At 41.9% G+C, this 245,284-nt stretch overlaps 5 protein-coding genes, 2 long non-coding RNA genes and 1 pseudogene across 24 annotated transcripts; 6 read left to right on the plus strand and 2 right to left on the minus strand.

Annotated features, from left to right (window-relative positions):
* The first annotated feature begins 1,563 nt into the window (after positions 1–1,563).
* Positions 1,564–12,587, plus strand: LOC120097512 (uncharacterized). Of its 3 annotated transcripts, none has more exons than XR_005494999.2 (4): positions 1,564–1,772; positions 3,774–3,864; positions 4,660–4,840; positions 12,296–12,587. It is a non-coding gene; the product is annotated as an uncharacterized LOC120097512 (long non-coding RNA). The 3 variants fall into 3 exon arrangements; XR_005495000.2 differs by having other exon boundaries at positions 1,579–1,772; positions 4,660–4,783; XR_010058465.1 differs by lacking the exon at positions 12,296–12,587 and having other exon boundaries at positions 1,579–1,772; positions 4,660–6,015.
* On the plus strand, positions 28,991–29,310 carry Rps28-ps3 (ribosomal protein S28, pseudogene 3; annotated as a pseudogene).
* Thap1 (THAP domain containing 1) lies at positions 45,950–50,544 on the minus strand. Its single transcript, NM_001008340.1, has 3 exons — positions 50,241–50,544; positions 47,830–48,025; positions 45,950–46,525 (listed from the first exon to the last, which is right to left on the minus strand). Exons 1-3 carry the CDS (start codon positions 50,309–50,311, stop codon positions 46,160–46,162), a joined length of 633 nt encoding a protein of 210 aa, NP_001008341.1. The 5' UTR covers positions 50,312–50,544; the 3' UTR covers positions 45,950–46,159.
* LOC134482515 (uncharacterized) lies at positions 50,188–82,381 on the plus strand. The gene is made up of 2 exons (XR_010058735.1): positions 50,188–50,590; positions 74,561–82,381. It is a non-coding gene; the product is annotated as an uncharacterized LOC134482515 (long non-coding RNA).
* On the minus strand, positions 69,492–94,747 carry Rnf170 (ring finger protein 170). Of its 11 annotated transcripts, none has more exons than XR_360569.5 (9): positions 94,515–94,747; positions 93,581–93,713; positions 89,592–89,732; positions 87,473–87,548; positions 84,301–84,409; positions 77,763–77,836; positions 74,252–74,362; positions 70,422–72,557; positions 69,492–70,329 (listed from the first exon to the last, which is right to left on the minus strand). XR_360569.5 is itself a non-coding variant. In XM_006253330.5 (8 exons), exons 2-8 carry the CDS (start codon positions 93,658–93,660, stop codon positions 72,288–72,290), a joined length of 861 nt encoding a protein of 286 aa, XP_006253392.1. In that variant the 5' UTR covers positions 93,661–93,708; positions 94,515–94,745; the 3' UTR covers positions 69,492–72,287. The 11 variants fall into 11 exon arrangements, 8 of the variants coding, with proteins under 8 accessions (XP_006253392.1, NP_001386189.1, XP_006253393.1 ...); XR_010058305.1 differs by having other exon boundaries at positions 93,581–93,708; positions 94,515–94,745; XR_010058304.1 differs by lacking the exon at positions 94,515–94,747 and adding an exon at positions 94,178–94,490.
* A 35-nt stretch (positions 94,748–94,782) lies between these two features.
* On the plus strand, positions 94,783–189,550 carry Hook3 (hook microtubule-tethering protein 3). 2 transcript variants are annotated; one of them, NM_001136098.1, is made up of 22 exons: positions 94,951–95,137; positions 103,719–103,804; positions 125,525–125,597; positions 127,970–128,020; positions 134,858–134,990; positions 140,416–140,483; positions 147,619–147,681; positions 148,878–148,961; positions 150,026–150,189; positions 151,592–151,732; positions 152,926–153,127; positions 154,494–154,604; positions 155,226–155,313; positions 161,957–162,026; positions 164,714–164,854; positions 170,455–170,542; positions 174,843–174,877; positions 179,134–179,216; positions 182,652–182,752; positions 185,759–185,863; positions 185,995–186,066; positions 188,804–189,550. In NM_001136098.1, exons 1-22 carry the CDS (start codon positions 95,081–95,083, stop codon positions 188,942–188,944), a joined length of 2,157 nt encoding a protein of 718 aa, NP_001129570.1. In that variant the 5' UTR covers positions 94,951–95,080; the 3' UTR covers positions 188,945–189,550. The 2 variants fall into 2 exon arrangements, with proteins under 2 accessions (XP_038950483.1, NP_001129570.1); XM_039094555.2 differs by lacking the exons at positions 174,843–174,877; positions 179,134–179,216; positions 182,652–182,752; ... (1 more) ...; positions 185,995–186,066; positions 188,804–189,550 and adding an exon at positions 172,832–173,820 and having other exon boundaries at positions 94,783–95,137.
* A 16,167-nt stretch (positions 189,551–205,717) lies between these two features.
* Positions 205,718–224,047, plus strand: Fnta (farnesyltransferase, CAAX box, alpha). Its single transcript, NM_012847.2, has 9 exons — positions 205,718–205,974; positions 208,064–208,149; positions 210,340–210,454; positions 213,607–213,711; positions 215,403–215,529; positions 218,346–218,494; positions 221,823–221,885; positions 223,061–223,232; positions 223,440–224,047. Exons 1-9 carry the CDS (start codon positions 205,775–205,777, stop codon positions 223,554–223,556), a joined length of 1,134 nt encoding a protein of 377 aa, NP_036979.2. The 5' UTR covers positions 205,718–205,774; the 3' UTR covers positions 223,557–224,047.
* Positions 224,048–226,695: 2,648 nt separating this feature from the next.
* Positions 226,696–238,976, plus strand: Pomk (protein-O-mannose kinase). 5 transcript variants are annotated; one of them, XM_039094556.2, is made up of 7 exons: positions 226,696–228,627; positions 229,191–229,324; positions 232,330–232,420; positions 232,685–232,848; positions 233,120–233,256; positions 233,787–234,073; positions 236,602–238,976. In XM_039094556.2, exons 6-7 carry the CDS (start codon positions 233,795–233,797, stop codon positions 237,370–237,372), a joined length of 1,050 nt encoding a protein of 349 aa, XP_038950484.1. In that variant the 5' UTR covers positions 226,696–228,627; positions 229,191–229,324; positions 232,330–232,420; positions 232,685–232,848; positions 233,120–233,256; positions 233,787–233,794; the 3' UTR covers positions 237,373–238,976. The 5 variants fall into 5 exon arrangements, with proteins under 5 accessions (XP_038950484.1, XP_038950486.1, XP_038950485.1 ...); XM_039094558.2 differs by lacking the exon at positions 233,120–233,256; XM_039094557.2 differs by lacking the exon at positions 229,191–229,324.
* Positions 238,977–245,284: the final 6,308 nt, after the last annotated feature.

Genomic DNA, 245,284 nt, shown 5'->3' on the forward strand with positions numbered 1-245,284 from the left:
ACTGCAGTGTGTGAGCACGTACTGCTATGTTTGCCTTGCTTTCACACAAGTGTATGATAGTTGGTCACGCTGAACAACATCGCCGTTTCCTAGATGTATTAAAATGCAACAAACATTTGAGTCATAAACCAGCCTTTACGGTGCCTGTTCTGTGTAGACCTTCCAGAAGATCTGTGGCTTGGGTAGAGCCTGGAGGATTTATCAGTCGCCAGATAAGTTTCACCTGAGAGAGAGCCAATATACGTTCTCCTTCACTCTGGCTTGCCCTGATTTCTAATTGCCCAAATGCAGCTCTGAGTCATGCAGAAAGCCTTCCTTGTTAATTTTAACCACCTGACTCCATCCTCGTACAACTTCCTAATCAACAAATCCATGCAGATGCAATGAATATCAAGGCTCCCATCAAATGTCGCATTGAAACGCGTCATGTGCTAATTTATTTGATACGTTCTACAATTACCTGATGACTAATGCTTCTTGCAGATCATATATAAGCCTATCGAGCTGATGTAAGATTAGTTTCATGCACACCATGCTTGTCCCCTGTTTCGCTGTGCATACCCTAGGGGAGATAGATACACTTCTGTAGCTATCTCCTAATCCACAGGCTAATCGTTAAAGGTATTATTTCTCTGGGTTATGGCCCTTGTGTCTATGTCAGAAATCCTTTGGGGGGTGCCCACCAAGCTGGTGGTGAGCACTTCTCATTTCATTGCAAACTGCCCGTCCACCACTCAGGGGTCAATTGTGTTCCTGGTAACTCTACTCCCGAGAGATGATTGGATTGGGGCAAGTGTTGCGGTAAAAATTTAAAAAGGATCATTTGCGGGGTTGGGGATTTAGCTTAGTGGTAGAGCGCTTGCCTAGCAAGCGCAAGGCCCTGGGTTCGGTCCCCAGCTCCGAAAAAAAAAAGAAAAAAAAAAAAAAAAGGATCGTTTGCTATCAGTTCCTGCGGGCCAGATCTGCTCGCTCAGGCTGCTTCTCTGCCACGTGGTCTGCAAGCTGCCCTCTCCCTGCTGTCTCCCTTTTCACTGCCCTCTCTCCGTGGTCCCCTAGGCAGTTGTTACCACACCCGAGACACACACACACACACAGACACACACACAGACACACACACACACACCTCGTTCTGTGGGCCCTGCGAGTTCTCACTCCATGCAGCAACAGAGCCAGATCCACAAGCTCCAACTGCCTCTCAGCCATTTCTTTCACACACGGTCCTCTTCAGGTAGAATCAAAGTTCCAGAAACTTGTAATTTAGCAATTAGATTTTTATGTTAAATTCGCAATTCACAATTCATCCACACAATAAGTTCGCTGCCAATTGATAAAGGTATAAACCGCCCACCTAGACAAGATAAAAATCGATCTAGTTCACCTAAATCCGAACCATCCTCCGTCATAGACTCCATCTTGAAGCCCCTCCTTCCTCCTCTCTCCCGCCTTACAAAAACTTTGTCCCCGCCCCACTCTCTACTGTCCAATCATGTATCGCCTTCATCAACCTGATTCACACCAGAACCAATCAAGCTCTCCTTTCTTATAATGGGAAACTAGGATGCTGGGAAGAGTCACATACCGTCAGCAAAGACATGATGCATGGAGCTAAAGCAACACTGGTGTATAAAAAAAAGTGAGGCCAACATTAGCGCTCACTGTACCCAGGTGCAATGGCGGGCTCAGAGAGCCACAGCCTCAAGTACATCGATTCTAATGCCTGGCTCCAGTGTCACCTGGAGGCCATCATCGCTTTCTTCCTTCCAGATTTTCTGGTCTGTAATCCCTTCTTGGAAGACCGGTCGTCTTTATAGCGTACACTCTTTTCTTATATGAAACTAATTGGGCATTAATAAGTTAAGTGTTTGTATCCCATGACTAAATCACTGTTATAAAAGGCCTCGTGAAAGGCACGTCTTGTTTTGAAGGAGTAGAGGTTTTATAATTGTTTCTGGGTGTTACTAAAACACTAGGCTAGACCTTTTTTTTTTTTTTTTGAAACAGGGTCCCATGCAGCCGCTCCATCTCTGTTATTGGTCCAGAGACCATGTTTGTTCCCTGTGTTTTTTTTTTTTTTTTTTAGATTTATTCATTTATTATATATAAGTGCACTGTAGCTGTCTTCAGATACACCAGAAGAGGGCGCCAGATCTCTTTACAGATGGTTGTGAGCCACCATGTGGTTGCTGGGATTTGAACTCAGGATCTCTGGAAGAGCAGTCAGGTGCTCTTAACCGCTGAGCCATCTTTCCAGCCCTCCCTGTGGTTTCATTGTATTGTTTGATCCTCCTTCTCCCTGGGTCACAGTGTTTCTGAGTACAGTGAGTAGAACTAGGTTGATGTATTAGTCAGGTTCTCTAGAGAATGGGATTGATTTTAAAAGAAAAGTAGGTAGATAGATGCATTAAAAATGACGCATTAAATCATCTGACACAATTTGGTCAAAGTAGTCGAACGACAGCTGTCTCACACCTGAGAGACCAAGAACCCAGCCGTCGCTCAGTGTGTGAGGCTCAGGGTCTCAACAGTCCCTATCTGGCTCCAAAGCCTGGAAAATTCCTGGAGAGCTGCTGGTCTGGGTCCATGTTAGAAGCCTAGAAACCCTGTTTCTAATATCAGAGAATGAATCAGAAGCAGCGACAACACGGTAATTTAATACAGGGGTGGGAGGGAACGCCGAGGGTGAATAATCTTCCTTCTTCCGTGTCCTTTTGTATTTGGGCTCTTTCCATAAAACTCCCCTCACATTTGGGGTGGGTTTTCCCACATCAATTAAGGGAGTCGATACAATTCCCCACAGATTGTTGAGAAACCCTGCACCTTAAGATCGAAGTCGTCCGGGTCCAGATAGCTCCCCTGAGCGCGGGGCAAAATGAAGGACTCCCTTTCAGTGCAGGGCTTCCTCTTCTCCACCCCATCTGTGGAGCCTCAACCCCCACACTCTACCTGAGGATTCCTTGGCAGAAATTACAGGTTCAAATTCCTGGACCACCTCTCTATGCAAATGAGGTATCCCCAGAGCCTTAAACCTCAGCCAATGGAACTTCACCCTAAGAAGAACCCCTTCCCACTGTCCAAGGTTTATACAGCCCTTGTTCACCCCACTAAAGTGTACACCCTGTTTTGTTGGCTATCATCCAAGAGAGCCGTAACACTGAAGAACTCTAACACTGAAATCTTCCAAGGAGAACTCCTCCCCGCGGCACTCACTGCCAGACCAGAGTCCTGCTGACCCACGCTTTCTGGAAGTCACTTCATCCTTTCCTGCCCAGTGTGCATCAGGGTCCAGACACCCCAAGGGAAAGATGTGGGTTGGAGAACTCTGCTCCACTCCATCCTCCCTGCCTGGTATGCGGAAGTTCCTTGACACCCCAAGAAAAGAGGCGAAAAATGACACCGCAACAGACGGGCGCACAGAACAACCTAGGTTAAGTTCCCTGCTCAGGTGATCGTAAATTGTGGCAAGTTAAAAAAAAAAAAAAACGAGCCATCGCAAATAGGGAGGAGCATATTCCACTATTGTACCCACTTTGGGGTACCGGAAGTCCTTACATAATGCTCCTACTTCGCCATTCCTTCCTTCCTCTCCTCTGTTTTCTACTTCACTGTTTTTGTCCTCCACATCTAGCTGTGGTGCTGTGACTCTTGGGACAGCCAAGGTGTGTGTTAGCATACAATGAAATGTGACTTTATTTACCCTCCAATTCCCCACATATCCCTCCTTCACGCTCTTTATCCAACTTCATAGTTTGTTTATTTTGTTTTGTTTTGTTAAGGATACCCATAGGCGACTGTGTATGACGTCATCCACCGGAACAAGAGAAATCTGTTAGTCACCATATCCTCAGTCAAGAAAGAATATCCTGAGTATGTTTCTTTACAAAGCTGTGTCACACCATCCTTTGGGCCCTCTGCTGGAAAAGTAGAATCAAGTCTCAAATAATGCCTTTTAAATTGTATCCTCTAGTATTATAGATGTAGGACAGTACTGTATCATACCTCTGTGGATGTAAAATAGCTTGTACCTGCTTTATGATACGTAGTAGTGACCGTGCTTTATCAGAGCTGTTTTTAATGATGTTGCTCAGAATGTTTTCTTTCCAGATGATGATTGAGAAGCTAATTTAAAAAAAAAAAATGGTGCCAGGTACCACAAGAGTAACAGAACTGTGCTGTTTTCTCGGGTTTTGTTTTTTTACTTTTTTTTTTTTTTAATGGAGTGTACTGGATGTCTCTACAGTTTTGTTCAGATGACTGCAGAACTTGGAAAAGCTGTTGCTGCTGTTGATGCATAACACACTGCTATTATTGGTCTTTTTATATAAATATAAATATATATACAGATATATAATTTGAATTTTTTGAAACTTTACCTGTGCTGTCAACTTTCGAAAAAAGTATCCCCATTTACTGTGTTGAGTTGGCACTGTACAGAAATTAACAGCCATATTGGTCTAGAAATGTTGAACTTAAGTTTTTTCCATTTGTACAGGGGTAACACACTGTATTAAATATGTAAGGTCTTATATACGTGGGTTTGATTACAAAAACTAATAAAGTATTCTCTAAATTAAAAAAAAAAAGAAAGAATATCCTTCCTAGGGTAGGCTGGAGATCATCTATCGCTGGTGCTAGAATATTCCATGGCTTGATCTTGTGCAGGTCTTTTGCAGGGAACCGCAGTTTCTGTGAGTTCATGAACGCGTTGGCCGTGTCATGTCCAGAAGATGGCTTTGCACAGCGCTCCTCCCTCCACTGCAGCTCCTCTATAACCCCAGACTCGCAGGTATCATTCGTTTGTCTTGTTGGATGGCTGGTTTTACCTTCCTCAGATTTTGTCCTGGTAAGTTACAGATGGGGATGAAAACTGACTACTTTGGGTAAAGTCATGGTTTGGATTTAACAGCTCACATATTGAAGGGTGTGCCCAGCTCAGGAGAGTCTGGAAACTTGAACAGAAGGAAATAGGTCATAGGGAGCATGCCTTTAGGGGCTCTGTTTCTTGCCTCCAGACTCTTTGTCCTATCCACCATGAGGTGAGGAACTTGTTATATGTTCCCAATCCCATGGTCCTGCCTCCTGTGGACCTAGAATTCTCAGAACCGTGGACCATGGGACAAAGTTTAAGAAAACATGAGTTAAAAGACCTCCCTCCCTTGAGTTGCTTCTGCTAGCATGCTAGGTATTCTAGTCTGGAGCAGTAGCGAATATCTGAACACAGGTAAGGGGAGGAGAAGAATACTTCAGGAAGACTGGATTCCCAAGGCACTGCAAAACCTTCCCAGTTGTCTTTTACCTCCAAGTGCTCTCCCTCTCCCTAAAAAGTAGCTTTTAATGGTAGTCCATGAAAGTATATGTTAGCAGAATAAAACACAAGTCAAGTGAAACAAAAAATGGAAGAATCTCCCCATGGCCTTGGTAGCTACACGACTAGGCTTGGGAGTGGGGGTGGGGTATCACAGAGAATTTAGATTTATACCCAAACAGTGTGAAAACCAGGCAACAGGCTTGCCTGACTGTAAAATTAAACAGAATGTTTCCACTGAAGCAAAGCTCCTATTGTATACAGAAATACGCTTTGTGAAATACTTTCTCGTAAAGTGGGATGTTACTTTTTTTTGTTTTTTTTCAGTGCTGGGGAATGGACTGAGGCCTCCTAACCTGTAGGCCAGTGCTTCCACTCAGCCACATCGCTAGATAAGGAAGTGGGGATTCTTATTTGCTCTTCCTTCATAATAGAATGCAAACACAGATGTACCGGCCATAACAATGGCATCTAATAAATACACTAAAACTGGACACTCGTGGTCGCAGAGGATTCACAATTGTCTCCAATCACATAGGCAATCCATTTGGCTAAGACAGTCTATTGAATCCCTGACTGTAAGATCTGTCTTCCCACCCACCTGCACTTTTGGCTCTCATAGAATTTCTGTATATATCTATTATATGTAATATTTTATATAACTGGAATGTATGAAATATGTCTATACAATAAATCGCACATGTATACACATATGATTTGCTTAGCTGATTGCTGCTTATGTGCAAACCCCACAATCTTCCTCCAGAGAAATTTATCTGAGTTTATGAGTTAGCACTTCTTTTAAAACTACATTAAAATTCTCTTTATTGTAGCTGAATATTCTAAGAGAAGTTTGGGGTGGGAAATCACAGTTTCCGGTACACTTACATGCTACCTCATGATTTTTTTTTTCTCCTTGCCTTCTCCTAACCCACTGGCGCCTTAAACACAAATCAAGTATGATAATAGTGTATGTATTCACTGGGAAGGAAGCTGGAGCAGAAGCACAGGGTGGCAGCATTGAGGGGAGAAGTAGAGTTAGAGATGCTCCCTCGAAGAGGACAGAGCCACAGCAAACCTCAAGGCTCCCGCACCTAAGAATAGAAACCACCAAGACCCAAGGAGGGTACAGGGTGGTACCTGACTGTCACATCACCCAATGCCATCCCTGTCTGGGAGTAGAGCTCTGTCCCACCTAAGGTCCTGGAAGTAGAAAAAGCTCCAGGTTTTCAAAGGAAACGAGGGGTTAGTTCTCCACATTGGAAAGGACTATCCCAAGAGATAGATCTACTCAAAACAAAAGACAGGACCGCATTTTAAGAAAGAAAGGAAGAAAAAGACTCAACCATGTTTAAAGGACTGTTAACTGTTGCTTTAAAAGAAACAAGCTTGCAAATACAAAAAAAAAGAGTTAGTTCCTTGAGTGAGCTAACCCAATCACAGAAAGACATACATGGTATGCACTCATTGATAAGTGGCTATTAGCCCAAATGCTTGAATTACCCTAGATCCCTAGAACAAACGAAACTCAAGACGGATGATCAAAATGTGAATGCTTCACTCCTTCTTTAAATGAGGAAAAAGAATACCCTTGGCAGGGAAGGGAGAGGCAAAGATTAAAACAGAGACTGAAGGAACACCCATTCAGAGCCTGCCCCACATGTGGCCCATACATATACAGCCACCCAATTAGACAAGATGGATGAAGCAAAGAAGTGCAGACCGACAGGAGCCGGATGTAGATCGCTCCTGAGAGACACAGCCAGAATACAGCAAATACAGAGGCGAATGCCAGCAGCAAACCACTGAACTGAGAATAGGACCCCCGTTGAAGGAATCAGAGAAAGAACTGGAAGAGCTTGAAGGGGCTCGAGACCCCAAAAGTACAACAATGTCAAGCAACCAGAGCTTCCAGGGACTAAGCCACTACCTAAAGACTATACATGGACTGACCCTGGACTCTGACCCCATAGGTAGCAATGAATATCCTAGTAAGAGCACCAGTGGAAGGGGAAGCCCTGGGTCCTGCTAAGACTGAACCCCCAGTGAACTAGTCTATGGGGGGAGGGCGGCAATGTGGGGAGGTTTGGGAGGGGAACACCCATAAGGAAGGGGAGGGGGGAGGGGGATGTTTGCCCGGAAACCGGGAAAGGGAATAACACTCGAAATGTATATAAGAAATACTCAAGTTAATAAAAAAAAAAAAAGAGTTAGTTCCTTTTAATCTGGGGCTTGAAGGAGAACAAAGCAGGTTGCCAGGGAGCCAGGGTTTTAGTTCACTTCTTCAAACTTTCTTCAAACTATGGGAAGTAGTATTTCATCATGAAGTTAAGTAAAAGATGTGTTCCCTTTCATTGACGGTGGCAAAAAAAAAAAAAAAAAAAAAAGAAAAGAAAAGAAAAATCTGAAGAAAAAAATAAATAAGAAATATGTAATCCCCGTGGTGTAATTCTACGGCATGAAAGCTCATTTCTTTTAAATACCTCCCTCTGGCCTAATTGACTTTTCATGTGCATTTTAATAATGGTTTTTCAGCAGGTTGTGAGAGACCTGGGTTTTTTTTTCCTGTTGTTGTAAATTATGGCTCGAAATGTAAGTGTTATAAATCTAATTACATTTCCACTTATATCAACGAGTCAGCACAATCTTCCAACGTGTTTACCAAGCAATTCCAATATTTACAGCTGACCTAATTGGCTGTGGGATAGACGCAATGGATAATATTTTATTGTCCTGAGAACTCTACGTGTATGGGAGACAGCTGCTAAGCTATGGGGCCACCCACCAAACCTGAAGCTTCCCCTGTTCCACGTTTGCCCATCAGCCACCTCTGCAACAGGCTGGAGGCGGGGCTAGGGTTGGGGGAGGGGACATGGTTGTTAAAGGTGTATTTTCCTAAACCCTAACCTGTTACACTGGATCGTTTTATGTCAGCTTGGCACAAGCTTAAGTCACCTGAGAGGAGGGAGCCTCAATTAAGAAAATGCTTCCATAAGATCAGGCTGTACTCAGCCTTGCAGGGCATTTTTTTAAATTAGTGATTGCTGGGGGAGGTCTCAGCCCATTGTGGGTAGTGTCACCTGGGGCTGGTGGTCCTGGGTTCTCTAAGCAAGCAGGCTGAGCAAGTCATGAGGAGCAAGCCGGTAAGCAGCACCCCTCTGTGGCCTCTGCATCAGCTCCTGCCTCCGGGTTCCTGCCCTGCTTGCGTTCCTGTCCTGACTTCATTCAGTAACAGACTATGATGTGGACCTCTGAGCCAAAAAAACCCTTTCTTCCCGACTTGCTTTTTGGTCACGGTGTTGCATCGCCACAATAGTGACCCTAAGATACCGATTACGACAGATTTTCACAGTTATTTTAGCATGATTATAGACTCAAAACCCATTTACTCTCATTAAGTTTATAAAATAAAAAAATTACATAGAAATCAATAACATATTGGGTAGGCATCTTTTGTACTTGAAAGGGTTATGGCTCTGATATCCACCTCTACTCCCAAAGCCAGAGTGATTTTCATGAGTCAAGTATAAGGGCGTCAGCATAAAAGAGTCAAGTATAGGGGTTGGGGATTTAGCTCAGTGGTAAAGCGCTTGCCTAGGAAGCGCAAGGCCCTGGGTTTGGTCCCCAGCTCCGGAAAAAAAAAAAAAAAAAAAGAGAGAGAGTCAAGTATAAATATTCAGGTATAGTTGAATATAGAATGGGGATTTTTAAATTCTCATGGCCACTCCTAGCGGGCAAAGACATTACCTCTTGGATAGGAACTACATCTACTTCTGTTACTGCAGAAGAGTTGTGCTGTAGCTTACACACACACACACACATCACACCATACACACACGTACACCACACATACACACACACATACACCACACACACTACACACACACACCACACACTACACACACACATACACACACACCACACAGATACACACACACCACACATACACACACACACACCACCACCACACACACACCCCACATACACACACACACATACCACACCACACACACACACCACACACACACACACACACACACAAACACACACACCACCCCATTTAAAGTGCAATGGCGTCTACCTCTAAGCTGTCTGTCTTCCCTGTTCATGTTGCAAACTCCACAGTTGAGGCTTTATTCCTTAGTGAAAAATCCTTCCTCAACCATAATGAAAGAAACCCCGCCCACAGGAGGGTTAGCATTTTCTATCTCCCTTTTCAAACCAATAGTAAAATAGGAGGAAAGGGCTGATTCTCTTTCCCGATGCTGGGTATGGTAGAAAGGGTATGAAAAGAGAAGCAAGGGGGTTGGGGATTTAGCTCAGCGGTAGAGCGCTTGCCTAGCAAGCGCAAGGCCCTGGGTTCGGTCCCCAGCTCCAAAAAAAAGAAAAAAAAAAAAAAAGAGGAGCAAGGATGTCTTAGGAGTCATTCCCCTGTGTAAATTATGTGAACTAGTACGTGGGCGTAGAATAGCAGTAACCATTTCTGCTAGCTGCGGGGACTTGCGGGGACATATGGCTAGAGCAGTACTTGCTAACAATGTCCTGATGTAGCAGAGGCTAGCCCGACAGGCCTTCCCCATAGATTAAAGTTTGCTCAGGAACTAAAGACTAGTTTTCGGTGGTTACCCACGGAAAGTGTTTTGGGGGGAGAATGCCAAGCTGTGGACAGACCTCGATGTGTCAAAGTGATCACGCAGTGGGAGTTACTGCATCCTACATCCTAGGTTGTCACCAAAGGCTCCGTCCGTGTGTCCCCCAGGACCTGTGCATGCTGGTGATAGGCAGACAATTGAATCTTGAGGCTTCTTGAGCTATTAGCTCCTCGTATGTGAAAGAAATGGACTTCGACAGCAGAGAGGGCTTCAGCCCTTCAGCTTTGGCACTGCAACTTGGACCCGTCTTCATGTGCTACACTCTTAAGTGTTATGTTAGGTCTACCTAAGACCCAGCCTCTCTCAGCTCATGCTGTCCCCGCATCCCAATTATCTGGATTCCGATATCATCTCCATGTCACTGTTGAGAAAAATAAATCTTAAAAGTTAAAGAGCCCAGGGCTTTGGGCTAGAGACTGCTTTAGGACCTGTGGGTGCACCTGGAACTCATGGGCCACACAGTCTTTGAGGGACTGTGACTGGGTTGGACACGGGGAAAAAAGTGGAGGCAGGGGACGTGGGGTATTTATGGTCTGTAGACTCTAAACACACATGGAGAATAGGAAAATGAAATCAGTGTTATAAATGTGACCTCATTCATAGGTAACGTGTGGTAGGAAGAGACGGTATGTGAGAATGAGTCTGGGTTCGGCACGGTCTACAAGAGTGACTTTCGCAGGAGCAGAAAAATATTTCCAGGAAAATACTGATGGTGCCCAAAGAAGACTCAGCCTTCTGGAGTTTGTCTGTCTGTTTGTTTTAAATGGTTTCTTGCTAGGCATAGGTGGCACACATCTGTAACTTCAGCCCCTGGGAGGCTGAGGAAGAGCATGAGCTTTGAGGCCAGTCTAAAATATATAGCAAGATCCTGGTTTTGGCTTTTGTTTTTTGTTTTGTTTTGTTTTGTTTTGTTTTGTTTTGTTTGATAACTTTTTAATCAAGTGATGGTTGCTTGGGTTTTGGTTTTGGTTTTGGTTTTGGATTTGGTTGGTTGGTTGGTTGGTTGGTTGGTTGGTTGGTTGGTTGGTTGTGATAGGGTAACCCTGTGTAACCCTGACTGTCCTGAAACTCACTCTATAGACCTGGCCTCTCTAAGTCAGAGATCTGCCTGCCTCTCAAGTGCTGGGATTAAAGTTGGGTGCCAGGCTGGAGAGATGGCTCAGTGGTTAAGAGCACTGACTGCTCTTGCAGGTCCTGAGTTCAATTCCCAGCAACCACATGGTGGCTCAGAACCATCTGTAATGGGATCTGATGCCCTCTTCTGGTGTGTCTGAAGACAGCTACAGTGTTCTCATATACATGAAATAAATAAATAAACCTTTAAAAAAATAAAAATCAAGTTGTGTGCCACCACTGCCCAGCTACAAGACCCTGTTTTAATTCCATCTAAACACACACACACACACACACACACACACACACACACACACACACACAGCAGTTTCCCAAGCCCAGGTCTATCTGATGCTATTTGAAAGCGCCCATCGCTCCTTACTTCTGTAACTGGAAAGCTTTCAGTAGAGATTGAGTTTACCATCACCTATTTTTTTTTTTTAAAGGCTGGGTAGTTTAGGGTAGATATGATGTCCCCGATCAGTCACAACATAGTATCAACTAGTTTCATCTAAATAGTCCCTTCCCGTTTTCTAATAAAATCCTATCTTACTGAGCAAGTGAGTTTTGGGGGCAAAAATGTAAAGAACAACAAAGGGTTTACAGGGTTTACAGATTTAAAAAAAAAATACAGTCAGAACCCCCCCCCCCGGTTATTTAAGAAGGCCACAATAAAGCAACAAAACTAAAGCAAGGAGAGCCCAGAGCATGGGACATGCATCTTTATTTACTGTAGAATTTTGGCGTAAGACTAACTTTACCTCCCCTGAAAAGGAGAAAATGCTCACCTTCTGTCTCCTACATTTCGATCCCTTGATTTCCATAAATCACTGGCCTCGGCTGAATAGAGCCTGTGTCTATTGATTCATTTATAAACAAATATATATTTAACTAGCATCTATTAAGTCATCTGTGTGCACGTCTGAGAGCCTAACTACTATTTATAGTGTTGCTTATTCCACTCGAAAAGGAAGACGCCGGGGACACGAGGAAACACGGAGATTTAATGTGTGTAAGTCGGGGGCTGTCTGCGGAGCTGCAAATGCTAAGAATAGGAGAAGGTAGATTCCGAACTTACTGGAAATCCCACTGGTTGCCTGAAGATCACATCCGTAGAGAGTTGAACCCATCGTCAGCAAAACCATAAATATAAACAATATATGGTTGTTTTGGATGTGTGAACACAAGACTCATAACATACTTCTGTTTACATTTTTTTTTTACATAGTGCCCTTCAATCTACCTCGTCACTCATTGTTGATACTAAAGATTGACAGCTGCCAATTCTGCAGTTATCATCTACTTGCCCTCCAAGACAAACAAAGCAACCTATGCTGCAGTACCAACTTGGAGCAAGATCCACCATGGCTCCATTAACACTGCACTTCAGTCACTGAGCCCAACCAACTCAACTCACCCAAAGCCCCCAGAAGCTCACCCTCTGTGGATAGCCACTGTTTCCAAAAGTATTATCTCAAAGACTCTAGAAACAAGTGCTTTATAAATTTTTTATAATAGTACACTGTTATATTCTATTATTGTTAGTCTCTTAATATGGTTAACTTGTAAGTTAAGCTTCATCAGAGGTATTTATGTATGTAGAAAAACGTATGGGTGTTAGAGAGAGAAACAATAAGTATCGGCTTTGGAGAGCTGTTCTCTGGGTCTTTCTGGGAGTTTCAGAGCATGTTCTTGAATTCTTGCTACCAGCTCCAAGGCTGATGGATCAGAACGCCTGGGTCGATCAATCCTCCTCTTGTGTCCCGCCTTGACCATCTATCCATCTGTCACACACAATAAGGGCAGTCAGACAATAAGAGAAACACTATCAACTAAAGTAGTTGGGTTTTACCTCTGCATTTCACAACAGTGAGAACATCCAGTAGAACCAGATGGCTAAAACTCCAGTTATGGATTTCCTGTGACTCTGGATTGCCCGTGACTGGACAACCCTTTAGTATAGAGAAGACCCTGGGGAAGAATCCATGAAGGCTCAGTGTTAGCTGCAAGCCTTTATGTTGTAGCGACTTTAACGTAACTGCAGTGTATGCTGTTATGCACATGCACGCACAGTGCCCATAACCAAGAAGGTGTTCTTGAGAGATCAGAGATGTCATTTATTGTGACACTCTGGTCAGGACAACTGGCTGACACATGGAGGCCCCATGTCACCCAGGCCATGTCGGCATCATACTGTTGACAGGAATTGCGGTTTCCATTCTCTCCTTCCCAGAAGTCCTACAGTGGCTGTTGAGAATGGACAGGACTTTACTTTCCTCTTAGAAGGCAATACTTTTGTTGCCTGTGACATGTGATGCTGGCCCCACCTAGGCGGAAGGTTCAGTGTCACCTCCATCAGCAAGTTCTGTAAGTCCTAGATCTTCAGCTGGACAGTATGTTTCTTCGTGTAGTAAAAGAGAGAGTGAAGCCATAGATGACACAGGATGAAGTAAAGGGTTCATTTCAACATCCACATCATTAGAAGACTACACATTTACTATGAATCTAGCCTTTTGTATACTTTCCCTGGGCATGAAATTTGATTATTGCCTCAAGTCTGATCAAACAGCCCTATGATCTCAGGTATTTGGGAGGCTAGGGCAGAAGGCTCAAATTTGGGGGGGAGGGCAGTGTCTTAGCTACTTTTCTATTGCTGTGATAAAAATACCGTGATCGAAGCAACTTAAAATAGAAAGTGCTTAATTTGGCTTACAGTTTCAGGGGGTTAGAACACAATGGCAGAGCGAAGGGACCGCTGAGACCTCACATCTCATCTATAACCATGAGGCAAAGAGAGACCCCAGGGAGTCTTTTGAAAGTCCAACCTCGATGACTCTAACAATTCATACCTTGTAATTCTTCCCAGACATGCCTACCAACTGGGGACCAAGTATTCAAACACGAATCTAGGGGGGACCATTCTCATGCAAACAATCATAGTCAACTTGAGAAATTTAGTGAAACCTTGACTCAAAACAAAGTGTTTTTAAAAAGGAGGATTTTTGAGACTAATATACTGTAATCAGATCAGGCACAAACCTTTACATCAAGGCTAGATGAGGCAACCCAATAAGAGGAAAGGGGCCATGGGAAAAGACAAAAGAGTCATAGATACTTCAGTCTCTGTGAGCCCCTTTGAGCCTTGTTTAGTTAATTCCATGGGCCACTTCTCCTGGTGTCCTCAACCCCTCTGGCTCCCAAGTGATTCTAACTTCCTCCCCTCTTCTGCAGGGTTCTCAAACTGTCTGATGTTTGGCTCTGTATCAGCTCCCATCAGCTGTTGCCTCTATAATGACAATTGGGCTAGGCACTGATGTGATCTATATTTTTTTAGAAACTTTTATAACTGTTTTTGCATAATGGATACACTATCAAAGTGCTCTGAATATTTAATGTCACTGGATCATTTTTTAAAGTCTTCAAAGTATTTATTGCATTATATAATGTCAGCACAGTGGTTTGTGTTCAATCAGATCTCAATCATTCTTAGTATGTCGTACTCAGCGAACCGAAATGTTACAACTTATTACAGAGTTGTTTTCGTTAAAATGCAGGATAGTAAAAATTTTGTCATTGCCTGTTATTTAAAGTTGACAAAGTAGATGACTCCTCCAACCTGGCTTTCTGGTTAATACAAGTTTTATTATACTGAAGAATCATACGGAAAAAGAGCAGAGGAGAAATAATTAATCGACCCTAATTTGCAGATGGGAATATTTAGGCAATATCAAGACCACTATATTGGAAGCAAAGAATAGATTGGATGGCTAAAATATAGTCCTAAGTTTCAATTAGACTGGTGTGTGTCTTGGTTTCTTTTCCCATGGTAGTAGTACAATATTCTGACAAACACAACCTAAGGGAGGAAAGGTTTGCTTCAGCTCACGGCTCAAAGATACAGTCCATCATGGTGAGGAAGTCAGAGCCTCATTAGCTTGAAGCAGCTGCTTACATTACGTCCTCCACCCAAAGCTAGCAATTTAGGCACTGCTCATTGCCCTTTCTCCATACATAGTCAGGAAACAGACCTTCTCTCTACAATTAACCTAACCAAGATAATCCCCCACAGGCCCATCTCTAGTTGATAACTACCACTAATTTATCACACTTGAAAGGTGACCTGAACTAAACTGATCCTGGACTAACTTCTGTATTAATAGTAGAGTGATATGAGCAATGGTGCAAAGAGATGTGTTTTCTTGACTTGATGTCATGGAGAGAAAGCAGTAGTGATTGGTTTTATTGAAGAGCAAGGCCATTGGTCTATATAGGAACTAATAAAGTAAATATTGTAGTAGAATCATTGTTGCAATGTGATTCACAGGGAGCCATGAGCTTTTGTTGTTCTGAAGTTCAAACCTGGTGATGAAGCTGGTGTAGGATCTTGTACGTGCTCTTGAGAAAGAGTCCCAAACTCCTATACTTGAGGAGCATTCCTCAGCTGCTTCTCACTACCATGACCACTGCCCATGCATGAGCACAGCAGCCTCGATGTGTAGAGAAATTTTAATACAGCAACTTGGCTGCTCTAGCAAGGAATCACATCCAAAGACCTTCTAAGTCTATATGATCCTTCTGGAAGGCAGATAAGCCCTGGATGGCAGTATGAGCTTTCTGGAATACAGACATATCCTTAGTACACACCTTTAATCCCTAAGGTAAGGTTTGTAGAAGGAAGCAGTCATGTTTGAAAGTGTCATCTATCTGAGGGGCAGACAAAGTGATGATTCAGAGAAGGATTTGACAGAATGAGTCAGAGATAGGATACACCCAACTCTCATGAGAACTGCACAGGAAGGAGAGGCTACTTTCTAGAAGCACAGGGAGAGAAAGTGTGGGGTGTGTATGTGTGCGTGTGTGTGAGTGTGTGTGTGTGGTGGTGGTGGTGGTGGTGGTGGTGGTGGTGGTGGTGGTAGTGGTGATGGTGGTTTTAGAAGACAGTTTACAAAGACAGGGCAGGTGGGACATGCTAGACACAAGTGAAGACAGAATGAGCCAGAGAATGAAAAGGAGAAAGAAGATTAGAACATATTTCCAAAGTTAGTATGAGGTCAAGCAGAGCAATTCGGTAGGAAGCCAAGAGAAGACAGATTGAATCAGCCAGCCTGGAAGATTAGATTGTACAGAAGCTAGAAGCTTCCAGCCCTAGGTTTAGGGATAGCTAAGACAGAGAAAGAAATGATCTGGGCTCAGCCCAAGCCAAGCCTTGTATCACTGTGAATCTGCTATAAGATGGGCAAATGTGAACTGTTATTTCTTCTTGCACCACGTGCCCCTATTCAACCACACCAACCTCTACCTGAAACCCAGTTCAACCCAGGAATCCCTTTTCAACTCGGAAAGCCAGGCACTTGGTATTTTGATTTTTAAAGTCACATTCTGGACAATATTTTAGAAGTAACACATTACTAATCCACTCAGAAGGCCTCAAGTTATCTGCTTGCCTGAACCTGATGGCTGGATGATCAAAGGTAGGAAATCGTCTACGCAGAAGTTACCAAGGAAATGGAGAAGGTCAAAGTGCAATTGCTACTGCTCTTCCCTGCCCACTCAGCTAGAGACGTGTGCTTATCCCGCAAGTATTATTTATGCACACAGATCATTTAGAATGAAGTGACAGGTTACCACTGAATTTGGAACAAGAGCACACAGCTAGAGCCAACCTAACATCTTAGAAACTCATTCTCTTTTGAGGTAACTCTTTCTGAACCATTTTACTCCATGAAAAACACCAGCTGAGCCAAAGTACATTTCTGGAAGGGCATCATTTGGATCAGTGACCTATTGGCTTACTCAGTGGTGATTGTATTAACACGTGTTCTGGGAGCCACATTAGAAGGAGGATTGGTCCCTGCCTGTAGTCCCCAGGAGACTTTACGTGTATATGTGCATCTGGGGTTTTCAGATGATTGGTGCTTCCTTATTTCACACTTACCTCTTGCCCTTGGGGAGGGGAGGCCTTAGGAAGGGGATATCTGAAGCAAAATCTGAGAGACGTCTATGAGGGCTACCAACTGTCCATCTCTTCAAAGTCTAGCCAGTTTAACACTTGTGATAAAAGCAGAGTTGTGTAACATGAAAGTTACATAACCAAACTGGATTAGAAACAGCAGAACTTTGGGGAAGACGTTGCTCTTCTCAAAACCTAGTTCTCTTCCTGGTAACATTTGCCAGCTTTTTTTTCCATAGGTGTTTGTCTGTACCCCATGCCTGGTGCCTGTGGAGATCAGAAGAGGACATTGGCCATCAGGTCCACTGGAACTGGAGGTACAGACAGTTGTGAGCTGCCATGGGGGTGATGGGAATTGAACACAAGCTCTCTGGAAGAGCAGCCAGTGCTCTTAACCACCAAGCCACCTCGACAGCTACTTTCTAAAACAGAAAAAGGCGGAGTTAGGAGAAAAGAAGGGACAAGGTAACTACTGATGAGAATTATCCAGCCTGCCCCAGCCTTTAGGGGAACGGTACTGGGTGGGACACAGCGCAGGACGAAGGCTAAAGACTAATGATATTATTTAATAAGCGTTGGTCTCTTACTATTTGTGCTTTAATAAGCACTGGTTTATTTCCTCTCTAGCTCAAAGACCTCTCACTTTAAGTTTTACCATTCTCATTGCTTTTTTAAAAGAAGGGGGAAGAATTGAGGGCCCTGAAGGGGATAGGAAGGCCACAGGAAAACCAACAGAGTCAACTAACCTGGACCCTTGGGACTCTCAGAAATGGAACCACCATCCAAAAAACATACATGGGCTGGACCTAGGCTTCCCCGCTCATATGTAGCAGATGTGGAGCTTGATCTTCATGCGGGTCCTGAACAACTGGAGTAGCGGGCTATCCCCAGTAGCGGGCTATTTATTGCCTGTCTGTGGAATACATTCCCCTAAAGGGCTACCTTGTCTGGCCTCAGTGGGAGACATGTTGCAGAGACTTGAAGTGCCATTGTGGGGGGATACCTATGGGGGCCTCCACACTCTCGGGAGAGAAGAGGAGGAGGGATGGAGGCGAGGGACTGTGGGAAAGGGGACTGGAAGGGGGCAGCGATCAGGATGTAAAGTGAATTTTTAAAAAGTCCCCAAATACTTCTATTACCTTATAGGGCAAATAACAAAGATACAAATCTGCTATTCTTCTTGCCCCCAATTTAATGTGACTTCAAATGTGACTTAGGAGGAAGTGTGGGATAAAACAGGCAAAAATCCCTTCTTTGTGATGGTAGGCAAAGGAAAAATAAGGCAGTTTGGTCTCATTTTATTAACTCATTTTTAACCATCTGTTGGTATATAGCTGACAGTACACAAATAATCATTTTCTCATATCTTCGGTCACAAATATTAGAATAGATCCTTGCCTAACACTCCCGGAACATGCTAGTCTCTTGCTGCAGCTTGCTAAGATCTCCCGGTGGACACCCTAAAGATTTCTGGATAGATCACTAGCCACTAAGTCACTAAGATCTGTGAGTGACTGAAAAACAGAGGAAGGCTTCCTGTGCCACTGTTCTGGATAACTTTCTTTCCCTTCTAGGAAACGACTTCTTAAAAAATGAGCCAACCAACATTTAGTTTCCTGGATACATGTTTGGACTGTGTGATAAGACCTGGCTTATAGGTGAGTCCCTCACGGATACAAATAAACACAGTTTTCTCTGTGTCTCTCGGAGTATCTTATCAATAGTCCAGATGAATGACAGCTGTGCCTGGGGTGTTTAGATAATTCTGAATCCGCACCGCCAGATTCATGAGGAAACACCTAAAAGTGACATCCCATGATCTGGATAAGAACCACCTCTTCCAGGAGCTGAAGAAACAATGATGCAGAAGACCAAGGTAAGTAGAATTGATATTCACCCACTTCTTATAAACACGTATATTCCTGATCACAACTGATAAAATTGGTACCACCGTGGGAAACGGCATGAAAAGAGCCAATAGAAGAGCCAGGGAAATGAAGTGGAAAGCCATTGTGGCCACTTGGCTAGGAGGGACGGAGGGCAGGAGGAAGGGGATGGAGGCACGGAGGGATGGAGGGACAGAGGGACGGAGCATGGGTCTAAACTCTAACAAGAACTGTCACAGCCATCACATACAAGAGTGCAATCGCTTGCAGAAAGTCTTTGTGAAGTAAATACCAAATTGTTTTCATTTTAATAAAAATGCATTAGAAGTATGGTCCCTGTGTCTTTTTTTTTTCTTTTTTTTTTTTTTTCCGGAGCTGGGGACCGAACCCAGGGCCTTGTGCTTGCTAGGCAAGTGCTCTACCACTGAGCTAAATCCCCAACCCCCCTGTGTCTTCTTTTGGGAAGAAAAAGTCATCTGTATGTGGACTCCATCTCCTACCTCGGGCCGTTAGGATAGGAGTAGGCTCTGTCTAGACATCATTGCTGCAAAAGAAAGAGAGAGAGAGAGAGAGAGAGAGAGAGAGAGAGAGAGAGAAAGCTGAGATTGTGGAAGGCAGGTGACCTGGTGAATTCATTAGGCAGTTCTCTTTCCGCCACCTGGGTTTGGAAGTCTCCTTCTAAAGGACGTTGACTGGGTAATTCCTCCCTTAAAGGGATCAATTATTAATCCTGAATGTGTACAATACAAGTGACTTAGTGCAAAAGCTAACAAACAGACCAAAACAAAATTAAAATGAAACTCGGTGAAGTAGGATAAACCCACAGCACACAGGCAAGCCCTTTCTTACCATGCTTTCCCCTTACTTCTCCCTTCGCAACACGGTTCTCGTAATTCTGCTCTCCTTTGAGTGAGGCTCCATCACAGCACACGTGGCAGCATTTTAGGAAAGGTGCTAAGACAGTTTGGGGGATACTGATGTGGGCTACATACGGGTAAGGGGAATAAAGAGACACCCTGAATCGTTCGATCCTGTGTGTGTGAGAGCAGGGCATCACGTGACTGCTCAACGCTGAAGACACAGAATCACCCAAAAGAGTCCCACCAAGAGATCAATGACTTTTCTCTTTTATTACAATGGCGTCTTAATACCTAACCTTCTAGAATCGGCTGCTTTGATCATACATCTGATGCCAAGACACATCCAAACTACCCATATAAAACGGGGAATGAACCCTAGTTTTGCAAAAGTCCGATCCACTCATGGAATTCCTCACTTTCCAAGCTGCCTTAATTTATGAATAAGCCCTCCTTCCATTAAAGTTTGCTCTTAAAGATTTAACTACCCAAAATTCCAGCTATGTGACTCACTGTCGAGAAGCGAGCACTTCTTCAATGTGTACTTTCCCCTGTAATAAAAACTTCCTCCCAGATTCTGACCTTGTCTTGTCTCACTGAATACTTTAAAATCTGGCAGTAACAAGCACCTAAAAACTCTGGGTAGAGGCCTCCATGTCTTCTCCACTTCTGAGACCAGCTCAGCCCCTTACCGCTCAGTCCAAAAGTAGGGCTGAGGGGAATCCCGGAATCTCTCCTGAAGGCTCGTTCCCACTCCTACTCACATGCCAAGATTCTCACGAACCGCCATGTCTCAAATCTTAGGCACCAGAAACGTCAATGGTGAAAGAGCGGGCAGTTGACTGCCCAATAATTTATCTAATTCTATCCAGAAGAAACCCAGAAATAATTGTTCTTTCTACTCTGAATATTAGCCGACTGCTTCCTGTTTATGGTCTGAATCTCCAAACCGTCATCTGAGAGGAGCTAAGCTAATAGAGCCTACTGGAATGTCTCCATTTTATCAGTGTTTCATTCATGAAAAAGAAATGAATTTGTGCATTTATGTTTTAGCGGGTAATATAATTAACACATATAAAAATTACTATTGGACGGGGAAACTTATGGTTTTCCATTGTTATTTACTCGCATGCTCTTTTGGACTAACATTTTCATTTAGCCCTTTAAGTATCATTCCAAAGCCACGCGAAGCCAGCCAAGGACCCAAGTGAGTGAACCGAAGTCACCTGCCAAAGGGACTGAGCCGTACAGAAAGTGTTCACCACATAGCTGTCTATCGCTCTGTAAAACACACTGTGAACTTCGCCAAGAGCCACTGGTGCGGCTCTGTCTTAGGAAGTGGAAGCAACCGAAGAAAGAGGACCCAGGATTGGGCAGCGCTGCAGAGATAATGGCTTCCTCTCTTGAAGATGACGTTACTGTGACGTCACAGGTGACGCACATCTTTCACGAACCGTAGCTGTGACAGCAAGCCTTTAAAAATCATACTGAGTAAATTAAGAGGAGGAGAAATTGGCAGGGACGAGATATTTAATGAGCTCAATAAAGATATAATTATCTAAAGGGAGTAAGGAGGGGAATGCCGTTCATCTGGCTTCAAAACCATGGAGTTGTTCGATCAGAATCTTTCGCTGACCCAAAGGCAGCAGGTCTTGATTTGTAATCAGCTGAGGCGTTCCGAAACACGTTCCTTTAAACCTACAAGGCTAAGCAGTCCCCTTCAGAAAGATGTTTCTTCGGGTCGTTAATAAGATATGACTAGCTCTCCCAAGTCTAATTCACACTTCAGTCTCCTTCACTAATCACAGGGAGGTGGGGAGCTGGGACCATCTCGTGGTTCTGTGCTGCCATCGTCTGGCACGGTGAAATTATCACGCGCTGACTATTTCTTTTCTTGTTGCTATCCTGTTGCTTTTGTTTAACATTGAATTATGAATTACTTCATCAGGAAATAGTATTCACGTTCTTTTCGTTGTTAATTATCTTTCTAAACTTTCATTTTTAGGAGGCCTAGTGTTTTTTATTTTTATTTTTATTTTTACTATTACATAAGTAGTTCGGTTGTGGGATTTTTTTTTTCCAAACAAAATTTGTTTTCGTTGTTCCTATGACCCCCAGCCTCGCCTTCTCCATCCTCACCTCCTGCCCTCTCACCACCGTAGCCTTCTGTCCACTCTCATGTCACGTGTCGCCACTCCCTTTCTCGACACTCTGGTTCCCCTCTCGTGTCCTCATATCTAGTTCTGTAGCCTACTCCCGCTGGCGTACTACATACAAACATTGAAAAATGGGACCCACATAAGAAAGAGGCCATGAGTGTGTCATCCCACACTCAAAATAATAGTGTCCAATGTTTAAAAGCAATATATACAGGAAGAAAGAAAGAAGTATTTTTCCAAATCCATTCATTGTTCTCCAGATTTCGTAATTTTTTTCCGTCACGGGTAAGTAAAGTTCCAGATACAAGCTACTTTTTCAATTCTGTTTTTCTATTGATGGGTATCGTGGCTGATTCCATTTCCTTGTTATGGTGAATAGAGCATCGATAAACATGGATGCACAACCGTACCTCACTCCTGAGGTACCTACCAGGAGTAACATAGTTAGACCATGTGGTTCTATTTATTTTATTTTTTGGAAGATGCCTCATGCTAAAGTCCACCCGGCAGTGATGAAAAGACCCTCTTCCTTCACACCCTCACTAGCATTTCTTTTTTTTTTTTTCTTTTTTTTTTCTTTTTCCGGAGCTGGAGACCAAACCCAGAGCCTTGCGCTTCCTAGGCAAGCGCTCTACCACTGAGCTAAATCCCCAACCCCCATCACTAGCATTTCTTGTCATTTGTTGTTCCAGCTGGGATGCATTGAACCTCAAAAACGTTTAAATTTGCATTCCCCTGAGGGCTACGGATGTTTAACATTTCTTCATATACATATGAATTTATTTTAAGAAAGTAATCAGATCACAAATGTCATTAAAGTTTCACATCCATTCTCATTATAGCATTTATTTTTAAAAGATTTCTATATATAATAATATATTATTAATAGACTATGTACTGTTTATTCAAGCATAATGACCCCCTCTTAGAATGAACTAGCTTTATAATAAATTAAAATAACATTTACTTATAATCATTATTTTTTCAAAATATAATGATCACATATCAGTGTTTCTGAGATGCATGTTTTCAAAGTATGAATATGCCACAAGTTCATACTAGTTTGTAGCAATAGGATTCTTTTTAGTATCCCTTAAAACACTTGTTCTGTTTTCATAAATTATTCAACATATTTTTTCACTTTTATTATTATTTGAAAAATGGTCATAACATCAGAACTAGTTTTTTTAAATCCTTACTATTATCATAATCAGTAATTTAAAAGCCAAATAGTCACCTAATTTTTCCCAATTTAGTATCTAATAATAATAAGTGATAAGCCTACAATTTTTGCAATTTCTGCAACTTTTATTATAATTTTTATTAAATGCATTCTTTAACAATTTTATTCCCATATATAACACACTCCGGTTCCCCTATCTTGAGCTCTCTCCTCTCTCCCTCCCACCACTATATCCTGCTATTTGTTTTTCCTCTTTGAAGAACACTGTCTGCCCTTCATTCCAGCACTCAGGAGACAGGCAGGCAGATTTCCATGAGTTCAAGGGCAGCCCAGTTTATTCCAAACTAGGACGCATAGTGAGACCTTGGGGAAGGTGGGAGGTCAGAGTGGAGTCAGAGACAGAGGCAGAGAGAGATCATACTTGGCAATATAATCTTTTCACAATGTTAATTCTGTCAATGTAAGAGCACAGATAGTCTCTCCATCATCTATCTTATGTCTTTTTTAATTTTAAGCATGGGGTGTGTGTGTGTGTGTGTGTGTGTGTGTGTGTGTGTGTGTGTTAGTTTCCTTGTAGAGGTCTTTCACAGTCTTGGTGAGGTGTATTTCCAAATAGTGTTTTTATTTTGTTGTTTGTGCTTTGTTCTGTTGGGTTTTTTTTTCTTAAACTATTGTGAATGGGATTCGTTTTTCATTTATATACATATATATATATATATTCATATATGAAAGCTACTGTTTGTTGTATTTATGCTGATTTTTATATCTTACAACTTGGCCGTGTGTGTTTATGAAATCTAAGCTTCCTGGTAGGGTCTGTAGTTTCCTGGCTTTTAGAGGAGAGACCCAACGTTATTCCGGCATCCCTGCCTCTGCCTGTGAGCTGGTATACTCCCTTAGATCTTCTTTAGATAAAGGAATAAAGTCACCTTTCAGTTCTGTGTACATAATGCATATGTGTGGATGCCGTGGCCATAGAAGCTGCAAGAGGGTATCAGATCCCCTGGCAGGTTGTGATCCTGACACGGATGTTGGCAATCAAGCCCGGGCCCTCCACAGGAATAGCAAACATGCTCAACTTCTAAGCCATCTCTCCATCCCAAACCTTTTAGAGCTTTTTTTTTTATTTTTTTATTTTTTTATTTTTTTTGGTTCTTTTTTTTCGGAGCTGGGGACCAAACCCAGGGCCTTGCGCTTCCTAGGCAAGCGCTCTACCACTGAGCTAGATCCCCAACCCCCCTTTTAGAGCTTTTAATACTACTTCTTTACTTTGATTTTTTGACATCTTCACTCTGTGATGTGATGGGCAAAATGTCCTTTGGCCACAGTTGTTTGGGGGGTTCTGGGTACCTCTTGTTCTTTCCCGGGGTTTGGGAAGTTTTCTGCTATGATTTCATTGAGCATTTTGGTTTTATCCCAGGTCCTCCTCAGACCTCACAGATCTTTGATTTTTCTCTTGGATGTATCCTGGACTTCCTAGAATTATTGGCTATGATCCTTACATTTTCTTTCCCGTGTACGTGCCTGAGTACGTTAGTGTCTCCACCTTGACCTCTAGCCCTGGAATTCGTTATTTTTCATGGCCTTCGAGGACAGTGATGCTCTCTAAGGTGTGTCTTTACTTGAAGGGTTATCTTATCTCTGTTCATTGGGAGTTTCGGTGTTTCAATTTCCTTGCTGTATTTATCCTCCGTGTTTTGTTCTGTCTCCTCTGACTTGCATTTTGCTCACTTTGGAGACCGTCTTGTCAAGGTCCTGACTAGACTTTAGCTCCTTGCTCTGCTTCTGTACAGCTCCTCCACAGTGGCTGGCCGTCAGGCAGCCATGTTGTTGGGCGTGAGGTTGTGGTAGTTTGCTGTCCCCTACTCTTCAGTTTTCTTGCATTTTGTGCATTTGTTAAAGGGGACGTGTCTGCCCATCACGAATTCCCCACTTCTTCCAACTTCGCCTGTTTGTTTCATTGTCTGCGAGTCTCACTAAAAGAATTGATTTGCCTGCAGTTACTAAGAGAGCAGGCAATTGGTGCTCCCCATTTGTTTCCCATCAGTCCCTGTTTTGCGAGAAGTAGGAAGCCCTTCCATGTGTAATCTTTGTGGCCCATGTCTGTTCCTAAGTCTGCTTTGTTCGGCGACATAGTCACTGCTTTGTGCCCTATGTCTCAGGCATGGCATTGAGAGATGCTGGTTGGAGAGATATGACTCATAGATTTTTAAAGCAAATGGTACTAGTCTTTAAATTATGAAATGAAATAGGCAGGAGGAAAGAGAAGTCCAGAATCAGATGTGATGTGGGCTGCAGGCATGAGAGACTGCAACGGAGGTGTTTTAGAAAGAAGTTTCGTAGATGGAGAAATGTTAGTGGTCATTCATATATAAAGTTACAAGTAGTTCTTTAAAAGAAAAAAAAATCAGAAAAACAAAATGTTAGAAAAAAGACCTGAAAACAGACCCCACACTTTTAAAGTAATATAGCACAAAAGCACACCTGTATACATTCAAACAAACCAACCAAGAGTAACCAAAAGCACACCAGAAAATAAAATAAACACCAAACGTGATAACCCTGTTCTGGTCTGTTTGGGTTTTGTTTCTCAGTAGTCAAGGGAGAAATTTCCAGAGCCAAACCTGCACGAAGTTCAATTACTCAATGGCTCACAAAACCCCCGGGAAAGAACTCGACTCAGCAGGAGACAAGCCAGTTGGGCTGGATCCTGTCACCTGGGTGCAGAGGTCATAGTTCAGTCGGTTGGATGCTCCTGAGCCTTGTGTAGTGGGCTCTGAACTCAGAGTATAACCAAAGGGCCTTGTCCTGCATGTGCTGAAATCCCACCAGGAAATGAGCAGGATGAGCAACTGCCTGCTTCTTAAGACTCCATGTGTGGTGAGCTTCTCCTGGATGAATATGACAGGGTTGGATTTGTGACAACTGAGGGTCAGTATGTGACAGGCATAAGTAACTTTATAACAGGCTTGAGAGCTTCTCGGGAGTGTGATAACCACACTGAAGTCCTGATGCATTATGCAGATACTATAAAGATACACGTCACATCAGTGGGAAATATGTATCATATCTACAAATACAAAGAAAAAACTTTTCAATACAAAATACTCCGTATCTATACTAAGCTACATTCTCCTTTTAAAATGTTTATTTATAGTAAGCTCACACTTAGACTTCAACTGAAAATGGCATTTATTCGCTGAAGAAAACATTTTTATTTTGCAAGGTGACTGAGAGAAATGCATCTGCAAAAGTTACTTTGTCAAAGCAGGACATAGTGGTGCATGCCTTTGATCCCAGCACACAGGAGGCAGAGGCAGATGGATCTATGTTCAAGGCCAGCCTGGTCTATATAGTGAGATCAAAGACAGCCAGAAGGACATGAGACTCTGTCTTGAAAAACACAAAAATAAACAAGTTGGTGTGTGGTGTTTCATGGGTGTATATATAGAAGGCATGAAGTCACATTAAATATCATATTGTGTAGTGATGTGTGCAGTGAGCTTGTTTTTCTTAGTATATTTTATTGTGGGTTTTTTCTTATCCATGCCTCCTGTAAGGATACTTTTCTCCTATTTAGTCAGCCTTATCTATTGCCTCAAGAGAAACCCATGTATTTAGAGAATGCCAAAACAGCTTGGATTCCCAAAATACAGGCTTGAGACCCACGTTAACAACAGTACATTTTAGAATCAAACACGCAGTGGCAGATCCTACAGGCAGCAGTGATACGTGAGTTCTCAAGAGTTAAGCCTTGTCCCTACACGGAGCTAAAATGCGATGCTCCCATGCGTCCAGAGAGACTCCACAGTGTAGTTTTCTGCAAAGCCCACGAGAAAGGGGACTGAGGATCACATATGTAGGAAATTACATGGGAAGAGACTCTTTCCATGCTTAAATTTTTCTTAGAGAAAAAAAAATGAAAAATTTTGGGGGAAAAAATGAAACTAAATAAAGCATTTTAAATATGGTTAAAATCTATACACCCCCCCCCAAACATTCGTGTGCTGACATCTTAGTTCTCATTGTGGCAATATGAGAAAATTCGCCATCAAGTGATCTCAAAAACAAGTTCAAAAGCACCAGATTTACCGAGTAAATCCAGATAGTAATATGGAGAAGCATATTGCCCCAGAGGACTTCGAAAGGTGTGGGGCGGAGTCGGATGTGGTCAGACTACTGATGACGTCATCCCCGGAAGTGAGAACTGCAGTTCTCGTGGAACTCCGGTGGGTTCCAAATGAGTACAGGTCCTTCCAACTTGCGTGCCCACCTCAGTACCGGAAAAATAAAAACATTAAAGAGGACCCCTGATCTTGGCAGTGTCTTAGCAAGTGATTTCTTGTATTCATGTTCCTGTATTGAGAAGCGGTTTACCAATATAGTGCTTTTTGATTCTATATTTTCACCCTCCAAATCTTAGCAAATCCTCTCCATCTCGCTGCCCATACACACCCTTTCTTTCTCTCTGTCTCTTTCAAAAACAAACAACCGAAGCCTTCCCCCTTCTACATCCATCATGGCTCATGATCACCAGCACATGTGGACTAGAGAAGAACCTTGTATGTGATTGCATACATAAAGTATTAGTCGTGCTGAAGACTTTGGTTAGGGGGGATAATAACTGAGTCACTTTAGTCTTTTCCTGAGGACATACAGGGAAGCTGGCTGACATTTTGAAATCTCCTAATAAATCATCAGGGGTATAACCAATGAAGAATTGTCAGGTCCGAATTTAATGGAAATCCATATCTTAAGAGTTACGTTTACCCAAACAGAGCTAAAATGCGATGATCCCACGCGGCAAGAGAGACTTCGTAGTGCAGTTTTCTGCGAAGCCCCTGAGGAAGGGGAAGCTGACTGAGGCAGTGCACAAGCTACCATAACAAAACTTCGTGAGCATTGAAGAGGGGTAAAATTGAATCGACTGTCATTGATCATCCCAGGTTTGACATGTGATAGTAGAGAACATCAAGTCTTGAACGAAATTAGAGTGTGGTGTTGTATTAATAAACACTCCACGGATATATGGAAAGGTGAGAATATGGGTGAAGGTAACATCTTCCTAGGCCAGTAATCATTTCTACTAGTGACTTTATAATACAAGAATCAAAACAAAATTTAAGATAACAAGTATCCAAAGAAAACTAGGATATGTCTGTCTGTCGTACACAGCAGAAAAAGAAGCAATGAAAACAGAGGTGAAAAAGCGAGGAGTTATGGAAACATGGGATGGGGGGAAGAACAGAATGAAATTCTAGAACTACATAATAACGGAAGTTAAAGACCCTGTTGATAGGTTTGGAGGTTGACTCAACGGTGGGTTAAAATGAGAATTAGGAACCTAGGAGCTAGGTCAAAACAAATTGTCCTGAATGCAGCACAGAGATGAAAAAGTGGATCAATGAAAGTTGTTCTGAAGAAAAAATAAAAAGCACTGATGAAACAGAAAAACACAGCAACTGCTGTACCCAAGACACCCGTGTTTGAAAAAAAAAAAACAACTGAGAATCCTCCAGGATTAGTAAAAGACATCAAAATCCAGACATTAGGGAAGATTTCTAAATCCTAAATACAATTAGTTAATGGAATTCAAACACATACATGTAAATATATGCACCCTTTCATATCAAGGAGAACAAATGTCCTGTTCAGACAATTTTCATATTTTAAATTTTGTACATTTGCAAAATGAAATTTGATCATATCCAAGCCACATGTCACTCTGTATTTCCCCCTCCCTCACATCCCTTTATTTTTTTTTCATTTATTTCTTCCTTTCTGTCTCCCTTTCTTTTTACATAAGCTGTCAAGTGCTGCATTATGTGCATGGGTGTGAGGCCATGCAGTGGAGCTCAGGAAACCTACCATACCTCAAAAACCATACCCTCGCTCTCCGCTAGATCTCCGCCATCATGGACACGAGTCGCATGCAGCCCATCAAGCTGGCTAGGGTAACTAAAGTGCTCGGCAGGACCGGATCGCAGGGACAGTGCACGCAGGTGCGAGTGGAATTTATGGATGACACCAGCCGCTCTATCATCCGAAACTTCAAAGGCCCTGTTCCAGAGGGTGATGTGCTAACCCTGTTGGAGTCAGAAAGAGAAGCTCGGAGGTTGCGATGACCTTGCTGCTGGGTTCTGGATATCCACTCCTTAGCCCATGGAATGACCTGCAACTGTTAAATAAAGCATTTTTCTTCTTTTTTTTTTTTTCTTTTTTTTTTTCCCCCGGAGCTGGGGACTGAACCCAGGGCCTTGCGCTCACTAGGCAAGCGCTCTACCTCTGACCTAAATCCCCAACACCAAATAAAGCATTTGTATTCAAAAGGAGTGATTCTCCCTCCCCTAGCAGCTATCAACTGCCAAGACTGCCTCAGAAAGGAATGGGCCAGGAGAGCAGCTCCCCAGTTTGTGTCAGCATTTTGGTTGGCTTGTTCTTATGTAGGTAGCCACATCTGCTTGATGCGCTTATGAATTTTATGGTTTCATGGATGTAATAGCCATGTCCGGAAGACAGTATTTAACCACACCTACCCCCATCACCAACTCCTACATTATTTCCACCTCCTCCTCATTGATGTTCCCCAAGTCCTAGTTGGGAGTAGAAGGTATTGGTAAAGATGTGCCATTTGTGACCAAACATTCAGTCTTTGACAGTATTTTGAACATTGTGTATATCACTGCAAAACAGAAATGTCTCTGGCCAAGGTAGAGAGCGAGCCGCCTAGGTCTGCGGCTACCAATATAAATACTTAGAAAGTGATTTGACCACAAGATAGATGAATAAAACTAACAATACCGAGTTCTACTTTAGGGATTACGACTTCCTGGCAGGATTACGGTACCAGGCACAAAACTTTCTGACACTATTGCACCAATGAGAAAATCCTGCCTACCAAGTCAGTATTGTAACATACAAGGTCCAGCACTGGGTAAGACCACTTGACCAAGCCAGCTTAGTCAGTCAACAGGGTCTCGAGAGAAGGAGCAAGGATTAAAGAAAAAAAAAAAAAAAGGACAATTAGACATTATAATATGACCCCAGCAAAATGCTAGAGCAGGTTTTGTTTTTGTTTTGTTTTTTTCCCCAGTCTGCTTTTATATCCTTCTCGGTTCATGCAAAGAGTAGGGTCAGTTCTAGGTCAAAGGCAAAGTAGTCAAGGAACAAACAAGGCATAAACAGAGTAGTTACGGATCAAAGAAGGCATACACAAAGGTCCCACGATTACTGTATTCAGTCTTAACACAGCAACAGAACACATTTCTCAGCTGTATCTTGAGCCTACTTCCGTGTCCTAGCCCAATGTCAAATTCTTGCCAAACTCTAGAAGCAGCCCCAAGAGCTCTCCACAACCGCTGATGTCTGCTCTTCCCCCACAGGCATACATAGTACATAGTACAAGTGAAATCTTGAATAGATTTTTCCTGCGTTAAACAATGGAACCGTTTAAACAGCTGGCAGAGTTTCACATTACATATTGCCTTCCATGAATAAGAGAAAGACTAACAATTCAGGGAAGTAACGGGCAAGACAATCACCGTTTCCTATCAGGGAATCCAAATGGGTTCTGAACATGAAAAGATGTTTAGTAGTAAGAGTTAAAATTGTATTAAAACCATAACATACCACTATTGCATAAGCTACTACCCACAAGAAAAGCTAAAATTACAAAGGCTGTTACTTTGAAGTTACATTATTACAAAGTGTCAGTAAGGGCACAAAATGGCAGCGGTTCTGGGTCTGGTGGAAGGACAGACTGGTAGAACCATTTGGAACTACTGGCTTTTCTTTTTTCTCCAAAATTGCTAAAATATGACTTTAGTTGACACCAGCACTAGAATGTACTGAGAAAATTGAAGTCTATTCTTAGAATGGAGTATTGTACCAAGGTTGGGGATTTAGCTCAGTGGTAGAGCGCTTGCCTAGCAAGCACAAGGCTCTGGGTTCGGTCCCCAGCTCCGAAAAAAAGAAAAAAAAAAGAAAGAAAGAAATGGTAAAAATTTAAGTTATCCAAATATATATAGGGCAAACCAAGTACTATAAGATATATTGTCAGAAATGATAGTTACCTTTAGGCTCTAATGATAGGGCTGCAATTCCAGGGCTTTGGTATGTCACTGGCAGTGAGGTCGTTCTTGATTTGAGGGGGAGTTACCTGAGTGCTAACTTTGTACTTCATTTGAAAGCACGTTTTCTGTCAATCTTTTCTCCTGAGTAGTACTTTAGGACAAAAGGTTTTTAAACATGGTGCTTAATTATCCCTTGGTGGTTTTGAAAATCAAACACAAATTATAACACGTTATTCTCTACATCAATAATTCATGCTTAATTCCTGTAAAATTGATACTCGGGGTCTGCTTCTATTGTTGAGTGTTGGAAATTTTCAAATGGGAATATGTTGCCATAAACTATCCATTGGACATATCCTGTGTGGTATTATATACGATAGACACATTAAATTAATCATGTATATGTATGCTTCTTGTGCTTGTTTTTAAATTTCTTGTTCATTTTTATTTTTCAAAAGAGAGAAAATCTGGGAGGTGTTGAGGGAGGTGAAAACTGTGATCAGAATATATTGTATGAAAAAAATTATTTTCAATAAAAAAGAAAAACACGAGAATGTTTAATTCTTTTAAAAATAAAATGAATCAATCATGAAACATTGAAATATAATTTTTGAGGAAATATAAATTACAGAACATTATAAGATATTGGGTCTAATTGAATTACCTGAGGACCCAACTATACCTCTCTTGGGCATATACCCAAAAGATGCCCCAACATATAACAAAGACACATGTTCCACTATGTTCATAGCAGCTTTATTTATAATAGCCAGAAGCTGGAAAGAACCCAGATGCCCTTCAACAGAGGAATGGATACAGAAAATGTGGTACATCTACAAAATGGATTATTACTCAGCTATCAAAAACAATGACTTTATGAAATTCATAGGCAAATGGATGGAACTGGAAAATATCATCCTGAGTGAGGTAACCCAATCACAGAAAAACACACATGGTATGCACTCATTGATAAGTGGCTATTAGCCCAAATGCTTGAATTGCCCTAGATGCACAGAACACATGAAACTCAAGAAGGATGACCAAAATGTGAATGCTTCACTCCTTCTTTAAAAGGGGAACATGAATACCCTTGGCAGGGAATAGAGAGGCAAAGATTAAAACAGAGACAGAAGGAACACCCATTCAGAGCCTGCCCCACATGTGGCCCATATTTATACAGCCACCCAATTAGACAAGATGGATGAAGCAAAGAAGTGCAGACTGACAGGAAACGGATGTAGATCTCTCCTGAAAGACACAGCCAGAATACAGCAAACACATAGGCGAATGCCAGCAGCAAACCACTGAACTGAGAATGGGACCCCCGTTGAAGGAACCAGAGAAAGGACTGGAAGAACTTGAAGGGGCTCGAGACCCCATATGAACAACAATGCCAACCAACCAGAGCTTCCAGGGACTAAGCCACTACCCAAAGACTATACATGGACTGACCCTGGGCTCCAACCTCATAGGTAGCAATGAATAGCCTAGTAAGAGCACCAGTGGGAGGGGAAGCCAAGGTCCTGCCAAGACTGAACCCCCAGTGAACGTGTTGGCCCGGAAACCGGGAAAGGGAATAACAATAGAAATGTAAATAAGAAATACTCAAGTTAATAAAGATAAAAAAAAGTTATTGGGTCTAGAAAGATAGCTCAATGATTAGAAGCACTGGCTGCTCTTCCAGAGGATCTGGGTTCAATTGCCCATAACTCATAGCCGCAGCTCATAACTGCCGGTAACTATATATCCAACACCCACACAGAAACACATGCAGGCAAAACACCAATGTACATAAAACAAATTATGAAAATATGGCTCAAATTTTCAAATAAATATATCTATCACCCATAATGGATTGCTCTCTAAACTAAAAATTCCAAGATAACTTTATTAGAGCAATGGAAGAAAACAGAACTTGGGGAACTGTCTAATGGTCAAAAAACAAAAAAACACTGTCTCCAAGTGGTGGTGCCACACACCTTTAATTCCAGAACTTGGGAGGCAGAGGAAGGTGGATTTCTGAGTTCGAGACCAGCTTGGTCTCCAGAGCTAGTTCCAGGACAGCCATAATTACACAGAGAAACCTTGTTGGGGGGTGGGGGATGGGAGGGAATACTGTCTGCGACAGTATTTGTAGGGATCAAACAGGGATCAAAACAATGACTTCAACTTAGAAAAAAAAATGCTAAATGGGAAGGGCCAAGAGTGGTTATCCCTGAGCAATTAGCCTGGGTAAAGTGCAACCAGGAAACTATTTTATAATACATTGTGTGGTGTGTTCTTTGTCATATACAATGCACATACATTGTTTCTTCATGGTAACTTTTTTCGGGATGCTATCCTCATCTGGTGTCACCCCCAGCACTTGTTGCCTTAGGTTTCCCTCATATGTAAGCCCAACATTCACAAGCATCCCAAGGGTATGAATTCGGTTTTGTTCTCACCTTTAGAGGAAGTGCATTTGCCTATAAGACCCATGTGTCCTGATCAACTCTTGTGCCTGTCCAGTCTCAGAGCTCGGAGCTTTTGCCAAGGCTATGAGGTGTCCCTTTTGAAACAGTGTGAAGAAGCACACACGGACTCATTAAGACGCTTGCAATGAGTATGAAGAGTGGTAATAAAGTCAACATCCGTGTATCCGCTCATGTACAAGGATAATTAGAATTATTCAAGGAAAAAGGCATCACATAGTCATTTTGCTTTGTGGAGTCTACGTATCTGGCACTCTAGTTTTAAGACCTGTGTCATTTCTATTTATATCTTCTGTGCCATTTAACTTAGATATAGTTTTCCTAATGTGCAACTAGTTATCTTGAACTGCTGTACTAAGCTGCTTTTATAGAAAACTATGTAAAAAGAATCCTGAATACTTTAGGCAAATTTTTTAAAATGGAGGGTTTTTTTCCTCCTGAATTTTCATACTCTTAGGTCATAGGAAATCCCATTTTTGACCATGTGAGAGCTGTTACAAGTGTGTTTTTCTTTTATTTGTATTTTCTTTACTTAATTATAAGCAAGTTTCAGTGAAGTCACAATATGCCCCAGTGTAAAACCTTCTATGTCATTTAATTAAAATCATGTGCTCATGTGTGGAGAAGGGGAGATTCCACACATGGGCACACGCCTGGAGAAGGCGAACAGTAGGATTCCAGCAAATGCTTCCCTTTTTCTGCGCTTTATACAACACCGGATTCCTGGGTATTCCCATCACCAGCCAGCAGAGGGCAGCAGAAGACCATAAATGAAAACATCCAGGTCTTTGCTGAGCCCAGCAGTTAGTCAACCCAAGGAGGTTTCTCGGGAGAGTTTTAGGTTAGACATTTGCAAAGGCAGGTACTTCGTCTAGCTTGATTCCACGCAATCATAGATGTTGAGTTCACTCACCCATGATAAAGTTTAAAGATACCAGAGAGTGACCCTTTAAAACCAAGTGTTGTTGTCATGTATAATACTCTAACATACTGGATTGGGGATTTAGCACAGTGGTAGAGCGCTTGCCTAGCAAGCACAAGGCCCTGGGTTCGGTCCCCAGCTCCGAAAAAAAAGAAAAAAAAAAAGACTCTAATATATGCACACGTGTTCCGTCCCTTGTTTGTCCCTTGTCTGTTTCAAACGCATGGGCCAATGGGTGATAATAATCATCTGAACAAATCTATACAGGTACAAGGAAGACAGGTGCTCTGGGTCCAGTCAGCTGTCACTGGACTGAACAACAAGTCTCTTGTCCAATGTCCCATGAGCTCAGTTATATAAAGGAACAATACCTTTTGTGTGTACCGTTATTTATCCCCCAATATAAAGATGTCCATAGTAGAAATACCCACTGGGATGCTCTTTTATGGAGATAGCAGAGAGAATTCTCTCTTTTAAATCTCCCTGGTTGTTGCAGTTTGTTGCAGTTTCCTCTCCAACCCGAATCAGCCAGTACAAAGAAAACGCAACTCAATTAATATGAAAACAATCTAGCGTCTAGATTGGGCAGATCCACCCTACACTGTCCTATTCCTAGCTCCCAAATCCCTCATCCCTTGCACCTTTTATTTGCCAGGTCTCCAGCTTCTCCTTCTCCCAAGACAACTCTCTCCTCGCTTCTTTCCTTTCTCCTCCCCTGACTCCTCCCCATCCTGGCTCCTCCCCCTCCTGACTCCTCCCCTCTCCTGACTCCTCCCCCCTCGCTCCCGATTCCTCCCTCTGCCCAAATCTTGAGCTCTTGCCTTTATTTTACAAATTCAGAGAGAACTCCAAGGCAAACCACAACACCTGGTAACTTCAGCATCGGGTTTAACAGGACTCTCTCGTTGACTTTTGCTAGGTGTCGTAAACATCAACTTGATGTCGTTTTCATTTTGCTATGTGTCTGCTTCACCTATGACTTTGCTACAAATACTCGTGTGTAACCCAAAGCAGTTATGGTAAATGACTATGTGCTATGTGGAGAGCATCTTGCATTTTCTATATGGTTTACCCAAGAACATATAAAGCCCATAGTTTAACAATATGTACACAGGTAATATAAATTCATTAAGGTATCCTAAGTCTGTGGTTTGGATTCAGCTTCCTTTTATTAAAGTCATCGCATATTCAACTTTTTGTTATCCACAGTAATGTCCGCTAAGCCAAACAAAAGCCATCTTTGCCCAGGTTTGGTCTTGCTGTGTATTGTAATGCTAAGTGGGGCCCGCAAAAACACGGAGTCCCAAGTGACCTTGGTATGTGACCTCGGCCCCCAAGCTATTTCTGATTGGTATAGCTGCTGGCAGCTAATAGCTGGGCAGAAGAGAAACAGGTGGGGGTTGGGAATCCTGGGCTTAGGGTGAAAGGGGAACCATGGGAGGGAGAGAAGTTGAGGAGGAGAAAGAAGTTGCCAAGAGTTAGGTGAGTCAGGAAAGCAGGTCCTGAGGGCTGGCTAGTTGTGTGACTTTTATCCAGGAACTGAATGGTCAAAGATGGGTTAAAGACTCCAGATTGGGATAAAAAAAATTCTACAACGCATCTTCATAAGACTAGCTAGTCGTTTGCTTATAAAAGATCCTCAAAGCTGGGCTTGACTGTAGATCAACCCTTTTAAAAAGAGGGAGTGGGCACGGTTGTTGGACTCCCAGCTGCACATCTAGATCCTCCTCCCAGCCAGTTTTATGCAATTATAAACTAATTACACGCAGTCACAAAGTCTTGGAGGGGCCAGGGGCCTGTTGAGCAGGGAAGACTAGGCACAGAGGCACTGCCTTTGGGGGAAGCCACCACTCATGCAAGTGATAACTTTCCAGATGACTGCTCTCAGCTCTCTCACACTTCTGGGGCACCTCTTCAACCCGCTCTACAAAGCAGCTTAATGCACTCGTGAGTCCTCCAGGGTGGCCTTAAATGACAGTGAACTTTGGTTTGCCATTGGGACACCATGAAGAGGAAATAGGACTTATTTTCTCTTGGCTTTGGGGAGAGAATTCTCACAACAGTTGGAAAAATGTATGTTAATGTTATGTCTTGTAGTATTAAGAAAGAAAACCAGCAAATAAAGAGACATGTTATAGGGACTTAAAGACAGGAATCGTTTTAGTAAATCAGAACTCAGGGATGGAGATGAATGACTGTTTCCATAATTAAAAAAAATAGAAAGCTGTGGAAAGCCGCAATAACATTCGCCATCACAAGATGGCGCTGGCTTCTGCTGTGCCCCACGTGGAAAGCCGGGATAGCATTCGCCATTACAAGATGGCGCTGGCTTCCGCTGCACCAGCCCGACTTTCTTTCAGGAAGCTAGCTGTGTGCGCATGTGCAAGAGTGTGTTCGAGCCAAGTCTTTGCCCACCCCGGGGCGTGCCAATGAGATCATGGGTAAGCGACCAATCAGGTGTGGACGCGCCGCGCTAGGGTGTATATAAGCAGCGCCTTTCTGGGCCCTAGGTCTCTCCTCTTCAAGATGCAATAAACGCTTTGCTGCAGAAGGATCCTGGTGTCCGCGAGTGTTCTTGGTGGCGGGACGATAGCGCGGGATATTTGGTGCCGAAACCCGGAAAAAACGCCTCACCATCGCCGGCGCCGAGGAGAGCCTCCATTCGCGGAGAGGGTCCAGAACTGCAGGTAGGCTCTGAGAGGCATGTTTGGTCTTGATCTCTCTTATTTCTCTCCCCCATTAGAAGATGCGGTGGGAGCTTTTGTTATCGTTTTGGCAGCGCTCATTCTTTTTCTTTTGGTTTTTGATTTTGCGGCTGCCGCTAGGCACAGTCAGAAGTCGTGCCTAGAAGATGGGAAATGCCGCCCAACAGTAAGAGCAGGACAGAGAGCTCTAGGGGAGTTACAGGACAGCATGTCAGAAACAGAGCGGAATGAAAGATTAAAGCGCTCAAAGAGAAAAGGTGCACATAAGAAAAGAGGCCCTTCCAAGGACCTTGGATCCGAGGAAGCGAGAGATAAGGGAAAGGACACCCTGGGAGAGAAAAAGGGAGGAGATAAAAGGAACACAGTATTTTGGGAGAAAAATTTTGTCTTTGTGCTTGTAAAAGGTGTGATTAGGCTCTGGAAACTTCACAGAGTAATACTGATCAGATTTGATAGAGGTAGACCGCCTGAAACATTTATTCAGGAGAATCAAACAAAAAGATATCTCAATTCTAAACTTTTTTGTCTTCAGAGTTGTATTTTATTCAGGACTATGTTTCACTTCCATACCATTTGTGGATGTCAGTCGTGCTGCTCAGATATCCCGTAATATATCTCAGTATCTTACAGGAATTTGGTTTCGACACGTTGATGGACTAGTCCAGGAATTGAGACAATCCATCGTCCATATCAACTCCACTCGAGTGGATGGTCACCGTGGAAGTGGTGGGAAAGGGGAAATCCTACCTCTCTGCTGACTCCTATTGGAATCTGGGCCCCTTTGGTGGGACACCATCTAGTTTTTTCCCTCTATGTCTATTGTCTGTCCTTGGTACACCAAGCTGTCCATGTCTGTCGGTTTATGTCTGTGGTTTTTGTTTCTCGTTGTTTAAATGTTTTATGTTTCATGTTCAAAAGAAAAAAAATGGTAAAAACTTTATCTGTCAATCGTTCACATCTTGATTTGGTTTTAACTCGTTTCAAAAAGGAACAAATGAATAAAAAGCAGTTTCAATCAGTCCTTAGAACCCTACACCTGTAGCTAGGAGCATAGGTCAGCTGGAGAAGCTGCCTAGGGGTGAGCGTCTACGTGAGCTGATCTTAAAGGCGCCAGCAGCTCCTCAGCTTCTTTGATACAGGAGTTGATGGCTATTTCTCTTAGAAAAATCCCTGACTTATTAGACTTAGCAGGTGACAAGGTGCTTCTCTTAAAATCATAGCTAGAAAAGTAAAAATGGTGCTTGGTCTAAATATTAAAGATTTGTGTAGCCACTTCAATTTTGTTTCTGATTGGTTCTAAATGTATAATTATTCTCTACATGCCTTGGTTATGGACTATTGGCTTTTAAGTTATTGGATATGATTAAAAAGGTATAATATTGGTAACAGAAAGTTGACATAAAGCTGGTAATTTGGATGAAGTCATTCTAGACAACATGTGACATGAGCCAACCTAGGGAAACAGGTCTAAATCGAGATAATATTTTTATGGAATTCTTATTCTAGAAACCAGGCTTCTAAAAGAATTTTAGGGCAATGTCTCTTTGTTGAGGTATCGGAGACCGCACCATCGTGCGTTCATATGTAGGAATTGGCAGTCAAACTTTGTAGCATGAAAGATAGACTCGGTGTCTTGGAGACTGGATTTTGGAGACTAGATTGTTTGTTGGAGGTTGAGTTTTGCTTTCCAAAGTTGTGGTTTGCCTTGAAGTTATCTGTATTTTGATGCTAATTCCACTGCCCCAAGGACAGCTGCCTAGTCACTACTCAGAACTCAGGTGACCTTGTGGTTGTACTCTAGTGTTACAAGGAGAATTTAAGGATTGTGATTAAGGATTGCCAGTGTTTCATTGACTAACTCAAACTTATTTATTATTGAGAAAAAAATCAAACAGATAGAGATTGTTACAGGACTTACGAAGGATTGATGAGGTTTTAGAACTTGTGAGAACATTACAGCCAGTTTGCTTACTCCAACTGCCATTTCAAGATAGATTTAGAGGATGTCCTGGCGATTGTGAGTTTTCATTTTGTGAGCTTGCTTATAATTTTAGAGAGCCCATAAAGTGATATCATTAAAAATTTTTACAAAGGAATGGCTAATAGCCTTATATTATATAATTTTGTCGCTTCTTCAATGTAAGAAGTTAGAACTTTAAATCTTTCAGTGTATATAGAAATTTTTACTACAAACCTTTGCTCTCAAAATGAGCTTTAATATTTGGGAAGTAGCTGTTACACTACTCCAGAAAAGAATATTTGAAACTAATTTTAAGCTTCTAAGGATATGTTAATTGCCAAAGTATCTCACCTTACCAGAGGACTTAACTTTGTTATCCTCATTGGAGATAAAGCTTCAGTTGTGTTAATACAGAATTGTAGGCTAGAGTCATGGAAGTATTTTAAAAAGAAACCTGGTGAAACATACCTTATTCCAAACATCAATCAAATTGGTTATTACAAAATACTGATATTTGGCCTATTACATATACAAATTTCAGGCAAAATTGATAATTTTACTCTTTGCATGCTTTTGTATTTACTGTAAATTTGTGCATGCAACCCATAGAAAATGCGCTTAGTGTATTTATAGGTGGTTCATCTAATAAAAAGGATATTCTCTTGAGTTTCCCCTGCTTCAACACAGACTATTAAATTCCGTGCTTTAGCCACTGTTTTTTAAATCAAGCTTTCAATTCATATACTGATAGCCAATGTGTGGCTTGTGATTTACAATTGATTTCAATTACTTAATGCTTTACTAGAGACAAGTTTTCTACATGAAATCAGTGAGTGATGATTTCAGTTTGAATTGTCTGACAACTCACTGTCCTTTCAGTGCTCTGGCTCAGACAACTAAACAAAACCATAGACCCAGCTCTTTGAAAATGGTAATGGAGTTGATAACACACCCTCATGAAAAGAGGAAGACTCCATTTGCTTACTTTCAACGTCCAGCCTCACCCTGCCAGCTCAGGGATTTCTAGTAAGACTAAAATTAGACAATATTTACAGGATTTGACATTTCTAATTAATACTTATGTTTAGATAAATAAAGTTTGTGAGGTGCTAGAGAGATGGCTTAGTGGTTAAGAACACTAAATACTGTTCCTTTAGAGGCCATTTAAGAACTCAAACTGGATTGCCTAGACCCCTTAACGAGGGAGGACAATGATACTAGACAGTTTATATCTTAATAAACAAAAAGGGGGAGTTATCCCTGTATGCTAAATAATGCTCCTTTTATTTCAATTTTAAAATTTGGATGCCAAGGAACCCTTGAGTGTTTATGGCACCCTACAACTAGGCATACTTCTGCCTACGTAAAATAGAAAGATTCACGTATTGGCATGATCCTGTTCAGATATTTTATATGGGGAAGAGGGAATGTTTGTGTTTTTTCTGCAGGATGCTACAAGAGTATGCCAGCTGCCTGAGTGGCTGGTGAGACTTGCTGATCCTGGTTACATGAAGATTCAGCTCTCGTGGTTCGGGTCCCTGTAGTCATTCCTCTGCCCTGAGAGGAAGATGGAAGATCCCCCCTCATCTTTTGTCAACCACTGTGTGTGTCCTGTCCCACTGTGGCCTACACTCAGACCCTCTGTGCACTGCTGCTTGCTGGAGAAGACTGGACTCCATTACCCTTGCCCCCCCCTTATTCCCCTGGTGACTCTTGCTGCCTTAACTGGTGTTGTCATTTTGCAGTCTGTAGCTTCACAGGAATGCCATCTGTATGAAGCTGCTGTGGACTGGGGAACTCTGCCCTGGTTGTACAGATCTCAGACATGGTTCCATTGCCTGCTGGTTGTTCCAGAGAAGAATGACTGATCCTGAACTGTCCTGGGAAAGACCTTGTTACTTTCGCTGCTATTGTAGCACCCATTATTGCTGCAGCCATTGTGTCTGCAGTGTCTAGAGCTACCCTCCCCCAATCTATTGTTAGGCAAGCACAGTAGGTGAACTTTCTGGAGTAGTTGCTAACAATTGGGAATTCTAAATTTTATTATAGGAGCGGCTTGACTACGGCCCTTGGTGGTAGCAGCTGAGAACCAGATGAGGTGCCCGCTACTTATCGGGAGTGGCTCTGTTTGGTGCAGCCCTATGCTGTGGATTAGTGTTCATGCTATGGTTGGTTTGCAAACTCAGATCTTAACAGAAACGTGACAAGGTCGTTGTCACTCAAGCACTTGTGGCTACTGAACAAGGGGCCTCCCCTGGAATTTGGTTATCTATGCTCAGGAATTAGTCGGCATCTGAGTTCTCTGCTCTTACACCCCATGGATTTGTGGATCCATTGCACTGGGATGAGAGAGACTCAATGATTCTTTGATCAGCCCTTCTACATCGCTGAGGTTTCCTCATTGCACACAATAGGGTGATCATGATTTCCCCACTAACTCATTTTCTGGCTGGCCTCTTTTGTAGAGTTTGCCCTAGGTCGTTTAGCAGTTACTGTCACACAGCACTGCGGTATCCAGAGACACACAGCACTGCGGTATCCAGAGACGGGCAACTTTCCTCATGCACAGACCAATCTAAGACACGGGGGCCGGTGGCGATAGGGTTACTCTACGACGGATAAGGCCGTGACATTAGAGGAACGACCTAAGACAGGAGCCACAGCAGATGGACGTAACTGCAGAGGCCTAGACCAGCCTCATTCTAGTAAAACAAAAAGGGGGATATGTGGAAAGCCGCAATAACATTCGCCATCAGAAGATGGCACTGGCTTCCACTGCGCCCCACGTGGAAAGCCGGGATAGCATTCGCCATTACAAGATGGCGCTGGCTTCCGCTGCACCAGCCCGACTTCCTTTCAGGAAGCTAGCTGTGTGCGCATGTGCAAGAGTGTGTTCGTGCCAAGTCTTTGCCCACCCCTGGGCGTGCCAATGAGATCATGGGTAAGCGACCAGTCAGCTGTGGACGCACCGCGCTAGGGTGTATATAAGCAGCGCCTTTCTGGGCCCTAGGTCTCTCCTCTTAAAGATGCAATAAACGCTTTGCTGCAGAAGGATCCTGGTGTCCGCGCGTATTCTTGCTGGCGGGACGATAGCACGGGACAGAAAGCTTATTCAAGTTATGAAGATCTGGATAAGTAATTTAAGAAATGAAAAAAATGAGGTTTAGAGATGATGTATATGTTACAGTCATGGAGGTCACAGTTCAATTAATTGATGTTAAAGCTTTGCTTAACTCAATGGTTATTGGTCGGCTCATCTCCGTAATAATTACAAGTGCTGACAAAACTATGTCTATCAAGGCTTATTTGGAAGTATTCTGTTCTTCCTCAAGCTTTATTTAAATATTACACAGTAGTTAAAGTATCAGACTGGAGTAATGACCTTCTGCGGGTTCAATCCCACTCAAGTCAGGATCAGGCCTCTAGGGACAGACGTGGGGAAATGAATAGATCTTTTCCCCTCTTCTCAATGTGGTCACATTGAATAAATTGTTTTCTGGTTTTCACTCTTAATTTAGCTCCTTTAATTGGCTTATTGGCAATGAGTGGCAGAGCCTGGCTTGTTGGGACCACAAACCTATCACCCACGTGCAATAAGGAATATTGTGGATAAAATGACTTTTAAAACATTCAGCAAATGTCACGGCTCAAATTCAGAAACAAGTACCCACGTCTCGAATTCCTCATCCTATGACAAATTACAGAAATACAAACAGCTTGCTCAGTTCTTTCCAAATGAGAACTCCTTCGCGCATGCGCAGAAAGTAACTTCAAGCTCAATGATGTGCTGACAGCAAATAAGTGGTTATGGTTACCACATTTATAACCTAACTTTGGTTCTTGGATCCGGACCACACTTACAAGCAGAAATTAGGTTGGAAGCACACTTTGCAATGCATTTGCCCACATACTTTGCAAGACTGTTTCAAAAGATGTCAAAACAGAGTTGGTAACTTTGAATCTTTTCATGTGAACCAGAATTCCTAGAAAGCAGCTATGTCTGCAAGGCTGCTTGGTGCAGTGATGTAGAGAGGTTGAGAGGTTGTATGTCCAGAGCCTGGTGACAATTTATCTTGGCTTATTGTACCTTATTAGCCATTCCTTGCTCCCACTCTGCACAGAAAATTGTGACTAAACGCCAAATGTAATATCCTAACACAAAAATCCATTTGCAATATACTCACAAAAATCTTACTTTTCCACCATCAAAAGTCTTAAGTGTTGTCAGACATCACCTAAGGCCCACGGCCAAGTTGTCAGTTTTTGTTCTAACCCACCTACCTGATGGGACCATGTACCTTTAAAAAAGAAAAAGTATCTTGATTGATGGCTTTCTTCGTTCTGTTGCTACAAAGCTTCGGAAAATTCTACCTCCTAGTATTTGGAGAGATCTAATTCTACATTCCTGGGCCAGCCATCCAAGTTTAAATTCGGCACAAAATACATCTTTTATTCCCTTGTTGTAAGGGCTGTTTCTTTTGTTGAGCACAAAGTTGGTTTTCACAAGTGCCCAGTGAAGATGCTCCCATTCCCTAGTTGATCTAAACCAAGTTAACCAACTGTGAGTAATCCAATCATTTTGCATCTTTAAGATACCGATCTATATGGAGCACAGTGACACACACTTGTAACCCCAGCATTTGGGAGGCTGAGACAGGGTTGCTAGGAGCTCAGTGGCAGCCATGGTACATAATCCAGAGGCATCCAGGAATACAAAATAGTGTCTGAAAAACAAAGGGGCTTGGGTTAGACATGGAGATGCAAATGCCTCTAATCCCAGCATTTAGGAGGAATGGGGGCGGGGGACCGGATGGACACAACTTCTGTGTTTGAGAGCAACCTGGTCTGAGGCCAGAAACCAGAGTTGTAGGAGGCTTTGAGCTGCCATGTGGTTACTGGGAACCAAACTCAGGGCTTCAAAAGGAATTTTAAGTTTCTTTTTTTTTTTGGTTCTTTTTTTCAGAGCTGGGGACCGAACCCAGGGCCTTGCGCTTCCTAGGTAAGCGCTCTACCACTGAGCTAAATCCCCAGCCCCGAATTTTAAGTTTCTTAACCACTGAGCCATCTCTCCAGCCACATAGAATAAATATTTTAATTAATAAATATTTTAATAATTAAATAATAATTTAAGGCGGTGTACACCTTAAATCCCAGCTCTGCAGAGGCAGAGGCTGTAGCCTCTGTGGGTTTGAGGCCAGCATGGTCTGCATAGTATGTTCCAGGGTAGCCAGAGCCACACTGTGAGACTCTGTCTCAAAGAACAAAACAAAAAGCCAAATTTAAAAAAAAAAAAAAAGCTTGGGGGTCTAGCTTGGGGGTAGCCTGCTCATGGGCATGTTCAATCCTCAGCACCAAAATGAGAGGTGTTTATAAAACAATCAAATTCCCATGGATTAAAAGTTCTGCCAGGTGGCGGTGGTGCGCACCTTGAATCCCGGCACTTAGGAGGCAGAGGCGAGCGGACCTCTCTGACTCTGATCTACAGAGCAGATTGCAGGACAGCCAAGGCTACACAGAAGAGAACAAACCAGCAACAAAAAAGTGCTAACTGTTCTCAGCATAGTAGTAACTCAGAAAGAAAAAAGCAGATCCACAGATACTGGAATAACATAGCTTTAATACTGTCTTGAAAGGTCTGCTACTCTTCGACTACAGTGTATTCTGAAGTATAAAATACAGTTCTCCTAAGCCTAGAGAATTCTTTTTTTATTAGCACTTGTTTACTCAGGACACATTTTCGTTTCAAATATATGTAAGCTTTCTCACAGTCAGAACACAAGCCACAGTGTGAACAGAAGCTGCAATATTTACGTCTCAATGGTGACAGAAACACAACACGTTACTTTTGAACATAGGCCACATGAAGTAAATTGGATGTCATTTCTAACTTCTGAGTGAAAAGAATACTTTCTATGCAATGTCTTGACCAAAGTCAAACAGTTAAGGGCAAATCTATCGAATACTTAAGGGCCAAAGTATCGTATTATAATATAAACCAAACTCTACTAAAATACTTTGTCAGAGGTCTGAATGCAGATTGAACTTCAGCTGTGGAATTAGATGCCTTCAGCCTGGGGCTGATCAAGAGCCAGATCCCAATTTTATTTCTTTAGAAAGTTGTCACAGCACACGTGGAGGCCTGACAGAAACTCCGTGGAGAGGTTCTCTCCTTTCTTTATGGGGTCCCAGGGGCTAAACTCAGGGAGCAGGCTTGCGTGCACCTTGCCCACTGACACATCTCTCCAGCCAGCCCCCAGTTTTCACCTCACCGATGCCAAGAGCTCACTTTGAGGCCTGCCATTCCCCAAGGCACTCTTCCAATTCATAAAGCTAGGGACACAAAGGACCTACTCCTAAGACTCTACTCTTTATGAAATTATTAACTATGGAATGGTTTTTCTGAAGACAGCAAAATAATTTCCTCAAATATTGGCTTGACAGTTCGTTTTTGATAAGTGATTGAGAAAAATAAATGAAGCTCTGGCTATAAATACAGAATGTGTGTGTGTACATCTCTATATTCTGAAAGGCTATGTCCTATGCTCTCACTTAGACTTCTGATTTAATCATAAGTTATCTCAATAAACGGCATTAATTTTGAAACTTAAATCATTTTTACCACACCCTTACCCTCTCTACTCTTTATTTTTACATTATTTCTATAAATATTCAAATGAAAAACAGTCCACCATCTTGAAACCAATATACAACATTATGTTGGTGGTTTAAGGATTTTCTTAAATATTTTGTTAAAATGTAGAAACTCTGAAATTACAAACAAAAAATTACAATTATACAGTATATATCTAATTTATTTTAAAAAAATATTGTTTTTTAATACAAGTAATTGTTATTTTTTTCAAATGAACTCCTGTATGTAGGCTAAAAGAAGGTATACAGTCTTGTCCACTAATACACCTCATCCTTTCATGCTGGCACTTCAACAATTTCGAAGTAGTCATTTGGTAGAATCACATAGCCCCTCTCCGAGGCGTCGTCTTTCTCTCTCTGAAAGTGTACAACTTCCTTGAGCTTCTCGAGCTGTCTCTCCTGCCGACGGCACCGCTGCTGGGCGGTCTTGAGTTTCTTCCTGAGCTTTTCAACCTGCTGCTCCAGGTGAAGGATCCTCTTCCTCTGGTGCATTGTGTCCTCCACAGTGTAGTTGTGGTCACAGAAAACTGAGAGGTTATCAGGGGTCTGGAGAGGAGGCATTAGCAACCCAACAGCGGCGTCAACCTGGGAAGTGGGGGGTGAAGGAGAGGGAAGCTGCTCTTGGGGTTCCAGTTCTTCCTTCTAAAAGAGCAACGTACAGGCAGTTGTGAGTTTAGTAACTAAAAAAATATCTGTAGTTTCAACATTAGACATTTTTTGTCATTCCATGGTACCCAAAAATTCCAAAAGGAGAAAACACAATATCTTGGTGGTTGCAGTACTGGCGTGGAATGCAGAGCTCTCAAGGACTAAAACCACATCTTCCAGGACTAAAAATGTCGGCATTAGGGTTTGGCTTACTTGTAGATTTTAAACAACAGGGTCTTGGTTTGCAGCCTAGGCTGGGCCTACATTTGAGTTCCTCCAACCTCGACCTCCCAGTATTAGAATTACAAGTAAAATACAACTGTCCCTGGAGTCAGTTTGAGGTGGTTTTTGCTTGTCTGGGGTTGGTTTTCTTGTGTTTAGGGGATGGGGTGTCCTTACTGTATAATCCAGGTTGGCCTGCCTCGAACTGTGACAGTCCTCTGAGCTCCTTCTCTGCCCGCTCAGACTGCAGGTCTGTGCCACCATGCAGGGCACTTTCAGTCCTAACTCACCTTTTCTATTCGAGGTTAGAGTGGGCTTTGTGAAAGAGTGGTTTAGTTGGATATAAGTAAACACTAAACTACTAAACAGCCAAAACAGAAGAAAAATCATTTGAAAATAGTCAGTAGGAATGAAAATAAAACTTATCAACTCATAAATGAAAACAGAACTATCTTTAACTTAAACAAAACTAGACCGAGTTATTTAGTGTGAGATACATAGAAATCTGTTTCTTTAAAAGTGTATTATTGTTAATAATGGTTATTTTTTTCTTTATAAAAAGATTTATTTTTTAATCATGGGCATACATGTGTGTCTCTGTGAGTGTCTGCCGTGGGAGGGTTGGGAGGGTATGAGGAGACCTGAGATTCCCTGCAACTAGAGTTAAGAAATTGTGAGCAGCTTCAAGTGGGTGTTAGGGGTCAAATCTACATCCTCTGGAAGAGCAATACATACTCTTAACCACTGAGCCCCAACAGTAGTTACTGCCAAATGATGGGTTTCAAACACACTGGTTTTAACCCTTCCCTGATTTTCCCATGAACACACTAGCTTCATAAATTAAAACAGCATTCACTCAAATCCAGTGCTTATGATAGAATTTGGAAGGTAGAGGCAGGAGGATCAGGAGTTCCAATTCAGCCTTAGCTATACGCAAGCTCAAAGCCAGCCTGGACTACTTAAGACTTTGTCTCACACAAGGAATGGGAGGGGAAGAGAATGCAGAGGAGGAAAGAAAACAAAGAAAAGACCGGGAAAGGAAAAAAACAAATCCAGCATTTAAGAACCCAAATTACCTTCTCATGTGGCTCTATATAGAGAAAAATAGTGGGCACAGCGTTCTCCTTCAGTAGCTTGTTGTTGCACTCTCTCTTAAAGCAGTCTGGAGTAAAGTGCTCCGAACAGATACTGCTGTACTTAGTGGGCTTGAAGTTTTTCCTTCTAACAGCTGCCTCCCACTGTTTACAAAGACTGGGACGAGTAAGAGGAAACCTAAGAAGATACAATTCAGTTCTCTGACTTTACTTTAAAAAATAAATAATACCCTTCCCCCATTCTCATACTAAGGAAAATCTTAACATACTAAGGAGAATCTGATTGGAGATCAGTTCCGGTTACTATTCTCACTCAGTGAGCTTCACCTTTTTATACTGAAGACACTTAACAGTTCAGTTAAAATAGATCGTATGTGGGGTTGGGGATTTAGCTCAGTGGTAGAGTACTTGCCTAGCAAGCGCAAGGCCCTGGGTTCGGTCCCCAGCTCCAAAAAAAAAAAAAAAAAAAAAAAGAAAAGAAAAGAAAAAAAATTGATCATATGTGCAAATTCTACGCATATTTTTACTAAAAATTTTGTGTCTTATAGAACAAAACTTGGACATATGTCTACATCCTGAAATAGACGTCTAGCTCTTTTTAATCACTCCAACAAAGAGACTACATCCTGAATTGGGCAAGTGACAAAGATGGTAAGGACGTTATTTTATGGCTTAATTCAGTGTATGGAATGGGGAATCCTTGTATCTATTGCCACTATGCTTTTCTATAACAAAAACTTGGTGGGAGATGCTAGAGGAATCAGAAATGGCTGAAAAGGAATGTTTCCACTTATTTTTACTATTCCACTACATAAGGTATGTGGGACCCTGATCATCATTTTCTTTATGAAGACCTAACCAATCTTCCTGCTAGTGTTTATTCTTTACACAGCCAGCTTTCTCCACTGCTACTGCACACAGGCTGGAAAAAAGATATTCCTGAAAAGAAGTACAACCACTGTGGTAGCTTCTTATAAATCTTAGTATCTCATCTCCTGGCATAGAGCACAAACTCTGAACTGTCAAGATCTTTGCCATTTACTGTTCTTACATAAGGAATAAGACTCATTCTTGTTTTTATGTTTCAACATCCAGCAGTTGAAACAGTAGTTTGATGTGTGCCATTTTTTTTTTCTTTTTTCTTTTTTTCAGAGCTGGGGACCGAACCCAGGGCCTTGCGCTTGCTAGGCAAGCGCTCTACCACTGAGTTAAATCCCCAACCCCGATGTGTGCCATTTTTAACTAGTCTGCATATTTGAAGACTCCTGGGCCATCTTAATAAAGCATAGGAAAGGGAAGTGGCAAGTCGGATGCATATCCCTGTCACCATTTCCTGATCTGTTCTGACATTCTGAAGGCGTATGAAATTTCAATCAATCAAGTCGTAGTAATTGGACATATTCTATCCTCTTCCCACAGAGAAAACACCAGCATACAACTCTTACTTTCTAACAAACACTTTTAAACAAAAACACTAGCTCCCCAAATCCCTGAGGGAACATTTTGAAATTTGTTTCTGTAATTGTTTTCCCTATAGACAGTTTGGATAATTTTCCAGTGGGTCTGATTTCTTAGCTATTCTCTGCATACAGTCAGGAATTCTTCCAAAACCTAACATAAAACTTGTAATAACGAATTTAGCTGCCTAAAAGTATGTCACATTTTGTGGACCGTTAGCATTGCTAATAATCACCATCAGTAACGTTAATTCTATTGCCTTCTTCTTTCAAGAGAGTATTTTTCATCCTGGATTCTTGCTTGCTGCACACACAAGAACAAGGCCTGACAGCTGTGGGGGAAAGCTAACATTAGTTCCATCAACCTTTCCCAGGGCATCTGAGTAAAGTGAATGCTATCGTTTCATTACTACCGTGTGTTGAAAGACTGGGGCTCATCTTGGCAATACCAAGAGTCACCTCTAAAACCCACAGATCCTTAAAGCTTGGTTCTTTGAAACCAGGTCTAAAAGTCCTGGTCAGATGTCAACACTCAGCTATCCTGCTTCCCTCCTAACAGCAGCAGCGAGGTCAGAAGCCAGGTCTCCCTCCCATGCTTTTCTAGTTCCAGTTTATCCCTATGGGACATTTCCACGGCTTGGCTTGGGACGAAATCCGGAGGGCAGCGAGAGGCTTCCAGGCGTCCATCGCTTGCTCGCCAGAAACCCTCCACGAGCGCAAAGGCGCGGCCGCAGCCTCAGCAGAGCCCAGCCAACGGAGGCGGCGCGCGCCGGGAACGCGCAGCCATGGGTCCCCGCCCCCGCCGGCCAGCCCCGTCTGCCGCCCGAGCCCGCCGGCCGCCCCGCCTCCTCCAGGTCTCGCGCGGCCACGCGCCGGGCTCCGCCTCCACCCGCCCGCGCGCCCCTGCCGCGGCCGCGGAGCACGCCAGTTACCTACTTGTGGAAGGAGACGGGCTTGTCCTTATCGTACCGGTTCTTGCAGCCGTAGGCGGAACAGGACTGCACCATCCTTCTGGCCCTCCACACTTCCCCTCTGCCCGGGAGGCAGGTGAAGGGGCCGTCGGTGCCGCCGCGCTCGGCTTTGATACGGTCGCCGCTTTCGGTGGCTTTGGTTAGCAGTTATGGGGACGATTACCTCACCGTGGGGGGTGACCACCCGGTCCGTTGTGGTGTTTGCTTTAGCAGAAAGACAACAGCTGTCGCTCGTCTCCCATCTTCAAGATGGCGGAGGCAGCTTCAACCTCACCTCTCGCGAGGAGTTCGCTCGCAGGCTCTGATTAGCCGAAGGTAACGTTCCCAGGGAAGCTGACCATTGGTTAGGGCGAGGCGTGCCTGGGGGGCGTGGTCAGCAGTGCGGAAGTGGGTGGGTCCTCTGCGCCTTGGCCGGAAGAAAGCGCGTTTGTTTGGGAGCCTTGCTTTAGTCTCTTGTAGGGTCTTGTATTGGTGAGTGTGGTAAACTTAATTCAATTTAAACCGCCTGTTGGACCCAGAAGCGTAAAGGGAAGGTGGGAAAGCTCGTCCCTGGTCACATGTAATTTTTAAAAAGGGCGGCTGCGGAGGTGTGATTTATACAAATCTGTGTTCCACGTTCAGAATCCAGATGGCCGTCTACTTAAAGAGCGAGTACAGACGTGCATTTCATTTCTTCTAAGCTGAGAATCAAAAGCACTTATTTTTTAAAATTTATTTTATATTTGTGAGTACACTGTCGCTGTCTTCCGACTCACCAGAAGAGGGCAGCGGATCCCACTGCAGATGGCTGTGAGCCACATGCGGTTGCTAGGAATTGAACTCAGGACCTCTGGAAGAGCAGTCAGTGCTCTTAACCGCTGAGCCGTTTCTCCAGCTTGGAACGTTGTTACCTTTGCGTTCTGTCTGTGCTGGAAATTGCGAGCTGTTGCAGCTATTTTTCATGCTAGAGAGAAGTGTTACATGCTTGACCTTCTGTAGTTTTGAGTCTGGGGCGCGTGTGCCCGACATCATTGTAGACCTTTGACTCTTGAGCCCGCATACCATCCTTTACTAGCCCCTCTAACTTCAGCACACATGGACTTGCCTTCTGAGTCACCATGTATGTGGTTTAATGCATTTGCCGGCTACTTAAATCTGGAACCCTGGTATCAATGAGATCAATCAAACAAACAAAACCAGGACTTAACTCAGTGGTAAAGAGCATTTGTTGCTCTTGCAGAGGACCCAGATTCGGTTCCCAGCACCCACAAGGCAGTTCACACCATCTATAACTTTAGGCAAATGGGCACCAAGCACACATGTAGGTCAGAGGACGGCCTGTGGGAGTGGATTCTCTTCCTTCCACCCTGTGGGCTTCCAGGGACCCAACTCCCATTAGTCTTGGTTCCCAGTGTTTTTATCAGCTGCTCCTAGGATTTCTCCCCCTTCCTCAAGACTTAGGTTAATCTCATAGAGTAAAACTAGTACCTCTTGGTTATTCTCTCACCAGCAATCTTGAATTCAAGTACTCAGTCTCCTACTCAACTTTTTGTCAGTCCTAGTCTCCAGCCTTCTCTCTGTCCCTCGTAAAAACACTGCCAGTTCCTTGCTTATAAAACTTAGACTTCAGAGTCTACCTCTGGAGTGAGTAAAATCCAAATTGCTTATGGTGGCTGCATAGGCAGCAGGTACTCTGTGTTTTTACCATCCTGCCCTGCTTGTCCTTCAACTCCTTTAACTGCTCAAATACAGAGTTTTGCTTGGCCTGGGATGCCCATCCCCTGACCTCCCCATGTATCCTTAAGATGAATCTTATGTGTTATGTCTGCTTCCCTTACCTTCCCCAAGTAAGGCTTTACCTTTCTGGACTTCTCTCTGCAGTTACGTGCTTATGTAATTATATCTGTGTCGAATCTGAACTAGGGTGCTCTGGAGGCTGGCAGCATCTTACTGAACCCAGTTGCCTCAGCAGCACTGTCACAAATTATTTAGGAAACATTGAATTGAATGGACCTAGAAACCTTATCTAAATTAGTTTCATGATAGTAGCTGTGTACCAGGAACACCAGAACAGTGGCTTGTTAACATTTTAAAAGGTATTGATGCTAGGTTCTCTAGTCCACTGTAAAGAAAAGAAATCAAGATAGGGTTAACAGATGGTATCCCAAAAATAATTTACTTAGTTACCTTAAACTCTAGACACATCAACTGGCTTAATAAGTATTTATTGAAAATCTGTTACAAACTTCTAAGGAACTATATATTAGTGAAGATGGGTGGTATACTGGTCTACCTCACTTTACCAAGCTAGTGTTTTATAGTGAGAAGAAGGAGAGTCACAGAAATATTAAAAGTGCTGGAGGAAGATGCAGATTTTAAAGATGAGGCTAGGACTGGCCTGCTAGAGGAAGTAACTGCTGAAAGATTTCGAAGGGCGATTTTACTGTGAGGACATCTTCTGTGCCTGGTGCCATGAGGAATGGTGAAACCCACCTCCCAAGGCTTGGTGCCTTCAGTCTGCTCAAAGAAAAGCAGAAGTGAGTTAGAGTTCCTGAGTGCAGTGGCTTGGGGGACAAGTAAGAGATGAGGTTACAGAGGAAAGCAGAAGTTAAGAGCCTAAGGAGTTCTGTAGGCTGATGTAAGCTATTTTACTCTAAAATGGAGAATAAGTTTTACTGGTTTACTATGCTGAGATTATTGTACTGAGCAACGTCCTATCTCCACAGTCCGCTCTGAAGCAGAGGGTGATACAGTTTTAAATACACTCTTCAGGCTCAGGCTTGGTAGCACACTCTTGTGATCTCAGGCTTCACAAAGGAAAGGCAAGAATTTGCTGAGTTTGAGGACAGCCTGATCGTAGAGAATTCTAGCCAACCAAGGCATACAAAGTCAAAACCTATCTAAAAAATAAATTCTGCTATGTTGAGATGGGAGTAGGGATGTGAGATATGAAGTAGGCAGTTTAGGATTTCTCTCTTTCATTTGTTAATTTTAATATTATGCACCCGTGTGGAGTTAGCATGGTATGAAGAGAACTGTATGAGGCATGTTGGCCATCTTCATGGAGCTCATTCTATAAAGGGGAAGGTAGAATAAAAGTGTGAATTATACTGAGGTTCCCGAATAAGGATGATTGAGAGAAAACTCCCTCCATGCTTTAATTAGAGTAGGTATCCCATGCAAGAAATTGCATTGTTCATGAGAGGGTGGAATGGATGACAGTGAGGAAGATCATTCCAGACACTGGGAATGTATGTTTAAGCACCAACCTTGAAAGGACAGCCAGTAGAAGAGGTCCAGGCCCTGGTAGTGGAGCCCAGTTAGGAAAAGGACAGGAAGTAAAGACTGAAGGAGTCAAGTACTAGTATGGATGAAGTTCAGTGGCCACTGAACCACTTTAGGCACTAGTATTTTAAAAAGGTAATTCTACTGCAGAAGGACAACAACTCAAAAGACAAACCAGTTAAGAGGCTGTTGCTAGTGAGCAAAGAGATGGTAGCTTGTGTGAAGGTGGCAGCATAAGAAGCCAGGAGTGGTAAGATTCAGGATGTGTGGAGTGCAAGCAGTACAGCTCAGTGAGAGGGGAGCGAGAACTGGCTGGGGTTTAGCATGGTTCTAAATTGAGCAACCGGCTTGAACATTATATGTATGAATGCAATGCAAAAGTGAAAGAACTGCTCAACAACATAGAAACATGGAAGCCCGTTAAGCTGGGGGCAGTTTGTAGGACTGGGATGCCAGAAGAGAAAGTTAAAAGTGGTGTTAGAGTAAGCAGTAAAGGCCCATTAAGAAAACACTTGTGCTCCAGACAGTATCCTCCCTGGCCTGGGTGAAGCCCTAACCATCCAGTTGGACCAGATCAGTCAATCACCTGGCCAAGGGCCCACCCCTAGAAAGGCAGGTTCACCTTAAGACATGACAAAGAGGTACAGGTGGAGTAAGGTACGTATATCTTTCCAGAATCCCTGCCCCTGGTGCTGTAGAATTCTTGGCCGTAGCCATTCAACTTCATATGTCTGCTGACTCTTTCTCTTTTTTTTTTTTTTTTCCGGAGCTGGGGACTGAACCCAGGGCCTTGTGCTTGCTAGGCAAGTGCTCTACCACTGAGCCAAATCCCCAACCCCTTCTTTCTCTTTTCTAAGCATGCTTTCCTTAATACTTCGGATTTCCCCAACATTTGGGGCTTGCTTGTCCACAATGTGTTTGACATCCATACCAGCTTAATCATGCCAATTTAAATGGTACGCTTGGTTTAGTTGGTTTGTTTGTTTGGTTGTTCTTGTGTTTTAATCATTATCCTCTACTCTTGAGGCAGCTGCTGGGCTTTATAGCTTGCCTACCCTGGATTTTTTTTTCTTTTAACCTCTAATAAAATTGTGCTAGAGCCTCATTTGAGTACATTATTGAATTCTTTTGCTAGTAAGACTAAGAACTTCAAGAGGGGACTCCATCCATGCGTAAGATCACAGACCACTAAGGACGTGTACAAGGATAACTCTAGAATACCTGTTTGGTGGTCACTGATTCAGAGAAGACTCGTCAGGTTGTGGTGTGTGCTATACGGCCGGATTTTTCTTGTATTCATCCTCTTATCTGTCTTAGTGTTGGAAGTGAAATATATACTTTTATTTTGCTGGGCATCGTCCTTAATTGCCCCTATTTCAAAACAGTAAGTTTACAGATATGGTAAATTGCATATAATTTTAAAAATATTTGTTGAACTAAAAACATTGTGGTTTTTTTTTTTTATAAAATAATCTTCTAGCCTAAATTTTCACTATGTGATCTACAAATTTATTAGCTTTAATAAAGTAACTTTCGGGGTTGGGGATTTAGCTCAGTGGTAGAGCGCTTGCCTAGGAAGCGCAAGGCCCTGGGTTTGGTCCCCAGCTCCAAAGAAAAGAACCAAAAAAAAAAAAAAAAAAAGTAACTTTCACCCTTTTTAAAATATTTTACTGGTTTCTCTGGGCATTCACATCATTCCTTTTTTTTTTTTTTTCCTTTCTTTTTTTTTTCCGGAGCCAGGGACTGAACCCAGGGCCTAGTGCTCTACCACTGAGCTAAATCCCCAACCCCTTTCACATCATTCCTATTAGTCACATTCACTTCTCAGTCCTTCCATGTCTTCCCTCCCACCCTTGTGACCCCCACCCCGGAAAAAGTAAAAATAAAAATAACTTTTGTTTAATTTAAAAATCCAGTTTCTGTTATCTACATACTCACTGGAGCATGGTCAAACTCCCAGTGGCCTGCTTTTTAAATAGAACTGAGTCCACCTCTCCCTGCACATGGTCCAGAAGCCTGTAGAAAGCTACACTTTAGTACCCGGCACTCTTTCTTAAGGGTTCTCTCTGATGGCTTCCTGCCTAGACTGTTAGTTTTTGTCTTGTAATAGGGTTTGGGGTGGTCACAGAAGCCTCCCATGTCCCTCTCAACTGTTTGTCTGCAGTCATCAACATCACAGCAAAAGTAGCCTCCTTGTTCTTCACAGTCAGCAGGGGCAAGGATCCTGAGCCTCCACTTGGTTTCTGGTGACAGACCATGGACAGGGCTACTGGCTGCAGGCTGCAGTGGGCTGCTGATCCACTAGGACTACAGACACAGACAAGGCCCCCACAGGCACCCACACTAGAGATATCACCATGGCCCTAGCAGCAGTGCAGCCCACAGACGTCAACTTGGCTAGAGGTGGCAGCACTGACTACAGACATAAACGTAGACCCCAGCCACAGTAGGACCATGGACCCAGACATGGCCCTCAATGGCAGCACAGACCTGCCATAGCCTCAAGTGCAGGCCACTCACAACAGCATGGTCCTGGTGGCTGCACAGACCACAAAATCCATCTTTATTTTTTAGAACACTCACTTTATAACCCTGGCTGATCTGGAACTAGTCATAAACTCAAGAGAGACCCACCTCTGCCTCTTAATTAAAAGCATGCACATGCAGGTCCCAACATTGGGAAAGGTTGGTGAAAATAAACCAATTATCCATTAACACTTGAACCAATACATGTGGCATAGTCCACAATCAATAGCAATCAAAATAATGAAGCCGTGGGCTAGCCTTCCAGGCTTCCCTTGTATGCACTGCAAACTGGGCATGATGACACACATAATCTTAGCACTCAAGAAGTGGGGACAAGAGGATCAAAAGTTCACACTCATCCTTGTCTATATTATCAATATAAGACCAGCCTGAATTATGAGACCCTCAAAAATGCTAGAACCTACCGTAGATGATTCCTGCATCCATAATGATCCAGAAGTCAGACAAAAAAATGCATAAAAAATATGAAGCTACATTCCAGGAGTGTTACTTGATGCCATTAAGAGGGGTGGTGGTGGGCTGGAGAGATGGCTCAGCGGTTAAGAACACTGACTGCGGGGTTGGGGATTTAGCTCAGTGGTAGAGCGCTTGCCTAGGAAGCGCAAGGCCCTGGGTTCGGTCCCCAGCTCCGAAAAAACCAAAAAAAAAGAAAAAAAGAAAAAAAAAAAGAGCACTGACTGCTCTTCCAGAGGTCCTGAGTTCAAATCCCAGCAACCACATGGTGGCTCACAACCATCTGTAACAGGGATCCGATGCCCTCTTCTGGTGTGTCTGAAGACAGCTACAGTGTATTCATATACATAAAATAAACAAAATCTTAAAAAAAAAAAAAAAAGAGGGATGGTGGCCAGTCTGTGTATCACTCATTGATGATGCTATATGGCTGGATATTACCACACTTGATAAAACTGGAACTGTTCATTAATAATAAACAGGCTGTAAACCAAAGACTGGAACTCCAAGATCAAATCTTGTCTAGGAGAATGGGACCTGAGTCCTGCTCTGGCCCTGGGGGGAGATGTGACATGCTTGCTGATCTGCCTATAAGTTATTAATATATAATGAAGTCAGTCTGGCCCCAGGAACCTTGCATGTTAAACGAATGTATAGTAGTTGGTTTTCTCGTGAAGAATATAGATGCACCATTGCTCTTATGCAAGAGTCAAACCAGACAAGCTTGTCAACCACCTGCACAAAGACCCTCAGGAAACCGTTTTGTTTTAGAAATGGAATAAATCTTACCTAAAACATGGATCACTACAATGGTCCCTTTGGCCATGTCCACTCTTACCTGCTCTACTCTGCAATAAAGCACCTCTCTTCTAATCCACCCTACTCTTGTTGTGTGCCTCATCTCATTCTTTTTTGGGAGGTGAGGGTAGGGGAGGGAGGGTGGCAAAGATGAAGGGATAGTGAGCTGAGAGAAGCCCAGACCAAGATCCCACCGATAACCCAGTTTATATGGTTTTTGGTGTTTATTACACTAACTAAAAATGCTTATTAACAAGGGCTGTACAAGAGTGCAACACTGTACTTTTAAAGGAACAATAAATGTTTATATATTCATTTGATCTCTTTGATGTTTTAATAATCAGGCAGTAATATTCTGGCTATTAAAGGGAATAAATAAATAAATAAAGAATACTAATTCTGACTGTAATGTCTTGAAAGGCCAAAAACGCCTTCACTTGCTGATAGAACACCATGTAAGGAGGAGTTTTGAAAAGCCAATTCCTTACATGATAAGCAGGAGTTTTAATCTGTAGTGTGGCATCTCTATAAAGGAAGGGGATCTCTATAAAGTAAGGTTGAGGCCAGCCTAGACAGTGAAACATTGTCTCAAAAACATCTTGACATTATGAACTTCCTACTCCAGGTGGTGGTGGTTTACTCCTTTAATCCCTGCACTCAGGAGGCAAAGGCAGATGAATCCCTCAATTCCAGGCCAGTCTAGTCTAGAAAATAAATTCTAGAACAGCCGAGGCTCCAGGACTCTACCACCAAAAATAAGGAAAAGAAAAAAAGTCAGTCTAACATCTTATACTGGCTGCTGATAGATACCCAGACTCTATCTTAACTTGGTGTTAGCAGTTTACAAGAAGGCCAAGTAGATTCTCTCTGCCAAGGGTCACGTTTGTACAGCTTAGCATCCGCTCTCTTCTTTCAGAGATGCAGCTGCCAAAGGTTAGTATTTTTCTGATGAGCTGTTCTTCCCCTTTAAATTGTGTTTTTAAATAACTGGGTTCGAGATGTAGTCTAGTGCTTGCTTAGTATAGGCAAGGCCCTAGGTTTGATTCCAAGCATAATAAATAAGCTAATTAAAGTCCAAATTATTAGATGTCAGTGATCTTAAAACATCAGTTGGAGCAGGAACGATGGCTCGGCAAGTAAAGGACACTTGCCACCTAGCCTTAATGACCTTAATTCAATTCCCAGCTCCCACATGGAGAGAAAGAAATGACTGCTGTAGTTTGTCCTCTAACCTCCACAAGTGCATAGTGGCGTGCACATGACAACACAAACACAATATTTTCCCTACATACATCCCTTAATCTCCTATACACGCCATATATTCTCTAAAAGACTTCTCTGGGAAAGCCAAATGTGGTACTGTAATCCCAGCTCCCAGGAGCTGGAGAAAAGACAATCAGCAATTCAGGGCCACCTAATCTACTTGCTGACATTGAGGCCAGAAAGGACTTGCAACGATCCTCCAGCCTCCACCTCCAGACTGATTATAACCTTGTACTTGAACTAGAAGGCGTGTTTTTCTCATGGCACACTCTTATTTAGGGATATGGGACATATCATGACCCAAATAAGGAGGATAGTGGCTGGTATGAGCCATGTTTGCTTACAGTCAAGGACTGCATTCTTAAAGCCAACATCAATGCCATGAAATGGTGTACGCACCCGGCTGGAAGGCCCTAAAACTTACTGACCTGACTGAGATTTCCTAAGCCTTAATGTCTAAGTATGAGTCCCAGGTTTATGAACCTAATGTTTTAACAAAATGAAGGATCTAGAGTACATTCAGTGTTTGGGGCTGAGGTAGGGCAAAGAATGCTACTGCATACATGGAGATGCATAATCAGAAAAATGTGTTTTCCAAGATACAATTTAAATACATAAAGAAAGCCAGGCAACAAGTAATAAAATAAGGCTTGTTTAAATCAATACTCTACCTTGTTTCCCATATGTATATATATTTTTTGGTGACAGTCCCTCCACTACCCTTCAAGACAGGATCTCACTGTGTACACCAAGCTGGCCTTGAACTCAGAAATCTACCTCCCTCTGTGTCCTGCGTGCTGGAACTGAAGGGGTACACCACCATGCCTGACTATTAACATTTTTGAAAATGGCAAACTGATAGAAAGGAGAACATATTAGTGATTTTCTGCAGTTAGGCTTATGGGGGAGGGAGGAACTGTGGGTGCAAACAGGTAGCATGAAGAGTCCTTGTGTTAAAACTCTTTCTGTCTATAGAAGTCTTTACTGTAAATGAACCAGTAGTTTGGTTCTGATTAAATATTAGCTAATAACACCAATTACTGTACTGTAGTTTTCTAAGACATTACTGCCGAATGAAACTAGGTACCTTTTACACAAGAACTGCATTATGTCTGATGTTCCATATACATCAGCAATTGTCTTAAAAGGCTTAAGTTTGATGATTAAATTGTTTTCAAGGGTGAGTTAGCCAGAAGAGAGAAAGAATTTCTTTTCTTTTTCTTTTTTCTTTTTTTATTAACTTGAGTATTTCTTATATACATTTCGAGTGTTATTCCCTTTCCTGGTTTCCGGGCAAACATCCCCATCCTCCCCCCATTGCCGCCCTCCCCCCAACAGTCTAGTTCACTGGGGGTTCAGTCTTAGCAGGACCCAGGGCTTCCCCTTCCACTGGTGCTCTTACTAGGATATTCATTGCTACCTATGAGGTCAGAGTCCAGGGTCAGTCCATGTATAGTCTTTAGGTAGTGGCTTAGTCCCTGGAAGCTCTGGTTGCTTGGCATTGTTGTACATATGGGGTCTCGAGCCCCTTCAAGCTCTTCCAGTTCTTTCTCTGATTCCTTCAATGGGGGTCCTATTCTCAGTTCAGTGGTTTGCTGCTGGCATTCGCCTCTGTGTTTGCTGTATTCTGGCTGTGTCTCTCAGGAGCGATCTACATCCGTTTCCTGTCGGTCTGCACTTCTTTGCTTCATCCATCTTGTCTAATTGGGTGGCTGTATATGTATGGGCCACATGTGGGGCAGGCTCTGAATGGGTGTTCCTTCTGTGTCTGTTTTAATCTTTGCCTCTCTATTCCCTGCCAAGGGTATTCTTGTTCCCCTTTTAAAGAAGGAGTGAAGCATTCACATTTTGATCATCCGTCTTGAGTTTCGTTTGTTCTAGGCATCTAGGGTAATTCAAGCATTTGGGCTAATAGCCACTTATCAATGAGTGCATACCATGTGTGTTTTTCTGTGATTGGGTTAGCTCACTCAGGATGATATTTTCCAGTTCCAACCATTTGCCTACGAATTTCATAAAGTCATTGTTTTTGATAGCTGTGTAATATTCCATTGTGTAGATGTACCACATTTTCTGTATCCATTCCTCTGTTGAAGGGCATCTGGGTTCTTTCCAGCTTCTGGCTATTATAAATAAGGCTGCGATGAACATAGTGGAGCACGTGTCTTTTTTATATGTTGGGGCATCTTGTGGGTATATGCCCAAGAGAGGTATAGCTGGATCCTCAGGCAGTTCAATGTTCAATTTTCTGAGGAACCTCCAGACTGATTTCCAGAATGGTTGTACCAGTCTGCAACCCCACCAACAATGGAGGAGTGTTCCTCTTTCTCCACATCCTCTCCAGCATCTGCTGTCACCTGAGTTTTTGATCTTAGCCATTCTCACTGGTGTGAGGTGAAATCTCAGGGTAGTTTTGATTTGCATTTCCCTTATGACTAAAGATGTTCAACATTTCTTTAGGTGTTTCTCAGCCATTTGGCATTCCTCAGCTGTGAATTCTTTGTTTAGCTCTGAACCCCATTTTTTAATAGGGTTATTTGTCTCCCTGCAGTCTAACTTCTTGAGTTATTTGTATATTTTGGATATAAGGCCTCTATCTGTTGTAGGATTGGTAAAGATCTTTTCCCAATCTGTTGGTTGCCATTTTGTCCTAAGCACAGTGTCCTTTGCTTTGCAGTTTTATGAGATCCCATTTGTCGATTCTTGATCTTAGAGCATAAGCCATTGGTGTTTTGTTCAGGAAATTTTTTCCAGTGCCCATGTGTTCCAGATGCTTCCCTAGTTTTTCTTCTATTAGTTTGAGTGTATCTGGTTTGATGTGGAGGTCCTTGATCCACTTGGACTTAAACTTTGTACAGGGTGATAAGCATGGATCGATCTGCATTCTTCTACATGTTGACCTCCAGTTGAACCAGCACCATTTGCTGAAAATGCTATCTTTTTTCCATTTGATGGTTTTGGCTCCTTTGTCAAAAATCAAGTGCCCATAGGTGTGTGGGTTCATTTCTGGGTCTTCAATTCTGTTCCATTGGTCTATCTATCTGTCTCTGTACCAATACCATGCAGTTTTTATCACTATTGCTCTGTAATACTGCTTGAGTTCAGGGATAGTGATTCCCCCTGAAGTCCTTTTGATGTTGAGGATAGTTTTAGCTATCCTGGGTTTTTTGTTATTCCAGATGAATTTGCAAATTGTTCTGTCTAACTCTTTGAAGAATTGGATTGGTATTTTGATGGGGATTGCATTGAATCTGTAGATCGCTTTTGGTAAAATGGCCATTTTTACTATATTAATCCTGCCAATCCATGAGCATGGGAGATCTTTCCATCTTCTGAGGTCTTCTTCAATTTCTTTCTTCAGACTCTTGAAGTTCTTATTGTACAGATCTTTTACTTGCTTGGTTAAAGTCACACCGAGGTACTTTATATTACTTGGGTCTATTATGAAGGGTGTTGTTTCCCTAATTTCTTTCTCGGCTTGTTTCTCTTTTGTGTAGAGGAAGGCTACTGATTTATTTGAGTTAATTTTACACCCAGCCACTTTGCTGAAGTTGTTTATCAGCTTTAGTAGTTCTCTGGTGGAAATTTTGGGGTCATTTAAATATACTATCATATCATCTGCAAATAGTGATATTTTGACTTCTTCTTTTCCGATCTTTTGTTATCCCCTTGACCTCCTTTTGTTGTCTGATTGCTCTGGCTAGAACTTCATGAATTATATTGAATAAGTAGGGAGAGAGTGGGCAGCCTTGTCTAGTCCCTGATTTTAGTGGGATTGCTTCAAGTTTTTCTCCATTTAGTTTAATGTTAGCAACTGGTTTGCTGTATATGGCTTTTACTATGTTTAGGTATGGGCCTTCAATTCCTATTCTTTCCAGGACTTTTATCATGAAGGGGTGTTGAATTTTGTCAAATGCTTTCTCAGCATCTAATGAAATGATCATGTGGTTTTGTTCTTTCAGTTTGTTTATATAATGGATCACGTTGTTTATATAATGGATCACGTTGATGGTTTTCCGTATATTAAACCATCCCTGCATGACTGGGATGAAGCCTACTTGATCATGGTGGATGATTGTTTTGATGTGCTCTTGGATTCGGTTTCCCAGAATTTTATTGAGTATTTTTGCATCAATATTCATAAGGGAAATTGGTCTGAAGTTCTCTTTCTTTGTTGGGTCTTTGTGTGGTTTAGGTATAAGAGTAATTGTGGCTTCATAGAAGGAATTCGGTAGTGCTCCATCTGTTTCAATTTTGTGGAATAGTTTGGATAATATTGGTATGAGGTCTTCTATGAAGGTTTGATAGAATTCTGCACTAAACCCGTCTGGACAAGGGCTCTTTTTGGTTGGGAGACCTTTAATGACTGCTTCTATTTCCTTAGGAGTTATGGGATTGTTTAACTGGTTTATCTGTTCCTGATTTAACTTCGGTACCTAGTATCTGTCTAGGAAATTGTCCATTTCCTGCAGATTTTCAAGTTTTGTTGAATATAGGCTTTTATAGTAAGATCTGATGATTTTTTGAATTTCCTCTGAATCTGTAGTTATGTCTCCCTTTTCATTTCTGATTTTGTTAATTTGGACACACTCTCTGTGTCCTCTCGTTAGTCTGGCTAAGGGTTTATCTATCTTGTTGATTTTCTCAAAGAACCAACTTTTGGTTCTGTTGATTCTTTCTATGGTCCTTTTTATTTCTACTTGGTTGATTTCAGCTCTGAGTTTGATTATTTCCTGCCTTCTACTTCTCCTGGGTGAATTTGCTTCTTTTTGTTCTAGAGCTTTTAGGTGTGCTGTCAAGCTGCTGACATATGCTCTTTCCTGTCTCTTTCTGCAGGCACTCAGCACTATGAGTTTTCCACTTAGCACAGCTTTCATTGTGTCCCATAAGTTTGGGTATGTTGTACCTTCATTTTCATTAAATTCTAAAAAGTCTTTAATTTCTTTCTTTATTTCTTCCTTGACCAGGTTATCATTGAGTATTGTTCAATTTCCACGTATATGTGGGCATTCTTCCCTTATTGTTATTGAAGACCAGTTTTAGGCCGTGGTAGTCTGATAGCACGCATGGGATTATTTCTATCTTTCTGTACCTGTTGAGGCCTGTTTTTTGACCAATTATATGGTCAGTTTTGGAGAAAGTACCATGAGGAGCTGAGAAGAAGGTATATCCTTTTGCTTTAGGATAGAATGTTCTATAAATATCTGTTAAGTCCATTTGGCTCATGACTTCTCTTAGTCTGTCTATGTCTCTGTTTAATTTCTGTTTCCATGATCTGTCCATTGATGAGAGTGGGGTGTTGAAATCTCCTACTATTATTGTGTGAGGTGCAATGTGTGTTTTGAGCTTTAGTAAGGTTTCTTTTACCTATGTAGGTGCCCTTGTATTTGGGGCATAGATATTTAGGATTGAGAGTTCATCTTGGTGGATTTTTCCTTTGATGAATATGAAGTGTCCTTCCTTATCTTTTTTGATGACTTTTAGTTGAAAATTGATTTTATTTGATATTAGAATGGGTACTCCAGCCTGCTTCTTCCGACCATTTGCTTGGAAAGTTGATTTCCAGCCTTTCACTCTGAGGTAGTGTCTGTCTTTGTCTCTGAAGTGTGTTTCCTGTAGGCAGCAGAATGCAGGGTCCTCGTTGCGTATTCAGTTTGTTAATCTATGTCTTTTTATTGGGGAGTTGAGGCCATTGATGTTGAGAGATATTAAGGAATAGTGATTATTGCTTCCTGTTATATTCATATTTGGATATGAGGTTATGTTTGTGTGCTTTTCTTCTCTTTGTTTTGTTGCCAAGACGATTAGTTTCTTGCTTCTTCTAGGGCATAGCTTGCCTCCTTATGTTGGGCTTTACCATTTATTATCCTTTGTAGTGCTGGATTTGTAGAAAGATATTGTGTAAATTTGGTTTTGTCATGGAATATCTTGGTTTCTCCATATATGTTAATTGAGAGTTTTGCAGGATACAGTAACCTGGGCTGGCATTTGTGTTCTCTTAGGGTCTGTATGACATCAGTCCAGGATCTTCTGGCCTTCATAGTTTCTGGCGAAAAGTCTGGTGTGATTCTGATAGGTCTGCCTTTATATGTTACTTGACCTTTTTCCCTTACTGCTTTTAATATTCTTTCTTTATTTTGTGCGTTTGGTGTTTTGACTATTATGTGACGGGAGGTGTTTCTTTTCTGGTCCAATCTATTTGGAGTTCTGTAGGCTTCTTGTATGCCTATGGGTATCTCTTTTTTTAGGTTAGGGAAGTTTTCTTCTATGATTTTGTTGAAGATATTTACTGGTCCTTTGAGCTGGGAGTCTTCACTCTGTTCTATACCTATTATCCTTAGGTTTGATCCTCTCATTGAGTCCTGGATTTCCTGTATGTTTTGGACCAGTAGCTTTTTCCGCTTTACATTATCTTTGATAGTTGAGTCAATGATTTCTTTTTTTTTTTAAAGATTTATTCATTTATTATATATAAGTACACTGTAGCTGTCTTCAGACACACCTGAAGAGGGCATCAGATCTCATTACAGATGGTTGTGAGCCACCATGTGGTTGCTGGGAATTGAACTCATGACCTCTGGAAGAGCAGTCGGTGCTCTTAACCACTGAGCCATCTCTCCAGCCCCCGAGTCAATGATTTCTATGGAATCTTCTGCTCCTGAGATTCTCTCTTCCATCTCTTGTATTCTGTTGGTGAAGCTTGTATCTACAGCTTCTTGTCTCTTCCTTTGGTTTTCTATATCCAGGGTTGTTTCCCTGTGTTCTTTCTTGATTGCTTCTATTTCCATTTTTAATTCCTTCAACTGTTTGATTGTGCTTTCCTGGAATTCTTTTTTGGATTTTTGCGATTCCTCTCTGTAGGCTTCTACTTGTTTATTAATGTTTTCCTGTGTTTCTCTAAGGGAGTTCTTAACGTCTTTCTTGAAGTCCTCCAGCATCATGATCAAATATGATTTTGAAACTAGATCTTGCTTTTCTGGTGTGTTTGGATATTCTGTGTTTGTTTTGTTGGGAGAATTGGGCTCCGATGATGCCATGTAGTCTTGGTTTCTGTTGCTTGGGTTCCTGCGCTTGCCTCTCGCCATCAGATTATCTCTAGTGTTACTTTGTTCTGCTATTTCTGACAGTGGCTAGGCTGTCCTATAAGCCTGTGTGTCAGGAGTGCTATAGACCTGTTTTCCTGTTTTCTTTCAGTCAGTTATGGGGACAGAGTGTTCTGCTTTCGGGCGTGTAGTTTTTCCTCTCTACAGGTCTTCAGCTGTTCCTGTGGGCCTGTGTCTTGAGTTCACCAGGCAGGTCACTTGTAGCAGAAAAGTTGGTCTTACCTGTGGTCCCGAGGCTCAAGTTTGCTCGTGGGGTGTTGCTTATGAGCTCTTCTCGGCGGCAGCAACCAGGAAGATCTGTACCGCCCTTTCCGGGAGCTTCCATGCACCAGGGTTCCAGATGGCATTTGGTGTTTTCCTCTGGCGTCAGAGATGTGTGCAGAGTGCAGTCTCTTCTGGTTTCCCAGGCGTGTCTGCCTCTCTGAAGGTTTAGCTCTCCCTCCCACGAGATTTGGGTGCAGAGAACTGTTTATCCAGTAGATCCCTTCAAGTTCTGGCGGTGTCTCAGACGCAGCGGTCCTGCTGCTCTTGGGCCCTCCTCTACGGGAACCCAGAGGCCTTATACAGTTTCCTCTTGGGCCAGGGATGTGGGCAGGGGTGGGCAGTGTTGGTGGTCTCTTCTGCTCTACAGCCTCAGGAGTGCCCACATGACCCACGGGGTTTGGGAGCAGAGAGCTGCTGCGGGCTGGGGCAAGAATTTCTGAATAGACAGACAAACAGGAATTGGGTCAGCAAAACTTGAATGCATGATGTGTGTTAGCCTGGGGAATGAGTGGTCAGCCAAGGCCAGTTCTAAAGAGATTCTGTTTTAAGAACTGGGCATGAAAGACCCCTGGAGAGGACCTTTCCCTCAGGAGGAGTCCCAAGCGCCCAGTGACCGAGCCGAGTCCACTCGGATGCAATCAGCAAGAGGGTTTATTGGAAAACACAGATACCTGCGGGCACACAGTCTCTTCGGAGGACGTGCACGCCTAGCAGCTACAGCATGGGGCTTTTATAGGGTTTGGGGAAGCAGAAGCCGGCGTGCAGAAGCAGATGCATAGTTATGGGGATTGGTGGATTCAAACGAGGCACATAGACATGTTCACATATGATTGGCTATTTCACATGATGAGGTAGTAAGGTATAGCTACACACATTGGCAGGTTTGGGGCGTCCTGGATGTCGGGGGCTGGGGGCTTATCTCTTCCTGCCAGGTGGCCTGTGAGTCAGATCCGGTACTCCTGGTCTGTTCTGCATTCCTTTCCTTTTATGGTCTGTTAGTTCTAGCGGCAGGGCGGGGCTGCCTGGACTTGCTTTTCACAGTGTTTAGTCCTGAGTCTGTGAACCCTGAAACACACTCTTCCAACTCCATATTTTTAAACCCCAAATCTGTATAATTTTCCCTTCAGGCACAGTGGTTCATCGTTGCAATCCCAGGGTCCACATGGTAGAAGGGAAGAATTAATTCTCCCAAGTTGTCCTGTGACCTCAACATTCAACACACATGCCCCCCAACCCACAGAAAATAATGTTTAAAGAAACCAGACCAAAAAAAAACCAAAAAACCAACCAACTAAAATATTGTCTCCTGGGATTAAAGGCTCATCCCACCATGGCTGGGTCAAAGCTTTTCATGGCCACCATGCCTCAGGATCTGGATCACAGGTTTGCCTTCCATTTCTGGATTAAAATTCATTCTGGACTAGGAAGTCCAAATGAAAACAAGTAACAATAATGCCTAACATGATATAATATGTCTTGTTCAACTGCAAATAAATAAACAATAAGCCTAGCTGGGTGGGATCCTGCCCGACAGTCACCACTCCCTTAATCCACTTATCTCCTGGAACACACCGTTCAGCTCCATTGCACTTCCTGGTGGCCTCCTGTTCCGTGAACCATACATTTTGAATTCTTTCTAAGCTTGCTACGCTTGATCGAAATGTTCATGAGAGTAAACTAGAGGTCAGAGACTATGCTGGGCTTTCCTTGGACTTCCTTTATCAGTGCAAGTAATAGAAATCTCTCTACCTTGGCCTCAGGTAGAATTTTCAAACAAGGGCAAAGAACAGCCACATTCTTCATTTTCATCAAAATATACGAATCATCTCCAGAATTCAAATCACCCTCTGCACCTTTGTCTTCCATATTCCTAGTAGAATGGCCCTTTAAGTCCTACTTAAAGCATTCTATGGCTTTCTAAATCTAAGGTCCCAACGTTCACATTCCTTCAAGCAAAAACATGACCAGGCCTACCACACCAATACTCCAGTGTCCCAAAGTCCGTATTCCTCCAAACAAAAGCAAGGTCAGGCCAGCACAATATCCCACTCATGACGCCGACTTCTTAGCTAGGGGTCCCTTGCTGAGAAGACACACCTTGACCAAGGCAACATTTAGTTGGGGCTTAAGAGGTTTAGTCTGTTTATCACCACGGCAGGAAGCACGGCGACATCCAGGCAGATATGGTGGTGGAGAAGGAGCCAGTAGTTCTCCATCTTGATTGGAAGGCAGCCAGGAGGAAGTTCTCAAAGCCCGCCCCAAAGTGGCACACTTCCTCCAACCAGGCCACACCTAGTGTCTCCCTGGGCCAAGCATATTCAAACCATCACACCAAAGTGAATTGAAAGTCAGCTTGACTGTGGTATTGGATAAAGAAACCTACTGTAAGGTGCTTACTAGATACTAGAGGCTGAAGGAAACAGGATCATTCACTCTATCACACACAACGATTTTTAGTTAATTTCTACCAGATTTATCTGGAAAAAGATTTTAAGTGTTATCAAAAAGATCTATCAAGCAGGTATGGTGGTGCATGCTCTTAAAACCAGCACTTGAGAAGAGAATGAGGAAAGAGAGTTAAAAGCCATCCTAGTTTTGAGACAGACAGACCCACAATCAAAAACAAACAAAAAAGATGCTTCAGATAACAACCTGTTCTTTTCCATTGAAGAAAAAATGTATTTGATGCCTATGGAGTAGCCATATATTGGAAGGAAAAGACATAGATACCATTACTATCCAGCAAGCATTATAATATTCTTGAGTTACCGTATACCCCTTTCTTTCTCTAGGAGACACCTTCTATTTTTGACTTTTCTTAACATTATTTTTATATGTAAGGATTTTTGACTGCATGTATGTCTGTGTACCTACACAAGCCAGAAGAGGGCATCAGATACCCTGGAGCTGGAGAGGGTTGAGAGCTACCACATGGGTGATGGGAATTGAACCTGGGTCTGCTAAAAGAGTAGCCAGTGTTCTTAACTAGCCACTGATCAATCTTTTCAGCCAAAGGTATCTACTTCTGTGGTCCTAGCACCTAAGTCCTAGGTCCTGGACCTAGACTTTCTGGATTCAGCTGAGGGATAGTGTTTAATCTCTTAAGTTTATCAATGTACAAGGTACAGATGTGTAAAAACATCATGTCCTATCCTATACAGATGAAAAAGGGGAAATTCCCCTTCTGTAGATTACTGTAAATATGGAGTTGAGCTGCAGCTTAAATTAAAAAATGTAGAGCCCAAATTAACATTGAGTAAAGAAACTACAATAAAGTATATATTTTTTGGACATAGATCCATAAAGGAATGAATATATGTGTGTGTGTGTGTGTGTGTGTGTGTGTGTGTATGAGTGTGTATTTATATAGACATATATATAAATGTATAATATATGGGCCATAGTAAAAAGTAAGATATTAATATGCAAAGTATTTAAAAGCCACTGTGAATGTTATATATCAGTCAGTGGTCTTTCAAGACTTATAAATTTTAAAGTAAACAAAGAAACAGAAGCATAACACATTAAAATAAACTATTTTTATTCCAAAGAATAAATGCCAAACAAACTCTTCAAATCACAAGCTTTGCAAGAAGCCTCTGCTTCTCTGCATAGACCCTGTGAAGTAGGCACCGTACACCATGGGGCTCAGGAACTCTGCTGTCTTCCGCAGCACTGAGAATGGTGGCTATAGAAACCCAACCCCAGCGAGTTGTTAATGGACCAGTTCCCTCTCGTTCCCCACAGAGCTGCTCAATCATCATCTGTTCCTGGGCCTGTACCATGGCTCTGTGGCCATCACTATGGTTACTATGTTCTGTTGCTTTGATTTGTGTGACCTCTGAATACGAAGTACTGCTGTGATGTTCAACACTGATCGACTCTGCTCGCTTTCAATACTTTCTCAAACTGCTTTTGCATTATCATTAATGATCAGTAAAGATGAGGGGTTAGGAGATGACAAATTCTGAGATACCACTGTGTTCCCTTTTTTGGTTCAGTAAGACTTGAGTGACTTCATAGTGGTTTTGTATGTTACAGATTTTGTACAGTACACCTCTTCTCGGAGTATTAGAGTAAGTCCAAATATTACAGAAGTGTGACAGTTGGAGCAGAACACACGCACAGAAAATAAAATCATTTCAGTAAATCAGAGCTATAGTCCACATTGCACTTTTAAAAGGTGGAAAATGTTTTCCCAGGCTGGTAACGAGCTCCCCACTCAACAGCTTCCGGGTTGGTGACGAGTGGCCACGGTTCTGTGGTGCCTGCCACTCGTACTTCATTTGGAAGCATTCACTGGAGATGGGTAAAGGCTCTGAGGAATCTTCTTCCTGGAGCTTTAGCTTAGAAGCACCAAAACTGTTCCAGTAAAGGAATAATGTGTTATGAAAACCTGACTCCAGAGAATCCCAGTTCCTCCTGCTTCTCCTCAGACTAGCTTTTGTGCCTACCTAAATCTCACTAGTTCCATTCTGTTAGGAAAACAAAAGTCTTTCACCCACAGGATGAAGGTCTTCTCTCTGAAACAGGAAGCTGATGGCACTCTACCGTCCTCATAACATCTTCTAAGGATAAAATAAAAATTATGAGAAATTGCACTGATCATGTATATATAAGGACTGGTTTTTGTTTTATGTTTTTTTTTTTAAATGGCAGACAACATCTTTGTGTTAAGCCTACATTAGACAAACTGACATTTCATTCAGAATTTCATTATTTGGCAGCTAATCTGATTTTTTGGGGAACATGACATATTTTAGCTTTATGTCACACACACACACACACACACACACACACACACACACACACACACACACACACTGACTGAGGCTGACTAGGAAACCAAGGGTGACATCAGATGACAAAGGGTCTCAGCATCACCTCACACCCTCCATCCAGATGCTCCCTGGGAAGCAGTGACAGCTGGGGTGAGCATCTCAGTTACAGGACTCACTCTACGCAAACAAAACTACAGACCTTACGTTCCCATGTCAGGGCCATAAAAAACAGCAGAAACAGTCTGACCCTCATTATTGAGGTTCTCATACACATTTCCTCATTCTGCCCAAGACGTGATGAATCTGAGCCATCTAGAAGATGAGATTTCTGCATTTTCAGGGCAACAGACAGCTAATCAAATACCTTCATTTTGCCGGAAGAGTTAACTCATAGTTTGTAAAATCTAAATACTGTTCTTTGTACCTTCCTAAAGGCCCTGACGAATGCCAATAGAAATAACCAGCCTGTTTCCTCAAAATGCTATCAACTACTACTAGTTTGCAATGTTACTCAGGTTCCTAGAACAAAATAATTTCCCTTTACAAGCTACTTTCTTTCCTTTTTCATTGCACTTTATTTTATTTACTCTGTGTGTGTGTGTGTCTGTGCATGCATGACAACACACATGTGAAGGTCAGAGGACAACTTGGGGAATCTGTTCTGTGCTTACCTTATGTGAGGCCCAGAGTTCAAACCCAGGTTGTCAGGCCTGGTGGTAAGCCCCTAACTCACTGCCCTGCTTTTGGCTTGAGTAGGATCTCACTCTTTAACTCTAGGCCGACCTTGAACTTGTGGCAATCTAATACCTCAGCTTCCTGAACGCAGAAATAACAAGTAGAAGCCACCACAGCTGGCTACAGTTACTTTTGTACTTGTTTCTATAAAAAGTCCAAACTCTGGGTTAATGTCGTAACTGAGTGGCAAAGGCCACTCCAGGAGATGCGTAGTTTTCACTCTGTTAATCCTCCTATTGATTAAAGTGTTCTAGAGACTGAAAATAAGGTCATATCAGGAAGTTCAAGTTTCTTTCATTTTCAGTTGATCACAAAGAATTATACAAAAATGAAAAGCAGAGCTGCTCCAAGTCCACAGAGCTTAGCATACACTGAGACACTGACCTTTCCCTAAGTATCATACACTATTTTACTTTAACAAAAGTATTTAGGTAAGTTTCAAAGTTCTCTATTATTGTATGGGTACCCACTGAGGAGGACGATTTGTACATTCAGCAATACTGAACTACGTATCTAAGCTAAATAATTTGCAGAAAAAGAAAACAACAAATTACCCCTTTCAGCTCGTTTCATACTTTTTTACAGACAACACAGAATGAAGATAAACCTGTAGCTCACTATAAATTTGATGTTAACATTAGAAGCTGTAGTATGTAAATGTTCCAGTTGTATATTCATAGGCATTTGTCAAATGACAGCCAAGTGTTTTAGGCATGTAAAATAATATCTGGGTGATCGATACGGCCATGGATCCTTTTGTTTGATTTTTATATAAGCTCCAATACTCTAGTAAACTCATTTCTCTCATCTGGTTAGTCTTTGGGTTATCACTTCTCGATACATAATGGAGATGTAAATAAGCAACAGGAAGATAACAAAGAAGTCATCTAGAAAGCCCAGAACTCCAAACAGGGCTTCAGGAACAAAGTCCAGAGGGGATACTAGATAGAAAAAAGCCCCCATCACACAAAGCATTATCCTAATTCGGAACATCCAGAAGAGACCCCCGACTGAAAACACTTCCCTGAATGCATGTCTCAGCAAGGTGGGGAGATCCATGATCCTTTCCATAATCTGAAGGAGGAAAAACAAGTACTAGAATTTAGCCTCTAAAATATGAAATTAAAAAGTAACATAATTTTCATATTTTCACAGAGTCAGCTAAGACAAATTAAGGCGTTTCATACACTTAATACCAGACTTTCCAACTAAACATTTAAAAGTTAGTTACTAGATTTTTTATAAAACAGGTCTTTTTATAGACAACTGAAAAGCAATGAAGTATCAACATCCTTAAAAGGTGGGATACAGATTAAGAACATATTATCTGAAAGTCTGATATAGACTTTTAAGTGTCCTAAAACATAAAAGGCTCTAAAGTCTAAAGGCTTTTGAGCCAAAAAGTTTTGGATTTCAAAACATAATTAAATTTGTGATTTTATGATTTTCAAATTCAGGAGGCTTTATTTGTAAAATCCATGCAAATACTCTAAAATCTGAAAACTCTTGGTTTCAAGTATTTCAGATAAGTGGTTCTAAACCTAGTCATCTAAAACTGAAGTTACTGATCAGTGATCTAATAAAATAAGCCATGAAACCGTAGGCCAGGAATTGTGGCTGTAATTTCCAGCCTGGAAGGCAGATAATCAGCAATAGCTCAAGGCCAGCCTGGGCTACAGAGTAAGACCCTCCCTCTCAAGGCCAGCCTAGGCTACAGAGTAAGACCCTCCCTCAAAAAAATTATGTAGGCTTATAGTCTGAGATTCATTCCCAAGTGTCAGATATACTATCAGGGTATATCTGGGGTGGATTGAAAAGTAATAAATTATTAAATGAGGTGACCTTAGGGTACCACTTCCTAACAAGTCAGAGGTAATATAACAACTGAGTATTTAACTACCTGAAAAAGGTCTATGTGATAATAAATAAATAAATTAATGAATAAAAAAGCCAGACTATGTATGAGTTTTATAGCACTGGGGACTGAACCTAGGCCCTTGGTAGGCAAGCGTTCTCTCCTGAGCTGCAGCTCCTTTCACGTTTTATTCAGAGAACATCACATCAAAGTACTATGCTATCTTTGAATTTGTGATCCTCCTGGTCCAGCCTCCTGAATACATGGGATTATGTCTGTTCTACCAGGCCTGGGAATTATACACAAAAATTGAACTAAAGAGAGAGAGGGGGGGGGAGAGAGTGTGTGTGTAAAATAAAATGAAATGAATCAATATCTTGGGGTCGGAGAGGTGGCCAAGAGGTAACGTGCGCTTGCTATTTTTGTTTCCAGCTCCCACTCTAAGTAGCTCACAATCACCACTCCAGTTGCAGAGGTTCCAGTGCCCTCTTTAGGCCTCCAAGGGCACCTACATGTGTGTGGGGCACATGAATAAATGCAAGCACACATATCCACAGATGAAAATCATTTTAAAATGCTCAGTCAAAAACAGCAGGGGAACTATGTCTGGTGGCACGTGCCTTTAATCCCAGTACTTGGAAGCAGAGAGGAGTAGAGCTCTGGGATTTCAAGGCCAGCCTAGTCTACATATCAATTTCTAGACACCCAAGGCTATATAATGAGACCCTAGAGCAAAAAATTATGAATAAATAAATAAACTCTGCCCTCTGAGAAAGCTGGTGATTGGCAATGATGAAGGTTAAAACTTAGTCCAAAATACATACTACACAGTCCAATAGCTGGTTGGCAAATCTGATTTTATAAAAAGTATAAAGGCTCGCTCTGACTCTGTACCTGCTATAAGATTACTTACAGATCTAGGCTGCCCAGAGAATCTCCGGTTATAATCATTCACATCTTGACGCAATCTTACAACATCCTGAGATTGATCATCTTCACCAAACACTGTGAGGAGAAGAGTTACCTGTGTGTTACAGGAAAAAGTGGTTAGACCTGCACTGTTACTATCCTGTGTTCACTTTGTGTTGTTCTAGGGAATGAGAAAAGCTTCGGAATGTGCACTTCATTCATCCCTTTGAATAAAGGCAGCATGGGGGAACATGGAAGTAATTACTGCCTTACAGTAAACTGTAATACAAAATGTAATCTTTAATTTCTCAAGACAGGACTGGAGAGATGACTCAGTGGTTAAGAGCACTGACTGCTGTTCCAGAGGACCCGAGTTCAATTCCCCAGTAACCACATGGTGGCTCACAACCATCTGTAACAGGATCCAGTGCCCTCTTCTGGAGTGTCTGAAGACAGCTGCAGTGTACTCATAAACAAAAAATAAATAAATCTTTAAAAAAAATTTTCTCCAAGACAAAACAGATTCAACATCTCAACACTTTAATATTTTCCTGTCCATATCAGGGGCTAAGATCCACAGTTCTCTGGAAAAACATATACTTGTAGATAAAAGGATGATAGGAAAACCCTCAGTAACAAAGTGACATTAAAAGTATAAAGCTATGGTTTTCAGAGAACACAAAGCGCCTCTGACTGACCTGTTCTACTCACATTTGACACGTCTCTGAGTGCTGCCACAGTGCAGAAAGTAAAGCACTGTATGGCCTGGCTCTGAGACCAGCCCTTGTAATCAGGAGATGGAAGTCTTGTACTGTGCTGGAACTAAGGTTAGTCTGCTGCTTTCATGACCCAGGGAAAGATGGGTCACAGCTGCCTAAGGACAATACCGGGGCCTTGAAGAGCATACACAGCTAAGAATGTAACAACCCGTAAAGAGTGAGGCTAATGCATACACTGAGATAAAACGGAAGGGGCTAAATCAGGTTCAGGGGGCTGCAGAGACAGCTCAGTGGGTAAGAGCACTGGCTGCTCTTCCAGAGGTCCTGAGTTCAATTCCCAGCAACCACATGGTGGCTCACAACCATCTGTAATGGGATTCAATACCCTCTTCAGACTTACAGATGTGCTTGCAGACAGAGTACTCATTTACATAGAACATAAATAAATAAATCTTAAAAAAGAAAAAGAACAGGTTAGTTTTGGATCATTCTAGATGTTTTTATCCTTCCTGAGGACAAGAAAAGCACTAATCAGATATTTTCCAAAGGTAAATGAAGGAGTGATTAAGTGGTATGGACAACAGACACAGTCATCCATGCCTTCACAGACCTGTTAATAAAAACATAGTCTCTAAAATAAGGAAATAATTTTAAGTCTCTAGCAGGATTAGCCCTTAAAGTCAGCACCATCAAATCAGATCTTAAGAGATCTAATCTTCATGGTCTTTTCCTTCTTGTAACTATTCTTTTCTTAAAGCTAATGTAAGGTTTTAGAACACAAACTGTTTGGTTTTTTTTTTTTTAAATGCAGTCTTGCTAGAAATGGTGGTGTATACCTTTAAATCTCACTTTGGAAACAGAGACAGGTAGATCTCTGTGAGTTCAAGGCCAGCCTGGTTTACACAGTGAGTTCTAGGACAGCTGGGGTTGACTAGTGAGCCACTGTCCCTAAACAAACAAATGAATGGATGTAACTGAGCATGCACTGTGACTAGGCACTGTGTTAGTGGTGTGCACACCTGGAAGAGATGGCACAGCCTCACCATGAGGGACTTCAGCATCTGCAAGACAGACAGGAGGCTGACCTGTTACACAGCCTGTTACATGGCACTGCCGGTGGCATCAAAACTGAACTTTCACTTGGGAGGTCCAGTAAACCTGAAGAATAAGGAAAAGCCTGCGGCACTAGGAGGAGTGTTTGGTAAGCTAATGTAGACAGAGTCGTGACCGTGTGCTCAAGCCAGAGACTGTAGCCTGCCTCTTATTCCAAGGTCATTTGCCAGTCAAGCAGCAGTCGCAGCAGTACTAATGATGGTCCTGCTTCCAGGTTAAACGACTGAAATCATGGAAGCAACAGCCACCAGACTAAGAGAGCCTTACTAATCCCTAGTCAGTTTTCAGTACAAACACTCTAGGAAAGCCATGGGTAAAGAGAAAAAGTGGGGTTGGGGATTTAGCTCAGTGGTAGAGCGCTTGCCTAGCAAGCACAAGGCCCTGGGTTCGGTCCCCAGCTCCAAAAAAAAAAGAAAAGGAAAAAAAAAAAAAGAACCCAAAAGCTTCTAAAAAAAAAAAAAAAAGAGAGAGAGAGAGAAAAAGTAGGCTGAGTGTGTGTGGCAATCTGAACAGGAATGGTGCCCATGATCTCATACTTTCTGATGTTTGGTCATTAGAAAGTGGCACTACTTGACAGGGGTTAAAGGTGTGGCCTTGTTGGAGTAGGTCTGGCTGCTAGAGGAAGTGTGTCTGTCACTGGGGGGCTGGGCTGTGGGGTTTCAAATGCTTCAGCCAGGCTCAGTGGCGCTCTCCTTGCTGCCCTTGAACCTGCAGAATGCTCAGCTCCTTCTCCAGGACTGTGTCCTCCTGCTTGCCGCCATGCTTCCTGCCTTGATCATGGCCCACACTTCTGAAACTGGGAGCCAGCACCAGCTGTTTCCTTTATAAAATTTGCCGTGGTCATGGTGACTCTTCACAGCGATAGAACTCTGGCTAAGACATGGTGGGACTAATTTTTTCAGTTTCAGATACACTACCTGGCCTCCATGTTTCTGGAAAAAGGTAAGCACTGCTGGCAATTAGCTTATGGAAATGAATTGCTCATGTCCATCAAACTAGCCACAGAAACAGTGTGAGAGGGACAAATCAACGTTCCTTCTAACCATGTGGGAAAAGTGAAAAGTTCTGAGGTAGTCTGGGACTGCAGAAATGAAAAGGAAACAAGAAGCAAGTCTGGCTCTCCTGCTCCAACAGTAATGGGGGATGATTGCTAAAACAAAGGAAACACACATTGTAAGACTACCCGAGTGGCTTCATTATTAAAGTCCAAAGAAAAGGGGACAAGTTAAATACTAAAATATTTTAAAAAGGAAGAATAAATATATTTTCCCAAAAGAGAACTCGCTTATCTCTTGTTTTTCACTACAACTGTAGGACTTCAAATAGAATTTCCTTTTCTATGATACCTTAGTGATTTTTTTAAAAAATATAGTGGGGTCACAGATACAGGAGATCAAAGTGCAGCAGTCTGGCTGCAGGAAGGATGCTCGGTGGTTAAGAAAGCTCCCTGCTCTTGCAGAGGACGGAGGTTCCGTTCACCGCGGCAATATGGTGGCTCCTAGTTACTTATAGCTTCAGGGTGAGAGGATCCAGCGCCCCTGTGACCTCTATGGATGCTGGCACACAGGCTGTGTACTTACACTCAGGCACAGACACATAAAATAAACCATTTTAAACCAAAAGAAGCCCTGATATTTATGAAATGAAATTCCACAAGTGACACTTTATAACCACAGAAGTTACCGTTTGTCTACAGATAGGACAACTGATTGCGCCAAGCCAAGACCCGTATCGCCAGTATGCAATTATGCAGGAACCTAGAAGAATAAGAAGACATCAACACTGGAGCTTTAAAGTTCATATATGCTGGTCAGTTTCAACCATTTAACAGCATTCCTCTCCTTAGAGCATTGTTTTACTACATTGTTTATCTACACCGCTTATTAAATATTCCTTAAAAGAGTTACTTCATACAACCAAATCTTCAAGTAAATTAAAACCTGGCAATTGGGCTGGAGAGATGGCTCAGTGGTTAAGAGCACTGACTGCTCTTCCAGAGGTCATGAGTTCAATTCCCAGCAACCACATGGTGGCTCACAACCATCTGTAATGAGATCTGGTGCCCTCCTCTGGCCTGCAGTCACATATGCAGGCAGAATGCTGTACATAAAATAAATAAATAAATCTTAAAAAAAAAAAAAAAACCAACCTGGCAATCATTCCCAACCACTAAAAAACATTTTTATTTCAGCCACTAATTAAGCAATGGACATTTTTATACAATAAAAAGCAAATATTAATCACCTCAATTACTGAGGCCTCAGAGAGAACAATTTCCTATGTAAAATAAACATGATACTATGTATGACAAACTATAAGATACTATTTGTTCCAAATTTGATGTATTGGAAAACTATTTATTTTAGGAGTTCACTGAACCAGCAAGGTGTGGTGACACATACCTACAATCCTAGCACTTGGGAAGCAGAGACCTCTGCATTTCAAGTGAGAGGGCTCTTTGGGCTACCCAGTGAGACCCTGTCTCAACAATACCAAGGTTTAAAAAGACAAATTAAGTAAGCTGTGGTGGATATAATCCCTTTACTTAGGAGGTTGGTAAAAGGATCAGGAGTTTAAGATCAACCTCAACTACACAGAAAGTTCAAGGCCAGCCTCAGCTACATGAAACCTTTCCTCCCTGCCACTCTAAAACCTGAAAACCAATTACTCAAGTAGTGGGTTTCCTACTTATCTTAGCTTAATGTCTGAAGGACTTACTGTACGAGGTGATGTTCATGAGGATGGCAGTAAAGTCTCTACTGTAGAACCAGGAGCACCTACCTCAGTTTCTCTGAACCAATGTAAAATAGTTGGATGTGGTGGCACACACGTGATCCCAGTACTGGGGAGGCAAAAGAAGAAGGCTACTTGGGGTTCACTGATGACTCGGGCTAGCCTTCCTGACAAGCTCCCTAACAGTAAGAAACAGGATCTCCCCTGTGCCTGGGGAGTTGCTGAGTGTGTAAAATCAGAGCAGGTGTGAGGACTCCATCCCAGCCTGATCCCATGATCCTTTTGTTACTGCTGCTGCTTAAATCCAGCCCCTCCAGTTTGTGCCTCTGATTCCAAAGCAGAAAATGTGGCATATGAAGATTCCTGAACCATGATGGCCAGTCAGTCTAGCCAGATGTGCAAGCTCTAGGTTGAGTAAGGGTCTCGTCTCAAAAATAGGAATAGAGTGATTGAGGAAGATATCACCACATTCATGCACACCCATCCCACCACGCTACATACACAAAAGAAAAAGAAAAAAGGTAAAGAGTGTCCTGAGAAGCAACCCCTGAGGTTGATGTGGGATTCCACAAGCACCCACACCATATACACATATATACTCACATGATCACACACACACACACACACACACACACACACACAGAGAGAGAGAGAGAGAGAGAGAGAGAGAGAGAGAGAGAGAGAGAGAGAGAGAGATTCATGAACAACAAAACAACCAAAGATAGCAACCCTGCCGGAAGAAATAATTTATAGGACCTCAGAAGTGGTAGGGTCACTCAGGAGATAAACACTTAATTCAATCCGGTAACATGAAGGAACATTTTTACTGTCTGATGCTTTTAAAGGGCCAAAGGTCTTCATGTATTCTAGGCAAGTACTCTAAAAACTCAGCTACATTCCCAGGCCATGTTCCTTACTTTGACCTCTCCAGGACAGAATTTAGAAGAGGCAAGAGCAATCCAATTGTGGAAACTGAAGTGATACGCTCCAGTCAGTTACAAGACAGCTAAACCTTAAATTGTGGGATGGTGAATGAAAAGGAACAGACAGAAGGTCAGAGACGTCAACCTGAGTACAGCACTTGAACTGAACTCTGTAGGAGAACTAACGAGGTAGAAAACAGGACACAGACATTTCTGTTCTTCATAACAAGAGTTAAAGCAGAAAGAATGGCTTGTGAGAAAATGGTGAGCAACCACTTAGATTAGCAGGAACCAAATTACAACCAACTCACCAGCTTCATGAGTCTAAGAGCTAAACAGTTCCCTCGTCCCTGTGCCTTCATGGAGCTCTGTGCTAATCACAGTCTACTAAGTACTCTGGCATTCTGCTCACACATGAAACCTGTATGAAAGCAACAGCTGGGGTTGTAGAGATGGCTCAGTGCTAAACTGCATGTCCCCAGAGCCCATGTGAGATAAACAAAGGTCAGGAGGTTAGGGAGCATCCACATAAAAGCCAAGTACGGTGGCATGAGTCTGTAAGCCAGCATGAGGGGTAAGTCACCAAGGCTTGCTGGCCAGCTGGTTTACCTTAACCACTGAGTCCCAGGTTGGTGGTAGGGGTGAGGGGTTGGGGGTCTGGGAGTGCTGGGGGCAGGGCAGACTGAGAGACTGAGAAAAGCCAGGTGAGATGGCGCATACATTTGATCCAGCATTAGGTGGATCTCTGAGTTTGAGGCCATCCTGGTCGACACAGTGAGTTCCAGGAGAGCCAAAGCTACATTAATAGAGATACCCTGTCCCAAAAAACAAACAAAAAATAACACCAACAACCATAAAAAACTAAGATGAACAACAACACCAACCCCTGACCTCAATACACATAAATGGTATGTGTGCTCACACACATGCACACAGGTATGTGTGCCCACACAAATACATGAATCTGCCTGTACACATACAAATATTGAATCTATGACCTTTTTACCCAAAAATTCAGCCTATTTTGAGAAACACTGCATTCATTTAATCTCGAATATCTTTTCCTCAAACTAGAGTGTGGGAGTCCTTATTTTATGTAACACCTTATTTTATGTAATTATGTAACACCATTTGTCTTCACTGAAAAACTATGACTCAGCAGATTAAATGCTTCAGCTCATCTGCTATTAGATGCCTGATTCTGTCTCATTCAGTTTTCTCCCTCCACAGAAAAAGTATTATCTGGTGTGAAAGATGACTTAACTTTCATCTCAATCTATCTAGTTGCAAAATGAAAACAAACTCTCACAGGCTTGAGAGAGTTAATAATGTAGATTATAGATGTAAATAAGATGATTCTACTGCTGCCTGTTCTGACTTACTGTAATGGAGCAGAGGTGTTAGCTACATAAAGAATTACTGAGCTAAGAGCTCTTGACACACATAGTATTAGTATACATGATCTGCTGTCCAGAGACTAATTTTTGAGAAGTTACATAAGAAATTTTTTACCTTTAGATTTACTGAATAAATAAACATAACATGGCTTAGTTGGTAGGGGCAGCTTAGCATGCACAAGGTTATCAACGATCCTTAGTACATAATTAGCACGGTAGTGTGTGCCTGAAATCTCAGCACCCAGGAGGTGCTGTGGATCAGAAGTCCAAGGTCATCCTGGGCTACACAGCACATCTGAGGCCAATCTAGGATACCTGAGGCCCATCTCAGAAGAAAAACGCACCTAACAAGGAGAGCAGGGTATCAGCAGTAATCTACCCTATTACCTCAGACCCAGAGGTAAAAGCAAGAACACAATACAACCATCTTTCAATTGACAGGATTATCCACCAGTGAATTAGCTAAGCTTGAGCTGGCAAATAAGTTCATTTTGCCTGCCAAGCCTCACAAAGTGCCAATACCTGCCCGGAGGATAATTAAGGCCGTGTTTAGATTCAAGAGAAAGGAGGGCCAAATGTATTAGGAATGCCTACTATAGGTTTGAGAGCAGAAGATTTCTGTTGTTTTTTAGCAATCCAAACAATAATTAAAAGATTGCTACAGGGCTGGGCAGTGGCCTTAGTGAGCAAAGCCTTGGCCATACAAACTTGTGGATCTGAGTTCAGAGCTCTAGAATCCACAGAAGGCCAGAAGCAGGGGCACATATCTGTAACGTTAGTGCGCCCAAGGCTGGATGCACAGAAATAGCTCATAGGCTAGCTAGCTTGGCATGTGTAGAAGTGAGCAAGAAATCCTATCTTAAGGAAGAAAGCAAGGACTCACCTGGATTCGTCACCCTATACACATACTATGGCATCACCTATATACATACTATGGCATCACCTATATACATACTATGACATCACCTATACATGTACTATGACATCACCTATACACATACTATGACATCACCTTTACGCATACTATGACATCACCTATACACATACTATGATATCACCTATACATGTACTATGACATTACCTATACACATACTATGGCATCACCTATACATGTACTATGACATCACCTATACACATACTATGACATCACCTATACATGTACTATGACATCACCTATACACATACTATGACATCTGGCCACAGAAGGTCTAAACCAAAACAAAAGAAATAAAAAAGAAAGAAAGAAAAGCTGAAAGATCATCAGCAGAGCTCAGAGAAAGGCTGGGCCAAGTTCCTGAGGGAGGAGCTGTCCTCCCTTGTCAACAGTGAGTAATAAACTTTAACAGATAACTCAGTGTTGCATCATATGTTAGGTATGTGGGGAGAAAAACTTTAGTAAAGTTGGGCATGGTGGTACACATCTGTAATCTTATTTTGGAGGTTCATGTAGAAAGATTGCCAGTTCAGTGTCTGGCTGATGTACAAAGCAATATATTGTCTAAAAAAAAAATCAAAATAACACCATAGCTGAGTCAGATGGCAAATGCCTTAAGTCTTGGCATTTGGAAGGCAAAAGGAGGTGAATCTCTGGATATGACGCAAGCCTGGTCACATAGCAAGTTCTAGGTCGGCCAGGGGTACAAGGTGAAACCCAGTCTTTAAAAACAAAACCTGGGGGAGCTTAAAATTAATGGTTGCAGAAACGCAGAACTAGATTCAATATAACAATCACAATGTATGGGAAACTCAGCATTGCAAGGTAGAGATTTCGAATGTCTCAACCCCAGCAATATCAGTAATAAAACTGTAAGAACTCCATGCTGGAGTCAAACAAGACACGATAGGGAAGACACAATAGAGGATCAATATATGCTACACTTTAAATTAGTCTTTAAGTAAAATTCAGAACATATGGGACTAGTTAAGACCAATCTTAATGTATATACTAATGGATAAAATACTTCATTGGCCATTTTTATTTAGTATCTGTAGGTTCAAAGGGTAAAACATAAAAAGAAAAACTCTTTGTTATTTAACTTGCAACTAACAGAAAGGACTACGATTGCAAAGTGGGCCCAGTGACTGGCCATATCTAAGTTAGGAGGAGTTCTTTAGAGTGAACTTCCTGTAGGCCGCCAATCACAGCAGAATTAAGGACAGAGCTTAAAGCCAGCTCTTAACAGCTGGGTTACCCATTACAAAACATCTTGCCTTCTCTGAGCCTCAGTTTCTGATTTGTGGTGGATGGGATTAAAAGTATTAACCTTCCTGTACAGTGGGCATATTCCAATCTTGTCTGGTCCTAAGAAACAGTATTACTCCCTATGAAATCTTTCCGGGGATCAGGAAAGCCAATGAGGAGTAGAAGGTACCTCTTGCTGATATTAAATGTGAATATATGCCCTCCAGTTCCTGAAGGTCACACAGAAAGAGTAAAGACAACTAGTGGAGGTTTGTGGCTTATTCTTGAGACAATAACCTTGCCATGGGAAGTCTGAATAGCATATAAAACTGACAAAAGTTGAGAAGGACACAGTGGACCCCATAATGTTACTTGAAAACTTGAATGATTCTTCCAAGAAACACATTGCTAATGATTTAGAAGTTTATTGAGTTTTATATTTTTCTAAAGCTTGGAACCCACAAATGATAACACACTAAAGAGAAAATAAATTATGATTTAGTACCTGTCTCTCTGTGTGTACTACCACACACATGGGAATATATGGTTTGGGTTTTTTTTGTTTTTTTTTTTTTGTTTTTGTTTTTGTTTTTGTTTTTTTTTTGAGACTGGGTCTCATGTAACCCAAGCTGGTCTTGAACTTGTTCTCTAGCTGAGGGTGACTTTGAATTCCTGACTTTCCTTCTTCTACTGAGTACTAGAATTCAGGCATATGCCACCATATCTGGTTTATACAATCCTGGGGCTCAAGCCCAAGACTTCTGCATGATAGACAGGCACTCTACCCACGGAGCAACATCCTCAGACCTTTATAATACACTAAACAACAACTATTGTTTCAGTGGCAACTAGAGTAGGATTTCTGAAGCAATCTACTCTTCTCAGAAAATAGATGTGAAGAAAAGAAAATAAGCAATCTAGCCTACTGACAACTCACATGGGTGCTGACCTAGTTACTTTAACCAAGTATGATATCATTCGCTCACCACAAAAGAGATGTCCACAGTTTGTTTCGACAGGAAAGGAGGCTTGGTGTAAGCAGATTGGACAGTACATCTCAGTGTAGAACTGCTGTCGAGCAGGAGCAGGGACATCCTGGGGAGAGGACAGACATTTCTCAAAACAGAAATTACACATATGCAGTAGTTTAAGATCTTGCATGTCTGAGAAGCTTGCAAAGTTATATTATTTTATTTGAACTCTGGCCTTCACCTTCCTCTCTGTACACAACTTGAAAATGTAGATTAACTCAAAGCTGGCTTTTGTACTTTATTAGAATGCATACGTTATTTTGAGTTCCACAGCTGCTGTATAAACTCGAGAAGCACCGCCATGCAGGCTTTAGTGTAGCCCAGCGGAGAGTGCCCGCTGGACATGCAGGCACTGGGCCTGGTCCTCAGCACCATCAAAAGAGAAACCACCATTCTTAATCAATCTTTACATTTTAAAAAACCTTTTTGGTTTTTTAAAACAGAGTCTTGCTTTGTAACCCTGCCAGAGCTGGAACTTACAGCAGCAGTTCTACGGCAGCTTGTCAAATGCTAGCATTGCAGGAATGTGCCTGGCTTCATCCCTTACTTCCTTTTCATTTAACAACTGTCTCCAGTTCAGGGCTGCATATCTGCTCTCTCTTCCACAGGAAGAGAATTAGACTCCCAGTTAAGATTATTTGCTCATCTTCCCAGTAGGAAAAATGAGCACTTTTGATGACTTGCACTTTGTCCTATACAAAGTCGCCCTAGTAGATGTTCACGTGCTTTTCCCTGCACGTGTCTGTAATCCCAATAGCTAGGGTGTGGGGGCAGGAAGGTAAGATTTCCAAGTTAACCTTGGTACCTAACAAGTTCCACGGTTGGGCTACATGAGGCCTTGTCTCAAAACTTTAAACTAAGCCAATATATAATAGATGTACATTCCTTGGCTGCATCACTGTCGGGATCAGATAGTGGTGTTAAGTGAAATTACAGTACAAGTAGCATACATCAAATATGATTCTGGAGTAAAAGTGCCACGAGGGCAAAACCTCCACTTACACGACTCACTGTAGTCCTAAGGCCCTAGCAAACTATCTAGCACTAACACAGAACATACACCTTCATCAAGGGGCTGGGGAGCTGGCTGTGCAGTTTCGGGCATGACCTGTTCTTGCACTTCATGCATTTGGTCCCCAGCATCCACATGATGGCTCACAATCATCTCTAACAACCTCTTCTGAGTTCTATGGCACCGAGCACATACATGATACACACACATTAGGCAAGATATCATACACAAACAATAAGTAGGTATTAACTTTTCAAATAAAATTATCACAAAAATCAAAAGTAGTAAATATAAACTTAAGTATAAATGAACTAAAGAACTTTTGATACAATGTTAGGATAGTATAATTAGAATTTTTATTTCTTAAAACAGCACTAATTACTAAAATAATTGAAGGTGCCATTGTCATTCCAGTGTTAATTGTACAAAATGAAAATATTCAAATATTCAAATACTGCCAGGTAGTGTTGGTACACAACTTTAGTGTCAGCACTCAGGAGGCAGAGGCAGGCAGATCCACATGAGTTGGAGCCAGCCTGGTCTACAGAGTGAGCTGCAGGACAGCCAAGGATACATAGAGAAACCCTGCCTCAAAAAAAAAAAATTAAAATAAAAACTTCCACCTTTCTTTTTGTTTTTTAAAGAATATAACAACAGAAGCCTAGCAGAATAGCTCCTGTCTATAACCCGGCATCAGGGAGGCAGAAGCAAGTGTGTCTCTAGGAGTTTGAGGCCAGTTTGGTCTACACAGCAAGTTCTAGACCAGTCAGGACCACGTGATTCTGTCTCGAACAAACAAAAAAGAGAGAGAAAACAAAGGAAAAAGGGAGTTTCTATTTCATTTCTGTTAAGGTCAACTACATTTTTTTATACAAACAACAGATACAAAAATTGTTCTCTTTTAGGACAAGTTAATAAAAACCCTGCCTGTATCTGTAACTGGACTTTTGGCTACTTTGTGGGTTCTTCCTTCTTCCACCCCTCCAACCCCCTAACGCTAGGTAGGAGTGAAAAAGGATTGAGGAGAAAGAGGGTGATGATGTCATTAGACTACTTCCTGCTGACTAGGGCATCAAGTTCCTTGGGGGCAAGTCTGATTTCTCTGTCAGGATATCTGGTTTCTTCCTTTCTTCTCTTTGCACCTGGCTGCTTGACAAACCACGACCAACAGCATCCAGCCACCAACCAGCCAACCAGCAGCCACCTGCGAGACTCTAGCACTTAGACACCCTCTGAAGAGTTCCCAGAGTTCCAAACGTCACAGCGGCAGAGACTATGCAGCCGGCAAACCCATGCATCTGCTTAAACATGATGCAAATCACAGTCAGCCGCTGTGGAGAGCGTGAAGGAGTACCACATCCCACACCTGGAGCTAAAACATATTCCAGTAATACTTCCGTGTTTTTCAAAGAAACCGAAATTCTCACTGCATGAATCTGTGTAGATTGAGACCAGTCAACGTGCTGCGGGCTGATGGCTCTTGCCAGTCATTCCAGCACTTGGGGTGGGGGTGGGGGTCCTAGTGGTCTGAATGAGAATGGTCGTGTAAAATCTGAATGCTAGGCCTCTGGCTGATGGGCTGTTTTGGGAAGGAGTAGGAGATTTGGCCTTGTTGTCACTCAGGGTAGACTTTGAGGTTTCAAAAGCCCACCTGAGGCCCAGACTCTCACTCTTCCAACTTATGATAAGATGTCAGCTCTCAGCCTGTCTGTCTGCGGCCACATTCCCTACCATGATGATAATGAACTAACTCTGAAACAGAAAGCAAGCCCCAGTTAAATGCGTTAATTTATATGTTCCTGTAACTGGACTTACAGTTACAGCAACAGAAAAGTAGCTACAACAGAGGTACAGTCAGGAGTTCCAGATCATTCTCTAGTACCCAGCAAGTTCCAGGCCAGACTGGAATAGATGAGCTTGCCTTAATGTCCCTCCAATCCCCTGAAAAGAAGACAATGTGCTTAATCTGAAAATACATAATCTGAAAAGAACAATATAATGTAAGGAGTAAAGTAGCTGATGTTTCTTAAAGTTACTTTCTAATGTCTTATCAGCACTGCATATAGCAGGAAACTATAGCACCCCTTATATGATACATATGCTACATAACCATACCTGCTCTGTTTGAAGTTGTTCTCGAAGCACCCTGACTAGCTCTTGGTTTTCTGGATGAATGTTCTGCTGTACATTTCTGTTGGATAGAATTTATAAAGTTAGATTAACCCATCCGCTTATTAGTCTAATTTTTGACGCTGAACTACTGACAACCACAGTTGATGAGATGGCTCTGAGGATGCAAGCACCTGCGGTTAGACCCCCAGAACTCACGTCAAGGTAGAGGCAGAGAACAAAGCCGTCCTCTGACCTCCACATGCACATCATGGCAGGCATCCCCAACACCGGTAAGAATAACTTAAATTAGAACTCATTTATTTTGTGTGTGGTATGTATATGTATGTATGTATGTATGTATGTATGTATGTATGAGTATATATATGTATATATATGTGTGTGTGTGTGTGTGTGTGCTACGATGCATGTGTGGAGGGTATAATTTGTATAATTTACAGGAGCTGCTTCCCTTCTACCATGCGCGCTCTGGGACTGAATTCTAGGCGTCAGGTATAGCAAAAGTATTTACCCATTAACCTATCATCCTAGTCCAGTAATTTTTTTTTAATTTATAAAAAGAATTACATCGAGTCTGGAAAGATGGCTCAGTGGTTAAAAGCACTGGATGCTCTTCAAGAGGTCCTGAGTTCAGTTCCCAGCAGCCACGTAGTGGCTCGCAACCATCTACTCTTCTGGCAAGCAGGCATGCATGCAGAAAAAGCACTCCTATACACAAAATACATAAATAATTTTTTAAAAAATCTTTTTAAAAAGGAAAGAAAAGAACTACTGGTGACTGAATGTAACAAGTGTAACTGATGATATACAACTGCACTCCAATCCGATAACTGTGCATTCTAGGCTACTCTGTGACAACTTCCTCCCAAATCTGAGATCAACTGATTTCAGGTTTCAGTGATAATGATAAAATCCAGATGTCCAGTATCTTAGGAACTCATTGCAAGCTAGTAAGTAATATACAGAGCAATTAACACATTTCTTTTGTGAAACTTCTTAAATAAGCAATTAGAAAGTTCTACATATTATCTATCTAAACACTTTTCCACATCTAATTGGGTCTTTCTCCTAATTCTTCATGTTTAAGGAGAAGGGAAGACAGCAGAAGTTAAAATTATACATATAATTATACTATAATGCAAAACTGCCAAAACTAACTGTGCTGATTGGTTTTTGTCAACTTGACACAAACCTAGATATGTCTGAGAAAAGAGAATCTCAACTGAGAAAAATGCTTCCATGAGATTAGCCAGTAGTAACGTCTACAGGGCACTGTCTTAATTAATAACTGGTATCCAACTCACTATGGGTGCTGCTACCCCTGGTCCTGGATGGTAAGAAAGCCAACTGAGCAAGCCATGAGGAGCAAGCCAGGGGGTAGTGTTCCTCCATGACCTCTGGTTCAGTCCCTGCCCTGAGTTCCTTTCTTGATTTCTCTCAGTGGTGGAGTATAACCTGAGAGCTGCAAAAACAAACTCTTACTTCACAGGTTTCTTTTGGCCATGGTCTTTATTACAGTAATGGAACACAAACTAAGACATGAATATACCACTTAAAAAGTGCAATGAAAAACCAGAAGCAAGAAGTTGTCAGCCAGGATTAGGCCAAGAGAGCACTGGTTATTAGTAATGAGGTGTGTGTGTGGGGGGGTGTTCTTTTGTTTGTGTTTGTTTTTTTCTCTCACTTTTTCCATTTATTTATTTTGCACACATTATCCATATCACCCACTAGTTGGTACATTCAATTATAAAAAAGTTTTAAACTAGGATACCCTCATAGGAAATACTGCTATTTTAGTCAAAGTGGAAACTATGAATTTTCTTTTTTTTTTTTTTTTTTTTTGGTTCTTTTTTTTCGGAGCTGGGGACCGAACCCAGGGCCTTGCGCTTCCTAGGCAAGCGCTCTACCACTGAGCTAAATCCCCAACCCCTGGAAACTATGAATTTAAATATTCTCAGGCAAGTCAGGAAAAAAAAATATGGTAGCATTCAAAGCTCAATGGGAAATAACATTCTAGTCACTGGGACCAGCTATCACTAGAAAGAATCAGTCATTGCCCTTTAGAAACACTCAGTACGTGACGTCATTGACTCTTTGCTCTCACCTGAGTAGTGCATACAGGAGAGAGGCGATCAAAGCGAAGCTGACCACCACTGCCACAAGTACTTGGTCGCTTACTCCTTCTATAACTGAATCATCCTGCTGCAAACTTTGAACTTCGCTGTAGTATCTGGCCATTACAGGTCTAAAATACGAAGAAGTGAAAATGAAATATATCGATAAAAGCAATGTCAGGATGGCTTACGTCTAACATATGCAACACTTATAGCACGCTCGTTAATGCATGCATCATTCCGTATAGCTCCAGTTATGGTTCCCCTACTGATGAGTTCTGTTTTGCTTTCTAATTTGCCAGAGTCTTTATTTGGGGGAGACAAAATACTATTTCTTTAAGGGAAACAACTATTTTATCACCCATATACAGATTTTTAAAGCAAATCTTTTAAAAATACCTTTTCCGGATGGCTGGAGAAGTAGTTCAGTTGGTAGAATGGTCGCCTACCATGTACAAAGTTCTGGGGTTGCTCTCCAGACTTTTTTTTTTTTTTTCTTTTTTTCGGAGCTGGGGACCGAACCCAGGGCCTTGCACTTGCTAGGCAAGTGCTCTACCACTGAGCTAAATCCCCAACCCCCTGCTCTCCAGAATTTTATACAACTGAGTGTAATCGTGTATTGTGGACGGAGGCCAGGGTAGGATTACTGCGGGTTCAAAGTCAGTTTGGATTACTGGGTAGGGGCAGTACTACTGAAATAAAACCTTTATTCTGGTTAGGGTTAGTTCCTTTAAGGAAAAGGAAATTCCTCTTCCCCAGTTGCTCCTTTAACCCAAATAGCTCTCACCCCTTGCTGTCTTAGCATGTAAAGAGTAACCCAGCACACGCTCAGCACACAGAATCTAGGGACCCACCAAGCTTAGAGTACTAGTAATTTGATAAGCAGAATTCACTTGGGCAGGAAGACATTGGTCTTTCTAGTGAAACCATTTGAATTAATGCAAGCCTGGGGTTTGAAAACTCTCAGCCAAAACCGAATGAAGCTCTATTTATGGTTCAAAATCCCTTGAACTACACAGCATAAAGGAATCGCTTTGAGAGTATGTGTATGCAGTAAAGAAGGAAGACTCCTTCCCAAACTCTGGAGAAAAATGATAGTACCCAAGACTACAAGTATGAGAGGAGACAATTAATCACAGGTAATTCTCCCCGACCCCTCAGGGAACGAAGCTCAAAGTCTTATATAATAGCTAAAGGGAATGATGGGAATATTTAATGAAGTATGTAATAGTAAGAATAAAATTCTGAATCTATGCATACTTTGGACAGAAAGGTTTTATCCAGGGCTAAGGATCTATCGAAGATGGCAGTGTGTGTGCCCGGCATTCAATTTCAATCCCTACCACAAAATTAACTGACCCACACCTGGAATCCCAGCACTTGGGAGGTAGAGATGGGAGGATCAAATATTCAAGGTCATTCTTGGCAACGCAGACCCACACAACTGATACTGGCTAAGGATGCATATTCCCTATCTGAAGTCGTGAATTTCACCTCTCTTAAGAAGAAAATACTGAGTGTAAAAAACCAATTCTCCTGCAATGGATCTGAATTAGCTGCTAGTAAATTATCTCTTGTGACAGAAACCTAAGCAAAGAAATGTGTGGAGGGCAGGTCTCTCAACTTTACACAGACTGCCAGCCCAATACAAGGAACTCCTAAGGACAGGTTCAAATTCCCATTGTAAAATTCCCATTATAAAACTACATACAAGGGGCGGGGGTGCAAGCAAGCTCTACTTCTGCCTTCATTTAAAAACAGCCAAAGGAAGTGCCATCTGAAGCTGGGGAAGGAGAGCATTTGAAGTCTCAGGATACGCCAGACAGACAGTGTAAGGCTTTTCCTTTATTAGGTATTCTCTTTTTAAATTAGAAATGCTATGGATGCCATCAAAGTCCTAAAAAAGGGGCTGGGAATGTTGCTTACTCCATAGAGTGCTTGCTTAGCATGCATAAAGCTCTGGGTTCCATTACTAGCACCACATAGACATACTGGGAAGGTAGAGATAGGAGGTTCAGAAGTTCAAGGCTATCCTTGGCTATAAAAGAAGTTGGAGGTCAGCCTGGGCTATGTAAGACCCATCTCAAAATAATATATGGATTTGTAGGCAGGGTGCTTGCTTTTGATCCTAGCAGTCAGATGGTAGAGGCAGGCAGATCTCTGTGATATTGGGAGGGCTGGGTATAAACAGTGAGTTCTAGGACAGCCCTGGTTATGTAGAGAAAGGAAGGAAGGAAGGAAGGAAGGAAGGGAGGGAGGAAGGAAGGAAGGAAGGAAGGCAGGCAGGCAGGCAGGCAGGCAGGCAGGCAGGCAGGCAGGCAGGCAGAAAGTGTAACTCTCTCCCTTGGAGTCAATAAATAGACACCTAACACTGGGACGCCACGGTCCTGGTGTCCGAATCAAAGATCAAAAGCAAAGGGCTCCTTTATTGTCTCTAGAGTTTCAGCTTGGCTTGGACCCCTGTTATCAACATAACCAGCCTATTCACCCACCTGAATCCATGCAGGAACCCACCATTTCCTGAGCATTCAGTTTGGCTTTTTACCTTGCACTCTCTTCTCTTAAACCCTGACTCCAGCAGCTCCTTCCTTGCACTGGTCTGGTTAATTATCTATCAGTACAGTTTCTCTCAGCCCTTTTCTGAAATCTTTTCAACACACACACACAAACACAAACACACACACACACACACACACAGAGAGAGAGAGAGAGAGAGAGTGTGTTACCTGTACCTTGTGATGTATCATAGGAGAGTTAATGTTACTAATGAAGACTGGAATAAAAGAACCTACTTTGGCCTCAGTCAGATTATCAAAGTAGGGAGGATTATATAACAAATATCACTGGACTTTGTATATTTATTGTTATTCAATAATGTCTAATTTTGGAGTGACAAAACATGCTCATCTGTTTCTGTGTGCTCATAAGCAAATCCAAAATCCGTCATATGGAATAGCTCCCTCTTCCCCTGAACTCATAGGCTGCTGTGGCTGAGAACTAACCTCCACCTGAGCAAGGCCTACAACGACAGCTCCCGAAAGTCCCAACTCCCCTCTCTTGGGTCTTTTTCTAACACTGTCATGGAAGGGGCTACCCTTTCCAAGTAGGAATACCAGGGTTTCCCATAACAAAGGTTTCCCCTACCAGGTTCCTGTAGCATCCTGATGGTCAGATGGCTTCTGTAATCACTTTCAAGGAGTTCTTAATATCATTTCTGCCCCAAATAGTAGTTGGAAGCACAAACTGAACCAGTAATACTGAGGCCTAAAAGCGCCGTGGACTCACAGATTTGAAAGGACATACTGTAAATCAACTGTGTCACAGCTTTCAAGACTTAGTCACTGAAAGGTGACACCGGTTCTACAGAAACATTTTAACATGGAATGCTGGACCTCTAGTCTGACAAAGATCCAGAGGCACCCACATAGATGCCGTAAGTACAGGAGAATCAAAGTTAGGATTTCTAAAGGTATTTCCGCTCCTGTTAAGAAGACTGTGAGAAAAATCTTTGAAAAGGCTTCAGACAAGATTTATTATTTATTTGTTTGTTTATTTTTGGCACCAAAGATTGAACTCAGGCCCTGATGTTTGCTAGGGTAGTGAAATTAGCACTACATTGTCAGCCCAAGATTTTTTAAATCTATAAGATGATCGATTACATGTGATCATCACGCAGTAGTCGATAAAAAGATTCTTTAAAAACTCAGTGCCGCCAGCGGTGGGAAGCCTTTGATCCCAGAGATAGAGGCAGGAAGTTTGAAGTCTGCCTGGCAGCTAGGGCTACATAAAAACCAAGCAAGGAAAACAAAACAAAAAACTCAATGCTTTTTGGAAGTTCTAAAAGCTCAAGGAGGAAACCAACTTCTAATGGGAAAGGAGACATCTCCGGGAACTGCAAAAAAAGTGACAGTGTGTCCTGGGAAGTTAACTTCCCAAGCACTCCTAAGCAAAATCTGCATGATCTGGTAGTTATGCATACCTTTGAATCCACAATTCTCCTAGGGCTCCAAAGCATATATCTTGTATCTTGGTGTCTTGGAAACGCCAATATCTTTGCATTAAGGTCCAGGTAGAAGAATGTTTATTATAGCATTATTCTGAGACGCCCTAAACTGGAACAAAGTGTACATCAATAGTAGAACGGGGACAAGGCTGTATTCACACAATGGGATACTAGACAATCATGGGATTTTTGCAGATAATTTAATATTATTTAAAAGCCAAAACCACAATACATATCCACTCATAAAAGTTCAAAATCGAACAAAGGAAAAATATACCACATGCATACTCATCTGGTAAAAAAGTGAAAAGGGAAGGCAATGAAGTGCCTGTCACAAAAATTAGGCTAGAAATGGTATGGATGGAAGAACTCTTGGGAATGTGGCAATTCATTTTATTAATATTCCTCAAACATGTACTCCTACGCACTGCTCTGCACACAACTTAAAAACGTATATGAAACCCTACAGTGCCTGTATAAAAAAAAATCAAAAGTCGGACAAGGATGCACCTCAATGGAGCCAACTCCCAACACAAGAAACAGGCCTTAGGAACAGTAGGGGTCCTTACGCACTGGTGAACTGGCGTCCACCCTCTCTCACTTCGGGTAAAGTTTTGTGGGAGAAGGGGGCTCCAAGGAGGAACGCCGGGCTCTCCACGGCCCGGCCAAACCGGCCCACAGCCACCGAGACGCGCCCACGTCAGCCGTTCCACCTTCGTCCAGAGACTCTGGGCCGGCTCGGGCGATTCAGGGCTGAGCCTAGGCTTCCGGAGGCAAGCGGCGCGCGGAGCCCACCCTCGCGCGGTCCCGCAGCTCCCCACCGCGCCAAGTCCCGCCGTCCCGGCCCTCCGCGGGCCCGTGCGGGGGCGTGGCTTGGCACACGCCCGCGGCCCGAGAGGGGGGCGCGTACCTCGTCGCGGCAGAGGAACTACCGTGCCAGTCCGTGTGACAGAATAGAGTTCATTTCCGGGGACTACCTAGCTACTACTCCCGGTGCAACTACAGGCGGCTTCTAAAGCGAGAGCGCCGGCGTCGGCGCACGCGCAGTGCGGAGCCTCAGCGAGGGCGAGCCGACTGGAGAGAAACACGGGCCACCACCGCAGAGCCCGGCTGGGGCGCGCGCCCACGGGCAGTGGACTGGTGCCGGGAGCGCGCCTCCGGGGGCGGGGCCGAGCGAGCGCGAGCGCGAGCGTGCGCAGTGGCACTCGGGCCTCGGCTCGCGCTACGCAGCGCTCGCGCAGGAGGGCGTGGGCTGGCGGCGCCGGGTGCGCGCAGGGAGCGCGCGGCCCCGGGCGAGGGAAGGAGGGGCTGGTGACAGTGCGGAGCCTTTGCCAGCGTCCGCGCCCCGGGAGCGGCCGGACGGAAGAGAAGGTTCGCCAGACGCCGGTCGGCTGCCTGACCCTTCGGACTCAACCCCGAGCCGAGCGGCCGCGGCTTCTGGTTGGTTGAGGAGACGCCTGCGGCCACCTCAGGAAGATGTTTAACGTGGAGTCTGTGGAGCGGGTGGAGCTGTGCGAGAGCCTGCTCACTTGGGTACGTGGTGGGCAGCGGGCCGGTGGGAAAACTCCTCAACCTTTCGTGGACATCGGTGCTCGTCCCGGGGGACGAGCACCCGGGGCGACCTGCCGTCACATCCGGGGCTTGGGACGGGCGGAGCTGAGGAGCCGGTACGGCCGCTTCTACACCCGCGGCCGGGTCAGGGTCAGCAGGGAGCGGCCGGGCTCAAGCAGTCTGGGCCCAGGGTCCAGGAGGAACTTGTCCGGCCTGAGATGTTGGCTGCTGTCCGAGAGGAAACCTGCCCTGTGGGGGCTAATGATGGGGTGCAGGCGACACTGTAATTAGGACTGTTTGCCTTGATGAGGCGCTGGCGTTTCGCTCCCAAGCTCCCAGTGATCCAAAGCGTCGGTTCTGCCTGGGCGCCCGATAGAGGCACTCGGGACCCCTGGTTACGATGCTGCTCGCCTTTGTTGTAGCATTCAGCCAGGATGGAGTGTAGCCCCTTGAGGGATGGATGAAGCCCTGCCCATTGGAAAATAGTACATTGGCAGGGTGGATAGACAAAACATGAAGAATCACTCAGAGGCAAAACATTTAAAACGCGAGATGCATCTCGACTGCTATCAACGATGTGATGGTACTTACAAAAGGAATCAAGATAAAAATTTTGAACTGGCAAAGATTTAGGAATTTAGTAATGGAACTGAAACACATTTTTAAAGCACCATGAGATTCTAATTTGGAATCGGTGAGGGTTAGGGTTATCGAATTTTAAAGTAAATAGGCAGGATTTTTAATGTCAATAGTTACGGTTTAAGCAGCCCTTTTCAATAGCTGGATGATTAACCGTGTTTGTTTCTGGTTTTCATATGCTGGTTGGTGGCAGGTACATGGTATATGCAGAGCCATGGGATAAACCAGAGTCCCATCAGGAACATTCATTTTATTTATTGCTAAAAATGTTACCTGCCCCTTTTAGAAGAGCAGATACGTTTACAGTGGCTCCTATGACACATGTTAATTTTGTTTGCATATTCGGGGGGGGGGGGAGATGGTGGTAATCAGGCATCCTGCATTGTAATCGCAGTGTAGTTCTACCACTAAGCTATTCATCTCCCCAGCTTACTCACTTTAAAGGTAAAAATGCAAATAGCAAAAAATTCTATTGAATAGTATCTTAGGTTAGAGGTTCAGATCCCTGGAAGCTAGCCGTCACAGTTTTGTGCAGGAACACTGCCAAGAAGTTTGAGAACTGTTCCCTTAGGTTGGCTGTAATAAATGCAAGAAGAGTAGAACCCACAGATGTGTGTGCATTTGAGATAGGATCTTGCCATGTGGCCCATTTTGACCTCAAACTATGATCTTGAATTTGTAGCAATCAGCCTGCATCACTACACCCAGCTTGAAGTCTTTTATAAACTGGGTATGTCGTGAATCTGATTGTGTCTTTTGAAGCAGCCTGTATACAATGTAGACCTTTATGGTTTGGTTTTGTATTAGATCATTCTTGTCATTTCAGGTCACTGGAAATAATGCATAGTTCACATACTCTGTCAGTCCTAACTTCAAGCCCAAAGATCGGCTTCACAGCTGTGCTTCAAATAGAGAATGGTGATAGGTTACACAGTGGAGCTCCACCTCAGCCAAGTCTCAAACTATTATTTAAACCAGGAAGACTTTCGAAAAGATGGAAAAATGTTTCATGCCCTGTCAGTATATAACAAGCAAGCCCAACAGAATGTGCTTAAAAATTAAACAGTGTCTTTTCTTCCTACCCCCTGAAGCAAAATATATTCCTACCTGATAGGGTAAACAAAACAAAACACAAAAACCTGTGTTATTACATCTGTCGGTCACCTTTTAAAAAATTGTCCTTCGTGTAACTGTGATGTGTGCACGTAGGCACAGTTGGCACCACATGTATGTGGAAGTCAATAGTCAGCTTTTTGGAGTTGATGCCTTTCCATGTTTTCTGAACAACAAACTCAGGTCATAAGTCACCAGATCGGTGTGTAAGCACCTTCACCCCTGAGCCAGTTCAACAGCCTGTTTATTAACAATGATCATTTTATTTTTAAAAATGTAATATTTATTTGTGTGAGGATGTGCACACACATAAATGTATCACAGCCCTTTTGTGGAGGGTATTGAATAACTTAGAGGAGTCAGTTCTCTCTATTTGGGCTCTTTTTATTTTATTGAGAATTGCATATGTGCATTCCTGCATATGCACGTGCATGTGTGTATGTTGGTCAAATTTACTCCTCCCCTCTGGTTCCTCCTGTTCTGCACCACCATTTGTCCCTCCCAAGTTCATATACTGTTTTTCTTTTTAACATATTGAATCCATTTAATGTTGCCAGTATTTATGTGAGTGTATCCACCTTCTAGAGCATGGATAACTTACTAGGTACTGTACAAACCAGAACAAAACAGACTGACTCTCCTCCAGCATCCAGTGGCTCCTCAGCAAAATGATCTCTTCTCCATTCATTCTAGAATTTTGGCTAACTTGATCTTGTGCAGATATTGAGCACACAGCCTCAGCACAGCCACTGTGAATTCTTAAGTACACCATCCCTGTCATATCCAGAAAATACTTTTTTGCAGCACTCCACAACTTCTGGTTCTTAGAGTCTTTCTGCCTCCTCTTCTGTAGTGTTCTCTTGAGTCTTAAAAGGAAGGGTTGTGATATAGATGTGCCATTAGCATTGAACACTCTACAGTTTCGTATTCTCTACTCACCAGTTGTGAGTCTCCATATTAATTGCCCTCTACTACAGAAATAAGCTTCTCTGCTTATTGGGAGGATTGGGAGCTGTGCTATTCAATGGGTACAAAGCTAAGTATTTAGAAGGCAGTTTGATACTATGTCCATTTAGCAAAGAAATAGTAGGTTCTCTCCTAGAGGGTCTATGACCTACCCAGCATGTCTTCTTGGCCCAGTTAGCAACACAGCATGAATTCTGTCTTGTAGGGTGGGCCTTAGATCCAATAGAAAACAACTGCATACTCCCAAAACACTGATGACACTATTACACCAGTGGCCATAGACCTGCAGTCCATTGGTTGTTGTAGCTAGCAGGGTTCACAACTGGGTAAAGTGTTCATTTTTCTCTCCCAGCAGCCTACATAGCACCATCCTGCACTATGAAAGCTAGCCAGTGGAGATGAAACTTCCAGGTCAATACCAGCTTGGTTTCTCTATGTCCTACACGGGTTAAGAATGTGGTATCTTTAGCAATAGGGTCCTAATTCCAGTGACAATAACCTGTATTGCTTTATGGACCCATGGGATCCTGCATGCCTTGTAGCGCAAAGACAGGTAACCCAATCCAGTATTGCTCAAGCCCAGTTTCTAGAACTCTGTGAATCATGATGAAATGATTGCATTTTCCCAGGTCTTGGTAATTAGTTTGTTTGTTTTAACAGGCTGAGGATTAAACCTGGGGCGTTGTGCTTTAACTGTACAACTGACCTATATAATTCCAACCAGTTACCCAAGAAACTGGAACATGAGAAAGAAACTAGAGGGGCTGGAGAGATGGCTCCACAGTTAAGAGGGTTCGTTGCCCTTACAGAGGACCTTGTCTGGTTCCTAGAACCCACACAGTGGTCTAAAACCATCTAGAGCCCCAATTCTAGATGATCCAGTACCTTATCTAACCTCCATGGGCACCAGGCATGCATGTGGTGCACATATATACATGCAGGCAAAACGCTCACACACATATACTTAGTTTTAAAAATATATTTAAGGGGTTGGGGAATTAGCTCAGTGGTAGAGTGCTTGCCTAGCAAGCGCAAGGTCCTGGGTTCAGTCCTCAGCTCCGGGAAAAAAAAACTATATATATATATATATATATATATATATATATATATATATATGTATATGTATAATCTAGAATGCTATCAGACGATGACATAAAACTAGGGGAAAAGAATCGTAGTTGTGGCTCACTTGGAACACAGCAATCTTAGGTGTCCTTATTTTCATACTATGTATGTGGGAGCCTGTGGAATGCAACTAGTATTTAGACTCCCTCCCATTCCGTTCTCCCTCCTTTGCCTAATTCCATTCTACCAACAGATTTGATTCTCTATGGGAGAATAAAGAAATTTGTGAAGTACAAAGGTTTAAAGAACTTGGGAAAAGTCTGAGTAGCATGATGGTTGCTGGCTCTAATAGTAGTTCTCATACACACTCATTGATCAACATCACCTGGAACCTTTATCAGACCAGTTTACTAGACCCCTGTGGCTAGAGTTTCTGGGTCTGGGACAGGATCTGAGATTTGCATTTCTGACATACTCCTAGGCAATGTGTAACCTCAAGACAACATTTGAGAACCATTGCTTTAGAGCAGGGTTTTAAACTTACTGCTATTTGATATTTTATACTGAATTTTGTAATTCTTAGGTGCACTGCTCTGTGTATTTTAGGGTATTGAGTAGAAGCATTGCTATCTTCTGTTTATAAATAATAGTACCCTGCTATTCCAGACTCTCCTAGGGAGCAAACTCACTCCTGGTAGAGAACCACTGCCCTAGAGTTGCTGATTCTATGTGATCTCACGATTTACTCTCCTAGTGCTTTTGTTGGACTGGGGAGAAGTTGGAATGTGTTCTCAGAGCTCCTTGAAATTACAAGAAAGATTGTGACCCTCCAGGCAGAATTTATGCTTTAACATAGTTAAGAGCAGTTATTTTTCTGTTTTACTGTGTTACTATCCTGAAGTGTTACAACTCAGACCTGATAAGTTGATAAGTTTATTAATTGACATCTATGTGTTCTGAAAGCAGAGGTGAGCGTTCTCCAGTTCTCTAACGTACCTATATACCTGAAGGGCTAAAACAGAAAATAATTGTTTAGAAGCTCCTTCCTAAAACTCAGAATGGAAATTTAGCTGAGTCCTAAGAGCAAGGGTGGGGGATGCAGCAGACAACACACCAGATAGTGTTAAATTACTCTCTTTAAAATTCTTTCCGATGGACTATGCACGTACCCCAGTTTGAAGAGTACTTGCCTGGCTTGCACAAAGCCTTGTTTTAGCAGTGTGTAACCAGATGTGGTGGTGCACACTTACAATCTCTAATTCTCCCAGTCAGGAGGTGGAGGCAGGAGGATTGGGGAGTTTTATGTCATCCTTGTTTTTGATAGTGAGCTTCAGGCCATCCTCATATACATGAAATTCTGTCTCTAAATAAATAGAGAAAAATAGACATGAAACTATTTGCTTTTATTGTGTTATTTCTTCTGATTAACCAGAGGCAATTTTGTAATCCTGAGTAGGAATGTAACTCAATACTAGAACACTGGCCTTGCATGGACAAGGTCCTGGGTTCCCTTCCCAGTTTGGCGCAGAAGGGAAAAGAACTTGCATTACTTAACCTTGTCAGGACTTTAGAGGTCTCCAGATGCTAAAATTAGTGCCTGGGTACAAATACATTATTTGATGCATTTGTTAAAATAGATTAACAGATATTAACTTACTTGGACAGATCTGTAATCTCAGCTACTCAGTAAGCTGAGGCAGGAGGATTGAAAGTTGAAACTACAGAGTGAGTTCAAGGCTTGCTAGCTTAGCAAGACTCTTGTTGCAGAAAATTTTAAAAAGGCAGGAGAGATTGCTCAGCAGTTAAGAGTACTGGCTGCTCTTCCAAAGGACACAGGTTCAGTTCTGAGCACCTATATTGCAGCTCACAGCTGTCTGTAAGTCCAGTTTTAGAAGATATGATGGCTTCTAAAAGCACTGAATGCACAGAGTGCACAGACATAAATCTGTGCAAAACATTCCTACTCATTAAAAAAGTCAGAATTTTAAATGAAATAGGAGTATAGGTCTGCAATTGAGTTTAAGTATGTTCAAGACTCTGGGTTCAATATCCCAGCAAAACACACACACACACACACACACACACACACACACACAGAGAGAGAGAGAGAGACAGAGAGAGAGACAGAGACAGAGAGAGACAGAGATTGATTGATTGATTGATTGATTGATTAAGAAATTTTAGTTTCTGAAACACAATGTGGGGATTATGTATGATTCACTTGGTGGAGTTAAGAAATATGTCTCAAAAATGAAAACTTCCTAGATGATTGAATGCACACCTAGGTTGGAAACCACTAATATTAATACCCTCCTACGCTTTATATGAAAAAAGATATTAAAAGAGATGAGGTAAAATACCCCAGGGTATATGGTAAATTAGAAGTAAACGAGGGATTGGAATTGATTCATTATGTTTCAAGCATTGTTCATTGAACTTAACCGTTAAGCCCATCATTTTGAGGTGGTATACCTGATGAGTGAGGTGTGATATGTGATTGGCACTGTTTCATGTTCTCTCTCCCTCTCCCTCCCTCTCTCTCTCTCTCTCTCTCTCTCTCTCTCTCTCTCTCTCTCTGTGTGTGTGTGTGTGTGTGTGTGTGTGTGTGTGTGTATACACACACACAAAAACCAGATTGCTTTTAAATGGGCCATTCATTTAGCACCTATAAAATGAAAACAGGTGCTTTCTTTTCTTTAACTTAACCAGTGTGGAGGTAGTTGCAGATAAACTAAAGTTTAAATTGAGGCCTGAGATGATGCCCACTGGTTTCATTTGTGCCCTTTATTCATTTTCTTAGTTTCCCCCACCCCATGGAGTCTCACTATATTTCAGGGCTACAATTGAATTTAGAATCCTCTTGCTTCAGCCTACTCAGTAACTGGAACTAAAAGTGTGTGCTACCATATGCCTGGCTTATTTGCTAAACTTTTAAAAATCAAACTCTGCATGTATTTAAGTTAGGATCTCCTTAGCGCCCAAGTGCTTGTCTGATTAAAAACTACTGTCTATAAGTGCCTGTGACATAATTCTCTCAGCCTCTGCTACCGTAGTCATCCTTACCTGAAAGACATTTACCTATATAAAATAGGAAGTTATAACTGTACTGTTAATAGATATTTTCTCAGCACTTAGGAGTAGAGTCAGGAGAATCAGGAGCTCAAGGTCACCGTGACCTCTGATACATAATGAGTTGGAGGGTAGCCTGAGCTACATGAGACTCTGACTTTTATGGATGGTATAGTGCAAAGAAGTAGATATTGACCCATTTTTATCAACAACAAATTGCTTCATGATTTATTTGGCAATGTATATTTAAAAAACGTTTTAAATGAACATATACTTTAATGCAGCTTTTTTCCCCCTAACCCAATAATAAAAAAGATAGGCAGTCACTTGCTTGTTATGTCATGTTTCCATTGATTCTTTCTGGGTGAGCCTTGTCAGTGTTACAGACCACTTTCCCTCGTGTTTCCTTCAGAGTGTATCCAGTTTGGTTTGAACAGTTCAGATGTTACTTTTTTGCTTGAAGTCCTTTACTTACAAACTATGGCTACTCTTAGGATAAATTCCAATGTGGCCTATTGAGTCTTGCCTAGCAATACTTCTTTCTTAATTCTGTCTTTCACATATTTTATATCCCTCACTGTTCCATTTCTTCCTATAATTTCCACCTATCCATACCAGGCTTTGTCTCATCCCTTCAACAAATTTCTCAGTTGAGATCTTTGTCCATACAATCCACAATACTTTACCACCTTAAAAGCTCTGTACCAGGTTGGCCTTTATCTGTCTATCTCAGTGATTTACTTCCTTTTAAATCCAGGCTGGACTCCTGGTTATCACTGTAAGCTGCACTTGTTTTCTTTTTTGGTCTCAGGTGGCCTTACCTTCACTTTCTAAGTGCTAGAATTACAGGTGTGTGTCCCTAAGCCCTGCTTAGTTTCATCTCATAAATTTCTCTTAACTAATACAGAGTTAGCTGTGATTCTCTATATATTTGAAATAAAAATGAGTTGAGTATCCAACGTAATATTGACATTATATGATATGAATTCTATATCCATATATGTTTGCTGTTGAGAACTAGGAATCTCAACCTGGCTTGACTTAAGTAATGAATTTATTCTGCATAATAAAAGACTCTAATTTTTAAGTTCAGTGGGTAATGTTTATCTCAAAGACTTAATTCTTTCTATCCCTCCTCTCCATCTTCCATTGCCAATTACATAGCCCTTAAGACTTACTTCTGGCCTGGTGGGATGGCTCAGTCAATAAAGGTGCCTGTCGCCAAGTCTCATGTTGCTTGGACCCACATGATAGAAGCCCCTACATTGACCTCCACATGCATACTGTGACACAAACACCTGCACTCACACATGCACTCATACAATAATAATAAAATGATAAAGAAATTATTCTTTAAGTAATGTTTGCTACAGTAACTGATGCAACACAAAAGTTCACATTAATAAGAAATTGATCCTGCTCTCCAACAAATACCTCTTTGGTCTATACTGTCCCTTTTTATTCTTGAGTCAGATGTCACTGGTAGAGGCACTGAAAACTCTCTAAGAAGATCATCATCTTCTTAGGCTGTCTGTGATCTGTAAGTAATATGATGAGAAGTCAGCCAATGTCTCCTTTACCTATATGTGAAGAAATTTATGATTATCTTTTAAATTTGTTTTCAATTCCCAAGATGAGATAATCAAATGAATGTAAAAACCTTAAAAATCTTAATATAGTTCGTTAACCATTAGATCTTTTCTTCTTTCAGATCCAGACCTTTAATGTGGATACACCATGCCAGACGGTGGAAGACTTAACAAATGGGGTTGTGATGTCCCAGGTTCTTCAGAAGATGTAAGAATAAATTGTTTGTCTTTGTATATGGTCTTATGTATAAACCTTTCTTTGAAAAGGATGTAAAAAGTTAGTGTGAGAGTTCGTTTTTTATCACTGATATAATGAGACAATTCATATGAAGGAAAGGTTAGTTTTGGTTTATAGTTTGGGATATTTCAGCTGTTTGCTCTTGGGCCTCTGACAAGGCAGCGTTGATGGGAGCATCGATAGAAGCATCTTCCCTCACAGCAATCAAGCCACAAATCAGGGGCTGTAGAGATGGGTTAGTGGTCAAGAGCACTTGTTCTCCTGCAGAGGGCCCAGGTTTGGGTCCTAGCTCTTGCATAGTGGCCCATAGCCATTGATAACTCCAGTTCCAAGGAATCCAGTGCCCGATTCTGGCCTCCCAGGCACCAGGCATGCACATGGTACACATACTTATATTCAAGCAAGACATTCATAGGGTGAAATAAAGGAAATTTTTAAAGAAGAAGAAGCAAAACAGTATTTTTAGAGGCTCTTAAGAAGTTGCTTAAAGGGCGATCCCTCAGTAATCTTGTTTCCTCTTAAGTAGGCCTTTCTTTATAAAGGGTCTACCGTCTCTCAGCAGTCACAAGCAGGGGCCAAAACTCTACGTGCACCTTTGGAGATCATTTCAGATATAAACTACAGCAAACTTTTCATAAACTGGGATTGCCTGTGAAATGAGAAGAGTAACCGCAATGGGGTTTTAATGGCATGTGCCTACTTACTCAGTATAGACTGGTTGCAAGTTTAGTCAGGATGGTGGTTGTTATGCTACCTTAGGTTGATGACTAGATTTTGTCATTATAAGACAAACTGAGAATCCTGTGTCTTGTAGAATACCATTGTAATCTTAACACTGAGATCTCTGACCATCAGTGTGGTATAGCAATTTCGTATGTATAGTCTCTGTTCCCTTAACTCTCTGAATTGTCCTCTGAACTATGTAATGTCTCATGTGGTATTTGGTTATTGCTTATGACCATCTCTGTCCCTGGAAACACACAGTCCAAGTTGGTTAAGTTTTATGAAGAGCCAAGAAACTGGCTTTCTCTCTTTTTTTCTCTCTCTTTCTCCTAGCAACAACAACAACAACAACAACAACAAAATGCTTGTTTGTTTGTTTGTTTTTTATTTGAACTGAAATTACCATTTTTTGCGGTTTTAAAGAGGTCACATATCAATAACTCTCTGATTCAATATGTTGTTTGTAGGTGCTCATGACTAAAAGAATGAATCTTTATTTGAGATATATACAATGTATTTGATTATTTTTAACTAAATATTTTGAAAACATAATATAAAGTCCACTATCAACTTTTGACTTAGGATCTTTCCTTTTCTTTCCTTTTCTTCTTAAGATAAAGTCTCACTGTGGAGCTCTGACTGGCCTGGAACTTGATATGTAGAGCAGATTGCCTTGAGTTTACAGAGTTCTGTCTTGTCTCTGCTTCCTGAGGCTGTGAATAGAGATGTGCCCCAACATGCCTGGCCCAGGAATTTTTTATTTATTTAAAGCATTATGGGTGAATTGGGTTCAACAGGATTTTTAGATGGATTTATACTTTGAAGCCCCAAGTTCTTGTCAGCTGATATTAAAAGATTTATATGTGATCCATGGGGTTTTTCTATAGTTCTATTGAAAATCAGTATCATTTTTAAGTGAAATCTTTGTATTACTATCTTCCATGAGTTTATATGAGTCAGACATGTGAGAAGTTGCTAAATGTTTCAAAGAAACTTCTATGTGTATTGAGAATATGAATATGTGTTTGAAAACTTTAATTTTTCCTTTCTTCATAACTTAGCATACATGCTTCTGTTTTCAGGCTATGGGCACACGTTTTTAATTTAATGAAACTCAAAAAGGTTCATTTGAAACCTGAACAGCTCTGCTTCTAGCTCCCTAAGTATGGCATTCTTTTTTTTTTAAAGATCTATTTATTTTTTTATATATAAATACACTGCACCTGTCTTCAGACACACCAGAAGAGTACATCAGATCTCATTTACAGATGGTTGTGAGCCACCATGTGGTTGCCAGGATTTGAACTCAGGACCTCTGGAAGAGCAGCAAGTACTCTTAACCACTGAGCCATCTCTCCAGCCCAAGTATGACATTCTTTTGAGACAGTGAGAATTAGAATTGATTATGCTGTCAGACCTATGATTTTCTTGCCTGTTTGTTTCACTTGGTTTGAGACAGGGTTTTGGTACTTAGTCCTGACTGTCCTGGAACTCACTATATGGACCGGGCTTGCCTTGAACTCACGGAGATCCACTGGCCTCTATTTCCTGAGTGCTGAAACTAAAGGTGTGCACTACACACCTAGCAGGACCTGTGACACTTGGCCTACACTCAAGTGCCTAGAAACGAACAGTTTATACGTTGCCCTGATCTGAATTTATGTTCCTTTCGCATTTGATTTTTTTTTTAGCTTTTATTGTGTATATTCTTTGTTTGTAGTAGTATATTATATGTTCACCCCTTATACCTTCCTGCCCTCTAATTTCTCACCATTCTCCCTCCCACTAATGCCCTAGACAGTTTTACCTTTACTGCCGTGTCTCTATACTCTATATGCATGATTAGGAACCAAAGGAAGGAAACAGAAATATTTGTCCTTCTGATGTTGATTTAACCCATTTTCTCCAGTTGCAGCTATTTTTCTATTAATGACATAGCTTCATTATTCTTCATGCTGAAAACTAATTCCATTATGTATACACCACGCTTTCTTTTTGTTAGATGTTGTAAGTATAACTTTTTCTTTTATTTTTGAGATCATACTATAATGACATCGTTTCTCCCTTCCCTTTCCTCCCTCCAAACCCTTCCATATATGCCTCCTTACTCTCTTTCAAATTAAATCGGGTTCTTTTTCATTACTGTTGTTACATTCATATATGGATGTATACGTACATCTATATTCATAAACATAACTTGCTTTGTATACCTAATGTTACTTGTATATATGTCTTCAGGGCTGACCATTTGCTATTGGATAGTCAATGTATTTATAACACATTTTCGTTACCCAAGGTTGGATCTATAACTTAGCTATTGAGTAGTGTTGTAATAAACAGTGATGTAGAAGTATCTCTGTGATGTGTTGATGAGTTCTTCCCTGGGGAAGTCCAGATGGTCGTATGGAGTGTTTAGTGTTTTGAAACCTGTGTGCTGATTCTAACAGTGACTGTGATAGTTTGCCCACCAGCAATGTGTAAACTGCCGTTTGTTCACATCTTGGCCAGCATTTGTTATTTTTCTTTTTTTGGGGGGAGGGTTTATTTTATACATGCATGTCCATGTGTATATGGGTGGGTCCCAAAAGAACCTGTAAGCAGGCCTCAGGTCCTTTGGAGCTGGAGTTACAGGTTTAACTCCACATCCACTTTATGTGGATGCTAGGATGTAAACTCTGATCTTCCGATAAGGCAGTAAGTGCTCTGAAGGGTTGAACCATTTCACCAGCCCTGTTTTTCTTTTTAATATTTTTTCAACAAAATTTTACTTTAAATTACAAAGTCTGCTATTCTAATAAGTTCATTTCCCCAGAATGAAGATACTTCTATGATATTAATAAACAACTGCATGCATCGCTCACATTTTTAATAATTTTTACACATGTGCGTGCGTGTGTGTGTGTGTGTGTGTGTGTGTGTGTGTGTGTACACATGTGCTGTATGCCACATATATGCCATGTGCCATGGTGCATATGTGGAAATCAGAGGACAATTTTGGGAGTCTGTTCTCTCTTTCCACCTGGAATTAAGGCTGTTAGACTTCCAAAGCAAATGCTTGTACCCACTGAGCCAGCTCCCTGGCCCTACCACATTTGTTAAAGTGTTTAAGAAAAGGGTCGTATTAAATAACTGTCTTAAGTAAAATTAAACCTTAATAACATAAAAAGAAACCACTTCTAGTGTAATAATTTAAGCATGAGTATATTCTATGATCATACTTAAAACATGACCTTTCAACTTTGTTTTAACATTGGTTCGTTTAAAGACAAAACCAGAAAGTCTTACGTGTCTTCAGTTTCTAGCACAGTAGTAACAAACTGTTTTCTTTGACACATCACACGCCCACATCTTCCTTATCTTTAATGCTACCCTATGGTTGCCAAAGCGGAAACTGTTTGCTGTTTGGCATTCTAAGAACTAGTTCAGCAAGGAGACGGTCCATTTTGTTGTTTTCACAAGGCACACAACACCAGAACACAAAGTCTAGAATGCTTAGCTCTGCCCCACTTACCTAAGTGATTCAGGATCAGAATGTTGTTTCCTATTTCTATTCAAATTATAAGTTATTTTTCATGGATTTCAGTAAAGACAGCCTCAAAAGAAAGTATTGTTGACTTTCATTTAAATTAAACAAAATAAAATATGTCTATTTTCTAGAGTGGGTTTTATACCTGCTGAAGGAGACTTCAGGTCTTACTAAAACACCTGTTTAGAGGTTTGTTTTCCTGGCCAATGAGTCATTTAGTTAGGATGGCAAAGAATAATTATGTAGATTTCTTAATTACTATGTTGAATTGGCACTGGCATCCTCTCATTAGTTGTTACTTGTGGTCTGCACGTCACTAAAATAGACAGCTCTCATTCTGATAACTTTATGTAGATGCAGTCTTGGAGATGTTGCTTGTTGAAGTCACCAGAAAAAAAGATTACCTTTTAAAAATACTTTTAATTATTTTATTTATTAATATTTAACACACACGCGTGCACGCACATACGCGCGCGCACACACACACACACACACACACACACACACGAACACATGCACTCACTTGCGCAGTCAGACCACAGTATGCATGTGATATCAGAGAACAGTTTTAGAAGCCAAGATCAAGTTCAAGTCATCAGGTTTGCACAGCAGTCATCTTTACCCTTTGAGCCATCCCACCAACTTAGTTACTTTTGAATACTGATAATTTACACAGAACTGTCTTAGTTACTTTTCTGTTGCTGTGAAGACACACCATGGCCATAGCTCTTTTAAAAGACAGCATTTAGTTGAGGGCTCGCTCCAGTTTCAGAGGGTGAGTCCATGACCATCGTGGTGGGGAGTGTGATGGCAGGCACCTGGCTTTGGAGCAGTATCTGAGAGCTTAAATTTTGTCTGCAAGTAGGAGGCAGAGAGAGACTGGGGCGTGACAAAGCCCCAAAGCCATCTAGAGACACACTCCTCCAACAGCGCCACACCTCCTAATCCTTCCCAAACGCTTCCACCAGCTGGAACCAAGCACTCAAATATATGAGCCTACGGGGGTCTTATTCAAACCACCACATTAAATTTTTCCACATTGAACACTTATGATTAGAAACTATCCCTAAGAAAGGCCAAAGTTTTAATTATTCCATGTCATGCCTGTTGTACTGGAATAATTTAAGAAAGAACCCCTACAAAGTCCCTTCCCCCCCCCCCAAAAAAAAAGCATGGTTTTAGCATAACCCGTATCATTCATAGATCTGCCTAAGCAAAGAGTCATTTTAGTGAGTAAGAGCAGTTCTATGTGAGAAGGCGTAGAACACTAAGCTCCAGGAGCTCCGTCCTCCATGGCACCCCATCACATAAGTTAATACAGAGGAGTAGTTTGCTTTTAATTCTGTAATCTGAAGCATTTTAATTATATGTACACATTCTTGTTTTTGTTTTTTGTTTGGTTGGTTTGGGCTTTTTTGCAAAAACTCAGCATTAGGTAATAGCAGTGGATTACTATAGTAACATTCCTTTTTGTACTCACTAACCCTATGAACTATTCTGTCTTTCTGTTATTTCATTCTATTATTCTATTATTTTATTCTATTATTTTGAGAAATAGGAGAGAAAACCTGTAAGTGGAGTTGAAAAAAATGCAAAGTATTACTACTAGCTCTACTGTTTTACAATGCTTACAAAAAGTAGAATTAACAAATACCCTTCAATATATCCAGGTTCACAAAGTCTCAGGAAAAGCACACGCCAAAGAGTTCTAGGGGGGAAAAAAGAGTTCTAGAAAACTGTAAAAAACGAATACACATTTTCTTTAGGACCTTATGGGAGCACATTTTCAGGACATCGCTAAGTTTCAGTATTAAGAAACTTTCACATCAATTTTATGCTCCAAAAGTTTGCACTGTGGACATAGTTCCCCTCAGATCTCCAACAGAGCTCTTTGTGCACTGTCTTCCTTCAGCCAAGACAGGCACCGTCACTGTAGGACGTCAGGTATGTGCTGCATGCCATACCGTGTGACGTCTTCACCATATATTCACATGAATATAGGTGTTGCCTGCTATGGTCAATGCCCTCTTCTCTATACACCTCTCATCTATATCTTTACCTTCATGAACCCTGCTTTGTTCAGAATTCCTTTAGCTAATGGAATCTGAATTCTGCACTGATTCAAAGAGCAGGGAAGCCCATGAGTGCTGTAGTGTGCAAGTAGCAGCACTTGCAGTCTGATCTGGACTAAAAAGTAAACGTGGAAACCGTGTACTTAGCAGATTAACAGTAATGTCCCTCACACAAAAGAGTGTGTGATACTTAAAGAACCAGCAGGAAATGCTGGATTTGGATTGAGGCTTGGAGTTGTTGATTGTATATTTGGCATTTTGCTGAGCTAGTCTTTTCAAATCCCTTATCTATTTAAGTGGGTCTTTTTCCCCCTCAGTGTTGAACTGCTTCTGTGGTCTTGCTCTGAAATTTACCAAAGAACTAGATAAGAGGTTTGGGTCTTGAGGATATTCAAGATGGCCTGCATCTTTTTGGGATTGGCCATAAGTACATTGAAGGGCTGGAGATATGGTTCAGTGGTTAAGAGCACTGATTGCTTTTCCAGAGGTCCTGAGTTCAATTCCCAGCAACCACATGGTGGCTCACAATCATTAATGGGATCCGATGCCCTCTTCTGGTGTGCTTGACTGAAGAAAGCAACAGTGTACTCACATAAAATAAATAAATACATTTTTATTTTATTTATTTATTTATTTATTTATTTATTTATTTATTTATTTATTGGTTCTTTTTTTCGGAGCTGGGGACCGAACCCAGGGCCTTGCGCTTCCTAGGTAAGTGCTCTACCACTGAGCTAAATCCCCAACCCCATAAATACATTTTTTTTTGTTCTTTTTTTTTTTTTCGGAGCTGGGGACCGAACCCAGGGCCTTGCGCTTCCTAGGTAAGTGCTCTACCACTGAGCTAAATCCCCAGCCCCCCATAAATACATTTTTAAAGCAACAGTGTACTCACATAAAATAAATAAATACATTTTAAAAAAAAAGAAAAAATAAGTACATTGAAAATATAAAATGCCCCAAACTAGATGTTACAACTTTTTTTTTTTTTTTTTTTTTTTTGGCAGATCAGTTTTTTACCATTTGTGCCTCTTTTTTTTTTTTTTTTTTTTTTTTTTATTAACTTGAGTATTTCTTATATACATTTCGAGTGTTATTCCCTTTCCCGGTTTCCGGGCAAACATCCCCCTCCCCCCTCCCCTTCCTTATGGGTGTTCCCCTCCCAACCCTCCCCCCATTGCCGCCCTCCCCCCATAGACTAGTTCACTGTGGGTTCAGTCTTAGCAGGACCCAGGGCTTCCCCTTCCACTGGTGCTCTTACTAGGATATTCATTGCTACCTATGGGGTCAGAGTCCAGGGTCAGTCCATGTATAGTCTTTAGGTAGTGGCTTAGTCCCTGGAAGCTCTGGTTGCTTGGCATTGTTGTACTTTTGGGGTCTCGAGCCCCTTCAAGCTCTTCCAGTTCTTTCTCTGATTCCTTCAATAGGGGACCTATTCTCAGTTCAGTGGTTTGCTGCTGGCATTCGCCTCTATATTTGCTGTATTCTGGCTGTGTCTCTCAGGAGCGATCTACATCCGGCTCCTGTCGGTCTGCACTTCTTTGCTTCATCCATCTTGTCTAATTGGGTGGCTGTATATGTATGGGCCACATGTGGGGCAGGCTCTGAATGGGTGTTCCTTCAGTCTCTGTTTTAATCTTTGCCTCTCCCTTCCCTGCCAAGGGTATTCTTTTTCCTCATTTAAAGAAGGAGTGAAGCATTCACATTTTGATCATCCGTCTTGAGTTTCGTTTGTTCTAGGGATCTAGGGTAATTCAAGCATTTGGGCTAATAGCCACTTATCAATGAGTGCATACCATGTATGTCTTTCTGTGATTGGGTTAGCTCACTCAGGATGATATTTTCCAGTTCCAACCATTTGCCTACGAATTTCATAAACTCGTTGTTTTTGATAGCTGAGTAATATTCCATTGTGTAGATGTACCACATTTTCTGTATCCATTCCTCTGTTGAAGGGCATCTGGGTTCTTTCCAGCTTCTGGCTATTATAAATAAGGCTGCGATGAACATAGTGGAGCACGTGTCTCTTTTATATGTTGAGGCATCTTTTGGGTATATGCCCAAGAGAGGTATAGCTGGATCATCAGGCAGTTCAATGTCCAATTTTCTGAGGAACCTCCAGACTGATTTCCAGAATGGTTTTACCAGTCTGCAATCCCACCAACAATGGAGGAGTGTTCCTCTTTCTCCACATCCTCGCCAGCATCTGCTGTCACCTGAGTTTTTGATCTTAGCCAATCGCACTGGTGTGAGGTGAAATCTCAGGGTTGTTTTGATTTGCATTTCCCTTATGACTAAAGATGTTGAACATTTCTTTAGGTGTTTCTCAGCCATTCGGCATTCCTCAGCTGTGAATTCTTTGTTTAGCTCTGAACCCCATTTTTTAATAGGGTTATTTGTTTCCCTGCGGTCTAACTTCTTGAGTTCTTTGTATATTTTGGAAATAAGGCCTCTATCTGTTGTAGGATTGGTAAAGATCTTTTCCCAATCTGTTGGTTGCCGTTTTGTCCTAACCACAGTGTCCTTTGCCTTACAGAAGCTTTGCAGTTTTATGAGATCCCATTTGTCGATTCTTGATCTTAGAGCGTAAGCCATTGGTGTTTTGTTCAGGAAATTTTTTCCAGTGCCCATGTGTTCCAGATGCTTCCCTAGTTTTTCTTCTATTAGTTTGAGTGTGTCTGGTTTGATGTGGAGGTCCTTGATCCACTTGGACTTAAGCTTTGTACAGGGTGATAAGGATGGATCGATCTGCATTCTTCTACATGTTGCCCTCCAGTTGAACCAGCACCATTTGCTGAAAATACTATCTTTTTTCCATTGAATGGTTTTGGCTCCTTTGTCAAAAATCAAGTGACCATAGGTGTGTGGGTTCATTTCTGGGTCTTCAATTCTATTCCATTGGTCTATCTGTCTGTCTCTGTACCAATACCATGCAGTTTTTATCACTATTGCTCTGTAATACTGCTTGAGTTCAGGGATAGTGATTCCCCCTGAAGTCCTTTTATTGTTGAGGATAGCTTTAGCTATCCTAGGTTTTTTGTTATTCCAGATGAATTTGCAAATTGTTCTGTCTAACTCTTTGAAGAATTGGATTGGTATTTTGATGGGGATTGCATTGAATCTGTAGATTGCTTTTGGTAAAATGGCCATTTTTACCATATTAATCCTGCCAATCCATGAGCATGGGAGATCTTTCCATCTTCTGAGGTCTTCTTCAATTTCTTTCCTCAGTGTCTTGAAGTTCTTATTGTACAGATCTTTTACTTGCTTGGTTAAAGTCACACCGAGGTACTTTATATTATTTGGGTCTATTATGAAGGGTGTCGTTTCCCTAATTTCTTTCTCGGCTTGTTTCTCTTTTGTATAGAGGAAGGCAACTGATTTATTTGAGTTAATTTTATACCCAGCCACTTTGCTGAAGTTGTTTATCAGCTTTAGTAGTTCTCTGGTGGAACTTTTGGGATCACTTAAATATACTATCATGTCATCTGCAAATAGTGATATTTTGACCTCTTCTTTTCCGATCTGTATCCCTTTGATCTCCTTTTGTTGTCTGATTGCTCTGGCTAGAACTTCAAGAACTATATTGAATAAGTAGGGAGAGAGTGGGCAGCCTTGTCTAGTCCCTGATTTTAGTGGGATTGCTTCAAGTTTCTCTCCATTTAGTTTAATGTTAGCAACTGGTTTGCTGTATATGGCTTTTACTATGTTTAGGTATGGGCCTTGAATTCCTATTCTTTCCAGGACTTTTATCATGAAGGGGTGTTGAATTTTGTCAAATGCTTTCTCAGCATCTAATGAAATGATCATGTGGTTCTGTTCTTTCAGTTTGTTTATATAATGGATCACGTTGATGGTTTTCCGTATATTAAACCATCCCTGCATGCCTGGGATGAAGCCTACTTGATCATGGTGGATGATTGTTTTGATGTGCTCTTGAATTCGGTTTGCCAGAATTTTATTGAGTATTTTTGCGTCGATATTCATAAGGGAAATTGGTCTGAAGTTCTCTTTCTTTGTTGTGTCTTTGTGTGGTTTAGGTATAAGAGTAATTGTGGCTTCATAGAAGGAATTCGGTAGGGCTCCATCTGTTTCAATTTTGTGGAATAGTTTGGATAATATTGGTATGAGGTCTTCTATGAAGGTTTGATAGAATTCTGCACTAAACCCGTCTGGACCTGGGCTCTTTTTGGTTGGGAGACCTTTAATGACTGCTTCTATTTCCTTAGGAGTTATGGGGTTGTTTAACTGGTTTATCTGTTCCTGATTTAACTTCGATACCTGGTATCTGTCTAGGAAATTGTCCATTTCCTGAAGATTTTCAAATTTTGTTGAATATAGGTTTTTATAGTAAGATCTGATGATTTTTTGAATTTCCTCCGAATCTGTAGTTATGTCTCCCTTTTCATTTCTGATTTTGTTAATTTGGACACACTCTCTGTGTCCTCTCGTTAGTCTGGCTAAGGGTTTATCTATCTTGTTGATTTTCTCAAAGAACCAACTTTTGGTTCTGTTGATTCTTTCTATGGTCCTTTTTGTTTCTACTTGGTTGATTTCAGCTCTGAGTTTGATTATTTCCTGCCTTCTACTCCTCCTGGGTGTATTTGCTTCTTTTTGTTCTAGAGCTTTTAGGTGTGCTGTCAAGCTGCTGACATATGCTCTTTCCTGTTTCTTTCTGCAGGCACTCAGCGCTATGAGTTTTCCTCTTAGCACAGCTTTCATTGTGTCCCATAAGTTTGAGTATGTTGTATCTTCATTTTCATTAAATTCTAAAAAGTTTTTAATTTCTTTCTTTATTTCTTCCTTGACCAGGTTATCATTGAGTAGAGCATTGTTCAATTTCCACGTATATGTGGGCATTCTTCCCTTATTGTTATTGAAGACCAGTTTTAGGCCGTGGTGGTCCGATAGCACGCATGGGATTATTTCTATCTTTCTGTACCTGTTGAGGCCCGTTTTTTGACCAATTATATGGTCAATTTTGGAGAAAGTACCATGAGGAGCTGAGAAGAAGGTATATCCTTTTGCTTTAGGATAGAATGTTCTATAAATATCCGTTAAGTCCATTTGGCTCATGACTTCTCTTAGTCTGTCTACATCACTGTTTAATTTCTGTTTCCATGATCTGTCCATTGATGAGAGTGGGGTGTTGAAATCTCCCACTATTATTGTGTGAGGTGCAATGTGTGTTTTGAGCTTTAGTAAGGTTTCTTTTACATATGTAGGTGCCCTTGTATTTGGGGCATAGATATTTAGGATTGAGAGTTCATCTTGGTTGATTTTTCCTTTGATGAATATGAAGTGTCCTTCCTTATCTTTTTTGATGACTTTTAGTTGGAAATTGATTTTATTTGATATTAGAATGGCTACTCCAGCTTGCTTCTTCTGACCATTTGCTTGGAAAGTTGTTTTCCAGCCTTTCACTCTGAGGTAGTGTCTGTCTTTGTCTCTGAGGTGTGTTTCCTGTAGGCAGCAGAATGCAGGGTCCTCGTTGCGTATCCAGTTTGTTAATCTATGTCTTTTTATTGGGGAGTTGAGGCCATTGATATTGAGAGATATTAAGGAATAGTGATTATTGCTTCCCGTTATATTCATATTTGATGTGAGGTTATGTTTGTGTGCTTTCATTCTCTTTGTTTTGTTGCCAAGACGATTAGTTTCTTGCTTCTTCTAGGGTATAGCTTGCCTCCTTATGTTGGGCTTTACCATTTATTATCCTTTGTAGTGCTGGATTTGTAGAAAGATATTGTGTAAATTTGGTTTTGTCATGGAATATCTTGGTTTCTCCATCAATGTTAATTGAGAGTTTTGCTGGATACAGTAATCTGGGCTGGCATTTGTGTTCTCTTAGGGTCTGTATAACATCAGTCCAGGATCTTCTGGCCTTCATAGTTTCTGGCGAGAAGTCTGGTGTGATTCTGATAGGTCTCCCTTTATATGTTACTTGACCTTTTTCCCTTACTGCTTTTAATATTCTTTCTTTATTTTGTGCGTTTGGTGTTTTGACAATTATGTGACGGGAGGTGTTTCTTTTCTGGTCCAATCTATTTGGAGTTCTGTAGGCTTCCTGTATGTCTATGGGTATCTCTTTTTTTAGGTTAGGGAAGTTTTCTTCTATGATTTTGTTGAAGATATTTACTGGTCCTTTGAGCTGGGAGTCTTCACTCTCTTCTATACCTATTATCCTTAGGTTTGATCTTCTCATTGAGTCCTGGATTTCCTGTATGTTTTGGACCAGTAGCTTTTTCCGCTTTACATTATCTTTGACAGTTGAGTCAATGATTTCTATGGAATCTTCTGCTCCTGAGATTCTCTCTTCCATCTCTTGTATTCTGTTGGTGAAGCTTGTATCTACAGCTCCTTGTCTCTTCTTTTGGTTTTCTATATCCAGGGTTGTTTCCATGTGTTCTTTCTTGATTGCTTCTATTTCCATTTTTAATTCCTTCAACTCTTTGATTGTGTTTTCCTGGAATTCTTTCAGGGATTTTTGCGATTCCTCTCTGTAGGCTTTTACTTGTTTATTAATGTTTTCCTGTGCTTCCCTAAGTGTGTTCAGGTCTTTCCTGAAGTCCTCCAGCATCATGATCAAATATGATTTTGAAACTAGATCTTGCTTTTCTGGTGTGTTTGGATATTCCATGTTTGTTTTGGTGGGAGAATTGGGCTCCGATGATGGCATGTAGTCTTGGTTTCTGTTGCTTGGGTTCCTGCGCTTGCCTCTCGCCATCAGATTATCTCTAGTGTTACTTTGTTCTGCTATTTCTGACAGTGGCTAGACTGTCCTATAAGCCTGTGTGTCAGGAGTGCTGTAGACCTGTTTTCCTCTCTTTCAGTCAGTTATGGGGACAGAGTGTTCTGCTTTCGGGCGTGTAGTTTTTCCTCTCTACAGGTCTTCAGCTGTTCCTGTGGGCCTGTGTCTTGAGTTCACCAGGCAGCTTTCTTGCAGCAGAAAATTTGGTCTTACCTGTGGTCCCGAGGCTCAGGTTTGCTCGTGGGGTGCTGTCCAGGAGCTCTCTGCAGCGGCAGCAACCAGGAAGACCTGTGCCGCCCCTTCCGGGAGCTTCAGTGCACCAGGGTTCCAGATGGTTTTGGCTTTTTCCTCTGGCGTCCGAGATGTGTGTGCAGGGAGCAGTCTCTTCTGGTTTCCCAGGCCTGTCTGCCTCTCTGAAGGTTTAGCTCTCCCTCCCACGGGATTTGGGTGCAGAGAACTGTTTATCCGGTCTGTTTCCTTCAGGGTCCGGCGGTGTCTCAGGCACAGGGGTCCTGCCGCTCCTGGGCCCTCCCCCACGGGAGCCCAGAGGCCTTATACAGTTTCCTCTTGGGCCAGGGATGTGGGCAGGGGTGAGCAGTGTTGGTGGTCTCTTCCGCTCTGCAGCCTCAGGAGTGCCCACCTGACCAGGCGGTTGGGTCTCTCTCTCACCGGGTCTGGGAGCAGAGAGCTGCTGCGGGCCGGGATCCGCGGGTGTGGGACTTCCGGTAAACACAGAACGTGCCCGGTTCTAGAGAAATTCTGCTTCCGTGTGTCCCAAGCTCACCAGGCAGCTTTCTTGCAGCAGAAAATTTGGTCTTACCTGTGGTCCCGAGGCTCAAGTTCGCTCGTGGGGTGCTGCCCACAGGCTCTCTGCAGCGGCAGCAACCAGGAAGACCATGTTACAACTTTTATGTTATAGGTTTGTCATTGATTTAAGGTTCTCAGATTTACTTCTAAATGTCACCTAATTATGAAGTTGTGTCTCTTCTCCACCAAGAAGCTTCAGTGACACTTAATTTGGCATATAGTTTTCTAAACGAAATAATTTCTCATATTCATTGGAAATCTACAGTAATGTTGTTCCAAAAATTCTTTGAGTATAGGAATAACATCCAAAGGTATGTAAAAAGTTGGTACTTCAGCATATCAGAAGAAATCAGAACTGTTCTAAGCACACACAAAAAGTTTTTTTTACATTCTCCTATTTTCCCACAATTTGAAGCTTTTGTGGAGATTATTTGCCTGTTTAGTATTCTGATGGGGACAGAATCATCAACAGTAAGATTTCTTTTTTTTTTTATTTTATATTTTGGAAAATTTGACCCTTGTCTTTTTCCTCCTAAGTCCATGAGCTGTGAGTCTGCACTGTGGGTCTGAGGAAGCTGCTGCTCCATAGCTCAGAAGCAAGTTGAGCTCCTGCCTCTGCTGTGTTTCTTTATTCTCTGTGCCTTCCTGTTTTGAAAAGGACAAACCTTTTTTTTTTTTTCCGGAGCTGGGGACCGAACCCAGGGCCTTGCGCTTCCTAGGTAAGCGCTCTACCACTGAGCTAAATCCCCAGCCCCAGGACAAACCTTTTTAAAACAAGTTAGAAAGACTCCCGAGGAGGGAGGAGTTCCAAAAAGGGTACTTCCGGAGTTCTTTTGCTTTTCCACCATACAAAATTTCTTTCATGGAAACCAGATTTTTGGAAACTTCTGAGCCTTTTCTGTCTCGTGCCCCTCTCCCATGTCTTCTAAAACAGCATTGCTTTCCTCCATGTTCTCTGAGATTTGTTTCTTTTTCTTCACCGTGTTTGTTGTGACACATAGGAAGGCTACTGATTTTTGTGTGAATTTTATTGTCTGCCACTTCACTGATCAGTTCTCACCTAGAATCTTCAGTATATTTTATATAGAATCATATAATCTACAGATAAGAATACTTTACCCCCTTTTTGAATTTTACTTTGTTGAAAATGTTTTTGTATCTTTTGTGTGCAGTTCTCTCTTGTGCCCATGATTCATGAGTTGAGTATTTTTCACAGTCCTATAGATTATAAATGTCTTGTTTATGTTTCCTTATTAATATATCTTTGTCATTATCTCCATCTTTTGAATAGTACCTCTCTCTTGTCTTCAGATTCTGATTCTCTGTCCTTTCTTTTGCCCATTCTGTTGGTAGGGCTCTCCAAGAGCCTTTTCTTTAACTTGCTGAGTTTTCATCCAGTGTTCTGGATATGCGTGTGCATGGGTGTTGCAGTGTTTCTTTTGTTCAGATCCAGCATGGAAGGGAGAAATCTCACAGTGTCCAACCAATCCCTGGACAAAGAACTACAGCCAACTAAAGAATGCTGCAAGTGAGAGAAATAGTCTACCCAGGGACAAATCCCCTGATTGGTTATTTCTTGGTTATTTCATACCAAGTGGTCAGTCCTGAAATCATTCACATACAAGTAACATTAAATGGAGCATATGTTACATATAACATATGTGTAGCAATAACAATTAAAGAAAAAGAGGTCATGAATTCAAGATTGAGCAAAGGGAGATACATAGAAGGTATTGGAGGGAGGTGAAGAGGTGGAAGATAGAATTATATTTTAAAAAATAAAATGAGGGTTGGGGATTTAGCTCAGTGGTAGAGCGCTTGCCTAGCAAACGCAAGGCCCTGGGTTCAGTCCCCAGCTCCGAAAATAAATAAATAAATAAATAGATAAATAAATAAATAAATAAAATTAATAAAGGGACAATTATGTCATTTTGTTTCTATATACATACTTATAATCATACTTTTGAATGATTTTTCTGAACTTTCTTATATTGAACTATCATTTCTAATGTTAGTACAAGATTAATAAATTTCAAAGAAGTCATACTTTTCATTTTTAATTTTTCATGTTTTTGCTTTGTGATTTGCACATCCGAGATTAAGTTGTTTGGATACTTTTTTAATTACCCTCATTCTTACAGTACATATGTTTCCAGTGTTCAAGAGGGACTAAGCTGTAGCAAAATTTCGACATTCATTCCCTCTCCTAGAGTGTTGTTTAGGATACCATTCTGACTAGGGTGAGGGTAATTGCCAGAGTTTTAAATTTTTATTTCTGTTACCTAAGTGTGTGTGAAAGTTCTTAAAATATTTATTAGCTGTTTGTATTTCTTCCTTTGAAATGTGCCTTTTTTTAATTGATTAGATGGTTTATTATTTTGTTGTGTACGTTTGAGGGTTTTTTGGTTTTTTGGCTTATTTGTTTTGGTTTAGTTTAGTTTTTTGGTTCTTGTTTTGTTTGGTTTTTGTTTTTGTGTGCTTGTGAGCATGCCACTTTATATATGTGTAGGTCAGAGGACAACTTGGAGGATTTGAGTCTTTTCTTCTGCCACATGGAGTCCCTGGCTACATCTTATATGAAGGTTAAAGCAGAAGGAAGGCAACTCCCTTATCATGCCAGTTAGAATTAGAGATTGTCTTTCATTCTCATGAGTTCTTGGAAAATTTAATCGCTTACTTTGACTGATGTATGACTAGATTTTGGGTTGTTCTAGCTGACTAAGCTCAGTCCAGACCAGATCAGGCCTGTTTAAAAAAAATTATCTAGCACTGATGATTTTTTAAAAAACAAAAAGCAACAACAACAAAAAACTCTAAAAGTTTGCTGAAGAAAATGTCGTCTTACCCAGGCTAAGCAGAGGCAAGGGGTCTCTGGGATTTGGAGGTCAGCCAGGACTACATAGTGAGACCCTGTCTCAAAAAACATCTTTTTAAAGAAGAGAATCTAAATACATTCATGTCAGAGCTCATATTAATGAGTAAGTATTTGTAAAGAATGTTACATTACTTTAAAATTTGAGCAGTACAAATAAAATCTACTATTTTTGTTGTTATTGTTGAAAGCAGTTTACTATAAGAAAACAACTTAATTCTGGAATTATGTTAAGGATTAAAGCTAACGTGCTTTTCCTTTATCTGAGTCTTTACAAGTGTTAGTACAGATAAATAAATGTACTGCTGGTTAAGGAGCTGGATTTTAACAGGTGTTAGAGCATAGGTGAATGATTTGTTATTTGTGAAAATATTCCTAATAAGATTTAGTTGTTATTTACCTATCAATACAAAGCCATGATCTTTTAAAGAGTTATAAGGAAGTTGCCTTTATGCTGTTCGATTCTAGCCTAAGACCGTTAATTAGAAATATTTAGAAATTCTCTGGAATTACAAACACATAAACAGCTGGAGACATACATATAGAGTCAAGGTTTATTGCTAGGACAAACTGAATTGGGGAAAAAACAGTAGGAAAGAAAGTTGCAGATGAATATTCTGTTTTGAGACAGGATCAGATTTACCTGAAATTTACTATGTAACCTAGACTGGCCCCAAACTCACTTTCCTTTTACCCCAGCCTCTATCTCCTAAATGGTCCGATTAAAGCTTTGTGCCGCTGTGCCTGATGGTCAGACTATTGTTGGTACGGTCTGCTGAAGTGGTAGATGAGAACCTTACTAAATGCTTGCTGACCACTTTGCATAGATGTATTGGGAAACTCCTGTGGCAGACTTGAGGTACCAGGCGGTATGGCAGTGAATACCGAGTGCCAAGGTCTAACTAACTAGAGGGTACCACGGATGATGTTTTCTTTTTTCCACTTGCACTAGTTTACTGAGATGATTAACCTGAATCTTAGTGTTGTTTGCTAGAATCATATGTTGAGTTCTGCTTATTTGTTTTTAAATAAAGCTTGTTTTCTCAACTCTGCTACTTAACTGTGATTGAACTTGGGGAAACTGCTTCATTTCTAAGTCTGATAGTTCTTACCTCTAACAAGTCTTAAATTTTTAAAGATAACTTTCTATTGGTCATCTGGCTGTGACAGGTACCTGAGAGAAGCTATTTTAAAGAAGGAGAGGCTGAGAGAGAATACAGCTTAGTGGTAAAGTACTTGCCAGGCATGCACATGGTCTTGGGTTTAACCCCAGCTGGTGGTGGGGTGGGGTATTTAATCCCAGAACAACTGCAGTATTTAGGATGCAGAAACAGGAGCATCAGAAGTTCAAAGTCAGCCTCAAGCTTCAAAATAGCAAATTTAAGGCCTTCCTGGGCTACATGAGACCCTGTCTTAAAAAGGAAAACCTGAATCAATAAATGCACAAATAAGTAAAATAAAAGGGGAAGAACTTAGTTGGGCTTGCGTTTTCAGAGGTTTGGGTTCATGGTCTATTGCTCTTGCTATGAACCTGTGGTGAGGAAAGGTATTGCGGCTGCGGGAGGATGTGGGTGATCAAGGTTGCTGATGTCAGAGCAAGCATGTCAGGAAACAGAAAGACAGAGCAGCTCAGACATAAAGTACGCCATTCAAAGACTTGCGTCAAGAAGTCTTGCAGGAAGAAAGCAAGTTAGTCTCATTCTCCAATCAGCCTTCCTAATACCTCATAATTCATGATGAACTCAGCACCCTGATCATGTAGTTACCTATTTATAGTACCTCAGCCTCTGGGCCAAGCCTTCACACAAACCTTTTTGGAAACTACTTAATGTCTAAACCATACAGTGTCTTTAAAAGTCTTATTGGTTCAGTGCCTATGCCTTTGAGCAATCGGCTACATAGCAGCAAAGTCACGGTCCTTCATTATTGGAATGATTGATATTTTACTGCCAGCAATTGTGCCTTTCAGGTGACTTAACTTTCAAAAATAAAATTTAATATTTTTAATATCTGAATTGATCTTTATAATAATTTTTTGCCATTATAGTAAAATCACCTTTGTTTTCTTTGCATTGTCTGTTTTCTAAGAGATTTGAGGCAAAAAGAGTGCTTGCAGGAGGGACATGTCTGCCCAGTTCTTGGAAGTCCACTTCTCTGAGAGCTTACCTCTCTCTGACAGGCTCAGTGCTCCCCCCGTCCCCAATGATGGATGTGTCCTACTTGCAACCATCCCTCCTTTAACCACATGTAATAGGATCAAGGATGAAAATAGACTTTGGCTAGACCGTTTGAACTTGCTGGGGATTATGACAAGGCTATAACAACCAGTCTTAATTAGAATTGTAAGGACTTAAAACATCGATAGCCATTTTTACCTTTGTATTGGGAGAAACAGTAAGAGGTTGGTCCACAAAGGGAAAATGATATAGATGGGGGAAAAATGTAGAAGAAAGCAGTCAAGAAGAAAGCAATATCTGCGAGGCCCAGCCCTCTCTTTAGTACAAGTACACGCTGCTTCTTTTGGTGTCAGATTACCTATATTGGTTTCTCTTGGTACAGAGAACCTTGCCTAGAAACACTAAATTAAGCTTAAAACAAAATTGATGAGTATGAATATCCACATGCAAATTAATGAAGTTAGCTCTTCTACTACATAGAAATGAAGCAGAGACCTAAGTCTAAGATCTAAAACTACAAAAAGGAAAAAGAAAAGAGAAAGCAATGAGTCTTTGTGATGTTGGCAGAGGTCTTAGATTAATAAGTACAAGACAGATAAATTAGACTTCATTCAACTTAAACACCTTTGCCTGTACAATATGCCATTAAGAGAGTGAAAAGAAAGGGCTGGGGAGATGGCTTAGGGGTTAGGGGTATCTGTTGCTCTTACAGAGGTCCCTGGAAGCTCAGTTCCAAATCCTACATCATGGCTCAAAACCATCTGTAATTCCAGTTCCAGTGGATTTAATACTTTCCTCTGTCCTCTCCAGGCACCAGGTATCCATCCACATGGTGTACTTGCATACATTGAAGCAAATATTTATCACATAAAATAAAATTAAGAGAAATTAAGGAGAAAGAGGGGCTATCAGGATGGCTCATTAGTAAACCAGTGCTTGTTGTTCTTGTGGGGAACCAGGCTTTGGTTTCTAAAACCCAAGTCTGGCTGTGTAAACTATGTGTATCCAGCTCTTAAGGATCCAATTCCCTCTTCTGGCTTCCATGGGCATCTGCACATATACATGTGCACACACATACATACATACACACAAGTAAAGTTTTTAAAGTAGAAAGAAGACTAAGATTACAGGAGTGAACACCACAGGCAAGCTTATGTTCAGCAGAATCACATGACCCAGCAATCTTACCCCAAATGAACATGTCCAGTCAGAAACTGATAAATGACTATTATAATAGCTCAAAAGTAAGAACAATCCAAATTGTTCATCAGCTGATGAATTTATAAATATAATGTGGTCAGTTATGAGATAGTTTGGGAGAAATGCATCTGTGCAAACACAAAGTAGGCTATACAGTATTGTGCATTCACTGGGCTGGAATGTTATGTGGTGCTTGGCTGTATATCAATAAAGAAGGCAAGCCCCAGTACATGCTGCATTATAGAAAGACCTTAAAAATCATACTGAGAGAGAAGTCAGATGTAAATGGCCATATATAGTTTATTATTTTGTTCACATATGGTTTACTAAAATGTTCAGGGCAAAAAACAAAGAAAGAAGTTAGATTATCAGTTTCCAGGGGAGAGAAAATAAAGACATGAGAAAGATGGCTAATAAATACATGGCTTATTATCTTATTTTTTCTTTGTCTTGTATATGTGAGTGCTCTTGCCTATGTATAAATATGTGGATGCCAAAGGCTGACATTGGGTGTCTGACCTCAGTAGCTTTCATGCCTTGATGTTTGAGACGGGAACTCACACTTTGGAGTGCAGTTTCTATCAAGGGACCCACCTGTCTCCACCATTCCCAACCCCTTGCCCTGTGCACTCTGCTCCCTCAGTGCTTGGGTTAGATACACGCCTCTGCTCCTGGCTTTTAGTTGGATGCTGGGGATCTAAACTCGGGCCATTATTGCTGTACAACAGACGCCTTTCTCCACCGAGCCATCTTCATCACCTAAGGCTCCTTTTCTATGAAGATGCAGACAACAAAATGATGCCAATGCTTGTGCAGCTCTGTCAATGTTGTGTCCTAAATTAGTTGTAGATTCTAGGTGAATTAATAAGTATATGGACTTACTTAAGTAAAACTTAGAGTGAAACTCATGCAGAGTTTGGGAGTAGGCTTGTTTGTGTGTGTGTGTGTGTGTGTGTGTGTGTGTGTGTGTGTGTGTGTGTGTGTTTGTTTATCTGTTTGTGTGTTTGTGGGATTGGTTGTTTGTGTGGTTGGTTGGTTGGTTGGTTGGTTGGTTGGTTGGTTGGTTGGTTGGTTGGTTGGCTGGAGAATTTCCTAGGAAAACCGAGGATGTGTATATTTAGGGCCTTACCCTTGTTTGACTGTGTTTGTCTAGATAAACTCATTCTGACTTTCATGACAGTGTTTCTTTCTAAAAAGTGTATCATTGGTTTTGACTAGTTTGGGATAGTTTTATTCCATCAACAATTCTAGTATATTCAATTATAACTCACTTTTAGAATATATTAACTATATATTGCCATTATTGCTTTTTAGTTCTTTTAAAATAATATACCTGTTTTGTCTTATACCTTATTCTACATGCACTACAAATAAACTGTTGTTTATTACCAGAACTAATCAAACTAATTTTAGAAAATGTACTGTTACACCTGGTCTCGTGAGTTATTTAATGGCTGGTATGTGGTATACCCATGTTTTTATGACTCACTTAAATGATGGCATGGGTGTTTTTGTAAGCGTGAGAGCTACATGATCTGAATCCAGCTTTTCTTTACTTACAGAGATCCTGCATATTTCGATGATAATTGGCTGAACAGAATCAAGACTGAAGTAGGAGACAACTGGAGGTTAAAGGTATTTCTTTTTGTTTTTACACCCATTAAATCTTCAAATATTTGTGCTGTATAAAATACTTTTTAAAAATCTAATATTTCTAGTGAGATTAGAAGCTTATTTAGGTATCCTCTAGTAAAATAATCTGGAATTGAAGATTAGTAATAATTTGACACTACCTGCCAGAATAGACCATACTGTTGAGTCAGTAAAGCCCAACAAGGGGCTGACTGTTGGAATCAGGGAGCCTGTGTCCACACTGGAGCTCTAGAATTTACTTTCTTTGTTTTTTGGGGTTTTTTTTATTTATTCATTTATTATATATGAGTACACTGTAGCTGTCTTCAGACACACCAGAAGAGGGCATCGGATCTCTTTACAGATGGTTGTGAGCCACCATGTGGTTGCTGGGAATTGAACTCAGGACCTCTGTAAGAGTAATCGGGTGCTCTTAACTGCTGAGCCATCTCTCCAGCCCTACAATTTGCTTTCTATAGGCAAGAACTATAAGCTTCTATGGATTGCTTCTCCAATTTTGTGGTGCCGTTGATCAAAGTAAGATAATATAGAATTTTGCAATGGGGGGAAACCACTATTTTACATGAACATAGCAGTTTGAAGGTGGTCCACTTTCAGATGTTAGAAGTATGAAAAATAAACAGCTTACAAGATCAACAACGGAAATAAATGATGAATTTTTCAAATCAAAAATTTTCTTGAAATACACATTTTAATTTGTTAATTTCATTTGTGATATTGGTTCTTTTTTTCTGTATAGCCTAGACCTGCCTTGAATTCACAGTTTTCTGCCATCTTTTCTTAGTACTTGGAGAACAGACATAAGCAAGCACACCAAGCTTGTTTTGTTGTTTTTACTAAATAAACAACTTTTGCTTTATTTTTCTCTTAAAAATAAATGTTTCAGGGTCTGGAAAGATTGCTCAGCAGTTAGAACACTTGTTGCTCTTGCAAGGACCTGGTCAGCAATCCATGTGGTGGCTCAAAAACCACCTGTAACTCCACTTCCGACAATATGATATCTTCTGACTTTGGAGAACACCAACACACACATAGGTCACATACGTACATGAAGGCAAAACACTCATACACAGAAAATAAAATAATCCTTAAAAATGTTTTAAACAAAAGGTTCTAACTAAATATTTGAGCTCCTTTCATTTGACAACCTCGGGCTGCATTGTCTGTTGTTCTCGGGTGTATCCAGCTACAAGTTGAGCATCATCGATCCTAAAACACATCCGAGCCCAAGTATTTCATAAATAAGGCAGAGGTGGTCTGTACTGACATTGAACAGCTTCAGCCAGATTGAAAGAATGATCAGCAGAATATGGCTCATGTACTCCAATGAAAATCTGGCCAAAAGCAGAAGAGAAACTAAAGAGCTTTTTATTAAATAATGCAGTGAATCTATCTGTCGTTTCACCTAGACACAGTGGCCAGTGAACTTAAGAGTGTGAGTCTGCCCTCACTCACTGTGGATTGCTTCCTCCTCTTCTCATCTGTGGTTCTCCTTAAAGTACTAGCGTTTCTGCAGTGCTTGGTATTAGTCTGTTTTAGTATTTCAGTATACAATAGTAATATGTTTTTTAACCTATGGTCATAATTATTTACTTAGTTTGATATTCAGCTAAACAACAGCCTTTTCTTGACAGTGGAGGAATTTGGAGATGTGTTTCCTGGAATAAGACAACAAGGACCTGGAGAATTGGCTCAGCAGTTAAGAGCACTGGCTGCTCTTCCATAAGACCTAGGTTTAAGATTGCTAAGAGTATTTTGGCAATAGTTTTGTTTAATACTCTTAAATTAGAGAAAAGAGCACAGATTTAAGTCTTTAAAAATAATATATTTTATTTCCTTTACTTATCAAAAGTCTGACTAATCTGTTATATGATGTTCATTTTCCCATGGTGTTGTTGCTAAGCAACAGTCTTTTTCTGATGTTGTTACTTTAAATTTCAACTATCCTACTAAGTTTTATTTTTTATACAGTTTAAATATTCATTATGTGAATTTGGCCAGAAGTGTTTCAAATTTTAGAAGAGGTTTTTGGGGCAATTTAGGGTGGGTTTGTTGGTTGGTCGGTCGGTCGGTCGGTTGGCTGGTTTGTTGGTTGGCTGGTTTAGAAGAGTTGCGTAAACGTGACCGACCAGTTGAATATCCATACTCTCAGATCTTAGATCCGAGAGCCTCCCAAGTGCACACGTTTTAAAGTGCCAGCCACTGTTCAGAAGGCTTTGGAGTCAGCCCACTTGAGACTTCAGAGAGGTCGGGATGCCAGCTTGTACTTACTCTAAGATTCACCTGAGTTTTAGTGTTAATCAGTACTGAGATCTGTGCATGCCTTTTACCCACTTTTTTCTCTCTCTAAACAGATTAGCAACTTAAAGAAAATTTTAAAAGGCATCTTGGATTATAATCATGAGGTAAGATTTTTTTTCTCCTTCTATTTGGAAATATTATAGAACAGTTTCAATTTATAGTTTCAAGTTTAAGAAAAAACATTTCAAAATTAATAACTTATCTTCCCTTGTGTTGCTTTGTGGATATGGATTCAGATAACAAGTCATTTCTTAGATGTTGAACAGATCGGGAACTTTCCTTTGATACGAGTAATTTGTGAATAATTATTAAAATGTGTTGAATTCCATCCTGTACTTGAAAAGGTGGGTTAGTGATTGACTATTGCGATTGGCCTTACTGCTTGTGCTTTATTCATTGGCAAGCTCTGGGCCCCAGTGAACTCACCTCCTCCGCTGAGTCCATGTGAGAACACAGGCATTGTGAGGACACAACTCACACCAGAGCTATTGGTCTCATGACCACAGATGCCCCAAGGACAGAGTACTGCCTAGAAACATGCGCTACTTTCTTTGCATTTTTCCCTGCAAGCTTGCTTACATTTAAACCCACATTTATATCTGTAGCATCTATCATGTCCATTTAGTAAGTGACGCTGTCACAGTGGTTCTCAGCCTGTGGGTCACGACCCCTTTAGGGGTCGCATATCAGACATCCTGGCTATCAGGTGTTTACATTATGATTCATAATAGTAGCAAAGTTACAGTAGCAAACAAAATAATTTTATGGTTGAGGGGTACCACAACATATGAATTAAATGATTAAATGGGTTACAACATTAGGAAGGTTGAGAACTATTGTTCTGTCACATCCAACCTAGAATCCAAGTTTCAAACCTTGGTATCACGCTATACTCCTTTCTTTGGTTTTTTGTACAGGGGCTTGCTCTGTAGTACAGGCTGGCCAGAAACTCATTTTGTAGTACAATGTTACTAAAAATCTTTCCAGGGAAAGATATAAGCAACATCTACCCTTTCTATTAAAGTCTCAGTGACAGACAGAGGCATAATTCTACCAAAGTTCATTCTTCAGGAACCAATGAGTTTATTGGGCTTCCTTACAGAGCATAGATAGGGGATTACTAAAGGGATGTGTGTGGTTCTCTCCCCACTGCTAAAAACAAGGCCACACCTGAAAAACCTTTACCCAGCACAGATGAGGGCTTCCCGTAGCCACATAGATAGATCTAGTCTTCCCTGGCCTGTATATATTACCCTACCCCCACCCCCAGGTCATGTGCAGTTAAGGCAGAGCTGCATACAATAGGTGGTAGGGAGCACCTGGGCACTCAGGTGAGACTCTGGTGCTCTCTTACCCCTCTGTGGGGGTATAAATCATCAACAGTTCACCTGGATGGTCTTTGTGAGGGAGTCTAGCCAAATGCTCCAAGATGGCTGTTTTTGGCTCAGAGGGCAATCACTCAGTACACTCAAAGACAGTCCTCCTGCCTCCACTTCTCATACCAGTTTCCTAGGCATTGGCTACCATGTCCTGTCCAATGGTGTTTTTGTGGGGTTTTTGTTTTGTTTTGTTTTGTTTTGTTTTTTGGTTTGGTTTGGTTTTCCTATTTATATATTTTTGAGAGAGTTTTATGTAGAAGAGGCTGGCCTCAAACTGAGGGTGACCTTGAACTTCTGATCTTCCTGCTTCCACCTCCTGAGTGCTGGATGTCTTTTAATATCATCAACAAAATCTGCTAGACCTTCCAAAAAGAGCTTTCTCCAGTTCTGCTGCTACCGCCCATTACCAGTTGCTAACTGCTAACATAGTAACTGGTGAAGAATTTTACTTTCACTGTTCTGTACTTCTGTCAAGCCAAGGTGATTATAAGAAAGAAAGCAGATTGCACTGATTTCCTTCTTAGCTCTTCCTTGTTTCTTTGGGTTATTTGTGCAGTCTGTTAGGTAAATGTTCTCACGTTGAGCTAGGCCCCTAACCATCAGTTTTTTCTTCGATGAGAAGGGCTTCATTAATTTGCCTTAAAATTTAGCCCAGGCAGGCTTTGAACTTGGTACGCTTGTGCATCAGTCTCTCAAGTAGCTGGGATTATAGGCCTAGACTTCCAGCCCCAGCTTGCATGATTTATGCTTACATTAAGGAGCAGTCTGCATTCTTGTTTATATATATTTATTTGGTTGTCTCAGTCCTATTATTAGTCATCAAATGAGGTTGGGACCAAACCTGACATACTCGTTATTCAATCCCACTTAATTTTGTAATTATCTCACATAACTTAAAAATCAGTACTAATTTTCAAGATTACTTAAAATATGTAAAAGAATACTTGGGGTAAGTATTAAACATCTTGAGCAAACGTGCAAAAGACTGTAACTGCTGAGTGGCTTTCTTTTGTTTGTTGTTCAGTCAGAAGGTATTTATAAGGTACCAAGAAGCAGGATTTACTAGATCTTCTAGAATTACCAGAAGTAGTCAATTTGTCCTGAGCATCGTATTCACTTATTTTGTAAATTAAAAATTATGTTTCTTCAGTAAAGTATCACTCAAATTGTTTAGTTGAGGCTCATTTTCAAATTCAGTGTTTTTCAAGCTCTAGAAAAGTAACATAACCATATCCTGTATTTTTAAGTATTTCCAAAGGGTTCTCCGTTAGCACCTGTTGTACTGAGTCCTACAGCAAAGCTTAAGGCTTCTCAGTCTGAAGTAGAGTCAATGGGAATGGTGAAGGAGCTGTGTTCTGTCGTCACCCTTCACGCTCCTCTGAGACGCCCTCCATCTCTGTCCATCACACTCTCTCTACTTAGCCTTATATACTCGAGTTTCTCTCTTCTGTTTACTTTTTTGTATTTAAAATAAGATCTCATACACTGTATAGACCAGGCTGGCCTCAAACTCACAGAGATCCACCTGTGTCTGCCTCCTGAGTGCCGCTCACCATGTCCAGCTTCTCATTTACTTCTCTACTGGTGAGCACATTCTAATAACACCATCTTCAGCCATCTTCAGAAAAGGACATGCAAAGTTTAGGCCTTGACGTTTCTTTGTTGCTTGAGTCAGGTTGGCTGAAGCCAGTGTCCGGAGGCCATTGCAGCAGCGCTCACCAGCTTCCTCTGCGTTTGCTGTTGAGGCTTCTCTTGTGGATTGTGGTTCCATCCGCAGTTTCTTTATTGAGGATTTATTTATCTCTAAAGGGTCATGATAATGTGCTCTGATGCAAGATGCATTTTGATCTTGGATTTTGTTTTATTATGTTTGGTACTTAGCAAATTCTTTTTTTTTTTTTTTTTTTTCGGAGCTGGGGACCGAACCCAGGGCCTTGGCACTTGCTAGGCAAGCGCTCTACCACTGAGCTAAATCCCCAACCCCCAGCAAATTCTTAAAAACTGAATACCTACTAGTTTTATTTTTAGGAAAAATTTTTTCTACCTAATTTTTTCTGTTTGTTCTGTAGACCTTCCACTGAACCTTTAAGCCTCCTGGATTGGTCCTTTAATTACCCAATTTTTCTTTTTACTGCTTGTTTTTGCTCTACTCCTCGAGATAACTGCATACCTTTCATGTGTGTCCACTGAAGCTTTCAGTCCTATTATATTTCTTATTTCTAGGAGCTCATCTTTATTTTATTCATTTTCTACCCCCTCTGTTCAGTTTTTTTTCCAGTAGACATCTCTATTGCAATTTTTAAGAATATAATTTTAAGTATATATTTAATATTAATTAAATATTTACTGGTTGATTTAAATATTTAATAATTAATTTAAAATCTGTGTTTGATAATTTGATTAAATATTAATTTAATTAATTTAATTTAAGAGAAGGTCTTTAAATATGACAGTCCTTTTTGACTCATTCGACATTACTAGGGGTTTCTGGCCACCAAAGCTACTGCAGGTTAGTGACTTCTGTGTCTTTTGTGTTGTAAGCTCAAAGATGAATTTCACAAACAACAGAAGGGTAAAATTTTGATAGGAGCTTATTATAGAAAGTAGCTTAAAAGAAAAGAAGCAAGAAAGGGTTGCCACTGACGTCCTCGTTTAGGGGTTAATAAAGCTTTACTGGGTTGAAACATGGGAGGTGAGCTTGTTGGTTCAGTTGTCCCACCCACAGGTATTCATTTCAGATCACACATAGTTTCCAGGCAGCTGTGCTCATTACGTTTAGTGTTTCTGGCCTCTGGTCAGGACAGAACCAAGTACATACTTGACTGAAGGACAAAAAGTACAATTTTTGAGGTCTCTATCATGAACTGTGTAATGGTTTCTTTTTTCCTGATTTAATTACTTCTGGAGATTGATTTACCTATACAAAGAAGGAATTAGATGTACTGTGGGTTGATGGTGTATGTCTGTTTATCCAAGAGTAACCTTGAACTTGTGGTTGTCTGGAATTATAGCATATGCTGCCGTGCGTGGTTTGATAGAGTGCTGAGGAAAGGATGGAAGGTGTCCTACCCGCTGCTCTACATCCCCAGCCCTCCCCAACTCTCACCGGCAGGCTATCCAACAGAGCTTTGCACTGTTTACATGTGACTTCATTTGGACCCACAATCTGCATTAAACCATTCTCTTTCCTGCTAAGAGTATCTATCTTACTAACAACATCTCCATTAAAGGGCATGCCATTCTCTTTCCTATTAAGAGTATCTTACTGGGGTTGGGGATTTAGCTCAGTGGTAGAGCGCTTGCCTAGGAAGCGCAAGGCCCTGGGTTCGGTCCCCAGCTCCGAAAAAAAGAACCAAAAAAAAAAAAAAAAAAAAAAAAGAGTATCTTACTAACAACGTCTCCATTAAAAAATATTCCATTCTTTTCCCTGTTAAGAGTATTTTACTAACATCTTTTTTTTTTTTTAACACTCCAGACTTTATCCCCTTCTCAGTCCACACCTCCACCCCAGCAGGGTTCTACATCCAAAACCTCCTCCCCACCAGACCTCCCTGGGGCCTCCAGTCTCTTGAGGGTCAGGTGTATCTTCTCTGACTAAAACCAGACCCAGGAGTCCTCGGCTGTATATATGTTGGAGGTCTCATCTGGTGTATGCTGCCTGGTTGGTGATCCAGGGGTCCAGGTTAATTGAGACTGCTGGTCCTCCTTCAGGGTCACCCTCCTCCTTAGCTTCCTCCAGCTTTTCCCTAATTCAACCAGCAGGGTCAGCAGCTTCTGTTCGTTGGTTGGGTGCACATATCTGCCTCTGCCTCTGACTCTTTCAGCTGCTTTTTGGGTCTTTTGGAGAGCAGTCATGGTAGGTCCCTTTTTGTGAATGCCCCATAGCTTCAGTAATGGTGTCAGGTCTTAGGGCCTCCCCTTGAGCTGGAACCCACTTTGGGCCTGTAGCTGGACCTTCTTTTCCTCAGGCTCTTCTCCATTTCCATCCCTGCATTTCTTTCAGACAGATCATAGCTTTGGCTGTGGGATACCAATCCCATCCCTCACTTGATGCCCTGTCTTTCTGCTGGAGGTGGGCTCTACAAGTTCTCTCTCCCCACTGTAGGGCATTTCATCTAGGGTCTTCTCCTTTGAGTCCTGAGAGTCTCTCACTTCCCAGTTCTCTGGTACATTCTAGAGGGTCCTCCCAACCTCCTGAGGTCCTCCTGTTTCCATTCTTTCTGCTGGCTCTCCGGGCCTTAGTCCTTTTCCCCCACCCAATACCAGATCATGTTCCCTTCTCCACCCATCCCCATCCTGTTTCCCTCCCCTGTCCCTTGCTCCCTCCCCGCTTGTGGTTGGTTTCTTCTCCCTCCCAGTTGGAACCGAGGCATCTTCACTTGGGCCCTTCAGCTTGTTGACCTTTTTGAGTTCTGGGGACTGTATCTTGGCTATTCTGTCCTTTTTTTGGGGGGGGGGGCTAATATCCACTTATTAGTGAGAACATACCATGCATGTCCTTTTGGGTCTGAGTTACCTCACTCAGGATGACATTTTCTAGTTCCATCCATTTGCCTGCAAAACTCAGAATGTCCTCGTTTTTAATAGCTGAGTAGTATTTCTCTTATCCATTCTGTCATGGGACATCTGGGTTGTTTCCAGCTTCTGGCTATCACAAATAAGGCCGCTATGAACATAGAAGAACACATGCTTCTGTGGCATGGTGGGGCATCTTTTGGGTATATTCCCAAGAGTGGTATTTCTGATTTCCAAAGTGGTTGTACCAGTTTGCAATCCTACCAGCAGTGGAGGAGTGTTGCTCTTTCTCCACATCCATGTCTTGTCATCCGAGGTTTTGATCTTAGCCATTCTGACTGGTATAAGGGAATCTCAAGGTCGTTTTGATTTGCATTTCTCTGATCACTAAGGACTTTGAACATTTCTTTAGGTGCTTCTCAGCCATTTGAGATTCCTCTATTGTGAACTCTCGGTGTAGTTCTATACCCCATTTTTTGATTGGGTTGTTTGTTTGTTTTTTTTTTTGTTTTTTTTTGTTTTTTGGTGGTAAGCTTCTTGAGTTCTTTATGTATTTTGGATATTAGCCCTCTATCAGATGTGGGGTTAGTGAAGATTTTTTTCCCCATCTGTAGAATGTCGAATTGTCTTATTGATTATGTCCTTTGCCTTTAGAGACAAAGTGAAGGTAGCAAGGGAGAAGATTATGTTGCTAGTGTGAATTCCTCTTTGATCCCAGCTGTTTGGATGTCCTTTAGTTTAGACTGTTCTGGTTGTAATTCATCAGAGACCAAGCATCCAAGCTTTCTTAGAACAGCAAGCAGAAGGATCGATAGTACACGGATTTTTGTTCAGTGTATATATCACATACCAGATTAGGGACTAAGTGGCCGTGATATGTGATAGTTGTAACTTAGATGTGTGAGAGATTAGAAATTGGGAGTGAGGTTGATAGAACATCTCTGGCCTTGATACTGAGTTCTTGGTGATAGCTAATTGATCTCTATTAAATATTTTATTTAGCTCTATAAACATGACTGTGATTATAATCTGCTTGTCTCCATTCAGATTTTAGGGCAGCAGATTAATGATTTTACCCTTCCTGATGTGAACCTTATTGGGGAGCATTCGGATGCAGCAGAGCTCGGGAGGATGCTCCAGCTCATTCTAGGCTGTGCTGTGAACTGTGAACAGAAGCAAGGTAACTAATGACTGTGATATATGTTGTGTACTTCATACATAAAGCCCCAGGATAAATAGCATCTTTCCATGGCTACCCATCTTCCCCATCATCTATAGTTTTGCTGGTAATTTACCTTCAGATTTAAATGAGTTCTAAAAGGTAGTCTAATTTTGATTATGGTCAAATTCCTTCCCTTTCTGTAAGACTGTATAACTGAGCAGTTTTTATATTGTGTTATGTTCCTGTTTTACATGCTGTGGAACCTGGTGCCATGGTCATAGTAAGCATGCACTGTTCTATTGAATTGTGCTGTACCCCACCCTGAGGATACTCTTTCTAATGCATGTTAACTACCTTGGCTGTGCTGAACCTTATGGTTATTATTAAAATACTTATTAATGTAGTTTATACGATGATAGCTTAGAAAATATTTCTGTGCTTTAGAATAAGAGCACAGGCTGCAGTGCCCAGTCAGCCAATGTTCAGATCCAGTTGCACTCTTACAAACGATGAATAGTTGCTGGGTGAATCTTATCTTTGTAGTGCAGTTTCTCTGTAAATGTAGGTTTAGTAGACTTAGTACCTGCCTCACAAGATCATTAGGGATCTAAGTGATACAACAAGTAAGACAGCACATGATCTTACACAAAATAGTGTTTCCAACCATTTTAATTTCAAGAAAATGTGATTTTTATGTTTATTAGTGTTTTAAACAATAATTCTATTTCATTTATCTTTTGCATGTTCTTAGAGCCACAAATTGGTTTTTGGTTTTTTGATATTTGATTTTTTTTTTTTTTTAGGGCAGGGTCTCTCTATGAGCCCTGGCTGACTTGGAACTTGCTATGTAGGCCATGTTAGCCTGAAGCTCACAGAAATCTGCCTGCCTTTGCATCCTGAGTATTGGGATATAGGCATGTGCCATACTTACCATATCCACAATTTATTTTATCAAAAAATTTTTTCATATATTTTTGATCATGATTTCTTCTCTCCCAACTCCTCTCATCTCCTCATCTCTTCACCCAACTCCTCCTTTCTTTCTTTCCATAAAAGCAAAAAAAAAAAAAAAAGAATAAAAAAAATAAAAACAAGAAACACACAACTGAAATTCATAGATATAAGATGAACAGCCATAACATACAGGGAAAAAAACCAAGTAAGACGAAAAAATTTGTCCCAAAAAGCAATGAGGCAAGAGGTCTACACCAATATCATTGAGTTCATTTTATATTAGCTATCTAGTGTTGGGCATGGGGCCTGCCTTTTGGTATGCTTTAATATACCCAGTGAGACCATTGGAGAAAACGAATTTTTCCACTTTAAAATGTCACTTCTTAGGTGGCATTTATGGGGTGAGTCATACTTATTCTATCAACTATACTTATTCATATCAACTATAAATTGGTAAAACTTCTAATTAGACTTAGATAAATTAGTAAGTGTGCAGATATTAGAAAAAGTACAGTGTTTTTATGACTCCAAGGTCACATATTTGTGGCATTGTTGAAGTTACTTGAAGACCAGCTTTGATATGGAGGTAATATTTTTTTTTAATTTTTAGGTTTTTTTAAACTCTTTTGTAAAATATGACTTATTTATATGGGGATCACCCCTTCAAAATATATTCAGACTTACTGTACATAAAGTAGATAAATTATTTTTGCTTTGAGGGGGTGCTTCCATATATTTATGTGTGCACATGCACATGGGTGTGTGCCTCTCAGCATATGCACACAGAGCCAGAAAAGGACATTGGCTGTCATCCTCCCCATCCTCCACTTCATTCTTTGTGGCCTGTAAACTTGACTCCCTATCTGGGCTATGGGTGGCTAGTGAACTCCTGAAATCTGCTTGTCTTTGCCCCCAGTTCTGGGGTTACACGAGGTACAGCCATTCCCATCTGTCATTTGGGTGATAGATACTTATTAATCTGATACATTATGGATGAGAGCCACAGAACCAGACAAAACAGACACAAAGCTTGCTTTCATAGGACTTGAATGGAGGAGGAAAAGCAGCATTACCCCGTAGCACAAGTAATTACAGAGTTACGGTGAGTGCTCCAAAGGTGGGATGGAGTGGGAGAGTCTAGACGTGGTGTAGGGAAGTTATTCAAGTAAAGCTGGGAAGGACAGTGAGTTAAGACTTACTCAGAGTAAGAAAGACTCAAGTTATATCCCCTCAAAACTGTAGTTATAGTCTGGTAAAGAGAGAATTGAGAGAAGTATTGCAAGAGAATAGGAAATGAAAGACTATTCAAAATTATAAATAGTATTCTGCAATTATTTTAACTTGAAGTTCAGTTCTTATCTTTTATTTATTTATTTTTATTTTTTAGTTCAAAGGTCCCCAACCCCTATTCACACTATTTTCTTCCACATCTCGTAATGAAAAACAAGTTTACATTTATTTGGTTTTGTACTTTTTTCATATTCTAATACTGAATAAGTTTAGACTTTTGGGACTTTTCCCTCAGCTCACTAGCTGACTCCCACTCTTTAGATTGCTTTACTTTTCTTAAACTGTCTATATTTCTTTAAAAAAATTTTTTTTCTGATGATGGCACATCGATCACCCCAAAGCCATCATTGGTTCATGGTACGCTAGCTGTGCTGTGTCCAGAAAAGAGCACATCACAGCGCCCCTTCCCACCGTCTAGTGCTTACATTCTTTCTTGCCCCCTCTTCCACAGGGTTCCTGGAGCCTTGGAGGGGTCATGCCAGCCTCATTTTAGGACTGAGCACTCACTCATCAGTCACCAGTTATGAGTCTCTGTGTTAATCATTGCCCACTGAAAACAGAAACTGTTGTGACCAAGAATGAGAACAGCACTAATCTATATGTATAAGGATGAAGATTTAGAAGACTACATAACAAAACAACAGTAGTAAAGTCCCTCCATCCAAGGACTAGATGACCTCCCTTTTGACCAGATTTATAATACCAAGTATGATTTTTTCCTGTGGAGCAGGTCTAAAATCCAGGTAGAAAGTGATTGATTACTCCAGTAACACTCTGGCCACTACTGCACTGTGGTCACATCTTGTCTAGCAAGCTGATACTTTTAGCAGAGTTCACAGCTGGGTAAACAGTTGGTGACTAATATCCCATAGTGCACTGTACAGCACATTCCAGCATTATAAATGCTAGCTGGTAAAGAAGAAGGAAGCTTCCAGTTGAACAGGCTTTTTAATCTCTCATTTACCCACATTTGGGGTATCATCTGGTTTCAGGAATACAGTAGAGTTAAGAATCATGTAATCAAGTTTCTAAATTGTTAATCATTAACTGTCGCTGTGAATGTGCACTATGGGTCGATAGATTAGGAGGCTCTGAAGTGCTTCAGTGCTTCCTACCTACCTACCTGTGGATGAGGTATGCTCTGCCTTTGTCCTTATCCCCAAAGTGTCTTCACTGTAAAGACTAAGTGAAACTGTGTTTTACATTTGCTCTCTGTTCAGCCATTCTTCTAAGTTGGAAGAAGTTAAAAGCAATTGGTGAGAGCCTAATTGTGCATTCATTTGTCTTTGCTGACCTCTAATTGGGGCAAATAAAGTAGGGGTAAGATTTAAAAGGCAGAGATTAATAGTAGAAGGCACACTGACAATAACATTGCTAACCCTTGTGTTCTGGGTTTGCTAGCAGAAGTGAGGGAAGACTGTAGGGTTTTTGGCAGGGGCAGGGGGCGGGGGCCACAACACATGCTGCAAAGTGCATGTGGAGATCTCAGTGGACAACTCGGGAAGTCAGAGGATCCTGGGATCAAAATCCAGTCATCGGGCTTGTTGGAAAGCACCTTTACTCACTGGCCATCTCACCATCCTATCAGGCAACACCATGGTGTCTGCCTTCAGTCTACTATTCTATTAAGCAGTAACAGAACAAAAAATACCTGTTATAGATTAGAAGGCTGAGACTTATAGATAGTATGGGATTTACCTTCCTTGTGATGAATGGGCTAGATATAGAAAAAAAATTATTTCTTCACCCTTTAAGCTTTGTATTCTTCATATTAAACTATACTAAACATTTTGAACAGATAAAATTGAGGGCAAACTCCCTTAACGTAGTGTGGTTCATTCTCCAGCATTGCTTCATGGGTGTGTACCAAATAATCCCACATAATTGAATTTTTAACTTTACGGTTTGAAAGTAGTACACGTTAATTTAGCTGTCATCACCATTTTCTCCTTTAGTACTTTACGGTGTTCGCGGGGAAGGGCCTTGACGTGGCAACACCGCTTCTTAACTAACGCTTCCCCTCTCGTACCTACTAATGTCCTGACCTCTTTTGCTGTTACCTCCTTCATTTCTAGTAGTTGCCATAAGCCTCCCTCCCCATAGCAACGCCACTGCTTCTTCTCTTCCATGCTCATTCATACGCTTTAATTTTGAGGACTTGTCAATCATCCTAGATGTGCTGGCTCTTGTTTTTGATGTCATAATATCACAATGGTGGCGTTAAAATATTTAAAACAACACACACACACACACACCCATGTTATCTGCTGGGCAGAAGAATCCAGTAGATGAATCTAATGACAATGCATATACATTCATAAGTACAACACTACAGGTACCTGCCATTAAGTCACTTCTGTCATCAATTGTTGTGTTTGGAAAAGATGAAAACTATAGCAGGGCCTTGTCAGAGGAAACAGACACTGCTTCCAATCTGACTTTACTCTTGGCTGAGACCCTCCTAGCTTGGGAGTGGTGAGCATGAAGCTGGTGGGCTTTCTGCTTCCCATGTAGCGATGTAGGACAGTATTTTAAAGCCTGGAACTATATAGTTATTCGATTACAGGTTCAGTGTGTATCTTAAATTCATTTTAGTTATTTATGTTCTATATAGTAAACAAAATTAAGGTAAGAATTTATACAACTTAGTGCTTTGATCATGTAAGGATAAAACCAGAATATTTTTACCCTGTAACTAAGAAGCATCTAAAGGATAGCTTTAGAGTGCTGAAAAGTGATGAGGTTCTTTTTGCCGTTATTTTTGGGTCTCACTATTTCGCTGATTCAGTCTGGTATGTACGGGTGCTGAAGCTGTGTTCCCCGACCTTCACCTATACCTCAGCGTTAACAGCAGACAGTGAGCAGAGCCAAGTGTGGTAGTAACTCAGAGGACACCCTGAAGGGTTAAGACAGGAAGGTCACAAGTTCAAGGCTGATTTAGGATTCAAAGTGCATTGGGGGGAGCTAACAAGATCCAGATTCAAGCAAATGAATAAATGTCAGACAAGACTTTGGAACAAAGTTAAAATTTGGTTTTCAGTCTTTGCCTACCTATGGCACATATTTGGGGCAGAGAAGCCATGAGAAGGGGATTCTCAAAACGGAAAACTGATTGTGATAATTTATAAAGCACTAGCCTTCAGCTTCTTGGCAATCTGTTAACCTGGACAGTGACATCCCAGGTTATTCTTGTTTTCAGAGTACATTCAAGCCATTATGATGATGGAGGAGTCTGTTCAGCATGTCGTCATGACAGCCATCCAAGAGGTATGTTGATTGGAGCTTTGCACTTTATAGCTTGTAACTAATGGAGAAACTAGTTCACACAAGAGAACTAGCAACCTTAAAAATAATTTTATTTTTTTATTGTGTATACACTATATCCTAGTTAAGTTTTTAAGTTCATCGTGTCTGTTATGTGCATATTGATTTTATTTATTTAGCAAATTCTTAGTTCAAACCCAAAGTACAGCAGCAACTAGGGATACAGTTGTGAAAAGATGTTAGAGTTCTCGGATAAAATGTGTGTCTCCCTCTCAGAGTCTCAGAGAGGAAAGGATTAAACAAGAATTCACAGTTGTAAAACTCTCATCAAAGGGGAAATGCAGGACCATATGAAGTAACAGCGTTCCTGGAGACATTAAATAAGGCCACCTAGAAGACTGAGACGGAGGTGAGGAAAGGGAGATAGAGAGGTGTAAAAATGCTGTAAGAGACCAAGGGAGAAGGAACATAAGACCTGTTTGTCGGGGTGCTGCAGGTCTGTGATCACAGCACTCAGGAAGTAGAGATAAAAGGCTCAGGAGTTCAAGGCCAGCCTAAGTGAGACTGCAGAGAGATAAGGAAGTCTGGGGAAGGACACAGCCCTGCATGGCATTTTGTAGCAGCAGCAGTCTGCTGCAGTTTCCATCCAGCTACACCAGGGTGACCTGAACAGGTTCTCAACCTTCCTAATGTGCTAATCTGTGTGTTCAGTAGCTTAGGCATGTTCAGTGTGTTTTCGGCTTAATGAAACTGGGGGTTGGTTATATGACCCCACTGTAAGTCAAGAGAACATCAGGATCCCGAAATGGAATTCTGGAATTCCCTGGTAAATAAACGTAGTATCTTACTGTGCTTGTTTGTTTTGTATTTCCATAGTGAATGGTAATAGCATCTTTTTATGCCTTTGTTGGATATTTCTGTTATATTTTTTAGAATAGCATCACTTGAAGTTTAGTGACTTGGGGGTTGAGGGTGGGGTGTGTCTGTGTGTGATATCAGAGATTAAACACAGATTCTAGAATATGCTCTACCATATCCCTTGGAGCTATATCCCAGCCCAAAGAAATATCTATTCAGGAGTAAGCAAAGATGATAGCAGCCTCCCAGGAGCAGAGCTCTGAGGAATCTGAAAGATCCCTGGAGGTGCCAAAGGATGAAGTGGCAGAAAAGGAGTCTACAGAGCCTCCAGTAGTTCCAGAGTAACTAAGAAAAAAAAGGCAAGTCTTATGGGAAGATGCTTTTCAAAAGTGGACACATGAACTTGGAAAGAGAAATGGCAAAACATCGTTATGAAGAATCTATACCTTTCCCTATCACTGCTCAGCCCACAGGCTGCAAGCACAAAGGTTATGCCCAATGAGCTGTGGGGCTGCTGTCCCCACGAGAGGGAGATGTGTGGTGTCTTGGAGCTCCTATAGAAACAGGTCAGTGCTGAGTAGAACCAGCCCTAGACCTGCAGGCTGGATCATCCAGCCTATGATGCTTCCCCTGCTGGGACAAAGTGTGAGCAAAGTGTGGAGTGTAGCCCACAGGCTACAAGTATGAAGGTCTAGTCCAGCAAGTGTTGAATGGCAGACAGGGAGGGCAGGAGGTGTGTGGCTGCCAGGATTTCACAGAACCTGCCTAGGACACCCTGCCTAGCTGCAACATCATCCTGACTCTGGGCAATGGCAGGCTATCCAAGACAAGTCTCAGCAATGGTCCACTACTTATGGTACTTCAGAAACCTTGAACCAGACCCATAGCTTGTTGCAGTGAATATTAGTATGTAAAGCCGTTTGGACAAAAATATATACTATGTGACACACTGCAGTTTCCGTGCCACTACAGTGAACCAGAAGTGAATAAGCGATGGAAAGGTGGGAAAGATGGAGGAGCAGAGCAGTGAGGGTACAGGAAGAGAGGGAGAACTAAGGATGCAGCTGTGGTAAGAGCAGATGTGAAAGAGGGCTGAGGTGGCCGGGGATATGTCCTTGCTGAGTAGGTCAGCAGGCTTGGGTACAGCAGCCTGGAGCTCATGCACATTCAGCCCCCAGACTGCTCAGCCCCATGATCACCCCAGTTCTGAGCAATGACAGGATGTCCACGATGAAGAACAGTCCACTTTCTGATTGGTCCTCTTCAAGACTTCTGTGGTCTGTGCTGCCCATGGAGGCCACTTTGGTATCCATGGTCTGCTGCCCCAGGCCTGAGGTTCATGTGGATGTCTATGGTCCTACAGGAGGAGCTGAGGGCTGTGTTGGTGTCCATAACCCAAGTTACTTTTCAAAGATCATGTGGATGTCCTTGGGCCATGCTGCCACCAAGGGCTGTGGCTGGATCTGTGGTCCTACTACTGCAGACAGGAGTTCTCTGCCATACGTCTCTCACAAAGTGAAGATAGCGAAGACCGGAGACCAAATAAGAGTTGTGAAACTAGCTACGCTTCCATTCACTACTGTGTCTGCTTCAGGAAAGCATCCTTTGAGATAACCGACTTTCCAAAGAAACCAGATGTTCCCACTTGAGCTAGTCAGTTGAACAGGACTTTGGGGAAGCTTGAAATAAACTAAATGAAGAAGAAGGTAGTGAGAGAGGCTTTGGATGGGAAGAATTTCCTGTGTGTAGCAGTAGAGAAGGAAAAAGGTGCTACAGGGTTTGTAGAGTTACAAAAATTCTTCGCTGGGACTGGGATTTTATGGAGTGCAGAGAGTTAATCAGGTTTGGGAAATAGAAAGGACTGAAAGGGGGCTGGAGAGCTCAGCGGTTAAGAGCACTTGCTGCTCTTCCACAGAACCCAGATTTCATTCCAAGCACCCACATAGTGGATCAAAACTGTCAATAACTATAGTCCCATGGAGATCCAACAGCCTTCTTCCAGCCTCTCTGTAAGCACCAGAAATGCATGGGGTGCATGGACAGACATGTAGACAAACACTCATATACATCAAATAATAACTAGTAGGGGAAGTCGAAGGAATCTAAAGAGGATAAAGAGGTTGTGACAGGAAACATTCTTTATATATTTAAGCAGCTTTAAAGTTTGGTGGAGATTAAAAACATTTATAGTAACACTATTTGTTGGGTTTGGTTTTATTACGGGGTTTTGGGATGTTGGTTTGTTGTTTTGTTTCCCCCTTACAGCACTTAACTAGTTAGGATATTCAGGCAGAAAATAGGTAGTTGGATTGATCTTTCATTGGGTTGATCTTGAATTAGGATTTTGCTACTTAGAAATACTGAGGTCATTAGAACATTGAAATCACTTAGAAGCAATAAGTTATGAAATTTAGGTTTAATAGAGAAGGTGGTTGGTTAAACAAATAATAGGACTAAGAATCGCTCAGGTTGTGGATCTTAAAAACCTGCATTCTGTCCCTACCACATAAACCAGGCTGGGTGGTATATACATGTCTGAAGTCAGGAAGAAGACACAAGATTAGAAGGTAACGTGGGAAAGCTTGAAGACATCATTTAAGCAAAATAAGCTAAAAAGAAATACCACATTTTCTCTCCTATGTGGACACTAAAAAATCAGGAGTCTAAGGTCACCCTTGGCTGCCAAGTGAATGTAAGGCAAGTCTGTGCTACATGAAACCCTCTTAACCAAAACCAAACAGAAACAGAACTTGAAAGAAAGGTTGCATCATTCTGGAAGGGAGTAAAGGGAGGGAAGGGAGGAGGACAAGCTAGAAGAAAGTATTAGTGCACTATTTATGGAAATAACACAGTGAAGCCCATCTGTATAATCCATGTGACAGTGATTATAATGTGTTGTCTCAGTATGAAGAGTGGATGTTAATCAGCTTGATTTAGCTATCCCACAATATGTATACCAAAACATGCTATATACCATAAATAATATCGTCTTTTTTAAATAAATAATTCTTTTTAAAGTAGTTAAAATTATCTTCAGGTCTTTAGGGATTTCAAGGTTAGTCTTGTCCATAAGAAACCATGTCTTACAAAAGAGGGTAGGGGAGAACACATACACACAAACAAGAACTATAAAATCCTAATGTAAGGAGAGAACGATCCAAAAGATGATGATAGTAACAGAAGAAAGCCAATTAAACTGTTAACTATGAAATGTACGAATAATGACCAAGAGACCTGGCAGTAAAAGGTAAAGTATGGTAAGACCTGTCTGGGAATTGGAGGGGCTGAGGAGCAGCTCTGCACGGAGCTGGATAAGAGTCCTGCAGTGAGAGAGGGGTGCAGTTAGAATATGATGTTTGGCTTTTCCTAAGCATCAGCCACTGTGTTGTGATAAAGGATGAAAATAGGAAAAAGAACCAACTGGTCACTTGTCCCTTCCTTTGAATTAGATGCCAAGCATCCTGAAGGCGCTGCTTGGCAAAGTTCCGGTACTTGGACAGTGGACTGGCCCTCTACTGCCCTTCATGAATACTCGCTGTACACCTTTCGCTATACCCATGCCTCTCCAAAGCTAGACCTGGGTAATAAAGCTAGTGAAAACAAGCATGAAACCAGCGAAAGTCCCTGGGAAAAACTTACGCAGAAAACTGAGTCTCTAAGAACTTATATTGAAATAAATATTCATATCACTAATGCATATTGCTAGTAAGCATGTGATAGAGGATTTGAGAAGAGTTATTACAGAAGGAAAATTTAGGGAAATTTTAGAAACTGACAAGCTATAATTGAATTGCTAGGCTTTAATGGTCAACCTTAGAAACAAGGAACTTGTATGAATAGGAAGAGATTTTGATCATGCAAGTTTATGACAAGGCTTGGTGCCTTCCTGAAGGCAAGAATAAGCAGATTTGGGAACCCTGATGTTCTCCTGTTCTTTACAGAGTTGTAATAAAGATAGGGGTCATATTGAAACAGTGGTTCAAGACAGAAACACAGGAGGCATCCTGGCACAGTGAACTGCCTGCTTCCTGAACAGACTTGTCCAACCAGAACTTTACTGATCGACTGCCCTGGCTTAAGTATAGGGGCTAAGCAGTATTTTAAGAATCAAAGAAAAAGGATGGTGGTCTTATGCCAAATATAAAAGAAATATAGAGGAAGGAAAGGGAGAATTAAATAAGGGTTAAAGTTTGAACTTCTGTAGAAAGTCAACTTTGATGTACTAGGTAGTAGGAACTAACTTTTACTTATTAATCTTATGCTAAACTTCAACAGAATCAAACTCAAATAGAGTCGTCCTGTCTAACATTTCTGTGACCACAAGACTTTACAACACCAATTTTAAAGAAGATACTGAGTTTAAAGAAAATTGATTTTATCAAAATGTTAATTTTTAGTTCTTATAAAATTCCTGCTTGCTGGATTTGTTCCTCTTTCAGTATTCGTAAGTAATTAAGGAAGACTTTAAAAGAAAATGTATTTTGAAAAACTGTGTAATCAATGCATAAAATTTCTGAGGAAATGACTATATGTATAGATAAAGCTTGAAAGAGACAGAAGTTGTCAAGAGTAGGAAAAGCCATACAGAGATGTGCTTCCTCTCTGTCCCATCTCTCCTGAGGTGAACGGCATCGCATGTCTGATTCTTCCTTCCCTTCATAGCTCTTGCATCCACCATTCTCCAGACCCTGCCTCTCAGCCGAGGCTGGTCCCCTGCACCCTTGCTAATTGTATCATATATTATTGTATTTCCCCATTTTACTTGGACTCCTCCTGGGCCATGGCTAGTGTACATTGCTAATTCCCACATATCTCAAAATTTTCAAATTATTGTTTTTGGTGATCAAATAGCTTTTATATTATTTGGAATTTTCTTCTACATGGGTACAACTTTTTATTACTCAAAAAGTGTCTCGTAAATTTTAATATTCTCAATAGAGTGGTAGCTGAAGATCATTCTTCAAAAGACCTCTCAGTGTAGCATCTTCAGATTTCTAATTGTCCTTCCCTCTGTCCTCCACACAGAATGTAATGACTGGGACAGCTCTTATGAGTCAGTCGAGTCTGTTCCGTACTGCTTTTTTTTTTCTTCTTCTCCTTTTTTCTTTTTTCTTTTTTTTTTTTTTTTTTTTTTTCGGAGTTGGGGACTGAACCCAGGGCCTTGCGCTTGCTAGGCAAGCGCTCTACCACTGAGCTAAATCCCCAACCCCTTCCGCACTGCTTTTATGACGAGAATTCTGTGCCCTTGTTTCCCAACCTCTCTCTCACTCTTTGAGACTAAGATACATGGGGAGGGTACATGCACTGTCATTAATTTGGGGTAACAGTGATGTGCATGCTTGTTTCTTTTTAAAAGTTTAACACACAAAGTAATGGGTTTCATGATGTCATTTTCATAAAAGGACCTTTATTTTCCAGTTTGCTGCTGCTGCTGGGATTCCATTTGTGGCCCTGGGTCCTGCACAGGCCCAGCAAGCACTGGGCCACTGAGGCATCTGGCCTCGCATCTCAGTCTTTTTTTTTTTTTTAAATATTTATTTATTTATTATATATGACTACAGTGTAGCTGTCTTCAGACCCCCCAGAAGAGGGCATCAGATCTCATTACAGATGGTTGTAAACCACCATGTGGTTGCTGGGAATTGAACTCAGGACCTCTGGAAGAGCAGTCAGTGCTCTTAACCACTGAACCATCTCTCCAGCCCACATCTCAATCTTAGTATTTGATGGTTTTGTACATGCAAACAGTTTGATCCTTTTGACAGCCCCCTCCACCCGTCCTTCTTTCTTATTCTCCTCCCACTGAACTCTCTCCCAACAATTCCTGGTCCTATTTTCAAATGTTGTTTGAGTTTTGTTGCTGTGGCTGTTTTACGATCCACTGAGTTTAATTAGGATGCTTGCCGAGCATGGGCAGCTTAGCAGTGGCACACCATGAGGACAGTGACTTCCGTACATGGTTATCTAAAATGAAAGAAGTCCTTGCTGTTGCTCTTATTACTGAAAAGTCACTGCATTAAATGTCTGGCCACTCTCTTGGCAATGATAAGAGTAAGTCATGCTTGACACAGCTGGGCTCTCAGTGAAAACAAGCACTGAAATTCAGATGTCTGATTACTTGGAATGAAAACCAGTCAGAAAAATTAATTAACGAAAACAATTGCTTGCTTTTGTGTTTTAATTTGTTGTTGTTTTAGTCATTCCTGTAGGCTTATATTTTTTATATTACCTAGAATATATTTTTGCCTCATAGTTATAATCATTTAAATCTTAATTTCAGCTAATGAGTAAAGAGTCTCCCGTCTCTGCTGGAAATGATGCCTATGTTGATCTCGATCGCCAGGTATATAGTTATAGTCTTTATTCATGCATGATTGACACAGATAAATTTCAGATATCAGTGAGAAAATGCAGTTGAAATTGCTAATGGAATACATTGATTAAAAAATTTTAGCCTAAATTTAAGAACTTTAGCTCATTTGTTAACTGATATTATACATTATAATTAAGTTTGACCTTTGTATTAAAAGTCATCCTGCATGGACCAGTGAGATGTCTCAGGAGGTAAGGGCACTTAGGCAAGCTTGATAAACTGAGCTTAATGCCCAGGGACCACGTGGCAAAAGGAAAGAGCACAGCACATCAAATTGTCCTCTGACTGACACATGATGCATGCATAATCCAGTGAGCACATGCACACACAGACACACAGACACACAGAAAGAGACAGAAAGATATGAGTTAATGTGATACTGTATTACCTACTTTAAGACAAAATCATTTAATATCAGTAATTCCTGTCTGCTAGTCATGAATTTCTTCCTGTTCTGTAAGTTGCTGTGTGGACCAGGCTGGCCTCAAACCCACAGAGATAGCCTGACTCTGACTTTAAAGGATTGGGATTACAGGCGTGTGCAACCAACCACACATGACTGGAAACAACTATATTTGAAAAGGAACTTGGCTATGTATTTTTTAAGAATTAAACACTGTTACAGTCAGTTTTTAGTTTCCATCATCTACATGGGCAGAAGTCTGTGTACCTTTTGCTTTCTCTTATTTGAGGCTTAGGGTTTTTTAAATGTTATATTAGAAAGTCCTTGGACATAATATAACTTTAATCCAAACTATAATTTGCCTTTCCTTTTGTGGTGTTGTTTCTTTGCTGTTGTAGGTACATTTATGTTTTTATATATTAAACAAAAGTTTATATATGTGAAATAAAAAGACAAACTTTATTTTATTCAGTGTTTTTATAATTTGCCAACTTAGAATTTGTTAATGGAATATGAATTTGAGACCAGTCTGGTGAATGTAGGGAATTCGAGGCTAACCAGAGCTACATAATGAGACCCTGTCTTAAGAAAAAGCTCTCTCCTTGCCAAAGGCGTGCTTATTTTCAGTCTTTACTAGTAATGTTCTTAATTTCCTCTACATTACCTCCCAAGAAATAAAAATGTTTTAATTCTGTGTTACACCTATGTAATGTCTTCATTTTTGTATGAAATATTTCTTATGCTTATTTTTGTTTCTAACTAGTTGAAGAAAACTACAGAAGAACTAAATGAAGCTTTGTCAGCGAAGGAAGAAATTGCTCAAAGGTGCCATGAATTGGATATGCAGGTAAGAGCTCCTCTGTGTTGTGCACCACCACAAATACCATCAAATATATTACGGGATTATCATATGCTTCACTTTCACTGCAATGTAACCCTAATTACAAAAAAAGAGAGAAAAACAAGCAAATAGTGTTCTGATTTAGAAAGTATACTATCTGTATTTAATTTAACTAAACTCATTATAAATGAATATTAAAAATCCAGAAGCAAAAAAGAGAAGGAATTTCAGTGCCTGAGTCTCATTCGTGCCAGTGAATTTGCTTTCCTACTTTCAGTGGGGGTGGGAGTCTTTCTAACTTGTGTGTATTGCCAGGCACTGGGTGGCATCCTTTACCAGTGCCTGCAGCAGCTGGAGAAAAGTGCTGACTGTCCTGCTGTTCTGCCACTGCTCACCTTAGTCCTGTGAGACAGGGTCTCTCACAGACTGGAAGCCCACAGTTTTGGCTAAGCAAGCTCCAGGTTCTACCTGTGACGGCCCCTCAACACTGGAACTGTAAGCGTGCATGGCTGGCTGGCTTTTTCTGCGGGTTCTGCAGATCAGTGTCTTACGAAGTGTTTGAAGTAGTTGTATTCTTACCACAAGTATCTGAGACTTCGTGTTCATCTTTGCCAGTATCTTTTTAAAGTTTACCCACTGTCACGAGACTTGCTAATTTTGTGGCTTGAATTTGCATTTTCGTGGTGACTGTTGACTATTGTCTTTCCATGTGCTTACTTACAATCATTGGTGAAGGCTCTTTTCAAATATGAAGTAAATCCACCTGTCATCCCAGCTTCTTGGGAGGCTTATGCAGGAAGATCATTTTTTAAAGTCTTATTCTTAGATATTGGTTTGCGTGCATAACATTCAAAATAATGTAGATGTTTTCAGTAGAGTGGTTGTCAATATGAGGTGGCATTCAGCAGTCAGAGGCAGGCACATCTGCAGCAGACAAAGGCTGGTCTGGTCTGCATAGTGAGTTCTAGGCCAGCCAGGGCTACATAGTAAGAACCTGTCCCAGTAGACAGATTCATAATGGTAATTCACAAGAATTCGAGTTGAATAACCAACAGTCCTAATTCCAACAGGTTGCAGCACTGCAAGAGGAGAAGAGTAGTTTATTGGCAGAAAATCAGATATTAATGGAACGACTCAATCAATCTGATTCTATAGAAGATCCCAATAGTCCAGCAGGAAGAAGACATTTGCAACTTCAGACCCAGTTAGAACAGCTGCAAGAAGAAACATTCAGGTAAAAGGCCACTCCTTACAACCTAGTTTTAAAATTCGAAACAGTTGTTTAAAGCTAGTAATAGAGGGTGCCAGGATGGCTCGAACAGTAAAGGAACTTGCCGCTAAGCCTGACTCCCTAAGTTCACTCCCAGAACCTGCACGCGCTCACACGCACATGCACTCACACACGCACACACTCACATACATGCACACAGGCAAGGATAGCGTTTTAGGACCCATGGGTAACTATAGACCCAGGTGCTGTATAATAAAAAGTTCCCCAAAGTCTTCTCACAGGTCATGAAATGTCTTCACATCTAGGAAATCCCATCAGAGCTATATACTCTGAAGGCACAAATGTCTCAGCTGGAAAATAAGTGAGTGAAGGGGCAGAGTGGGTGGGGGGTATGGGGGGAGCACTCTTTCTGCATCCCCACAGGGGTCCTATTAGGACCTCCCAGGAGCTGTGGAAAGCAACCGCAGACAAGAACATTGAGAGAAAGGCGAGAAGGATGCTAGTGAGTAAAAAGCTGAACTAGTCAGAAAATAGAGAGATGGTGTAGTACTCCAGAGCACTGTCAGTTTCCACAGAGGACCTGTGTTTGATTGCCTGCACCCACATGTCACCTCACAGTCATCTATAACGTCAGGCAAAGCACCCATACTTATAAAATTATATTTTTAATTTTAGATAAAAATAAAAGAAAATGTGAAATTGAGCCCCCCCATCTTAAATAATTTTTAGTAAAATACTAGAGCAGATAAAGTTGGATTTCAGTTTCAACATTTTTGTCACCTACCAACATGGGTTCCAGAAAAAGTAAAAAACTTAGATGTTAAATTTTAAACCATTAAAAATACTGTCAGAAAATGGAGGATTAAAAGACAGTAATGTCAAATGTTTACTAAAGGCAAAAACTATGAAGTAAAAAATTCCACTGAATTATATAAAATTTACTACTCTTCATTAAGTAATTATATAAGAAAAATTGAAAGTAAGTAGTCTTCTACGCGGAATACTTTGGACCAGAGACAGAAAGGACCTAGTAACTCAAAAGTTGTATACAAAGTAAACAAACCTTTTAATTAGATACGGAAATAGTATTAAACCATGTTTGAGAGACTAGGTAATAGGCACCAAAAATGTTGACATTCATTTATGTGGATCTAAATGCAGCATTTCTTGATATATATTCTTAGTTAAAAATTTGGAAACCATTACTCTTGTCTCGTGTTGTGAGAACTTTGTGCATCAGTTAAACCTGTTTTCATGACATAGGACTTGGGTAGGGTGTAGCCTACAGAAGTGAGATGTGTTCAGGAGTGGATTCACATGCTTTTTCTTTCCGTTTTCTTTTATTCTTCATAAAGACAATTGTGGGACACTTAATAGTGCATTTTATCTATTTCGTTTGTCGCAGACTAGAAGCAGCCAAAGACGATTATCGAATACGCTGTGAGGAGTTAGAAAAGGAAATCTCTGAGCTTCGGCAACAGAACGATGAACTAACCACTTTGGCCGATGAGGCTCAGTCTCTAAAGGATGAAATAGATGTTCTCAGGTACAGTTTGACTCACTGCCACTCCCCGCACACAGATGCAGACACAGAGCTCCGTCTCACAGGTCAAAGACTCGTCGTCTTCTGAGCACACATGCATGCTTACATATAAAGTGCAAATGAATAACTGAATAGCTTTATAAGCAGTCAATTGATATGGCAAACAAGTATGAAATAAATGTTAGCTTCTTGTGGCAGTCACCCCCCGGTGTCCTTCCTGCTGCTCTTCTTCAGTCACGAGCCCTCCCAACCCTTGGTCCTTGTCTTAAAGACTGGCTTCATTTCTTCACTGGTAATTTCTCCTTCCTTTCACATGTTCTCCATGTAGGTACCTTACTGCTCACCATTCTGTTTCTTTCACGATCTCATCCTCTTGGGATCCCCTTTTGTTTTAAGAATACTAAACTGTGCAGAGAAACTCACATACTACTGTAATTTCGTGCTATTACAAATGGGGGATGCTTTCTCTTACCCCTGGGCTACTCACTAGTCCATAGCCATGCCTTCCATTTCTCTCAGAGCTGTTAAATGTTTTTATAATTCTTCTCATCTCTCTGCTACCCACCACACCCCAGTGCGTACGTCTTCCTCCTAGAGTACTGTTAACTCTCCACGTCTCCTTGTACTCACACCCATCCTTTTTCTTTTTCTTCCATTACCAAGACCTTTGCTGACATTCTCAAGCATTCTTGCCTAATAGGCACTGTGCTATGTCTAGTATTTATTTCTCTTGAATTTTACACACACACACACACACACACACACACACACACACACACACACACACACACACAGACAGAAACAGAGAGATCTTTAAAACTTTTTAAAAGATTACAAAAGTTAAAATGTTAGTCTCCTCAGTGCCCTAAAATTTGTTAACTGCGACCTCCATTTCTCTGGGTGTAATAATAACAGTAGTTGCAAATCATTTGAACATTCCACACTTTATTTTACTTTCCTGCTAAATGTGATTTTGCTGGTTACCCTCCTGTTCACTTTCCTTACATTTTGGCATTCTTAATGACAAATTTTTCTGTAATTTAGGTTATGATTTCTTTCTTAATCTAAAAAAACTTAGATTCTCTTTAGGTTTTGTGATTTAATGTTTGTTAAGTCTTGGTATTGTCTACTATTTTAACATTGTCTGAAAAGCTGTACAGCTGTGGGTGTTTCTGACTAACTTGTCATCATTTTAGACACTCTTCTGATAAAGTATCTAAACTAGAAGGTCAGGTCGAATCTTATAAAAAGAAGCTGGAAGACCTTGGAGATTTGAGACGGCAGGTTAAACTCCTAGAAGAGAAGAATACGATGTACATGCAGAACACTGTCAGCCTGGAGGAGGAACTGAGGAAAGCTAATGCCGCCCGTGGTCAGCTCGAGACGTACAAGAGACAGGTAAGAGAAAGAGGCAGGACGCTGCCTGGCGCTGCCTGGCCAGGGCTGTGCTGTAGTTCCAACTTTTAAATTACCAATCCCTTCTAGGCTATCAGTCAAATCAAGTGAACATGCTACCAAGGTTTGTTTTTGTGATTTGCCTTAGTCACTGTGAAGAAACATCAAGACCAAGGCAACTCTCACAAAAGAAAACACTCAATTGGGGGATTGCTTGCATATCAGAGGCTTAGTCCATGGAGCATGGTGACACACAGGCAGGCATGAGGCCTGGTTCTGGAGAAGTAGCTGAGAATTCTACAGCCTGACCTGCGGGCAGCAGGAAGAGAGAGTGACAAGGGGCCTGGCTTGAGCTTCTGAAACCTTAACGCCCACCAGTGACACACTTTCTCCTACAAATCCACGTCTCTCAATCCTGATTTTTCAGAAGTCCTCCTTGATGACTAAGCACTCAAATATCTGTGCTGTAGAGGACATTGTTATCCCCCACCATAAGATTCTTAGCTGTTTTTATATTGATTTCAGTTTTATTGCATTTTATTTATTTGGTTGCAGGGGGCATAGGTGTACCTCAACATGCATGTGGAGGTCATAGGACAACCTGCAGGAATCTGCTCCCTCCTGTCACCGAGACAGTGTCACCCTGTATCCCTAGTGTGTCTGGAATTTAGCAGACCTGCTTACTGCTGATTAAAGTGCTTAATCTCTTAAATGCTAGGATTAACAGTCCTAGCACTTACTTTCTAACAGCCCTACGCAGGCTGCTTGGTTTTTTTCTCCTTATTCTCCCTTTGCACAGCCAGGCTTTCTAATAAACTCTCGATTCCTGTTCAGCTCAAAGCGCTTGGTTCCCCTTATTGGTACCTCATTACCCACAGTTTCTGCGTGAACCTCCCACTGTGCTTTTAGCCCCTTCTAAGAATGGCTATGGGACTGAGTGTTACCCTCACTGGTGTTTCTTCCTATCTTTCTTTCCTGCTTCTGTCCCTCTCATTCTTGTGAGAAATGAAAGCCCCTGTGGATTCTCTGATAATTGTTACTATTTTCTAGGTGACTCTAGGAGCCTGTTTTACCTAGACAGATTTTATTTCCTAATTCTCTCCCTTTTATTAGAATGATGGATTATATAAATTTATTCAAGTATGGTGAGAATAGGGTTTCCATAAACCTGTAGAAGAAAATGATGTATTTTTCTGAAATTTGTTTTGTTAAGATTGGAGGGGGGCATGTTGGGCATTGAGCCTAGGGCTTCGTACACTAACAAGCATATGTTCTATTGTTGAGCTACATTCCACCACCTTGATCATAATTTCTAATGTTTCAAATTATAAAATTGAGATTTTTATGTCATTTTTATATTTTGTATCAGGTTGTAGAACTGCAAAATAGATTATCTGACGAATCAAAGAAAGCAGATAAGTTAGATTTTGAATATAAGCGGCTAAAGGAAAAAGTTGATGGTCTTCAGAAAGAAAAGGATGTAAGTATGGAATAGGCATTCTGTTTTTAAGAAGTGTAAAAGTTAAGACTGGAATTTAATTCATTTTTTTACTACATTAATTCCTTTTTTAAATGGACTGTTCTTTTAAATCACACTTTCCCCTTTTTCCCAAGAAGTAAAGATTCAAGGAATACTTTTAGTCCAGTTCTCATTTCTTTAATATACAATTGTTTTTGTCATTACCCACCTTACATCTTCTTACTCTTGCCTTTCATGTGCGTGGCCCTTCTGTTTCCTGTGTAATTAGCATGGAGGATACGGTTCCACCATTACTTAGCACATTTTACTTTTCACAGCCTGAGTATTTAGTCTTCATCCCAAATCTTTGTTTAATGGTAAGAATGTTAAGAAAATGGTAAAGGACAAACTAGACAGCTTTGTGTTTCATACTTAAGCATGAATAGTGTGTTGCCTTGCAATAAGATATCTGGTATCGTCAAGGACACCAGTCATTTTCATCTGTTTCTAGTCCCACGATCTCTCCATAGAAGATGGAAACTCGGTTAGCCCTGTCCACCATCATTTATCTTCTCCCTGGGTAAGGCCTAGGCTACTGCTGAACGACGTCGTAGAGCTGACTCTGCTTTTATCTTCCTTCAGAGGTTACGAACGGAAAGGGATTCTCTGAAGGAAACCATTGAAGAGCTGCGTTGTGTGCAGGCTCAGGAGGGGCAGCTCACCACTCAAGGTAAGAATCTCTGTAACCAAGGAGACAGTTCTGTCCTCAGTGAGAGTGTAGGGTTCACTTTACATGACTGTAAAAGCAGATGAAAGTGAAAATTTGATAAAACAAAATAAATTAAGATTTTCCAACTGTTCACCAACATCCTAATAGGCTGTGCTTGGGGGATTGAGTTTACTTAGCATCTTTAAACTAATTTTGTAATCTCCTGAGTTTTATAAGTCAAAATCATCTGTGAGCCTGGATACTTGTTTTCTGAAAACTCTCATGGCTTCTTTAAAAGTGTATCAACCTTTCCAAGTCAGTGATTTCTGCAAAAAATAGAATGAATTTTAAATCATATGGTGCTTACACCTGGGGCTGGAGAGGCTTCTCGGCTAAGAGCACTGGCTGCTCTTGAGAGGACCTTAGTTCCCAGCACCCACATGGCAGCCCGTAACTGTCTGAGTCCAGTCCCAGGGGATCCGCAGTCATCTCTGGCTTCTGCAGCACTGCAAGCACATGGTGCACTTGACATGTGAAAGCAAAACACTTATAAACGTAAATTAAAAAGGAATCCGTAAGAAAAAATATGCAAATTCTTAAAATGTTTAAGGAAAAAGTAGACACATATGGCTTGTTTGTCACAGAAGAGAGTAGCGCTTAGCTCACGATGTGCCCTCTTCCACCTTTAGTCAGCACAGTAGGAGTCTAGTAATGGCTAGTACAAGTTTCACACTTAACCCTAACCTGGTTAGTTTCCTGAAACAGCTCTCTGAGTAGCCTTAGTCTCTCTCCTTACTTCCACTAATAACTTCTTTCGTCTCTTGCCTCTACTCTCAGTCATCTGTCAGTCCCCTCTCCATGGCCTCACATCCTAGTGTACCTGCTGTGAATAGCAACTACTCTGGCACTACTGTCATCCCATTCTCTTTGCTTGTTCTTCTGATGTCTCCCAACGCTGCCCAGTACACAACCCAGATTCAGACAGCCCAAGTTCTCTCCTTCTGCATTCACATGACTAATGCTTAAGGAGAGAGGCATACACACACATGGAATGCATACGTATGTGTGTGTGTGTGTGTGTGTGTGTGTGTGTGTGTGTATGTGTGTGTGTGTGTGTGATAGAAATTGCTGAATATCTTCATTTCGTAATGTAATCACTTCCTCTTTGTATCCCTGCAGTTCTTTTTCTTTTCCTCATCAGATCTATATTTTTTTTTCAGAGATTTTATAATCTAACCTTACCCCATTGCGCAGTCCCTATGTTGTCAAGAGAAGACAACCCATCTTCTATAAACTCACATGTTTATTCTTTTGCTATATAGAGGTCCACGTGGTTCAATGTTCTTTGTGTAGATTTTCCTCTATATAACTGAAGTTTTCATTCATCAGTAAACTAAGTTATTAAAGAGTAAGGAGTATTTTATGTTCTAATGAGTTTCATTATAGCATTATATGCAAATACTTTGTATTTTGATCATTTCCACCCATTGAGCTCTCCTACTCCTGCAGACCACCTTTCTCATCCATCATTACCCTTCCATGTGTATATGTCCCAGTAAGTTTAACTAGAGTCACTTACACGAGCAAAGGTGAAGGGTTATATATAAGCATGTGGGCATTTTATCCCTGGAAAATGTGTTCTCCCTCCTCCAGCAACCATTGCCATAGGTCTCAGGAAGACGTGTAACTTAATGAGCATCCGTATTTCCTCAGCAAAGAGCAGGCCTCGTGAGGCCTTCTCTGTGATGACTGTGACAGACCTAATCCTGTCTAAGTGATCATAACTGCTGAGATCTGAAAAGACTCACCCCTCCTCAGCTTTTGCATTCTTTCCTCCCCTCTTCTGAGCCTTAGATTGTGTGACACAGGTATCCCATTTAGGTCTGAGGACTCAATTGTCACTTATCCTTATTAGGAATCCTGATGTAACCACTACTACTGGAAAATAAACAATAAAAGAAAGCACTAATGTATGACACTAATGTATACGTTTAGTCAGCATATTGACAGGCATATCATTAACAAAACATTAACAAAACAGCAGCAGTACCTTCCCCTCTAGAACCTACAACTCCTTATCCTCACAAGGCCTAGGTTTCATCCAGGTTCACAGTCTCAGACCTCAAGTCCCTTCCAAAAACAATAAAGACATCTCACCATGGAAGCTGTAGTATGTCACAGTATGTCCCCCAGTTTATACATCCCTGTGTCCACACATCTTCACTTGCAAATGTTCATTGCCACGAGTCGTTGGTCTGGTTCTAGGTCTCTGGCCTCTGTGACACCCCACCAGTATTCGATCCTCATCAGGTCTCCTGTCGTTGCCCTGTGTCATGGAGATCCTGTACCTTTGGAGCAGCAGGACTGGCCCTTTCACACATCTCAAACCATTAGGCCAGTTCAGAGCCCTGTATCAGGGACTGGGTGGCAGCTAAACTGGTCAGCTCTGCTGTGCTGTCCCGATGAGGATCAGGGCCTGCTCTCCCAAGTGTTGCAGCTGGTGAGGGCAGGGCTAGCTCTCCCGAGCTCACACCCTGTGGGCAGTTTTCTCAGAGCTGGTAAGGGGCAAGAAGGATAGCATCTTCTCTGCACCCATGACACTCCACAGCAGACAAGTGGCAAGTTCTCACACACTCATCCCTGCCATTAGGGCCAGCTCCACTGTGCTGCTTGGGTGAGGCACAAGGCCCATTCTCGCAAGTGCTGCCACTGGTGAGAGTTGGAGCCAGCTCTGTAGAGCCCTGCATTCAGTGAGGAGCAGGGCCAGTTATTCACAGCCCCTGGATATCTATGTGGTCCCTACTGGCTGCTCCAGCTAAGGGCATCCCCATGTTCTCTAGTGGTAATATGATCCAGACACTGACCCTGCTACTGCTGCCAGGCTGGTATTTCACAATGGCCCCAGGTGGCAGGACCAGGCCCTCAAAATAGGCTGCTCCTATTCACCCTTGGGTTTCCAGTTCCATCTCTATTCATAATGCTCAAGCTGCTCCTCTTCTCTTTCTCTCTCATCTGACCACCACATACTCACACAGCTCGACTCCCTCTGTAGGCTGGCCATGTGACTGGCAGGCCCCTGGGTGGTATCCTCCATGGGTTGCTACTTGGAGTGTCAGCAAGTGGGTGGCATGGTGACCCGCAGGTCTCTCTCTTCCTCCTCCCGTGCCACACTGCCTAGATTTGATTTGATTGACTGATTTTTATGACTCCTAGACAAAAGACAGCTTTGGCCACTATGCCAGGCATCCACCAAGGATGAACAGAGGACTTGACTGCCACCTGCTTTGTCCCTGACTGATAAAACACCACTACCACATCTGCCTCTGCCAGGGGGACCTTTATATATTCTAAATAACGCTCTTTACCAGATACATAGCTGGCAAAGAGTTTCTTCTGTTCTGTTGACATCTCTACTCAGTAACTGTTTTCTTTGTTTTACAAAAGCCAAGGCCCTATTTGTCAACCAGAGGCCTTATAACCTGAGCAACCGCAGACGTTATTTTACTATAGCTTGTGTGTTCTAGAGTCGATACTCTAGGTTACTATTTAATATATTTCCTCCAAGTTTCACAGTTTGCATTTTAGAAGTTTTTCACTTCCTAGGTTATATTTATACCAAGGTTCTTTTATATTTGCTTTTTTGCTTGTTTTAAGGATAATGTGAATGAAATTATTTCCCTGATTTTTCCCCTCACTGTATGAATTATTGGTATAAAGAAAGACTACTCATTTTTTTCTTTTATTGGATATTTTTTATTTACATTTCAAATGTTACTCCCTTTCCCAGTTTTCCAGACATAAGTCCCCTATCCCATTCCCCTCCCCTTCTTTTTTTTTTTTTTTTTTTTTTTTTGGTTCTTTTTTTCGAGGCTGGGGACCGAACCCAGGGCCTTGTGCTTCCTAGGTAAGCGCTCTACCACTGAGCTAAATCCCCAGCCCCCTCCCCTTCTTTTATAAAGGTGTTCCCCTCCCCACCCAAGACCCCTTCCAGCCCCCCCCCCAAATATTCCACTAAGCTGGGGGTCCAAGCTTGGCAGGACCAAGGGCTTCTCCTTCCACTGGTGCCCAACAAGGCCATTCACTGCTACATAAGCAGTAGCCCTGGGTCTGCCCATGTGTAGTCTTTGGGTGGTGGTTTAGTCCCTGGGAGCTCTGGTTGGTTGGCATTGTTGCTCTTATGGGGTTGCTCATTTTTGTGTGTTAATGTTGTTATCTTCCATGATGCTGAAAGTCTGTGAGTTTTCTGGTGGAAACTTTAAGGTCTGTTGTTGTGGTGGTGGTGGATTTGTTTTGTTTCTCTGTGTAACACTCCTGACTATGCTGGAGTTTGGTTTGTAGACCAGGCTGGCCTGGAACTCAACAGAGATCCATCAACCTCTGCTTCCCAAGCACTGGGATTACAGGCATGTGCCACCACACCCTGCTAAGGTCTGTTTTATGTGGAATACTGTCATCTGCAAATGAGGATCTTAGACTTTTTCCTTCTCTATGTGTATCCCTTTCATTTCCCTTTGTAGTCTGACTGTACTAGCTAAGACCTGCAGTAGTGTTCTGAATAGGAGTTAGAAAGGCGCACCTTCGCCTGCTTAAACGTTACTGTGTAACTCCTTCAGAGATAGACATGGAGATCCGTGTCAGCCACGTGAACAAATGAAGGGGAAGTAACACCATTTCAGTTTGTACAGAAAAGGCATTTGGCAAAGTCTAACATGTACTCATAATTTTAAAAACTTAATATGCCAGGAGTAGAAGAACGTTTCTTCCACATGGTAAAAAACTTCAGGAGTGAAAGAATGAAAGTTTTCCCTCCAAGACCAGGAAGAAAATGAAGGTGCCTGCCATCACAACTTTTCTTCGGGTGGTGGGGTGGGGGGTAGGGGTTGTATTAGCATTTCTAGCCAGACCAGTTAGGAAAACAGGGAGCAGGGAACAAAGAGAAAATAGAGGATGCATATTTTGACCCAAAGGACCTAGATACAAGACTTGATCTTGTAGGCGAACCTTCTGATGGCACTTAATTTGACAGCGATCCCCTGCAATTGGTGCCAAAAGCACAGGCAACAAAATAAAAGATGAATGAACAGGGCTTATTAATATGAAACGTTTTAATGCACTAAAACCCACTTTCCTCTGCGTAGAGGTATTCTCAGGTGAAAGGTCTTCCAGAGGACCTGGGTTTGATTCCCTTCAACCACAGGGTAGCTCCCAACATGACCCAAGTTCCAGAGGATCCAATGCCAAACAAAAAATGTGCTGGGCAGTGGTCACACCCAACTTAATCCAAGCACTCGGGAGACAGAGGGACACAGGTCTCTGAGTTAGTAGCCACCTTGGTCTACAGAGCAAGTTCTAGGACAACCAATGCTAGACCAAGAAATCCTGTCTTGAAAAACAAACCAAAGCAACTAGAGTAGCAATATCTTTTTCTGGCCATCTCGGATGCCTGGAACACATGTAGTACACAAACATATACATAAAGTGAGGGCTGATTGAGGAAGACAATAGAGGTCAGTTTCTCTCTTCTGCATATGATCACAGACATATACATGAACACGGGATATATACACAGAATACCCAGAATAACTGAAGAATTTGAAAATTGAATAATCATAAATAAAACCCATTTCATACATGAACAAAGGATTTAAATTGAATGAACTATATATCTCCAAAGAAGATCAACAGATGACCAAAGAACACATGAAATAGTGATATCATTGGTCATCAGAAAAACACAAATGAGTTCTTTACACAACTAGTGAGGCTGATGCTCTTTCCACCACCACCCCCCATACTCCAGACAAAGGAAAGTAAGCATTGATTAGAATTGATCAGCAGAAGTCGAAAGCATTATGCATTACTAGTAGGATGGGGCAGTGTTATAGAATAAGTTTGATAGCTTTTTGAAATGTTTTAAACATGAAATTAACATGTAATTCACCAGTTCCTCTTCTAAGTATGTTAATAAAAGAACTGAAAGCAGATAAAACCAGATAATTGTGCATATTTAATGTACGTAGCAGCAATATCCAGTCACCACTAAGTAGAAATGATTCACATCCATCAAACTAAATACAATAGATGCATACAATGGAATATTATTTATCAGTAAAAGGAAGAAAGTCCTGTAATGTGGGCAAATCATCAAAGTAACTGTGTTAAGTAAGTAAAACAGACCAGTACACGATTCTGCCTACATGTCTACACAGGAACTTATTGACCCAGACAGACGTAAAGTAGACTAGGGTTACCAGGGAATTGCAGGCAGGAAGAGGGAGAATGCTTAGCAGCTATAGAACTTCTGATTCAGTTATTAAATAGTTGGAAAGAAGTAATGGGAATAGTTAGATAACATTGACATGTACTTAAGGTATGTATTTGTACCCTTAAATTTGTTATAGTGATACATTAATCTCATAACGCTATTGTAACTTGGTCTTTTACTTGAGTAAATTGGTGGGTTTTGCCTAGTAGCCACAGAGCTGGGTTCAAGTACCAAACCATAAAACAAACAACTCCCCATCCCACCCCCCAAAAAAGCAGACTTTGTTTTTGGTGTTAACATTCATATCGAGGATAGTACTTGCCTGCAGAAGCTGCATCTCTTATGCAAAGGAGGTGGTCGTGCTTCCTTGACTTTGTCTACCTTTCCTTGCACTCATAGGGTTAATGCCTCTGGGAAGCCAGGAGTCTTCAGACAGCCTTGCAGCAGAGATTGTCACACCGGAAATCAGGTAAGGAGAATGATAGTGACAGTCACTAGCACAGCACCCTCGCAGAGCTCTTACTCTCAGTAGACAAAGAGCCAGCTCCTCTTTGTGATGTGCATCTCAGCCTGAACGCAGCGCTAACTTCTCATGTTTGGGAATGTTAGAAGCTTTTTTAACTCAGCCGGAGAACTAATTATTTTCACTTGAGTATGACAGTCTTTCACACTACAAAAGAAAAATCACATATCCCTCTCTCGGAGCCTCGGCAGATGCAGAAAATACCCAAGGCAAAGGTTGTGTACTTAGCCGTCAACCTAATTCACAATTAATTACTAAGATTTACCCATTGTCCACTTGGACTGCTCTCATAAAGGTGGAGTGCTGCAGACAAACTGTCCCCATCTGTAACAACTCCGCCCTCACAGTCCTCACCTGTATATTTAGACCTAGCATCTTAGAGATTTCGTGCCCTACAGTACATCCTAGCTTAATGTGTACAAATGAAAAATGAGAGAAGGGGATGATGAATCTTGAACATTGCTTTTACCTTTTGGCTCTGGTTGTCCTTGTCTTTATCATGTATTATCCATCAGGTCCCATCTCACCACCGTGTGTGTGTGTGTGTGTGTGTGTGTGTGTGTGTGTGTGTGTGTGTGTGTGTGTGCGTGTGTGTGTGTGTGTGTATGTATAAGCATGTATAAATGTGCATACATATGTTGTTGTGGTGGTTGTTATTTTGAAACAAGGCCGCTGTGTCACTCAAGACTGTGCCCTTGAACACTCTTGGGATATAAGGCAGAAGAATACTTGTCATTACCTCTTTTTAAAGGAGCCTTGGTATTTAGAGCCATCTTTTAGAGAAAGAAATGGAATTATGGATATATAAAAGTTGTACAAGCCCAAAACCTTGAAATAAATATTCAAATGCTCACTGAGATAATGCAAGAACCTACTATTATTTCTTGGCTGTTAAAAATACCAACTAGGGGGCTGGAGAGATGGCTCAGCGGTTAAGAGCACCTGACTGCTCTTCCAGAGGTCCTGAGTTCAATTCCCAGCAACCACATGGTGGCTCACAACCATCTGTAAAGAGATCCGACGCCCTCTTCTGGTGTGTCTGAAGACAGCTACAGTGTACTTATATATAATAAATAAATACATCTTTAAAAAAAAAAATACCAACTAGGGCCTGAGAGGCTCAGCAGCTTAAAAGCACTGGTTACTCTCACAAATGATCCAAGTTAGCTCCCAGCACCTTCATGGCAGCTCAGAACTATTGGTAACTCCAGTTCCAGGAACCCAGTGCCCTCTTGTGACTTCCAAGGCCACCTGCACGCACAAGATACATATACAGAGAAGCAGAGACATGAATTTTTTTTGTTTTTAAAAAAGTACCAAATATGAGACTGAGAGAGACAGCTCAGCAGTTAAGAGCACTGGCTACTCTTCCAGAGGTCCTGAGTTCAGTTCCCAGCATCCACGTGGTAACTCACATGCACACACGTGCTCCACAGCACTGGTGTAGAGGTTAAAGGGCAGCTGGGAAGGTGGCTCCATCTTTCCATCTCGGCTGGAGTCACACCTAGGCTGGCAGCAACTCACCAGCCCATGAGCTTTACTTCTCACCGTCTGGGAACAAGTGGAATCAGTTGAATGAACATACTTACTCTTCCCAGTTACTCACAAGTAAAGAGCTGTGTCTGTCACCCCAGAAGCAGTTAAGGAAGCCTATTGGTGAAGGATTTTTAAGTTAAATAGGAGCAAGGCTGAAAAGTGAAACTAAAAAGGGATAAAAACTACAGCATATGTCATGGACAGTTAGTAGTTAATATCTGATATTTTTCACCAATGTTAGGGGTTTGGAGGAACTAGAAGCCTGAAACAATGTAAAAAGTGGGGAGAAAAAGATTTTAAAGCAAAGTAGCAGAATGTGTAGAAATGTGCCCATCTTTTAACTTAAAATTTGCTTTTCTGATAAAAAAAAAGTTAAGGAACTAGCTAACAATATAAACAAAGATTTTTATAAAGCAGTTGACTATTAAAATATTAAAAATCTTGCCAGGTATGGTGGCAGTGTACACCTTTAATCCCAGCACTTGGGAAGCAGAGACAGGAGGATCTCTGTGAGTTCAAGGACAGCCTAATCTATAGAGCTAGTTCCAAGGCAGCCAGGGCTGTACAAAGAAACTCTGTCTTGAAAAAAACAATTATTAAAATCTTGAAATAGTCTAAACAAGTAATAATTGATTTATATATTTAGTACTGTGTCGTTTATGTTTTTGAGATATAATATTAAAAGATTGTGGAATTTTAAGTGTAACTAGCAAGTACCAGTTTTCTTTTGAAAAACAAATATTTGTCTGCATGCATAAATACACAGAATCGGGACGTTTGTTTTCAGCAGCAGTCATGCACTATGCAGGTGTAGTCGTGGGTTCATAGTCTAAGTATTTAAATAGAAGAAATGGGGTTTGGAATTTTCTTCATCGTTTGTCATGATACACAGAAACGCTTTCTGAAGATTATACGTTCTAGGAGGAGTTGAGTTCCTAAAAGTAATAACCTTTTGCTTTTATAAAGGCACTGAACCTCTTACAGGCACTTAAATTTTCATTTGTATCCTGTATATTGATACTCTAACTTATAATTGGATCATGGTAAATATAGTATCTTAATGAACCATATAATCAGCTTTTATTTTTCTTATTCAGGGAGAAACTTATTCGTCTTCAGCATGAGAATAAGATGTTAAAAATCAACCAAGAGGGTTCAGACAATGAGAAAATTGCCTTATTGCAGAGCCTTCTAGATGATGCAAATCTTCGCAAGAATGAGCTGGAGACAGAGAACAGGTAGAGCGTGCAGGTGGAGTGGCCAGCCACAGCCTCCTCTTGTCTGTTTGCTTTTGGTATTTGTAAAGAAAGTCTCGGGATTTATTTGAAGAATGATTACATGCTAGTATATTTTTTTAACTATAATATAATTACAACAGCTCTTATTTTTTCTCCCTCCAAGTCCCCTCCTTCCTGCTCTCCTTCAAACTCAGGGCCTCTCCTTTCATTAATTGTCCTTGCATACATGTGTATGAATTTGCATATATATCCCTTAATACAGTGTTACCTGTATGTATGTTTTTCAGGACTGAACATTTGTCCCTCTACAGCCAATGGGTGTGCTCTTCCCTGAAGGGCCACCTCTTCCGCCCAGCTTATTCAGTTGCCTGTAGTTCTTTGTGGAAGCTCGAGGCCTCAACCATATTGTTGAGACTTCATGGGTACATTGTCTGGAAATTGTCATGAGATCTCATGAACACATGGATGTAGTTTCTACAAGACCTGGTCTTCTGACACTTAAAATCTTTCTTTCTTTTTTTTTTTTGTTTTTTTTTTTTTTTTTTTTTTTTGGTTCTTTTTTCCGGAGCTGGGGACCGAACCCAGGGCCTTGCGCTTCCTAGGCAAGCGCTCTACCACTGAGCTAAATCCCCAACCCCACTTAAAATCTTTGAATCCTCTCTTTAACTTGAATGTACGTGAAGGGATTGCCTTGTAGATGTATTAATAGGGGTTGGGCACCCCATGGCCACTTACTTGTACTTTGATCAGTTGTGGATCACTGTAATAGTCTCCATCTGTTTTAAAAATGAAGGTTCTTGGATACAGTGTGAGAGTTTCACTTAACTGTAGGAATAGAAATACAGTTAGAAAATTATTAAGGTAGGAAAATGGCAGCATGGGTTCTCCTCTATAACCTCTTTAGCAACGGGTAGCTGCCTAGCTTCAATTACATAGTTCTTGGTTATACCAAGCTAAACTGCCAGTATTGCGTCCTTAGGGACATCTTACCTGGCTGGTCATTACCATTGTGGTCTCCAGGCTTCGTTCACAGATGACTAGGACTGCGGTTTGCTTTTCCCACTCAGGTAGCTCACATAGTACCTTCTGATGCTACAGGGAGGAGCCTTCCAGGTCAGTTCCAGCTCAATGCTCTAAGTCCCATGTCTGAAGTACCTGCTATTTTTAGCAACAGAAGCTTAGAGCAGACTGTAAAGAAAAGGAGCTTATAGAGGACTACGGAAGCATCTTAAGGTGCACTCATTGATCTCTCTGTATTTTAACCATTCCAATCAGACCTGCTTCTTCTACTCTAAATCTTATTCCAGTGCGGAAAACATTCACAATTTTTTCATATTGTTTCTCCCATACACTCTAATTGTTCTTTTCTCTTCAGAAACTGAGCAGGTAGTTTTCATACTGTACCTATATGATACAAATGACTTAGTTTTCTGACATCATCATCATCATCATCACATGTTAGTTCCTACATCTGTAGGATACAGTATGGCATTTTTATACTTAAATATATCATGTTTTTTGTTTTGGGATTTTTTTTTTAGTTTGTTTGTTTTATTTGAGTACACTGTTGTTGTCTTCAGACACACCAGAAGAGGGCATCAGATCTCATTACAGATGGTTGTGAGCCACCATGTGGTTGCTGGGAATTGAACTCAGGACCTCTGGAAGAGCAGTTGGTGCTCTTAGCTGCTGGATCATCTCTCCAGCCCCAGTATGTCATGTTTTTACGGTGCCTTGTCAGTTCTCTGCCTCCCTCCCACTCCATCAAGGCCACACACACCTCTTGGGCCTTTTCTCAGTTCTTAAAAGCAGTCTCTATTCTACTTTTTCCCCCTCTTTTCAGTTTCCAAATCTGAGAGAAAACATACTTTTCTTTCTGTGGCTACCTTTTTTCACTTAACATGGTATCCTCCAATTCCATCCTGCAAATGACAAATTTTCATTACTCTTTATGGCTGAGTAAAATGTATTTAGTCAATGTTTTCTTTATTCATCCATGACCACCTGTGCTGTTAGTATTAGCTTTGTGAACAGTGCTGTGCTAAGCAGAAGTATGCAGTTGTTTCTGCTGTAACTCCAGTCCCAGACACAGGGAATCTCACAACCTCTTTTTAATTTCTTTATAATTGCTGCCCATTAATTCTTATCATATGAATACCTGACAGAAGAGTTTCTCCCATTCTGTAGGCCTCCTGTCCGGGTTTTCTATTACTCCCTACACTCTAACTTGTCAGTTTGTCCCTTCTGCTTCCTGAAGTATTGTCCTCCTGTTGAGGAACTTCCCGCCTATGCCAGGGATCTTGTGTTTTCCATGTATCTTCTTATAATGGCATTCAAGTTTCAAGTCTTAAGGTCTTTGACTCACTTTGAATTGGTTTGTGCACAAGGTGAGAGATATGGATTTAGTTTCATTCTTCCACATGCAGATATTTATTTCTCTGGAACCATTAGGTTTTTTTTCTTTTCTTTTCTTTTCTTTTTTTGGAGCTGGGGACCGAACCCAGGGCCTTGCACTTGCTAGGCAAGTGCTCTACCACTGAGCTAAATCCCCAACCCCGGAACCATTAGTTTTAAAAGCTGTCTTTGTTCCCAAGTACCTTGAACTTTTGTCAAGAGTTGAACATGCCTCTTTTACCTTATTGGGTATGTCTGGTCATATCTCAACTCTGTGCTGTTTGTTGTTACTACAACTTTCCAATCGTTCTAATCTAGTGAGTGATGCCACCAGCCTTAGTCTCTCTATTTCTACGGATAATGCCAGTGGAATGTTGACGGGAATTGCATTGAATCTGCACTTGTTTTGAGTACTTTGGAAATCTTAGCAATATTAATTCCATCAAATGGAAGCTCTTCCCATCTTCTGTTCTGTTCCCATCTTCTTTAGTTTCTGTCTTTAGTAATTTTCACTCTACAGGTATTTTACATATTTGATTAGGTTTGTTCCTAGAAATGTTTGTGGTTTGGTTTGCTGAGCAGGGGCAGGGGCTATGGCAGTCATCCTGTTCTGTGTTCTTCCTTCTTTAAAATTTGTTTAATTGTTTTATTTATTTACATTCCAGCCTTTGCCTCTCCCTTCTGGTCCCCCTCCCTCAGTTCCTCATCCCATTCCTCCTCCCCTTGCCTTTGAGAGGGTGCCCCCCACCAAACCTCCCCCTTCCCTAGGGCCTCTGCTCTCCCAAGGATTAGGCACGTCTTCTCCCACTAAGGCAAGACCAGGCAGACCCCTGCTATCTATGTGCCAGGGGCTTCAGACTGATCTGTGTGTGCTCCTGGTTGGTGGTTCTGCTCTGGGAGCTCTCTGGGGTCTGGGTTAGTTGAGACTGCTGGTCTTCCTATGGGGTCGCTGTCCCTTTGGCTTCTTTAATCCTTCCCCTAATTCAACCATAGGGGTCCCCAACTTCAGTCCAATTGTTGGCTGTAAGAATCTGCATCTGTCTCAATCAGCTGCTGGTAGATCCTCTCAGAGGACAGCCATGCCAGGCTCACATCTATAAGCACATCTGACCATCAGTAATAGTGTCCAGCCTTGGTGTCCCCCGTGAGATGGATCCCAAGTTGGGCCAGTCACTGGACAGTTTTTCCTGCAGTGTGTCCTTCATTCTTCTCCCTGCAGTTCTTTTAGATGGCAACAATTCTGGGTCAGAAATTTCGATTCTGCGTTGGTAATCTTGTCTCTCCACTTGGTGCACTGTCTATGTACTAGAGGTGGACTCTGAGTTCCCTTTTCCTACTGTTGGTCTTTTTGGTTAAGGTCATCCCTATTGAGTCCTTAGAGTCTCTCACCTCTCAGGTCTCTGGGACTTTCTAGAGGGTCCCCCCATTTCCCACCCCTGGAAGCTGCATATTTCCATTAATTCTCTTGCCCCCACCCCACAGACCTAATCCTGTTGCCCCTTTTCCCGTCTCCCCCCTTTCCCACCCAGATCCTTCCCTCCCTCTGCCTCCCATGATTATTTTGCTTCCCCTTTTAAGGAGGATTGAAACATCCTCACTTGGGCCTTCCAGCTTGTTTAACTTCTTTTTTTTTTTTTTTTTTTTTTTTTTTGTGGTTCTTTTTTTCGGAGCTGGGGACTGAACCCAGGGCCTTGTGCTTCCTAGGCAAGCGCTCTACCACTGAGCTAAATCCCCAACTCCTTAACTTCTTAGTCTGTGAGCTATATCCTGGGTATTCTGGAGACTTCCACAACTTAGGGGTTCTTTCTAAGGAAGTTCATTATTGGTGTAGAAATTAACTACTATTGGCAGGGTTTGGTGGTTTGTTTCTTCAGTCCCAGCCCTCGGGAGGCAGAGGCAGGTGGATCTCTCAGAGTTTAAGCCAGTCTGGTCTACATGGTGAGTTCCACACTAGCCAGGACTACATAGTGAGACCCTGTCTTAAAAAGGAAAAGCTACTATTTTTGGATATTGATTTTTCTACCTTGCTGTCTCACTGAAATTTTTCGGTCAGTTTTAAAAGTTCTTTGTAGGGCTGGGGATTTAGCTCAGTGGTAGAGCGCTTACCTAGGAAGCGCAAGGCCCTGGGTTCGGTCCCCAGCTCCAAAAAAAAGAACCAAAAAAAAAAAAAAAAAGTTCTTTGTAGAGTATCTTGTCGTCTACAGATGATTTGTTTTCCTCCTTTCCTAACAAAGTTATTTGGAATTCCAAGATATTATGTAGCAAATAATTAAATGTGTAATATGCCAGATGATCACTAAAATGCCATAAAATTGCCTTTTATAATCCTTGTAGTAGTATTATTAACTCCATCTTAAAACTGAAGAAGCTGGGGTTGGGGATTTAGCTCAGTGGTAGAGCGCTTGCCTAGCACGCGCAAGGCCCTGGGTTCGGTCCCCAGCTCTGGAAAAAAAAAAAAAGAAAAAAAAAAAAAGAAAAAGAAAAACTGAAGAAGCTGAAGCTAAAGAATATTTAGAAGTTTTCAGTTAGAAGATATAAAAATGAAAGCTCAGGTCTTCCAGATCCCGTAGTCCACAGTGGCATTATAGATTTAAAAACCAATGAAGAAGAACGGAATGCAGAAGTGAGGTTGTTAGGTTTGGTTGTGGTTTTTTGTTTGTTTGGTTGGTTTTTGGTTTTTTTTTTTTTTTGACAGGCTCATAATGTATACCAGGCTGGCCTCAGGCTTACTTTGTATGTAAGGATGACCTCAGCTTCTGACCTTCCTGCCTCCACCCCAAGTGTTGGGAGTCATAGGCGTGTCCCATTATGTCTAGTTTATACATAGATAGAACCCAGGACTTCATGCATGCTAGGCAAGTGCCTACCAGCTGAGCTGCATCTCCAGCCCCACAGTGAAATTATAAATGACACAAAAAATAATATGGATATAATATTTACTTATGATATGAAACTGCCTGTGTTATTGCAGTTACATACTGTGCTACAACCAACTGTGCCTGTGCTATTGCAGTTACACAGTGTGACTCCAACCAACTGTGCCTGTGATATTGCAGTTACACAGTGTGACTACAACCAACTGTGCCTGTGCTATTGCAGTTACACAACCTGAGTCCATAGTTTGCCAGTGATGCCTTTGGTGAAATCATTATGACCACCCAGGGGGAAAGGTCAACTTGGGGAATTAATGTGTGTTTGCTTTTCAGGCTTGTGAATCAGAGACTTCTGGAAGTACAGTCACAAGTAGAAGAACTGCAAAAATCTTTGCAGGATCAAGGCTCAAAAGCAGAAGATGTAAGTTTTGATATGTTCCAACCATGCCCCAAAAGTTTCACAAAACTGAGAAAACCTGTAGTTATAGAAATAACTAAGTTGTGGAGGCATGTACTCGCGTGTGCACATGTGATCCACAGTCACCTGTGGGAGTTATTTCTCTCCATGTGTCATGGGAATTGGTGGCAAATGCCTTTGCCATTGAGCCATTCCTTGGACCTATCTTCAGGTTTTTATTTGATGATATCCAATAATTTAGTGTTATACTGGTTATAGGGAAGAAATACTGTTTTTCTTTTCACTGGCATTCCTTATTTAAGCCCTGTTTTAATTGATTCTGCAAGAAACTGAAAGTTCACTTGTATTTATCAGCCAATATAGTAAATTGAGCCTATACATCTTATATGTGTTCAATCATAGTGAGGTAAAAGGTTTTCTTCTTCCTCAGCTCCCCCCCAAAAGTAAAGGAATGCCCAAGAAGAAAGTTTTATATAATCTTGGTATTTAAGAAAATAATGCATCTCTAGTATCCTGTCATCTCTGAGTGTCCAAGTCCACACTGGCCTCTTCACATTCTTCTACCACTCTGCACATCTCCATCACAGCTCCCCTCTGCTGTCGGCACATTCTCCCTGGATCGTAGGAGTCATCTCCCGCACTAGCCACCATTCACACTGCTCAGCAGCACCTAGGAGACAGTCTCGGGCCACAAGAAACACGCTGCAATCGGCACATCCTTTATGCTGAATAAAGCATTCCCAATAAAACCAAAGCACAAAAGTATTTAAGAACAGTGGGAAGAAGAGGGAAGTTAAATGTCAATAAATCAGTCTTGTTTTCTGCTGCGGTACACTTGTACTGTAGTCTCAGACATTTGAGCAGAATCAATTAAACTTTCTCCACTGATGAGTCAGATGGAGGAATCTTCTCCAACTGTACTAACATAGAACATCTGAAAACAGAAGAGAGTTAAGTAAACTACTTTAAAGTGTAGGAATACTAAATATAAAAGCCCTCAAAGCCTCAGACTTAGTTTGGTTTGTCTACACATCTTTTATTTTTTTTTAAGATATTTATTTATTATATGTGAGTACACTGTCACTGTCTTCAAACACACCAGAAGAGGGCATCAGATACCACTGCAGTTGGTTGTGAGCCACCATGTGGTTGCTGGGATTTGAACTCAGGTCTTCTGGAAGAGCAGTCAGTGCTCTTAACCACTGAGCCATCTCTCCAGCCCCATACATCTTATTTATATCATCAGTGTGTCAGTTTGATTTATGAGCTAGTTTATTTCTTAATGAGTTGATAATTGTTTTAGTTTCTCAGATCAGTTCACAACTACTGTCATTTTCAACACTGTTTTTAACCTTTATTACCATGGAACTAGTATAAAATACCAAGCCTTTTGTTGTTCTTTTTCTTAAAAAATACAATTTGTTTTGTGCCTCTAGGATCCAAATCAAATGTTCTACTACAAATAGCCATCCCCACACCCAACCAATGTCATGATTTAAAAAAAACATGTATAAATGGTAAATCTCAAAGAAGTGAAATTAGTATACTGAAATAATGGAGCTTAATTAGCAATGTGTTAGAGGTGAATCATAGGATGTAGAAGTTCTTAATTTGTTGACATCTCTAGATCCCTTTAACCAGTCTGTAAAATTCATTTGGGTCTTGAAAACCTTGAGGTGAGGCCTGTGGATTTGTTTTTATAGAAAGGGGAAAGGAGGAGGGAACACAGGAGGCCAGCATGGTGAGGTGTCAGCTAACTGAATGTGGAAGGCACAAGCAACCACTTGTGGGGCCTCGTGCTTAAACTAAAACATGAAGGGCTTGTTCTTTGAAGGAACTTGGCATAGCTTACTATCGCTGTGATAGACATGTAATTAGACATGTGTGCCATGGCGTTAGGGGATCATATCTCAGAGGTAAATCTTTGTATAAACCGGTCACCTTTTAACTGCCTGCACAGCATTGAGATGTCTCCCTCAGATCTAAGCAAGATTTCCTGCCACGTTCTCTGCACACAGAATCTGTTTCGAAGACTCCAGATCCCTTAGAGAAATGATTAGTTTAGTTCAGGGTGTGTAGTTCTTTTAACCCATCAGATTTTTTGAAGTTGTTCTCTTCTGTCCTCAATAGCCAGTGTGCTGCATAGAGCAGCCTCTAGACCTGACTCCTTCCCTCTGAAGGAGATAGAATTGCTGCCTTCTCTGTTGTCAAAACAGCCTTTTCTTACAACCTTCAGTCAGAGCATGGTGGTCTTCACATTTTTATTATTATTTTTATGTCATTTGTTTTTAGCATGGAAGCAGAAATTCATTTTATATCCAGTCATATGGATAATTTGAGCTAGCCACAGTATATAAAACTTCAGAGAACGAGACAGGATGAGGAGACCTAGAAGAAAGAGAAATGTACAGTTCTGAAAAATGCATATCTTTTACTTCTGTTCATGAATTACTAAATGGTTCCTTCTCTTGGCTGCTGTGTTTGCTTCATACTAATATGTCCTCTCTGTCTCTTGGCATGGTCTCTGCTCAAGGCTATTGTAAGTATGGCTTCCTATTCATTTCCATATACTTAAGAAGTTTTTAAATTGTATACTTTATCTGATATTATAGTCAATAATACTGGAATTTTAGAGTAGGACTCATGAAAAATGAACATGCTAGAATTACTTCCTTCATAAATACTTGCTCTTTACAAGGAGAATTTTTATTTATTTTTTTTTCTTTTCTATTTTTCGGAGCTGGGGACCGAACCCAGGGCCTTGTGCTTGGTAGGCAAGCGCTCTACCACTGATCTAAATCCCCAACTCTGAGAATTTTTAAAGTATATCAAAATCTTAATGTAGAAATGCTCTCCCTATTAGTTCATTTATATAATTTATTTTGACACAAGCTTCCTTTTATGATCTCCAGTCACACATTTTGATAATTACAGTCTTCAGTGTGGAAAGGCACTGACCAAAGAATGCATGGAAAGGGAGGCTGTGCCTAGGTCTTAGGGTCTCTGCCATCCTGGACAGAAATTACTAAATATTCTTTGGCTTAGCTTCCTCACTTGTACAGTAGGGCTGATATTACTATTGTGAGGTTTATGCCATGTATATAGCAGGCTTTGATTTCTGGCACATTGGCCTTGTATTTAGTTATTTACTATATAAATTGTAATAATTCAGAATAACTTGTTAGGATCTAATCAAAACATAATATCAAGAATTTTTAATATTTCCATTTCATCCTCTTAGCAAAGAAAGAACAAACTATAATTATTCAAAAATAAAGAAATAAATATTAAAAGCTAGTAAGTAAGGTTATTATCTTCCTGTTGTCTTGGAGGAAATAGTGGTGAAGTACTTTGGTCTAATTACAGTTGTCATACTGGGAAAGATATGAATTTGAAATGTCCCAAAGCTATGTTACAATTGACTTGAATAAAATCAGGCATGGTAATCCACACCTGAGATCCCAGCACCTTCTACATTTAGGAGGAGAGTCATGAGTGCAAGGCGAACTGGGCTTCATACATGGTGAGCTGCAGGTCATTCCTACATGGCAGGAGTAGGCAGACATGAATGAATATATATGGTGGTCGTCATTAAACAGGGCAACTAAAAATTAGAGGGCTTGCTTCTCCTTGTCGCTGTTATTAAGAAATTGAGCTATTTGTTTTATAAGCCTACATTAACTGGTTTTGAGTGTCATTTATCATATAGTTTACAAATCCATTATTAATATCAACACTTCTATGTGTTAAAAGTATGAAACCTGGTAGTCTTTGTTAAATGTCTTTGTTGCTTATTTTTAGGTAAATTTTGAGTTCCTGCTTTTCAGGAGACCTTTAAAAAATACCAAGTCAAAACTCCATTCTCAGCATCTTACCATCAGTTCCTTTATATGCCCCTGCCAGAGTACATCACTTGTTATCAATTGAAGTATGGCAGCAATCCTGAGACCTTATCATAGTGCAAAGAAAGAGGATAGGAAAATCTGCATGGTAGGGTACTGTGTGGCTACTGAGTCCAGGAACATTTGGGTCTCTATATAAGTAGCTTTTAAATTCATTTCCCTCTGTATACAGAATTTATCTAGTTTCTGTGTATTTCTTACTGACTACTCTCAACTGCTGGGCTAGTCTGTTCTTTTATTAAACAGGAGAAAATTGAGGTACATTGGGTTTTGAGCTTTTTGAACAAAGAAATTACTGAGGGCTTACTCCAAATAATTTAGTATATAGTCTTCAATTTTTACAAAGAAATTTGTTAACTAAAATGTTAATAATGAGCTAATTTCTTATTTTCCATTTTCAGTCAGTTCTTCTAAAAAAGAAGCTTGAAGAACATCTGTAAGTAGACAACTCATTGAGGCTCTTCTTCACGTAACAGAACAAAAGCACTTTGTTGTGGGTACAGAGGATGTTGACAGGGCATAAGCGGTCCTTGAAGATTCAGGAGGAAACCATCTGTTGGTAGTGACTGCAGGATCATTTCTCCCCAAATCCCCACACATCAGTCAGTTCAGTGATTGTGAGACCTGATGACTCACACCTGCAGTCAAGGGACTGAGACAGCGGAACTGTTCCTGGTGTCAGGCCAACTTAGGCAACAGTAGGAGACTCCAGAACAAACGGTTTTAGGGCTGTTTTTTCAGTGGGAACTTTAGAGCTTCCTATCTTTGTTATAATAGTCATGTTATTCACGGCCTTTTTCTGTGCCAGGCCAAACAGTAATTATTTTAGGCTGTACAAGTCCTGGCCTCTGTTGCAGCCGCTCAGCTCTAAATGCAGCTGTAGACTACATTAGATCTAGTAGTCATCTGTGCTGCAGTAGAGCTGCACATACGGAACAGGCACCCTTCTTCCTTGCCCAGACAGACTAGTTTGCCAGCCCTACATTCATTTTTAAATAAGCTTCTTTAAAATACAGTTTTACTAGTCCTTTGAGAATTTCCTACAATGTATTTTGATCATATTCACCATCCCACACTCCTTCCCCTAACACCTTCTCCCTGCCCAACTCTATTTCATGTCTTTTTTTTTTAGAAGACACTGTATTGAGGCAAATGTCCTACTCCTCTGGCTCTGAACAAAAAGCCTTTGCACTCCCCTCTTCCTCCATGTCCCGTGAGCCTTAGGTGTATGGACTGTGTTAGACATATCAACAAATACACTTCCTTAAAGTAGAGAGTTTGTCAGTACCGTATTTTTCAAGTAAGCCTTTAAATTACAATTTTTTAAAAAGATTTACATATTTATTTTATGTATGTTGTATGTATTTTATGTATTGTTGTTATCTTCAGACACACCAGAAGAGGCCGTGAATCCCGTTACAGATGGTTGTGAGCCACCATGTGGTTGCTGGGAATTGAACTCACATCCTCTGGAAGAGCATTCAGTGCTCTTAACCACTGAGCCAGCACCAGCTTTTATCTCTCCTTTTTTAAAAAAAAGATTTATTTATTTTATATATATGAGTACACTGTTGCTGTCTTCAGACATACCAGAAGAGGGCATCGGTTCTCATTACATATGGTTGTGAGCCACCATGTGGTTGCTGGGAATTGAACTCAGGACCTCTGGAAGAGCAGTCAGTACTCTTAACTGCTGAGCCATCTCTCCAGCCTGAATTACAGTTGTTTTAAGTAGGACTTTGTAACGTAAAAGATGAAATAAGAAATTAAAATATCACTTTTGATCCTCCTGAAGAAATCTTCAATAATTTTTCTCAGCCCAGTAACATCTTAATCTATCATTTTCCCGCAAAATTGCTTGCAGGCGTTAAGTGTAGGAAGGCTATGAATTAGTAGCTACTGATTAAGCTAAAATAGGCATTCTCCACACCAAAGAGATAAGTTTGGCTTTTCTTCTACAATTGGAAACATATTGTGTTTTCTGAAAGTTTGATGTATATTATCCAGTTTTTTAATATATTGGATGAGATGGATTCCTAGCCACTGATATTTCTAGAAAGTCTAATAATAGATTCTAACTATACTAAAACAATGCTACTTTCCAACCCTTATAAGATTACCTAGAATGAGAATCTAGAGTGGAAGTCTTGTAATTTTGAATTTTCCATTCCTCTCTGAAAACAGTGGAATACTTTGGGTCAGAAATCCACTCTTTAACCATTGTCGTGTGCTCAGTTGCACACGTGCTGAGAATCTTCACCAGACAGGGTGTTTACTGAGGACTGTATTAGTTTCTTGTGTCTGTTGCAAACATTACCACAAATAAAGGGGCTAAGGGAACAGAATTATGTTCTCACAGTTACAGAGCCAACAAAATCGAAATCAGTTGTTGACAGATCGATTTCTTAGCGGATGAAGAGCAGAGCCCACCCCAGTCCTCCTAGTTTTGGAAGCCTTGGCAGGCCTTGGCACTCCGTTGGTAGCCTCTGTTTTCACTTGACATTCTCTCTGTACAATGCTTCCCTCAGCCTCAAGGTTTCTTCTGAGATGCTCAGGAAATGCTTGAAATCACTCATAGTTCTGAACACTACATTTTTTTGGGTTCTTTCCTATAGATAAATACCTCTGACTATAGTTTTCTAATACAGTAGAACAATTATTATAACACTGTCCTAAAACACTTATTCTGATAACCAACATGGTTACTGAGTAACTAGTGGTGGATAACCTACACAGTGGATACGCAAGACAGAGGGATAATTGACGTGTCAGGGATGGCACACCAGGACATGTGAAGTTTACCACACACCTCTGTACATCATGGGACTTAAAACTTATTTCTCTCTGGGGTTTTCTAATGGTTTGACATCAACTGGCCATAAGCAACTAAAACCATGGGAATCGAAACCACAGTTAAGGAAGAACATGGGCATTCCTATAACCACAGCAGTAGTTGGGTTCAGAGTGTGCCCTGACCCAGCACAGCATCCTGTTAAGTGTTAACTAAAAAGATACAGTTTCTAAATGGTGTCACAATGACAGTATTAGAGATTAGAACTTACCTTTTGGAAGAATATTCAACTCACCATAGGACCTCTCAGTAGTCACGTATAGATTTAAAACTGTACTAGAGACCATTTTCAAACATATCAAATTAGCTTTAAAAATTAAATCAGTAGTGAGAATTACTGCTAAAGTTGATAAGCAATAATAATTCTCATTGACTGCTGAGTATTGAAAAATGTACATACTCTATAATATAGCAGTTTTGCTGTATATACCTGAGATTTCTAGAGATAGTGCTGTCCAGATATGCTAGGAAAGCTTTAGAAGACATGTAATTAGTAATTAACACAGGAAGTAAAGTTCTAGAGAGGAGTAACATTGCTTAGGAGTAAGATAAGACAGTAAACCATCATGTAAATCAGAGGACACTAAAGTTTTGGACATTGATTATCCCTTGGAAGGAGATAGATGTGCGATGTCTAAGGCTTTTTTAGGAAGACGTTTGATTTTTAACCTTTTGACTGCTCATTGTGCTTAGTTATTTTATTCTTTAAGAGTATGGTAACATATATGTGTGTGTGTGCATATATATGTATATAATTAGATATACATTAGATACTGTATATAAAAATATATTAGATATTAAGACCTTGAAAAATAATTTACTGAAGAACAAAAAGATCCAGGCATGGCAACGCCTGCCTTTATTCCCAGCAGGTGGGAGGCAGAGGCAGGTGGGTCTCTGACTTAAAGGCCAGCCTGTCTATGTAGTGAGTTACAAGTCAGCCAGAGTTACACAATGAGACATTTTCTCTTTTAGAAAAAAGGCAGGAAGGAATTTATTATAGTGTTAGGCTTTGAAGCATTAGCAATAGACATAACAAGAGCTGTTGCTATTTAATATGGGCACATATGCAGTGCCACACGGAATCAGTTAGTGGGTGATTATATGTCACACTATTATTCAACTGTTACAGGAGAAAAGCTTGCTGTCTATTATTTTTTATATTGGAACATAATCTTTTTATAGTAATTTATATATCCTAAGTTCCTAAACATATAGGTTGGTGAACATTTGACAGAATTCATCCTTGCTTCTCCCAGTTGATCTGACTACATCTCGGTATTAGCCACAGTGCTAATCTTCATCACTTTTTGTTAGTTTTTGAAGCAGGATTTGTCATAAACAGAATCTGATTCTTTTGTTCTGCGTTATCTTGTGAGGTCTGTTCATATTGTATATATCTGTGTCTTCTTTAATGTTCTTTCTGTTAAATATCTTTTTTAGCAATTTATCTTTGGCAACAAAATTTGCATTGAAAAGCTTCTCAGAGGTTGAAGTTCAATTTTTACAATATCCTTATTTTTAAAACGTGAAGATCTTCATATATGTTTTATGTAGAAGAAATTATTGTTTCAAACCAAAAGAACTGGGTTTTGCCTTTTAAAAAAAGCTTTAGACTGTTTATCTTTTCTCAAAGAACTTGTGTGCAATGCAAGTCTTTTTTAAATATAATAAATTTTTAGTTCAAAATGAAAAAAAGAATACAGAAACAAGGGCTAAGCATGTAGTCAAAGGCAGAGAACTTGTGTAGCATGTGTGAGGACTAAACTAGATCTCCAGCACAGGAAAGAGAAGCAGATGCAAAAACAGGAATGTTGATATAGTCGCATATTTTGTTGCAGAGAGAAGCTGCATGAAGCCAACAATGAATTACAGAAAAAGAGAGCCATTATTGAAGATCTCGAGCCAAGATTTAACAACAGCTGTAAGTCTTTCCTAATAGCATCATTAGCCGTACACTGTTTTAGAGATAATGAATTTATGTAACTTGTTTCTTTTAAATGGGCCTTTTATCTATTCAGCCACTTAGAATTTCCCTTAGGGAACTAGAAAAGATGACTTAGTAGTTAAGAGCACTTGCTGCTCTTCCAGAAGATAAGAATTTGATTGCCAGAACCTACACTGGTGGCTCACAACCCCTGCAACTCAAACCTCAGGGAATCCAATACCCTCTTCTGGCCTCCAGGACACCCACACACATTGACAAACTCACACAGGTACATACACATGTGCTTAAGAAAAATATTAAAAATTTTAAAAATAGTTTACTAAAGAGAAGTTGTCAAGTTTTGGAGAGATGGCTCAGAGCAAAGCGCTCTTGCTGTCCTTGTAGGACACCGAAGTTTGATTGGCAGCACCTGTGTCAGGGTCTCAAGTACCTGTACTTTAGTTCCCAAGGATCCAATGCAGATATCTTGCCAGAAACACACATCCCAATTCCGTGGCAGCCCAGTGTCTCTGCCGCCACACACTCCCCCAAAGTCAAATCGCCACAAGAAAACACACAACCCAATAATCCAATTGATAAGATTGGATTGCCCACCTAAATATACAAAGCCCTGTATACATCCATCCCTTAAGAATATTCATAACAACCTGTAAAGATACAGTGCAGAATCTTAACATCAGCCTCCATGTTCTCTCCGCAGCTTCTCCTCCCTCTCCTCCAGTCTCCCATCCTTTCCGTTCCAGTCTCCTCCTCTTCCCTCAAACTTTTCTCCCACTGTACTTCCTTCTTGTCCAATGAAAGGCCTCATTCTATCTTGTACCTGCCTCACCTGTATGACATCATCCTACACAAACACACAGAAAATAATAATAAAAATTTTTAAGAATTGTACTAATTTTTAAGTACTAATTCACAAAATTCTTTACCTGTGGTAAAGAATTGTAATGGATAGTATATGAAGCTAAATACTTTCAAGGTAATTGTGATAAGTTAGCCCTAGACATATACCTTTTTTGGTATTTATAACTGTAGTTAACCTTAACTTCATTTTATGAAAGTGAAATGTCAGACTTTATTTTACAATATAGCAAAATGCACATAGGAGCAGGTAACTATTTTAAGAATGCAGTCCAGTGGAATTAAATACTTTGTTGTAAATCAGAAATGAAAGGGGAGACATAACAACAGAAACTGAGGAAATTGAAAAAATCATCAGATCCTACTACAAAAGCCTATACTCAACAAAACTGGAAAATGTGGAGGAAATGGAAAATTTTCTAGACAGATACCAGGTACCAAAGTTAAATCAGGATCAGATAAACCATCTAAACAGTCCCATAGCTCCTAAAGAAATAGAAGCAGTCATAAAAAGTCTCCCAACAAAAAAAGCCCAGGATCAGATGGGTTTAGTGCAGAATTTTATCAAACCTTCATAGAAGACCTAATACCAATACTGTCCAAGCTATTCCACAAAATAGAAACAGAAGGAACAATACCAAGTTCCTTCTATGAAGCCACAGTTACGCTTATACCTAAATCACACAAAGACCCAACAATGAGAGCGAACTTCAGACCAGTTTCCCATATGAATATCGATGAAAAAATACTCAATAAAATTTTTGCAGTCAAAATCCAAGAACACAGCAAAACAGTCATCCATCATGATCAAGTAAGTAGGCTTCATCCGAGGGATGCAGGTCTGGTTTGATATACGGAAATCCATATACGTAACCCACTATATAAACAAACTCAAAGAAAAAATCCACACGATCATCTCATTAGATGCTGAGAAAGCATCTGACAAAATTCAACACCCCTTCCTCTTAAAATCTTTGGAAAGATCAGGAATTCAAGGCCCATACCTAAACATAGTAAAAGCAAACCAGTAGCCAACATCAAACTAAATGGACAGAAACTTGAAGCAATCCCACTGAAATCAGGTACTAGACAAGGCTGCCCACTCTCTCCCTACCTATTGAATATAGTACTTGATGTCCTAGTCAAAGCAATCAGACAAAAAAGGGAGGTCAAAGGGATACAGATTGGAAGGGAAGAAGTCAAAACATCACTATTTGCAGATGATATAATAGTATACTTAAGTGACCCCAAAAGTTCCACCAGAGAACTCCTAAACCTGATAAACCACTTCACCAGAGTAGTTGGATATAAAATTAACTCAAACAAATCTGTAGCCTTCCTCTACTCAAAGGAAAAACAGGCCGAGAAGGAAATTAGGGAAACAACACCCTTCACAATAGTCACAAATAATATAAAATATCTCAGTGTGACTCTAACCAAGTGAAAGAGCTGTATAACAAGAACTTCAAGTCTCTGAAGAAAGAAATTGAAGATTTCAGAAGATAGAAAGATCTCCCATGCTCCTGGATTGGCAGGATTAATATAGTAAAAATGGCCATCTTGCCAAAAGCACTCTGTAGATTCAGTGCAATCCTCATCAAAATTCCAACTCAATTCTTCATAGAGTTAGAAAGAGCAATTTGCACATTCATTTGGAATAACAAAAAACCCAGGATAGTGAAAACTATGCTCAACAATAAAAGAACTTCTGGGGGAATCACCATTCCTGACCTAAAGCTGTACTACAGAGCAATAGTCATAAAAATTGTATGGTATTGGTACACAAACAGGCAGGTAGATCAGTGGAATAGAATTAAAGACCCAGAAATGAACCCACACACCTATGGTCACTTGATCTTTGACAAAGGATGGTTTTACATCCAGTGGAAAAAAAAAAGATAGCATTTTCAACAAATGGTGCTGGTTCAACTGGAGGTCAGCATGTAGAAGAATGCAAATCGATCCATTCTTATCACCATGTAAAAAGCTCAAGTCCAAGTGGATTAAGGACCTACACATAAAACCAGATATTCAAACTAATAGAAGAAAAAGTGAGGAAGAGCCTTGAACACTCAAGGCTTAACTATTTAGGAAACTCATGCAAGTAAAATCGATTTGTACTTTCCTGTCTAGCTTATCTCACTAAGCATACACTGTCTTTCTCTTTCACTTAATGTTAAGTCTCTATGGCACGGATCAGAATTTAGACTTAAAAAGATCATATTGGGGGCTGGAGAGACGGCTCAGCAGTTAAGAATACTGGCTGCTCTTCCAGAGGTCCTGAGTTCAATTCCCAGCATCCACATGGTGGCTCACAACCATCTGTAATGGATCTGATGCTCTCTTCTGGTGTCTGAAGATGCAAAAAATAAGTATTTAAAAAATTTTTTTAAAAAGAAGGTTTTAGTAAAATAAAAATATAGATTATTTTTAAAGAGAAAATTATATATTAAAATAGACTAAACAGTCTCTCTGAACTATTATTTACTTATAAATAAGTTTAATTTTAATGTTATTATATTTTAATTTTTTATGGTCATCTTTTATGGACAGCCTTAAGAATTGAAGAATTGCAAGAAGCTTTACGGAAGAAAGAAGAAGAAATGAAGCAAATGGAAGAACGCTATAAAAAATACCTGGAAAAAGCCAAAAGTGTGAGTATGAACTTAAACTATCTCCCTGTACTTCCAGCCATTCTGTCCTCTAGGCTGAAAGTCCATTACCCATAGCACTTGATGTCCTGCACAGAAAACAATCCAAGAAACTTACAATAGAGAACGATCCAGAGCAAGAAGCAGTGATGCAAACAGGCCCTGCACAAATTGACTAGCAAGAAGCAAGCGCAGCCTGTGTGAACAGGCAGCAGCAGCAATCAGAGTTACAGTGCATGAGGGAAGGAGTCAAAGCGTAATGACGCACAGGAGCACACAGAACAAACAAGCACAGGGACCCGAGTCAGCACCCTCCCTCGACCGTGTGGGTTCCGGGGTGGCACGTGGGCCCTCAGGCTTGGCAGCAAGCGCTTTTACCTACTCGCCATCTCACTCGCCCAAGAACAGAGTATAATGAATGACACAAACGCATCAAAATGCCATGGTAAGAAAAAGATTACATGGGGGCTGGAGAGATGGCTCAGCGGTTAAGAGCACCGACTGCTCTTCCAGAGGTCCTGAGTTCAATTCCCAGCAACTACATGGTGGCTCACAGCCATCTGTAAAGAGATCCGATGCCCTCTTCTGGTGTGTCTGAAGACAGCTACAGTGTACTTATATATAATAAATGAATAAATCTAAAAAAATTTAAAAAAAAGAAAATGATTACATTATATGCACCTGAAAATGTGTTAAGACGTTGAGATGTCTAGGCAATTAAGAGCACTTGCTGCTTATGTAGAGGACCCAAATTCAGCTCCAAGCACCCATACGGCAGATTACAACTCTCAGTAATTCCAGTTCCAGGGGGCTAGAGAAAGACCCATACTCATATAAACAAACCTTTATTTTTACAAAAGTTTAAGGAGCTGGAGCAATGGCCTAGTGGATAAGAGCACTTGTTATTGCAGAGAACCCAGTTCAGTTCCCATCACCAACATGATGGCTCACAATTATCTGTAACTCCAGTTCCCAGACATCTACTTTGACATCCATCGTCACATGGTGCACAATCATATATATGCCTGCTGGGAATCAAATCCTCTCAATAAATAAATCTTTAAAAATTTTAATAAAAGGGATATTAATAATGTATAATGAATGCTGTAGCCTAGACTTGATGCTTCCTGATGGAATATCATTGTCATGAATGATTAATCTGAATCAAAATGTCTTCTAGATCTTTCTTCATACTTGAAGAGGAAAACCATGAAGCTGTTAGAGCAAGTTAAATGATGCTTTTGAAAGGGCTGGAGGGGCTGGGGATTTAGCTCAGTGGTAGAGCGCTTACCTAGGAAGCGCAAGGCCCTGGGTTCGGTCCCCAGCTCCGAAAAAAAAGAACCAAAAAAAAAAAAAAAAAAAAGAAAGGGCTGGAGACATGCCTCAGTGATTAAGAGCACTGGCTGCTCTTGCAGAGGTTCTGGGTTCAATTCCCAGTAACCACATGACAGTTCACAACCATCTGTAGTTGTAGTAGTCCCATTGGATCCTATTCTCTTTGCTGATGCACCTGCATACATGTAAACAAAATACATATATATATATATATATATATATATATATATATATATATATATACATACACACTCTTTTTAAAGTCAATAAATTACTATCAGATAATCCAGAATTGGAGATAAAAGTCATGAGCGAATAAAGAGCTTGATGCCTAAGCATCTGGACCTCATTTCAGGTCCCCAGCAATTGCATGAAACCGTGTATTGTACACACATGTGTAACCCCAGCTCTGAGAGGTATGAGGGATCCTGCTTGCCAGGTAGATTGCATCAATCTTTGAGTCCAACATTGAGGACAAGGAATCAGTTATAAGACACACCTTGGCCAAGTGATTCTAGCTACTTCATAAGGCCAACGGAGGAGGGTTCAGAGTCAGCCTGGACAGTTTTCTAAGACCATGTCTCAAAATAAAAGATATGAAGAGATCTAGAGATGTATGTCTCCTAGGTAGAGTCCTCTCCTAGCATGCACAAAACCCCAGGTTAAATCTCTAACCCTCCCACCTATAAAAATGGGAAATGAAAACAGACTGAACACTGGCCATTTTACAGAACTGATATGTTCCTACAGGTCATAATCTTATTATGATAATGAAGTAGAAAACTTGAAGGATGGGTTGGGGATTTAGCTCAGTAGTAGAGCACTTGCCTAGCAAGCGCAAGGCCCTGGGTTCGGTCCCCAGCTCCAAAACAAAAAAAAAAAAAAAAAAAAAAAAAAAAAAGAAGAAAACTTGAGGGATGTGTATACACTGAAGTATTTAAGGGTTATGTGATATAGGGATTGAGAATTATTTCTCACACATAAGAGAGGACAAGATATATGACAAAGTACCAAGTTAAAAATAAATGGATTTGAACTATTTGAAGGTCTGTCTGTTTGAACATTTTGATAATAAAACTATTGAAGAACAAAATGACCTCTCTTCCAGAAATCTGTGAAGAGTCAGGTAGAATTACATCCCATGTTCATGCCTCACAGAAGAGACAGGCCTGTGTAAGAGTTACCTTTGTATACGTTTCTGATTATGTGTGCAGGGCTAGCTGCAATAAAACAGAACAGAACTGTGTATACGTCTCTTTAGCAGGGACCAGTAATCCTGTCTGTATCATTGGGAATTTGCAGCAATTTTATTTTATTCCTACATTTACATTTTAGGTGTCCTTGATAGCTTTTGTTTATTATTTTTCTTTTCTGCTTTTTTTGGGGTGGGGGGATTAATAATAGCTTCATGCTTGCTATGGTAGTGATGTCTATAGCTATATGCACATTTTGATTCCCTGACCTCTAGCCTTGTACTGGGGATTGGACCTAGGGCCCCATGTGTATTAGGCATGCACTATACCACTGGGCCATAGCCTCTGCCTCATTTTCACTTTTAAGACTGCTTTCTTAGATGCTAGATTCTTATAGTTTGAGGGGGGTTGCTTCTGTTTTCATTTTTAGGTTCTCTGTGTGAACATATATGTATGCTTTGTTTTTCTTCTATTTTTGCAGGTTATCCGTACATTAGACCCTAAACAGAATCAAGGAGCAGCACCAGAAATACAGGCACTTAAAAACCAACTGCAGGAGCGCGATCGGCTCTTCCACTCATTAGAGGTCAGTAACTACACTGCGCCGTAAGATACGGCCTTGCTGTAGTATAAATTGTATTCTTTGGTTTAGACAATGAATTGTAAATATTTTTATATTGAATTCATTTGGTTCATTTACATGTGGTTGTGCTTCAGAAAGAATATGAGAAAACGAAGACTCAAAGAGACATGGAGGAGAAATACATTGTTAGTGCCTGGTACAATATGGTAAGAGAAAATATTATGCAGTTTGGTGACCTTGTCATGACATTGCTTATACTGTAGAAGTAATTCTACCATCACAATCTGAAAGTAATTTCTCTCCTAATGTATACTAACAAAGCCTCTATGTTGACCTTAAAACTGAAAAGCACCGTCCATACACAGGCTAAGTCATTGTGAAGACATCACTCCCAGAGCATAGAAGACACCAGTTTAGTTTCAGTCCTTGGAACCATTTATTGTAGGGAAAGCAGACATGGTAATACCTGAGCAGATGCCATAGTTCCTGCTTTGTGGGCAGTTACAGTGCCTTTGCAGGATGACCTTACTTTACAGATAGTTTAACTGTCTCAGGGGACTTGGGAATGTCCAGTTTTAGACTTTGACCACTGGAGGTTTTGAAATAGAATTTTCTAGAACACAAGCAAAGAGACTAAGTGTGTGTAAGGCAATACCTGTTCGTTTGCTGATGCATAGCTGAGAATTATACAGGCTGAGGCACCTTTTTCCTCTGTTGGGTAGGGGGGCTATGGAATCCGATAGAAGCTGGGTGCACCAGGCACTGAACACAAGGCCCTAGGCTTGCTTCACCCACAGAGCCTCTTCCCCAGCCCAGATGTTAGTATTTTGAAACAGGAAATTAGATTGTTCTTTCAGTTTTCCCATTTTGTCTTACAGCATCTCTGTTAGCATAAGAGAATTATTTTTATTTAGTGTTTCAGTTATTAATTCTCCAACCTTAAAATGTGATTTGTTCTTTCCTAAATATGTTTCATGATGTGTCTATAGTACACCACTGTGTTGGCCAAAATTAAGATTTTATTGTAATTTTTCTTTTAGAAGAAATAACTTTGAATGAGAATATTATTAACAAATATAATTTTCCTAAAAATTAAATTTAAAAGTAGAGAATATAAGTTGCATTAAAGGATTTCACTGGGCATTAACTCTACCCCCACTATTTTGTCTTTTTTGAAGCTTAGTATTCCCGGTCTTACTGCCCTGTGTCTCAGTCCCCGCCAGCAATTGTACAACCCTCACTGGGCTATGGCCTCACATGGTGCTCACATATTTCTTCTTACAACATCAGATTTACTTACTTTGTGACATGGAACTGAAGGATGGTGCCAGTTTTTAGCTTTTCAGGGTAAAGGGCAATTCCAAATAAAAACATGTGAGTTCTACTCACAGAAGGTAACCAATAGGATCTCAGACAACTTAAATAGGTGTCATGATGGTAGTGAATGCTGGGCAAGGTATTAAGTTTCTTAGCAAATAGCTTTGTGTTGACATCTTAAAAATATGTGAAAAGTGTAATTTGGTGATAGAACGATAAATCACAGAGCACAAAAGCCCAGGTTCCCCAGTCAGTTGCTTGAAAAATTAGAATTTTTAAATTAAAACGTAATTTTGTTATACGTAGTAAAATGGTTTCAGTAGATTTCAGCCAGTTGTATTCAAACCTTCAAATGTATTTGTTAACTTAAAGTTGAGTTAAGAAATATATTCTAGGGACTGGCAAGTTCCACCTTAGTAGGTAATTGTGCTTGCTGCACAAGCCTGGCCTGGATTCGGTCCTTAGAGCCTAGGTAAAGGTACAGCCTGGGGAGAGCTAAGACCAGGCACAGCAACACAAGACAGTAATACCAGATCAGGGCTGCCGGGATGACCTAGTCTCAGGCTAGCTGGGCTAAATAGCAATCCTCTGCCTTGAAGAAAACAAAACAAACACAGAGAAGAAACATATGCTGTAATTTCCCGTTGAGAAAACGTGTTGTATCTGAGGTACATATGAAAGGCTGAATTATATTCAGAGTGCAAAGCTATGGCCAGTGTTTTTCTAGAAACTACTGTGAAGCAGTAGTAATGGGAAGATGGGTTTTCTAGCCCCCTGTTTTCCTTACATTATCTCTTCGTCGTCAGCCTCCACTTCTCTGCATCAGCTTACATGTATCAGGTTATGGGTGATTAACAGCAATCTCAGTCTCTCCTGCTAGGTCCTATTAAAGAATCCTAAAACTGGCTCGTTCCCAGTCTCCTTGTGGCCTCTGACTTCAGTAAGGCGGTCGGTGCTCACTGTCACTCCCTGTTTTCCAAATCTGACAGTGCCCTCCAGGTTCCCTCCCTCCCCTCTACCTAGCCCAGTGACTTCTGCCCCTCCTCAAAGGCAGTGGGTGATCTTTCTGCTTTCAAGGGGAGGTCCCCTTATTGTTGTGCCCCTGTCGTGGGTTGTCAGAAACGTGTCGTAGTTTGAGAACACAAATCTGCCCTGAAGTGGAGAAATCCGGCGCTGTGGTATGTATAGTACACAGTATGGCTTTCTATCGGAAGAAACAAGTGCACTTGTGGTTTTCCTAACTGATGACTTCTGTGATTTCCACAGTTTCAGTGAATCAGCTGCTACCAATCATTCACACTTTTCTTGGAAAATCACTGTTGGATTTGAAAGGCATGCATAGGTGGAATATTCTAAAAATCGTTCTCCACTGTCTGTTGTTTGATTGGTGTCGATTCACAAAATTAAGTCTTAATTTTTCCTAAGGAAGATTTGTACTTAATTATTGAAATGAAAAGGATTTCATAAATTTTTAAGCCATAATAAGTAGAATTAAAGTAGAATTAATTTTCCTAATAAATTATGCTTTGCTATTCATTGTAGTAAAAATGCTGCATGATGACAATTTTTTTTGTAGAATATTCATGTTTTCACCAATCCCTTTTTGTTTTTCTTCTAATGTTTCAGGGGATGACACTACATAAAAAGGCGGCTGAAGACAGACTAGCTAGCACAGGTTCAGGGCAGTCGTTTCTGGCTAGGCAAAGACAAGCAACCAGCACAAGAAGATCCTACCCAGGCCATGTCCAGCCAGCCACAGCCAGGTAGAAAGGTCTTGTCCGGGGAGTTTTTAAAAAGCATACTTCTGTTACACATGACAACATTTCAGGAAATTCAGCCAGCTTGTTTAATTTCTCACCTGTGTTAATACTTAGTGTTTCTCACGTGAAGATTTCTCTCTCTCGTATCTTTTAGTTACTTTGTCCTTTACTTTATGGTCTTTTCAGTTCCTTTTAATGTGCCAAAAATTTGTAAATGTACAATTAAAAGTGTTGTATAATAGTGTAATACTTTTTCTTTGTATGAAAATGTCTTCTTCCCCATTTGTGTGGGCTTTGTAAAGAATTGGATTTTCTGCCAATAATTGATACACAATTTATATTCTTTATCGTGCCTACTGTGTTACCATACTTTATAAGAATGTCTTTGTTTAAAGGGAATTAATCTTTTTATGGTGTATTAATCTGTGTTTTCGATTGTTTTCCAATGCACTTCAGATAACTTAAATATTTACTGTACTATACGAAGTGATGTCAGATGCACGTTTTGCAAAGACAAATACATTGGCAGAGGTGCTAGTCAGCCTGGGGCACCTGGCAAGGTCACTCAGAGGGGAGGAATTAAACTTATTCTAAGTTCAATTATATTGGAGTTATTATGTGAAATTTCATTCTTTCCTGCTGTATTGTTTGCTGGCAGAAGTGAAATTGGTAAAGATATATGGGTAGAAATTACAGAGGATAAGAACTTGGCAGGATTTTTTTTTTCCTTCCTTTGGAATGTCATAGTAGCTAAGAATCAGATTCTAGCCATGCACTTTTAATTGCTCTCCACATGTAAAGGATTTATTTTCATATAGGTAGCCTTATCTTTGGGGCAGTTCTTTGACTATGCCTCATATGTTTTATATATTCTGTGAGCCTTTCCTTTTCTTAATTAATCGTGATAGCTAACATCTTAATGCAACTCATTAGCACCAGTACCTGACTCTGTGTGCAATGTTATGACAGAGCTCTCTGTAGTTTTCCTTAGCTCTACCTACAAGTCCAAGAATTGGTAACATGAGAGATTTTCTTGGGTATTTGGTTGTTAAAAGTGCTTACATTGTATGCCAGACTTACTGACGTAGATGAATGTCTGTTAAGCAATCATGTGAAGTACTTTGTCTATATAAGTAATTATATAATTTTAAACTGTCATTTATTTGAAAATAATCTACTTTTGTCTTTTTCTATATTGATTTGTGAATTTGATCCCAAATTATATTGAAGGTTTCCTCCAGCCTTTCTCTTGTTCCATACACCATATTTTTGAAAAGAAAAAAAAATCTGAGATTAGGTCAAAGAGTTCCTTGGTTTTTTGTTTGTTTGTTTTTTTACCTAAGTCATTTAAGTGGAAGATGTTATTCTATGTACTTGCTGTTTTGGAAGTTCTGGTGTCATTTAGTTCTGTATAAAAGACAAATAACTTTAACTCAACTTTAAAGTGATTAAGAATTTTCAGAAACCATATTCAAGTGCTTATTTTAACTCCCTCCTCTTTTATAAGAAAATTGACCAAGAAATTGATCCTGCATGTTTTGTCTTATTTTTGTAGACAGAGTCTTTATGTAACCCAGGCTGTCATGAACACAGGGTCCTCTTGGATTATAGACCAAGAACCAACATGCTAAGCTCTTTTTTTCTTTTAATTGAAAAAAAGGTATCAGAACTTAGAGAAAGGACACTACTCATCATGAAGCATTTCTTAAAAACAAAAACAAAACAAAACAAAAAACCCTCATGGCAAATGTTCAAGCACACTGTGAGGCATTTGCCTGGGAAGACCATAGCAGCGAGCTCTGAAGATAGTGGAGAACAAACACTACGTCAGAACAATCACTGTGGGATTTCAGGCAGACAGACCTGATATCTGAGGTCTGCTCTTTTTGTTTCAAGACAGTCTAGCTATGTTACTACCCAAACCTGCCTCAAATCCTTTGACTCAAAACTGTCCTCCTGCCTCTGCCTCCCAAGAGGCTGAGATTGTGGTGTGTGCCACCATGTCCACATGGTAGATCAAGTTTGAAAATAAAAGAATAAAAATTGGGGCCAGCAGAATGGCTCAGCTGGAAGAGTAGTCCTTGCAGCTAAGCCTGATGGCCTGAGTTCAATTCACAGGTAATGAGGGAACAAGCAACTCCCAAGGGTTGTGCTCGGGCCTCCACACTCACAGGTGTAGGTGCACACACAAATAAGATGTTTTAAACGGTTTAAAAATTCTCACTTCATCTTTAGTTCACAGAACATCTGAGATTGAATCATTTTTAAGTCAAATTAGTCTGTGATTCCTATTCTTAACAAAATTGGCTGTTGGCAAATTATACCTGTAAAATAAGTGAATGTGAAATCAAGAGACTCTTGGAGCTACTCTTCAACTAGATTTTACCTCTGAGGTAAAAACATGTTTTGATTTTTATTTTCTCTTTATCTGCCCGCTCTGTGATCATACCCACCTACCCAGATACTTTCTGGAGATGTTTTGGAAATGCCTCAAGCTTTCTGCTTTTTTTTTTTTCTTCAGCATCTGTTTTGTGCTAATTTCATTGTTTGTCGCCTTCAGTGTTGTTTACTGTCTTCAATGTTTGGTGGATTTTCTTCAGTAAATGGGAGAAATATCGCTCATGATATTTCAGAATGAAATGAAACTTGCTTTCATAAGAAACAGCATCTGAATATACTTTAGGCATCACAAAGCCAAGAACAAAACTCATCTGTGGCAGTAGCACCTTCCCCACTGTGTGGCTTCGGTCAGGATTTAGGGACTGGAGTTTGGGGGAAGTTGCAGGTGCTCTGATTATGCGTGGTCTCTCTAAAAGTTAAAATGTCAGTGGTGCTGGGCTGTACCTTCACGGCTTCTTCACCTTCCCAAAGCCTTCTATGCCTGCACTGTGTATCTTGTCCTGGCATTAGCAATGGGTTGAGGATATGAGGATACTGTCACTGTGTCAGGCAGGGAGGAGCTGACACCAGCATCTGAGTTCTTGTAACAAGCTTATTTTCTGTGCCTTTCAACCAGGGTTTACAGAGAGAGAGAGAGAGAGAGAGAGAGAGAGAGAGAGAGAGAGAAGCAAACTGCTAAAAAAAATACCATTGATGTTCCACAGCATACACTTAAGATTAATAAGAAAACAATCCAGTAAATATAATCATTTCTTGCATCTGAAATGAAAATAACCAATAACACTTGTACATATCTTAAAATATTTTCTGAAAACTGACCAGAGAGTTGGCTCAGTGTTTAAGAGCACATATTGTTCTTCCAAGGAACCCAGGTGCAGTTCCTGATGTGGACGCTCATAACGACCCATGTTCCAGTTCCAGGGAATCTGAACTATCTTCACACATGTGGCTTACATACATGCATACAAGCAAAACATTCATACATATAAAACAAATCTATTAAAAGAAACTTTAACCTGTGTCATAGTTTTCTTTTGTCCAATTACTTAACAGTAATAAAAATGAGTTTTGAGTCCCTAAATAAATGATCCATATTCCAAACTTAATCAAGATTAAATTATTTCTGTTATCTTGGTAAAATTAGCTTAATGTGATGATGAAATTATAATGAGGATAACACTGTCCAATTCTCATGAAGTTGTTTGATTGATGTAATGAGAGCTCAGCCGCAGAGTCCAGCTAGCTTGTCAGTTAGAAGCACCGGTCCTGATGTCACTCGTTGTTACAGACCCACGCTGTATGAGTGAATGCAAGTGAGAGATTATGCCTGAGGCAAGTCAAGGGAAAAGTCAGATGCTCTGTGAGCAGTTTCATTTACCTTTTCAGAAGCAGTTCAGTCGTCTTGTTAAGTAAAGGTGAAATGTCTGTGAGGGCGAGGACGGAGCTCAGTTGGCACAATAATATTTCCTGATATACATGAAGCACTCTATTCAACCCTAGCGTCATATAAACTGGGCGTGTATGCCTGTCGAGAGCTCACAGTCAGTTTGGCTATATGAGGTTCTGTCTTCAAAGAAATGAAGTGTGTGTGTGTGTGTGTGTGTGTGTGTGAGAGAGAGAGAGGGGGGGGGGGTTTGATCTGTTATTCTAACAGTATCCATATTTTAAGCCTTAAAATTTTTTATTTCACCATGGGTTATTTAGTCAAAACATAAATCTTAAAATATCTTCTTTACTCTCCACATTGAATCTTCATTTTCTTTCAGATCTTGTAGTTCACGAATGTTGTAATTATGCCCAATTTGGAAATGTGGCACTTGCCTGCACATCGTTTCTGCTAAGGTGGACTCTCATTAGCACCGAGTGCCTTCGGTCTTCTGTTTATTAAGCCCTGGAAGAATAGCTGGACCCTTGGGGGTTTGTCTGTCTGTCTTGTTTTGTTTAGACTTAGTATTTTTTATCTGGAGTTATAAGTGGTTGGAGCTCCCCTATGTGGAACTTGTGTCATTTTGCAAGAGCAGCCAGCTAAGCCATCTTTCCAGTTCCAACTATTTGGAATTTTTATCCTCCTATCATGAAGAAATGCTTTTTTCCTCTATAGATACCCATCAACCTGATTCAGCTTTGTGTGTAACAGTGAAATCCATGTGATATCTAGGGTCATCCCAGAACTTGAGAGCCTGAGGCTGGAAAGATGCAAGTTGGAAGCTGGCAAGGACTATACAATAAGACCTTAAGGGTTTCCACATTGCGGAGACAAAGGCCAGCCTGGTCTTCACAAGGAGAGCCTGCCTCAACAAAACAAAACAACACAAAAGAGTGTGCTAAACAAAATAGAATAGGAAATGAGGCCTGTTATGTTATACTCAAGCCCCTGCATCCAGTACTGATGAGTGATCTAGTGGGTGGATGGATGGATGGATGGATGGATGGATGGATGATGGATGAGAGGATGGATGGATGGATGGGTAGATAGAGTGGAATATCTGAATCTATAACAATTATTTAATCATGTTCTCTTTTCCTTTTCGTGACTTAAAGGCTTTTTTTTAATCTAATAAAAGTACCCTCATTAACTACAGTCCTGTCACAATTAAAAGTGACTCAACCCTTTTGTTTGCTTGGTTAGTTGGTTTGGTTTGGTTTTTGTATGTCTGTTTGTTGTTTTCTTGTCAACCCAATTTTATTAGAGAAAAGTTTCAGAACTCACTCTTTTAAATTTATTTGAATATCCTATTTTTTTTGACAAGAGGAATGCTATTCTCAATTCATTCAATGCATCTCACGCAATATTTTACTTTTTTTATAATAAATATTAAGTGATTGGTTTTTTTCATTGAATGTCTAATTTTAACACAATAATGTTTTAAGTTTTTTAATGAAAACTCTACAGCTCTCAAAAGCCTATAACATAACTTTGCTAATAACACAGCCAACTTCTAACCCTCTCGGTCACTTCACTTTATGTCTCATCTTCAGTGTCATGTGTATAAAGTGAAAGACAATGCATTTCTTGCTTGTATTAATGTATTAATCATGTCATAGGACGTGTGTACTGCTTGTTTTAAAACACCTTTTCATCAGTCCAATTTATATTATTATGAATAGGAAACCATACATTTTATATTTAACAGTTTTTAAACATGAATATTTGTGGATTCTTCTAGTTACACTAAAGTAATAGGGGGACATTGGTTTGAGAAATGAGAGGCCTGAACCCAATTATGGATTGTATATGAAGTTTGGAGATTATGTGGGGGTCCATAAATATATATGTGACTTATATATATTTATGTTATATAAGCCTTGCATATATGTGTGTATATATATTTCACTATGTGTTTGTGTGTATGTATGCATATATATACACATATATGCATACTTAGAAGTAGACATACCAAGATTACGTGTCTCATTTCAGTATTTTTCTGCTTTCTTACAGACTTAGTAATGTACTGTTAGGTTAACTCTGAATATAGTATGTAAGTGAAAATAGAAATAAAAGAAAGTAACAGATGGCTTTTAAGATAAATCCAGTTTAGAGAGCAGAGAGGATATTGGGATAAAAGTAGCCTAATTAGCAAATATTCAGGCCAAGAGAAGTACTCAGACAGTATCTTCAAAGATGTCCCTTAAATTTTAGTCAACAAATATTCTATTGTTATTACGCATTTATCTGATAAAAGATAAGAAAAACAAAATTAATTTCTATTGTCTTTAGGTGAGTATTAACTAAGCATATAATCTATATGTTAGTGGGAAGGAAACATTTCTTTTTTAAACTGTTAAGCAGTTACTACTTAGTCTAACAGCTGAAGAATTTAGGATGTTAAAGAAACTTTGATGAGTTGAGAAGAAATTTATGATGACCGAAATTATCACCCAACTTCCCAACAGGTATCTATATCACACTTAAAAGTTTACAGACCACTGCTTTAATATCACTTCCCCTAGTAATACACTGTACCTCCACAAAACACCTGCAAGAAGACAAAAGTGGACTTGGACAAGTAAGCCTTTATGAATTTGATTCTTTCCATTACTACAGACTCCCAGCAGGTGTTTATGTCTGAAGATGGAGGTGCCCATTATCCAAAAATCCCCTCCCATATAGTGGGAGTTACTAAAGCCCAAATTATATCTATTTCAAATTTCAAGGAATTAAAAACCATGAGAAAAAGAAGCAAGTGAGTAAAAGACAAATACCAAGGCGTGCTGAGGACACTGCACACACAGAGATGTCGGATGAGAGCTTGAGAGAGCTCAGAGCTGGCCAAGTGAACTGCAGAGAACCCATGTCCTTCCTGTGCTTGGGAACCTGTGGACAGGGATCCCTGTATGTCCTGTCTAGAGTCTGTTGTATTAGGGACAGGTATCTTAGTGTCATCTACCACCCTCATCAGTCTGGGCTGTTTATGTCTCTGCTGATACTGGGTAGAGCTTCCGTTCTGCTACTGCTCTGCTTGGTGTTCCAGTTGTCACCTCAGTCTTGTGAGCAGTCTCAAAATGCGCTTATAGCTGGGCTTGCTACTGTTCATACTAGGAGGTCTATTTTATACCAATGCCCTGAAGCCAGCTTTCGGGCTTTGTGCTGGGAATTGAGTGTAGGGCCTCATGCACTCCCAGGCAAGTGCTCTACCATTGAGCTCCATGCCCTTCCCATCAAGTAAAAACACATTTGAAAACTGTTCTCATGAAAAGAAAAAAAAAACTAAATACTTTTCTGTTTAATGAGATTTTTCTTACCCTTTGAGGTGTTGTCTCCTAAAATGAAAACCTACAGACTGTCCCTAACTTGTTTTTTTCCCCACTATTGCAAATCCCAAAGAGAGAAGGAAACAAGACATTCCAGTAATTAGGCAATCAGATAATCTAAAAATGGAGGAAAGGTGACTTAGAAAGGAGAGCAGGCAGTGGAGGTGCCAGGTATTTCAGACATAGTAGTTATATGTGATAGGTTTTCTGTTTTTTTTTTTTTTTTTTTTTTTTTTTTAGTCTTTGCTTTTTTCTTAAATTTACCTTGCAGAAGTTTCACCTTGCGCTGGTAGTGAGTTTTTTAGGCCCAGAATTTTCCCGTTTGCAACATGAAAGTAGCAGTCATGTTAGAGACCACAGGCACTGCTGCTGTTTAAGGAACATTATCTCATGATTACTGCCAGAGAATGGGGAGTTGGCTCATAAAAGCATCTACTTTTGGTTTTGCTTTGTTTTAAAAAGATATGTGTTGTAGTAGTCTAAAAAGTTTGTGTGTTTTGGGCCAAGGAGCCTAGCTCCAGTAGCAGAACATGTGGCTAAATTTCACAAGGTTCCACCTGGCTCCAGTCCAGAGTCAGTCAGCATCTGGCGCACACTCACACTCTCTCTCTCTCTCTCTCTCTCTCTCTCTCTCTCTCTCTCTCCCTCTCTTGCTCTCTCTCGCTCTCATGAAGTTTTACCTAAGTTAATCACATAAAAGGAAGCAACGTTGAAATAGAGGCCTCTACATCCAGCTTTAAGGAAATAAAGACCTTGTTCTCCTTTCCAGAGTAAAAACTTAGAAAACCAGGATGGTGGCACACACCCATAATCCCAACACCAGGCTCAGGCACCAGGATCACAAGTGTGAAGTCAGATGAGGCAACAGAAAGTGCAAATCCAGTCTGCCTCAAAACTGAAACAAAAATTGCAGAGGCACAAGACAATACACAGTGTTTCAAACATAGTCTATGTAAATGTTCAAGAAGAAGCTTCAACAGTCCTAGCTTCTAGCTTCTTGTTAATCTCCTTAGGGTGGGTCATAGGCCAAGTCAATACCTCCTGCTTGTGGCCGTTTTAACTCAAAGGTAGCTTATGCCTGTAATTCTAGCACCTGAAAGGCTGGGATAGGAGGATTTCCACCAGGCAAGGCCACTCAGGGCTGCATGGTCAAATTCCATCTCCACTTTAGTCCTCTAATCATGTCTCACACATGTTCAGTACTCACACATGTGCAGTGGACAGCATGGATGTAGGCCATTCCCTTCAATTCAGAAAAGTGTGCCAGAGAAAGGAAAGGGAATGCAGGTCAGCCAACTAGCAGTTGCTAAAGGGTTTAACAGGTAAAAAGTATTTCTTTCTTATAAAAATTTTGTACCAATATTTTGGCCTTGGAAAAACCAAAGTCCCATATTGTGATTTTTTTTTTTTAGTATACTCTCCAAACAAATAATCAATGCTTTATCAATTGATATAATTAAATCATTTCATAATACTTTCAGTCATTTCTCCCTTTCATATGTTTAAATTGATATTAGTTGTCATCCAGGAGAAACTGATAATAAATATTTAAGTTATTCTCAAAAACTAGTAAGCATCATAACCCTGTATTATTTAAATCTGTTAATATCTTATGAAAGTCACTGTTTCTGCCCTGTAAGCTTTAAATTCATGTTTGCCTGTCTTCTACTTCAAACCTACAGTTATAGCCGAATGATTGGGTTATTTGGTCCTGACTCTGACTTGCTTGAGGGATGAGTCCAGTCAACTTTTTCTGTACGAAGCAGACATTTGCTAATACAGAGTATGATGAACTGATGAAAAACATTGGAAATATGAACTGGATTTCCTTCACTAAAGTACTTAATTTAACCTAAAGGATTATGCTGAATTTTTCAAATCAAACTAAGGGACTTCTTTTAAATGTGTCTGGCTGTGGTTTGGTTTGGTTTTTGCTTTTCTGGAGTTTTGCAGTACTGCAGATCCAGCCTAAGGCCTTGCATATTAGAATACTTTAGTACTCCTTTTTTTTTTTGAGACAATCTCACCTTAGCCTCGGCTGGCCCAGAACTTACTGGCCCACCTGCCTCTGCCTCCTGAGTACTAGGGTTAAAGGTGTGCTCCACCACTCCCCATTGCAAACTTCAGTTGTAATCTTCTGCTAGACTGAGCTTGGTGGAGCCTTCCTGCCCAGAAACGTCCATGCTTTCTTTCTCTTCTAAATGATCCTGGTCAGGCCGCAGAATCAGAACAGTATTGTCCATTTCCAAACAAGTTGAGAGACTGTTACTATAATTCAAATACAGATGACAAATAGTATGTAGGAGTTCATTTACTGTTTGCTACGAAGCCTAGTAGAATATGTATTCTGCAGACTCATTGTCTTGTAGGATGGTTTCTGTAGGCTCTAAGTGAGCAACACTTTATTATAAATGTCGGGACTGACTCTGACCTGCTACCTAACTTTCTCTTTTTTTTTTTTTTTTTTTTTTTTTTTTTGGTTCTTTTTTTTTTCCGGAGCTGGGGACTGAACCCAGGGCCTTGCGCTTCCTAGGCAAGCGCTCTACCACTGAGCTAAATCCCCAACCCCGCTACCTAACTTTCATAACAATTTATTTTGGTTTTTCCATACATTTAGTGACTTACAATTCAGATGTGCTACAATACCATTTGTCATCCCTAATTTGGGCATTTATGGATTCTGTAATTCATAATAATTTGTACTGTGAAGAATAACTTCCGGGTTTGTTGCAGTTCTCTCATCGTTAGATTGTCAGCCATTTATAACATCCCTCTTTTGTTATGTAAGAGATTCCCACTCTGGTTGACGATTGGATTTATAGTTTTGAGGTTTCATTCCTTGTCGTCATAATCCAGAAACAATGTCCACTTCAGGCTCTGCATTCCTCACCTCAACTCATATTTAACAAAACTATGCGTACTGGTGTTCAAGCATTTCTCCTGCTTACCAGGTTTGCCAGGCTTGAGGCTGGTAAGTTCCCCACGGTTTTGCTGAGGAGAATGCCTTGTTAGAGACTTCAGTTAAAACTGTAACTAAAGTGACAAAAACAGACTTCTGAGAAACCATCAGAAGGTAGGGTTTTTTGTTTGTTTTTTTAATCCTACATTTCCTTTTGGTTTATTTTGATTTTATGACTGCCAACTTGTTATATATGAGTGTTTATATATGCATATAATATATGTATATGAAAAAGTTAAGATTTGGTCAAACTATATTTTCCCATTCAAGTACAAAAAAATGTTTTCAAGGCTGCAAAAAGTGTACAGTTGTTAAACAAGTTGTAAATAAAGACTTGTATAAAAATCCAGCATAGATCTTGTTTTTTCTGCTCTTTTCTATGACTGATATTTAACAATTGTCTGATTTTTACACTTAATTTTGCACTTTATGCTGTTAGGTAGACAGACATTAACAGTCTTGGAAGCCATTGATGATGGACCCTCCCTCATAATCAGCCTCTCATTTCCAGGAAACAGTGAAAGTGGAAAGGGAATCATCACCCTTTACACTTTTCTTAAGATTGTAAAATGAAAGTGAGAAAGAAGTATTGAGGCTTAAGGGAAAACTGTTTCCTCCTCAAGAAGAATGAGGTCTGAGTTCTGACCCTGAACATTCTAATCGACCCTTAAAATTGTGATAATTTCCCCTCCCTTAAGAGCTAATCCAAACTAAGTGTGGTGGTGCATGCCTTTAATCTCAGCACTCTGGTGGCAGAGACAGGTGGATCTCTGTGAGTTTAAGACCAGCCTAGAGTACATAGTTCCAGGACAACCAGGGCAGCATAAGGAGGTCCTGTCTCAACAAACAAGAGTTAATCCAAGTAGGCTCATCAGTCGTTTGGCCACAAGACCACCAGCCTAGGTACCTAGCTGATACACCTGAAAATATGATACACTGATGCAGAGAACAGCACTCCCTTAGTGAAAGAGTACCCGTAAGAGTTTCACCCCGAAGTCTGTCCCTCAGAACAGTTACTCACAGACTTTACTGCTAGACCTGTGTTCTAAACCAAACCTTTTCCTTTTCCTCTGGTCCCTCTCCGGATACTGACCAAAGCCCTAAGTATTCTTTTTTTTTTTTTTTTTTTTTTTTGTTCTTTTTTTTTCGGAGCTGGGGACCGAACCCAGGGCCTTGCGCTTCCTAGGCAAGTGCTCTACCACTGAGCTAAATCCCCAACCCCTAGCCCTAAGTATTCTTGCCCTGACCCTCTAATCACTTTGTATAGACTCCTTTCTCCTTTCTCCCGTGTCTGCAGACATCCACTGCTGAGCCTGCTTGCTTTTTCAGACCTAGCCCAAAAGACATGGCTTTCTTCCGGTTATCCACCACCTTCTTCACAGTAGCTGCTCAGAGTATAACTTGCCTGCCCTGTTGCTTTCCTCTCAGACTTACAAAATGGTCCTCAACCTTAATGGATTCTCAATTCTTAATTCTTTTAACAACAAAACTAAAAACACTCGAAAGGGAACACAGTCCCTAGTCAAACTTACTTGTGCTGTCTGTCAGAAGGATGCAGATGAGGGAGCTGGAGAAGTGCTCTGCTGGGTAAGAGCATGTAGTGCTCTTGCAGAGGACCTGAGTTTGGTTCCTGCACCCCTTGTCAGACAGGTAATAACCACTTACAACTCCAGCTCCCGGGGACTCCCCTGCCTAGGCCTGCGCATACCACACACCGATACACATAGTTAAAAGTAACAAAAAGGGGTTGGGGATTTAGCTCAGTGGTAGAGCGCTTGCCTAGGAAGCGCAAGGCCCTGGGTTCAGTCCCCAGCTCCGAAAAAAAGAACAACAAAAAAAAAAAAGTAACAAAAAGTTCTTTTTCAAAAATGCAGATGATACATAGAGTACAGAGTAGGAGACAAGGCTTATTACAGGGGGATAGAAGTGAGCAGTGGCCAAAGGCACTTCCACAGAGAAAACCTTAGAGATAAAGCAGATAATCGCTAAGAGCGTAGATAATTGTGCAAGGCTACAGTTAAGTGGGCTAGTAGTCATTTCTGAAGTCTCTTAACAGCTTTTCATGTGGATTAACTCATAAGGGAATGGGGTATATCTAATCATTCAGGCATTTTAGATTGTTATGTCTCAAGCCAGGACAGGAAACAGAACTCAGATTTTATTCATTTGGCCAAAAACAACAGTTCTGGGGCAATACCTCCGTCAATAAAATGCTTGCCACACAAGTATCAAGTCTTGAATTTGAAAGCCCAATGTACTGACATAATCCCAGTGCCAGGGTGGTAGAGTCAGCTCACTTTGGCCTAATCAGTGGGTACCAGGCCAGTGAGAGACCTTTTCAAAAAACAAAGTTAATGGCTCCTGAGAAACAACCACCAAAGTTGACCTTGGCCTCCACCCCCACACACATGCTCACATATGCACAGAAGTCATGTAGCTTGCAGATTAAATGGTAACAGTATGTAAAAGCAGGCATGATTTGCCAGGAAAACAGCCTTCTTACAGGCCTCAAGAAAGGCAGCCTCTCTCCCTTTATTATGGCATCTTGAATCAAGGAGAGGCATCTGTGTCACAGGCTATCTCCCATCCCCAGGAGTTTGGAATTCCCCCTACTTAGAATTGATGCTATACGGAAACTGGGGTAGTAAAGAACCTTACTTGGAGGTCCATCTTCAATAAACTTCAAGCCTACCAATTAATGTCTAAGTAGCTACATAATTTGTTTACTGTAATCAATATCTGTTCAGTTTTCCCACTGTGACAGTTTGTGACTTAAAACTGCTACGATGTGTGTGAGCCTCTCTTAACTTTGAACCAGTATCCTACTGTTTGCAGTTAATAATGTCCTCAATAAAGCACTTGCCTGAAGGATGACCTGTCTTACTGTCTCTAGTGAGTCCTGTCCTCTCTTTATCCTTGTTAAGTGTATTTATGTATGTGATTTTTAAAGACTCACATACATCATCATCTTTTCATTTGTATTATACATGTACGTGTATGTGAGAGTAAGATATCTGTAGAGTCCATAAGGAGTCAAAGGATCCCATGGAGCTGGAGTTAGAAGGGCGTATGAGCTGCCTTATAAGCACTAGGAATCACACTCAGGCAAATACATAATTTTAACCACGGAGGTATATATCCATCCTTAGACCAGAGTTCTTAAAAGCAAAAATTTTTTTTTGGTTCTTTTTTTTTGGAGCTGGAGATCGAACCCAGGGCCTTGCGCTTCCTAGGCAAGGGCTCTACCACTGAGCTAAATCCCCAACCCCTTAAAAGCAAAATTTAAACATGATTTTTTATTTAGAGTTATGTTAGCGTTGAGGTGGAATAGACAGGTAGAAAAAAAATTACAGGGACATGAGGAAGAGCACCTCATGCTGAAGTCTTGACCACTGTGAATCAGGGGGCTGAAGAAATTGGTCCACAGTTACAGAGCCGGGGTTTGATTCCCAGCACCTACATGGCAGTTCGCAGTCATCTGTAACTCAAGTTCCATGACATGCATGCTGTACTCGGACATGCAGGCAGGCAAAATACCCATGGATATAATAAAAAAAAAAAAAAACCCAACACAGCATTTGTGGTAAAAGTTGACGACAAAAAGAAAACATTTTATATAGGAAAAAGTCCCAATAAGAGTGTTAAAATGGGGCTGGAGAGATGGCACAGAGGTTAAGAGCACTGATTGCTCTTCCAGAGGTCCTGAGTCAATTTCCAACAACCAAATGTTGGCTCACAACCATCTGTAATGGGATCTGATGCCCTCTTCTGACATGCAGATATATATGCACAACACTGTGTGTATAATATATAAATAGATCTTTTTTTAAAACGTGTTAAAATGGCCACGGGCATGCAGAAAACCTAACTATACATGGCTCTTCTCCTTTCCCAGCTGTAAACTTGTCATTTTCTAGGACTTCCAGAAACTCCACTAACTATATAAAGACATGTCTTATCTCCCTTATCTCCTGATTTTAGTATGTTGTAGTCCCTTCAGAGTCACCTGGGAGCCACTCCCTAGTCTATCAAAAAGGAAAAAAATGTCCTTCTTAGCAACTCTCTGAGATATTCCTTGACAGCTACCAAAACAGTAAATACGTTGTCTTACAACAATTCTGTGATGAAACACCAAGACCAGGGCAACTTATAAAAATGAAAAGAAGCATTTAATTGAAGACTCGCTTACAGTTGCAGTTCATGAACACTGTGGCAAGAAGTTTGGTGGCAGGCAGGAATGGTGCTGGACAGTAGCTTAAAGCTCGAATCTATCTTCTTCAAGTTGCAGGCAAAGAGAGAATGCTCAAGACTGGGTGTCTTAGTCAACACCCTATTGCTGTGAAGAGACACCATGACCAGGACAACTCTACACACGGTACACACGGCGCGCGCGCGCGCACACACACACACACACATATTTAATATACACGAATAACACTAGCTGTCTTCAGACACACCAGAAGAAAGCATCATATCCCATTACAGATGGTTGTGAGCCACCATGTGGGTGCTGGGAATTGAACTCAGAACCTCTGGAAGAGCAGTCAGTGCTCTTAACCTCTGAGCCATCTCTCCAGCCCAGGACAACTCTTTAAAAGGAATGCATTTAATTAGGGCTGGCTTACAGTTTAGAGGTTTAGTCCATTTTCATGGCAGCATACAGGCAAACATGGTGCTGGAGAATAGCTGAGAGTTCTACATCTCAGGAAGGCAGCAGGGAGAGAGAGACACTTCGTTTGGCTTGAGCACTTAAAACCGCAAAGCCCACCCCCAAGTGACATACTTCTTCCAACAAGGCCATACCTCCTAATCCATCACAAACAGCTCCACTAACTGGGGATGAAGCATTCAAACACGAGCCTATGGAGACCATTCTCCTTCAAACTCTAACGATCTATGAAAGACAGCTATTAACAACCATGCTGATTAAGCCAATTAAAAGTTTTAAGTCCTTTTTTATCTATGTCAGACCAAGGGCAGGCTTATGCCTCTGAAAAGTCTCTTGGTGCCCATGCTAGGGGATACAGAATTCTTAAAGACGAAAACCACAAAGACCATAATTTATATCAACATTAGATGAGAGAATAACTTTCAAACATGTATTCCTGGCAGAGCATAGTAATTATTTTAGGCACAACATGACAATTATCCTTGACATAGCTTTTCCAGTTATTTCAGTTTACTAGTCCTTTTGATTGATACATCGAGGCCATAGAAATCCCAAACATATTGTCAAGGCAGATGTGACCGTTGCAGGGAGGAGGGTAGTGATCTGAGAACTGTCTAAGCGAGTGAAGTGCAGTCAGAAGAGGATAGCCTCACCCTAGTCATTTCAAAGTCACTGCTGCTAAGATACCTCTCCCTTGGAATCTCCTGGAAACTGTTAGATAAGGATGTGAGAGGAAGACTTCCTCTGTTATAAACATGCACCAAATACATTTCAGATAAGCGGAACTTTTATTTGCACTAGAAAACACAAATCCATTCAATCCTAGTTACCCTAGGTCTTAAGGGATGATCCAGGGAACAAAGGGAATTTCTTACAAGTTCCCCCAAGGGTGGGTGCTCCCTTACAGCACATAACTCAAACACATATACACATACAAGTAAAGTAATGAGTAAATAGTAATTTTAATGTTTAAAATTATATAGTGTAGGTTTTCCACTTTTTGTTTATCTTGGCAGGGTGGGTGTAGATTAGTAATCTAAGTCCTGGGTTTGATCACTAGCACAGGTGCGCCGAGAAACTCAGGACAGAAAAGTTGGTTTGACTGGTAACACCTGTGGGCTGTTAGGATGCGGGGAAACTTCTGCTACGGTCACATACCAACCTCTGTAGGAATCACAAACCTTCCTTTTCTACCTTATAAAACCCCCCAAGGCCCCAAAACCATCCTTGGTTTTTTGCTAATTAAAGGACAATGTGTTTCTAATGACATCAGTCCCTTTTTATTTTGTTCCCACCTTGGCTCAATCAGTCCTGATTTAAGAATCCTCCCTAGAATATACTCTGACCAGTCACATTCGGTTTTTGCACTGCTGTGAGTGACCCCTGTGCCTGTTTGATATAGTAAATATTTGTTAATTGACTATATCTATCCCCTATAATATTTAGAAAGGAGCATCCCTTATGCGTATTGCTCGCACAGAATCCAAACTTAATTCCAAAGACATCCCCTCCCCGGGTTAATAAAATGCTGATTTGTATAAACTCGTAGCATTGAAAAACATGTAAAGTGTGAAAGAATGCAAAAGGCCCTTTCAAGGTTAAAGTGGAAACCTGAGGGGTAAGAGAGGTGGCTAGGTGTGCACCGTTTGCAAGTCTTCACATCCCTAAGATAGTTCAAAAGAAGGGGGCAGCTGGGGATTGGCGATGGTAGCTCGGTGTCAGAGCACATGCCTAGCATGTGCAAGTCTTCGGGTTCCATCCCGAGCGTTGAAAAAAGAAACAAAAGCAAAGAAATAGAAAAGTTACCCAAAGAATACCACTGATTATCAGGAAGCACCTAAAGGCCTCTGAAGACCTGCGGTCGAGAAGGGCCCCTGGAACTACAGCAGCGAGTACAGTAAGTATCCTGGCCTGGCCAGGCCTCCGGGCCGGGCCCTCTACCCCACGCCTCTATGGTAGGACCCGAGGAACCGGAAGTGGGCCACGCCGGGGGCGGGGCGGGCCGCGGAGGGGGCGGGGCCTCCACCACCACCTCAGCTGCGGACGGAGGCGAGATGGCGGCCACTGAGGGGGTCGGGGAATCTGCGCCAGGCGGTGAGCCGGGACAGCCAGAGCAGCCGCCGCCCCCGCCTCCTCCGCCGCCAGCACAGCAGCCGCAGGAAGAAGAGATGGCGGCCGAGGCCGGGGAAGCAGCGGCGTCCCCTATGGACGACGGGTTTCTGAGCCTGGACTCGCCCACCTATGTCTTGTACAGGTAACGCCCTCCTGCGGGCCGCGGCTCTTGAGGTCGGGGATGAGCTGTGCTGCCGAGGCTGAGATGCGAGCGACGCCGCAGCCGGGCGGACGGGGGCGCCCTCCGAGTCCGCGCAGCCCCGGGTGCCGGGCTGGCTGTGGCGGCGCTCTTCCGAAGCTAGGGTGCGGTGACACTTCCGTGGTCCCGCAGTGCTGCCCTGCTGATAGCCGTACATCATTTGAAAGGCGCCCTTTTGACAGTTTGCTGCGGAATAATTTAATTTAAACGGCTAGATTTGCTCTTTACAAACGCTGTCAGGGCTTTGCATGCCTTCTGCTGACTGGAGCGAACTTTCCTTCATCTTTGCCGCTGTGCTCATCCCTCCTGTTCTTTCCTTTCAGTGTTCCCTAGTTCCGTGTCAGAAAGTGTTTTCTGTAGCTCTACCTAAACCCTTTAGATGACTCGTTTACCATGTTTTCATGAATGAGTGAAAGGCATGCAGAGCTTTCTGTAGCTGGATGACTTCAGATTTATTGTGGGGTCCCATAGCTCTCAGAACTTTTCTCTGATTTGTGAATTATGTTCTTGGGATGACTGTCTGATTTCCGAAAGATTAAATGACAGTGTTTTCCATGACTCTCTCCAGACTATAGGTTTTATATATATTAGCAGGTAGGTCATTCTTTTTCCTATATTCTTACATAAGGGATTCAATTTCAAGGTTAGCTGTATACCACAAATGTCTGCTCTCAGTAACTGATTGGTCTAGAGAAGAAAAGAGTGTAAGTAAAAGAAGTCTCCATAAGCGCCTGTTATTTCAATGTACTGTTGTTTTGAGACTGTCCCCTGGATTTTTAGAGTGCTTACAATATGCTATGCAGGTTTTAAGCACCCAGAGTACCCATTACCTCATTCTTTCTCAAAGTGGCCTTTCAAAGTTGACTAATAAAATTGTCTTCATCTTATAAATGAAGAAACTGACATCCAGGCAGATTAATGACTTTCTTAATGTCACACGGGAAGTTGTAAAGCTAATATTCCGGCTTAGGCAGTTGTCAGATTCCAGAACCTTCTCTCACTCATGCTAGGCAGGCCTCATCTCACGTCCCAGGCCCTCTGCCTGTGAGTGACCCTCACAGGCCACTTCTCAAGTAACAATAACTTGTAATGCTTCGTCTGATGGGGGGGTGGGGAATTGAGGTATCACACCTAGGATTAAGGTTAGTTCCTACTAAAATTCATATTTTAAAAAAATACTAACTCCAGAATCTTACTAAATGAATGAGTGAAGCTAATTTTTAAGTTAAAACGTGGATACTTTCTAGAAGACCACATTTTGCCACACCATAAATTTAAAATTCTTGATTTACTAATTTTTTTTTATTTATTTATTTTTTTGGTTCTTTTTTTTTTTTTTTTTTTCTTTTTCGGAGCTGGGGACCCAACCCAGGGCCTTGTGCTTCCTAGGTAAGTGCTCTACCACTGAGCTAAATCCCCAGCCCCTATTTTTTTTTAAAAATAAGTGTTTTATGCCAGTTGTTGGTGGTGCACACCTTTAGTCCCAGCACTTGGGAAGCAGAGGCAGAAGCAGAGGCAGGTGGATCTCTTGAGTTCAAAGCCAGCCTGGTCCACAGAGCACATTCCAAGGCTCCACTGAGAAAACCTTGTTTTCGAAAAACCAAAAAATAAAGTATTTTACTTTATGCGTGTGCCTGCGTGTATTTTCTGCAGTGTGCTCTGCTCTCTCTTGGAGTTCAGAAAAGGGGATCACATTCCCAGGACCTGGAATTATGACTTCAAATCTCCATGTGGGTGCTTTGAACTGCACTCTGTAAGAGCAACCCATGCTTTTACCTGCTGAGCCATGTCTCCAGCCCCTTACTCATTTCCTTAATCCAGAGATGATTTCTGCTTTATCTTAAAAATTTTAATATATGAAGCAAAGTGGCAGAGGTTTGCATGGAAGAATCCAATGATTACGTTATGATCTCCATTTGATCAAATGATTGTTGCCAATTAAAACCAAACAGAAATAAGAAACAAGAAAGCACCAGAATTGTTTTCCTTCTAACATGTTTGAATATAATCATGGGGAAATGTCTATTTACAGGGACAGGGCAGAGTGGGCTGACATAGACCCAGTGCCCCAGAATGATGGCCCCAGTCCAGTGGTCCAGATCATCTACAGTGAAAAGTGTAAGTTTATGTTTATTAGGAAGGCTCTGTACGTTGAACTTTTCACAAAGTTGAAATTTACAATCGTCTAACAAGAAAAGTGGGAGGTTTTTGTTTAATAAAAACCTGAATTACTTTGGTGAGTTAAAATGTCTTCTTTGTCATTTGTCTTCATATTTTCTTCAGGGGATGGAGATATTCAAAGCAATGAATGTTACATTATAATACATAATAGCTATTATATGGTTGTGCTTTAATTTGCATTTAAAGTATAACAGATGAATTACTGTTTTATTTAGAATAAGCTTTAGTTGTTCACACACCAGCATTTTAAAATATATTTTAGCTATGTAGTGTTAGCCTCAGTTGAAATGTATGAACTGAGGTTTTCTTTAACAAGTAGCCTATTCTTACCATGAATGTGAACTCTTCTGTAAATAGGAGGTCATACAAATGTTGATTGTTCTTCTAGGAAGGGTAAATAGATGAAGTGCTATTTTTGGAATTTTATGTGTTTGTATGTTTGCATGTGTAAATTTTCTACTCTCAGTTAATTCTTTGTTTTCTAAGATCATTTCTTTTTGCAAAAAAACAATTATTCGTTTACTGATTATGAAGTAATGGTAACAAATATTTGAAAAGGAAGAACAGTGGTACAGGGGTTGCCATATATCAAGTATGAAAATGTAGTACTAAACAGTTACTACTGTTCTACTAGTACAGAAATAAGGATCATAAGCACTGAAAGTAGGCCTCAGTATATGTGAGGTAGAGCGTGTGACTAAAAAGTGTGTTTCATGCACTCTTCAAAGGCTTTGTTCTGTTGACTATGGGCTTAGATAAAAGCATACTTATATCTTATTGATATAATTTATATTTTAATGAACATAAAAATGAATTAAAGGTGAATTAATGTTCTGAAACAAAAATAAATAAGCCATATGCAAATGTAAGAGAATAATCTTTGGGTAGGGATGTAACTCTGGCAGAGCACTTTCCTGGTATATGCAGTGCCCCTGGATTTGATCCCCAGCAAAACAACAAGCAGATTGTCCCTGGTCAAGAGACATCTTCATCCATTTCTCGGGGAAAAGAAAAGATAAGCAAAGAAAATAATTTAGTTCTATTGTGATGAAGGCATGATTAGATTATATATAAAGTACTCTATTAAGGAAAATTTCAGAGTATATAACTACATGAAAATGTTTTCTGAAGTATTTCCACATAATATTTCTCAAAGAAATAGAAATATTTACACAGAAATATTTACATCAGTAGTAACCACACATCAACCAAACCCAGGTCTTCAGTAGGAGCAACAAATGCTCTTAACTGCTGAACCATGTCTTCAGCCCTCTGAGAGCAGCTTCTACCTATTCTGGACTCATTTTGGCAGATGGCATGAGGTAGGTGCCAAAGACATGGCTGAGTAGCTAAGAGCAGAGGACCTGAGTTCGTTCCTCCGTGCCCACATGAGGCCGCTCATAACTCCCTATAACACCAGCTCCAGGGAACACTCTCTTCTGGCCTCCATAGATACCTCTACACACAGTCACACATGAGTGAAAATAAAAGTGAGTCTCTTAAAAAGAGAGGCGTTGGAGGCTGAGAGCATAGACTTGGAGTCTGACCACTTGGCATGTTGATCTACTGGATCTTTATCCATGAACATATTAGTTAACCTCTGTGGTCAACACCCATAGGAAAATGCAAATGGGGACAGGAACAGCAGTTCTTGTAGGGAAAACTTACAATCCCTATAACCATTGAGATTTAGATCTTGTTTACAACATGGATTTTACATAAGGCATTTGGGAGATTCAGTTTGGCATTAACCCATAATACTTGTGGTAAGCATGATTAGACTTATGTAGCTCATGTGTTGTGTCTGTGACATTGAGCATTGTCTGAGTGGCTTTCAGTGTCATGTGCATCTGCTGACGTGGTACAGAGTTGTAACCCTAGCACTTGGGAATCACGATGGACAGTTCCAAGCTAGCCTGAGTTATAGAGCAAGTTTGAGTCCAGCCTCGTATACATGAGACACTATCGCCACAAATTAACACAGTAATAAAACAGCCCAGCCACCCAGCTGTTTAACTGTCCTTTCTGGTATATACATGATACACATGCAAAGACCACATACATGTGCAGTGGAGTTCTAGTGTTAAACAGGAAGTGACCCTCACACACTGTGTGTTGTGTCTCCAGTTAGAGACGTCTATGATTACTTCCGAGCTGTTCTGCAGCGCGATGAAAGAAGCGAACGAGCCTTTAAGCTCACTCGAGATGCTATTGAGTTAAACGCAGCCAACTATACGGTGTGGTAAGTTACTGTTTGCATTAATATAACATAAACATTAATATTTACTGCTAGCAGGTCTTGTGTTTTGAGTCCAAGTGACTCCTTTCTTAACTGTACTCTAATTTTCATCAAAATAATAATTCACATACTTGCCCTCGAGTCTACTGAATGAAAACAACAGTCTGTGCACCAGTCCTTTGTGCTACAGAACCCATTCCCGCTTTCTTGAATGGACTTCTGTGTACCAGATAACACTGTGTTACTGTTCATTTTGCGTTGTCGACATAATTCTTTCTATGAGAGATACAGAGTCAGCTGTACTTCTCTATACCACAACGGGTTACGCTCCTTGCTCTCCATGCCTCATAGGAGAAGTACATGTCCTTTCATAGAGGGCCTTCGGTTTCCATTTTTCTACCGTATGTTTATTTGTGGCTATGTGTTCAGTGCACATACACATCACAGCCCGCCTTGGGAGTCGGTTTCCACCACGTGGGTCTCAGGAATTGAACTCAGTCTTCAGGCTGGTTACTGTCCTGCCCCTTTACCCTCTAAGCCACTTCACCAGCCCTGTGTCTGTTTTTTAAAGCAGATCTAACGTAGCCCAGGTTGACCTTAAACTTAGTAGGTAGTTGAGGAAGATTTGTGATGCTTCCATATCCACCTCTTGGGATCTGAAGTTACAGGCTTGTGCCCCGTGCCTAACAGCATCTGTGCTAGCAGCATTCGTTCTGTCTATGTAGGCAGCTAAGATCGCTGGTTTTGTTTGGTTTACTTTCCTGTGTAACAGTAAGTAATTCGCTCCCAGACTCTGTGACATGTAAATGTGTCATACTCTGGTATCTCTTCAGACTGTATAAATCCTTTGCCATTTACTATTTTGTTTATTTGTTTTTAAATAAAAAACAAAGGCAAAAAACCCTAAACAAACAAAACCTCCAGGTCTCACTATGCATACCATGCTGCCCGCAAACTCAGAGATCTGCCTGCTCCTGCTTCCTGCCCCTGCTTCCCCTGCTCCTGCTTCCCCTGCCCCTGCTTCCCCTGCTCCTGCTTCCCCTGTTCCTCCTTCCCCGTTCCTCCTTCCCCTGTCCCTGCCCCTGCGCGCGCGCGCGCACACACACACACACACACACACACACCCTGCCCCCCATGTTGAGACTAAAAGCATAAACAATCACACCCAACTCTTTTCTTGATTTACTTTCTCATTTTTGCAAAGCACATCCTTGAGCCAAAGAAAGCTTAGAGAACATTGTGGAGAAAAGTGTTTAGGATGTGGCTGGAGAGATGGGTCAGTGGTGAGAACACTTGTTGCTTTTGTTTATTTGTTGTTTGGTTTGGTTTGGGTTTTCAAGATGGGGTTTCTCTGTCTAGCCTTATCCATCCTGGAACTCTCTATAGACCAGACTGGCCTCATAGCCCTGCAGCCTCTACCAGGATTACAGGCTTGCTTGTTGCTCTTAAATAGGACCCAGATTTAGTTCCCAGCACCCATGGTAACTCACAAGCATCTATAACTCCGTGTCCTCTCTGGCCTGCGCAGCCAGTGTGCGCATGCGGTACATAGGTGTATATGCAGGCAAAACATCTAAATAAGTTTTTTTTTAAAAAAGGTTATTTTTAAGTTTAGATGTATTTAAAAGTGTTTTGTCTTAAAGCCTTTGACTTTACTAACAGACTTCTACATTGGAAGCCAAAATCCTTCAAAATTTTGCAGTTTCCTATTTTTTTTTTTTTTAACCTCAGCTGTGAAAAAAATTCCCATTCTTCTTTTAAACTCTTCTTTTAAAAATGTATTTGAGGTCGGGCTGGAGGTTGGCTCAGTGGTTAAGAGCACTGACTGCTCTTCTAGAGGTCCTGAGTTCAAATCCCAGCGACCACATGGTAGCTCACAACCATCTGTAATGGGATCTGATGCCCTCTTCTGGTGTGTCTGAAGACAGCGACAGTGTACTCATATACATGAAGTAAATAAATCTTTAAAAAATGTATTTGAGGGGCTGGGGATTTAGCTCAGTGGTAGAACGCTTACCTAGGAAGCGCAAGGCCCTGGGTTCGGTCCCCAGCTCCAAAAAAAAGAACAAAAAAAAAAAAAAGAAGTATAAAAGCAGGCTTATTTGGGAATGACTCCCAGGTGAGACAGAGAGAACTCAGAGAGGGCAGAAAGACAGAAAGAGGCAGAAACGGTGAGGGGAAGAGAGAGCAAGTAACCAAAATGTCTCTGTTACATAGGGAAGAGTCTCTGGGAGAAGGGCAGCCCAACCCCTGAACTGGAAAGTTTATGGCAGGGAGTGGGGTGTGCCAGCCATACCCTGTATTAGGTAGGGACTGAGAGATGCTGGGAGAGCCTGGCGGCCAGGTCTGTTTTGATATATTAAATAGGCCCCTCAGCTGCTTGTCCTGGACTTGAAACCTAACCTCCTTAACGACTGAGCCATCTCCCTGAGCCTTGTCTTGACCTCTTTTAAGTTGTAGTTTCTGTGATCTTCTGTCCTGTCTACCTCTGGATTGACTCTTAGCTGCATATGAAACCTCCTGGGCTATCTTATCTTGGTTGCTTTTGTTGTTGTCATCTTTGTTTCTTTTGTTCAGTTTGTCTTATTTTGTTTCTGGAGACATAATCTCACTGTGTAGCCTTGGCTGTCCTGGAGCTCTATGTAGGATAGTCAAGACTCAAGAGTTTTTACCTGCTTTCTGAGGGTGGGGTTAAAGGGATGTGCCAGCATGCCCTGTAGAAGCCTTATTCTATTTGAGAGAAACATTTTGATGGTGATTCTGAATACAATATTTTTATAATGTTTATAATATTATTAGTAGTATATGTATGTAAACTGTAGCCTATAGAAAGGGAAGGGTTTTATTTTTTATTATAGAATCCAGACTATTACCTGAAAATAACATTTTAGTTATTCATCTTCCCATTCCTTAAAGCTCAAACTTAATTCTTCTGTTTTGGATTTGTTGTGGGCCTCTCTGCTTACACATGAACTGCTCCATTACTCCAGTTCTAGATGTATGAATGTGGGCAGTAACAGGCTCTGAGATTGGCCACGTAAAGTAAGTAGCAGATGTTGTCTGTGCACTGTATTCCTTTCTTGCAGCTTACTTGACAGTCTTGCTAGGCGACTCCTCTGAACTGACGAGACGCTGTGTTTGCTGTTTTGCCATAGGCATTTTCGGAGAGTTCTCTTGAGGTCGCTTCAGAAGGATCTGCAAGAAGAAATGAACTACATCACTGCAATAATTGAGGAACAGCCCAAAAACTATCAAGTTTGGTAAGAGGAAAGCAAGAAGGAAGTATGTCACTCTGCTATAGCATTTGGCACTAGGAGCTGAGAGTTCTTTATCCATTGAGTGCTTTGCAGTCAGACTGTTAGCTGCTCATAGGATTGTAAGGTTTGATTTGTGGAGCAGCAGTACTAGATTGGGAAAAGTCTGAAAATGGTTTCCTAGTCAGTATGAAATAACTTTCTTATATTCGATACTTTACAGTCATCTGAATGTTTGATAGTTTTGTAGGTGCAGGGAGACAGTAACAGTGTCAAGCCGAGAGTGCATAAAAGCCAGCTGTTTTTATAGCTCATTGTGAACATGGCGTCGGGGTTCTCCATTTTGTTGCAGACGGTGTGAATTATAATGTAGAGATTTTGTGGAGGGAGAACAAGGGACAGAAGCAGAAAAGGAGAAATGAGGGGGAAAGAATGGACTAGAGTTCGGATAGTGCTCTTCCCAGAGACAGCAGCCTGAGTAGCAGACCGTGGCACTCGTCCTGTGTGTGCTGGGGGTGAGTATGGGGTAGGCGCAGGAAACAGAAACCCTGTGAGCAGAAGAATGTGAGGAGGCCGTGCACTCAGGGACATGCATATAGCTCCATCTGACTACAGCACATTTCAGGAGTCCACTGATAGAGATGTGGGCTGCCCATAGGGCAGTGGTTCTCAACCTGTGGCCATGACTTTTTTACAGGGATCACCTAAAATAATCAGAAATATCAGGCATTTGCCTTACAATAGGATGGGCAGTGCAAACCTAGGACCTAACTAGTTGATTTCTATTAAATTCTCACTGATCAGGAGAATATTGTATTATTGTTATGAGAAGTCAGTTTGGTAAAACTTACCTAGAAACCTGAGAAAAGGGAATGTTAGTAGTAGTCAGTGACTTGGAGAGTTTTAACAGTAAACTCAGAAATCCTTCTTTCTAGGATTTTCTCCATATCGTGTGAAATGAGTCTTTGAATGTCCCCTGTGGTGCTGTTTACCTAAGCACTAGAGTCTCCCGATCAGGGTGGCCCTGCTCAGGAGCACCTTTCACACGTGCAGCCCGCACACTGGACGAGTCACACTGTTAACACTGGGGATGTGTCTGTTTCCTGGTCATATGGGGATGGAGCCCAGAGTCTCACATGTGCTAGGCAAATGCTCCATCAGTGAGCGAACTACCCAGCCTCTGGTGCATTTTTAATTTCCAGTGTGTGTAAGGAGAATTGTGAAAATGGAACACAGTAAAAAAGTATTCTAACACAGAAATTGTCTTGTGACGGAGTTGTAACTTGTCCTAGTTACACATTTTCTAGGGCAGAAGTAAATAAGTTCTGCTTACCAACTGGTAGCATGAAGAGGTGCTTGTATGGTGGCATTCTAAGCATAGTGTTGATAACTGACTATAAGTAGAGACAGAGTCTGTTCATCCACACACAGTGCTTCAGAACTGCTGCACAAAGGCCTGGGCTGTGAGATTACTGCAGCTGCAGGTCTGGTTTGAGAGACCTGTGCCCTAGATACCTGGTTGTGCACAATCTGTCACTGTGCCTCAACTCAGTGCTGGAACTCTGTCACTGTTAGCCTTTCTGGTAGCTTTGGGAATTGGGAATGAGCTGGTGTTTTCTGAATTCCCTTTCAGCTCACTGAGTGCGGCTGGTGTTAGCTCAGAGTTAACCTACACTTCCCCTCTCTCCTCTGCTCAGGCACCATAGGAGAGTATTAGTGGAGTGGCTGAAAGATCCTTCTCAAGAGCTCGAGTTCATCGCCGATATCCTTAATCAGGATGCAAAGAATTACCATGCCTGGCAGCATCGACAGTGGGTCATTCAGGTATTGCCTTTCTTGAAGTCTGTGTGAACGAACAGATGGGCATGTGTGACTAAAAACCCATAAAGTAAAGGTGCTCGAAGCCTGACATCCACCATGAGGTCACCTTTTGTAATCTCTCTGGATATATTGGTGAATAGTTTCCTATTAAAGAAAATTAATAGTAAATTTTAAAGAACTTTTAGATTAAATTTACATCATTATCTCCTCTTTGTAGCCCTGGCTGGCCTGGAACTCACTCTATAGAACAGGCTCAGAGGTCTGCCTGCCTCTGCTTCCTGAGTCCTGGGATTGGAAGCATGGGTCCCCACACCATCACAGTTAAAAATATATCATTTAAAAATTTAAGCGTTTTTATATTTAACTAAAGGAGTTACAGTTTCTGAGGTTGTTCAATAGTTGTATTTTTTTTTATTTTAAAAAGTCATTTTGGGTAAACAGATTTCATGTTGACCAAGTTTGCCTTCTATGTAGCTCAATGTGATCTTGACTTTCTGACCTTCTGGCCTTTGCTTCCCACGGGCTGTGGTTCCAGGTTGACGTCATTGCTCTCAGTTTCTGTGGTGTGTGGGTTATCCCCAGTGCTCTGTGCATATTAGTCAGTCTGCCTGCTGGGCTGTACCCCAGACCCTGCTGTCTTCATTTTCATTGGAAGCTGTAATCAGCTGGGCATGATAGCTTTATACTTCTTCTTTTTTTTTTTTTTCGGAGCTGGGGACCGAACCCAGGGCCTTGCGCTTCCTAGGCAAGCGCTCTACCACTGAGCCAAATCCCCAACCCCTGTACTTCTAATCCTAACACTCAAGGAGGCAGAGGCGGCAGATCTGAGTTTGAAGTTTGAAGCAAGGCTGGTCTACATAGCAAATTCCAGCGGGACAGGGTGATAGATAGAGTGCAGCTGTGTCAACAACAAAAGCAAACAGGAAATTGTAATGACGTCAAACTGTGTGTCACCCATGTCTGTCTGCTAACAGAGCAACCTAAATACAGTGTTACAATGTCTTTGGAAAGCTACTCACACAGTAGGTTTTTTACTGAGTTGTCAGAGGTTCTAAATGACAAAGCATTCCGAGAGACCCGTCAGTTATATTGTAGCTTTAAGTTCCTATAACTGAAGTACAGAAGTTTCTCCTGTTCTTACATTCGATGTGCATGGTTTCATGTTTTCAACCCACTCTTTGGGACGTAAGATTATTTTCAACTATAATAATAGACAAGTGATTTCTGAAACTGAAGAAAATCTGTACATTTTATATGCTCCATAAAATCAGAGAAATAATATATCCCCTAGGATATTATAGCACATGCCTGTAATCCCAGCACATGGGAGTAGGATTGGGAAGATAAGATTCAGGGCCAGGGGGTTGGGTAGCTCAGTGGTAGAGCGCTTGCCTAGCAAGCGCAAGGCCCTGAGTTTGGTCCCCAGCTCCGAAAAAAAGAAAAAAAAAAAAAAGATTCAGGGCCACACTGGGTTACACAGACCCCGTCTCAAACAAGAGATAGGAAGAAGAACTAAAGGAACAGAATGAGTGTGTTGTCAGTTTGAAAGTGATGCATACATATCCTTACGGTTATATGACAGGGGCTGGAGCGAGGGCTGGGGAGTTAAGAGCCCTTGCTGCTCTTGCAGAAGACCTGAGTTCGATTCACAGCTCCAATACAGCAGCTCAAATGTAACTGCAGTCTCAGGGGATCTTATGCCCTCTTCTGGTCTACACACACAGGGCAGGGCACACAGACATGCATGCAACCAAAACATTCATATACATGAGAATAAAAACGAAGGAAAAAATACTTAAAAACTTATGTAAGTCAGTGTTTCTCAGACAGTGGTGTTCGGGGTGGTTGGCAGTACTCGGGAGTGCTTGCTGTGTGGCCGCAGGAACAGTGCTAGCCCTCACTGCTCATCAGCACAGAGCTTTTCACCAAAATACTATGACTTTTAAAATCAGGGACCAGCTTAGAAATCCTTAATCTTGCTAGTGTCAAATAAGAAATAAAAATACATTCGCTTTTTCAAAATGCCTTAATCATAAGGTAAAACTTGACATTTAAATATAAATGTCTATCTTTCTGTTTGTTTAAAGGAATTCACTTTTTAAAATTTACTTGTTTTAAATTCTTTTTTTTTTTTTTTCAGAGCTGGGATTTAAATGTGTAGCCCAGGCTGGCCTCGAACTCGTGATCCTCCTGCCTCTGCCTCCTTCAGCAAATCCTACCGGTGTGCGCCACCACAACTGGCAAAATTTACTTGTTTTGTTTTTGAGACAAGGTTTCAATCTGTAGCCCAAAGTCTTCCTAAATTCTTGATCCTCCTGCCTCAGCCTCCTGGATGCTGGGATACCTGATATGTGCTATACCCTGTCTGTGTGTACATCTGCAGTGCTGCTCTGTACTTAATGTTACATATTAACTCCAAATTACGTCATCTGTGTGCGCGTAATGTTACTCAGTCTTTCACCAGTGAATTTGGTTGATGACCTTTGTTATTTCCCTTCTAAGTTTCCTTTTACTTCCGTTTGTTTAGTTTATATCTTTGTGGGATCTATACTCAATCTCTTCTCCCCGCCCCCTCCTCTTTCTTTCGGACAATGTCTTATGTAACCCAGTTTGGCTTTGAATATGTGTAGCAGGGAATGGCCTTGAATTTCTAATCCTTCTACATCTGCCCCTGGATGCTGGGATCGCCGACTGCTCGCCACCATGATAACCCCTTCCCTTCAGTGCCACTTTCTTAGCTTTGCTGACATTTTGCTTGTTTCTTTGTTTTTGTTATTTTATAAATGACAGAGCATTTCTAACTGGATTTTTGTTTTTAGGAGTTTCGACTTTGGGATAATGAGCTGCAGTATGTGGACCAGCTTCTCAAAGAGGATGTGAGAAATAACTCTGTGTGGAACCAAAGACACTTCGTCATTTCTAATACCACTGGCTACAGTGATCGCGCTGTGTTGGAGAGAGAAGTCCAGTTAGTATCCTGTGTTGCTCATTCCCTCATTAAAAATTTGCATACCTGTCAGATGCTGGCACTGACACTGGGCACTCAGATGCTGCAAAATCAATACTTTCCTGGGCCCTACAGACCTTTCCCAGGCCTTACAAACTCAAATGGGCAGATTTGGGGAAAACACATCCAGGATGAGTTTGCATGGAATATGTGTGTTGCAGGCTCTTCAGTTTCTTAACCTGTTGTTGATTCTAGAGATTGTGAAGAAATTGATTTCATAGTGCCAGAAAGTTTCATTTTGGATCTGTTCTCACTAAATTCTGTTGCATTTTAGATAGAAGTTCCCAAAGGCCAAGTTATTCTTGTGAGCATCTTGGCTGGGCAAGTGCCTGACTGGAGGTGCTGAGTAACACACTAGTGTTAAACAGATGACCCTAGGCATTGCCAGATGCATCTGCAGTGACAAAATCACACACGCGTGTGCGCACACTAACAGGTGTGTGTAAAACTGTAAGAGCTCTGAGCCAACTCTCCTCAACCCCTTTGTAATACAGGGTCTTGCTCTGTAGCCCAGGCTGGGCTAGAACTTGAGAGCTTTGTACTTGAGTGCTAGGATTCTGGGAATCCACACACCCAAGGGGCTGTTCATGACCCAACATAAACAGTGAACGTCCGTGGAGGAAGTTCCGACTGCTGTAGAGGGCACCATTGCTTTTTTCTTGTGGAGTTTTTTTACCAATCAGAATCCTTTAGAGTTTCATACTATGTATGGGTTGACCCAAGTTGTAGTGAGTGGGTTTTAAATATTTAATATTTCTTACTCACTGTGTTTTCACTGGGTTAGTTTTTAAAAGAGCTAAAATACTGACTACAAAGCGTTTGGAAAGTTGACGTTGGTCTCCCTTGAGGAGATTGGTGGCCTCTGCTATTAAAGACAAATAAACAAGATGCTCAGTTTGTCAGAATTTAGGTGTATTTCCTAAAGATGGCAGAATAATATTTAAAAAGTAATAGATGTATTTATCAGGAATTCATGGTATGTTAATTGGAATTTTAATGCTTAATATAGGAAAGTATGTAGATCTGATTGTAGTTTCTTTATACTTTTCCCCTTTTTCCTATAAAAGTAATGTAGTATGTTTATTGGAAAAAATTAACTGTCAGGTTTAAAGACAAGACTTCCCTTTTCTTGAGCTGGAGCAGTAGTTTAGAGGGTAAAGCACTTGCCCAGCATGTGAAGAGCCGTGAATCTGGTCCCCAGGACACTGTGAAGCCAAGTGTGGTAGGGTGCACACATGTGTCCTTGGCACTTAGCTGATCCAGGCAGGAACATCAGACGGTCAAGGTCATCCTTTGCTATGTAACAAGTCCTAGGCCAGCCTGGGCTACTTGAGATCCTTACTCTAAAGAGAGAGAGAAGGGAGGCTGGAGAGATGGCTCAGTGGTTAAGAGCACTGACTGCTCTTCCAGAGGTTCTGAGTTCAAATCCCAGCAGCCACATGGTGGCTCACAACCATCTGTAATGGGATCCGATGCCCTCTTCTGGTGTGTCTGAGGACAGCTACAGTGTACTCATATGAATAAAATAAATAAATCTTCAAAAAGAGAAAAGAAAGAAAAAGTGGTCAAAAGCTGTCTAATTCTCACTGTAGAATAAGCTGCACCTCTGTCTAGCCTCCCAAGCTTTGTGAGGACACTGCAGACATTTATGTACAGCGTTTTCTGCCTGTGCAGAGGGCTGTTTGTTTATGAGACGGCCTCATGTGTCACACACTGCCTTAGAGCACAGTACACGCACTGGTTCACTTTCTCAACTCCAGTATTCCTGCCTCCACCTCAGGGCTGGAACGACAGGCCCAGGCTACACAGCGGGGCTTGTTTACTCCTGTTTTATTTACTGTGTCTTCGCTCTAGTTCTGTGCTAGTACAGTCTGCTGCTGTAGGTTAAGTCTATTTTACCTAAATTACTTGGGACCATTTTTGCTTGACATTTTGGAATACTGGCATCGCGTTATAATTGATTATTAATCTTATATAAGATATTATAAGATATACTCATGACCAGTTTTATTTTTATCCTTTGTAACTTCCATAACATTTTTCTTTCTTTTTTTTTTTTTTCTTTTTCCTTTTTTTTTTTTTGAAACAAGGTCTCATTGAGCAGCGGTGGCTGACATGGAACATACTTTGTAGTCAAGGCTGGCATTGAACTCACAGAGACCCCCTGCCTCTGCCTCTCCAGTGCCGCCATTAGAAGTCTGTACCATCACCCAGTTCCATGGCATTTCTTTAAATTTATTTATTTTTTTTATTATTTTTTTTTAAGATTTTATTTTATTGTATATGAGTACACTGTAGCTGCCTTCAGACACACCAGAAGAGGGCATCAGATCTCATTACAGATGGTTATGAGCCACCATGTGGTTGCTGGGATTTGAACTCAGGATCTCAGGAAGAGCAGTTGGTGCTCTTAACCACTGAGCCATCTCTCCAGCCCCCTCCATGGCATTTCTTATAGCTCATAAAGTGACGTCGATCACTGAGACTTTCTTAGGCATACGTTGACCTTTGACTCACTACCCCCAGTTGCAGTGTGAATACAAGACAGGTCTTTTAGCTAACCTTCTCTTCAGAAGGAAAAATACTCAATATTCTTTTTTTCTTTCAAAAACTATGTAGTTGTTTTGAGGATCCAATCCAAAGTAAAGTCTTTTAAGACTGATTTTGTGTGTACATGTACCTGCACATGCTACATGTGTACAGAGACTAACGGCTTCAGGGGAAGCTGGGAAAAGAGGGATAGCTTTCGGTCCCCAGCTCCGAAAAAAAGAACCAAAAAAAAAAGAGGGATAGCAGATAACTGTGAGCTGCTGGACTTGGGTGCTCCGGAAGAGTAGGAAGTCCTCTTACCCTCCAGGCCATCTCCAGCCCTCTGTCTGTCTTCAAAGGAAAATCCCAGATGTTTATTCTGCGTGTGAGTGTTTTGTCTGCGAGTTCGCCTCCATATCACCTACTTGCAGTGCTTGAAGTGGATGGAAGCGGTCGTTGGATGCCCTGGGACTGGAATTACAGACGGTTGTGATCTGCCGTGTGCATGCAGGGAGTTTGGGAGAGCCAGTGCTCTCAGCTGCTGAGCCATGGCAACAGCGCCATGTCTTAGCAGGAAGCAGGGCGTTGAGACAAGTTGACAACTGCACAGTTAAGGACGCTCTTCCTGGGGTTGGCACTCCAGTGGTAGCAGGAGCCACTGGCAGGCAGAAGTGAGTGCTGACAGAGGGAAAGGGGAAAGCTGCTAAAACTGTGTCGACTTGACCTGTTCATTTAAACTTCTGTCTGTATTTTCTTACAGATATACTCTGGAAATGATCAAATTAGTGCCACACAATGAGAGTGCGTGGAACTACTTGAAAGGGTAAGGCACTGACTGCGCTTACTCATTTGTCACCAGAGAGCCAGGAGCCCACTGCTAGTGACAGCACGGAGTGAGCTCCATAAGCAGGCTCTAAGGGGCGTGAGGGAGTTCTCCGGGTCAGCACAGCTGATAGTCAGAGCAGAGTGTGGTTGTGGTGACCCTAGGCATCGTGCCCTCTGTCTTTCCCTTCCCACCCCCAAGAACACAGCACAGAGGGAACGGCAGTGTGTGTCACTAGGATTTACAACTCGTGCAGGGATTTGCTTTCTAAGTGCTGAAGTCTTTGTTTCAAAGAACGGAACACACCATTCATGAGGGCTCAGTATAGCTGGGCAGCATAAACTTGACAAAAAGTCACTCAGATGGGTGGCCAACCCTCCCCCTTCAACGTGTCTTCCAGTGACAAGTCTTACTCCTAAAAAGGTTTCCGAGGTTTGACCCTTGACCCAGCCTAGCTCCTCAGCCCACAGACCATACCTGAGGCCCAGTCTTACTTGGAGATGTGGCATGACCTATAATCCCCTAAGTAGCTGAGGTGTGGAAAATTACCTCAAAAACAAGGAGAGATGTCTCTCTTGATCTTTTTACCTCTCAGAGGAGTTCTTTTCTTTCTGCTTCAATAGCATATGTCATGGAACTGAGTTATCATTGGTTGTTTTACAACTTTCTTGGGTGGATCTGGTTTATAGCAGGTCGCTCTCAGACCGTGACACTGACGGTGACTTGAGCTTCTTATTTTCTCCCTCCACTTTCCAGATGCTGAGATCACAGATGTGCACCACCGTACCTGGGTTGTGCACGGCTGGGCAGTGAACCCATGGCCTTGTGCACGCTGGGCAGGCACTTTGCCAACTGAGCCACATCCCCAGTCCAACTTCATTGTATTTTAAGTTAATTTTTTTTTTCCAGAGCTGAGGACCGAACTCAGGGCCTTGTGCTTACTAGGCAAGCGCTCTACCACTGAGCTAAATCCCCAACCCCTTAAGTTAATTTTTATTCAACTTTAAGTCTCCGTCAATAAGGCCCACACTGTTTAAAATAAGTTTTCTTCTTTTCCCATCTCACTTGTTCATAACAAGTCTTCCCTTTTGTGCCTGAGGTTTACTTTCTCCTGATCTCTGTGTGTGTGTGTGCTCTCTCAGAATGGAGTTTTGTTTTGTTCTGTTTCGTTGTAGGATTTTGCAGGACCGTGGTCTTTCCAGATACCCTAATCTATTAAACCAGTTGCTTGATTTACAACCAAGTCACAGCTCCCCCTACCTAATTGCCTTTCTTGTGGATATCTATGAAGACATGCTGGAAAACCAGTGTGACAACAAGGAGGACATTCTTAATAAAGCACTAGAGGTGAGTTCGAGTGCAGCAGGGTCCTCACTGCCTCACCCGCTGCCACCGCTGCTGCCACATCTCCCGGCGGCTCTCGGCGTTCTTTCTGATTTGGGGTACCACTGTCAGTGTGTAACTGCTGTATGGTGTCTCCTTTGTGCAGGAACCACCTTACATTGATATAAGCCCTTGAGAGGGAATTAATACATTTTTATTTTTCATTTTCAGTTATGTGAGATTCTAGCTAAAGAAAAGGACACTATAAGAAAGGAATATTGGAGATATATTGGACGGTCCCTCCAGAGTAAACACAGCAGAGAAAGTGACATACCGGCGAGTGTATAGCAGCAAGAGCGGCTGGAAGAAGTGGACAATGCTTTCTAAGGCCTCTTATTCGGGAGTGTAGAGCGGTTAGAGCGGTCATCTCATGCCTGTGAGCTAACGTTGTCCAGGTGCTGTTTCTAACAAGAACTAAGGATGACTCCTGTGTGCTGACGCTGTTCAGACTAGCTAAGAGTCGATTTCCTAAAGCAAGGTCATTGGAGGGGAGGGTGAAGAAAACTTTCCCGTAAAGGAACTACTGCTTTTGTAGTCTTCCCAACATTTAATCCAATCCTGTAGAATCAGCATCTCCTGAAAGACATGGTGCACGGCTGTGTGCTGGGCGTGGCTAAGGGCAGCTGTGTCATGGGTTTGCAGTCATGGGAACCTCGGAGCGCTGCCCGGGACTGCATTGATGATTAGGGCTGCTGGCCTCACCCACAGGATCTTGCTATCACTGTAACCAACTAATGCCAAAAGAAAGGTTTTATAATAAAATCACATTATCTACAAACAGCTCCATAGTGCTTGGTGTTTAACAGTATATAAGGGACAAGCAAGGAGCCCAGTGCCTGGGAGGCCAAGACAGGAGTGGTGCTGCAAGGCTGAGGCCAGTCTGGACTACACAGACAGGTTCAGGCCACTTCAGAATACAGAGGGCGGCCTTCTTTGAAAAAAAATGTCAAAAAATGAGAAAGAAAATATTACTATACAATATGTGATTAAGGGAGGTTAATGTAAATTTGTTTAAAATGGAAATTGGTCCTTTTTTTACTGTGAGCAACAAAATCTACTTGATAATTTACCTGGATTTATTCAGCACAGCTCACAGTCACTGCCTCATCTAGACGTTCACCCCGCATCCACACCATGCAATAGCAACAGGTTTCTGCTGCCTGAACCAGGGCTGGGAAACCACTGTGTGAGGAGTTAGAAAGCACAGTCTGCTGCCGTCTCCAGGTCAGCCACCTTCTACAGGAGCACACCTGTGTGCTAACTGACCAAAGGACCTGAGTGGCTCACACTAGTGTGCTAGCTGCAGCAGCAGTCCATAGGAGTTTCCAGTGTTAGAACACCAAACCACAGCTAAGGAAATTACTGTGAGGGGTTGAATAATCCTCCACCACATAAACTTGGGAAATACCTTTTAGTAGAGAAAATACATTTAAGTCATTTTTAACATTTGTTTTGTTTTTACATCTGATGTTAGTATTTGTCACTTGTTATCTCCCAAGTGTCTAGTTCTATATTTGAAATAGCATAACATATCATAATCTCTCTGTTTTTAGTAGAAACAACAAAACACAGCCTCGTGGTCAACTATGGTGATGCCTGCCTCTAATGCCAGCATTTAGGAGGCAGAAGCAGGTGTATCTTTGTGAGTTCAAGACCAGCCTGCTCTACATTTCAGGGTCCAGGTCAGCCAGGCCACATAGGAAGGCTTTGTCTCACAAAAACAAGCCAGTCAAAGAACATTTATCCTCAGAATGACTGTCAGTGACTTAACATTGTCGTGAGGGCTGCCGACTCAGCAGAGCTGTGAGGGACTAAGGGAGCATAGGGGCCCAGCACAGCAGCACAGCCGTGATCCTGCATGCAGAGATTCACCACAGGTTCAGGGGCGGTCAGCAACCAAAACAAGCAGGCATGGAGATGCACACCTGTAAGTCCTATTATGTTCCAGAGGCTGCGGGAGGGCCAGAGCTAGCCTCAGATGTGCTTCTGTTAGCCTGTCTCACAGTCTGCTCCATGCCCTCCACTCTGCCATCACTGCTTGTCTCTCAGGTCCTCCTTCCGCCCTTTGAAATACTTTGTGCTTTAGCGTTTGTTTCAAGAGTGTGTATGTCACTCGGCCTTGTTGGGCACGAGCAGACCCCTCATCATTAGCATGGCCCTCGAAGTGTCTTGTGCTGATCGGAGTCAGGTGTGACGTTCAGCTCAGTCAGCCTCCCAGTCAAGTGCCACCACAGCCTGCATACCCAGAACATTGGGTTCTCTTGGAGAACCCGTGTCGGTTCTCCGGGCAGAGACCGGATTCTAGTTTGACCGTCAAGAAACTGCCCAGCAGTCAGTGCAGACACGCACAGCGCTGAGAAGCAGGGGTTCAGTGCTCAGGCCTACGCTAGGAGCTAAGGGACACAAAAGCACCGGGCTGAGGGAGAGCCAGAGGCCACGGCCCGGAGGGGCAAATGCTGTGGAAGGCTGAATATGGACACGCTACAGCCAGGGCCCTCGGAAACTGAGCGAGAAACTGAGCGACTACCTGCCCAGGAGCCAGCCAGCTGAGACTCCAGCACAGCCTGGGGCAGTGCTTTCTCCCCTTCCCCTCACTGAGGAAAGACTGCTGGTTGATCACTTTATGGAGGGAGAATCTCCTCTGAGGGTGAATCCATTGGTAGATTTCCTGTGCTCAGAGGCTGGTCTCATAGGCAAGCAAATAAGGGCAGCCCTAATGGGAGCAGCAGGGGGTAGAGGGGAGGAAAGACACGAAGCTGGGAAGAGGGTGGAGAAGGGAATAGAGGAGGATCTTACCATATGTAATTCATTCTCTAAGAAAAAAAAAAAAAAACAACACAAGAATCTGCCGACATCCACAATTCTGCTACAGCATTGGAGTGGGTGGGCCTGGGGAGGGGTGGGCGCCTGCTTTGGGCTTCTTCAGAGTCCGTCTCCACTGGGTAGGAAGGAAGGACTGCTGAGCTCTGGTCCTGCAGCTTTGGCAGTCACATTCACTACTGTGGTGCTGGTGGCTGGGGATGAATAAAGAAAGGGCAGAAGTGGGAAAGGGGACAGAACAGCACAAAAATGAGGGTTTCCTCCACTCACTGGCTTAGAGAGTCTTTGCTGTCTCATACTTAACCAGAGGTCTTCCAGGATTTGAGCCACACTGAACTCCGGTCAGAGAAAAACAGAGCAGACATCCTCTGGCCAGATCCATGCTGCTCCAAACACCTGTCGTCTTCCTTGATCCACCACAAATAGCCCTGCCACTAATTCTGCTTGGATTTTGAAGCTGTGCTTTACAGAGGTGTCAGCATCTTCCTGGGAAGTCCCCTCCCCATCTTTTCTTGAAAGCACTGTTTTATCAGCCCCCGCTGTGTGAGAATAGCATGAGCTCCGGGAGTCCATACCCAGTACCACAACATTAAATACATTGTTTCCCACCCTCGGCTGTTGACTTAGTTCCTTTCGTATTGTAATAAAACACTATGACAAAAGCAACTGGGGAGGGGCAGATGTTTATTACTTTGGCTGGTTATGCCAATGGCTTACAGGCTATCATTTCAGGGAAGATTCAGGAGCAGGCAGGGATGTGATGGCTGCCTGGACCATCATACTCAGGAAGCAAAGAACAGGAAACGAAGCCTGTTAATAAAGAATCCCTTATTTCCAAACCAGCCTCCCGCACTGAGGACCGCAGAGGCATGTGAGCCTATGAAGGCTGTTTAACACCAAACGCACCACATCCATGTGTTGTGAATATCTCTTTGTGTCAGTACGTATCATTACAGCATAACTTAATGTCACTTGGGTGTGTGTGTGTGTGTGTGTGTGTGTGTGTGTGCACGCGCGTGTGTCCATGCATGTGCATTTGGAGAGCAAAGGACACGGTGAGCATCCTTACTCACCTTACCATGTGGGTCCTAGGGATCTCGGACTTAGATTGTCAGACTTGACGGCAAGCACCCTGACCTGCTGGCCCTCTCAGGCCCCTACAGCATCACTTCTTATTCTAGCAAACTGTATATAACACCCCTCATGGTTTTATTCATTTTGTAAAAGGTTGTTTTGGATTTTACTTGATGTGCTTTGCGTGCTTATATGTCTGAGCACCACTGTGTGCAGTGCCTTCAGAGGGCAGAGGCAGAAGGTCTAATCCTCTAGAACTGGGTTGCAGGCAGTGGTTAGCTGCCAAGTGGATGACTGGAACCCTGGTCCCCTGGAAGAGCAACCAATGCTCTCACCTACTAAGCCGTCATCTCTCCAGCCCCTATCCTAGCCATTTTAAGTGGGTATTTCAATGGCATCTCATACACATTATTTTACAGCCATTACCTCCATCGTCACCAGAGGTTTTAAAGCTTCTCAAACGGAAACTATTCATTGAACAGTGTTCTTAATGGCATATATATATGCATATGTATATGTGTATATGTACATATATGTGTATATATTTCATGTAATTTATTTCTTGCTGTTATATATCCAGGTATATTTTCTACAATAAATATCCTTGGTGCTGGAGAAATGGCTCCACACTACCTGAGTTTAGTTCATAGCATTGATATTAGGTAGATCACAATTTCCAGCGAGTCTTTCTATCATTTCTTTGAGTTCTCTGGCATACCACATAGGCACGCATTTGTCAGTCCGAGAAGCAAAGGTTGCTTAGAGGGTTTTGTTTTGGTTTTTTTTTTTTTTTTTTTTTGAGAATTGTTTTGTTTTTGCCCCACTCCTCTGGTGCTTGATCAAGGTGCATGCTTCGAGTTAACACTCATCGTTTGGATAATAAACACAGATGGTTTTTTAAACCTGCACGCTGTACTGTCTTGATTTCGAATCTGGAAAGTAGATCAGTTTTTTAAGTACAACAAATTAGGTGGTGTTATGTCTGATTTTCCATTTCCCACCCTTACCCCTCTCGTGACACATTAAGACCTTCCAGCCTTCACGTCGCTTGAAGTCTGTGAAGTGCAGCTTTGCGTCTCAGGTGGAAGCTCCACAGTCACCTTTACGTGTAGTTATCAAATCCAGAGGCATCAGTACACTGAGGCTCAGTCTGCGATTTTCTCATGCTGCTTTTCTGACGATCCCTCTTTGGCAGCCGCCGCTTTGCAGAGAGTGTAGAACTGCAGATCGGGGAAACAACCCTCTGAGGTCCTCAGCCCCAGGCTCAACCCTGCTGCTGCTTCCTGGCGTTTACCAATTTGGCTAGAGGAAACCAGAACCAGGGGCTGGCTGGGTGAGGGTACACTGCCGCGGGCGTCCAGTGTGAGGCGGGAGGCGGCCACCAGAGGGCAGCCTAACGCTCGCCTCCGACCGCTTCCGGCCGCGCAGGCGTTCTGGGATGCGAGCCGGATTTGGTGGTCTCCAGGTAGGCTCCGGGGCGTAGTGAGGTGGGCCAGGGTTCTGTGGGGCCTTTCCGAACCCGACCCCCGGCCCCATCTTCCCGGCCCAGCCCCAGAGTGGGCTCTCATGGGGCTCAGCTGGGACTAGACTTGGAAACTGGTGCTGGCAGCGGCCCCTAGGGTGCTTACCGTGCACCCCTTCTCCGGGTGTTCATCGTGCAACTCCCCTCGGGTGCTCACCGAGAACCCCTCTCCGGGTGCGTACGGTGCACACCCGCTCAGGGTGCTTACCGTGCACCGGGCGCTGCTACTGAACTGTGTGAGCGAGCGGAGACTGCCCGCCATGCCCTCGCTTTCTCTCCCCCTCCCTCTCACTTCTCTCCCCACTTCTTTGTTAAAACCCAATTTTAGACGTTTAGTAAATTTGATGCCTCCGCCCTTTCGCCTGCACAAACTAAATAACATCCAGAATATTTAAATAGTTACCGGGAAGTGAGATTTAGTCTGAACCGAATTGGTGGCACCAGCGCCTTCTCGAATCATATAAACTATCTGCACATTGGCAGTTCACTTAATTTTCCCTGTCTAGCCTAAGCAGTGAGCATACAGCCGCTGGTCCTTTTTCACCGTTATCAACTAGCCGTCGAGTTTAAACAGTGCCAGACGTTCCTACTCAGCCGGCTACACATATTCTCTAAGCTCTGGGCAGTCCACAAGAAACAGGTGTGTTAACACACACCAGTTGCCAAGAAATGAGGGTTCGGCATAGAGCTGATAATGTGGATTCTGAGGCTGGAGGGATGGCTGGTGGTTAAGAGCCACATGTGTTGTGTGCCTTGTTGCAGAGGACCTCGGTTCGATTCCCTAATGGCTCACCACTGTCCATAATTTCAGTTCCAGGGAATCCAGCGCTTTATTCTGACCCCCGGGGCACCAGGCACACACACACACACAACACATATTGGACAATGTGAGTGCAAGCAAACACTCATGCGTATAAAATAAGCAAATTTAAAAATATGAATTCTAGGTTCCTGCAGCGTTTTGTCCATGATGCTGGTAGCATTGGAGCGTGCCGGCTTTTTTTGTTATCGTCAGCTTTTTAAAGGGGAAGGGTTTACTGGGGATCAATCATGGGATTCGTTCTGTGACCTTTGCTTATGGCCCATGCTCAGTATACACATCATGGCTGGAGAGAGCAGTGGAAAGGGAAACTGAAGGAGGGAAGACCGTGAGTGGGGAGGTCATCTTACTTCCTGACACCCCGGAAGCACAGAGACACAGGCTGAGGTCCCAGTAGCTCCTTCCAGGGCACGCTGTTACCTTCCGAGGCTTCCTTGTAACAGACTCTGCCTGCTCAAGGTTCTGCTGCCGTCTGGTAGTGCCAACAGCCAAGACCGAGTCTTTAATGAATAGGCCTTTGGCAGATTCTCACGCAAACTGAAGGGGACTGGAGGTATATATGACAGCTTCTCTGTGCTGCCACACATCCCTTGCAAAACCCCGGAAAGGGGCTGACAGTTTTACATTCAAAAGTGTGTGCTCCTATGTGCGTGTTTCACAGGTGTGTCATGGCACACATGTGGAGGTCAGAGTACAGCATGGGTGCTGCTCTGGCCTCCTGCCTTGTTTGAAACGGTGTCACTTTGTGATGTCCCACCATGTATCTGGCTAGCTGGCCTGGCAGCTTCTGACTATTCTGTCTCTACAATCCATGAGATTATGGGTACATCTGGCTTCTCTTGGGTTCTGGGGTCCTCACACTTTACCCACTGAGCAGTCTGCCCAGCCCGCCATCCTTTCCTTCCTAAAACTATATGATTTCTAGGGTCCAGGAAGCTTGCATTCACCCAGGTAAGGTCAAGGTAAGATGAGGGAGAGGTTGAAAGAGATTTGACACTGGGAAGATGTAACTATAGTGTTGGTGTGGTGACACTGGGTGCAAGAAGAAATGGGTGGATGAGAAGCATGATGGGACAGACAGGTCCCCATAGACTAAAAAAGAGACACCGGGGCCATGAGTAAAGCCAAGGACAACAGGAGTGTGCGTGCCAGAGACCATAAACACAGAAAAGTGCAGCGTGACCTGCCAATCCGTGCATTCTTCTCAAGTCCCTGCCGCGAGAGGCACTGCAGACAGTGGGGAACCAAACAACAGAAGACAAACATCAAGGAACGTGTAATCTAGAGGGGAAAGGCCTACGTATCTCCTAAAGGGTTTCTTTGAGCACCTAGGAATGTTTGGGGGCTGGAGTGCGGCACAGTGCATGTGTGCATTCATGTGTACATGCGTGTGTGTGTGTGTGTGTGTGTGTGTGTGTGTGTGTGTGTGTGTGTGTGCATGCATGCGTGAGTGTGTGGAGAGTAGGTGAACCAGTACTGGGCTCCAGAAGTTTACTTTCCCCTTCGTGTTCTCCAAGGCAGTGCATCTTGGCATAGACTATGTTCTACATCCCTAGCCACTCAGGACTCATCTAAGAGTTTTGTTTGTCAGGGCACAGTGGGAATATTGAATGCCTGCATTCCCCAGGCAGGCGGGTGTGAGAGTGGGATTAAATCTGTGGTTTGGAAGGATCACCCTTTGTCAGAGACTCTGTCTCTTACACACACACACATAAAGAAATATGTACAAACTGTGTTTCACACCAGGGTGGTTGTGAATGCTTATAATTCCAGCACATTGGAGAGTGAGGCAGGAGGATTGATTGTACGGTTGGTCTGTCTATACAGTAAGACTGGGGTTGGGGGAATTATCTCACTAATGGTGCTAGAATCAGTCACAACTAATGAAGTACAGTAGATGGCATCTCTAAAATACAGTGTGGTGGGCTGGCAAGATGGTTCAGTGGTGATAGGGGCTTGCTGCCAAACCCAACAACCTGAGTTCAACACTCAGAATCCACCTAGTGGAAGGAGAGAACCAATCACTACAAGTTGTTTTCTGACCTCCACATGTATGCCTTAGCAGGTGTCATCTTCTCATATTCAAATAAATAAATAACATTTAAGAAATTAAAACAGCAAGGCTGTGCTTTAAAAAAAAAAAAAAAAAACATTAGTTGTAAAGAAGAATGTTTACCGCTCTGGTTGGTGTGTGAGCCTGGGAGAGCAGGTCCTAAAAATGAGGCAGATCAAAGTCTCACCCTGTAACCAACTTCATTCAGAACATCAGACTCTGAGGGTTAAGAAGAGTCATCTGGGGGTTGGGGATTTAGCTCAGTGGTAGAGCGCTTGCCTAGCAATCCCAAGGCCCTGGGTTCGGTCCCCAGCTCTGTTAAAAAAAAAAAAAAGAAGAAGAAGAGTCATCTGGGTAAAGTGTCCAATCACCAGGTCAAGCCGCATGTGGCAGAAAACATTCCTCTCCAGAGGCCCGTGAGTAATAACAGCTGAAGTAAATCCACTCCTGTCCCCTCATCTGGGAAGCATGAGAGCAATTCCAAGACTGATTCTGTGTTTCTAAGAAACTGAGGCCACAGCCTCTGGTCCTTTCCTTGGAGTTTTCTCACAAGCTCCCAGAATTCCCCTCTCACACCGTTCTTGCCCTGTTCTCCCACAGCAGAATTCCAGCACAAAAGCTTGAGAATTTGGGCACTTGTAATGACAGGGAAACGACAGAGTTCAGCTGTGTCCACTAGAGGGCCTCATTTCAGTGTTCATCCAGATTGCTTAGAGAACTTCAAGAGCAGGTTTTTGAAGTGAGCACCTAGGAAGTTGTTGTTCTTCCCCAGTTCCCAGATCCGCAAATGGAGAATGTGAAAGAACAACCATGAGGCTTCACCAACACTCGGTGTGAATGAGGACATCAGAGGTGCACCATTGGTATATGTAACATTTCAATTGTTTCTCAGAGATCAAGGGAGGTTGGGGGCGGGTATCACGGGCTGTGCAAGTTTCTGGGTTGGAGCCCCAGTGTACCCAGTATATATAGATATATATTGGGTACATATATATACATATATACTATATATAATATATATGCTATATATGTATATATACACTATAGTATGTATACTATATGCTCTGCCCTGCCCCGCTCCGCCCCGCCCCCTTCTAATCTCTCCTCTATGGGTGTTTGTGTGTCAGCGTGCTATGTGAATGCAGTATCTGCAGAGGCCAGAAGGCACCTTCAGATCTCCCGGGACTGGAGTTCTAGAGTCTGTGAGCTGCCATGGGGAGCCAAGCAGGGCACTGAGGGACACAGGCGTGTGGTTGGAGGCCTTGCTGGGAGGAAAAAGAGACTGCTGAAGGTAACCTTTTTTGTCACTATTGATGCGGGGTCCCCATGCCCCCGAGCCTGAAAGTCAGCTCGGAACATCTCTGTCCAGCACTTGGAGGGCCAAGCATCCTTGGTTTGAGGATGTATCCCAGGTCTCTCCCCATCTAGGCCCCTCCATCGTGGCTCCATCGTGCCCCCCTTGTCGTGGCCTGTGGTAGCCCTGCTCTGGATTCGTTAGGTCCCTACTTCCATTGTCTTCCTGAGTCCTCTCTTCAGGAAATCACGGTTACTGTCATCCGCAGGTTTGTCAGCTGTTAACCCAGTTTACTGCCAGGATCTTTGCAGTTGGAGGCCTTTCCCACCCCAAGCCACCCTGTGCACCTGCAGAAGAGCTGCCTTTGCTTCTGTCCCTCGGGGCTGGGCTGCTCAGCGAGCATAAGTGAGGCCCGAGTTCAATCCCCTGAGACACAAAAGAAGAGAGCCTAAATATCTTGTCGTTGCTGGGTTGGGGCTGGAGGGCAGGGTCTTGCACCTACCTGAGGCTCCCTGAGCTATTTCACCAGCTTGTTCAGGGGCTTTTGGGTAACTTCCAAGGGGCACCCTTACTTCTCAGCTAGCTTCAGGGCCCTTTGTGGGCTTATGATCCCACACCTCTGTCCATCTTCTATCCCAGACCCGCAAATACATATTTTGCTTATGTTTTACTAAACGTTCAGGCTGTCGACCTAGGGTGGCAGAAAAAGACCAGAGCTGGTCTGGAAGAACTTACATTCTAGCTTGTAATGAAGAATAACGTTTGTTTGAGCCGCTCACGCTCGCAGTTCATCACACAAGCCTGCGTGGCACTGAAGCTGACAGAACCCATGAGTGGGTGTGGCCTCCTCCAGCCCGCCAGGGGCATCAGAGACCTTCGTGAAAGTCGAAGCAGACAATGGTGCTTACTACTTGTTGTCTCCTGTTCTGTCGTAGGGACTGACATGGGACAGCAACATGGAGCCAGGAATGGTCTTACCCACAGAGAGCTCCCCCGGGGCATGGGGCTACTGCTCGCCATGGCCCTTATGAACGTGGTCCTCTACGTCTGCCTCGATCATCTCTTCATCTCCCCTGGGCGAGCTACTGAGGACCCTCGGCGCTGCCCTCCGGGTTACTTCAGAATGGGGCGGATGAGAAACTGCTCGCGCTGGTTGTCCTGTGAGGAGCTGAGGACGGAAGTCAGGCAGCTGAAGCTCGTTGGGGAAGGAGCCGTGAAGAGAGTGAGTGTCCCTGCGCACTGCGTTCCACGGTATCATCCCTGGAAGAGCGGCCTGGCACCTGTTGCTGTACCTGGGCTTCTCAGGCAACGCGGTTTGTGGCGGGACTTGGAGGCCAACCGGGGAAGCAGAGCGTAACACTGGATTTAAAAGCAAATGGGGGGGGGGGGGTTGGGGGATTTAGCTCAGTGGTAGAGCGCTTGCCTAGGAAGCTCAAGGCCCTGGGTTCGATCCCCAGCTCCGAAAAAAAGAAAAGGAAAAAAAAAAAAGCAAATAGGGAAGAGCCATGAAGGCCCTGTGTGTCTGTTCTCGAGCCCAGTGCTCTCAGATCTGGACCTCTGCTAGAGTTAAACCGTCTGGAGGAAGGGTGACAGTGTAAAAGTGCACGATCACATGAGAGCCTGGAAATGATACGTTTAGGAGAGGGACTAGGATGTAGTTCAGTTAGAAGAACACTTACATCAAGGCCATTTTTGACTGTGTGGAGAATTTAAGGCTAGCCTGGGCTATGTGAGACCTTGTGTGAAAAATACATATTTTCAGAAGCACAGTTTATTTATTTATTTTTTTTCGGAGCTGGGGACCGAACCCAGGGCCTTGTGCTTGCTAGGCAAGCGAGAAGCACAGTTTATTAACAGTGTGGCCATTAGGTGTAGGTGGGGACTCCGATTGGTTTCAAGAAGAAAGTCCTAGGGTATAGTAAGTTTTTTTAAAAAAGGTGTGGTACCCAGTGGTAGAGTATGCTGTCTTCAGTTGCAAGGTTACCTAGTTCTGGGAGAAAACGCAAGCAGGGTAGACAGCGTGTAGAGCAGGGTAGACAGCGTGTAGACTTAAGGAGGGCTCTGAGCCCTCAGTGTAGCACAGCGGGGGAGCAGTGATGTGCTCCCACTCTGAGATACCTTTTCAGACACTCACCCTTTATCCTAGCCAACGGTCTTACGTTATGAGTTCCGAAGACGGAAGGCATCCTCACCCTCTTCCTGGGCGGGCGGTCTGTTCCTCCCTGCACACCTCCTCCTGACCCCCTCGGCTTTGCGTATACAGTGGTCCCCACCCCACCCTTCCTTCCTGTCAGGGCACAAGTAAGCCCACATCACAGAAAGAAGCACCCTGCAGCTGCCGCTCTGTTTTCATCTCGGGGAAACTCCGCTCACCACCTCCACCTCCTGGGCCCTCCATCACTGTCACCCTTCCCCAGTGTGACTTCCACATTCCAGGAAGCTTCTACTAAGGTCACCAGCTAAGTGTGAGCCGAAGACGGCCTTCCTCTTCCTTAGTCCTTGCAGCCAGCTTGGTCCCAGCTGCTTCTCGCCCTGGGACTCTGGTTTCCTAGGAGTGTACAAGGCTTCCCCTCTTCAGCCCTCGCTCCTGTTCGCTCCCTTCCTGACTTCTCTTCCCTTCTCCCAACCATGGCCGACTGTTTCTCAACCAGCAACCGTTTGGAGGGAGATAGCAGTGTGCACAGACTCTCGAGGTTGTCACTCCTGGACAGGGGAGCTGTAACAGGCGTTCGGTGGGTGAAGGCTGTAGGTGTTGCCAGACACCCTGTACCACATAGGACGGGCCTGTCCCCCAATACATAGCTGTCTGGACTGAACACAGCCGGCTGAGGAAGCATCTTTCTGTGTCTCTAGATATGATCTGGTAGCCAGACCTCGTCGGGTTTTACTGTGTCTGTTTATTTGTTTTTGTTTGTTTCGGTTTTTCAGGACAGGGCTTCTCTGTGTAGCCTTGGCTATCCTGAAACTCACTCTGGAGACCAGGCTGGCCTTGGATTCAGAGATCCGTCTGCCTCTCCCTCCTGAATGCTACAATTAAAAGTGTGTGCCACCAGCACCGTCACTGCCACCGCCACCACCACCACCTGCTGCTTTTATGTATTTACAAACCCCCTCTAGCCTCTGTCCCTGAGTCCTAGATCCACACAACCAACTGTTTATTTGACGATTCTGTTTGGAGCTCTCTGAACATGCCCGTATGTCCCGTGCGGAACTCTGGTTTGTTGCCCTTTTGAAGTAGAGTTTCGATATACAACCCAGACTGTTCCAACTCGTCATCCTCCTGCCTCTGCTTCTTGAGTTTGGGGGATTACAAGTAGGTATCACTAGAGCTGACTCGGTGTGGAACTCTTGGTAATCTCCTCTGTGAGGCCTGCTTCTCCCCCTTAGTGTGAGATCACTTTCCACCTCGAGGCATACACCGGGGGATCGTCCTGAGTCCTCTTCTCCTTCTGTCAGCCAAGAGCAGACTGTGCTCGTTTACGCCATGGTACACGACAGCTCTCGGGTTCTTCCAGCCCCTGGGAGAGTCTGATCTCCCCGTTGACTCTGCCGTTCCTTCATTGGCCATCCATTAGCCGTTCACCTCGCTAAGTGTGGTATATTTGTCCTTAGCTCTGGGACGACAGGGACTGGCCCAGTGTGGGTCATTTCCACGCCCTCCGCACCACACCTGCCCCCTAGGGAGTGTGTGTTTCTCCCCTTGCCTTGGAGAGGGGTCAAGGAATGACGTTCTCTGTGGCCCTGTTTCAGGTCTTTCTGTCTGAATGGAATGAACACAAAGTCGCTCTCTCCCGGCTCACCAGGCTGGAAATGAAGGAGGACTTCCTACATGGACTGCGGATGCTGACATCGCTACAGAGCCAGCACGTGGTCACACTGGCCGGCTTCTGTGAGGAAGACGGCACGATTCTCACCGAGTACCACCCCTTAGGTTCCCTGAGCAACCTGGAAGAAACACTAAACCTTTCAAAGTACCGAGACGTGAACACTTGGCAGCACAGGCTGAGGCTAGCCGTGGAGTACGTCAGCATCATTAACTACCTGCACCACAGCCCCCTGGGCACGCGGGTCATGTGTGACTCTAACGACCTGCCCAAAACGTTGTCCCAGTACCTGCTGACAAGTAACTTCAGCATTGTGGCTAACGACCTGGACGCGCTGCCCCTGGTGGACCACGGCTCTAGGGTACTTGTGAAGTGTGGCCACAGGGAGCTCCACGGGGATTTCGTGGCCCCAGAGCAGCTGTGGCCCTACGGAGAAGACACACCCTTCCAAGATGACCTCATGCCCCCCTATGATGAGAAGATTGACATCTGGAAGATTCCGGACGTCTCCAGTTTCCTTCTGGGGCACGTGGAAGGGAGTGACATGGTTAGATTCCATTTGTTTGATATCCATAAGGCGTGTAAGAACCAGTTCCCCGCAGAGAGACCCACCGCTCAGAACGTTCTAGACGCCTACCAGAAGGTTTTCCACTCCCTCCGAGATACCGTGATGTCGCAGACGAAAGAAATGCTGTAAAAATACACCATTGAGTGATGGCTTCTGGCTGATTGGTGTCCCAGCTGTTCTTGATGATGGAGGAGGAACTTTGGATGGATGGACGTTGACCCCGGCCATTCTGCCACGGATGCCCTCCTCTATGCTGGCACATTTGAGTGTTTTGCTCTCCTGGGAACAGGATTGGTAGGTCAAAGGGAGTTCAAAGGGAGCGATCAAATGGCAATCTTGAAGACATGTTGCCTGCCCTGGGAACAGTTTTTATACACTAGTAGGAAACAGACATCTTTCAGTGACCATTTGTGGAAAACAAAACAAAACACAACCCACTAGTTCCTCAGAGACCATCTCTCCTAATTCAAAAAGCTCTCCTGGAAGCTGGGGATGTTTTAGCTCAGTGGCAGGGCACTTGGCCTGGTTATGTACAAAGCTTTGGATCTGACCCTTAGCGTGTGCACACACACTCTTGCTCGAACAGTGACCATAGCATGTGCACACACACTCATGCTCGAACAGTGACCATAGCATGTGCACACACACCCATGCTCAAACAGTGACCATAGCATGTGCACACACACTCATGCTCAAACAATGGCCATCCTGGATGCCAGAAGTGTGCCCCTCTTTCTTGTCAGTGAGGTCGTTGTCAGCGTTGGTGATGGTTTTCTGTGACGTTCCTACTCTGTCTCCTGTCACTGAGCCAAGTATGTATGGCTTTTAGGCACTTTGTGGGTTCTTCTTTCTTCCACCCTGGTTCTTCCCTTTCAACCCCCTAACACTGGATAGGAGAGAAAAGACAGAGAAAGGAGAGCGGGTGACGTTGTTGTTAGACTACTTCCTGTCGATAAGGGGCATCGAGTTCCTTGAAGCAAATCTGATCTTTGCTGTCGGGATATCTGATCTCTTGTTTCCTGCTACTTCACAAATGGCAACCAACAGCAAACAACAAACAACCCATCCCGGGGGTCCTAGCATTTATATACCTATGAAAAGTCCCCAGAATTCCAAACATCACGCAATCAAAGGAACTCTCTGCAGCTGACAGAACCACACCCCTGCTAGAGCACCAGGCAAATCATAGTCAGCTGTCGGGAACAACCTGAAGCAGCCCCACGTCCCACACCTGAGATTAAAACGAAAACATTCTGATCTGTGTTTTCAAAGAAGTCAAAGTGCACCATGGCGGGGTTGGGGATTTAGCTCAGTGGTAGAGCGCTTGCCTAGCAAGCACAAGGCCCTGGGTTCGGTCCCCAGCTCCGAAAAAAAGAAAAAAAAAAAAAGTGCACCATGGCAGCATGCCTTTGAGATTGTCGATGTCTAGAAATGTTTGGAGCAGCAAGTTGAAGGAACGTTCTTACCTGCCTTGGAGGGTGCTTTGAAATTCCTGCTGACCTGGAGTCTCTTTCTGTGTGAATGTTTCACATCCAGTGTCCCTCTGTACTAGAAAGTACTGAGCCTACCCTGGGCTTGCGTGACTGTTCTTTAAAACATCGAGGAGCCACGAATGCTGGTGCCCACCTGTAATTCCAGCACCTGGGAGACAGGAGGATCCAAGAGTTCAGGGCTATCCTGGGCTATAGACCATGGCCCTGTCCACCCCCACCCCAATAAAAAACAAAAAGGTCTCCCTGTGGTGCTGGCATCCTTATTTGGGAGACACAAGAAATTTGACATGTGTCACTGGTCACTCATAAGGTGCCTCTTCTCCTTGAGTCACAGAATGGGGCCCACCTCAGAGCCTCTAGCTTCTCAAATCTCGACTGAAGTTCAAATTTGTAACCAGTTTTCAGTGCTGCTGCTGCTCTTCCTCCTCTTTCTCTTCTTCCTCCTCCCCCTCTCTGCCGCCCTCTCTTCCTCCTCTCTCCTTTCTCCTCCCTCTCCTCTTCTCCCTCGGACTCTTCCTCCTCCTCTCCTTTTCTTCCTCCTCCCTCCTCCTCCTCTGGGAACAACGTTTGGGACACATTGCCTCCTTGAGGTAGAAGTAAAAGAAATAGGTGGCGATGGTGGCATTGCCTCATCTTCTATACCCCATGGTGAACTCACAGAGTGTCTGAGCTGGCCCTTGAAGCACACATTACTCCAATCACTTAGAGTTTACAAAAACTACCCCCAAACCAATCGGCTCAAGGACATTAACGAGTGTTGACCAAGGTGTTGAGTAATTGGAACCCTTGCTATGTTGCTAGTCGGGCAGCTCCTCAGAAAGTTTAAATAGAGTTATCACACGCCCCTGCAGTCCTTCCAAGGATAAACCCAGTAGGATAGAAAACTTGTTCACGTTATCCATTAACATTGGCAGTACAGCTACTCAGAATAGACAAAAGGTGAAGAAGAACCCAAATGTTGGTCAATAATAAAGTGTACGTATATCCATCTAATGGAATTCATCAGCCTTAAAGAATGACATTCTGGTGCATGCTGTACCTTGCCTTGAAAACAGCGTGGGAGAAGCTACTGGCAGAAGAGACAGCCTGTTGTGTAATTGTGTCTGGAGCACCCAGCTCTCAAAGCATAGAAACGGGAAGGTGCGTGTGTGTGTGTGTGTGTGTGAAGGGTGATAGCAGGATTGGAGAAGAGGGACTGACGACTACTGGAAGTGATAAAATGTGCTGAGAACACACAGCGGGAGATTTTTATGCAACTCAACAGGACACGCTATTGACTTGTACTCAAAGGGAAAACCTTCGAAGACAGACCACAAGGCTGAGTATCTGATCGTTTCCCTTGATGAGGCCAACTGTGGGATCCATCGTTTGACAGTGACTGTTCTTCATGTTTTGAGTTAAGGTTTGTTAAGTCAAGCCTTTATATTCCCTTGCAGTCTGTAAGCAAATGCAGTGCATATGTCAGTGGGAGGCAGCCAATCAGAACCCTCCGAGGAACTGATATCATTTGGACATTGACACCACAGCGCCCTCCTTAGGCCAGCCGTGGGCTGCATTACAAAGTTAAAATGCAGACGCTGGTTCAGCGCCTGGGGTGAGTTTCCAGACTGGGATTTCTCTCAAACTATAATTAATGGGAAGGGTACAGGCCAGACCTGAGGGCAGCTTTTGCATTCCAAGCTCCGTTCCTGTTGGAACAAGAAACAAGAGTCAATGGGTGGTTACAAAAATAGGTAACTCCGTAATCACATCTCTGGCTAAGGGCGCGAGCTCGTGGAGTGCACCTTTTCCCATCATGCACAGCTGTGCGTATGGGACCGTAGCCAACCTCAGGGACATTTACAAGGAACGATCCTGAAGTTCAAAGTCCAGAGAGGACCCCGAATACAAACGAGAATGTAAACTACGGAATCCTAGTTCCTTGTCCTACTCCATAGATGCCATGTTCACTTATGGTCCACTCTTCTTCTTAACAAAGACTGTGCTTGGCAAAAATTTGAAGGAAGGAAAAAAAAAAAAAAAAGGAAGCACCAGAAGTAAAACGTGACTAATGATGTTGCTGTAACTGCTGAAATTCGTGATCTGCTGAGCCTTCGCATGCTTCTGTGAAGGCGTTGGAAATACTCCAAAAGTCTTGGCATGGTTTTTTTTTTAATCCCTACACCCCCAAAAAAAAGTCTATTTTAGAATTATTTCAGATATAGAAGGGAGGGGGGAAAATCACACTTTTATAGGTTTCCCTGAAACTAGAGTTACAGGTGGTTGTGAGCCACCTGATGTGGGTGCTGGGAACCGAACCTGGATCCCAAGAGCAGGAAGTATTAACTCTTAACACTTGAGGGTTTTTTGTTATTTATTTTATGTATGAGAGTGTTTTGTCTGCGTCTATGTCTTTTATCACTTGTGTGCTGTACTGTGGAGGCAAGGGGAGGGTGTTGGATCCCCTAGAACTGGGGTTACAGGCAGTTATGAGAACCACGTGGGTCCTGGTTTCAAACCTGTATCTTCTGGAAGAGCAACCAGTGCGCTTAACCGCTGAGCCATCTCTCCAGCCCCCGTGAGTGATGTTTCTAAGAGCCCCATGGAGCCCTGTGCGGTCTACCACAGTGATTTGGAAATTGGGGGTCTATAGCAGCTCTTCCAAGACCCTTTGCTGCAGAACTCCATGGGCACCTCATGGCATCTCTACCTTTTGTCAGTTGATGCCAGAGACAAGCTTCAGCCCCTGAGACCGGCATTGATGTCTTGATGAGGTGATGCCCAGGGCTTTCTTGGGCACCCAACCAGTGATCTCTTCAAAGATCTCATGACGATGAACTGGTGAGTCTGACAGACCCAGCCCATCTGCATCCACTTGGTCTCCCTGAGATTTGGGACCCAGCCGTATCTTCTGGTAACCTGTGTCCCAGGAGATGCACATTCTCCTGGTCATTACTTAAGACATCTATCAGTTTCCTGCTGTTCACCGCTTGACCCAAAGACCCACATATGTTTCTTTTCATTGCCACACAATTTTTATTATGTTCATTATTATGTCTGAAACATGAAATAAGGACTGCGGAGAGAGACTCTGAAAGAGAACTTTTTTTTTCAGTGTGTTATTACACTCTCAAAAACCTTGCATTTGGCCTTTTGTTATGAGTTGAGGCACAGAGTTTCAGGTTGAATTCTGGTTACATTTATTCCATTGAATTTCCATGTACAACCATTAAGCACGTCTGTTTTCTTTATTCATTTAATTCACTAACACCGTTTTAGGACCTTTTAAAATTATGCAATGTGATTTTATTTTACTTTTTAATGCAGACTACAAGAATAGGAGAGATATTACAGAGATGGAAACCTAGAGTCACTCTATTTCCATAGAACAAGGCAAAAATGAGGGGTTTGGGGGGGGAGGGCAAGGGGGTTGACTAAACAGAAAGAAAAAGACTCGTGTGTTTGGATGCTTGGTTCAAAGTAAGTGGTATTATTAGGTGTGGCCTTGTTGGGGTAGGTGTGGCCTTGTAGGAGGAAGTGTGTCACTGTGGGGGGTGGGCTTTAAGGTCTCCTATGGTCAAGCTATGCCCAGTGTGACGCAGTCTCTCCCTGCTGCCTGCAAATCAAAATGTAGAAATCTCACCTCCTTCTCCAGCATCATGTCAGCCTGAAGGCCACCATGCCTTTCCACCTTGATGGCAATGGACTAACCTTCTGAACTGTAAGGCGGCCCCAATTAAACATTTTCCTTTATAAGAGTTGCCTTGGTCACGGGGTCTCTCCACAGGTGAAACCCTAATTCAGTGTGCCTATGCTTTTACACAATTACAGGTTCTCCGAGATCAGTTTTGATTTTCCTCTGACACCTATTTTTTCTATGTAAGCTTTATTGAAGACATCTTTTCCTACTATATTAAGATAGTAATCACAAATTCAATGGATTTGCATGGAATTTAGCAATTTGCTTTTTTCTTTCTTTCTAATATTTTCCTCTTTTTTCTTTTTCTTTCTTTATCTTTTTTCTTTTTCTTTCTTTCTTTTTTCTTTTCTCTCTCTCTCTCTCTCTCTCTCTCTCTCTCTCTCTCTCTCTCTCTTGTTTTTTTAGGTGTTTGAGTGCCTGACTCCATTCAAGTGTGGAGTACAGTGATCTCAGGCCACACTTGTGAGCTGTGACACCTTCCTGTGGTCCTTCACTGGGAACGCCTCCTGAGCTCTGTTGTGGAACTCATTTCCCTTCCCCTCCTTTGACACTGGAGGCTGAGAGCTCTTCTGCTCTGTCTGGGTAGAGTTTGTGGCTTTGCAAGGGGAGCTCAGCAAGGGTTGCTATCACCTCACTTAATTTCCCCCCAGAGTTTGGAGCAGCAGGAGGCAGCCATAGCCCCCTCCCCCCCCCCCCCCCGCCATGTTACAATCCCCAGGTACAGCACTCTTTACTGGCAACCCCCTCCAGAGGCTGGTGTGAGAGCTCGAGGTCCGAGGACTGGAACTCTTGGCCCCCCAAACCTCAGTGCTTTTTTGGACTTTGCTGGCATCCAGGGCCTGCAGATTTTCTTCTCCAGTTCCTTAAAACTTTTTATCCTTTTAAAACCAACTCTCTGTTGTGTCTTATAGTCTCTGTCCTTTCTTTCTTTGGTCACTCTTGAAGGCTCAGTTGCTTCTTGCTGCTTTGACTGGGAGACAGCCACGACTCTGGGCTGGCTGCTCTGTCCAGTTTCCTCCTTCCTTCCTTCCTTCCTCCCTTCCTTCCTTCTTTCCCTCCCTCCTTCCCTCCTTCCCTTTCTTCTTTCTTTCTTTCTTTCTTTCTTTCTTTCTTTCTTTCTTTCTTTCTTCCAGCCAGTTCACCCCACACTATTGAAAGTGAGCAAGAGAAATCCTGAGAGAGGCCTTTTTTGTATCTGAGGCTGTAACACCAGAGGCCTTAGTACCAAGACACTCACAGCTCACTCACCAGTGAGCTGGAACAGCCTAGAGTTTGGGGCCCATCAAATCCTTTTCCCAGTCACTGACATCCAGGTATAAGTTTTGGATCAATTACAATCTTCCCCCCTCCTCAAGTTAATGTCCCCCAAGGAGTCACTGTGACTGTCAGTGTCTTGGAAAGCCCTTCCAGTGTCTGTCAGATGCTGCCTCAGCCCCTTGTCCCTCCAGCATGGCACCAACCACACGGTCTTTGTATCAGGACTCTAGAATTATCACGCAGGTCAAACAAAGGATGTTAAAATGATGCAGGGTGTGCCCACATACCTCTTCACTACCCAGCCTAACAACCATGCTGCCAGTTGGAGCCTGCCGGGACACTGGCTTGACATTCTGCTCTCTCCCTCCTAATCATTGCTTGATTATAATGTTTATCTCTCCATTTGTGACAAATATCAAATATGAATCGTGTCTATCAATATAAAATGTGTTTAGGACAAGGAATTTTTTTTAAATTTAAAATCCCTTACTTTGTAAGACTTTTATGAAAATGTTTTAATCCTCCCTACCGAGTAACCCTTTGTTTACACAAAGGCCCGTGCAGTTATTTTTAGGCATTTAACGGCCTGGAGCAGTGACTCTTTTTTTTTTTCCTTAGTAGGGCACCGCCTTTCCTCTTCCCCCTTCATTTCCTGTGGGCCAAGTTTTTTCAGACTAGCAAACTGGATGAGATTGTGAAGTCGGACTCCAGCCACTTCCCGAGTTACAATAAAATCCAAATTCATTTCTATCCTGGTGTGTTTGAGTATGATTCACAGAGCACACTCTTGATCAAGAGTAAAGTAGTGTGCCTTGTCCAGACACTTCAGGTGCAGGGATGGTCTCTTTCTTTGTGATCCAGAACATATTTCTAACGTGCACTGTGTCCACCAGGGACGACTACTCAGACCTGGATTTAAGCCAATAGGAAGTCCTTATTAGCTGGCCTTTGAACTCTTAAGCACAAAAGTATATCCTGGGTTGCCATACTTCAATTACAAGAACAGTCAGCCAGAAGCCAAAACAAGGTTATTACCTTTAGAGACTTTCCCAGAACTATGGACTTTGATGGAGTAGGCCTTTGTTTCTGTGTTGGCAGGTGCTATGTTTTATTTGCTGATGATAGCCTGAATGGTTCCTTCACTAAGGCATGGGATGTGCTAAAGTCTGGGAGCCTATTACAAAGACATATTAAGAAACATGTTCAGTACTGGGTTCCGTGTCGTGGGAGCCTGAAACTTTTCAGCTTGTGCTTGCTTTTCCTTTTTCCCACTAAATCTTGGGATCCATTCTATACTTTACCATTGTGACCACTGCCGTGTTTAGTAAAGAGTGTGATTCCTTTGATGAGGTTGCATGTATGATCCTTTGCCACACTGAATCTGTAAAGGGAGTCCATCTCAGAGAGCAAATGAACATTATTACAAAGCTATGCGCACCCTGTTCCCCTCCATTGTCTTATGTAAGACTCTCACGTGTGGAAAAGGGAAGGTCTGTTCACTTCCACTGCCGCATGGCCTGATGCTCTCTGGTGGACCGCCATTCAGAGGGCAAACACGATTTTGCAGCTACAATTTTATGACAGATATCACGCCTGTCCTCTTTCACATCTG

Source organism: Rattus norvegicus, chromosome 16, assembly GCF_036323735.1.
Source record: "Rattus norvegicus strain BN/NHsdMcwi chromosome 16, GRCr8, whole genome shotgun sequence".
Classification (NCBI taxonomy): Eukaryota; Metazoa; Chordata; class Mammalia; order Rodentia; family Muridae; genus Rattus; species Rattus norvegicus.

Coding starts and splice junctions, on each gene's coding strand:
- Hook3 (NM_001136098.1), top strand. CDS start 95,081: ATGTTTAACGTGGAGTCTGTGGAGCGGGTGGAGCTGTGCGAGAGCCTG. Junction 140,484..147,618: donor TCATGACAGCCATCCAAGAG/GTATGTTGATTG, acceptor TCTTAATTTCAG/CTAATGAGTAAAGAGTCTCC. Junction 186,067..188,803: donor TTAGTGCCTGGTACAATATG/GTAAGAGAAAAT, acceptor CTAATGTTTCAG/GGGATGACACTACATAAAAA.
- Fnta (NM_012847.2), top strand. CDS start 205,775: ATGGCGGCCACTGAGGGGGTCGGGGAATCTGCGCCAGGCGGTGAGCCG. Junction 205,975..208,063: donor CCCACCTATGTCTTGTACAG/GTAACGCCCTCC, acceptor GTCTATTTACAG/GGACAGGGCAGAGTGGGCTG. Junction 221,886..223,060: donor GCGTGGAACTACTTGAAAGG/GTAAGGCACTGA, acceptor GTTTCGTTGTAG/GATTTTGCAGGACCGTGGTC.
- Rnf170 (XM_006253330.5), bottom strand. CDS start 93,660: ATGCAAAGATATTGGCGTTTCCAAGACACCAAGATACAAGATATATGC. Junction 89,733..93,580: donor GGAGAATTGTGGATTCAAAG/GTATGCATAACT, acceptor TTCGTATTTTAG/ACCTGTAATGGCCAGATACT. Junction 74,363..77,762: donor GTCCTATCTGTAGACAAACG/GTAACTTCTGTG, acceptor TGTAACACACAG/GTAACTCTTCTCCTCACAGT.
- Thap1 (NM_001008340.1), bottom strand. CDS start 50,311: ATGGTGCAGTCCTGTTCCGCCTACGGCTGCAAGAACCGGTACGATAAG. Junction 48,026..50,240: donor AAGCCCGTCTCCTTCCACAA/GTAGGTAACTGG, acceptor GTATCTTCTTAG/GTTTCCTCTTACTCGTCCCA. Junction 46,526..47,829: donor ATATAGAGCCACATGAGAAG/GTAATTTGGGTT, acceptor TTGCTCTTTTAG/AAGGAAGAACTGGAACCCCA.
- Pomk (XM_039094556.2), top strand. CDS start 233,795: ATGGGACAGCAACATGGAGCCAGGAATGGTCTTACCCACAGAGAGCTC. Junction 234,074..236,601: donor GGGAAGGAGCCGTGAAGAGA/GTGAGTGTCCCT, acceptor GCCCTGTTTCAG/GTCTTTCTGTCTGAATGGAA.